At 32.1% G+C, this 278,811-nt stretch overlaps 13 protein-coding genes and 1 long non-coding RNA gene across 26 annotated transcripts; 7 read left to right on the top strand and 7 right to left on the bottom strand.

Moving 5' to 3' along the window:
- Positions 1 to 2,271: 2,271 nt before the first annotated feature.
- On the bottom strand, positions 2,272 to 50,610 carry LOC113394905 (SPRY domain-containing SOCS box protein 3-like). 4 transcript variants are annotated; one of them, XM_064216745.1, is made up of 8 exons: positions 50,600 to 50,610; positions 10,719 to 11,086; positions 10,408 to 10,601; positions 8,602 to 8,830; positions 6,808 to 7,044; positions 6,049 to 6,122; positions 4,005 to 4,195; positions 2,272 to 2,360 (listed from the first exon to the last, which is right to left on the bottom strand). In XM_064216745.1, the coding sequence occupies exons 2-8, from the start codon at positions 10,852 to 10,854 to the stop codon at positions 2,357 to 2,359; spliced, it is 1,065 nt and encodes a 354-aa protein (XP_064072815.1). In that variant the 5' UTR covers positions 10,855 to 11,086; positions 50,600 to 50,610; the 3' UTR covers positions 2,272 to 2,356. The 4 variants fall into 4 exon arrangements, with proteins under 4 accessions (XP_064072815.1, XP_064072814.1, XP_026488151.2 ...); XM_064216744.1 differs by lacking the exon at positions 50,600 to 50,610 and adding an exon at positions 43,132 to 43,141; XM_026632366.2 differs by lacking the exon at positions 50,600 to 50,610 and having other exon boundaries at positions 10,719 to 11,139.
- LOC113394912 (uncharacterized) lies at positions 11,992 to 16,620 on the top strand. Its single transcript, XM_026632380.2, has 5 exons — positions 11,992 to 12,510; positions 13,349 to 13,472; positions 13,943 to 14,210; positions 14,769 to 14,972; positions 15,995 to 16,620. The coding sequence occupies exons 1-5, from the start codon at positions 12,435 to 12,437 to the stop codon at positions 16,163 to 16,165; spliced, it is 843 nt and encodes a 280-aa protein (XP_026488165.2). The 5' UTR covers positions 11,992 to 12,434; the 3' UTR covers positions 16,166 to 16,620.
- LOC113394909 (protein HID1) lies at positions 23,177 to 33,007 on the bottom strand. The gene is made up of 17 exons (XM_064216757.1): positions 32,859 to 33,007; positions 32,573 to 32,786; positions 30,759 to 30,904; positions 30,595 to 30,648; positions 30,102 to 30,301; positions 29,493 to 29,634; positions 29,038 to 29,109; positions 28,169 to 28,363; positions 27,223 to 27,313; positions 26,129 to 26,359; positions 25,869 to 26,033; positions 25,663 to 25,795; positions 25,496 to 25,599; positions 25,270 to 25,385; positions 24,649 to 24,812; positions 24,157 to 24,315; positions 23,177 to 23,453 (listed from the first exon to the last, which is right to left on the bottom strand). Exons 1-17 carry the CDS (start codon positions 32,922 to 32,924, stop codon positions 23,390 to 23,392), a joined length of 2,316 nt encoding a protein of 771 aa, XP_064072827.1. The 5' UTR covers positions 32,925 to 33,007; the 3' UTR covers positions 23,177 to 23,389.
- On the top strand, positions 33,523 to 34,881 carry LOC113394908 (acyl carrier protein, mitochondrial). 3 transcript variants are annotated; one of them, XM_026632378.2, is made up of 4 exons: positions 33,523 to 33,791; positions 33,984 to 34,103; positions 34,139 to 34,252; positions 34,390 to 34,881. In XM_026632378.2, the coding sequence occupies exons 1-4, from the start codon at positions 33,624 to 33,626 to the stop codon at positions 34,567 to 34,569; spliced, it is 582 nt and encodes a 193-aa protein (XP_026488163.2). In that variant the 5' UTR covers positions 33,523 to 33,623; the 3' UTR covers positions 34,570 to 34,881. The 3 variants fall into 3 exon arrangements, with proteins under 3 accessions (XP_026488163.2, XP_026488162.2, XP_064072766.1); XM_026632377.2 differs by lacking the exon at positions 34,139 to 34,252; XM_064216696.1 differs by lacking the exon at positions 34,139 to 34,252 and having other exon boundaries at positions 33,560 to 33,791; positions 33,996 to 34,103.
- Positions 35,523 to 42,319, bottom strand: LOC113394902 (E3 ubiquitin-protein ligase RBBP6). Of its 4 annotated transcripts, XM_026632355.2 has the most exons (7): positions 42,042 to 42,319; positions 41,888 to 41,973; positions 39,493 to 39,666; positions 39,075 to 39,181; positions 38,862 to 39,002; positions 37,672 to 38,783; positions 35,523 to 37,600 (listed from the first exon to the last, which is right to left on the bottom strand). In XM_026632355.2, exons 1-7 carry the CDS (start codon positions 42,082 to 42,084, stop codon positions 36,414 to 36,416), a joined length of 2,850 nt encoding a protein of 949 aa, XP_026488140.1. In that variant the 5' UTR covers positions 42,085 to 42,319; the 3' UTR covers positions 35,523 to 36,413. The 4 variants fall into 4 exon arrangements, with proteins under 4 accessions (XP_026488140.1, XP_026488143.1, XP_026488141.1 ...); XM_026632358.2 differs by lacking the exon at positions 39,075 to 39,181; XM_026632356.2 differs by lacking the exons at positions 41,888 to 41,973; positions 42,042 to 42,319 and adding an exon at positions 41,150 to 41,465.
- LOC113394904 (6-phosphofructo-2-kinase/fructose-2,6-bisphosphatase) lies at positions 44,577 to 76,008 on the bottom strand. Of its 3 annotated transcripts, none has more exons than XM_026632362.2 (10): positions 75,586 to 76,008; positions 51,532 to 51,657; positions 51,066 to 51,226; positions 50,639 to 50,773; positions 48,825 to 49,085; positions 48,177 to 48,395; positions 47,638 to 47,872; positions 47,299 to 47,426; positions 46,396 to 46,425; positions 44,577 to 45,523 (listed from the first exon to the last, which is right to left on the bottom strand). In XM_026632362.2, exons 1-10 carry the CDS (start codon positions 75,752 to 75,754, stop codon positions 45,434 to 45,436), a joined length of 1,554 nt encoding a protein of 517 aa, XP_026488147.1. In that variant the 5' UTR covers positions 75,755 to 76,008; the 3' UTR covers positions 44,577 to 45,433. The 3 variants fall into 3 exon arrangements, with proteins under 3 accessions (XP_026488147.1, XP_026488150.1, XP_026488148.1); XM_026632365.2 differs by lacking the exon at positions 75,586 to 76,008 and adding an exon at positions 52,672 to 52,860; XM_026632363.2 differs by lacking the exon at positions 46,396 to 46,425 and having other exon boundaries at positions 75,586 to 76,006.
- Positions 76,009 to 81,529: 5,521 nt separating this feature from the next.
- Positions 81,530 to 83,765, top strand: LOC113394923 (uncharacterized). The gene is made up of 3 exons (XM_064216770.1): positions 81,530 to 81,853; positions 82,501 to 82,589; positions 83,531 to 83,765. Exons 1-3 carry the CDS (start codon positions 81,602 to 81,604, stop codon positions 83,763 to 83,765), a joined length of 576 nt encoding a protein of 191 aa, XP_064072840.1. The 5' UTR covers positions 81,530 to 81,601.
- Positions 83,766 to 91,484: 7,719 nt separating this feature from the next.
- On the bottom strand, positions 91,485 to 157,798 carry LOC113394920 (uncharacterized). The gene is made up of 7 exons (XM_026632390.2): positions 157,555 to 157,798; positions 157,325 to 157,473; positions 110,449 to 110,560; positions 98,192 to 98,382; positions 97,624 to 97,753; positions 96,621 to 96,761; positions 91,485 to 92,168 (listed from the first exon to the last, which is right to left on the bottom strand). The coding sequence occupies exons 1-7, from the start codon at positions 157,601 to 157,603 to the stop codon at positions 92,011 to 92,013; spliced, it is 930 nt and encodes a 309-aa protein (XP_026488175.2). The 5' UTR covers positions 157,604 to 157,798; the 3' UTR covers positions 91,485 to 92,010.
- Positions 157,799 to 157,897: 99 nt separating this feature from the next.
- Positions 157,898 to 172,345, top strand: LOC113394914 (kinase suppressor of Ras 2). Of its 2 annotated transcripts, none has more exons than XM_064216596.1 (18): positions 157,898 to 158,224; positions 159,768 to 159,905; positions 160,294 to 160,432; positions 160,674 to 160,790; positions 161,320 to 161,449; positions 162,005 to 162,107; positions 162,333 to 162,502; positions 162,891 to 162,973; positions 163,298 to 163,395; positions 163,458 to 163,638; positions 164,249 to 164,353; positions 164,802 to 164,896; positions 167,104 to 167,280; positions 167,865 to 168,050; positions 168,296 to 168,429; positions 168,774 to 168,911; positions 169,556 to 169,685; positions 169,815 to 172,345. In XM_064216596.1, the coding sequence occupies exons 1-18, from the start codon at positions 158,060 to 158,062 to the stop codon at positions 169,965 to 169,967; spliced, it is 2,442 nt and encodes an 813-aa protein (XP_064072666.1). In that variant the 5' UTR covers positions 157,898 to 158,059; the 3' UTR covers positions 169,968 to 172,345. The 2 variants fall into 2 exon arrangements, with proteins under 2 accessions (XP_064072666.1, XP_026488170.1); XM_026632385.2 differs by having other exon boundaries at positions 163,217 to 163,395.
- A 2,968-nt stretch (positions 172,346 to 175,313) lies between these two features.
- On the bottom strand, positions 175,314 to 176,148 carry Rrp40 (Ribosomal RNA processing 40). The gene has a single exon (XM_026632388.2). The coding sequence runs from the start codon at positions 176,062 to 176,064 to the stop codon at positions 175,354 to 175,356; it is 711 nt and encodes a 236-aa protein (XP_026488173.1). The 5' UTR covers positions 176,065 to 176,148; the 3' UTR covers positions 175,314 to 175,353.
- A 670-nt stretch (positions 176,149 to 176,818) lies between these two features.
- On the top strand, positions 176,819 to 182,184 carry LOC113394915 (folylpolyglutamate synthase, mitochondrial-like). Its single transcript, XM_026632386.2, has 8 exons — positions 176,819 to 177,228; positions 177,590 to 177,670; positions 178,475 to 178,582; positions 179,233 to 179,412; positions 179,907 to 180,043; positions 180,773 to 180,953; positions 181,158 to 181,537; positions 181,742 to 182,184. The coding sequence occupies exons 1-8, from the start codon at positions 177,148 to 177,150 to the stop codon at positions 182,109 to 182,111; spliced, it is 1,518 nt and encodes a 505-aa protein (XP_026488171.2). The 5' UTR covers positions 176,819 to 177,147; the 3' UTR covers positions 182,112 to 182,184.
- Positions 182,185 to 182,640: 456 nt separating this feature from the next.
- Positions 182,641 to 186,351, top strand: LOC113394916 (probable RNA 3'-terminal phosphate cyclase-like protein). The gene is made up of 6 exons (XM_026632387.2): positions 182,641 to 183,058; positions 183,199 to 183,384; positions 183,780 to 183,949; positions 184,450 to 184,584; positions 185,638 to 185,808; positions 186,133 to 186,351. The coding sequence occupies exons 1-6, from the start codon at positions 182,767 to 182,769 to the stop codon at positions 186,331 to 186,333; spliced, it is 1,155 nt and encodes a 384-aa protein (XP_026488172.1). The 5' UTR covers positions 182,641 to 182,766; the 3' UTR covers positions 186,334 to 186,351.
- A 586-nt stretch (positions 186,352 to 186,937) lies between these two features.
- Cht6 (Chitinase 6) lies at positions 186,938 to 278,182 on the bottom strand. Of its 2 annotated transcripts, XM_026632382.2 has the most exons (25): positions 277,909 to 278,180; positions 241,776 to 241,830; positions 237,814 to 237,999; positions 234,987 to 235,138; positions 233,932 to 234,164; positions 228,333 to 228,462; positions 227,734 to 227,919; positions 227,267 to 227,504; positions 226,856 to 226,961; positions 226,380 to 226,514; positions 225,948 to 226,045; positions 225,680 to 225,802; positions 224,954 to 225,186; positions 224,462 to 224,567; positions 224,092 to 224,221; positions 223,589 to 223,705; positions 223,156 to 223,392; positions 222,555 to 222,701; positions 222,009 to 222,438; positions 201,014 to 201,284; positions 189,562 to 189,738; positions 189,170 to 189,424; positions 188,185 to 189,084; positions 187,637 to 188,038; positions 186,938 to 187,547 (listed from the first exon to the last, which is right to left on the bottom strand). In XM_026632382.2, exons 1-25 carry the CDS (start codon positions 277,948 to 277,950, stop codon positions 187,354 to 187,356), a joined length of 5,283 nt encoding a protein of 1,760 aa, XP_026488167.2. In that variant the 5' UTR covers positions 277,951 to 278,180; the 3' UTR covers positions 186,938 to 187,353. The 2 variants fall into 2 exon arrangements, with proteins under 2 accessions (XP_026488167.2, XP_026488166.2); XM_026632381.2 differs by lacking the exons at positions 186,938 to 187,547; positions 187,637 to 188,038; positions 188,185 to 189,084; ... (1 more) ...; positions 189,562 to 189,738; positions 201,014 to 201,284 and having other exon boundaries at positions 217,081 to 222,438; positions 277,909 to 278,182.
- On the top strand, positions 201,067 to 209,852 carry LOC113394918 (uncharacterized). Its single transcript, XR_003368619.2, has 2 exons — positions 201,067 to 201,304; positions 209,771 to 209,852. It is a non-coding gene; the product is annotated as an uncharacterized LOC113394918 (long non-coding RNA).
- Positions 278,183 to 278,811: the final 629 nt, after the last annotated feature.

Genomic DNA, 278,811 nt, shown 5'->3' with positions numbered 1-278,811 from the left:
CGTTTATGAGTCCGCCGTGGCATCAGTGAAGGTCATCAATGTAAATATAGTCTTTAAGGACTCACAAATAAAACAACATTCATATTTAAACATTTATTTTACCGATTACGCAATCTATTTAATTGAAATTTCATTTCTACGTGATTAATTTAATAGAGAAAATGAAGATACTGTTATAATATATCAGGATATTAATTAGATTAATATACAATTTAGAATTTGTTAATAACCACCATATTCTTGATCCAAGACATGCGACTACATACATATCAATAAATAGTCTGGAAAATGCTTATACTTAGTTTTCGAATTTCATTATAAATTAAAACAAAAGCTTGTTAATTGGATTTATGAAATTTGATCATATGTCTGAGCTCGACTTTATAAACTATCTCATGTAGTTTTTTACACATTCAGAACAAATATTTTTATTTTAGATATTTCAAAAGTCGAATAATTTAAAAATACAACTTTTAACTATGGGATATTATAAATATATTTAAATTTATAAAATAAAAAGTTAAAATACATTATTCTCATCTGCGTATAGCAAATAATTAATAGTTTTAAGTCCGTCAAATGAGCACTGTTTTTAACCTCAATGTCGCGATATGAAGAGATTTTTAGTTGGTCATATTGTAAGGATGTATGTAATTTGCGAACAACATTGATATTTAACTTATTACTCTTTGCCACATACACGTCATATGTTTTTTTAAAGTTTTTATTAAGACTCAGTTTCCGAGAGCCTAAGGCTTGCGATAAAAGCAAAGTATTGCACTAGCCAAAGATCAAACGAAGTCAAACAATCTTGGTATTTTATTAACATAATCTTGTAAGTCAAATGTTTTAAAAGAGGAAATACTGAGTTTCTTGCTTGTTCTTCTCCTACCAAACCGGCTTTACAATTATATTATGTACCAATTTAAAAATGCTTGTAAAAGCCTTCATATAATTAATAAGGAAATTTTGATTTGATTTGTAAAAGTTTTATTTCCTTACGCGTTTTATTTGAAGCTCGCATATCCGACTTCATGAATATTTCGTTAATAACGAATATTATAACTTGTCAGATTTATCATCATTGCCATTTTGCACTTATTTTAAATTTTAAGTAATCATTTTGAAATGTTAGTTTTATTCCAGCCTTCCAACTTCTCTTACAGCCTCTTCTTGGAATGGATTTACAATAATAATAAATTGATATACATCACCAAACATTGTATGTTTGCCGGCGCACAACACACCACTTTTTTTACTAACATTTATCCCTGTCACAATCCGTCATTATAGAAAAAATATATTTGATTTATACGAAACATTTGATTATTTAATCTAAGTTTACAGACTAATTATTTAAACACAACTACTTGAAGAACTTGTGTGAAAGTTATATTTTATGAAGATAAAAACATCAAACACAATATTTAAACTATTTTGACAAAACTAAAATAGATTGCTATCTTTTTCTCTCGCATGAGGTTAAAAAAGGACGATAAGTCCTTAAGTCCTGTCAAATATAGTTTAGAGATTATGTACTTGGATTTTCAATAACACCTTAAGCAGATTGAAATATTTTACACAAAAACTTTAAATTACACAACTAGCAAGCACAAAACTAAGTGCTGATTTTTAAGGCTGAGTTTGTAATTTTTAGTTTTTGTGTAGAAAGTTAGTCAAAATATTCTACTGAAATATGAATATAATTTCAATAATGTTTTTTTTTTTTTTAATATTGAAGAATATCTTAATCTAATAATAACATTTTCAAAACACTAGCCAATTTAAGGATCAAAATCTACCATAAAATTATATTAATAGTTGCGACTAGGATTGGAACCATCGTCGCTCAGGAGTCGCTTATTAAACGTTTGCTGCATTTACAAAACTCTATATCAATATTACACGTTCATAGCAAGCGCTCACTGTCGTGGGCGTAGCCAGTTTTTTTCTGAGTGGCACAAGGTATTACAGCAAACAGCCTAACGCCTACATACATAAATTAAAAACTTATGATTTACAATTTGAAAAAATATATATCAATCATTTTAAATCTACTCTTTCTTCTAGTCTAATCCACAATATTCATTTGAGACAAATACACACTACGGAACAATAATGAGAAAGTCGTAACAAATATATTTGTCAGCTGTAGCTGACGACCCAACGCGGTACTCTCTAGCTACGTTCATGCTAATTCTACTACAACACTACTATGTAATATTACTAAACACGTAAACAAATTCAAAACCCATAAGATATTGATAATAGCTTTACTCCCACACGACGATCCGATAGTCGGGTTCGACGCTGTCCACGTAGTAACCGTTCACGAACTGATCCGGAACGACCTCGTTTAGCTGAAATAAATATTTTGGAATGTCTATTGTTTTGATTTTAAAGGCAACCCCGGTAAGGCAAGACGATTAAACGCATACAATGAAAATATTCGAATTCCCACAATTTAATTGTTTGAACAATAAAGTATGTTTAACTGTGATACAGCTATCCATGATAATATCAAAATAAAGTAATAAAAAAATATAATATTAAAAAAAATATTTTGATTTTGATTAAAAACAAAATATGTATGTTATTGATTATTTTGTTATCAGTACCAAACAAATATAGATGTATGAAATGTCTATTAGATGAATTAATTGAAACATTAACAATCACTTGTTTGAACCCATACTTTAATAATAGGTTAAGTTAAACTAATGCTCGGGAGAAGGAATAGCACAACGAGAGAGAGCGAGAGGGGGAGGGGGGGGTTAAATGATAGTCACTATTCAATCTTTAAACATAAATATCTATATCATAACTTGCTAATATTAATAATGACAATTAAACATGTTTTTGCTTTTGAAAAATCTATATGATTTTACAATCATATAGGTTTTTCAAAGACAAAAACAATTAATTACTTAAACATATTTGTGAATGAGTAAATTGTTTACAAATGTTTTAATCCCTAACATTGGTCTGTTAATATTATTTAGTCGCCTGACAGTAAATGCAGTAAATATTTAAAAAAATATATTATAAGAATTATATTTTAAATATATAATTATAGAAACGATAAAAAAATAAAACAAAGCAAATGTATCACAGATATTTTTTAATAAAGGGAATGTTTCTTTTTTTAAATTAAACAATTTTGTTGCGATTCATTAAAATTTTCATAGTTTTAGTTATATAATTAATTATTTTGTATACCAGCATATGTTTAGTATTCAAAAATCACATTTCAGATTTTAAATCCTAACGTAAAGTAATGACTAGTAGAGCCGTTAAAAATAAAAAAAAATAAGTCCCCTTAATTTGTCAGTAAGAATATTATAACTTAAAATACTATTACGGTAAAGATAAATTGATGGTATACTCAATTACGTGGGTTTATGTGTAATCACTGCTTGAGTAAATATTTTGTTCCATGTAAGTTAATCTTTTGTAAGAACTTAATTTAAACGGAACTGTCAAAATTGTTTTAGACATTAGTTTAGTTTAAAGAAGAACTCATACCAAATGAAGATTTGAATACAGATTATAAATAAAGTCATGTAAAGCTAATTTCTTTTTAACACGCTTAAAAATATAAAGACCCGTTTAGGAAATCATTGATATTGAATTACTCAAATTAACACGGCTAAAAAAAGCTTTAAATTGCGACTTGCCCTGCTTTACCGATGAGCTGCCGGTAAAACAGTTATGACGATTTTAAGTAATCGACAGGCAGGCTAGAAAAATTATATCTCTGACGACATACCTACTTATGAAAATTTAACGACCGATTTGTATAACTATTGGAGAAATTATGAAGTGAGAATCGAATCGTATAACATTGATGTAGTATGTTATTTTATGTCTAAGATGTTATCTTATGTGTCTAATGAGTTCAATTAAAGCGTGATAGACATGAGATGGTGATAATTAAATATTTAATACCGACGTGGACCTCAGTGATCTGACATTTGAATAACAGAGAACTAAGATGGTTGTACCAGTTTAGTTTTTCGCGTTGCAGCTTGCAAGAGCTGTCACGTAGATTGTCGTTCAGTTCAAGCAGCTGCTCATCTTTCTCTAATTCGTCTTCAAAGTCATCCTCTCCAGATAGTTTTAATTTTGACAAGGACCTTTCTGGTGAAATTTGAGGAGAGAATCGAAGGAACTGTGACTCATCCGTCGAGAGAACCTGAACCAACAGAAAGACCAGAAACAGTGACAATAAAGAAATATCTATCTGATTTTAGAAAATCATGAATATACAGAAAGGCCGAAAACAATCGCTACGATCAGATACGTAGTAATGAGTATCAATTAACAGAAATAACAGAGATGGTAATGTCAGAAAAAAAAATGGAAGGCATTGGAAAAAAAAACACTACAAAAAATGGATTGAATACAAAATAAATCTAAAAGAATGAGGAATGCTTATAATGCATAAAACTAAGAGAAAAACAGTTAAAGTCCGCAATGTTTTCACAATTATTATTGATGTTTCTCGGACACTCGGCAAAACTAGCATATAGTATATAAAAGCTTTCTTTTACAGCGCACAAACACCATACAACCCAGATTGTATCCATTTTTTTAAAGCTGGGCACATGTTTACCATTTTTGCAAAATGCTGTCAATCGTTATATTTCGTGATCAGTCAGACGCTGTATAAAATGTTATAAGACAGATCAACATTATTTAAAGTACATTAACAAAAAAGATCTGCTAATATCAAACATTAAAACGTTTAGAAACAATATACCAAGAATAAAATTCCACGACACATCAAAATTCATCTCGTGACTATATTCATGGAGACACAAGACCTTTACATAGAATTCAACGAAGAACAAAAGACAATGAATAACTATGACTATTACAAAATTTAACCCACCGACTTCCCGATAATCCCTAGCTGAAATTCTGGTCTGAAATTTAAAAGATAAGGTATGATGGAATACAGAAATACATATACATTAACTCTGGAAAGATCTTATATAACATTCATAATATAGCACATTAGATTTTTACAGACCAATGTGACCTTAGCATTTTGCCATCATAAGGACACATTTTTCTTTTGTCTACAATTTCCGAATTAAACCCCAGAACCGAAAAAATTGATACCCATTTGAATAAAAATAATATAAAATATCCAGAAAATCACATCACACTGAACGTAGAGATCAACGACGAAAAAAGTAAAGCGATATCATTGGTCGAGATCTTTAATAATCTATGATATTCGTCATGGCGTTGTGAATGTCAACGAAGTTCTCATCGGTACTTTGAGAGTAAATCTAAAGTGCATATAAGTAGTTAAGTGAAATAGTCTTGTATTATAAATAAAGATAGCGGAGCTATAAGGAACTCACATGAAATACGTAAATAATGTTTATTTCTTTATTAATCAGTATAATGTATCTTTAGTAATTATTCTATTGAAAAAGACTAGACAGTTGTATTTGTTTTTTTTTTTTTTGCAAAACTTTGTGCAAAAAGGCTTTAACTTGGAAAAAATACTATATTATGAATTTGCCAATGTTAATACTCGTAACGTGTCCTCAAAGAAGTGTGCTAGACAAAATATGAATAAATTTATAGTAAGTTGCTGTCTTGACGCAGTGAATCTTAACATTGAAACTATTTTCGCTTCTAACTTTCCTTGTGAGAGGACAAGCTCACAACTAAGATGACAATGTGTGTAGTCCCAGTCGTTGGAGAAAGAAAATTTAAAAACAATTATAAATTCAAATTTCTTTTTACATATCTTAAAATTGAGTCAGTATATTATTAAGCGCACTTTGTTAAGTTCATGTCACCACTATAACTGTGAATGTATTCATATAAAACAATGTCATACTAAAATAATGTCTATAGGAGTTATATGTTTTTGAGTTGCCAGATAAAATATAATAAAATAAATGTTATTTTCTGTCATTTTACAATGAAAATATGAAATAATTATTTAAAATATTTAAGGGTTTTTACTTTCTTATTTTTAACGATACTCCTAACAGTATATTTCTTTATTATTCGTTTACTCACCATACTTTTCGTCATTTTCACAGCTTCAGTGCCAGCTGATTCGTCCTTTTCACTTTCGTCGTCCGACTGTCCTCCTAGAATTTACATAAGTACACAAAATTAAAAAAAAAAATAAGCAAAATAACGGTAATTACTGTTGGTAAATCGTCACTTTCACCCTAAATTATATAACCAGTATTACCGTGAGGGGGTGTTACCACAACAAGACAGCATCAAAAATTAAATATAAGTAAGAACTTCAAAAAAAATATGTTTTAATTGATACCTAAAACCCTTACTTTCTTTCCCTTATCTTCAATTCAAATGTGACAAACACGCATCGTGTTATGCATTATGATCTACTATAAAAAAAAGTAAATTAAAAATATTTAATCTATGTTATCTGTGTAGCAAACAAATGTTAATGGGGGGAGTCAATGACTTTTTATCATTGTTCGTTGCTTACTCAGTCTCGTAGAATTATTTTTTCGTCTAATGAGATTAGGAAGTAACCTATATATTTATCTGTTTCTAAATATAATTAAAAAATTAATCCAAGCAGTCGTCAAATTCGAATCTCCACGTACAATAATATACAATATGAATTTATCAACTGGGACATTTTATAGGCTTATCTTACAAGATAAATCTTAAGGTTAAGCGTAAATTTTCCATAAATTTCATATAGATGCATTTAGTTTCATTTACTAACATGATACCTATGAATCGACGAGTCGCTACTCATTCACACCTATGCAGAGGCTCGAGTAGAGGACTCACCTTCGGAAGGCAGCGTGAGCCAGAACTGCGAGCGGAAGGTGTACCACAGGCCGGGCGGCAGGCGCAGGCGGCGGTCGCCGTCGGCCGGCGGCGAGGAGGCCAGCACCTTGGCCGCGTCCACCAGCAGCGACGCGCGCCACGACGCCGCGTAGATGAGCCGCATGGACGACTGCGCCGCCGTCGAGCACACCATGGGGTACAGCGCCTGGTGGCGGCGCAGGTTGTAGAACGATATGCCTGCAACGTCGCCCCGTCTTAGTCAGGTCATCACTGATAGACGACTGTATTGAAACACGACATAGCTCAGTTGATAGAAAAATTACAAATCCGGACAGAGACGTCTTTATTGAGCTCAATTTATCTTTCTTTATGCGGCGTGATAACGTGCACGTTAGGTATATACACATTAATACTGGATGAATTGTATTCGATTGGCATAACTTAATTTATAAGTATTATTTTCACTATCTTAATTCATAACTTTTAAATTGAAATAGCGGAAATGACTAGCGAGATTCTTGCCAGTTCTTCTCCTTACAATGTGGTCTCATTCTCATCAATCTCACTTTAACGTTTCAAAGAACACGAGATAGGTTTTATGTATCTGTAATAGGTATTGATATATACTCATAATTGTTGTTCCCTAAGCAATTAGTGATGATTTTACTTTTATCTATACTATATAGCTTAACCTATGAACCAGTTGTGGTCGTAGATATAATAATCTTACATTATATAATGACCAGTAAGTTGCAGTGAGTTTGTACATCTGATATATACATTTATCATAACTATATTTCTTATTATCCTACATACTATGATGTATGTATATTTATGAATAATGTTTTTTTTAACTACTAAACCTTTGGTTTTATACTACGAAAAGTCGATACAGAATCGTCCAAATTTGATTAAAGGTTATCAATTTTTTGGAAATCCTTTGACCTTACCCTCTTTTTTGCCAAGTGGAGAGTCATTTATATTTTTTTAAATATTGACACTATATTCAGTAGTAGACACATCATGTAGGCGACATTATGTCTACTAGTTCCCGAACCATGGCTTGGTCCGAGTTATAGGGGAGAGGGGATATTTTGTGTTCTGTGGCAGGTGTTAGGTACCTTTTCTGTACCCATGACAACATTTTCGAATTTATAATATGAAGTTAAATTATCGGTGTGAGAAATAGTGTCTCGCGAAGATAATATTGAACACAATTAAAATTAAATCTGTACTATTTATTACAATAGTTGATAAACTGTAATAACAATGTCCGAGGCTAAGGATCAGGCTAATTTTAATTACAACTTGTTTAAACAGTATGATAAAAGTATCGAAAGTAATTTGAAATATATTTGTTGTCTCGCTAAACTAGTGCACGATGTGTGATCACACGAGAACTATCGCATTATAAACCAGGGATGTTATGGATGTGTAATTTCGCTATGGCACTGTATATACGAAGTCATCAATTTCTATTAATCAACTATTTAAATCCACATTAATTATTCGTCCAAAAATTCGTCTGTTCACACAAATTAACTCTTCGACTTTATAATCTTTGTATGTCTTTCGACTGAATAAGGAGCAAAGATAAACATATCTTAAATTTAAACATTACTTATGATTTTCGGGTAAAATCTTCGGCAACATTAATAAAGCCATTTTTCACGCATCCATAGTGAATAACACAGATTATATCGCGTCAAATCAATGTCAAAGTTGGTTATGTCTTTCCTGCTCTTGTGCTTGGAAATGTTTGAATAGTCTATAAGTATATTGATTAGGACATACCTAGCGGCTTCCTGTTCAGGTAGAACTCGAGAGTGCCTCGCCACAAGTCCACTCGCACACCCACGATGCTCCCGCGGCAGAAACCGGCGGACTCCTGGGCGACCATTGCATTGTGTCGCACGGCGCCCGTGTAGGATAACCCGTATGACTCTTCATCTCGACCGAGGAGAGATGTAAACTTGAATTGAGATTCCGCCGTGTCCACTTTATTAGTGCCCAGTCCTACCATCTGTGAATTATGTTTAATATTTATATACTTATCGAAATGACGATTATATATTCGGCCAAACAGCAATTATGTGTTCCGGTTTGACATCTGAGTCAGTGGAAGTATAGACACAGAACATAATATTTTGGTGCCACTTGATGGCGCATAGGCGATGCAAGGGATGGTTGATACCATCAGGAACATTTGACTAACTATTCAGAGGCAGTTCGCTAACTTAAAAACAATAAAATAAACTTAACATATTAATGAAATTAGTACCAAATATTTTAGATTTGAGAGAGTTAATTTTTTTGTTAATGTAATCATTAACAACACTCCGTTTTTTATACAAATGCGGTCATTGCGAATCTCACGATATCCGTTTTAATACAAACAGTTTAGTTTATAGCCCATATGACGGTCCGCCTACCCATAAAAAAAAAAAACAAGAACAAGAGTCAGAAAGTCATATGCGACGTCTTATCAGCGATAATTTAATTAATTGGGGTATTGTCCTATGATAACGAGACAATGTGAAAGCATAAAGACAACACATAGATAAAAGATTCGGATATAGTTGTCATTGAACTTAATTTAATAATACATTGTTATCAGTATCTTAAAAAAAGCTTTCATTTATCAAATAGTTTGATAAATAATTCTATTAACTCATATTTCTACTGTATTCGTGAATTAAATTCCTACTGGCAGCTTCACTTACATGTGAGAAGGAAAGGGGGTCAGTGTTAGGTACCCAATGTAAAGGACATTAGCCTAGTAGAGGAGACATGAAAGTTTAACAAACCAATGAACTTATAAATTAAATATAAATTACAAATTTGTAAAAAAATGCTTGGGCTCAATCTGTATTCAAATTTTTATATATGATCATTTTTATTTAAATTATTCTATATTGTTAAAGCGACATTACGTATATTAAAGCTTGTAATGGCTGGATATATCTTTGTATAATATTTTAAATAATTATATACAGATCTTATTTTTGCATGGATTTTAATAATTTTCACATAATATCGTAATCATTTAAATATATTGATGCAATTAATTTTTTTTTTCAATGGGGGAAACAATCCCATCTGCCTAAGTTAAGGTTTAAGCCAGGTTAATCTTTGAATTGACTTTCATTAAGGTTGTAAAACCCAGACTATAAATAATATCTCAGAAAATACAAGTAAATCTTTCTCTCTCTAAAATAAAACAAATTTGCTATGTAGCTCCTAAAAATTTAATAATTATTTTGTAAAATGTTTGTGTTAAAAAGTTCTGATTTATAAACTTTAATTCTATTTTATAAATGATATTTTAATGGAAAAAAAATCACAGAACTCATCCATGAAACACAAATATTGGATTCCAGCAGTGTCAACAATCCTTATCTATATTTCAAAATCACAATATTTTCAGAAAAATTGGTATAATTATTTTTTTTTAATTTATAATAGTGGTTTGCCTTTACATTCAGTTCAGAACTGTAATGTGATGAATCAAAATTGCTTTTAGAAGTCTATTTTGAATAAAGAATATTTTGATTTTGATTGATTGATATAGTAGAGAAAGTAAAAGTAATAAATACTTACAATATCTGTGCCATATGTGTCCGTAAGTATTTTCACTTCCCAGTAGTAGTGGTAGTTGTGCAGCAATGGTGTATCTCCTTTAGCAGCAGCTGTGCCCGAACTGTAGAAAGGGTGGAAGGTGACTTGCTTTCTGTCTTCGCTAATTACTACCCAACTAGAGCTACTGTCTGGAGTCGACCATCGCCATTCAGTCACTAAGAAATACGAAGAAAATATTAATAAGTTAAGTTTCAACCTTAAAATCTTTGAAAATATATATATATATATTGATTATATTAAATAACTCCAATCCAAGGCAGGAAAACACTCACCATCATTGTCTTCCCCGCAACTGCAGGCTCTTAACTGCTTCCAAAGAACCGGTGTTTTTTTGTTCCAGCATTTGCAGTAGGGTTTTGCCCTTCTTTCGTTAGCCCTAGACCGCGAGTTTGCTGGCGCGATCAACATAGTGACCGCGTGAATAATGAACTATAATATTAAAATCATAAACTTTTCCCACAACACTTCGAGAGAAAATGAATTTTGCAATTTAAATAAATGCAACGCACTACGGTTTTCCCGTAATAAAACCCACAGCAACATGAATATATCTGATGTAGACTTTGCCAGTCACCACGGAGAACTCTTTATAAATTTATTGTCGGGCAGATCGAATAAAATAACAGTAGTTTCAACTTTGCTATTTTAACATTCATATACAACCAACAACAAAGAACTGCGAATGGCAATTGGCAGTTGTAATGATATTTATATGACCTTAGCTTTCGTTCATAAATATTATCCAAGATTTAAAACTTTTTTGTGATATCTTAATAAAATAAATGTCAATTAAGTAAAATAAAGCAAAGCGCTTAAAATGATTTCGTACAGAAATAGTTTATTCTGAAATTAATTATTTTTTTTTATTATCATATTCAAATATCAATTTTTTAAACAAAAAAAAATCTTGTACATTTTAGTCAATTTCTAAACGTTTTAATTATCGAGAAAATTCCGGACATATCTATGCCCTCTTTATTCATTGTTTTAGAGTTGCCAGCATAAAAGTTTATCCCTAAGCGTAAAGATGAAATACCTCAAAAGTTTGGTGGTACTTTTAGATGTTTAAAAATCGAAAATATTTTATTTTACAAAATGATAAATCATTTTTTCTAATCATCCGATAGCATTGAGCTATTGGAAGACATATTTTTAGTTTACCAGACATTTGAGTTGAATAAATTATAATACTTTAAAATATAAATCTGGCAATGCTGAACAGCGCAAAATTCAAACTAAAAGTTTTAAATATTTTGCAGCTCCTTCGTTAATGTTAAATATTAATTACACTCAACTAATTTGTTGAAAATTAACATTAATGTAAATGCTTCCATTATAATTTAGATTTGTTCTGTTTAAATATAAATGTTATTGTTCAAAGGATCAAATTTGCCTTCTATGACACAAATGAAACGTAAAAACATACCGGGTTTATCAAAATGTTAATTATAATAACAATATAGTATATTAAGGTATTTCACATCTGTGAAGACTTCCATATGATTGCAAAATATTGATTTTCCAAGCATCATTTTCCAGGTACAAAGTTGGTAGTTCTGTTTGTTTTGCTTCACGAATTCGCGCGCACCCCGCCCAGAAATGGCTGTCAAGTGGCTCTCCGCTCTATTGATGAAATGAAGATTCTCTTAATATTTTAGTGAAATTTCTATATTGCAATAAAATGAATCTGTAATGTTTATTAAACATTGTATATTAATAGTGTTAAAATGTATATTAAATAAGTTAAAAGTTACTAGAATGTGGTATAATTTAAAAAAAAATTGAACAAAGACTAATGGGCTAACAGTAGCTTACCATCCTTAATTTAAGAGTTTAGATCAATTTAAATGTGTATTTACAGTGCTGTAGATATATTTTTAATCTAGTCAAGCATTAAAAGATGTAGAAATGATTTAATTAAAATAATAATATTATATTTTTACGCAAAAGAGGAGTTAAATTGCGCGTTGCTATTTTCCTAAATTCCGATGCATTTCTGGATCGACAAACGCAGCCAGTGCGCTTATAGCGGCCGCCACCGCGTACCGTCCTCATTATCAGCTGGTAAGATAAACAATAAAGTTTTCTATCCAAAATGTTTTTTTCACGATTCATTTGTATTTTGATATCGATTCAATAAAATATTTTATAGAAAAACAAGATTGTTCAATATTAAAAAATCAAAATTGCTTAGCTTTGTCGTAATATAAGCTCGCTCGTCGCTTTTGAAGTTTTTTTTTATGCCATTGATTGGCGGACGAGCATATGGGCCACCTGATGGTAAGTGGTCACCACCGCCCATAGACAAAGGCGCTGTAAGAAATATTAACCATTCCTTACATCACCTATGCGCCACCAACCTTGGGAACTAAGATGTTATGTCCCTTGTGCCTGTGATTACACTGGCTCACTCACCCTTCGAACCGGAACACAACAATACAGAGTACTGTTATTTGGCGGTAGAATATCTGATGAGTGGGTGGTACCTACCCAGACGGGCTCGCACAAAGCCCTACCATCAAGTAAGTAAGTTGAGATAGTTCCATGAACATGACCTCAATTTTCGAAAAACAATACCTGCCGTTTGTAATATTTATATAATTAATATATATATAAAATAAATAAATTATTAATTAATTATACTATATATTGAAAAATTCTTTAACATAAGTATGTATAAACAAACAGCTTATGTTGGTAGTTTAATTTTATGTACTAGAGATAGATTAATTTTAAATCCTAGAGAACTAAATTTAGGCAATGTATAATTCATAGACAAAATATTCGGGGTAAAAGAGGGTGTTTATTTTTTATTTTTTCTTTCAAAAACTTTTTTATCTCCGTAGTTAACATGGTGGTAGAATCACTTAAAAACTGAAAATGATGTAATGTATGTACGTAGGCGTGGGGAGGTCGCGCGGGCGCGTGTGCGCGGCGGCGGGCCGCAAGGGCATGGCGGCGCCCGTGCACCGCTTCGCTCCCGTCGACTGCGCGCCGCGCCGCCCCAGACCTCTGCGACACTATGGGTTCTATTATAATTTTACCGCGCGTTTAACATGAGACAGGAACAAATTGTCTGCTTGACAACAATACATTATGTCATTAGCAATTCGCAAAGCTGCATTCATCAGATACGATAATATTGTGTCACTGTTATTAAAATCTAAACGTATCATAAATTAGTTTACGATAATTATTTTCAGACCGCTCACATTAATATGTCCTTCATGTTTTCATTTAGTTATGTTTTATTAACTACCCGTTAACTTACAACGTAGGTTCCAGTTGGGAAAGTTTAAATTATCGGCTTTTTTCTACTATACTATGCATGTATTATACATATAAACATTCCTCTTGAATCACTTTATTTATTGATGACAACCGCATTAGAATCCGTTGCTTAGTTTACAAGATCTGATTTTAAAGACAGTGGGAAGCGGCGTGGTTCTATACTATTTAAAGAATTAAATTATAAACCAAAATTTTCGGTTACAAGGCCTCCACCGATGCCAGCTGTACACTCGAGCAGGCGTCAAAATGAAGAGTCAAGCCTGTATGTGGAAATTCCACCCGAACCACCTCAGCCGACTATCGCAAGTCTCGCAGCCGCCCGCAGCGTGACGCCGGACACGTTGCTGCGGACCGCAGCGCTGGGGCTCCACCACTCGCCTATGATGGCTCCTCATTTAAAGTTCGGGATGCTGGTTTCTTTTGCCTTGGCGACCCTGTTTCTCGCCGGAGCGAAATATTATTTCGATCGGCAGGTAATAACGTAGAGGGGACAAGATAATGTGTTTTTTATATTTTATGGAAATGGGACAGCTGATGGTAAGTGGTCACTGGTCACCTTCGCCAAAGATTTTCAACTTAATTTGTTACCGCGTTCTCAATTATGAAGCACAGACATGATATACTCGTAGTACATCCTTCCTATGTACAGTTTAAATCAACTAAAACGAATCCGTAGAGACTATTGACAGTGATTGACGTTCGACGGTAGAATAATTCAAATGTGCTCCATGCGATAGCACTTGGTTAACTGGTTGCTTATTTTGGTACTATCGAGGATATTTTCCTTTATACTTAAGTGGAGAGTCCGTGTGTATGAAGATTAATAATAAATCCAAATTTTATAAATAAAAGAGAAGTTTGTATCTTCGTTCCGAATAAATGTCCCAAAACACCTCGGTTTGTTTACTACATTCTTGAGGTGATAATATAATATATGCTACTGTTATTTGTCGGCAAATTATGAAATCCTAAAAGTATCGAATAGTCCGCTACGCTCGGCTGACGTGACTCAGTGTCTGGCGCGTTCGCAGCTGATGCGCGGCAACGGCAGCAGCGCGGAGAGCAGCGGCGAGGCGGGCGTGGTGTGCGCGGCCGTGGCGTGCGTGTGCGGCGTGGGCTGCGCGCTGTCGCTGTGCCGCGCGCGCAGCCCGCCGCCGCCGCCGCCGCCCGAGCGCGTGTCGTCCACCGCGCGCCGCCACCCGCGCACGCCCACGCGCGCGCCCGCGCCGCGGGAGGTAGGGGCTCGCTTCCGTAATCGCACAAGCCGAAAATGGAATATTTTGATAAAACGTATAGTAGGAGCTAAAGGAGTCTTTAAAAATAAATACGACAAGTCATAGGTGCTCGTAGTAACCTACTTAATTAAAGTATAAATTGATTCTATTGGGTATACCTAAGACACAATAATTTTATATAAGACTTAGTTCATGTATTTGTCCTAAATAAATGCATTGTTTTAATTAACTAGCTGTCGCCCGCAGCTTCGCTCGCATTCTAGGGATTGGTCGTCAGGTATAAAAAAGTGTATGTCCTCTCTGGAGTTCAAACTTGCTTCATTAAAAATTTCATAAAATTTTGGCAATATTTTGGCCGCGAAAGAGCAACAGACAGAGTTACTTGTGTTTTATAATATTAGTACTGATATTATTAACTTTCGTAAAAAACAAAATACAAGAAACAAGCATAAGCTAGTTACCTAAGTTAGATAAAGATGTTTTGTGACTTATCTAAGATCTTTGATTGTGTGCAACGTGACAGACTGACCAAGAAACTACAACACGATGACATTTAAGAAACCGCTTTCATTCTTATATTTCGTACTTAATTCATTAAATTCAGACGGTTGGGTTTGTTCAGATGTAGGTGAGTAATCTCCCGAGGTTCTGGTCTGAGTTGAATTGAGTCCCAGGGGGATCAACTCGGCCCACTTACATTAATTTACTTTCCTTATATCTTAGGCCGCATGACATTTCATTTATTACGATGTAAACTCTTTCTTAAGTCTATCATTTGGATATTCCGTTTTTATACCATAGTATATAGTCTCGATATGCAACATGGGGGTTTCGTAGTCAAAGAGAGTAAGTGTATATTTTAGTCACGTGTGTCATGATATTCTACTTAGAACAAAGCAGCCGTTATCAATATTTTGTCCTTCAGAAGAAACCAGATTACTGACTGCACGTAAAATTAAATATTTATTTATGAAATATAAACAACAAATTGAGAACATTCACCATTTTCTAAATTCACCCAGACGGCCCTGTCGGAGCCCGAGGACATCTCGCTGACGGTGCTGCCGCGCGCCGAACGCGAGGCGGCGGGCGAGGCGCGCGGCGCGGAGGCCCCGCCCCCCTACCACATCGCGGTGCTGCTGCCCGCTCGCGCGCCCTCGCCGCCGCCGCCGGCCTACTCCGCGCTAAGCTAGCCCACACCCTGCCCCGCGCCGGAGCTCATCATATAGTGGCCGGCGGTGGGCGCGATACCGACCTCCTTCGGAGTGTGTTCGTCTGCGAAGTAGCCCTCGTGTTGCTTGTGAAGTGATTGAAATGTTCTCAAATGTAAAGAAGTATGTTGAAAATTTAAGAAAAACTATTCGAGATGTTGTTGTACGATCGTTTTAATTTGCATCCGATATGGTTCTAGTGGAATGCAAATAATTTCACTCCGGTGCGTTAAAATATTTTTTATCGATCTCTAACATTCCACTTTATTTGGCTTGGAGTTAATTAAGGCTAAACTTAAGTAATTGTTAGACAAACGAACTAGACTATTATATATTTATGTGTGTTGTGTACGGACCAACATAATAAAATTTAATTGGTGTGCCATATTTATCTCTTAGATTAATAGTTAGATGAAAATAAAAAAATGTCGGCCTAATTTTAAATATCAGAACACATTATGCGATACACCCAATTTAAAAATTACACTAAAAGCATTCATTTTATTCTATACGCACAATTAAATAAATAAAATTAATTATATAATAAATACACAATTATTTAAACGAACTAATCACTAATTAGTTTATTAAAAATAATTTACAACAGCGAAGGGCCAAAGTTTTATCAAATACGATTAAATTCATTTGTTTTTATTTTGTTATTTAGTAATATTGTTATATAAAGTGAACTGATATGGAATTACGAATTTTAATATGAATGTAAAAAGATCATTACTAATAGTCCATTTCACTAGTAGTCGTGCGAGACGTTAAGAACATAATATAAAATTAAATTAATCACAATATCTATTGTGTGGCGATAATAGAATACGAAACAGCTTCGTCTTAATATGTATGTCTGAAATTTAAATGTAAATAATAAATATACAAAATACGATGTTCGAGGTTAATGGACTTAACGATTAAAATTTACGGATACGTTTACTCTTTAAATTATCAACTGTCATAGAAGTTGCCATGACAGCTAGTAATTTGTATAAATTTGAGTACGGCAAATGTCGTTTCAAATTTTAAGACGCTACAACGCATGTCGGGCATACGCTTGTCTATATTTTAATCATATCATATACATTGAACACTCGATGAAAGGTGTAATTGTCGTGTACGTTCGGTAGGTACATTATGCTACACATAAAACTTTTATATCATGGTACATATATTGGCTTACGCGGCACAAACCTGTAGTTCCAAATCGTCGTGAATTTTTCTGACATCATCAAGGCGTTAATTTATTACGTTCAGATAGACAGACTTTGTTTTTTTTAATGTGTAGTTAAAACGCGTAGTTTGGAATCACACAAATAACAATTATAGAAAGTTGTGGTATTTTTGGCGCTTATACTTTTGAAATGGACTACAGTCGTTTTTAAATGTCAAAATATATTAGAAAGACAAACAACGAAAGCAACAATGCAAATTCCCGTGGTAACTCCCGTTTTGTAGTAATTAACAATTTGTTAATACGAACAACAGTGATTAATAATGAGAGTGACATCGCTTCTCACACTACCGGAAATTTGTATTCGCTTCCGTTTCTTTACTATAATGTATCGCGCGTTCCATTTTTTATTTTATAATCTGTGCATATTTAAATATCATTCAAATATTATTCGTACATAATGTAAACAAAAGTTAGAACGATTAATAAATCATTAGAAAATATTGTTTTATCGTGAAATGGGAGAGTTATAAAGTACTGTTTAAATATAGGTATATTAGATTGAATTAACTAGTTTTTAATATATTCATACAGAAATTGTTATTTAGAAAAAATAACATTTAAAATCAAGTTTCAAACTTCATTGTTTACATCATGTACGAATTCAATTGCAAAAAAATACCCACACATTGGACTCACGGACTTCTTAAATTGTTGTATTGATAATTTATAATTATATCAATTTAAGTTTTTATAAATAAATAGTTTGGGCATAGACAAGAAAATCAAAACTTTCAGAGCTATCTTTATTTGCTAAAAATAATAAAATATCCATGACAATCAATTCATAAGTTATAGAATAATAATTTAAAAAAAACGAAGTTGCTCTGTATTTAAGAGCAACTTTTATTTTGTTCTACAATTTGTTTGTTTATTTTAATCTTTTGTCCAAGGTGTACTAATAAAAAATTAACTCATTAGAAATACACCCTTTATTTTATACTCATATACACGTATATATTTAGAATTTTCGAGTCAAACACAATTACATTCCTTTTGGGAATAGATTATCACTTCAATTTCAAGGCATTAATAAATTTTATAATGCACTTATATTTTGTTAATAAATTAATGTAGCATTATTTTGTAGTATTAAATAAAGACAAAAAAATCAATGGAATTAATATATCGTCCAGTGTTTAGTGTAGCAAAGTATTTTTTTACTTAAAATTAAATTTAATTTTAAATACATCTAAGGCCAAAATATCCTAATTTCGCTTCCCTTGGTGATTTAAAAACATAATGAGTTTTACAGTGTATAATAATTTGGTGACATCCCATCATTATCAGAGCCTTAGATTTAAGTTACTAAAATCGACTTTATTCTCTTTAGTATAAATATTGCTTTATTGCGACAACTTAGTGAAATTAAATAATTTACACTAAGTATATTTTTATCATAATGTTGCCCGCTAAAACTGTGTCATAAAAAAAAACTTAGTGGAGTCTGTGTTATAGATTATTGTAAACTAGACTAGTCATGTTAGTTAATATTTAATGTGATGTATTTATTTCGCGTTCGTTGTTGATGAACAATGTTATTTTTGTATGTACCTTTATAGAAGGGACTGCGTTCGTCTTTGTAACTGACGCTTCGAATAAAACATTGTAACTGTCTCTATCTTTTATTTATTTTGTTAATTAAATTCTTTAATAAACAACTGATTACAAATATTTACCAATGTTTTCATTTTTATTTCAAAGCAAAGAGTAACCAACATAACTACATAGACTAATACAATTTTTCATAAGTCGAGCGATGACGCAGGCAAATAAGCTATTTACCTGCGACATAACCACCGAATTAGCCATCTAATGAACAGCCTAGCCATTTTACTAAACGGCACCGTTCTGCCGGCTCCGTGATTGGTATTCGCCAATACATCTCCGTTCGTGGAATAGCCTATATTTTTTGTATTCATATTTCCTCGCGAGTTCGGCGGAGGAAACACCTCGGAATCACCTGCGAGTTTTGTATGAAATCTGGCAGAACAATCACCTGCACCAATAAGGGTCATGCTCGACATTTGTAGCGACAAGACTGCCTGCGCCATGTCTTTGTCGTGAAGTATTCTGTGAAAAACTTACAATTTTTTTTTAATTTAATTTTATAATCCTTAATTCAATACAACATAGTTTGTCATCTCAATAATTTCAGCAAAAAATATGGGATGGGGATAAATTAAGGAAGAACAGAAAAACTAAAATTAAGCTCACGTTTCCATGTATTTCAATCAATAACATTAAGTACATTAGTGATATTATAAAATAAATATATTTACTCTAACTAAACAATGCTAGTTATAATCATAAATGAATACCTAGGTAGTACGTTTATAGGAAATTCAAGACACAAATTTTAATCGAATTAAATTCAAATCGAATTTTATGCTTTAAAAAAGCCACAGAGTATAAAATGGAATGTGAATAAAGACCAATAGTAGCAAACATACCGACAAAATAAAATGCAATCCTGATATTATAATCTAAATTAAATAAAAATCATGTGACTAGGAGTCAAGTTCAATATTAGGAAGCCTTAAAAACCTTTTTATAAAATGAAATGAAATGCCTGTCATTTAATATTAATATTAAAAAATATATATGCCCATTATCACAATAACATTGGTTAAAAAGTGATTAATATTAGACTAACCATTTAAATCGGAAAATCAAATTGAAATTTGTAACACGGTAGAAATAAAGAAAGGGCTGTATGGTGGATTACTTTTGCCTTGTCTCTTGGAAAAATAATTGTTTCTCCAAAAATAAAGAGACATTGTAGAATTTTCATTTTGATATAATCTGATTGGATGATCACTTCGTAGAACAGAGTAAATAGTTTCCAGGTTTTTATTACTCTGTACATGGCCCTGCACTGTGTTACAATATTCAAAAGATTTTCATATTTAAAATTTGTGTTTCCCTTGAGGGGTCGACATTAACAATGAATAGATAGTTAAGATAATAAAATAATCAAAGAACAAGATTTTCATGTTTATATTACGTATTTTTCTGTTTCTATTAGATAAGTACAATTGTCAATAATTTTAAATATAGAACACAATTTTAAAAAAAAGTTATCAATTCGTTACATCATAAGTCATTAGAACAGGTACGAATCAATACTTAATGTATTCATATAATTTGGAATTAAAATTCAACGTTTAAATTTATAATCTCACTATTTTACATAAGATATTAGTATACATGAACAACATTTTTAAATAGCGATTGACTAAAGAAGACTTAAATATAAGATTAAAAAATTATTCGATAAAACTAATTTTATTCTTGGCATAGTTCTAACATAAATATAAATTGCGTCATGTTCGTCGATATTGTAAACTAGTTTATTGAGATTCCTAGTTTATAGCTGGCATTATTATTTACTATCTCTTTCTAATGTGTAAAACAAAAAAAGGATAAAGTATGTATCAGTACCAAATTATATTATACTCTGTCCACCGGGTTATTCGACTATTAACTCGGTACGGTAATCGATATTTAAGATCGATTATCGATTTATGTTGGAAGTAAATCGAGAATGATGTTTTTAAAATTTGTTAATTTAAATTTCAAAGCAGTCAATTATTTTCAAGAAGCATATTTGTAATATTATATTATTTACACGAAATATAATAAAATAATTTATACATTAACGAATACTATGAATCTGTTAACGAAATAAAACGATTTCTTTAGAATTATATTAAAATTAAAATAAGACGAAAAGCGGACCGAACGATCCGCTCCTGGCTATTTTTTTTTTGATATTGAATATACGTAAATAATCATAAATTGACAAAAAAATAAATTGCGCAGTTTCTTTCACCGGTTCTTCTTTCTCTTATCTATTCTGGGATTTGATTCGATTTGTACAACTTACATAATATCAAAGTAGCCTCTTAAAGATATATTATGATTTGTGATTAATAAATTATACTTTTAAGCAATTTAAATTACAGCCCAGAACAATAATCCAGGAATCGTACTTGTGTGTGGATAACAACTAATATTTATTTAATTTTTTTTTTAAATGAAGGTGGCAATACATTTAATTTAAATTTTGACACAATACAATGTCGATAACATTTATCACTCGACGACTTGCAGGCCGCCTCGCAGTGTTAGTGTGGGATATTTTTATCCTGACAATTTATTTTTTTGCAGAATGAAACCTTTTTATTGCCACACATTAAATAAATAATAATTATTTAAATTTCAAGCATATTATACATAAAGGGAAAGTTTAAAGTAATATTCTTAGAAATGTCTTGAAAAATAGACATTGCTGGCGTTCATATCTATCTTTTTTGGTAAAACGACTCGTACAAGACGTACGATCAAATTTAAAAGACCGAGTGTTCTTTAGAGGTTATGAATTCCAAAGTCAAGTTTTTACCTTAGCAGGAGATTCCAAACAATTAATTTTAAAAAGTTCTTCCACAAGTCAGCGCGTACGACTACAGGAAACAGTATAGGACACGACAAATTAATTTATAAATAATAAAATCTAGTCGAGGTAACATTTGCCTTCCAAAATAGATTAAAAATGACAAGCTATAAACTAGAAAGTTTTATAAAATAACACTACTAATAGCTGTGCTTAAATAATATGTAAGATTTTTGACTGAAGCGTGAAAAAACTAGAAGGACCAATAAATTACAGTAATATTTATATTTATCCGGTTTTAAATATGATTCTTATATAAGGTGTATTAACTAAACAATGCTGTCTTCTTCTTTCGGTTGACAAATCAATGAAGCAAGAAAGAGAGAAATCAATGAAATTTAAAAAACACCCGCTAAACAACCTTTATATACTCTATTCTAACGAAAAGAGGAGAAAAACCAATGAAACAACATTTTGACGCGATATCATTGGTCGAGGGCTTGAATAATCTATGATATTCACTATGGATTTGCGAAAAAATGGCGTTTTGAACGGCGACAAAACTGTTATCGGAATTTTGAATGTAGAATTAAAGTGGAAAGAAATAGTTAAGTGAAATAGTGTTGCGTTATGAATATATTAATCATAAACTCCCAGTAGTGCACAATACAGCGGAGTTATATGCGAATCGCAAGAAATACGCAAATCTAAGGTTTGTTTATCATTTTTCCGACTTCCATTGGAATAGGCTATACGTAAGTCTGTTAAAATTTAGGTTAATGAAATAAATAGATATTCGCAAATATAAAAGCAATTACCCACATTTATAATTGGCAGCGCCAACCGTGTGTATTGAAGTGCTATATACACTTATCTAGTAGTTGGTAGTTACATATGATCCGTTTATTAAATTGTACAAAATGTAAACAAACGTCATAAAAACTTCAATTTATATAGAATAGTGATGTTTAATATTTTGAGGTGAACAGTTATTGGGGCTAATTGGGATCGGGTAAGAACGCCTCGTATGATGTTCAGCTTGTATTACACTAGGCAGGGCCATATCTCATATCCGAACGGATATTTTGAATTAAATATCTATGTTGACATCCGATTTGACATGAGATTTGTTTAACTTTACATTATACGGTTTGTGAGAAAAAGATTAAACGAATGTGATATCGAAATAAACACATTCGCTTCATCTCTTTCTCACAGAAAGGTTTCCGTGAAGTTAAAGAGAGACAGGACGAATATTTCGCCACGTGTCGGAACGATATTCATATATTTTTTAGATATGGTTTTCTTATACATTTAAATTTAGCGCATAAGTTTTTTCATAATTATAATATTGTTTACATATTTTACATTATATCTGAATGACGAAGACTACATACAGGTGTTCCTAGTTACGTTCTATCTTCAGTAAATAACATATTCATAAATATATATTTTCCTCAAGTGCAATAAATAATTTGATCCAGCGATGTGATGTTTTAACAACATATTACATTAAATTATTCTATTCAAAATTACAAAATGTAACTATGTGTGTGTGCGGAGCTTACGATCATACTCGCTGGATCTCGAACAACTTCACGTCGGTGTCGTACCATATCGGCGGGTCCACGTTGCTGGAAACAGACACAAAATATTTATTAAATTGGACCGTGTTACTTGCTAAAATGTTTTAGTAATCAGTAATTTTAAGAGATTTAGAGTAGGTTGCGTACCGCAAATCGTTCGACCAAGCGTGTCCGAAATTTGTGCTATGTATAAACTTGACAAGCCTTATTTAGTCTGTGCCATAAATCGTGGTGACGTCATCGTAGGTAAATAACATGACACGCTCGGTTTCCATACTATCTAATAAACATGCGGTATCTAGTCTACGCTAAATCTGTTGTATTACTCATAAAAGTGATTATGATTAAAAAGGGAAAACCATTTTTATAGTGATTTTTATAGTAACTGTTACAACTTATGCATATATGTTTTTTTATAACATTGATTTTTTTAACTTTTACAAACTAATTTTTCGTTCTAATACGACGTAGCTCCACCAACGTTCTTCTGTCAAGTCCGGACTGACACTGAGTATTTTTCTAATTAGAATCTACATTACGAATCGGCGATAGCTTTACACCTGATACAATCCTGTGAAATGACGGTTCAAAGGTACGTTATAGTAAGTAGGCTATACTTGAATGAAGTATTCCGATTGGATAAATTGATTGATTGAGGCAAACCCGATAGCTTTTTATAGGCTCGTTCCGGATTCGAACCTAGGACCTTGGCAGCCTTGATCCAAAACATAATCGGTACGTGTACACATACCGTATGTATATAACGCCCCACATGTAGGTCCGGAACCAGGCGGCCGTGCCCGCGTTGGCCTGGTACTTGCGGATGAGGATGGGGTGCGGCACGGGCAACAGCCCCACCAGCGTGCCGTGCTGCAGGAAGCGCAGGATCTCCGACTCGTCCGTCAGACCCCTGGAGTGGACCGAAATTAATACCGACATTAATATTGTTCACTGCAATCTACTACCTCCTAAATAAAATACTTGATATGCTAAAAAAATATCAATTTAATGGAGCTGAAGTAGATGTTTTTATACAGCATTTTTTGTCTATAGGTAGACGCGGTTGGTTTATCTATGGATAGAGGTAATCAGTCAATGGAACATTTGTTTTTACCAGATAAAATATATTTTTTTTAACAGCAAGACAATTCATCTAATCCATTAACGTTTTCAAATATAACTTGCAACATAGTAATCGTTGCAGTTTAACGACGTGATTTACGTGTGGGCGGCGAGCACTCACTTGTCGATGCATATCTTCTCCACCTGCGGCACGAGCACCTGCAGCAGGCGCATGATGGTCTGCAGCGGCAGGCGGCCGCGCCAGCTCGACACCCACTCCCCGCTCGGCCGCCACTCCCCGTCCCCCGCGCCGCCCGCCTCCGCGCCCACGCGCAGCCCCTCCTTCTGTGAGATAACACTATTAAATCAAACTTAGTAAGCGGTCGTGTGCTTTAATATAGTGAATAGTTTCTATTAATGAAGTTTTAATTAAATTCAAATGAGAAATATTATTATCAAGGCATAAGAATTAATAGATTTTGACGATAACATTACATTTTAGATAAATGCAAACCTACTTGACAGAAGTCTCCCAAGATGGCCGACTCAATTATCACGAGCATAAATACATTTTAAAAATAAAAAAAAATACGTGTGCGTCTCGGGACGTCCGACAGAATTGATAACTTAAATTGTATAAAATAATGCTAGCGCTGTGGGTCAGAGTGAGAGAGGATGAATCTGCCTACCGCTGCCGTATGCGTACGGCGCCGTAACGCGTTACGTAACGAAGCGATCAACCCTCCCATTAGAAGTTAACATTTCAAAAAGAGCGGCATCACCCCCCACTCGCGGGGCGCACCTGCGCGACGCGCGCGCGCTCGGGGCTGCGGTCCTCGCCGTCGCCGTCGCGCCGCGGCAGCAGCTGCTCGCGCGCCGGCGGGTGCGCCGACTCGCGCTCCGTCATCGTCGCGATCGCTGGCGGGGATCGATTCAATTGTAAATAAATCATGCAGATCGAACGTTTCGAAATCAAATAAGTCTTTCATGGCATGTGTCGTTTAAGTCGTTCGACGTCTCATGGTCACCTGGCGTGTCGGGCAGCGTCGCATTGAGCGTGCCGGGCTCCGCGGGCTGCGCGGGTCGCGACCCCTCCATGGCGGCCTCCGCCACCGACTCCGCGCTGCGGGACCTGCGGGCGGGGTGCCATTAGCCACAGCGTATCCCGAGGGCCCGGGCGGCGGCGGGGCCTCACCTGGGCAGCGCGGCGGGCGGCGCTCGCGCGGCGGCCAGCGAGCGCGCGATGGCGGCGTGCTCGTGCGGCAGGTTGGCCAGCGCGTGGAACACGCCGCGCTTGCGGATGATCGTGTACACCAGGTTGGAGTTCCCTGCGGGCACACGCGCTATTGGCACTCCCCGTGCGGGCTCGGCTCGGCCGCGCCTCGCGGTCGGCTCCCTTACCGTCGAACTGATACTGAATCATGTTGTTGAACATCTCGAGGAGGAAGAACACGAGGTGATGGTGGTGGGGTCTCGAGAAGAGGAACCACGGCGTGCTGAACGCCTCGAGCAGGTGCAGCAGCTTCGTCGACGACACCATCGAGAGAGTCTTCAGGTACGGTGATACTGAAATTATGTTTTAAATTTCCAAATCATTATATTGTAATTCACAAAATCTGTGCGTTTTATATACAAAAAAAAATATATATTTAAAGTATTACCATTGACGAGGATCGTGAGCAGACAATCGAATAGTGGCTGCAGTCTCTGGTGCCCAGTGGTGATGATCTTGTGGAAGACGACGACCAGCAGGTCCGCATGAGTGCCGGTGAACACCGGAATGTCCATGGGCACAGTGGCGGTGTACGGCTTGTTGAGACGAACGCCGAAGTTCCTCTCGCCGGACAGGAGCAGCAAGATGAACACGCCGATGTGCATCAGGCCCACGCGAGCTGAGACATGTTCTTTCATATTACAAAACTTATCTAAAGTTATTAATTTCATAATATTATTTTATCCAAAAAAGAAAGCTTTGAACGGGTCTGAAAACATTGTACGAGTCATTGTTACATTAAGAGCTGAACATTAAATCATCGAATAACTAACCAGCGAATTAACTTATCTGACGGATAAAAGGACAAAAAAAGTTTCGATTTTTTCAATGACCATCAAGCGAATAGTTATCAGTAAAAACAGTTTAAGTCATTTTAACATAAGACAAAATATATGGATCTTTTGCTGTACGGTGGATATATTATATAAATAGTTCGGTTCGGTAAATATATACCATTTTATACGACATTTACATAAGTATAACTGATGAGTCAATCGATCCGTCAATCAATATCTCCCCAGATTTAGTATTGAAAGAATTTAGGCTATATAATTTAATAAACTTTTAAGTACTCGTTACATATAGGGGCCAATATAATTTATTACGTAAGACGATTTAGGGGGGAAGGTGGGTCGGTCGGTGGGGTGGGAAGAAGTTTCGATAGTTACTACGTAAGATCAAAAAAATTAAAATTATTTGAAAAAACGCGGCAAGGTTTGCTGTGGTTCGCACGGATGCCTTTAGAACCTTTGAAATTACAGATAAACACATTTCAAAAAGTTGTTAATTTGAAAAATAAACAGTAAAATTAACCAAACGTGTATTCATTTTCTCGTTTAGATTCTTACGGAATATTATTAAACAGGGAGGGAGGGGGTCGGCCAGTTCTTATTTTTTCTTATATTAGGGAGAGAGGGGTCAAAAACTAGCGAAAATAGTCTAACGTAATAAACGAATGGTCCCATACTGCGGTATACTCACACTGGTCAGCGCGCGAATCGTTCAGGTGATACAATATCGGTACCAGAACTTCGAGAACGTCACTACTTTTCAAGACGTAGTACATGAATTTCTAAAAACAAATAACATAGTTAGGTTGGCGTTTTGATTTATCCAAGACATCCGAGATATTTTTAAATTCAAATTAAATTCTGTTAAAACTATTAATTCTGACAAATTTACAAGATTCAATTGGAAGATGTCGATCCCCAAAATATGTCGGGCAATTATCGAACTCAAACTCAAATTCCTTTATATTATATTTATATTATATATAGAAGCATTACACTAACTTATTAATAGTCAAATAAACGGTTCAGAAGATTTGAGTAGAACCGGCGAAAGAAACTCAGCGGATCTTTTTTTTGTCAATTTTATTTTTTACATATATTGAATATGAATAGAAACAGCCAGGAGGCGATCGTTTCATTCCCAAAGTGTACTATCTACTAATTGTACAATAACCTTTTGCACACAAACGTTCTTTAAAAAATTTTTGAAATTTGGCAACAGAGGCATTTCGAACGCTTTCTGGGATCCTGTTGTAGAACCGCATACGATCGACACAAATAACCTTAACTTATGTGAGTAATCAAAATTGCCACGTGCCGACGTCAATATTAAAGTTACTTAATCCCTGTGGCACAACTAAAAGCCATTAAACTAAGAATTGGAAGTTACTTAAACGGGTGTGACACTCCGTTAATCTCCAACGACTTGTTACTAATAAAAGTCTTCGGTTTGGCATTTACAGGATTCTGTAAGTATGTTAATGGATCATATGATTATTAAACTTTCTCAGAAATCAAAAGTCGAAAAACAGAACCAGTTTTCCTAGCATCATAATCACTTAACAATATGTTAATACGAGTTAACGTGAGTAAGCTGAATTCGAAAAAGTCTCTGAGCGTCGTGAAATTTCATATACCTTATTGTAGTCACACATCTTCCAGAACAAGACGAGTAGCTCCTGATGTAAGGCCACCTTCTTACTTGAATTGGGGAGGTAGGTCTGCTGAAGAGGATTATTGAGGAGTCGTGTCACTCCTCGTAGGGCGAACTGAAAGTCTTCGTCTCGGTGGATACGGGATAGGTAGTTGATGAAGAGGTTATCAGGAAGCCGCTAGAGCAATTGAAGACGATATATACCCACTTGAAGTTATATTACTATGCAGGAATAAAATGGTTAACATTTGCCCAGTTTTTTTAGAACAGTGCATATGGTTTATTATTAAACAGTAGGTAACAGGGTGGCACTTGGTCAGCACTGCAAATAAATTGGCAGTGATGATCGTCAATACGCTATCAACCTTAGGAGCTACGATATTCAGTCCCCTGTGTTGTTACACCGGCACTGAGCACGTCTATTTCGATCTTCAAAAAACGGTCTAATAAAAAAAAACAATGTTTTCCTAAAACTTCAGCAATAATTCAGGTCGAATTTCGACCTCTGGGTAAATTCTACTTATTTCAATTTTTTTTTTATGGTATCGGTTGGCGGACGAATAAATGGGCCACCTGATGGTAAGTGGTCACCACATATGCCCATAGACAATGGCGCTGTAAGAAATATTAACCATTCCTTACATCACCAATGCGCCACCAACCTTGGGAACTAAGATGTTATGTCCCTTGTGCCTATAGTTACACTGGCTCACTCACCCTTCAAACTGGAATACAACAATACTGATGACTGCTGTTTGGTGGTAGAATATCTGATGAGTGTGCGGTACCTACCCAGACAGACTTGCACAAAGTAAGGTACAAATGGTTTAATAAAAGTAGATTTTAAAATACCTCATCAGAATCCTCGTTGACGACATTACTTGTGTCATGGTCCAAAGTCACGATCAAAACTTGGAGCGCTACCTGCAAGGGACACGATGGAACAATAGCAAATTTTAATAAAATTTCCATGTGTCCGTCTCAAAGTGAGTCTAAATTGAAGTTTAAAAATCTTCAAAGCAACTATTACTTGGTAGCATGTCTGAGGAAATTTTCGAAAAAATTCAACAAAAGTCGATTGAGATTAGCATTTTTTTTTTTCTACATATTTGAGTAAAAACATTTTAGGCATACAAATGGGTAATTATAGTTTTTAATAAAATGTAAACAACGTAATAATGACAAAAACGTCGTTCTTCCTTCGTCAATATCGCCAAGTTTTAGATTTTATTATTTCATCAGGCACACAAATTTAGCTGTAAGCTAAACTAAATAGCTTAATTCAAATTAAACATCTCGTGATTTACCTCAACTAAAGGCTCCAAGGTGTCAGCGAACAGCAAATGATTGTACGGAAGGCCGAGCCCCACCGGGTCGTACGAGCACACCGTGTTCAGCAAAGAAGTGAACAGAGGCAACGCGTGACGGTTTTCGGGACTTGTTAAATATCTGTTTAAAAACAACACTCCGTGACAATTCTGATGCTTTTGAGTAAAACAATAGTTCTTCTTGTCGTCAAGGTTAACCCTTTGCGAGTTCTGTCATTTACAATAACCGTATTTTTACACAGCGCTTTTTGTACGCGTCTTTAGCTAATAAGCAGGGCCGAATTTAGGGGGAGGTTCTAGAGAGAGATCTAGAGAGTTTTGTAAAACAAAAAGCATTACGATTCCGACGAGTAAATACATCTAATATATGTCAATATAGTAAAATACGAGTGCCACTCTTGTGTTTTACTGTATCTCATTGTTCGTTAAAATAATTATTTCGCAATCAATTACTGAAATACCTCACTAAAAAAATTCAATTTATTTGGAAAATAAGTAGGAGCCCCGGGGTCCTCCGAATTCTAAATCTCTCTACTGTGAATTTTGATTTTCCCTCGAACTATCCGGTATCCGGTATCCGGTACTGACGCGATCCACTTGTTGTGGTGCGAGGCGGCCTGCGCGGCGGGCTTGTACACGGTCTCGCCGCAGCACGTGAGCAGCAGGCGCAGCAGCTCGGCGCGCGCCGCCTCGTGCTGCGCGCTGCGCGGCGGGCTGCGCGCGAAGCCCACGCCGCCCGCCCAGATGTACTCGCAGCTGTCCAGCGACGACAGCTCCTCCGCGCGCTCCTAGGGGGGGGGACCCGTTAGCGAGCGATGCGGACATCCACGTGCAATACTCTATTCTTGATTAAAATCTTACGGAAATTCCATATTCTAGGAAACTAATGATCCTTTATTTTTCATCAAGTTTAAGAATTATGCAAGTCGGTCTAGTGTGATAAAAAATATTCAGAGATTCTGGATTAGCCCTTATTTATTTCTGTTTGAAATATATGAGGTATATTTTTTGCACGCATGAATATACGTTAAATGAGTCATATTCAGAAATAATGAAGATGAACAATGACGAAAGAACTCACAGGCCCCGATCTTTTCGTGCTCACGACTGTGAAATCTGGACAAAAGAGGAGATCCTGTAAATAAAATTACACGATGAAATTTCGTTATATTTACCTTCAACTGTAATCAGAGATGTTCTATCAAACTGTACCTGTACTCGGAAATATCAGAAAAAAAATCTTACACAGATAGCATTGATGAGCGATTGTGCTAGTGGTACGGAATCGTTCTCAGAAGCAGCCGGCAACGACGACCAGAAGAAGCTGTGCCATTCGGGTTCCTCAAGCATATAAGGCAGGACACGCGTCAGCAATCTCGAACAGTTTAAAGCTACAAGAAAATATTAGATATCATCAATTTAAGAATATGTTATTTTTTTTTCTATGTCTATTATCTATTTTGATTCCTCAATTTACTCATTTATTCGTTTTCTTTTTGGTCTTAAACTAAATTATAAAAAGATAAGTTATTAATAACTTTTTTAACAAAATAGGACCAGTGTGTGAACCCCGAAGCACACCTGAGTTGGTCTTATTGATTGAGTTTGGTAGATGGCTACTAGCATCTTTAACGCCTATGCAATAAAATACATCATGCATACAGCATAGTACTTCTAGTAATTTACACAGACTTGATTAACACCTAATTCTAGTTATTAAGTCTAGTACAAGATATATAGAGTAGGGTCAAGATAGATACACCAAACATAGACTAATGAAAATATAGGGAAAGACATAATTTTTAACATACAAATATATTTTTCTATATTCAAATCTACATTTTTTAATTCAAAGTGATTATTGTTGTAAAATTATCCTCGAGGTAGTTAAGCCAATAAAAAAAATAGGTTTGGTGTGAATATTAGATAAAAGGTTATTATATATAGGTAATATGAAAGGATACTACAATATTCTGAAAATACACTGACTTATTATTAGAAGTTTCTTAAATGTTTATTTAAGATGTTTTAATTAAATATTTTTCAAATAAATATGATATTGTTATGGTATTATGTCATTTATGATGAATTACAGTTGCTATATCTATGACTCAGTATAAAGATATATATACTACACCTCAAAGAAATTAATTATATAGAATATGCAATGGGTAAATTTGTAATTATAACAATTCTAGACTATAGCTCTGTCAAACTTAATTTTAAGGAAAATAATACCTCAATTAGCTCAGTTGAATAAAATCTTTGGTTATAAAAATATATTCTGTGCACGTTATAAAGACTACTAACTAATCTTGATACTGCTCGAGTATATTTAGCTAAATTTTAAAGGTTAATATCGACACCTACAATTTATACTACGCTAACTCAAATTTTAGTGAAAATCATTTTTTTGTGCCAAGTTGCTTAAAATATGTTATTTTATATGTATTAATAAAATTGTGATGAAATATACAAAATTAACAAAGTTACAAATTTATACAACGCTAACTAAAGGCAATATTTGAAATCAATCTATTTATATTACGCTAACAATTATTAGCAGAGTGTGCGCACACTTTCGAGTTAGCGTAGTATAAAGTTTTGGTGTCGATATGGTAATATATATAACATGATGTTTGAGCTATTTATAATATTAGATTTAGATATTCAGGGAATTTATGCCAAAATAGTCTCTTTACGTCCAGCACTACTCCCCAATATAATCAATTATGTTCAAAGAAACAAGATCTAGACAATATGTTACCATTTAACACCTATGTCTCTGACTAATAAGTCACTACACCCTTTCATTTAGATAATATTACATTTATCAATAAACAAATTTAAAGCTCATCTTATAAAAATATTTATGACTAAGGCATATTAATAGTATAAGATTATATTGATGTTAATAATGCTTAAAGTATTTCTCCTTGAATAATGTGTACTTTTAATTTAATTTTCGCATAAGATTTAATTCATAAGGTACAATTTACAAACATATGCTGAACAAAACTGACTTAAAACTGAAATGCATCAAATATTCAAGGGCATACCTGTTTGTTGTTCACGCTGAGTCCTACAGCTACTATCAACAATTTTCACCAACTTCTCAACAGCCTTGTATACAAGTGTTGCTAAATTATTTGGTGATTCTTCGCGTAATGCACGTATCTCCGCCCCAGGTACCAAAGCAAACACATCTTGTACATTTGTTACCGTCTCTGACCAGAATTGATCCCAAAAACTTTCATCAGAAGCGTCGATAGGCTAAAATTTATAATTTTAATCAATAAACTTCGAAACAACATAACTTGTGTATGACGTTATTTTATAAATTACCTGAGATTTTGATGTAAGCTGAACAACAGCTTTCCTAAAATTTAATTTCGTATCCGCGTTACCCATTTCTTTTATTAATTTATTTATAAAACAATAAAATCATTTCCAACATACGTCTGCACAAAACAATATTAAAATGCCATTTATGATTTGACAAGTTGGAACTTGACAATTTAGTTGTAACTTTTATTCTACATACACTACATACTACATAGCATATCCATGATAAATTTGAATAGATTAATTATAGAGTAACCAATAATTTTATGAAAACATATTGCCTTAATAGTGATCAATCACAGCAGGTATATCAGTATTATTTATTTTTTATAAATAAAAGTATGCGTTATCATACAAACCACCTTTATTAAATGCATGAACTATATAATTGTCAATGCAATATAATTATCATAACAAATACTTTATTGCATTTAAAGATTTTAAAGTAAAGTAACAGCCTATTTATGTCACACTGCTAAGCTAAGATCTCCTCTCTCTTTGAGGTGATGGTTTACAGAATATCAGTTATTTAAAGAAATTTAAAGTATTTTTATATCAATACATATTTGGTATAATATTCAGCTACAGCTATATATGTGTGTTGGGTATTAATTGTAGTACAATTTCGTTTATGTCTATGGTTGCAGCAATGCATATTTTGTGAACTAGTTAAAAGTTGAAGGTTTTACTTATCGTGATTACTAGTAACATTAGTCTGCTGTTGTCATCTGTACAAATTTGTCTATGGAACATTGAAGCGAAAAAATGGCTGCAGCAAATCTTGTTCGAAATGCTTTTAATGGATTATTACGAAAATCCACTACTTACAAAACGCCTGTAGTATGCAGATTATCATCTGTAACGTTACAGCAAAAATACCATACAGTTAAGGCTATTGCTAGAACATATAATATTCAGCAGTTACAAAATGGGGTAAGGCATTTTCGATCAATACACATTATTTAACGTCTATCAAAAGATTAATTTAACTTCTTGTTGAATATATCACTTGGTTAGATTTAATTTTCAAATTTAATGTATTATCTAAGGTTTTATATACAATCAATAACATAACCTTATTTCTGTTATTGCATAACGAAAGTACAGTGGTGCTATAATGTTTAGGTTCAATATCAGCGTAAACGACAATTCGCTACCGGGCCCGTGCGTAAAATAACACAAGAGGAGATCGAAGAACGAGTGATGAAAGTGTGCAAGGCTTACGACAAACTGGTTTCAACTCAGGTACTCTACATTTATTTTTTTCAATTTTGTTTCAGAAACAGAAAATCGGAGTTCGGAACTATAGCGGTGGGCCTCCTCTTACACTCGATCTTATTCAAAGTAGGGTGATTCTAGTACTCCAACTATATGACAAAATTAGCCCAGAGAAGGTAGTTCGATCATTGTTTTATCAAAACTTATATTAGTCTTGCGCAAACTTTAATTACAGATTTATTTTTTTCCAACTTAACTAACTTTATGTTAACCATATATTGAAATTACTAAAGTAATTTTTTTCTTATTTCAGTTATCTCTTGAATCCCACTTCATTAATGATCTAGGGCTGGATTCCCTTGATCATGTTGAAATCATCATGGCTATGGAGGATGAGTTTGGCTTTGAAATCCCCGATTCAGATGCTGAGAGACTTCTTAAACCCAAAGACATTGTCCAATATGTTGCTGACAAAGAAGATATCTATGATTAATCATTTAAAAACGAACTAATCTCAGTGATCTTAGACCAAACTATCAATAGTATACCATAGACAGAAATAAAACCTTTTTTTTTTATATCCACCACTTGGTCTAAGATATTTGCGATTCAGCTTAGTGTATAGGACGTTTAATTAACATATTCATTTAAGAATGAGCAATGTGAATATGGCTGAACATCTAATGGGGATGTAAAAAGTGTAAATTGTTTTTATTGATTATATGGCTGTTAGAATAGATCATTTGCTTTTCATTTGATCAATGTAAACCTAATTTAATACTTCAATAAAAGAAGTTAAAATGGATTTATTTTTTCTAACATGATTTCTAGCAGTTACTAGAGTAAAAACTAAAAGGTTTAAACTTAAGTTAGTGGTTTTACCATCTTATAATGAATATATATATTTTTTGCTATGATGGAAATAATTTTTTAAGCCATAATTGTACAACTGCAGAACAGCTTTTAATGAGAATTATAAATATATCATATACAAAACTAAAGATAGACAATGCAAACTAAAAGAAATGTGACAAGTCTTGCCACATGTTTGAACAAAGTTACACTTGTTATATATTAAATAATAGACAGTGAAAGAAATTATTAATAATTTATTTAAATTAAATTATTAATAATTTATTTAAATTAAATTATTAATAATTTATTTAAATTAAATTATTAATAATTTATTTAAATTAAATTATTAATAATTAAATGACAATAAATGAAATTGTTACTAAATCCCCTTGTGAATTAGAACAATACCAAAAATAAATTTTTAATATTCTTTTATAAAACCGACTAAAATAGAAAGAAAATGAGAGGGAAAACTAAGCCTAACGCTTTTTTCTTGTGTAACGATTTCTGCCAGTTCACTCCAATGTAAGCTACGTAAAAGAACTTCGTTTCAAAAACATTGTATAATGTTTTTGCAAAAAAAAGAACAGATATTGTATAATTAATATTTTATTTTATACAACTTTACTTGACGAAACTTGACATTTAACAACTTTCATCCAATGAAAAAGGAAAACATACTTTAAGCATACGAAAAACATCAATTTATGTACAGACTAAGCTCTCAATGTTTAAATTCACATTGCTTGTACACTCATACTAATATTTAACAAAAAAAAAAAATATATTACAAGTTATATTTACATTTTAAAATTATTCAAAGAAAAAATTCTCACATGCGTCGATCTGAACACACTCATAATAAAAGTGTTTCTGAATAACAAACAACATAAGGTATATTTTCTCAAAAAAAAAAACGAAACTTCAATTTAACTCAAAAAAGAGCCTCTAATGTAACTAGTAAATTCATTTTCTTTTGAAAAATTGTTATTAAATAAACTAATTACAAAACAGTCAGCTACTCTTCTACTATTCGAAATGATAAATAAATTATATGGACAACGTCATTTGTATATGGAAAGATTAATTAATTACTAACAGGATTGATCTGCAGGTTTTGTATGTCGCACTACACACAATATTTGTACCCATGTTTTACACATTGGCTAAAAATATTGTAGTTTTATTCACATCTATTGCTAAGTGTGATTTATCAACATATATAACATTTGTGCAAATAATCTCAAATAACAAATTTAATCTTTCTACATTTTATAAAAATGTTGGTATATTAGCTAGAGCAGTCAATTGTTTTTAATTATTGAGAATATTCACATTGACAGATATTCCAAAATATTAGGAAGCAATAATGTGAACGTATCTATAATGTTCATCAATGTAAAACGCCACTTTGTCCATGGATTTTAATTAAAACCGAGTTGAGTCTCTTTATCCACTGATTCGAGTCAGTTTGGCCGCGCGCTATCTGAATCGGTTTGTCCGAGCCCGTCCGGCCGAACGCAGTCTCCGGCCGGCGTTCGGATCCACTCGCGCTACTCTCACTATCGGTTGTAACAATAAACCCTGCAGAACACGTTTCTTTTTCTTTGCTTTTTCATCTCTATCCTCAGCATCTGATGCAGATGAACGATTTGCACCTTTTTCGTCTTTTTCAGTGTCCCGTTTTGTTGGAGACTTATGGTTAATTTTATCATGTAATACAACCTTTAAATCTAAGTGTAATCTGTCTTCTTTTTGTATTTTGTCATTGTGGTTTACTTCCATAGGAGTGACTTTTTCTTTTAGTTCTAAGGTAATATTGTTAATATCCTTCTTTGGGGTTTCACTTTTATGCGGCTCAAAACTAATCTTTAACTTTTCACTAGTCAATGTTTTTTCATCTGATTCTGATAAAGTATTATTTTCTTCGCTTAGTGTGTCCTGTGTTGTGTCATCATCAGGAAGCTCCACTGATGACCTGTCTAGACTACTATCTGCCTTCTGTTCAAGTTCCATACTGCTAGTTCGAGAGTCTTTTTTGGTTTGTTTCTTTTTATTAGGCCACCCAGTTCGGTTCTTCTTTTTGAACTTGCCTCGTCTACCTCGCATGCAGCCAGTAGCACCTTGTTTAATCTCATTCCTTATAATGTCACAATCATCACATTCTGATACGAGGCTTGAAACATCAGGGAGGTTTTTTGATGCTATGACAGCTGTTTCATCACCTGCCAAATCATAAGATATTTCATAGTCCGTGGGTTCTTCAAATACTTCAGACAGGAATTGTTGAAGTCGCTCGGAGGCTTCTTGGGTTTCAGATAAGACAGGTTCAACTTTTATATTACTCTGAGTATCACTAACTGTGTCTTCCGATGCTGTTGACTTTGTATCGTCTGCATGCTTTCGTGTCTGCAATAAACCTGCAGAGCCAAGTATAGCTAATGTAGATGCATGTTCTCTCGGAGACTTTCGTGGATGGCCCTCTAATGCAAGAAGTGCAGCTGTTCTTTTCTTTATTCGTTGCTTCTTCATTCCACGGGTACCATAAGATCGAGATGGTCCAGGTTTTTCTTCTCTTTTAACAAAGTCACTCAAAGGACAGCAATTGGGTTTTAGAGGTGGTAGCTGGCCAATTTCATAGGGTAACTTTGGTGACTTAGAATACAATTCTGTAACAAAAAAATGCTGTTAGGAAATAGTTTTATAATATATTCAATGATAAATTAATCATTATAATTACCAAAATACTGAGGCACATTTCTTGCAACAAGTTTGTCTTGATCTTGACGTTTAAATGTTTCGAACCAGGGCTCGCTATGTGGAACTGATTCAAAAGCGAATTCCAACTGTTCTACAGCAGGAGTGTACTTTAGTTTTCCATCTTCCCATTTCATGCATCTTTCCGAAGGTTCTTCCCTCAATGGACTGATTTCAGGCTCCGGTTGAGGCTGTTCCACTGGTTTTGCAGGCTCTACTTGCTCCGGGGATTTTTTTTGAGATTCAACTACAGGTGGTCTACCAGCAACTCTTTTGCCTCGTTTAGCTACTGCAGGAACTCGCCGTTTCCGTCTTCTTTTGTCCTCAGGCCAACTGTCTTCCTCTGAAGATTCCTCTTTTAATGCCACGGGTCTTGCTAAACGCTGCCTCTCAATTGGAGGCGGTGGTTTTGGCGGCGTTTTTCTCCGAGTTTTTATTGCTTCCACTTTATCTTCTTCATCAGATGAGGTAGAGCTAGTAGAGCTAGCACGTTTCGGAAACATAAATTGTTCGGCTTCATCGCTTAATACAGATAATTCGGATCGACGCACTTTCCGAAACTTGACTACTAGTGGTTTTGTTCCGTTACAAGTAGGAGGCGAATCCTTCTTTTTGACAGCGAAACCACCGCTTGAACGGAGTTTTGTACTCACTCCAACTACTTTATAATACTGACGATCTTCTGATGGTTGTGATTCACTTGTTCTCTTACTGCATCTCGTATTATGCTTTTTCTCATCATCCAAACCACCATTTCTTCTTGGGCTGACATTACCATTAATAGTGTCTGGTGACTGTGATCTTTTTGATCTTTTACTCTTAGGCTCAACATCACCATTGCATAACTTGCGTAGAGATCGTCTTTCTCCATTAACTGGCATTGTCTTATCTAAGAAGGTGGTAACATCTGTTCCTGAGGTTATCAATGAATCGAGAGCCAGAAAATTCGTATGATCTCTAACGAAAGCTAAATGATGAGGTGATCGTCGATGAATGGCGGCATCGACATAGTCAGCGTTACACATTTCACAATAACCACCTTTTTGTTCTTTTTCTTCTCTCTCTTTGATACGCGGGCGGCTTTTTCTAGTCATTCTGAAAACAATTTATTTATAAGTCAACGATATTAAATGGATATATTGAATTGAAAAAATTGTCAGTCTATAGACATACTTTTGTATGTTATTATTAGATGGAATTGCGTTAACTAAGTTTTCTGGAGTGTCTTTTTTATCCTTCTTCTCTTTTGGTGGGTCAGGCTCTAGAGATATTTGGGGCCATTCATCAAACTCCTTGTAAACAGGTCTGCATAATCTGAAATAAAAATGTATGATTTAAAATGCTTGAAAAAACATCAATTACAATTCGTAGAATATTAGTCCATACTTGTCCAAAAACTCAATCTTGATAAAATGTTTACTGAAGAGGTTGACATGCGCTTTACGCGGTGCCGTGAAGAATGTGTCATACAGTTTATCCAATAGACTTATAGCCTGAAAGATTAATAAATATGCAATAAGGATATATAAACATATGGCAAGGAAAAACTAGATGTTAGTTCATTCTATTATATATAAAGCACAAAGAATATTGAAGCTCCTCTCCATAATATATTGCATGCAAGTTTAATAATACCCATTACACAATAGTAAGCACAACAATCTTTGTAGAATAGTGTTTATTAAAAAGCTCAAGACATACTTTAATGTAGCTACCGTGTATGCACCCAACTTACCTACTACAAATCCAAGCCTATAAATTAATTTTAATAGACATTATGCTGTACAACTCAACTACTTATTACCTTCTGAACGGTAAGATGTACGTAGTTGTGGTGTTGGGGCGGGGGCGGCTGGCGGAGCCGCTGGAGCATGGCATCGGCGCGCGCGCGGCCCTCACGCCGCGCACATCGCGCGACTGTTTCAGGACGCGCTCCCACAACGTGTGTCACTCGAGATGTCAGGAAGACCTCCTCACGCTAAAATGTGAATTATTTAATATTAAATTAATGTTTTCTTGCGAGTAATTAAAAAATAAAATTGTAGTTGAAAAGTTACAGTTAGAAAATAAGCTTATCACTGATTCGGAATATACATAGATACTAATAGAAACACACAGTTCCTCTTAGTATGGGCATGTAATTATTTTTCATTAATTTATAAATGTAGAATTAATTAATATAATTTAATAAAGTCAGTGTGTAAAATCAATATAGACTAACTCCTTTCTTTATTATAACCTATATAGTCTTGTATAAATTAAACTTAGCTTAAATTTTTTAATACAGAGTTGTATGGTTCTGTTTGGCTTTACAAGCAAGACAAAATTATAAAACTTAAATGAATAGTTGTTTCACAAGGTCCCTAGGTCGGACTTATGAAGTTCTGATACATCATGAATTGTAGTTTATATGAATTATCAAGTACAACAAAAATTATATAACTAAATCTATTCAAGTATAATATACTAGAGATGACATTCATTACATAAAAGTGCTTCTACAGAAATTCTATAGAATAAAATTAAAAAATAATATTTGTTTGTTTACTTTATATCAATAAAAAATTCTTTTCTTCTGATGTCCTACAATTTATCCTAATAACAAAGAAAATTATTATTATTTAAAATGTGGAAACAATAATATAATAATACATTTTTATGAATAAAGACTTTTATTATAATTGGAAAACATTGCCAGTACTAAATGAAATTAAAAATGCATAATAATAAAAATTGTATGTGGCAACTCTAATTGGAAATGTCATTAAATATTTTAAAAATGTAAGCAGAAAGATGCATAATGTGAAAGTCAGCATTTAATACAATTATTGACCTAAAATACAACAATTTTGCAATGGCAAATGCTGATGTTAGCAGCTTGGTGCTTCATATTGTTTCATGTTACAATTACTAGTAAAACATTAACTTGTGTGCGTGAACGCGTGTCATCGACACGATACAATTGAAGTCACCGAGTACTTGAATTTTCCTTGAAATACAGTCTGCAAATTGACGCCGGCGGGACGAGCTCGCGCCCTATGTCGGATCGCGCCAACCGTCCCGCGCAACAAAATAACACTAGCAACTCAATTCACACCAATATCATCTTTAATAACAACATCTTAAGAATGACATCGCCTTGGCGTTTTAAAAGCCATATCAACTGTCAAAAATTAAGCATACACACGCGTAGGCTAAAGAAAACTACATTTCAAACGGCTTTTAAATGGATGTAGTGCAACGCAGCGTGATCGAGCGCGGCGCGCGGCCTCGGCACGATGCATTTTGCGCTGAGACGGCGGCTCTAACGCGAGCATACAAAAGATGACCTAAAATCGAACGCTAGCTACGCGCGTAACAGGGCACTCCGACAACTCTGTTTATAACTGTTTTCTAAACAATTCTGACTCGATCGATGTGTCAGTCTGCACGTGTAGGTATCGTACAGCGTATATACTTACACAAAAGCCGTCCGCGAGGCCCCCGCGCGCCGCTTATCACAAAAATAAGTAACTATATACTAGTCACAGAGACGGCCACTTCGTCACTATTAGAAATTCCTCAATTCACTATTTACACTGAGTATGTTTGTTTTGTTAAATGTACACTGTATTAACTGAGATTGGGAACAACAATTACGATACTTTTAATTTTAATATATACACATTTACTAAATAAAATCGGAAAAGTAACAACAAACACAAATCTGTCATACAAGATGGAGATATTTTGCTTTAGTTTGTGTTTTGTTCACCGGTGGCGCTTGAATCGTGTGGAAGGGGGATAGCTTGGTATTGGTCAACGCGTGGACAACGTTCCATTTTGTTTATTTAAAAAAAGTATTTATGAATTATGTTTAATCTTTTATAAATGAATCAGCAATTATATTTTAATAGAAAACATCGTTACTAATTAATTTGAAAGATTATTTTTTGCATTTAAAAAAATAATAAGCTACAAATCATTAACATCTCAGCGTGTATTCCTTAAATAAAACATAAAACGGAACATATATAACCCAACTAATTTAAAAATGAATAACAGTTTCGTTTTTGACTTGAGTTGAAGCTGTCTATATAATTTGTTTACTTTATATTATACATAACCACAAAACTGCATTGAAACGTTTGAGTTATTAACTACTTTAATAATATTGTAAGATAGAAAACTTTTGGCGGCAAAAATATGCATCTACTTACCAAACCCATGTCTTGTAGCCTTCGCGAAATAGATCTAGATAAACTAGGTTCTTGTATGTCCAAATAAAAGCAGAAGTTTTTTCTAACTGAAACGTAAAGCTGACGTTAATATCTAATCACACAATAACATAGAAGTTATAGAAATGTATCGTACTTTTGTTATACTTTTCCTGTAGCTGCAAATTCGAAACCATCATGTTATAATATTATAAATTAAAAAAGAAGCACTAATAGCAACTATAATACTTTTATCTATTTCCATTTAATTGAGATAAAATTACAAAAATAGGGTAATTATAATATTATTTCAGATTATTGATTACATAAGTAGGCTTAAAATAATACACTGACAAGAATGAAAATTTACATTTCAATAATTCCTTATTAAATAATATTACGTTTTGACCCTTGGAAGATGAAATGTCACTGACAGCTGAGACCGATAGACAATAAAAACACGTTTATCGATGATCTATGGTAAATAATCGATGTGGCAATCGATAGTGTTTATATTTTGCATTGAATATCTGTGTAGTCATTTGTCTGGTTTGTCTTATTACAATATTGAATTGAATTTCATATTACGAGTCTAATAATACGCTTTGAAAAATCCAGTCATAAATGTTTTTATCAAACAAGGTCTACATATATTGTTAATTAAGTTGGTCTTTATTGTTTTTTTCAGTTAAATTTTATCTATTTCACAAATTTTACAGCTACTAGCTGTCATAATCAATACATTAAGTTATATTTGATTTTATTTTGCCAAAACACATATTCTTTTGAAATATTTAGTCAATAACTAACGACTACTCCATTTCTCTCTGTAATCCCGAACATAAAGTACATACAAAGTGATGACCGGGACTACATAGACATTGACGGGCAATACATAGTATCTATATACGTAGTTTATCGATTACTTGTGTCCGCATTATACGATTTATACATGTGTATTGAAACGGACGTCAGCGATTTATACATAGGTATATACGTAGATGGCTAGAGTAATGCTCGATACGTTTATTTTGTTATGTGCTTGTATTTAGGTCACTTTAACGTTCTATAAAAATGTTTTTGTTAAAGGACTTTTAAATGTGCAAATGTACAAGATGGATAAGATTTTCAAGTAAATAAAATATTTACTCAGGAATTAGAAAAATAAACCGACAGTGTTTTTAGCAAACATTTAATAAAAATATTTCACTCATAGCTACAACGAACTTTTATAACTACCTAAGCACAATATTTTAAGAGTTTATAGATAAAGCCTTTCCATATTTTCTCGTAAGTTGTGACAAACAATAGAAAGCATATGATTTGGTTTTTCTGTAGGATTGACCTTTTTCATTGTAACATTACCTATATTGTACACTTTCGTACGTGTCCTGTATATTAAAAGGCTTAGGGTTACCATGTACAAGTTTTTAAAATAGGACTAGACCTAAATTGAGTTTCCTGTTGATCAGAAATTGTATGTAAATACAAGATAAGTAGCAAATAGTAAAAGTTGTTAGGAAATAAATTTAGTACAAAATTGTAAATGATCATCGTTCAATTTTAATTATTTTTTCCAATAATATTAGAAAGCAATAAATAATTCTTGTTATTAGACGTTATATGAAAGTTTGATATAACTTTATAGAAAGTAATTTCGCTATAAAATAAACAAAATTAAATAGGTGTGTAAATAAATTGACTCTGTAGTAGATATGGAATCATAATATCTTCTTTTATGATGTTTGAATTAAAAATCAAAAGTAAAATCAATATTTTTTTAACTTTTTAACCCAAATAATTTTTTAACCATATTAAATAATTATTTTTAAATATTCGGAGTTTGTGCTGTTACAGTTGTAATATAAAACGTTATTACCAAAACTATAAAACCCACTTTATATTTTAGACTTTAAATCATTGGATGCGAAATAATTTAAATAATTATAATTTTGTACAACCTGATCGCAAAATGAATTCGTTGAAACATCGATCGATAGCACAAGATTGATGATTTAATTATATCGGTTATTCCAAACGACTGCTCACGCTTAACGACGAGAGATGACCTAATGGTATGTTGCTGCAGTACTGGTTTTCTACAAATCGAACTCATTTCATCATTATAAGTAATAATATATAATTAGAACATATATTACCCATATAAATTAGCATTATTTATACTGATACATAATTATTTATTAAAAATATGAAGATACATGGGAAGTAGATGCACTAGATAGCATGAAACGATGAGTAGAAGTATCACTTCTTAAACTATCGATGCGCTGATGCGATCTAGAATGTTTTTATCTTTTGTGATTGTTATTCTTGACTCACTTTACTAAGCCAGAACATAGAAATAGAAAGAGTATTGATTTTAGGTGGTAGAACGAATTGATGGGTGACTAGGTTGATGTATGACTAATTAAAAGCTTTCTACGGAACCGATCTCCTAAGTTTCGATTCAATTTATGTTATTGTTTCAACTCATAGCCGTGATGGTTAGATGTGTATCAAAGCCGAGGATTCTTAGTTTAAACCCGGGCAAGTTCAACTGCAATTTGATGTGGTTAGTTTGTGTTTATGATTGATTTCGTACTCGGGGTGAAGGAAACATCTTAGAAAACTTTTAATTTTAGTGTTAATATGAAAGTTTGCTATAAAATAAGGATTTAATAAAAATCGCACACCCGCTTAGAATACTTATATTTAAATATTAAATTAACATTTAAAATTATAAATTTACATATAGCCATTTTGTAAAAATCCTCTATAATGTAATAGTTTATAATTAATTTATAATAATATGAACTAGTGATTAGGTAGAAACGAGGGAGATTACAAAAATATAAGCGCAGAGTTACACGTTAAACATAAATACATAATTAAATTATATATTTACATATAAATTTACAAAAGTATACACAAATTATATAGACAGTTCTACGAAACAATATATTGGTCTTGAAGTTATGATAATAAATATTAAAAGTAATCACATTCCAAAAGTACCTAAAACACAATATAGTCAGTTATCTTTGGTAGGAAAATAAACATAAAAACTCGCGGTATTTGATACCTAATTTAAATAAATTATATAAAAAAAAAATCTATCAATTATTTATGAATTTAACAATGTAGAAAGCATAGACAACAATTATTTATTTAGAAATAATTTATTACGTTGATAGTATAAAAAACACGACGATTTTCATCGAATATTGGCCGAACTTTATTTTAAATTCATCTTTGTACATAAGATAATACGTATTGTCCTTTTGACATGAACTGTGTAACTCCGCGCATTTTCAGATACGAGTGACGAAATGATAATGAAATTTAATTTCATTTTTTTTTATATTTTATAATGCGGTTATAAAATGAAAGATTAGTCTAAAATCACTTATCAGTCTCAAATTCGACTCACAGACCATACGCCATATTTTACCACAGTTTTATTTTATCTGTACGCATTTCACAATTGGTCAAACTTTTTTTACTATAAGCTTCTATATTGTTTATGGTGTTGAGCTAGAGTAGCTTGTGTTAATTATTATAATTTTCTTTATTTTCTCCATTGGTGTCCCCATTGAGTATGGGTGGGACTGGCGGCTTAATAGGCGGAGCTGGTATCACCTGTTAATAAAATAAGAATTCAGATATATTGTAATTATTATGAAACAATTATTTTCAAATCGACATAAATTTGCAAATGTTAAACCAAAACACACAAACACGATGTGCATTAAATAGCAATCCTTGATGTAACAAAAATAACTAAACTTAATTTAAATACACTTGCACACACACAAAAATATAAGTTTATAATAGTCTATTTAGAATTGTAAGTTTATTATAAATAGAAAGACCATAAGTAAATACAACAAAAATACAAGTATAAAAACTGTATAAAAAAAGAATAAATTTGTGTAAGTGTATATAATAGTGTGTGTGTGTGTATGTATTAGAAAATAAACATTAAATTTTTATATCCTTGTACCATAATACCCAAAATCCATTAAAAAAAAAAAACCATCACCCTGAAAAAAATACAACTTAACTTAGAGTTAGCGAATAAAATCCAATCTTCATTTGAAAAAAAAAAATACAATTCATGCTATGATAAAATTTCTATGCTATCGAATTTATTGACCAAACTTGTTGACATGTTGCTAAATTAAAAATTAAAAAAAAAAAAATTGTATGTATGATGTTAATATTTATTCATATTCACAGATACTATAAAGCACCTATTATCCTTAAATAGAGGAAATTGAAATGGGTTCATTTTGATTAGACGAATGTCATTGGTTACACTTAAGTTTCTCAATTCGTTTGTATCCTTAATGTATATTTTTAATTACATCGTGTTATTACATATTAAAATATATTTGTCGTTTCTTAGTCAAAATTTGAGGATAAAAAAAAAACAATTTAATCGATATTTAAAAATTTCGTTGTATCTGTAAGCAACATGACAACAAGAGGTCACATTATGGTTTGCGTACGTCTGAGCCAGATGAGTCGTCACCTTCTTCCTGTCAGAAATAATTACGGGTTTATAAAATATTTCAATATGTTCAAATCATAAAAAAGTATAATTCAGAAAAAATTAAATTAAAAAGTTTAATTAAAAAAAAAAAATTTTTTGTAAGTGTAATTTTAGCGATCGTGATCAATAAATAGAAATATTGTAATTTAAATCGAGTTTTTTGCAATTTTTTTTTAAATTACCCTAAAACAAGTAGCTCTTCATTTCACCGTTTCATATAGTCGTAAGTTGCTCAGAGTTTTATATTATTCGGTACAATAAGGAGCACAGAGGTTAATGTAGCATTGAGGTCTTACAGCAAGTGAGAAATTTGGATGACAGAAAGTTATTAAATTAGGTAATAATAATTATCTGTGCTAAATAGTAGCAGGTGCTTTTATGTTACTGTTAATAAAGAAAGTAATATTATATTATTAGTAGAAAATGACTATCTAATTTGATAGGTTATGCTCACTATTTAGTGAGCATAGTCGATTTGCTTAACATTTTAAGGCAGAATTGGAAACCAAGGATATAATATAAAAAAAATCGACTCATTGTTACTGTATATAAACTAGCATTGGTCAAAGATCTGGTAATTAATAACTGTTTATTTATCGCACAATGCTCAATCAATTCAATAATTCATGTCAAATTAGTGATTTCAACGTGTATGTTACATGACAACATACATAACCGTTGTCTTTCTCAAACTTGACGAACTTCTTTCGATAAATAATATAAGTGACATCGGATACGTTAACATTTACTCTAGGAAATAAAGTGTAGTTTATCTATTAGTAAAAATAGGGTTCCTCATAAGTTTATAATTATGGGAGGATTATACATAGTTGGTATTTAGAGCTTTGGGGGGACTCACAGAAGGCTTGGGGCGGTGCGTGTCCACGGCTTCCACGGACAGCTTAATGTGTTCTTCGCGACAGCCGTACGCGACCGGCGTCAGCTTGATCACAGTGTGCAGCGGCACGTGCAGGTACGGCAGCTCCTCTGTACACACAGGACATGCAATGAGTTCCAAGCGAAGCTAACATTTACAGATATAACTATATAATTATATAAAATGGTATAATAAAATTCAGGTACGAGGCGTGTGTCACAATTTTTTAAATCAGTTCTTAAACATTCTGAGGACTGGCATAGTTTAATATTGATTTTCCCTTCCCTTGTAAAATATTGAATAGCTGTACAGTAAACATACCGGCGGATTTGTCAAGGAAATACGCGAGCAGGCAGCGCATGACAGCCTGGTGAGAGACCACTAGCACGTTGCCTTGCCGCTCCAGCTCCATGATGACGGGTTCCAGCCTCGCCACCAGATCCTCGTAGCTCTCCCCGCGTGGGTATCGGTACGCGAATTTATTCGCGTCCCGCGCATTGAAATCGGACGGGTATTTACTTTGGATCTCAGCATAGGTCATCTCTTCACAGATGCCCTGAAAACAAAAGGAAATTTGTTAGAAGACAAATAAGTCTGTTAAATAATCACTCGGTGGTTGGGCCTAGTACAAGCCTATCTAGATAAATAACCGTCACTCATCACTTACTCTACGAACGAATAGCAATACTATTAGTATTATAAGTTTTGTAATGTTTGCACGGCATATAATTGTTTTGTAAACCAACTTGCTAATAATATATTCATCCTATATGGGTATATTCAATCTAATGCTCATTTCGATTGGGCTATTGTCGCACTCGCACATGTCCACACATACACACGCACACACAGACACTCACGGCGTCGATCTCGTTGAGCGCCTTCCAGCGCTCCTGCGGCGCGCGCACGTCCTTGACGGTCTGAATGGCGCGCCGCATCCACGACGTCCACACGCGCAGGCCCGGGATGCTCTGCTGCTCGATGTAGCCGGCCAGCGCGCTGGCGTACTGCTTGCCGCGCGCCGACAGCTCGCTGTCGCCGCCGATGCGCCCCACCAGGTTGTGCAGGCTCTCGCCGTGCTGCGGGTACAATGCGTTCGCTTTATTTTTATTTATTTAATACTATTTTCATATTCAAATAAAATTACTAATATAAATAAAATAAACCGTGTAATTTGGCTAATTTTATGCACAAACAAATGTATTTGTTAATTTTTAGAATTGATATAACATGTTATACTACTCATTTGACAATCTAATATTTAAATTTATAGTAATAAAGTGGCAATATAAACATTTATTCCTATAAAGTACTATAAAGTAAAGTAAACATTTGTTACTATAAAGTAAAAAACTCTTTATGTTTTTTTTTATTAAGATCTTGATTGTTTTTAAATATGTATATATATCTATATATATATATATATAATTTACAAAGCATAAGAGGATTAATTATTATTTACAATCATAAAGTTCTGCAATAATATCAGACAGAAGAAATCTACTCACCCTAGTCAAATAAATAGTTCTAGGTACAATATGTATGTTCATGAGATAGTATACAATCCTACTCTGTATGTGTCCTTCGTGTTTATGTACAACAACTTTTTCCCCTGTATCATATATCTTCATAAAGCTGCAGTCAGACTCGAGTGTTTCGTCCAACGGTTCATACTTTTCCTTATAATGTTCTATTCTTAGAAGGAAATCATCTAAAACATTATCTGTATCCTGTATATTCGTGTAGTCTGGGCTGCTCACTTTTACCTCCTGTGAAAGAATATCAACATTACTTTATACAATATTACAATTTATTCACAGCTAAAGTTTTCTTGTAGTTTTTGTTATAATTTTTTTTATAATACATTACTTAAAACTTACTAAATAATTTTGAAAATAGTTAATATTTCCTTCATGTAAGTACATAATATTATTAATATCATATAACATAAGTTTTAATCTATTTTAATGTATTTGTTATAAAACCCAAATGCAATGCATAACATACTTCGCAAAAGTTTAAAGTCAACATTAAGTCATAATCAATTCTTATATGAAAGAGTTGATTATTAATAGGTTTTTTTTTGACACTAGATTAATAGATAATTTTCCAACAAAATCGAATCTGTCCAGCAGCTAAGTCTTGTAAATGTACCATAGAGGTTTGTCACTTCCGTTTTTATAATTTTTTTAACCATATTTAACATGAAACATCTTTAAATGTGAGTGAACATAATTATTATTTGATCCCATATTGACAGAGTTTAAGGGGTTCATTATGAACAATAAAAAATGAGAACATTTGTTGGAGTTATAATATTATGTGAACTTTTGTAGTATGTGGATGAAGGTTGTGTGTAACGCCGTGGGTTCATCTAGGTATAAATAAAGATCTGTTTGTAGTATGTATATTATATGTAGCATTACATAACGGAACTATTAGCAAATCGTATGAAATATGTAAATCAAAGGTTTGTTTATCTGTACTTATCCTGCCATTGGTACTAATTAAATAAACTTCAATAACTATTAATTATGACATATTTTCTTGGTTTCAATGTGTGAATTTTTTTTTTCTTTGGAAAATATAAAAATGCTTGATTAAAGATTGCGTCATGTTACACATAAAACTCTAATGAAATGTTTAAACTAGATTAGTACAATACCGTTTCAATATCATCCACTTGAAGTCTTCTTGGCAGCTTTAAAGTTTTCGAGGAGAAAATTAATTTATGACCAATTAGGACTATAATAGACACGATAGTCTAATTGAAGACTATGTTGTTGCAACGACTCATAGTTTTTGCTTCATAATATTCATTATTCAAATCTTTAAGTTCTGTCAAGGGCATTGTGATCGTAGAATCAATTGAATAGAATAGTAACAGTAAGGGATTCAATTGTTACTAATTAAAGTATTATTCACTAATTGTTGAAATGCTACTAATATTTGATGTAAATCAGAGTACTAGACAAACTTTTTGTCAATTGTTTTATAAAGGCTATATTTTCTTGTCTATGGGAATCTGTTATCTATATGACATGGGAAAATTCAGATAAGTTGTTATATTTCCGTATTAGTGTTAAATAATGGATTCCTATATTCATCTCATCTTATCTTGAGTAGAATCTTAGTAGTTATTGAAACAGAAAAAATTTGAAGGCATTATAATGGATGTTGATCTTAAATAGTCTAGCTAGTCTCAAATACATATCTTGTTTTACATTTGATAATTCACATATTACATTTTCGATTTTTCTTTTTATCATTGACACACTCAAACTATATTTTAACTGCTTATACAATAATTCTGTATACTCACCATAATATTTTGTTCAATGATCCTTGGATCGTCGCAGATAGACTCCACTAAAAATAACTTGAAGCCCATCTTGTGAACGACAATGTCGCGGATCATACGCCGTCGTTCCATCGTCGAGTTGGTCGCATCAAACACCTGAAACATAACAAGAATATTTTATTGCTTTATATACATTTTAAAAATAAGAATCCTGTTCATTGGGTGTTTGTTGAATTACCTTGTAACATTTCTTAAGCCAATGAGTGTTTAGAGGTATTTCTATTCCATCAACTCTCTACTAAAATCAAAAGTAGACATTGATGTATTTACAGTTTGGTGTGAGTCCTGTGTTCACATATATATATATGTATCCATGTGTATGTATTTAAGTTTATGTATCTTTCTTATCTAGTGTATATTTCTGTGCGTGTATGAATTTGATACTTACGGCCACCTCTCCGCCCTTGACGAGCCACTCGCAGACGTCGTGCAGCGCGTCGAGCGCACACTGCTGCCGTATCGCCATCGCCTCCTTGTTGTCTGCGCGGAAAAACTCATGGCTGGTGTAGGCGGTGGTCGCGTGGCGTCTATACTCGCCGAGATTGAAAACTAGAACAGAAATTGTTTCTTAATATAGAGATTATTTGAGCAGTTAATTAGATATAAAAGATTAGTAATATAATGTGTACTTATACAAATTTCTATTTAGCTCTGATAGATTATCCTAACTAATATTATAAATAGGAAAGTAAGTTTGTTTGTTACGATTTCATGTGAAATTTTGCCTACACATATCAGGGTTACGTAAAAGGATAGATATTCTATCCCCGTCTTCTATGCAAGTGAAACCATGGGTGGAAAATACTTAGTAATATTTTGATATGTTGACAAATACTTAAATATAACTTACTTACCCCTGGTATTAATTCCTATCCAATTGAGGTAACGTGAAAGCTTCTTAGATATGTATGTCTTGCCACGAGCTGGAAGGCCGACCATCGCAATAACATGAGGAATGTTCACATAGTTGGCTCGTTCACCTGAAACACCAAAAATATTTTTTTGTATATAAGCTTAACAGTAAGTACAGATTTCATGAATTAAATACATAAGGTTAGGGAATTTTTGACTAAGAGAAGCCTATTTGAATTGCCATTTCACAGGATTTCATTTTCTACAGATTTGAATTGTAGATTTAACTGACTGACAAGAAGCAAAGTTACATTTTTTAGTTATATCTAAATTTAGTTTATCTTTGTTATAAGGTTGAGGTATTCATTTTTAAATATGTATGTTAATTTAATACAGTATTTCAAATTCTCAGTATTATAAATATATGGACTGATTTGGTAGACTGGTTAATTTTTGTAGACAAGACTAACTTGTTTAATTTTATGCATATAAAACTTATATAATTGACTGTAAGTATAATATTTTAATGCAAAACATACAAAATTTTTTTAATCAATATTTCTTGATTTAGATAATTTTCAATAACTTCCTATTATCTATTACATATATCTTACTTAACAGGATCATGGTATCATCAGATTAAATAATGTTTATAGAAGATAAAAATAGAACCACAAACAATTATTTGAAATTAAATTTCAAGGTAAACTTAATCCAGATTATGATTGATAGTTACTAATTAACAACATATATGAATTTTCACAGTAACGTATTTTTTTATTTATAAATATTTGTTAAAACATACAAATTACCAGTGACATAAAGGTTGTAAGTCACATTAAATTACATATTGACGAAATGTCAAGAGTAGTGGGAGCAGCAACAAGTAATCTGCACATATGATTAATTGGTTTTATCATCGGTAAAGTTACATGAAAAGATAGCACTAATTGACGATGTTAGAAACTATTTTCCCTATAATGATCACTATCTAGTCGTCCTTGTCATTAGACTTGAAATAGTTCAATTCCGCGTTTCTAGATATACACTAATCACTGAGTTAATGGTAAATGTAAACGACCCTGGTTGCGATATAATTCATTTCGCATTCGAATTCGAAACATCAAAGAAGTTGTACCAACCATCACCGAAATATTGCTTGTTTAAATATTTCCAGCCCTCAGCACGGTTATCTTCCGTGTCCATTTCAACAGTTAAATTAATAAATTACACGTGGTTCAACTTTATTAAATCAATATCGGTTTAATTCTAAAAAACAATATATATGTGAATCACTACCGCTTTATCACGACAGTATTTCGCGACTGGACTGGTATCTGTCAAATGTGGTTCCATCAAATCGATACTTTGACACTTGTGACGGTGACGTTTGATAATTAGAGAAGTAATCGGATACTTGTATTATATTAATAAACATATTTATTTAAAAAAGATAAAGGATATTTTTTTGTTTTTTTTTTTTATAAAATCTTATTATTGTTCGCGGGTGTTATTGACGATATTATATTTAAATATTATAGCTTTAGTTTTCGACTAAGTTTTTTTAATTAACTCATGAAATTCTAATTTATTACTTACGTATCATCAACAAAAATAAAGTTTATTAGATATACGTTGAGTGTAGTACTGCGTGGCTATTAAATTATAATAATATAAATCCTTATTAATTTTATTACATAAAATAATATCTGTAGTAGCATTCAACCGAGAACCTTGTAAGATGTAATTCAGCCTTATTAACCACAAAAAAAAAATTGGCTATTCTTGTATCAGTTATATTATATATATTGTACGCATGTATTTTATACGTATTGTGCTTTTTATAGCTCACTTTTTTAATAAATGTGTAGGTTTTCATATAGGTATAGTAATTGACAGTACAGTATGTAGAGTATTTAACAATGACAAACAAATAGCCATTTCGCAAAAAGAAAAAAATTAAGCAAAAATTTGCACTGCGTGTATCAACGCCCCACATACAGGTTACGATGTTTTTCTTCAACGTCAAGAAACATTTGAATTAAAATAAAAAAATATACATGTTCTTTACTCGAGTAGGTTCTAGTAGGAATTTTGGATTTGTAATTTTTCAATTTGTTTTATCTAATGGACCATTTGGATTAATAAATAATTTAAAGAATAATATTATAATGATTATATTATATGACAGGTTTGATCGTTACAAGTTTTATCAAAATCAGCTTAGCACCAGAATTTCAGTACGAACCTTCTTAGATAAAAGACGTCTATCTAAAAAATTAGATAAAAAATCAGCGGCTTTTTAAATCAGAAAATAATTGTGATTTTGGTTTTTTTTAATATATCCGCTACAATTTTGTTGCGTTGTACATTTAAAGATTTAACTTACGTGCATTGATGGCTAATTAGCTTTATTTGAAAAAAAAAGGACTTAACGAATGAAAAATATAATTACGTCCAACAAACATGTTAGCGTCAAATACTGACCTTTAAACCGAGGTGGAAGTAAATATCGATAACCCTTTATATAGAGCGAAGTAAGCAATTACGAATGTTATCATAACATCTACCTATATATGGATATAAAATTAATCATATTACTAACACTTGGTAACTTTATTGTTGACATTCCAAGTTTGCGTGATAGATGACATAAATAATTGAAGTTTTGTCAAAGGGTCAAATGTGCACAGTCCAATTAATGTAAACAAATATAAAACAACAAAAACACTCATAACTTAGATTAGACTTAACATATATAATTGCTTGTGTGTAGTATTAACTTATTTAATAATCAACAAAAGATATATCGATATTATTTAGGCTATAGGTATACACGTAGTGTTTTAAAGTATAAATGCGCTCGATATCCTAAAATAATGTATACTAATATTATAAATGCGAAAGTAACTCTGTCTGTATGTTGTTATTTCACGGCCAAACCACTGAATCGAATTTGATGAAATTTGGTACGAAGCAAGCTTGAACTCCGAGGAAGGATATAGACATGTTTTTTATTGGCGACAACTAGTTTTTTATATAACAATTATCGTCGTACGTAATTTCTTTTCATTTCATAACATGAGAAAATAATATGTATAAAATAATCTAATTAAACACAAAAATTGGCATATGTGCATAGGTACATATGTGCACAGTAAGAGATGAAAATAATATTAGGTAAGTAAGGTACTGAGCAGTTAATAAAAACGTCATATATAAATTAAGCGAAATTTAAGACTTATTTAAAATGTTTACAGTAACAAATTATAAAGTTCAAAATTTGACCTAACTTCATGCACCTGGCATACGCGCTGTTGTTTACATATTAAATAGAATATAGACTTGTAATTACAGAAAGGTTAGATGTATAACCTAGATCATGGATTTTATCTTAAAAATATTCCTTGATGGGGTCAGTGGAATGTTAATTATTATCGAATTCATTGAAATAATTTCTAGATATACTGTTTCCAAAGTGAATACCGAATCAATATCGGTTAAATACATCACTTTGGTGTGCAACCCGGTTATAGACATTTATACAGACTATCGTAGGAAACTCTTGGTAGCAGGGCAGTGTGAAGGGTGATGAAGTGCGTCAGTGTAATTAAAGGGACAAGGAACTAAACATATGAGCTCCTAATGTTGACGGCGTATTGGCGATGTAAGGAGTGATTAAAATTTCTCACAACGCCGATGTCTGTGGTGATTGTGACCGCTTACTATCTGGTCGCCATTTCCCGTTCGCCTACCTATATTATAAAAATATAGCCTGTGCCAGACACTGGAGAATTACTTTCTTATTAATAATAATAATAGTATTCGGAAAAGAAAATACCCTGACCTGAGAAGAACCGGCGAAAGAAACTCTGCGCGTCTTCTATTTTTGTCAATTTTGAAAGAAATGGTCAGGAGGTGATCATTTCATTCCTAAGGTGCACACCGTCAATCATAAACTCACTAATTGTATAATAACCTTTCTCACACAAGCGATCCTTAACAAAAAAAATTAATTTGGCAACAGAGGCAAGTTGAACGCTTTCTGGGATACCGTATAGATTGCCCCAAAAAAATTGACAGATTGACAAAAGAGTTACTGACTATGCTGTCAAGTAACAGGAGTAACAAGTTTGTGTTTATTGCACAAAAAGTAACAAAAAAATACAATCTAATATGCAAAGCTGCTTAAAGGTAAGCACACCATGCATTATTTATATATAATAATTAGACGTTAAAAATAATTAGGCACGATAAATTTTAAATAACCTATTATAATACTCGAGACAAAAAATAAATAAACAACAAATTATTTTTACGTTATATGTTATATTTATATAAAACTAGTCGAATCTACGGCTGTACCCGCACGAATTTCATAGAACTTTACCTACAGCATACAAACGTCACCCCTATTTTACCCCATCGAGGGGTAATTAATATAAGTAGTGTATATCTTTTCCTGGGATTCAAGCTATTTTCATACCAATTTCCATGTAAATCGGTTCAGCGGTTAAACGTGAAGACGTAACAGACAGAGATACTTTCGAATTTATAATAATTTTATAGAGTAGGTATTTAGATTACATTGTATATAGTAACGATTGACTGTTCAAAAATATTTAAGCTACTAAAGATCTCATATAAATGATAAATTCTTTGAATCGATGTGATATTTATTTATTCGTTTTAACTAAGTTAGGTTATTTGGTAATTACTTATATGTATTATATTTGTCGTTGATAATATTTCAACTACATGATACGTATATATCGACTTTTTTATTTTATATTAAATTAAATGAGTTCACAAATTTGATTTTAGTTTTATAAGTTTATACCTACACACACGCTACTCAAGGATAAGATAAAACGAGCAACGGCTTAGTTTTAAATCAAGGGGATTCCCGATATAATCAAATAAATCATTTTGAACACACATCACTCAACGCTGTCATTAAGATGTAGGTTGACCAAAACAAAATAAAATTGATTATTTTAAATATGCGAAAAGATTGAAGTTATTTTATAAAAGATGTGATTAAAATAGTTACTCAATTCATTGATTTAATAAAGCCGGGGTACAATATAGCATAAATAACTTTGGCAATTCAGTTTCCCGGTTTGGCAAGGTTCCTATTGTTTATCGCATAATCTCTCCACATACCTACAATGCGTACTATCCTCGACACACCCATTCTAATATACATACGTTATATTTAGAGCATTTTAATGGGCTCGCAGCCAAAGAAAGATGGAGCCCTTTTAAAACATCAAAAAATAAGTAGATTTTTTTTAAACACCTTTTTATGTAAGCGTAAGAATAAAATTTTAATATGATTATCTTCTACGATGGCCCAAAATAGGCAGGCTCTCAGCACCGGCTGATATGGGGCACCAAAAGTTTCTTACTCTGATAGAGGGCTAACAACTCAAACAAATTAAAAGTGTATTTCTTGGATACCAATACAAATGATGAATATGATCTGTTTATATACATATATATTTATATTATCCCAATGACTTACTCGATGTAGTCATGTATTAATGACAATTTAAAATATTAATACATAGGTGTTTATCGGTTTAGCAAAACTTAATATAATATTAACCGTTAATAATTAGCAAAAGGATCTTCTGTTGAGCCAAATAGGGACCGGGCATAAAATACGGCATCAAATTTGTTTTTTAGTTTAATGATGGTAAACAATGCATATATTGTTTTCTATTACGCTTATCTTATTAAAGTTGGTTTGTTCGTTCTTTGTTACATAATGATTTATTTGATATCATGAACAGTCGCACACATAAACTGGAGTCTGTATTCTTTGTACTTTGTGCATAATTATTGTTTTGTCTTCACTCGAAGACATGAGATATTTATTTTCATGTCTTAGAAGCATAGTTGATAGTGACAGATATATTTAGTTATATTTATTTTAATAATGAGACTACATCAAAGTGGTGTCATGATACAATCAGAATCGAGATTCCACTCATAATGTAATACTAGTGGGTCTCAAGCAAAACTTCGCGTTAATTCAAAAGTTTTTTTAGGAATTTCGAAACCTATGACAGGCTTTGTTTTGATTTCATTTCATTGTAAACTGCAAGTCACTCATATACTTTTAGCGCCAAAATGATGAAACCTCTTTTAAATGATTTTTTTAATATCAAATAGCCAATATACATTAGTTCAATTGGAATTGTTTGTTTATGTTAATTTTTTTTTTATACATCCATAACTCCGCTCTCTACTAACATTTTTCAAAAGAATTTCTTTGTTAAATCGTAACAGTTTAGTAAAATACGATATAGTAGATATATATAGTAATTCAATCAATATCGAGGGTTTGAAAAGTATTATGTATTGAGACAGAAATCTGCCCTTTGATATCATAGTATCGCACAGACCTACGTCACTAAATACGTCATACACACCTTGAAGCTTGTCCTAGATATTAGTCATTCGCTAATAGGATTAAAAAATTAACGATTACCGTCAGACAGAGTAAATATTAAAACAATAAACGAACAACAAATGATTGTCATTTGTTTTTTTTTTATTATTTTTAATTTATATATGATTATCTGTTACTTGATCGCTTCGCTGGGCAAAAGGGAGAAGGGTGAGCGGAATTAAAAAAATAATTAGTCTATAGCCACGGGCCTACGGATGTCTCCGCGTCGATACATATTCTCAAACCGATAAGGTACTTTGCACGTGATTGATGCACGAATAAAAACAATTATATAAATATATATTTATTTAGATTTTGTAAAGAAGATGCGCGTAATGTATCTGTTCAATTATTATAATAACGAAGTATCGCTACCTAACATTTAATACGGAATGACGAACACCGTGTAAATTACTTCTGACGATAAAGTAACGTGACAATTGTAAAGTACACGCTTTAATATATTTAAGGTAAGTTGTTTACCTATTTTAACATTAGCAGTGACAATAAAAATCGTTTAGCTGTCTTAAATGGTGTACCTTAACAAAACACTAAAAAATATAGGTAATATCTTATCACATTAACACCTCACATTAAAAGCCTGTAAATTTCCTACTGTTGACCTAAGGTATCCTCTCCCTCTGAGGAAAAGGTTTTGAGCATATTCCACCACGCTGCTCGAATGCAGGTTGGTCGATACATGTGGCAGGATTTCGTTGAAATTAGACACATGCAGGCTTCCTTACGATGTTTTCCTTCACCGCCGAGCACGAGATGAATTATAAACTCGCAATCAACGGTTAAGATGCACGCGTTATAACCACTGCGCCATCTCGGTTCAGTTAGTAAAAATATCTTATAATTTTATTAAATGTCTTATAGATAGTAGATAGCTTCTTATGTCCTCCAATAAGTTTTCGTTTAGACCAGATTCGGTTGTATGTGGTTATTCATTTACAAAAATAATAAACATAATTAGTAAGTACATCTCACAAAAATCCCGTCGGATTTTAATCGATGTTATATCGGGATATCTCGATACAAACAAAATTATCTTAAAATTTATACGCGTGTTCGCCGTGGGAAAGCTGAATTGGATTAGTGCAATAGGTACATTAACAAAATATTATATTCTTTCTTTTTTTTATTACAATATACATATATACAAGTATTTTAGGTAAACAAGAGAGTACACAGTTTTTATCTATTATTTACAAAACGGCTGTCAGTAGGGACAAATGAGCACAGATTACTAATCCTGTCAAGGTTTAGAAGTAATATATCATTATTTATTGCCGATTGATTTTTTGCCACAATGTAATGATTAACTTTTTACTTATGTGTAACTGTTTACCCCAATAAGTTTCATGATTAAATTTTTTAAATAAAATGAAACAAATTTAAGTGTTGAATGTCCACTATAAGCAAAATATATATAGGCATTATTAGATACGGTAAATTTAATTATTATAGTCAATATAAATAATAACCGTTGATATTTTTAATATTAATAATTATTAATATATTAAATGATTGATTTTCAATTAAACACTCTTGCTATAAATATTACATACATCTTTTTTACATTAGCAGCCTGTAATTTTCCCACTGCTGGGATAAGGCCTCCTCTCCCTTTGAGGAGAAGGTTTGGAGCATATTCCACCACGCTGCTCCAATGCGGGTTCGTGGAATACAAAGGGGGCAGAATTCCGTTGAAATTAGACACATGCAGGTTCCCTTACGATCTTTTCCTTCACCGCTGAACACGAGATGAATTATAAACACAAATTAAGCACATAAAAATTCAGTGGTGCCTGCCTGGGTTTGAACCCGAAATCATCGGTTAAGATGCACGCGTAACCACTAGGCCATCTCGGCTCTTATATCGCCATAAATATACCGTATATTTATATAAGAAAACCATAAGGAAATAAATACAGAATAGGTAGATAGATTATTTAAATATAGATAAAGTGTCGCACTACAAATGAATTAAAAAAACGGACTAACTTTATTATTTTGTTGTCCGTTACAGCTACGTTTGACATTCGTCAAACGTTATACTTCACTAGTGTGCGTAAACTTATTGGCAACGATTTTTTTCATCGCGTTTTCAGCTTTGACGGTCTGTCTAGAAATATAAATAATCGAGTTTTTTTTTATATAAAAAATCTAATGAATAATACAAGTTATACATAACATAAATAAAATATTATACTATTATTTTAATTAAAACATAGATATATTTTAATGTTATAAATCAATGTGGAACAAAAACTTAGCTTCTACTAAGATCGACATTAAAAGATTGTGATGTACAATCCTCAACGTAATCGTCAGTGGCTGCCATATACCAGAAATTATAATTTAATACATACGAACATAATAACAATCATTATTTTTGTTTTTTACTCTACAATTTGTCTTGGTAATTGCTTACAGCAACGTAAAACACAATGATGAAACTGTGGATCATAAAAAAATAAATATACATATGTATATGTCGTCGATTATGAATAATTATTAACTTAGATGATTTTGTTGCATCTGTGCGGTGTGAACGCCGTGACATAATGAGTCACGTGATCGGAATCGTTTGAAGGGACAACTGTCACATTTTGAATTCTTTGGAGAGCAATGAGTCGGAAGCTAAACTTTATTATAGAGAGCAATGCAGTTCGGGCCTTCCAAACGGGACCGTTGCCGCGTTGGTTCACGCAACTCGGATAGTTATAATATACCTACTTTATAATTTGAGATTGCTGACCTACATAAAGTACAAGAATTGTCATATTGTATCGTTGTGTTTATTGCCCAAAACCTACGCCATGAACCCTGTACCAGAAGCTCCTACCGATGGCGGGCGTGCCGCTGATCTATCGCAGTCGCCGTCATATATATAATATAGTTTTCTGTACTTTATATATAGCATTTATAAATTTATTGTAATATAAATATTGCAATATTCTCATAAAAGATGTTTAATAATTCCATTTAGACTTTAAATAACTAGTGTTGCAAAGACTGTAATCAACACGTGACTAATCGATAAAGAATGACAATATACACATCTACATAAGATGTTAAAACTGCGTCGTTTATAAGTCCGGTTTTATAGCGTTTATTAGATTCACTGTTTATAATCCCTTAGTCCGCAATAAGTACCGACTCATACAGACCTAAGACCTAATCAACGTTTTCATCGAAGGTCATTTTATCTAAAAATAATAATGATTATTAAACTATTATTAATTTTTATTTGAATATAATTAAGACTAAAATTCGAATTAAAAAAGAAAAATGTTATACCACTGAAGTGTACATAAATTATTATCAATATAATATTGATATTATCTATATACATAGTGTATATTTATATATAAACCAACGGCCATGGTCAAGGTTGCCTTTTTAAACGGTGACTAGCGAACATTATAACATTAATATTAAAACGCACATGTGTGTGCTCAAATCAAAGGCTGATTTGCAGGATGTAAAAAAAAAATAAAGTAAAGGCTGTTAGCCTGTAATGTCTCACAGCTAGGCCTCTCTCCTTTTCTTTTAGCTCCAATTTAAGTTAGTCGATACACGAGGCACATTATCAGCCAGTACATGCATGATTCCTCAGGATATATTTATATTAAAAAAATTAGGCACATGAAAATTCAGTGACGCTTAAACCCTGCTCGGGTTTGGACTCGGAAACATCAGTTTAACTTCACATCTCATAACCGCCAGACCATTACTTTTGAGACACAGGTGTAGACTACTTCTCAATTCCAGCCCGACTATATGCGTAAGGCAGAGAACCAGGAGCTTTGGCGCACTTTGGGAGAGGCCTATATTGTAGCAGCAGTGGATTGTGATTGTATAATGATAACTGATAATTTATTGCCATAAAACAAACAATAATTATTTGGCAGCCTTATTAACAAATCACTCAGGACTAAACAAACGAGAATAATGAATAAACATATGAAACAAAATAAAATGGTATTTGTTAATAAATTTGTTAATTATTTTACAATGTCTTATACTTGAACTTGTATTCTTTCGTTGACGAAATAACCAATTCACATCATTATCACCTAACAAGTATTCAAGGTTATAACTACTTATTTTTTATTTTCCTTTACTTCAGTTTTACATGAGGTTTTATATTTAATTTTTAACATAAATCAAAAAGAAACTGATACGCTTAACGATTGCATAATTAAAATAATGATTTTAATTATTTTAACGTTTTATGATATATATATATTATACAACTAAAAATTTTAAATAGTTACTGTACGGATCATGACCCGGTGGAATGGTGGCAAGAATGCTAGCAGCATTTGCCCGTTGAATTGCAATTCCGATATCATTCATTTAAAAAATAAAAATATTATTTAATCCAATATATGTATGAACAAAATAATATAAATAATAAATAAAACAAGCCACAAAATAGGAAATAATAACTAGTTTTTTGCAATTTCTCTTTTTCAATTTCAATACAGTTTACACAATCAACGCTGAGTTCATAAAGGTATTAAATTTTTTGTATAAAATATTCACTAATGAGATTTCATATCTTATAGAATGCCACCGTACATTTTAATTTAGTTATTATCCTTTGACCTTTTATATTTAAAATATTACTAGTCCTTGTAAGTACTAAAAAGTAGTAGTCCGGGATCCGGGATCAAGCTAATGTTTCGTGATTAGCTTCATTATGATGACACGCCCAACAATTTCCTGTACGAAAACTCTCGATTGTGGTAGTTAACAGAGGCAACAGGGATAAATATGTCGATTTCAAGATCCTCAAAAAATGATAACTAATTGGGATTATTTTTGCTTAATTTCAAAATAAACATTTAAATTATTTATCCTACAAAATGTATGGTTCGATCAAAGAGTGCCCTCCATCCAGTATGTAATGATGATGAAGTCATCAAAATGATTACTAAATAGCTGATTTTATTTTTTATACTTCATATCTAAATCATTTAATAGTCACATTGTCCTACAAATTTCGTGGTACGTTATCCCGTTCCTACGCCCAAAAGTATTACATCCTTGATGTAAAAATAATTACTATCAAGCTGAATCTTCGTAAATAGCTCGTGGTCAGCTGAAAAAAATGTTTGCACGTTTATAGTTGACACTTACGTGAGATACCTAATACGCAGTAAGCAATGCTCGGCGCATGCATACCGGTGAGATTTAGTTGTACTAGCAATATACTGAAAATAAATAGATTTTTAATTTCATGAATTTCAAATATGTATTAAATTTGAGCACCGCGATAACGTGCCACGCAATTAGGACAATGTGACTATTAAATTATATAAATATTAACTAAGTAAAAAAAGTCATTAAAATGATTACTATCCAAGTACTCATTTTAATGACTTAAATAATTTTGAGATTTAACAAAAAAACCGAGTTAATAATACATTTTTGACATATTGTTAAGAGTCGATATAGCATTGTAAAATGCTGAAGAGAACAAACTACGAACATATTAGTTTGTTATTTCGAATTTATAGAATGATATTTAGAAATTTATAGTGTGTGGCTTTTGCAGCTGTAAGACACTTTGAGATATAACCTTATTGCTTGCGCTGGTGGTTTCTTTTTCGTCAGGAAAATCAGAATTACGACACCGGGAAAGTTATGCTGACTTTCTTGACACTATTCTACGCAGTCGTGATTTATACAGTTACTATGTTTTTGTTTGTTTTTTATATGGTTGCTACTCGTCCCGGCTTCTCTCCGGTTGAAAAAGGTTCTACTTTATTATTTTTTATTAGAAACGCAGAAAAAAATCTGATATTAAAAGTTTAAGTTTTTATTTATCAAGTAAAAAATAAAATATTATTTTAGCATGCAATATAAATAAGTAATTATTATGTAAATAAACATAAAATGTTTATCAATATTAACACTGTATCATGTACACTGCGACAAACATAAAATAATATACTACATATATTTTTATCAACAAGTATTTATCAATAAGTATATTGTATTTACATACGTCGAGAGATGGACTGTCGACAAAATAATGATAAACTTATAAAAACAACGCATTTACTTGAACATGTTTTAATACAGTACTTCATCCCGGAAATTACGCGATACCCAAGAAGTCATTTCTTGGACATTGTGTAATTTCCGAGGATTATTATAATTTCATTAAAATATAATTTCTAAATCCATCACGCACATCAACGAAGCCGTGAACAATATAGTTCTATACTAATGTTCGGTTTATCGTCAAAGATAGATAATACACAAGAGCCACGTTGCCGAGTGCATTTTGGTGCGTGATAATGATAAAATCAACTAGTGACTGCATTACGCAAGATATAAGTTGGCCTCTCAGAGATTATTTACGAGTGGATGCCCAGATACAGTTTTTTCGAACAAAAGCGTGGAGATAGCACCAGGAGGACGGTAACTTATGCCAACGATGATATACCGTAGCGATTTATATGTGCAGTTCTATCGAACGTGTGTAGGATACGTCGTTGCTGATTATTTCGTTTGAACAGTTCATCGGTAACAGTGTCAAATTCGTTTTTTTTTTTAAATTAGGTAGGCGGACGGGCAAATGGGCCACCAGATGGTAAGTGGTCCAAATAATAACCATTCCCTACATTACAGCAATGCGCCACCACCCTTGGGAGCTAAGATGTCCATTGTGTCTGTAGTTACACTGGCTCACTCACCCTTCAAACCGGAATACAACAATATTAAGTATTGCTGTTTGGCGGTATTTCTATTCGATAAATCGTTTTCGATTGCATTTCAAAGACTTATCATAGGGTGTGGATGGAGGAGTAAATCTATCACTCAGTTCATGAAGGGATTTGATGTGTGCGCACGTGTCGTACCCAAGTCCCATCATGTCGGTAGAAAATCGAAGTAGGCACCGTGAATAATTGAAAGAATTCAAAATCTACTGATTATTTTGATGACTAATTTAACGCGTGGACTTCTTGAGCTTCGACGAAGAACTAATGATCGCTGTATGATCGCCGAAAGTGCTGTGTGGAGAGAATAGGACCGTTCGTTATAAGATTGCAAAGTCAAATCACATATATCATTGTCATAGGTAGCGGCCATTAGTAACACTATTCAATGTCTATTAGTATCGATATTGTCACGCACTAGAAACAAGGTCACGCCTGCTACCCGACAACATTGGGTTCATAATTGTTTTATGGGACAATATATACGCTTATATATAATCTTATGTACACAGGATCCGATCAAAAATATTTCATTTATTAAATTAAATGAATCGATCGGCTCCAGGCTGTTTCTATGCTTCTATTTCTATTTCTTTGACTATGAGTCGCCAATTCTTCTTAGTTCTGAGATATTTCGTACCGAATCGTAAGTTCAGTTCAGTCATTGTAAATCAGTGGTCTAAATATTGAATAAATATTCTTTGATTCCTAATGCGAATACGTATATTGCTTGGTTGCAAATAGGATTTATGTCGTGTATCAAGTTTTTTTTAAATATTTTATTTGGCTTGCACGATTAAAAATATATTAGCTTAATTTTAGTAACATTATAATGAGGCTTGAGCCGAGATGGCCCAGTGGTTAGAACGCGTGCATCTTAACCGATGATTTCGGGTTCAAACCCAGGCAGGCACCACTGAATTTTCATGTGCTTAATTTGTGTTTATAATTCATCTCGTGCTCGGCGGTGAAGGAAAACATCGTGAGGAAACCTGCATGTGTCTAATTTCAACGAAATTCTGCCACATGTGTATTCCACCAACCCGCATTGGAGCAGCGTGGTGGAATATGCTCCAAAACCTTCTCCTCAAAGGGAGAGGAGGCCTTTAGCCCAGCAGTGGGAAATTTACAGGCTGCTAATGTAATGTAAATATTAATTCAAGGAAAATTTACCATCTTTACATAACACAAAACATAAAGGGAATATGGTGAACCATCATTGGTAGAAAAAATGTATGGCATCTAAATTGTAGAACGTAAATGCAAGCAACAAATAAGTATATAAGTATAATCATAATTTAAAAAAAGATAGGTTTGAAAATCAAATTTCAACCCTTTTTTCAAGGCGAAGGCACAAAGGTAATAGAGGTCGACAATTTCAATTTTCTTTTCTAAACATACAACAACATTTCCAAAAATCCTCGGTTCATTTGCATTTTTCGTCCTGTTTTTTGTATACAATGACTAGAATATTAACTATTTATTTGCTTGGCTCTCATTTATTTTATTTATTAAAAAAAAATCATTCTGATCTGACAATCTGTACGTGTGTTCTTTTTTCGAATTGTATGATCGAAATTAATAACGAAATTAAATATTACTTACGTTTTATTTTTTTGTAAAACATTGCGTTCCATTTATAATTTTAGGATAGCAATGCGTTACTTTTTTAAATTAAAATACTATTATTATTATTAATAACACAAAATAAAATCTTTGTTTACTACGATTCAGTACAGACAATATTATATCTTGGTGATAATTGCATGGTAAGTATTAACGGCAATATTATAATTATTGTTCGCTTATGCCTTTACTGAATTGTACGTATCACAAATAACAAAACGAAGCATAATATTGAATGTATTGTTAATTTAAATACAATTTGAGAGTAACAATAAAACGTCAAAATAACAGTTCGAGTGACTGTAATTTGTATTTTTAATGTTTGAATAACATCTACATCTTGATGTGTATGTACATTATTTTGAATAATATTTAAATATATAATTAATAAACAAATGTATAAGAATTATCATATTACGAGTATCATCAATAGATAATAAGAGACTTATTTTTTAATTATGATTAATTAAGATTTATCTTCTCTAAAAATGAAAGATACAAACAATAATATTCCGTTTTACAGCTATTAATAAAATTTCGGATTTGTGCGCAAATATAAGTAGTTTATGTTACGCCCTCTTGTGTTTTTGTTGCGTTTTATTTTTATTTAAAGATATAATTGCTTGACATCAATATCTATTAAATCAAATGAGCTGTTAAAAGCAAGATTATACTAAACTAGTTTCGAATGGGTCGAAGGGGATTTTAGGTATAAAAAATGTAGCTCGGGCTTAAAGCTTGCTTCAAATTTTTATCAAGTTCGGTTCACATGCTTTGCTCCGAAAGTGTAGCAGACAGAGTACAGATAACAACTGGATCGAAATATAAATTCTACTGAGACGAACCGGCAAAAGTCTCAGTACAAAGTTATTGTTATTCTATCAATTTAATTCAGTTAATCACGATATACTTTGATCGTATTTATTTTTAAATCTTACCAATATTATAAATACGATATTTTAGATGGATGGATGTTTGGTACTCAACCGAGTCAGCCCTCCTCTTCCAACCAGCAATGTATAAAGGTAGAGGTTGTGATACTAGCAGTGTGAAATGAAACGAAGTAAATAAATAAAGAGCGTATTTGTTTCACGGTTTATGGTACTAAATAGATTCCGCGGTTATCGTGGTTCACAGCGCAACGGGTTGCGCACGCGCATGGTTCGTGACCACATTATCGTTTGACCGGCGAGCAGCTGCTGAATGAATGTTTAATAAAATCGCTAAAAATACCCAAGTGTTTGGTTCAAATATTTGATGTGGAATTAGTTTAAGTTTATAATATAATAGTCTATGGGTCAAAGATCGCGCCGTTATTTTTCACTTATACTTATTTATTTTGGTATTATTAAATATAGCCCCGGACGGATATGAAAGCGATGTAATCTCTAGACAGATAAACCCTGCGTGTAATACCTGACTAAAAAAAACTACTAAACCAATATGACTGCCTGCCGTACCAGTAATAAATAAGTCAATATTAAATAACAGATATATTGAGTGATTTGTGGAAACATTTTTATGTATCTCCTTTTTGATAAATAAATTTTATTTTCGTTAAATTCCACGTAGCTTATTTAATAAATTCATTGCTTTGTATAAACCGTCACGTTTACGTGCACTGATGATTACAGGAGATTAAGGTCACTCTCTTCCTCTTGAGGCAACCTCTGTCGAATGCACATGGATCAGTGCAAAGGCGGTTGAGATAAAGACGTTTGTCTTTTTGTTTGGTTGTGAGCAACGCAAGATCAGGATTGAGATGGGTCTCTCTTCTGCCCTGAGTTTTCTGTCGAAAATATCGCTCGGAAGGAAATGCCTTATGTCATAACGATCCACGCACATAATTATCACAGGGGTTAGAGTGAGACCAACATGCTGTAAATGTTGTACATTCAAAAATGTGCTGAAACGGTATAAGCTTAATTTTTCTAATATTACGCAATAAGTGCGTACCTCTATGTTATATGAAACAATCAACAACAGTTCATTGCATTTATTCTGATTACCAAAATTAAGCATTATATTGATGTTGGTCCATTAACTACCTGGCTAAACAGCAGAGAAAAAAATATTAGCACAGGAATAACCTTTTAACGTTAATGGAATAGTGTGATTGATGACATATGTAAATCTATGGTTTGTTTATTTGATTAAAATTATCTTTTAATTTATATCAAATATAGGCATGTGGTACAGATCAATTAAAAATGTTATCTTTAATATTTGTACCAAAACATTCAGTTGAATATTCGTAATCGGTAAAACAAATATTTGGCCCAGCACTGTCAAGAAATTATTTAGAGTATATTTTTTAATTTAATTTAGGCAATTATTTAATATATTTTTTGTTGCAACTTCTCAATCTTAAACTAAATCCAATCGATCCAATCGAATTTTATGTCATTCTTTAGTCATAAAGATAGATAGATAATGTCAGATACGTATGTGGTTATAGAAAAATGTGCCGCACGAATCTAGGATTTTTTTTGACTCGTCTAATGTCATAGCCCTTTAGGCTCTAGGTCAAGGTGACACTTATCCCGCAGTAGTTGGAACGGTCAGTGACGTAACTAGAGTTGAGACTAAAATTGAAAATAATTATTGACTATTAATTTTTTGATATTTTTAGATTTATTGATCTTAAGACCACAGAAGAAATAGCGAAGGAAACTTGTAGGTTTTGTCTTACCTGTATCCTTATATATGAGGCGATTGTTTTAATCAGTTTAAAAATTTAGATTACGTTTAAGATTTTTAACTAATTATCATAGATATAGTAATACTTTTTACATGATTAATTAAATTCCATAATCTTTGTACTTTAGGTGTATAGATAAATAACTGGATTTTCGGTGGGTCGAGGGAACGCCAATATATGAGACATCATGTGTGCCAGACGTGATATCGCCGAGTTTCAATATAATCTCGTCTATTATTCGCTTGGTGACGCCTTTCTGTGCACACGAATGATGTGTAAATTGTTACGTGGACAGCGCGTATATTTTTTTTTTTATAAACAAGTATTATTCGTGACTAAGGCCTGTGTGATAATTTTTTTTTTTTTATATTATAAATACGTAGTTTTTTAAATTATTTTGTTTTAATATTTATATGTAAATAAACTTATAACTTTCAAACAACTGTGACGTAGCAAACTCAAAACTCAAACTCCTTTATTCAATATACAAGCATTACACTTACTTATTGATAGTCAAATTAAACATTACCACCGGCACCGGTTCGGAAAAAGAAACAGCCTGAGAAGAACCGGCGAAAGAAACTCAGCGGGTCTTTTTTTTATGTCAAACTAATAATAGTCTACCCAAATAATATTAGTGACATTAGGTATACCTTCCCTTCCCCTCTTGGGATAGTCCATGTTGACGTATCTGTACATCTGTATGCGACGAAATATTACATTGTTATGTGGCGGTAGATATGATACGACCGTCGTCCAGCGTGCTGGTGAGAGGTGAATGAACGTAGATGAACCTAATATCGATAAAGTTTTTAATATGTACATCGAATAATGAGAAGGTCAGTAGACACAAATAGAAGTGACCAAAATATTACAGAAGTAACACGTTCACTGATAAGATATAATGAAAAAAACTAATTGATACAACAAATTAAATATTATTATTTAAACGAACGAATGAATGACTTATGAATTCTATTAATAAAGTGGTTCCTTCTGGTGAACATTTTAGTTGGTTTTGATGCTGTTTATAAAAAATAATCCTATATATAGCATAATTTAACCAGTGTTTATATTTAATAAGTAAAGTAATAAAATTAACTATAAGAACTAGATGTAAAAAAGAGACAGGAATATATCTGGTTCCTTCAAATTCGTTTAGAGATTGGTTACGAAGTTTTTTTGCAATAACTGGGCCGAAATATGGTTTGTTATGTTTAGTGATATGTGTTGATTTTACAATAATATTATTTATCATTTAACATTTTTTCACAATTTAAGAAGATCTCATTTGAAAAATAGTTTTTTTTTTATCTCAGTGTTGCTATTGTTAAAATATTTTATAAATAATTTAACAGCGTATTAATTACATACTTATTTTATTTATTAATTAATTATTTTGTTCATATTTAAAGATATATCGTCGTGATATAGGTACGTATGTACGAGAAAACGCTATTTTGTTTAAGTTCGATAATAGACAAGGATTCAACATACAAGATTGAAAGTACGTGTCCGTATCACGGTTGTGTTCTTTGAAAGGCAAGGGAATATTAAAATTTCGAAAATTAAAAATATTAATTTAAATATGTAGAATATTATACACACAGACGTCTGTTGTTCAGACAGCAGCTCTATGGACATACCATATGTAGGTATGTTTTAGGAAAATTAACACTGAATGACTTTTAATTCCCAAGTCTGCGTTTTTTTGTAAGTTTCATCCCTAGAATGTTTAGTTTATTACGCCATTCCACTTAATAAAAAATGATTTACTTCAGTAACACTCAGGATCACCGCCTTGCAACGGGATAGGTACCAGAAAATAGGGGAACATCCCCTCGCCCATTGGTCCCCTCTCACCCCTCCCCTACTCGCTACCGGATACTAAAGTTTACTCTGAACAATTCACTTGTCAACTTAAAAAAAGAAGTACATTATTTAGTCCATTGTTTTATCTTATATCATAAATATGAAATAAGAAAAAAATGTCTGAATCGAACATAACATATAACAATAATAACACATAACAAAAAAAATAAAATGGTTATATTGTATTGTAAAAAAAACAGCGATTACGAAAATATATGACAAGTGTGACGAGATTGTATTATTATTATCTATACTAAAGTATTTAATACATTTATTAACAAAGCGTAGTTATGTACATAATAACCTACATTTTTACATGGTTTCGGTATTAGCTATTGTTTTATTTACTTAATCACAGCAAGTAATTATAGCGACAATTAAAACTACATAATTGTTATCCTTACATTAGCGGTGTCTGTTAGAAATCACTTTATATCTCACTTGTAAAATGTTGAAAACCGGTTTGTTAAGTGTTAAGTTAATATCACTTATCACTTTCTGACATTTCACGACCATATACTATGAGCTTCCAATTTGTTCTAATAAAAAGCTAATTTCAACGAAATTCTGCCACATGATATTCCACCAATCCGCACTGGAGCAGCTTGGTGGAATATGCTCCAAACCCTCTCCTCAAAGGGAGAGGAGGCCTTAGCCCAGCAGTGAGAAATTCACAGGCTGCTAATGTAAACAATAACCCTACAAGAGACGTATACTGCAAGAAAAACACTCCAAAATCACCGTAGAATACAAACTATATTGAGATTCATCGTTACAAAATTGATCAACAACAAGTATCAAAATCGCGTATCACTGTAAGTCGTTTGTCAACATTTCACGAGTGAGATACGAAATGAATTCTTACAGAATCGCACGACTGAAATGATAATTTGTAGTCAAAAAATACTTTGATAGCATGAATGATAACTATAAGACAGTAAGCAAATAAATTAATAATCTTTATGGTTATTGTAAATGATGTCTACGTAATTTATTACAACGTATTAAGTAACAAAATATTTATCAGGTGCTCTATTTTTTTTAAATGATTTCTTTCATTATCTGGGTTAGTAAAAGTCTCTCATTCAACTCCTAAGGCGAGGTCTGACGTTGACAAGGCGTCGCAACCATTTGACCGACATATGAAATAGCACAATTTGAACTCATAAGTGTTTTTTTATTTAGTTTATATTTATTTGTTATTTTATAATTGTAAAACTGATAACTAAAACACTTGAGGTAATAATTATTAAGTACGTTATTCGTACTTATGATATATTTTGTCTATTAATAATCTTTACATCTTTACATAGTATAAAACAAAGTCGCTTTCTCTGTCCCTATGTCCCTTTGTATGCTTAAATCTTTAAAACTACGCAACGGATTTTGATGCGGTTTTTTTTTAATAGATAGTGATTCGAGAAGAGAGGTTTTTATATAATACATAGACAATATAGTTAAGTAACACTGATAATTTTAAAAATTTCTAATGTGATGTCGTAAATTTATACTTTTATTGCGCTTACATTGTAAACGCTGGCTGAACCCTACTAGATACATAAAAATAATGTACTACAGAATTGTAGACTTCAAAAATGTCTACAAAAAAGTCCACGATGGTATATGTCTATCTCTTAAAGATAACCCACAATAAACATTTTTTATCGTATACTTTTTACGAGAAATAATGGCTTATTTTCGAAATTTTCGGTTTTAACCTATATAGTATTAATCCTTATCCGATGAAATGCCTTAAATACACTGTTGATTTAATATTGATCTATATGGCCCTGTACAGCATATGATTTAAATGAATATTTTCGAAGATATTACAGATTTAAAAATTGCGGAGCGTAGCGTTTGCGGTGGTCCCGGCCGGGGCGGCGGGAGCGTGCTATAGGCGCGTCGGAGACCGCGGTTCTCTCTGTAGCACTTTGAATTTAGCAGCGATCGGACGCGGTTATTATCGGAGCTCTCTAGCGAGGGAAATAACAATCCATACTTCCATACTAATATTATAAATGCGAAAGTAACTCTGTCTGTCTCGCTTTCACGCCGATTTTCACGAACTACTGGACCGATTTAAATGAAATTTGGTACAAAATAGTCTAGAGCCTGAGAAAGGACATAGGCTACTTTTTATTTGGAAAAAAGTGCTGTAAAAGGTTGAAAAGGGGGATGAAAGGTTGTAAGTTGTTGAAAGTATTGTCAGGTTTAGAATTTTTAAAACTAGAAGCATAAAAATTATATTTTAGGCTGTACACTTATAAAATAACATATCATGACACCCACTCAGGAGGGAATTTTGGATATTCTACCCCTAAATGGGTGAAATAGGGGTTGAACGTTCGTATGGATTTTTTTAAGTTAGATACATGAAACTTTTTTTATGGGCTACTGATTAAAAATGAGTAGATACGTATTTAAGCGTTTCTTGATATTCTACCTCTGAGGGGGTAAAATAAGGGATGAAAGTTTTTATGGAAGTCCGTCCGTTTTTAAATTATAAACAAAAAACTGTTTTTTGGGATACTGATTAAAAATGAGTAGATACGTATTTAAGCGTTTCTTGATATTTTACGCCTAAAGGAAAAAAGTAGGGGTTGACATTTCGTATACAGGTTAGTCTGGAAGTCCGTCATTTTTAAGTTAGAAGCTTGAAATTTTATTTTCGGGTTACCGATTAAAAATGAGTTGATTCGCATTTAAGCGATTCTGGATATTGTACCCTAAGGGCTGAAATACACACCAATGTGGTATACAAAGAGGTATTACATTAACGTAACATTTTAAGTTAATTTGTAAATATATTCATATTCTAAACGGGCAAAGCCGCGGGTAACAGCTAGTTCTAGTATTATAAAGCAATAGCGTGTGGTTAAAGTCTGAAAATCTGATTATTTTTACAAGATATGTATTTTTTTTTCTATCATACAGTTTCTTAATCGTTTATCGATTTCCAAAAAAAAGCTATATGCTTTTCTAAACCCTCGAGAATCTTCTTACTTCACCTTAATAATGAAGTTTTTATGTAATATTTAGTCAAACTGTCGCAATAATATAAATTGTGCACCATATTGGCATTTTGTAACTTTTTTCACTATAAAATAAATCTTGTATACATGTATATAAATTTCGATAAAACTTTAGTGAGTTGTGTGCATGCCAAGGTTTCTAAATTAGTACAACCAATTTACAATAGGTGACGCGCGAGTCCATTCAATAAATTGAAGACGCGAACAAAGTCACGGGATACAGCTAACCTTCAAATTTAATATTAATCTGTATTATATTTATATATGCTGACAAAACTATACCAAATACACAAAATGTACGAGTGGTTTGTAGGTCTCCAAAATGTGTACAGGAAAGTCATTCAAAGTATTAATTTTTATCGAAAAAAATAAAATATTAATTTGAAACGTTTTATTCACATAAATATTTCTTCTTACATTTTGCAATTCGAACCGTTTAAAAATTATAACGACATTTTACAGCTTTTACGACAATTGATGTAACATTGGACGAAAATAATTATTTTACCTTTACGAAGTACGGAACGGACAGTTTAATATAATTATATAGTACAGATCGCTTGTACCATTGAGACATTAAACGAGTAAAAAAATGTGATAATAATTATTCACTAAGTGAAGTATTCTGTTATGTAACACGTAGAGCGAGTAGGTCATGAAGCCTTGCTCGAAGGTTGAAGGTTTTTTTTAACGGGAGCAAGAATATGTATATTATTAAAATAAACCTGTCTCTTTTGTTTTTTAATTTAACTTCTATCTTAAATTTAACAAAATATTGTCAAAATCCATCTTCTAGAATTAAACAATATTTCATCGAAAATCATAAATATTTATTGTGTTTATTATAAAAAATAATAATTGCATAAGTACTATAAAATATTAGTTACGTAAAACCTTTTTAATTTTTTATAAATCAATTAATAAGAATACGCAAAAAATACTTTAAATATATTTTACATCTCGTATGTAAAATATATTTACGATACTTTGTATACAAAGCCGTGTTGCCTATTAGTGCCAGAAAATAAAATTGCGATCCACTGTACATTTTGGTTCATTATTTTATAATAACAATCGTAACTAATACGAAAAATTTGAAGTAAATAATACATACCAAGATTATGTAATAGTAGGTACATATGTGTATGTATGTGTATATTAATGGAGTAAAATACGGATGAATCCTATTAATGAACCATACAATGGCGAAATCAGTGAAGTAACTGCTATTCAAATTAAAATTATATTAATTTTTACTAACTAATGTTAGCATTAAATGTTTATAAACAACATTTTAAAGAGTTTGATATACACATAAAATACATAATTGTTATTAATCCGATTTCTAACCTCTTAAAGCACTTTACTCTTATGATTTGATACGCTAAAATAGTTTTTATCCTTACCACTATTTAATAAAGAATCTCCTTACCGAAGGTCCAGACGTAAAATTATGTCAAAACCCACGATTATAAATAAAAAAAACAACGAATGCGATTAGTATCGATTTATGACCGTATTCTTCAGTTTCTGCGAAACGAACCGACGCGACGGGAACACTTATATTATTATATTTTAGGAACCAAAGATTTAACCATTCACGAACACTATTTTACCTCTTATAGGGAACGGCTTCGTCATTATAGTCTCTGTAGTCGGAGGCAGGAGCCGCTGCGTCTCCGGCGACATGACACTGGTGCACAGATTCAATTCATGTTTTTTATTTTCACAATTGCTATTGACGCCGCCGCGTAACCGCAGCGACGGACCGTTTAACACATCCATCTGCGTTCACTATCGCGGCATGACTGACTGTGAGTTGTGACAAGGCGCTCGAATTCCGAGCCGATACTCCGAGTAACGACGATGCAATGTTATCAGCTGATTTTGTGGAAACTTATGGAATATGAGATATATCGTCTCACTTGAGCGTATGCGCTGCGCTGCGCAGTTTGTGTCGGTAATGTTCAATCCTAAGAATTACGAGAAGATTAGAAGTGGCACCACACTTTTATATTCAAACAATAATTGTATTACGACACCCTAGTGTGAGTGTCAAATAATACGGCAGATTATAGGATTTGTATCACTTTGTATTCTACAATGTAATTATAAAAACATCAAAGTGATGCGCGGTCTGTTCTAGACGTTAAAACGTATTGCGGTTCGCTCAGATGGAATGCGAGATATCGGAAGACGACCGCGTGCACTACTGAAGTAATTTCGGGCACTATGCCATTATTTTATGGAGAGCGTCGAACGTCAATACGAACGTGTAGTTCGCGGCCAGATAATATTTTACGTCATAGCATTCTGTATCTGTAATGCAGCCCAATTATGTAAATATGTATGTAATAAGTAGGTACTATACTATTAAACGATTATAAAAATAGGAGTAGAAGATTGTCCTTGAACATTGATTGCTAATTGTAGATTTCGGCTTACATACAAAAGACACAAAAATATATATATAATATATACTAATATAATATATTCTACTTTTTCATATAAGGTGATATGAAAAAGTAGAATCTAATTAAGTATTGGCACAATAATTAAAATATTTGCGTGTTTTATTCTAATATTGTTTTAAAACAAATAAATTAAATGTTATATTTGCTCTCTTTAATTATATTCTAGATTAATATTATTTTGTGCGTACGTATGTAAATAGTAAAGTACGTTGCAGTGACCGCGACAGTGTTCCGTAGTCAGGTGGGAACTGCGATAATAAATTACAGATTAAATAAAATAAATGAATTGACATGGTTCCGCGGAAGGACTGAGCTGACCGAGAAAAACACAATTTAAATACAACTCATTTAAATTGTGTTTTTCTGTTTGATGGTGAAAAAAAGGTTAGCACACCTGCATGTGTAAGGTCAGCCCCATTTTAATCACAAGCAGCGCCCAGATACAAATATACAAATACTGGCGATCTAAAAAAAGGGATTTTAAACAGAGTATCTGGGGTGCCTCATCGTTGGTGAGACGCCCTTTATTGCACGGCGCCTAGGTCTTTTGCACGCCTCGTAACCTGGACATCTGTAGGTGAAAATTTGTTACGTGTATATTTACCACAGCATTGGATAAATACCTTCACAAACAGATAAAAGTTCTCCTGCCTGTTTTCGGCCACGGCGGCTGTTCTTAAGTGAGACCAGCCAATTGCGCATGACATACTTTTGTGCAAAAATCGATAATTCGATAGGATTGCGTGTAAGACACAACCAAAAGAATTCACTGTTCACGCGCAGTAAAACGCATTTTCGTCTTTTCCCAGGCTACTACCAAGTATATTCTTATTTTGTCTCTAACGATTTTCACTTCAGCATCAAATGAGGTATCCGACGCGTATTTAAGATATTTTTCTTCGAGGCGTAGCACGAATTAGGTATAACACAAAACACAGATAAAATTAACGGAGCCTTTCTTGAGAAGATTTGAACCTGTGAATTTGTTTAAATTGGCATAAAACAGATAAAACTGCCTTATGCCAATTTAAAGAATGAAACTCGCTAATTATTAAATTTTACTTAGTCCAACGATTGAGAGCATGATTAATCATCATATTTTTTATTCGATACATTCGACCTTTACATTGTATGTTTCATGGAATTGTACAATGTTTGTCTACAAGTATGTTAGCTAGAATATGTCAGACTATATAGAGACATTCATTACGAGTATAAACTATGTAAGAAACAATAGCTCATATTTTGATGGGAGAATATTCTTGGCTGAATATTAGTGGTCATTGTTTTGTAAATTTATTCGTTTTTTTTTTTAAATAGCGTTCATGCTTTTGTTATAACTAGAAAATATTGAATGATATCACCAGTGAATAAGTTTTCATGTATAAGTAATGCATTATTTGAAATCTGAATAGTACAATGTTCGCTAATTAGAATTTAACGACTTCGTTTAGTTTATTTCTTTGAATATTTAAAGAAAATAATGTTAATGAATCATGAATGGTTGTTTGAAAGTAAATTCAATGGCGTGAATATGAATATTAGTGGCAAAAAGAGTTTGACAAAAGATACCAGAATAAAACAAAATAGATTATATTTTTAATGAATGACATAGTACATAATTGTTATTTAGATATATTGATGATTTAATTTACCCAATAACATATATAAATAATCAATGTATCCCTATCTCGTTTGGTCGCGCCATTACTTAAGAACGATTTTCAGATTTTTTTAACCTTTGTAAAAGTTTCACGGAAAAACAAATTAGGGTTAATGTACTAATGTGTAGGGTTAATATGCATAAAATAAAATAAAAACAGAATAACTAAAAACGTTTATTAACAGTTTTCATGGGTTAAAATATATGAAATTGCATCTGTGCGAAGCGGGGTTGTGTCGCTATTTAATTATAAATACTTACAGGTCAATATTAAAAAATATCTATCGTACAGATTAAGGTCACCTGGAACGGTGGCAAGAGAAAAAAATGGCAAATGGCACAAAATACTAATTTGTAATAAAACGCGAATATTTGCAGCGCTTGTTCGCTTCAGCATTTTACATCAATTGGATACTTCCCTGTTTACCAGTGAAACTAGTATCAGACCTTTTTCTGTTTTTACTATGCTTACTAAACAATCACATAAACTGATTCTTCAGTGTTGTGCTTCTAGATCGAACCATATTGTGTATTAATGAAAGTGTACACATGCTAATATTAAATGAGGTTAAATTTATAAACAAGGGGAAGGCTACCAACAGTCGATATTTAATTATATCCAGCGATGAAAGTTAACAGTAAGACAATATTGACGTCATATTGTATGACAGAAAATTGATTACAAATAAAACGTTTCCGCCCGCAGCTTATAAGAAGATCCCAGAAAATATTGAAACTTTTCACAGTAGTTAGTCAAAGAAAACATTATGACGCATCTTGAACGAAATGATATTAATAAATATGAATATAAATACCATTCTTGGTAAAAATCTGTAAGTTTCTTTATCTGTGAGAGGAGGACAGAAGGGTCGAGAGCAGGTGTTAGAGATAAAAAGTAACCTAGGTATGTGATTTTCGAAAAATTATAATGAATATAACTTACATCTGTGCCAAATTTCATTCGACATTCTGTATAATAAACATCCATCAATACCTTCGTATTTATAATATTAGTAAGATTAAATAAACAATAAAAGCGTCAGTGTAAATTGAATATATTTGATGTGACTTCATATTATTCGAAGAAACTTACTTTACTTCGCGTGTTTGTTCTCACGTAACCTATCGACCAAGCAGCAGCGGCACCGTCACTTGGCGAGGCTTTATTTTATTTGGACATCGACTACGTGACCCATGACTCGTTCTCTCCTAAAATTATCTTGTGTTTTTGATAGACAGTGATCAAGATATTCAACAATAATTTTGGTGATTGTTTAGTGTTGTAGGTCAGTAGCTACAACCAGACAAAGGTAACATTACTTTAATCGGTACTTACTAAGGATTCAATAATCCGTGGTTATAAAGAGCAAGCAAGTTATATAAACGAGGCTGAACCTTTTAGTATGTATTAGATTATATAAAATTGTGAATTTATATATCTCGCAAACGGTGGCGGTTTGATACCTTGGCCTATGATATAAAGCACGAAAATTGAGGCAAGTTCATACGAGTACATACATATAAGATTTAAGAATTAAATTACGTAATTTATTTTTGTGACATTTTTGAGTTTTTCAATGGGAAATTAAAAGCTGATAAAAGTCATACTGATAAAAAGCTCACCAAACAAGTTTTGCCGCACCCTTATATCCTAGCCCCATGCCTCACGGGCTTAGGCATAAATCCATCACCGTTTGCAACAGAATATTGATTCAAGTATTGAAAAGAGCAGGAGGAGAGGCCTTAATACTTATTTTGTAAACTATCTTGTAAATTTTTTAAATACTTGCACGTGCTAGGCCCGTTTAAGGCTCGGGTGAAATAACATATTTTTTAATAAAAATCCTTGTATCCAAACAGCGTTACTAACGGACCCAATCCAAATCCACTCAATAAGCACAAAAAAATATCATACTCCGTCCAGCCGTTTAGTTTAATGACATATATACATACGTACATGTGAATTATATAATACAATATGCTGATGAGAAGAGGAGGTCGATTTTAATTTTATGTATAACATTCGAATAAAAGTTTCTAGTAGTGACACGGTTGGTGCTAGTGCTTCAAAATATTTGTGTTTACGATCTTGAATCTGTTATAATCCAGTGCCGGTATTGGTAATAAGCGGTTACAACTCGTAGCATCGTGACCTGTTATTTAACCTGACGCCCACTCATAAATGCTTAAACAGGTTGATGTATCCAGTGCTTTATCAGTGCGATCCCGTCTACTAAACGTGATTCTTCTAATAAATGATATTTTTTTGTATCCGTATTATAGTGATTCCTTTAGTCTCAGTAGCTGAATGGCATATGGGTAAAAAAGCGTGGCGAGTGCGTCGTATTGTGTTAATTGAGTCTAGTAAACGAATCGCACTAATTTGCCTCGAAGACGGTCAGGTTGTTTTTTTTTTATGGCATTAGTTGGCGGACGAGCATATGGGCCACCTGATGATAAGTGGTCATCGCTGCCCAAATGGCGCCGTAAGAACAAGAGCAGAGCATTACTTACATCACTAATGCGCTACCAAGTTTAGCGGTAGAATATCTGATGAGTGGGTGGTACCGACCCAGACGGGCTTGGAGAAAGCTCTACCACCTAATTGATCTCGGAAAGCACGAAGAAGTTTTTATACTTATATGAACATCATTTATATTTATTCAGTTAGTGTTTAAAAGTGAAGAAATTCTGCATTTGTATCCACCAACGCGCAGAGCTTTGAAATAAGATATATACTTCCTAAAGGCGACGATGCCTCTGCCAAACAGGATATTACGTTTTATTACAAAAATTAGTACATTAGTATAGTCGGTCCGACCTGACGATCTCCCTAGGATTACGTAAAATTTTAAATTTAATGATTTTTGTAAATCGTAGCAAACAACTCAACATCTGTAATCATGTTACACAATAATTCCGAATAGTTCGACAGATTCCGACAAAATCCCGGTTAAAATAAAAAATATATATCTATATAAAATGCATGCATGTAAATATTTTTGTGTTTATATTTATAAAAATAATTTATAAAAAGATCGCTGTTTTTTGAACGCGCATCACATGCGATTTGTACCATTATATTAAACGTATTTCAGAGAGAGTTTTAGCTAAACATTATAACACAATATAATTCAACGTATAACGTAGCTACAGAAACGCCGGGTCTGCTGGTTCTTAAATAATTATCAGACATCTAATGACGAGCGGAGAAGAGTTCTTGGAATGATGAATGATGAACAGCCGTTATGTTCCCAACATTACAGTTGTTATGTTTGGTTAATTGTTTATTGTTGTAACTAAGACATAATGTCTAGATAGAAAGATATGTTTACTACTTTCCCACGCAAACAATGTTTATGTTTCGTACATATTTTATTAATTTTAATTCCAGGCAATATCTAGACTTTACAAGCAATTTAACGAACATCGTTGGGGAAAACTCATAATGAATTAATATCGATCGAATCATCTTTCACAAAAATAATAATCAATATGGATATGTTTCGCTCGGTTCTTGAGACGGTACCGAAGACGCGAACACAAATGGTCAATGAACTCGACATTCCGGAAGATGTGATAGTTACTCCCTACATCTGGAGCGAGCCGGAGGATACTACGGAGAGTGACGGCATACCTTCTGTCAGTATAGACGAGTTCGATGCAAAGACAGTCAGCTCTGACTCGAGTCCAGCATTATCTAGAGCTATGACAGATTCGGAGATCGACTACGGTAGATATAGAAGGGTAAGTTAGTTATAAAAATATAAAGGTTCATGTTGTTATCTTTCGAAGTAAAACTGATAATTCAGGTCATGGCATCTAAGTGAAACGCCTAATACATAAGTTAAAACATTAAAGAGGTAAAGAAGCATGTTTTTGGAGGTGATTTTGATTGTTTACCTTATCTTTCACCTTAAATTTTGCGGATGAATATTGTTAGAAGAGTAATTGGTAATTTAGTTTAATTGATTATAAATAAAAACAGGTGAAGTGCAATAAACTTCTATCATTATAGCTACATCCTCCTTAGTACTTATATAAATATGACCTAGGGTTTGGTTACAAGATAACTGGCATAGCACACAGATTTCATCCTTTGTAGTAATAAATGTATATAGACTATCTATACTAATATTATAAATGCCAAAGAAACTCTGTCTCTCTGTCTGTTACGCTTTCACGAATAAACGACTGAACCGAATTTGTACGAAGCAAGCTTACATCCTAGGAAGGACATAGGCTATAAATAAACAGCCTAACCTACCTAACACCTGATGTCCAATCTCTAAAACGAAGTTCCAGGCGACACCTAGTTAATATTATCAATTAACTTTCAAACGTTTTTCTGAGATCCTCTGTAGTCTCTACTATTAATTTATGTTATGTTTCAGTTTAAAACCAGGAGTTTAAGTGATCCGTGGGTGCACATGAGAAACGCTCTGGATGCTTTTTCTCCGGAGTTCCTAGACTCTTTGAATAGGTTATAATTTGAAGTTAATTATTTATTATCCGAAGAGCCGTGACGGTTTAGTGATTAGAAAACGTGAATCTTAATCGTTGATTCTGAATTCAAACTGCTTGCTTATATCCAACGGCGTGCTTAAGACAAGCGATTGTATATGTCACCGTAAGATTACAAAAATCGTTAGATTACAATCTGACGAGACAGATTGTAATCTGTCGAAATATTTTGAACTGTGAAATATGATTGCAATTTAACGCATTATTTTTCGCTATATTGTAATCTGTCGAAGTCAAACTGTTAGATTACAATGTGTCCCCTGATTGGCCGGTCTTATTGTAAGAACGATCAATCATACGTCACCGTTATTATTCGGTAGCGTACAATCTATCGAAGTAAATTTCAGTTAATTTATAAAAACTCTAACCTAACCGAAATATTATGAACTATCGAAATTATTTATATTTTATGGCAAATTGAATAAACGTTCACAATCTATTACAATTGCGAGAAATAGATTATAATCTAACGGTATTTGCAATTTTACGGTAAAATAATATGGCGGGTGCCGGGGAGGCGGGAGGCACATAACGTAAAATCATATTTCACGGTTCACAATATTTCGACAGTTTACAATCTGACGAGATAGATTGTAATCTAACGATGTTTGTAATCTTACGGTGACATATACACTGCTATTAAAAATTCCGGGTTATTAGAATTAGAAAAGCCGAAAATTTTGTTATTGGTCTGACCCAGGGTTGAAATCCAAGACCTCGAGGCCTGCGGCATAAGTTAGGCACTACACTCGGCAGTAAGCTTAATGTTTATGCTATTATAATAAAGGATTTCGTCTAAATAGTTGTACAACAGCGGTTTCCGCATGATTTAGATGTTCGATACAACAAAATATTTAATTATAATACAGTGATAGTATAAGTGAGTAATTCGTGTAACAGTTTTCAAGATACGCCATCAGAAGCCATAGAAGAATCTCACCTAAAGCGAAACCGATACAATGAGGAATTGAAACTGAAGATGGAGCGCTTCTTCGAGGAGGAGTGCCGCGTGTTCTCTCCCGATGACCCCGGTTTGTTAGTACTGGAAGAAGCCTTGAGGAATATAGACTTGAAGGTATTTTGTTACATTCTGCCTCATTTATTTACTCAAGTAAGTATTACAAATAAATACTAAATATTGATACTAAAAACTACAAGCGTATCTAATATTTTAAAATTCAAGGAATGTTTTTTTATTTACTTCTTTAAGGCAGACGAGCAAATGGGCAAACAGATGGTGAGTATTATAACTTCATCCTTAATCATATACTGATACAGCAAAGATACAACACTTCTTATGTTGTCGATGCACCACCGTGTCTCACATTGGCTCACTTACCATACAAACCGCAATACACTGTACTCAGTACAAAGTATTGGTGTAGAGTGGAGGGCCCACCCAGACCGCACGTGTTAACCTCATCGTCATATGAGCCAGAGGATGTCCACTGCTGGACAAAGGCCTCTGCCACGGTTTACCCCCATCTAGCGACTTCCCACGACCTTCACAAGATCGTCAAGCCAACTTTTGTATCTCACAATTTAGTAGCAGTAGCATAGTAGTAAAACTAATGGCAGACGCGGTCCTGATTGCTTCTTCTAACGCAATTCTTACCTTGATTTCCAAATATAATATCACATGTACGTGAGTTACTAGGTTTAAACATAACATTAACTGATTTCTTATTTAATTTTAAATTTCCATTACATTTTGGGATGTGTTTCTTTTCTATGCAAAATATTTGAATTACCAGAAATAAGTTTTAAGTGCAAATAAACAAGTCATTGATTTGGCTAACCTCAAAAGCAGCTAACGCATTCATAACTAATTTAAATACAATAAGATTTCCCTGAACCATTAATATGGTCAATGAACTTATTGTTACAAAAAAATAGTTTTTATTGTCACTTAGTGTATATTAATATTTAGTTTGAACAGAACATATAATATTAGTACTAATTAATACGGTCTCTATTGCCACCTCACTAAAGTCACTCAAATCAAATCAAATCAAATCAAAAATCTTTATTCAATATAGAAGTGTTTACACTTGCTTATTGATTGTCAAAAATCTACCACCGGTTCGGAATTTAGTACCTCGGACCTGAGAAGAACCGGCGAAAGAAACTCAGCGGGATTTTTTTTTTTTTGTTTACTTGTAGACGAATTCCAGTTCTCGAGCATCATTTCGCTATTTCCCTGTGGGAGGATTTATTTATTTTTTATAAAATATGCATGGGTACCATCGCCCATAGCGTCTATGGACGGTAATACTTCTACCGATGTTGATATGTAAGTGCTGTAAGAAAAATTAACACCTATGCTTCACTGACCTTGCGAACTACGATGATAAGCCCCATTTCTCTGTAGTGACACTGGCTCACTCACCATCCAAACCGAATACAAAGTATATTCAAAAGAATACAAAGTATTGCTGTTTGGTGGTAGAATGGATTTAGCCTACCAAAACGGCTTTGCAGAAAGCTTAAATATCTCCTAACGATTTGCTAGTTTTCCCAGATAATGGCCGAATTATACAAATATCATAATAAAAGTCCTTCTAAAGTAAAACTCTTTCATCAAATCAAATTTAGGATCAAATCAAACATTAAATTTATCTATTATACAGATTCAGATGAGTTGTCAATTTTTACAATTAATTGCGCAACGTTATTTTTCAGGAGTCAGAAGTAAGCAGCAACGATTCATAAGAAAAGTACTTCAAAGCGGACCCTTTTCGTCTTCGAGGATATGTCAGTCAATACAATAATTTAATTCGAATAAATTATATTATGACTATTAAAAATGTAAAGCTAAATCAGCTCTATGGTTTTGAATTTTGATTTATATATAAAAAAAAAAATTATGTACGGGATTGATAAAAAATAAAACGATATATTTGTGTAAAATGTATTTTAATGGGAATGATTTCCAACATCACAACAACAGGTAACACTATTGTATCATCGATCATCACAATTTTATATAAAAAATATTTTAATACCAGCAAAATAATATTTTTTATAAAATCTTAGGCTCTTCTAGAATTTGAAATATTCAAAAATTAAAAAAGATATATTTTGCTGGTTCTAAAAAAAAACAAATAAAAAAATTGCACATTTTAAATTTGGAATGAGATTCTTTATATCACCAATAATCGAAATAAAATAATAGATTGATTTATTTTTTGTATTGAATCACATTATTTCAGTCCGTCATAGATATGACGACAAGAATTTATTAAAATGTATAAACACATTCATCTGTTGGAAAGTTTAACATGTTCACTGCAACGAGATCATCAACGGGTAACATTTTAAAACAAACAAATATATATAATAATACTCTATACAAAACTTAATCTTATTATTGATTTATAAACTAAAATTTTATGAACTTTTTATACAATTTTATTCTAATCGATTGTTGTATTAATAAAAGAAAGGATGAAATGATGTAAAACTGATACAATGTGAATACAGCACTAATCCAAAAAAAAAAATATTTAAAAAGAATTAAAATTCCAATACGTGCAATTTAATTTGTCCGGTCAGACATTAGTCACGAACGGCTGTGCAAATAGTTTTTAGGAACCAAAGCGAGGATTACGAACTTATACTACGGATACACAATGTGCGGTTTTTATTATGTATATAAATTTACTATAGTTATTTTTCGTTATACGGGAATGTTTCGTCAACTTCAAACCGGTCAAATTAGATTGTGCGTAACGTACTTGCAGTGAACCCTTATGTATGTTAAGATAATTTTGTGGAACCGTGATCATATATCTATATATGTCTTAGTTATAACATGTAAAGCGTTTTGTTTCAAACTACAGTTGCATACTGTTTTGGATAATTACACTTAGGATAGGACGATCGGAAGTCGAAAGACAGAAAATACAATACTAGTTATTTTTCATATAGAGACCAATTTATTGATTGTACAGTCAGGGCCTTATTTGTTTTATATATAGACAAGAAAATATTTTAAGACATTTAACTTATGAAGTCGGAAAAAAGTATAGTCGGCAAGAAAAGGGCAAATGTTACATGTCTTTTTTTTCAAACATATGATTTTATTATTAGTATTATTTTATTATGCTTTTTTCTGAAGGTTTTCTTCTCTATCTGCCTATAGTTTAATAGCAAAGGTAATTGCACTTAATGCCCCATCTTAAATCAATACATTATACGGAACATTGTTGTCTCTGGTCATGAGAATTTTAACAGCGACGAAACTTGATTTCGGATGACTTTATTTAAGACGTAAAAAATGCTCAAACAATCACATTACCAACTTCACAATCAAGATATTTAATAAAAATCTGCCTTTCCCTTCAGACCCGAAACATTAGAGTATACTTAAAATTACTTACAATAGAAAAATATTGCCAATAAAAAAATCGCCGACTTTGGTATTGCTAGTGCGAATTATTTGCAAAAAATCACTAATTGCGATACACAGGTATATCATATAGCTTGTCTCAGTTAGCTAAATATTGAAAAGTTGAGAAAATTTTAATTAAAAATACACACTGACATCCACACATTTTTATCAAGATTGAATTCGTTTAGTAAGCATTTAGGGAAGAAACAAACGTCTGGCCGAACGGTACAATAAAAGGTTTATTTTTATCTGTGTAAGTAACGCACGTGATGATTTTTTGTAAATAATAAGTTCGTATAACATGCCGACGTTTTGGTAACATACTCTTATTCAAACATACATTGGCAAAATAATCCATTCGCTGCCACATAATATGGACGTGCTTATAAAAGGCGATATTTATCTAATGTTACTTTAATATAAAGTAAATGATTTATTTATTTATACTTAACATGGTTTTGGTGACAATATAAGCTTAGGTATAGACAACATTTTTACAATGGCTCCATAAATTTAACATGATACGAATTAAAAAAACATATAATACAGGTTATAAATAATTAATTAGATTATGAAAATTATAAATATAATCTAAAATAAAACATGTATTTGTAAAACCCATTTTTTAAATCAACAATCAAGTAATTCAATGACAATCATATTTTTTTAAATAAATCTAATCGTAAACGTATAATATATTCGCATGCAATGGCAACACCGAAAATTAAACTGCAATTTCACAAACGAGACAGCCTAATGTGTATTTCTAATATATATTACGAATAATAAATATATTAAATAATGTATATGCTTAAAACAATAAAATGTATAATATTTTAATTACAGTGCTATAATACAGAATGAACAGCATGCAATAAATTAATTTAATTACTCATTGGAAAATGCTGCGCAATTATTGTTATATAATTAGTATTATGCCACAAGCGCCAATAATTATAATATGTCCGGCTGGAGTACGCCATATTCGATTTTTATTCACTTGATATTATAGTCTATATTTGAGTTTATATTTAATAAATAAAACTCTTTTATAATAATAAAAACACATAGAGGTATGTAACGTACAAAAAAAATTAAGTAACTCGAGATGGATATTTAATATAAGATTTATAACAGATATTATAGTCTAATCGGATTAAAATAAAAAAAAGGAAAAAAAGCATGACTCAGGCATTAACAAAACATTCACAGTAATCAAATTAATTCATGATATAAAATAAAATAAAGATTAAATATATTAAAGTATTAAAAAATCTTGCAATGTTTGTCATGATCATTTTAAAATTTATAATTTATAAGCTAATAAGCAAGCTAGCTAGTTTAATTAAGCACAAACAAAACGAATTATTATGACATAGTGGTTTTTATAGAAAATATTTGAAGACTATCAGGCGTTACCCAACACAAATATAAAGTATGAATTTAATTGAAACCTTTCCCAAATGTACAAACCAAATTGATTAATCTTAGTAAATATATATTAAAACGGGGTATCCTTCGTCGTTAACTCAAAACGAGCCCTCAGCTAAGTCAACGTTACCCCAGTCTTAGTTCTCGCTATTTAAACCCTACGTGCCGTTACTAACGCTAGCGTACATTTCTAAGACTATAGCCTATTACAACCCAACTAGCACTAATGTATGATTTTAATATCTTTTAACATTCGATTATGTTCTTTTTTTGAAAGTTATATTTTTTATTAAGAATTAACGTTATTTAAAGTTACGACTGATCGTATAAAATTATTATTACACAATATTGCTAATGAAACGTCTGATCAAAATTGAGACTCTCAATTTATTTTTTCCTTTCATAATCATAGATCAACAGTGGTGCATTACAGTTATTTAATTTATAACACCTGCTCTTTCGTTATTATTATTGAGAATATAATTTATAAATAACATATTGTATAATTATTGGAAGCAAAAATGGACTTTGTGGGATTGTTTATTAAAGCTGAAAATCGTTAAATTTTAAGGAAGCTATTTAAGTTCTAAATACTAGTATTGATCATTATATTAATCGATATATTCAATGCGATTTGTTGTAGCTATTTAATAAAACGCCTAAAATGAAATCCAGGCTACAAAAAGCTTATTAATTAATGAAAAATTATAGCCGTACTATACAACGCATCGATTTTTCAAAATATACACAAGCTATGTTAAAAGGAACAGTTTTAAGGAGCAGTGCACACACACACACACAAGGTGAAATACAAACACATACAGTACACATAATTGACATAGCACGATATAAATCACGCGAGACGGACAGATAATTGCAGACTTAAGTATATACGATCCAAGAGCAAGCACAACGCGTACAGGAACACCGTATTGATTAGTGATTGATGCCATTGAATTTTTATGAAAGTAAATAAAAGCCTTTTAATCACAACTTGGATATGATTTCACCACAATCCCCAATATACGTTACTACATACAAGCAGGTTTCCTTACGATGTTTTCCTACTTCGAGCAGACACGTGAACACATGAACGCACAATACTTGGGATGGGTCTGAAGTATTGTGCGTGCGTTTTACTTGTTCATCAATTTTTGCCTCTTCAAAAGACACTGTTCTTAGGAGATTTGCATAATTTCATAATGGCTTTTAATTTTGAAAACGGAAAGATTATTTTCGAATTATCGATTAATAGGACGGAAAATGCACGAAAGCTATTTATTGGTGCGGTTTATGTTACCAATAACGTGAACAACATGAATCATAAAAAAAAATATTGAATTATTTATATGGAAACTGCTCATAATTGACAAAAGGGGACAACATTTGTTCCCTATTATCTTTGGCATTTGGATTATAAAACAATTTTTAAAACATTCCGTACGAGAAATGATTTTTGGACCGATTTCGTATATTACGGAAATTTAAAACAGTCTCCATAGTATGACGATTCCACGTGAACAAATAGAAGTTATATTCGATCTTTATTAATAAATTACATAAGCATCAATCACAAATCTATATACAGCGATAATAGTAAGGTAGTGAATACACAGAAAGGCAATGAGCAGTATAGAAAGGGAAAAACGAAGTGGACATGCACCATTAGAACGAGTCGTCTACGTAATAAATAAAAAATATTCCTTGGATTTATTTTAAAATGTTCCACTTTATGCATATTAAAAATATTTATATATATGAATTTCAAAATATTTCTTTACCTTTACCGTATACCATTTTAAAATATCATAGATAACGTTCTGATGGCGCCAAGATTTTAGGAAAAGAAGACATTATTTACATATATATTATATTCTAAGGCGTTCTTGATATGCGTACACGACGTATATAAAAATAAACCCCTCTTTAAATCGTCAACAACATTATAATCCATCTGTTCTAACACTTAATTAATACAATTTATTTTCATTATATTAATTTGTCACAAACATTCGTATTCTCTTTAAAAATTACACACAACGTCATTTAACACGTATCAAAATAGTACAATCATTTTCTATATCACTCACAATTATATTATTAGTGTTGTAAATTTGAAACATAAACGGTCCAAACATTGCTCCTTGCGACAGACCATACTATGCACCGTACAAATTTGAATCAACGTTATCTTCTTTATTATTAAAATGACAAATCAATATAATACTTTATAGCTACGGCATATTTACGCATCATTGCCTTAAAGTGTCTTAATATCTATTTGCAGCTTTAGATTATTCACTACCGTATTGTCAATCGATAATATCGCGAAGCTCTCAACAAGCTGTGCTTCTTAGGCTAATATACACTGGGCTTTTATGTGCGTCAAAATAGCCCACGGTGCTTATACTATTAAATATCTACTTTCTAATATAACCTAAGCTTTATATGATATACGTGAAACAGTCTCCATAGACCTATTTTATAAAATTTAAGCGAACTTTGGATATCGTCATTTATATTAATCGTTTAAAATAAAAATAAAAAAAATCACAGTATAAAATCACAATAACAAACGAAAATAACTCATGTTTTGTCTTTTAAAACCTTAATTACTTGATATCTTTTTTACAAAAATATTATACATATACAATATTGCAAAAATAAATAATAAATTACTATTTATTATAGCTAGCAACATTAACAATTCATTTTGAACGGTAAGCAATATTATTCAAAATTACACTCGCGCCAGGTTTGCCATTAATATAGAAAGGTAAAGCGAGTGTCAGCCTTAGTCGCCGTAACGGTGTAAAAAGTTTTATCAAAAGTAAATGCAAGCGTTAGTTCTTGTAAAGAAATGTGTAAAACTAAACCGAGCAGAAACTGCTACATCATCATTTATCAATGGCAACCCTAACACTCAAACGTCTTATATTCTAAAAAGTGATCTCTCTCAGTAGTTAGAGCTATCTTTATCATATTTTTCGAAATGCAGATGTTTCCACCTAATTCATATTCACATAAAAATGATATATTTTTTGTTTACATCAATTCCACTGTCTGCATTTTGAAAAAGACGAATTATTGCATTTTAAAATCGACCAAATGGCGAGCGCAATAGCTAAATTTTACAAACTATAGAATATTCTATCGCTCCAATTCAATATTACAAAATAATCTTTACGTTGCAGTTGATATGTCCATCGTTACCCTTGGGTCAATTGTGTTCGTCACAGTACTCGGACATATGATAGGATCGACCATTCTCTCATTAATTAATTATCATTGCTTGTAGTGTTTCTGTTGCTTTAGTAATTCGCAATTATATTTTAGTTAAGCCCCTGTCGTTTCGCCAAACATCAAGCCACTATTTTCTACTCAGTGATAAATATTTGAGTCGTTTCGAGCACAAAAGCAACATTTCCAAGTTACTGCCATGAGCGTACCTCTGCCATCGAACATCGTACCGTCACTCAATTCTTAAAATTTACAATCACGATAATAGCCCCGAATCAGTGAGATAGAATATTCTAAGGTTCAGTATAGACGAGAATCAGACACGCCTCGGCTTCCCGGGCCCTGGACACTCCGTCGACTTGATGATCGAGGCTGCGTATGACTCCCGCGGTCGCACGGGATCGGATTCCATAAATCCCGGATTCAAAATTATATTAGGCACTAATTCTATAACATCCTGCTCCTCGGAGTAATCTATTGATTGAGTAATTCGAGTAACGAAAGCAAAATGCGTAAAATCGGTTATGGGGTTAAAGAATGGGTAAAAATTTAGTCGGATTAATACGTACCGTCACCATGTGTATATGTGTTTGTTTGTTAGTGTGCAGCCCCGCAGTCCAAGCGTGCGTTCCAAGCGAGTGCGATAGAGAGGGAAGAAGAAAAATTTCGAATGAATAAAATGAATACATACGGCATCAATATCACCTTCGGAAGATATGCAACATGCGGTTAAATTGAAAAGTGTGAAACTCACTCTCAGTTCGGTTGAGATGAAGCGTGTAGCCCAGGACGTCATAGGACAATATCGTTTGGTTTAGTTTAAATTTCTATTTTGTAATTAGTTACTGTACAAGTCGATGAGAGGGAGTTTCGATTACATATGTTTTTAAAATCGAATAATTCAATTTAAATAATTTCTTACATGTTAATACTGTAATCTGTATATGAATTTCATCTTTGATTTGATCATTATTTCAAAACATTAAGCATCGTCTACATCTGCGTTGCCACATGCTTCAAAATTTACGATTAAAATTAACGAATAAAAGTTGAAAGCGAAGCAGTGAGTCTATCGCTATACTATCCGGATCTCCATTATTAAACGATGAAATTCATACATTTAGTTCTAAAATGCCAAGCAAGTTTAAAGAAATAATTATTAATGATGTATACATGAGTGCTAAAGCTTTTAAATAATTTATTTCATTTCAACTTGTACTTGTCACTTCATAGTTTATATAAATACTGTTCTTAGGTGTTATTTATTTAGTAATAGATATTAAGTTTATCTTTAGGTATTCTTCACTCTTTTCAGCCATAATGCAAATAGGTCGTCTTCTTCATAATAGCAATTATTCAGATACATTAAGCACTCGATGAAACTAATTAATTGTTAATATAATTAGTTTATAGCATACAAGCACAATTTATATATGATTCAAGTCTGAATCGCGCTCAAGCCTTTTGTAATATTCGTTACGAGTTTAAAGTTACGAGTCATAAGACTGAGGAGTAAGTCATTTCTCGTGTTCACGAACTGCAGTACTATTATGACAGAACTCACTTCGTATCTCAATCGTGAAATGTTAAAGACCTACTTAAATGAATTACCCCATTTTTAATATATCCTTTAATTGCAGTCATGGTCGTAAATCATTTCTGACATTTCACGATCGTGTTGTGCAGCGAGATTGAAAGTTGTTTTTACAGAATAATCGTCTCGTTACTACTGCTGGTGAGAACGCAAGAAATGATCACGGCTAAAACCAGAGAATGATATTAAAATACGTGTAGCATAAAATATTATTATTATAAAATGGAATGGTACATATATTTAAGAAGAAAATCACATTAATCTGTCTCATTTAATCCTATACACCTTAATACTAAGTATTATCCTATAAAATTGTAAATCTAATTAGAAATATATATTTATTTTAAAAAATTCAATGCATAGAAAGCCTACCAACTAGTCTATATGGTAAGATTTATGCGTACTTAGTAAATATTTGTATCTTTGGTAGTCCCATATATATATATTATAGTATTATATTTTAGCGTGCTCAAGTAGTAAGTGATAATTTAGTAGTGTGTGGTCCTAGAATTTGAGTGGTCCTGAAGTCATAAGAATGTGTACGCCAAAAGCTAGTTTTTTTTTAATTTTTTTATATCTTCTTTTTTTTTTAATTCTACTGAATCGAAAAATATCTAAAAAGGCGAATACTAAAATGATCGTTATGTTTTCATTTTAACGAACAATTTAAGTATGTAAATGTTATAATTATTTATTAATAAACCAAACATTCGTTTAAATTTGGAATGTTTTGCTGAACAAAATCCTAAATAAATGCTACTTCTTATTTGAAACTATATATCGATAAAATATTTATTTAAAATAAAATCTTTATTACAAGGAATAATAAACATGCATTTTGGCAAGAAATTTTCGTATACTAAAAAGTAAAATCTTAAACCTCCTATTATATACTTCTTCCTTATTTACTACGAAATACATAATTATATTATGGAATTATTGCAAAATTCTTAAAAACTATTATTAGTTAATAAATTAGAAAAAAGCGAATTATTACTTTGCATACTATCACCATTTAGACGTTAAGTTTATAACTTAAAAAGCCTAAGACTTATTGATTTTAATCTAAAAACCTAACAGGGACCAAAATACTGTTTATATGTATATTTGATATCATATATGTGCAATTGAAATTAATTTATCAAATAAAGTACTGAAAATTTTGGGCTCTTAAAGAGTGACCTTTGTCATTTTAATACGTTTATGGCGCCATTTTAGATTAGGTTTGAAAACTTTAAAATTCATATTGTTCAAGTTCGCGTATATAATACTTACAAAACATAATTTTTTTTTTCATTATAGCTACGAATTTCAGTGCAGCGATTCTGTATGTAATTTTAAATGAAACTTTTCTGGTGCATAATTTATTTATATTTTAATTTATGTAGTTTTATAAGTCCTTTATTTCATGCTCATTTAACTGTGATTTTAAACAAAAGAACGTCACCGGTCCTTTATCGTACTATCCTCTGTATTATGAGAGATGTTTTTAATACCTAGTTCATCGAATCCAAGTATATATAATTGACTTTAATCTTGTGTTGGTCCATAAACATTATGTCTAAGAATTGTTACATTTCAAAATAATATTAAAGTATCAACTAAATATTTTTTGTTATTAACAAATTAATACCTGCGTTGCTATTTCATATATAAATTATAGGAATGAATATCAGCATTCGAGATTAAGTTTCGAATTGAATTTAAACTACAGATACAAAACTGAACGAAAATTTAAAAATGAAACAATATTTATTTTTAATTTCTGATTATTCTGATTTCAAGTTGATTTTGTAAATCATCCTGAGAATCAAAATGAAAAGAATAAAAAATAGTTACTATTTTCTAGAAGTATCGTTTTTAAAAAAAAAAAATGAAGCTTAGAACACAGGATAAACTGTGTTTTTTTTGAACCTCAAGAATATTGTCCCTTGATAGAATTCTATTTAAATCTTACTTGAGAAAGCTGTACTACGACCTAATGTTTATTTACAATTATTATTGCTTTTTGGTATTACATTTAAAACTATTTAATATTAAAAATATAGCATAGCACCTTCATCTTTATAGCATAGCAAAGTTGTATTTAAAACTTTTTTTTGTACCATTTTAATTGCTTTTTTAAAAATCTAATCTACCCCCCCTACCCTACTACATGATAAATATAATTCAAATTTTGTAAATAATTGGCACTTGAAAGAATTAATTGAAATTATTTTTTTGATCTATATTGTTAATTAAATTTTAAATAGATTCGTGTGAATATAAATCTAAGTGTTTCATATAAATACTGTTTTTTTAAGCTTGATTGATTCTTATATTTATTTCTATAAGGCAACTAATATTAGCTTAAACATTTTTTAAGGCTTTACTAATATTTATTGAATGTAATAAAGTTTTTGTATAGTGGTCGAGTTGTAAGACGTAGTTATTTCGTATGATATTTATCACATCATTAAATTTATTGTGAGATTGATATTTTATTATTTAGTTGAATCCTCTGTTTTTATAAATAATATAGATTAAAAGATTATATAGATTGTAGATAAAGAGGTACCTAGTTTGAGATTTTTAATTATTATATGAGCTTCATTTATATAGAATTTAAATTGACAATTAATTAATTAAATAATTTTGAGCAGTATAACGTTTTCAATAAGTTTTTACATATAGTGCCCCATGTCCATTTTGACGTTTCATATTTTCTAACAATGTAGTACTACAGCTCGATTTTAATAGTATATAAATATACTTATAAATATTGTACACCAGTTTCCAGTTTGATTGAAACAAACATTAAACTACCCAAAACCAAATAATAGTCCGAAATTTAAAGGTATTTCTAAAAAGTTTTTTTACTTATACATACGTCGTGGCTAATTGTGTACAACTTTACAATCACAATAATCTATTGATATTCTCATAGTTGAAACGAATGGTCGACTCAAAGATATTCATTTATCACTATTTGCTTGTGATTTGTGTGTTTTTACAATCAGCCATTGATCAACCCAACATCATCATAAGAAAGAATTATACACATTATCGTTGGGCTGAGTCAAGTACGCAAGTTTTAATTAATTCTGTATACTTTTAACTCCAAGTTTAGGATAAATCTTTTGATATTTTCACAGCCAGCTCGGTACATGTCAGTGCGATACAGTCGAAGCACATGCTTAAACGCTAAATGATCTATAGCTAAAAAAACGTTTTGCAGAAAATCCTAACTCCTTTCAATTCCAGTCTATGCGATCCACACCCGGCTCAATGGAAGAGGAAGTAAAGCCGGGGCAACATAGGCCGGGAAGTCGTGGGCTAGGGATTCTGCTCACCTGACCGGCGCCACTCTCGGCAGAGTACGGCGCACGTGCCCGCCGCGAGCACGGCGAGTGTTCCCATCACTACGCACACCGCGGCCACCCACGTGCGCGTGTCGAATGTTTCGGCACCCTCGAGGAAGTGCTTATATAGTTCTGTGAATATTACAGTGTTAAAAGTTCTTCAAAATCAAAATATACTTTATTCAAGTAGGTTTCAGCAAGCATTTTGAATGTAGTCTGCTACCAGTTAGATATGAAGAAAGAGATTCAAGTTACTCTTTTTAAAAAATTCATACTTTACTAATTATATACAATCAATTTCTTATAATATGTTCTATGGCAAGACATGCTCGCTTTTTATTATCTATATAAACTTGAATGGAATATTACGCGAAACCAGAAGAATAATTTAATTTCGTAATTATCCTTTATTTTTTTAATAAATCGTCTTCAATCTTCAGAAATTGAGCACACATAATATTTGTGTAAGTTTATATTTAAAAAAATGCTTGTTATGTGCCTGCGTATATAATAAGGGTGATATTTTATTGATATAACAATACGCAATTCATAATACGTTTGGATTAAAAAATCGTTACTATTTGACATGTTTGATATGTTCAAAGAATCAAGTGGATTGCGAATCTAAGCGCATTATCGTAACTTGGAGGGTTTCGGTCATCACTAGGCGTGCAGCATTTGATCCGCGTTACATAAAAGTTTATTTTCTTTATAGAAATGTATAGGAACGCAAATGAAGGAACGGTGAACTAATTTTTGCCATTTGAAACAAAAATTTGTTCAACCATTTGAGGCGCTTTAATTTTTAAATTCAAACAAATTCAACAATTCAACTAAAATGCAAAATTCTAAATTTGATACGGGATATGTATATTAATGTACTTATATGTTTCACTTATTGAGTTTATCCTAGCACGGGTAAACACAACTGACGCTTGAAGTAGATTCGTACACATGAACGATAAACCCACAAGAAATATAGTTTCCAACAAACCTGCTTCCTGGTCGCTATAGAGTGTGGTGGCGAGCACCTCCACAGGGGGACCGGGACCCAGAACATTGTTAGCCCATACTCGGAACCAATACGATGCATTTGGTTCCAAATGGTACACGTCGATTTGTCTCTGGAACGTAAATTTTTTTTAAATTAAATTACATATAAATATAAAGACAGTGTAAACATCGTAATGTCGGTTCTTTATTTGAGTTAAGTTAAGTTTGAAGATTACTAGACGTCTAATGCACAAATATACTTTTTTCGTATTATCCTAATTAACATCAACATCATCATCATGGATCATAGACCTTAGAAAATCAGCACTTACAACAAATACAAAAATAATTAAAATTCATAAGATATGTAATATTTGAACACGTATTTTTATACAGGTATTGCGCGCAGAGCGCAAGGCGCACTGCGTTCTATACCTACGATATCCCTACTTTTAAATGTTTATTTACAATCGTAGTATTTACATATTAAAGACACATTTGTTACTTTTGTGTAATTATACTTACTTAAGTTCTAGTTTATTCTATTCCCAAAAAAATAAAATGATTACCGAGTTTGGGCTGATGTGGTTAGGGCTGATAGGCCGCCATGGTTCTAGGCTATCATTAATGGGTGCTGCTGACCGGTACTGCGCGGTAAAATCCATGATGGGGTGACCACCGTCACCTGCCACGTTCCACAATATTATAGCAAGGATGGTTGAAGCGTGAACTGTCACGTTGACTAGGGGTGGAGGCTCCGCTGTGGATAAATATAGACAGTTAAATTATTATATCGAAAAAAATAAATATGTATCTTAATTTTTTTCACCCTGAGGCGAAATAAAGAAAATTATGTATTTTGGCTGTCTGTGTTTGTATCCAGTCCTTATATATTTCGTAAAAAAGTAGATAATGAAAAATTAAAGCGCGGGCAACCCGCGTACTATTAAATTTAATACAGATTTTGTTCTTTATTAATTAATTTACGAAATTAAGTTTATGACTGAAACTTCCTTCAGCGAATCTTGATTAAAAGTAAAATTTAATTAGAAATCATTTTATTTCGTAGTGTCTAGAATCGCAAAGAAAATGAGTAATATTTAGTATTTATATGGAAACATTTCCATTATTATTAATACCAATGATGTAAAATAATAGTACGACGAGACATAATAAAAATTATATACGTGGCTAAACGAGTTGATAAGAAATTAAAATTTAATTAAGCATGATGAAGTAAAAACGGTGATTACCTTTGAAGTAATATTTAGGGCCAATTTTTTTTATAAAATAATGAAGTTAAAAAAACGCAGTTTATTAAACAAGCTGCTATTTATGTAGATCACTAAAAGCGCTTTTAAAGAACTTGGCAAAATGAAGTGACATACTTCACCTTTATTACTGGATATAAATATGTATGAGATCTTATCACAGTCCTATGGGGGAATTTTATGTTGGACATGTTCTACTTGTTATTCCGACTTTCACGCTAACAAAGACACATATTACAGATTGATTTTTAAATAAATTGCTTTACTTATATTTATTTCTTTAACGAGCAGTATCAAATAAACCATAGCTGGATGGTAGATATAATTAACAAATAACAACAAAAGTTTTAGGTTCCTTTAGAGTTTCAGGTTCTCAGGGGCATATTATGTAAGGGGCTTATAAGAACTAAACTATTTAATATTATCTATATACATGTTTTTTGACATTTAAATCTATTGACACAGATTTTAGGGCTAGACAAATAATGCAAAACGATATTTTCGGATTTTTATGTAAAAAAAAACCTGTATGCAGAATTTGTCGTACATATGAGGGACAAAAAACAATTAGGCCAATGGACACGAACTCTGCATTACCATTTGAATGGGAAAATAGACTCATTGTGTTGCACCACGAATACATATCGGTTTTATAAATGAGGATAGAATTGTTCATATCGTTATTTACCTAAAATTTATATGATCCCGTTTTATAAAATATTGTAAAATAATATCCGAATAGCAAGAGCAACATATTTAATTAATTGATATATATTTTTATATTAAGGTATGAATAATAATAAATTTATACCCATACTAATATATAAAATTGAAAATGTTCTTTATTTGAACGCTTTAATATAATTTTCGACTAGGCGGATACTGGGACTAGTGCACTTTGCGAAAATCAGATTGAAAAATATTTTCTTTGTGTGAACGTCTAATACGGATGAAACTGCACGAAACAACTAGTGAAAAATAAAATCATTCATTAAAACAATGAATTAGGCTTAGGTTCAGAAAGGTAACGGTGTTAAATCATAAATATACTAGTGATACGATTAAATAAAAAACTATTCAAATTGTACGCAATACGTAAAAAACTAAATCTTAAAATCATTATGTACTGATAAAACACCATGGATAGAACGTTTTTTCACAGACTTAATGTCTTCAATGGAACTCATTTATCTCGCTTGTCAGGCGACAAAACGTGAGCCTTGAAATCTAAGGGGTTCCATGATTGCCTGGGGGTTGACAAGGCGTCTATATTAACTCCGAGACTTCCGATATTGCTCATTTCTTCGGATTGGAGTATTTTATTAGATATTTACATACACCTATATTTTATATGGTAATTGTGTCTTTTCATGGGATGTTATATTACAAAAATATATATATATTAAATTATTTATCATTATATAAGCTATAAGCTATAAGCGTGAGGGTCATTTAACGAACGTGCTTTAGTTAGCCGCAATTTCAAATGTTTCATTTTTTAACTCCCCACGCATTTGTGAAACCGCAGTATTAAAAAAAATGCCACATAATCATAACGTCTCATAAAAATAAATTTATACACACATAATACACATTCCACGCGGACATCGGAGTTGAAAACAAACGTTTTAATTCGAAAAAACCCTTGCTGTCACAGTTTTGCATAACAAAGTATTTTATTATTGCGTGAAACAACATTTACAGCACATGCCCCGTCTCTCCTAATTACTCAGCCCCGGATTAACTTAGAATTTCCTTTTCAGGTAAACTTTAGGGGATTTCGATGTTATGTTTAATTTAACGTAACATTTCGTTGATTTCTTACTTACAATTTATTTGTTGACGAAAATCAACTCCTTATGTTAATTTTGATATTGTCACATACGTAGATAAAACTTTAATAGCTATAACGTTTTCAATTATTCAGTTAATCTAGCAATAAATGCATGAATATCTTCTTCTACCGAATATTAAAAAAAACACATTACATAATATATTAGCGGATAGATGAGTCTTACAAAGTTTAACAACAGTGAGTTATAGTAATAAGTAGAGTTTAATTTAGGTACCGTACAAGATAAAACTGTTAAACAGGCAAGCTATCTACAAACTGCAGCACAAGTTTGGCGACTAATATTTTGTTGGGTATTATATGCCCCGTATAAATAAATAATATAACAAATAATAATTAATCAGATCGAATCTTGAGTGATTAATTGCAGGATGTGACATAGATAAATGCCAGTTAAATTCGGATAAAACGAGACGGCAACTGGAAGGAGAGTTCGATTACCAGCAAATTCAATGGCTGACATATTTAATTGACATTGTTTTATAATATCTATATATATAATTATAACAAGTCCTGATTGACTGATTCATCATCGCCGAGCGTAAACTAATAAAGTTAGGGCCTTGAAATTTGGTGAGTAGGATCGTTTTATTGAGTAGACACCCACTAAGGACGTAAATTGGAAATTCTACCCCTGAGGGGTGAAATAGGGGTTGAACGTTTGTATGGAAGACCGTCATTTTTTAAGTTAGAAACTTTATCTATATATATAATTATGGATATAGAATTGAAACAGAAATACAAATTAATGTATTAAGTATATAAAATAACTGATAAGGCACGATAACTTAATAACTTAGAAAATAAATTTTATCCTAGCTTATGACTAAATCGTTAATACAATTATTATAGAATTAATCAAAAATCCTTTAAAATAAATACGATTCTATAGCAATTCCTTTATTTGTGTGTACTATGTCTATGTCTGTGTAGTACTATGGGCATGTTATGCGGAGGAATGAGGACCATCTTGTGAGGAAGGTCTTGAGCATGGATGTGGATGGATGGATAGATTTAGGGGATCGAGGCGATCAAACAAACGATGGATGGATTCTATGAAAGTGTGAGATGACGTCCGACGGAGTAGTATGGAAGGAGAAGACATGCTGCGCCGACCCCAAGTAAAATTGGAATAAGGGCAGGAGGATGATGATCCAACATTATAGTGCTATTATTTCAACCTATATAAGCTATGTAGACTAAGCAGTTATAACTTGTACTTAAAGTTTATAATATCTATTTCCAAAATATCGTAAATAATTTTCTGTTTTCTGAAAAAATATGCTTATAATAAAAATAAATATTCTGTAGTCGGTTTTAAAGTTGTTTAGACATTTAAAACTTTCTTTTCAATTTTCGTTTTTGGGCGAGTTAAGTTTTAAGCTTTCAATCAACGATAAATGATTACCGGACGATTTTGAAAGCATTAAACTTTGAAATGTCGAAGGTTCTTGAATTTCAGTTTGAAGTGCTTAGTTCGAATTTTAACCGCAAAACGAGGGAATTGCTATTCAACTTAACTGAAAGGTTTGCATGAAATTAAAGATAAACTCGGTCAGAGTAACATAAAAATTTAGAGTCAGTATTTATCTGTGTTTGCTGTATTACTACTGAATAAGCTTTAGGTATTTCGGTCTCCCTTATAAAGGTTAGTACAAAATATATGTAGGCTTTCATGTTAAAACTCTTTCTGAAACTCATGATGAATAATTAAAACTTTTCTAAACTTTTCTAATGACAAAATAATGAACAACAAAATTATATATATTACATATATACGTACATACATTTATAATATATTTTTGGTATACAACGAGTCCTAAACAAAGTATAATGATTATGTCGAAGGATTTATACAACGTTACGTAAGTCGGTAGACGCTTTCTGTAGCAGCTTTTAAAGCCCGAGCTACGACTTTAAGACACCTTCATAGAGGGAGGCTATGTTGCTATATCTAGAGCAGTAAAACGAAAAAGTAACACGACACAACGAAAAAGTAAAACGAAAAATTGAATATATTATGCGTATACCATTGTTATTTCTCTATTACATATTACAATATTTCTATATTACAATATATTCTGTGACCTGTGACTTAGTCCAGTTATACATCGAATGGAAATATTTTAGACATTTATATTTTTCCTTCGATTACTTTTTACTTGATTGAGATTCGTGGAAGCCCGTCTGGGTAAATACTTATGAGGTATTCTGCTGCCAAGCAGCAATACTTCGTATTTTTGTTTTCCGGTTTGAAGGTCATCAGAGTAAAAGAAAGCTGATCAGACGTCTGACACGTGGTCACGGTCAATTATGAAATAGTTGGGAAAAATAAACTATTGAAAAATAAATTTAAGCGAAAAATTACAATATTTAATGTAATCTAATATAATAGTTTAGAGGAATTGATCATTATGATATAATCGCAAATTCTTCGCCACTTCAAAGACACATCGTCCATTCGTTAACGGGCCTGTCAGGACGCTTTTGGTCAGCCTGACGTAAGAAAGAAATGAAGTAAAATGAAAAAAAAATCCAAAGACATGTATGAAATAGAAAAAAAAGATACTATACTTTAATCGCACTAAATCTATTGTCTGAAAATTCAACGTTCTCTAAATATAGAACACGTTTAACTTCAAGCATGTCGTTACGGTAAGCTGAGCACTTATTTCTTGGAAGGAAACGGATGTCAAAACGCGGAGGAATGTAATACGTTGTATAGTTCTTCATTAATTACCTTATACATAATGACTCCATCGAAATAACATGAAAAATCTAGTTCTGTACCAAAAAATGTCTCGTTACGGTTTTTTCTCGTCGTCGCTGCCAATGAGGTTAATAGGCTCAGCGCTAAGCGTCTCAAATATTGTCCTAAGCAAAGGTTTTCTTTTAATATTATTCAAAGTTGTATGTGGCTCTATACAAACGAATATAAAGAAATAATAGTAGACCATATGTTAGAAATTGTTACTGTTTTCTTGTTTATGATACAACTACGACTATAGAGCCGAGATGGCCCAGTGGTTAGAACGCGTGCTTCTTAACCGATGATTGCGGGTTAAAACCCAGGCAAGCATCACTGCATTTTCATGTGCTTAATTTGTGTTTATGATTCATCTCGTGCTCGGCGGTGAAGGAAAACATCGTGAGGAAACCTGCATGTGTCTAATTTCAACGAAATCCACCAACCCGCATTGGAGCCACATTGGTGGAATTTGCTCCAAACCTTGTCCTCAAAAGAAGAGGAGGCCTTAGGCCAGCAGTGGGAAGTTTACAGGCTGTTAATGATACAACTACGACATATTTGTAGTAACACGTATTAATTATCGTAGTAACCTTAAACAAGGCGCGGGTGTACTTCCTAAAAGTGTTGACCTCCTTATCACGAAAATTGCAAGCGCCATTTTGAATACGAAAAACGAAAGAGAACCTCCTTCTTATTTTACCACTAAACAGCACTAGTTAGTCATATTGTGTTCTGATTTCAAGGGAGCGTTAGCCAGTGTAATTACAGATACAAGTGAGATTACTTCTTATTGCTCAAGGTTGGCGGCGCGTTGGTGATGTAACACATGGTTAATATTCTTTTTAAATACTGAGTAACTATTGAGTTTTTGGACGGTTCTTCTCCGTAGAATCTACTTTCCGAAGCGGTGTAGCTTTACCTTTAATGTAATTCATTAAAATGACGATTCAAAAGTACTTGTAAAAGATTTTGTTTCTTACAGCGCCAATTGCTATCAGCGGCGGTGGCCAGTTAGCATTAGATAACCCATTTGGTACCTACCCACTTTAAATCTAACTCAACACATACCTATGAATAACAAACAATGTTCAAAATGTTTTTTAAAGTTCTCCTAAGTATAATGAAATGAAAAATATTAGGCTACTTAAAAGTCGATTTACGATATTAATGTTAATATTTTTTTTGGAGTCGGTGTCAGCCAAGGAAACACTACAATATACCTAGCAAAAATAATACAACATACCTCCTCATTTTTGAAGTCGGTTAAAAATAAAACTTGGCAGACGATGTTTTTTTTTTTTTTTTTAAAAATTAACTACATCCACTGGGGAGAGATGGTGTGGCCTTAGGTTTTAAGAATCCTAGGTCTTCCCCCCTGTCTTCGTATATGACCATCTCGTGTATTTGAGATGCTTTCAGGCAGCCGAAGCGGACTGCTACGTCGCCTTTTTCAGAGCCAACTCTCATGGCGTCCACACTTATCCGACGTGGGGTGCCATCCCGGGCCCGCCCTCTGAGTTCCAAGAGCTGTGAACATGCCAATGCAAATGAGGTTTCCCTTTCCCATTCGAAAAGTGCGACCACTTTGTTTTGTGATCGCACCAGTCGGCAGGTCAGGGCTCCCGGCATCTGCATGGTAAGCGCTTCGATGGTGGTGCGCTTAATGCTCACTTTTGAAGTGCTCCCTTTGATCAGCAGGGCCAGTCCAGGCGACACCGTCACGCGGTCCGAGCTTTCGTGGCGGCAGAAACTGATGCCCATCCTTTCTGTGTCGTCGCTCATGAAGAGGGCCACGCCTTTTACTATAATCCCTGGGACGCCACATTCTCCTACGTCTTGGAGTACTTCTGCAAATGTGGCGTAGTGGGTGGTTTGTAAAGGCGCGGTAGGATGGTGTCTCTTCATGAGTATTCCCCGCATGGTGGAGGAGAGAGTTCGTATCCCCCGGCTTAGGGTGGTCAGCGTTGGTATTTGCGTCGGTTGAGTCTGCTGTGTGGTTTGTATTTGGGTCGTGTTAGGTTGATGTGTTCTGTCAGTGTTGGTTGGTGTGTGTGTGGTGCTAAGTGGTATGTTGGGATGGTGCTGGGATGGGGGAATTGTGGTTGCAGCAGATGGTTGAGCATTTGAGCTGTTTCTTTTTGCGGCCACTTGTACGGCTTTTCTCGCGAATGCGATGAAGGGTGTTCTAAGATCCTCCTTCTCCATGATGACGTGGAGCGAGGACTGGGTGAGGGTGATATTTGTTCGAGTTTCGAACTCCAGTCTATCTCTGCCGAATCTTGGGCATGCCAGGATTAGGTGGAGGATCGTTTCATCGCATTCGGGATCGCAGACACACGAAGGACTGTCTTTTAATTTGAAGCGATGGAGGTACGCCGCGAACCCCCCGTGGCCGGTCAGTAACTGGGTGTCGGTGGGTGTTAGTACCGACGTTCTTACCACTTTTTTTGCTATTTTGACGTCGGGTAAGAACGCTCTTGTCACTGAACCGGTTTCTGAGGAGCTGTAACGCGCCTGCCATGCCTCGACTGTGGTTTCGCGTATCCGCCTCCTGACATACGATATTGGAACTTTATCGTAGTCAGGTGCCGTTTTTTTCGTGAGGGCCGCTTTTTTCGCTAGCTCATCCGCTCTTTCATTGCCCGGTGTTCCTACGTGGGCCCTTAACCAAAAGAACCGCACGCTTCCGCCCTCTTCTCCGATCTGTCGAATGCACTCCTTCATCTCCAGAGCCAATGGATGAGTGACTGAAGGGCTCCGAAGCAGATCAAGAGAGGATCTCGAGTCGCTCAAGATGTTAGCGGAGCGATGTTTCGATTTCCTCACCATCTTGATAGCTCTGAGGAGTGCATACATTTCGGATTGGAAGACAGTATTGTGCGGCTCTAGGCGGAACGTGGATTTTCTGGTTTCCCTCCCTTGATCCCACCATGTTAGGGCAGCTCCGACTTTCCCCTCTATTTTGCTGCCGTCGGTGAATATTAGGGGGCCGACAATATGGTGTTCTGCAAGGGTTTGTGGGTCCAGATTTAGGGGCAGACGATGTTGTGACTACATATACCTATATAGAAGTTGTTCTTCTGCAGTCATACAAATAATTTTGTTGCAAGTCCCGGGTTCGATTCCCGGCCGAGTCGATGTAGATAAAGTTCATTAGTTTTCTATGTTGTCTTGGGTCTGGGCGTTTGTGGTACCGTCGTTACTTCTGATTTTCCAAAACACAAGTGATTTAGCTACTTACATTGGGATCAGAGTAATGTATTTGATGTTGTCCAATATTTATTATTATTATTTAGATGTAGCATAGTGAAAGTCTAAGTCGTAGACCGAATGTTGAATTCGTCCGAGCAAACAGTCAGGTGGCGGCTACTGTCTAGACGGTTTATTAAATATCGACGTTTAGAAACTAACTATAACCGCATTTCGTTGGAGTATTTAACTAGGTGCGTTGATTCGATTTAGTAATGTCCAATTCTCCTAACAACCCGAACTTTGACTAGGAATGCTATAACTATGCGCCCCTTATGTAGTTCTCGTAATCGGACCTCGGAATTCATTGTAAACCATTGTTAGGGTTGCCAACCCTAACTTTAACTTAGTGAATTTTCATTTTGGACGTCACATCACGTCACTTTAAATGCATTTTATTTTTGAATTTAGGGTTAATTTTTATAATCAGACTTTTTGTACAGCGATGATAATACTAACCGCACTTGAGAAATAACAACCAAAAAATTTAATTGTCAGTTGCTTGCTTTCAAAGTGACGAAGGAATTGACTAACGAAATTAATTTTAAATTAGCTTATCACACGTTTAATCAACTGCACGTAAAAAGCGACATCAAATAACGAATCAAAGTCATGTCAATATAAAATGAACAGATATAAATCAAAATGTATCTTTTGAAATAAATGACGTTTAGGTTAATACATAGTACAGCACTGAGGATGCAGCGAGTGGACAATAATGACGGTCATTAGGCGGCCTTGTGAGTCGTGTGACGCGTCTTCAGGTACAATATAGAAAGTAGAGTGACGATGGATTTCAAGTAAGTATGGATTTTTCCACTGTAAAGCAGCGTTTCGGAATGATCTTTAAACTTGACCTTGCGAAGAAATTTTGTGTTTCAAATCTGGAATTACCGGTGGAATAAAGCTACTCCATCTCATTCGGTAGGTGTCATAAGGATTTATGTGTTAAACGCATCAGTTGATACTATGAACGTGTAGTGTTTCAATAGTCTGTAGAGAAATGAACACACTATTAAAATGATAGTTGCCGTTAGGCAGGCAACCGACCGTAAAAATCTGCCAAATTATTCTTATAGTGTAGCGACGCCAAATAGACGGGAAATGGACAATCGAATGATAAGTTGTGCCAAATTATAACAACATGATAGTATTCGTCACATATTAATACATTTTAACAACACCTAAACTCATTATTGCGCGACAGAACTGGAACATAGTGCTTCGAACATTATGTTTAATGTTATCAACATTTTCATATTTCATGAGAATGAAAATAAATGCTGTTTATGGCAAAACAACTGCGTCGGACTGTGATCTGAGACGTCACTAGATTGAATCTTACTATTCATACTTAACGAAATACTTAAAAGTCCTATTCAACTCATAAAATATACAGTTATTTATTTGAGTTGAATTGTCATCGAGCGAGAATCAGCTATGAGTACAAGAATATGTAAATTATCAAACAGGAAATTGGCTACAATAGCTTTTCTTTTCAATTAATATTAATCTAAATTATTGCAACTCATTTTATTCCTCTTTATTAAAATTCTATAGAGTTAAACCTGAGTTTAACTAAGGCTTTAGTGATTTAGCTTTCCGTGTGGGACTGTCCCGTGTAAACAGAGTATCATGGAGTCACCGTAATGGATCCAATTTAACAGATTGTCCCTGGTATCACGATGGGATTACTGTAGCGCGCTGAATACCACTAAATTGTTTTGTATGAATTGATTTTCCACACGGGGTTATTCAGCGTGTAATGGTCGTTATGTAAATGGCAGCTGGAGGAAAATAATAATTATATATAAATATTACACGCTGTAGAGTAGTATTAGTGCGTATAGATACGGTACTGTGTTTTCATATAATATAGTATATCTATTATATATTGTACTAGTTGTCACCTGCGGCTTCGCTCGCGTTTTATGTCACGGCGTTCACACCCCACAGATACAACAAAATCATCTAAGTTAATAATTATTCATAATCGACGACATATATATTAGTAGATATTATTAAACAAAGTCCCGCCAAACCTCTCTCTGAACGCAACACTAATACAGTAAAAAATACTGAGCCGATTTTCATAAGGTTTTCGTCAATACCCTTCTACGAGCAAAGCTAGAACGGGTATGTATATATAAATTATTATTTCTTTATATACCTATATTCCGGACGTTTTATTTATCATATTGAGTTGAAACTTTGTTTAATTGCTGACTTTACACGAGTGTTAGTGCAGGCTTCGAGACTTACTCATATATTTCGTGTGCAAACTCGACAACATCTCATTTATTTAAGAGAAATAATAATTGCAAAAAAAACCATGAATGATGAATTTAAAAATAATATTTTTTAAAACCACTGTTAGATCGATTTCATAAAATCGTTAACTTTTGCGATAAATACATGAATTTCGATTTTTTTTTCATGATACAATAAAAATGGCTCATGCCGCCATTGACGTTCCTGCTCCTATTCAGCTCACTAGAATTAGTCGTTATGATGGCTAAGGCACTGGTTCTTTAGAAAATGGGGCAGGCCCTATTGTAGACCGCTACATGAGTTGTCAAACTGACGAACATATGAGAGAGTTCATGTTAACTATCGGCGTAGCAGTGGAACATGCTGAAGCGATCAATCGGCGTAAAAATCATCTCTAATTCAATGCTTTTTTTGTTATGGGATAGGTAGGCGGACGAACAAATGGACTCTGATGGTAAGTGGTCACCACCGCCCATAGACAAGGGCACTATAATAAATATTGAGCATTCGTTACATCGCCAACGCGCCACCAACCTTGGGAACTAAGATTTTATGGCCCTTGGCGAAAGAATATCTGATGAGTGGGTCTTAGCTACCCAGACGGGCTTGCACAAAGCCCTACAACCAAGTGAACACTTCAAATTTATATGACGATAATAATGTCTCCTTATATGTAATTCCACCAAATTAAACCTTTAAACCATAACACTACAATTGAGGAGTTTATGGTACATATCCAGACGAACTCACCACTGGACAACCTACCCGCCTACTAAAATGTGTTCAACAAAGCATACTTAAATAAAATAAAGAATAATAACACGAAAATCGTCTAGATTAAGGCTACTACATCACGTACGTACAATACGTTCAGACGCATCTGGACAAGATTGCTCCCGTTAGACGACCTTTATTTAATCTTTTGATTTATTGCCTGAATTCTAGACTTTTCAGTGCTTTACGATGATATCTTTCAGATCATATTTTAGTTATCTCGGTCATATGATTATTTCAACATTTCAAATTAAAATTTACATTAATTTTATGTAATAAAGTGTTAAATATTATTCGATTTATTTCAATTACTTTTTTATAGTATATATTATTGTTAATTATTTCTCTCCGATTCTGAACCAGGATAGTTTAGATAATAACATATTTTAGGCTTAAAACGAACAAAAACATTTTTAAGAACTACAAAAACAGGATATCATATTTATTATTATAGCTTTGTTAAGAAAGTTTTGTCTTATAACAATAAGTTAAAACTTTTACTTAGAAACTCTAATCAATTTTGATGAACTTTGAACCATCTTATTTACCTGGAAAAATTCATGTCTCATCGTTCAAAACAAAATCTATAATAAAACAATTATAGATATTATTAATAAAGTAATCACTATCATAGATAAATCATCAACGAACCATACTCACTTCTGACTGTTAGATTGACTCTATCAACATACGCAGTTTCATTTTCCACGCCGCACTCGTATAGGCCTTCGTCATCGAGGCCCACCTTTTTAAGGAGCAGGCTACCGTCCCCCTGAAACAAAAGAACGTTGACAACTTAAGAAGTAGGTAAAGTACAAAGGGATTTGGTCAATAGGAGAGCCAGTCTTATGTATCTATGACGTCAGATGAAGGAAGTTCGTATATTTTGTTTAAATTATATTAACATTACAAATGTGAAAAGCCGCTTGCGACGACTTGTTTAATATATGTGTATGATATGATATGATATTGTAAATAAACTGCAGTTAATATATTCAATCCAGACGAGCATCACTATTTTTTATTTAGTAGTTGAATTTTTTTTTAAGTTAAATCGTGCACCTGCTGTACATACTTCAATAATTCAAGTATTTTTTAAAAATGGGGTTTTGAACGTCGGCGAAGCTGTTATCGGATCTTTGGAAGTAAAAGTATAGTGGATATAAGTGTTCTTCTATAAATAATCACATATAAAGCAAGAAATGTTAGTATTGCACAGTATGACTGAGTAAGTAATAAATCGTATGGAAAACGTAAATCTAAGGTCTGTTTATCTTTATTACTTTTTAGATTGGAATAGACTATATATCTATATATCTATAGACGTATGAACTGCAGGATTTTTTTTTATGATATCGGTAGGCGGACGAGCTAATGGGCCACCTGATGGTAAGTGGCCACCACCACGTTGTAAGAAATATTAACCATTCCTTACATCACCAATGCGCCACCAACCTTGGGAACTAAGATGTTACGTCCCTTGTGCCTGTAATTAGACTGGCTTACTAACCCTTAAAATCGGAACACAACAATATTGAGTACTGTTGTTTGGCGGTAAAATATCTGATGAGTGGGTGGTACCTACCCAGACGGGTTTGCACAAAGCCCTACAATCATGTAAAAGGTATAGGATATTGATTTTTACGTATTTTTTGTCTAATATGAAACAAATTATTATTTTTTTAGATACGTAATCTACGTATATACGTAGAACAATGTTTTAGAAATAACTATCTGATATAGGTCTGGATATTTGACCTAAAAAGCGAAGAGAAAGTGACATAAATTCGTCAATAGCTTCGGCTGTACGTGTAACAATATTGTAGAACGAAGTATTTGTCGTTGTGTTATTTAATGTCACAAATCTAACCGTAGTGTCTACATAGGGTACCGCCTCGTAGTAACCTTCGTTTTGCGCGTTAACCCAGATATATCAATATGTTATTACCTACATGTTTTTAATTCTCAATAAAAAAAATAACACACAATTATACAGATAATTATTTATTCATAAGATTTAAATGATTTTAATGACTGAGCTTGATATTATAATTAAATTTTGTATGGTCACTCTATATATTTACTCTTAACAAATATATATATATATATATATATATAGTAAAATTTGCCTAGTCATAATCGTTTCCAATTGCGTTGTATTATATACCTAGACATCGGCCTTGCAGTGCTGTTGCCTTGAACGACGATCAATATACTCTCTATTCGTCGCTAAAACTCAAAAACTACACGATGACGTTCCGCAGGTAGGGCTCGTGGGTGAAGGAGCTTCGATAAGAAAGTAACGCAACACCGCGTTTGTGAGCCACAGCGGGACAAAGGGCTCTTATAATGAGAGCGCTAGAGGTGTTACACTTTGTACGAGGACATATCTCTGGAATCTGTTTTGTGGTAGAAATGTGGCCGCTTTTATTCTTAATTTAAAAAAAAAAAAGCTTTTATTTAATAAACAATTCATAATCATTGTGTCGTATATTGGCTGTCGATTAAAATTTTGGTTACATTATAAACTGCTGTTCTGTCGCAGCTTAAATAAATTAATCGTATTACATATACTGGACTAATATCACCAGAGACATATTTGATACAAAAACGGCATTTCAGTTTTGATGCTTAGTACTTGTTGATTATTACCGAGAAGTCAATTATTTAGTCGTCAAGATGCAACTAACGTCACCAGCTGAGCAATCTCTGAGGGACAGCTGATGTTTGTTGTCATTTCGTAATTGGTTAGTTTTGTTCATTGACCAAAACAATGGTACATCTTTTATTTTCACAATAGTACGCTAAAGCCTATTTAGTTTAGTTTAGCAAACGAGTTGAACCGATACGGGCCATTGGGTTAAAACTCAGGCAAGGCACTGAATTTTCATGTAAATTTGTTTTCATAACTCATCTCTGCTCGGCGGTGAAGAAAAACATGGTGAGGAAACCTATAGTATAGTGAAATAAGATCCAAACCTTATCCTAAATTTCCGGGCTGTTATATTAGCAGCCTGTTAATTTCCCACTGCTGGGCTAAGGCCTCATCTCCCTTTGAGGAGAAGGTTTGGAGCATATCCACGCTGCTCCAAGGCGGGTTGGTGGAATACACATGTAGCAGAATTTCGTTGAAATTAGACACATGCAGGTTTCCTCGCGATGTATTCCTTCACCGCCGAGCACGAGATGAATTATAAACACAAATTAAGCACATGAAAATTCAGTGGTGCTTGCCTGGGTTTGAACCCGAAATCATCGATTAAGATGCACGCCTTCTAACCACTGGGCCATCTCGGCTCTCCGGGCTGTTACTTTACTTTTTTTAGGAAATATTGGACCGAAACCTTTATAATCTTTTTGCATTTAAATATAACACTGTTGAAGACCAAATCATATTATAATGACATAAATACCTTTCTATTTACTATTTTAAAACGTCACTCAGTTCGAAACTGCAGCAACTCAAGTAAAACATTCCGTCTTTGCTTAAATGCTTCAAGTTATATAATTGTTAATGATGTAATTCGATTCCTCAGAAAATACTAAATCAATTATGACTGCTTAATAAAGTCTTTAATTAATAGAACTTAAACGAATAAAATAAGGTAAAATCGATTGTAGTTTTTATTTAATTATAAAAGTTATCATGCACCTTAACAGGTTAAACGAATTAAAAAAATATAAATAGAGTAACCACTGAGTTTTTTAACGTAGAATTATTCGTAAGCGATAGAAGCATGACATTAAATTTAAGCTGTAAGATACGAAAATTTGGATCGAGTATTACATGTCACGACTCAATAGTTTGCTGCAAATGTCAGTAACTAACATCGAAAGAAATAAAAATAATTCTGTTGTCCTATCTATTTTTTATGAGATTTATGATTGATCTTACTTCGCTCGGTTTGGTGCCATCTATTAGAATATTTGGGCGTAACCTCGTCACCTCGTTTAACCATTAGTTCACGGGCTTGCCGTTTTTGTCGATTTTGTAAGTGTGTGTGTGCGATTCTCAAGGGCACTCAGCTCTTGTAGTCCTCTTAAAAAAAAATTTAACCTTATACATGGGCCATCCAAGTTCTAAGCAAAACAGATACAGCTCCTTACAATAAGTTAGATTCGTTGCGGTTATTCAATAAGTTCTTTCAGTGTCATTATACCGAATGGAGAAACAAAAGTAAATTGATTTCCAGCATCCGAGCGTGACGCATTGTTGAAAATGATTCGTGACGAACAAACAGTATTTATTACGACATGCGAATTAAAAAATAAAATACTTTGCACAAATGACGACTAGAGAATGTACCTACTTGTCATTTCACAAACAAGTTTCGTTTTAAATATGATATTTAATTTTTATTTCAAGGGCTGTGTGCAAGCCCGTCTAGGTAGATACCAACCACTCAGCACAAACAGCAGCAATACTTAGTAATGTTGTGTTTCAGTGTAAACGGTGAATGAGCCAGTGTAACCAAGAGCTCAAATAACATCTTTAGTTTCCAAAGTGGTGGCCCATTGGTGATGTAAAGATGATTAATACTTTTTAAAGTGTGAATGTCATTTTCCACTAGTTAGAACTAAATTAGATTCGATTATATTATTATTAATTGTGAAGATTATGACTCTGTGAGAGTTTCGAAAGCTAATTGTTGATATAACCGCCTTGTATGTTTGTTAACTGTTAACCCTTCGACAAAGGGTAACCTGTGAAGTTCATACATACACATAAACAGCCTGTAAATTTTCCCACTGCTGGGCTAAGACCTCCTCTCCCTTTTGAGGAGAAGGTATGGAGCATATTCCACCACGCTGCTCCAATGCGGGTTGGTGGAATACACATGTTGCAGAATTTCGTTGAAATTAGACACATGCAGGTTTCCTCACGATGTTTTCCTTCACCGCCGAGCACGAGATGAATTATAAAGTGAAGTTCGTTAGGCGCGAATCGTTTATGTATTCTATGAAGCAAAGTTTGTAAAAGTAAGAAATATTCAAAGTTATGCAGTTCAAGTTGACGGTAAACAGGGTAGTTTTATTTGTAGGCATCATATACCAAGTTAGCTTAGAGTCACTATATACTTGAATCGTTTGAACTACTTTTATTTGAAAAGCCTCCGATGCCGAGCTGAGTCGAAATATCGTGAACTTGGGCAGTTTTTAACATTTTAATTTTTGTAACGAAGACAAATACAAGGCAATATGAAAGTTACAAATACTGACAATTAATGACTAAACCCTCATAATGAAAGTAATTGTGTATAGCAAATTTAATGAGCCGGTGGAATTAAAGACAATATTTAAAAAATATCATGTTTTCCGTGGTTGGCGTTCACGATGTGAGAAAGTATATTCTATATATACATATCTGATGTCGTCACCTTACTTTCTTTCAAAATAAACTGAAAAAAAAAAACGCTTAGTCTTAAAGAGATAATAAATTAAAATAAGAGTATTATATATTACATCATTAGAAAATTTTGAAATTAATTAATGAGTGCTGGAAAGTATTGATTTATAAATTATGTCAATTAAATAACCTTGCCGACATAGCCCAGGGTTTAGAACGCGTGCATCTTAACCGATGATTGCGGGTTCTAACCCGGGCAAGCACCATTGAATTTACATGTGCTTAATTTGTGTTTATAATTCATCTCGTGCTCGGCGGTGAAAGAAAACATCCTGCATGTGTCTAGATTTCAACGAAATTCCGCCACATGTGTATCCACCAACCCGTATTGGAGCAGTGGTGGAACACGTTCCAAGCCTTCTCCTCAAAGGGCGAAGAGGCCTTAGCCCAGCAGTGGTATAATTAAAGGCTGTTACTTTTGTCCTTAAACTTTACAGTCGCCTCATATAAAAATGAATAATATTTTTAATGCTACGAGAAAATAACTACATTAAAAAAAATAATCAATATAAATATGTCAATTATTGCTAGGGAAGGCTTTATATTATAACGCTTCGACTAGACGTACGATAAAAATAGTCGTAAATATTTTATAGCCGACAGTTAAAATCGGTCACGACACGTGAATAAATACACGGCACAGATTATAAAGTGACGGCGACACTTTATTTTATTATTGTATAAAATAAAAGTCAAGAAAAACTAACACAACAAATATTAAAATACCTCATTTGTGATATTAATTACTTTTACATACAGAATAATACAAATTTAATGTTACTTCACGAGAGCAATTTATTGTTGGCAACACATCATGTAAATACGTCAAATGTCGGTTTTTTATTGCCGATAGAGAAGGCCCAGTGGTTGGAACGCGTTGATCAGCAAGCAAGCAAATCAGCAACGAGTTTTTATATGCTTAATTTATATTTATAATTAATCTCGTGCTCGGCGGTGAATGTATACATCGTGTCAGTTTTCTCTACTATCGATGGAATTCTGCCATGTGTGAATACAGTAGCCCGCATTGGGGAAGCGTGGTGGAATAAGCTCTAAACCTTCTTCTTAAAGGGCTAAAGCGCAGCAGCAGTTGGCTTGATTAAAGTCTATTTAATAACAATGGACGGTCTGTCGCTGTTAAATAGACGGTAACATTTAAATAACTTACAATTAGTCCAAGACAAAATACAGTTCATAAATAAACCAATATGTAACCGTACCCTTGTATTCATAATCCACGTTGTTTTAAGTAAATTTGTTTATGAAAATAATCCTAATTTAGGGTTACTTATATACCCTTATTGTACAATTTTGTAAACGATGATTAATGAAAGCGTTACAGGAAAGGGTTCCATTTTTTGGGTCACCCGTTCGTTATTCAGGTATACGGGCAACATTACGAACTGAAATGTCATCCTGGACTGTAAGAATTTGTGTATAAATGTGACAAAACGAACCACGTAAGTGCTACTTAATAATAGCGATTTAAAACTCGTTAATTTGTATGAGTTGCAACTTTTAACTGTCCGAAATTGTTTGCGTAGTCTATTTGAAAAAAGTTTTTATATTGATTCTAAAATTAAACCAAATGCAATATAATATTTTCTTAAAGTTACGTTGCCAACCACAATAATTGACCATTCAGTCAGAAATTGTAGCTTTATTTGCCAAATATACGTGTGTTACGTTATATAAAAGGTACAAGATTTTTTAAAATATTTTTCACGCTGTACGATAATCAAGAGATTTACGGCCAGCAATAACAACGAGTAGGAAAACATATTCTGCGAGTGACGGGCGATGTGAGGCGCTGGAATTTTAAAACCAGAATGCGTTTTTTATTCAAATAACCATAGAGTTTTGCATGCGAAGAAAATTCAATTACAAACTTTTCATGGGTAAAACCGGCGAAGTATTTTTATAAAACAAGAACATAAAATTATCGCGGATACTAGAAACGTGTTGTAACTTATTATAGTCAGTGTTAGTCCTTCAAATAAAATTAGTTTATCTCTTCCAGTTTTCAGTAAACAAACAGCAACTGTACACAACAAGGATAGCAAGTTTTGCGGTAGATTCCAGTATAACTAATGGATTGTACATCCAGGCTAGAACCCAACCCATGAAAGTAGAAGTAATCATTCAACGCCGTCATGAGGGATCGTGTTTGGGTTTTTACAATAAAAACTACCAACGTTGATCACGTTTAAGTTATTATTTATTAGTTTAATTTCACACGTCCTTACTTTTATACATCGTCAACTGTACGTATTTCATATAAAACTTAAAAATGTAATTTGGTATGACTGAATAAAGATAAGCAGACTACTACACCGATAAATATGAGAGCGGTTCCTCGCCAGGAGGTTCCGTAAGTATTAAGTTCAGATTCGAACATTACATAAATGAGTGAAAACGACTGAGCATTACTGTGCCCAACCTGTTATCATACAATATTCATTATTACATTATTGAGAGAGAAGAACTGAGCATTAAAAACAACTGTCTCGTCTGCTGGCGAATCAGTGAGGCAGAACTGTGACGTAATTTTTAAAATCGAATGTCAGGTTACTTTAAATGAGTGCTGGTGGTGAGGGACCGCTTTTATGTGTAATTTTTCATAGAGACGCCGTGAGGTCTTAGTACCTGGCCTAGGTCAGGCTTCGTACGGGAATCGAGGTTACCCTCCTTACCCGAGCAATTCCTCACTCCGGTAAATTTATTCAAGGTCAAGGCCTAGAAATCTTGAACAAAGTTTGTATACTATCCACATTGTTGTAACTCGCTGCTAGATGGCGTTGCAACACATCAACTATACCGTTCACGATTCAACTAATCGCCATGACAATTGGAATATACGAGTATACACTAATAGGACGTCTGCCAGGTTAGCTAGTATTTTGCAAAATTATTTGTCTTTAAAACACACACAACAAAAACCGTGTTTATTATATCCCAAGTCAAATAACCCGCATTGAATAGAGCGCACGTCGGTTATTGAAGAACCGTGGCCATTTTAACTAATTACAAAATGTGAATAGAGAAATATATATTCGCCAGCTAGAACTTTTAATAAATGAGCCGGTTCAAGATACACCCTCGACCTCGATGTGGACGGCGCTCGCGTTGGCATTTCCATAGCAAATATTTAATAATATTATCCAACTTAAAATCCCCTCGTAGCCGTGATTGCTTGAGTGAAGTGCTTGTAAAACTTTGACTTTAAACTTAAGTACACTTCATCGAGCTTAAGCAGCATTAATTATGAAAATTGTTTCATTTTTAATAAACGCCCTATAAAGACGGAAACCATTAGTCGTCAATCATCGAACACCTCTTCCTCTATAAAAACATTTTAAAACAAAAATATTACAGTGTTAAAAATATGAATTAATACAAAACATTTTATTGATCCATCCTACAAAATTTCCTATAAATAATCCTGATCTAAATTTAAAGCGGGTGAAACAGCAAAGCGGAGCCACTTACATAATAATATTATATACTAAAACCTCCTTGGTATAAGATTTATATATATTGGTTTTGTACATAGTTGATATTACAATAAAAGCGTCTCCTCATTTAATAGTATCGAAAATAGATCAACGAAGATTAATATCACACCATTGAAATCTAAATTTGTTTTATAGAGCACTGGTGAACATACCATGTGATCGAGTAAGGTCGATGCGTTTCTTTTCACGTCGTCAGTGACCTTACTGAGGAGTTCGGTGATCGACTCTCGTTGACATGATTAATTTTTCTTAGTTTAGAATAGGTAAGACAATATTTATCAATGTGTTTGGTTTAATTACTTTACGCATTATATCTTTAGCTAAAATATTTTTAAGACAACCTTCTTTCGACAGTTCTTTGAACCACCAATTTAAAGTTTTTTGAGGAATTTTATAACAATATATTTGTATTTGAACGTGTATTTGAAAGCTCGTGTAAATTATATTTATAAAGATAAAACATATTATTCTGTACAAGATTATATAAATATATTTTATTGCATATATTTGTTTATTTTATTTAGGATACAAGTATAATATTGATGAAAAAAAGGAACTACTGTATTACTCGCCGGTTCTGTTGAATAAACGTTATATTCACGGAAAAAACTAACTTTTAAATTAATTTAACAAAATGAGTCAACAACAACAATTCAACATACATACATAACGTACAGTAGAAAATAGGGATCAATTAGATACTCGATAAAAAGTAATAACAGTTCAATGACGTTCCTTTGAAACCAGCCACTAGACGAATTCCAGTAGACTCATAAAAAACAATTGTACTTAATTTTCACTTCTAACGACACTTGCTGGCGCTTTTATGTTTATGTCTGGACGTGCGTGACTCATTTAGGGAAGGGCGGCATTGTGTACGCACCTCCCCCAAGATGGGTATTAATCACATTTAGAGATACGCCATAAAGTGAAACCCTTTTCTATGCATTATTGATGTCTAAAATTCTTTTTCAAATCATAATTTATTTTGATTATAATTTTCAATATTTGTAAGAGTCATTCTTTCTGTCTTTCTAACTAATATTATAAATGTGCAACTTTGTTTGATTGTTCGTTACGCTTTTAACGTCCTAACTACTCAACCGATGATCATTATGCAATTTGGCATACACATTTGACAATGTACAGAAAAGGTCAGTTAAACGCGGGCGAAACCGCGGCCTGGAACTAGTTTAAAAAAGTATAGCAAAATTTTTTTTTTGATAATAATATTAAAACATCCACATCTAACTTATATTTGAAAAATTGTTTACCTCACTTATTTAACTAAATATTTTTAAATATAAACTGAAACAATACTATGTTGATTGAACATATCATTTTGGAATTAAATTGGTTTCTTGCGGAACCCCTTAGGTTGATAAAAACACTCTCACAGATCACATTTCTTGCAATGAGAGGGGAAGTTTGTGGTGATTCAGATTCTATTCGATCTGTTTCGATGGGGGACGTCTTGATGACAAATTGTATTGCAAGAAATGAAATCCTCAGGAAATAAGAGATACTTCGCATATCAATCAATATAAAAAAGCCGTTAAAAAATATTTAGTTTATTGTATAATATAAGTTGTCATAGTTTTTAATTCTGAAAATTACCATTTTCCTTCATGATACTTATTATCATCTGAATATTTATCATTTAATGCGATGTGCATTGCAATGTACATTAATGGTAGCTTAAATTATAGTCAGCAATTAAAAATAAATATCAAATTTTGCAATTAACTTAAGCAAGCGAACGGACGCATTGTGTGTGCAGAATCAATTTTGTTTCGATATCATTCGAAAATCGATCACATCCATTCGATTTTCATTTGTTTCTGAACTGAATCGTTTTATTTCATTTGAAATCACGATCCAGTCGCGGTTGAATTTTACCTCCCAGCTCTCATTCATCCCTTCATTTAACTTGTTATTTGCAAGAACCAAACAACAATTCCATTTTCAAACATGTGAAACAAAACCTATTTTTCTTTTGCGATCCTTATATTTAACGTATTTTGTAAAATATAAGTATAAATATTGAGTCATCGTAACTTATTTGGTATTCAAAATTTCTTTGAAATAACTAGCGAGGAATATAGCAGTTTCTTGCGCAATTAGCTAAATGTATTCTGGCGCAGGTGTTAAAATATGAATAGCCGAGACCTGAAAGTACTGGAATGCAAAATTTAATTAATTAAAAAATGAACTGATCCATATAATTATGTATTCAATGCACAAACTGAAATATATGAATTGACTTTTACACCTTGCACTTATATAGAAAAATAATATGATATTAAAAATCAATTGCACCTTAATAAGTATGTAAACCTATATTAAAAACATTAATAGACATCACATTATTAGATAAAAGATTGATTTAAAGTATTCGTTGACGTAACAATAAAGGAATTTAATAGATATTAACCCATATAACACATGCAGTTTCTTGGCAATTAATCTCGGTTAAATTTTTATTTTTATTTCATAACTTGCCATGTTCGAAAAAACTTTAGTAATTAGAATTTTAGGCATTATTCCCTATTGTCTTGGTGATTAGTGTTCCTGCAACTAACGTCATTACAGCACTAATTCAAATGTGTGAGCTCCGACGTCACATAAAGGCGTAAGTTCAACAAAGCTCGTGTATATATAAATTACGCCCGCCCGCAGTGCCTTCAGTGTTCAGGTGCTCCAACTTTATTGAAGTTATTACCGCAATGTAGAAGTTTGTTAACTTTTACGATCAAACATTTCGCTATTATGAGTCTGTGTGCACTTATTTACAACGAAACCCCTTAGGACAGTACAAGTGAAGTGAAGTGCACTTTTTATGAGTTCAAATGCTCGATACTTGAATCAGTTTAATATAGATAAAATGGTACAGCTCTGTGTACCATTCGCTCATCACTTGTTCGGCTTTTAGATGTAAATAATTGGCACAGGTGTATTGTATGGTGAGGAATGTCCGGTATTATATTCAAGAAACGATTCGTTTTGATATAGTAGACTCGTTTAAGAAGCTATGTTCAGAAAAGCCAACTTCTAAAAGAATTCCCGCATGCGGCACTGTACACGTGATAGCAGTATAATTTTTAAATTATAATAATGGCAGTCTTTTTTATTTAATAAATACATGGACGGGCCAATGGTCTTGAGCATGAACATGGATGGATATAGAGAAAAGGGACGACCAAAAAACGATATGGCTGGAAAGAATGTTACTTGTGAGATGAGACAGAGAAGAATGAAAAAAGACTTGCCGCGCCGACCCCAAATAAAATTGGGAAACGCCAGGAGGATGATGATGATGACGGGGCTATTATTATGGATTTATAGTCTCTTAGATAAGGATTAGTCTAGTCTAGTCTTGATGATGTTTGTTCTTTTAATACTTATTACAATCACTAGGAAGATGACGTACTATTTAAATAAACAAAACAATAATGTAACCTTGGAGTTTTTACTTTTGCTCAATTCATAGTATGAACGTCATACTTTTTTACACCGTTTAAAAATGGAATTTTATCAATATTGGTAGTATATCAGAATTATTATTTATTCACAGATTCTATGGTCAAAGATTCAGTTGTCAGTATTTATTTCTCAAACTCTAATTGGTAATTTAAAACTAGTACATATACCATGTGTCCAGGGAATAAAATGTTTTGTATTCATTTTAGCAAAAAACAAGTAGTTGATACTTATCTGCTTGGTGTTTTTTTGAGAGGATTTCGAAGCTTTAATCGAGGCTGTAGCTCATGTTACATTTAAATTTATAATTTTTTACACCATAACGCCTGATATGAATTTCAAACACAACAATTTCAATTTGCTGACAATTCAATTTGGTTATATTTTTAACAGAGCCCGTGACCGATAAATAAAGATCAAAGTGTTCAATTGGGCATTCTGAGCTCTTTTAATATACCTACATAGTAACGTTTCATTTAGTATTCTCCATAAGATAATCGAGTCGATTATAATTATAATATTTAAACCTTTTGCTATGCTTGTCATCAAACTCGGTTCTAAGACTTGAACTTGCAATATTCTTAAATTATCTTTAAGTTATCAATACATTTGGCAAGGGTTCGGGGGAAAAGTGATAGTTTCACACAAGTCTGATATAAGATTTAGATCACTTATGCGCCATACTAACCTCCTTACGCCACTTTATCTCTTCAGCTCAAAGATTCACAATACGAAGTTACTCTACTTAGTAATTCGGCAAATCTCATTTCTGATGCATTATACGTTGCATCAATTATACGACTAGGTTACAAATTGTACGGATTCCCTGAACGAGATTAATTTTCCAATGATTCGTAATTTGTCAAAGCGCATAGCTCTGATTAATTACCAACCGACTAGCATCAAATAATGCTTTGTCTCCTCTGGCTATCGTGTACGTGTATTCTCTGTTAGCTACATCATTTATCAAGCTTCGTAGCGCATCGAGGCTGACGCGACCAACGTCGCGTTACGCAACGCAGTGCAACGTTGCGCTACGCCTCGTTCATGTTAAATTACACTGATACCGTGAGCCGATATGGTCCAGAGGATAATCGTGAATCAATTTCAAGTCAATAGTTTATCTCTCTGTTTATTGATCACTACATTTATAAATATTTTTGTATTTTTGTTGTTGTTTGTAAAATGTATTCGATTAAAAATATATTAAATAAAATTAAAAATTTAGTAAAATGGATTCGATATATTTTTTCTGGAATGTAGATTCAAAAACTAAAATATAAATATTTACTTTATTGAGCTTTCACATGCACATTGTTATTTTTTGTTTTTTGTTATTTATGATTGAATTAAATTTCAAATTCGGTTCGAAATGTTAATTCTATCGAGAAGAACAGGGAATTAATTCAATAGGAACTCTTTGCTAACAATTAAATCACACGTAACACACTCACGGCTTAATCTCACGAATACCTACACTGTCGAAAACAAAATCTAAAATACATTTATCTAAAGTAAAATTGTTCTATAAAGTTAATTCGTGCAGCTGAGTATTATTTATAGTCACATTTTATACGATTACACATATTAATCACTTGCGAATCGGAAAGCCAAGTCGATGAGAAAGATTCTTGTCTATTTGATGTGTAAATTATTGTGTCGTGCTTATTTCAGTAAGAAAAGAATTTTATTTTTTATACTTCTATTTATAAAAATCAAACTACTCTGATCGAAAAAGGAGATCCAGATCTCTATCACTCTTTATTTTTTTTTCAATTATGGTGTTCCCCACTGGCCAAGCAGAATAATATTGAATATTCATTTTTCTCAAGTGTTCAATGTATAAATAAATTTTCCACTGCTGGGTGGAACCTTTAGAGAAGAAGGTTTGGATCTGTTTCTTTCACGCTGCTCAATGTTGTTCGTTGATTATGGATGTGGCAGAATTTTATCTGACATGCAATTTTCCTTTAACGCCGAACACGAGATGAATTATAAACAAAAATTTAGTATATAAAAACTCAATGCTGCTCGCCTAGGTTTGCCCATGTTTGCTGTTAGCTCTCAATCAACTAGCCACGGGGCTATATCAGCTCATTAAGTGTTTACGAACCATTAATCTTCAATGGCACATATAATGTATGTGACATAACAATAATTTGATCAATTATGAGCTTTATGACAGCCGGTAATCTGCATCGTACGATATTATGGGCTTGTAAGTAGGTACTGTCCCGTACATTCGTCAGTCGTTAATTGTTATATATTAATGTTGCCAATAAGCGTGCAGTTACCAGTAACAAACCGAGATCGAGTCTACTACATTTTTTGTATTTTGTGTACTTTGTATTAATTTTATGATTGTTTCAATTCAAAAGACTTCGATTTCTTGGATTCTAGTAACGTGACTTTGAAATTTCTCGATCTTTAAACTTTAACGCACAAAAAACCATATTCGTCTTCTAAAAATGCTTCTTTTAAATTTGACTATTCAATTTAATATCAATATGAACTAAAATCCAATATAATATATTTCAAATTGAAAAACTACCTTACTATTCCAAGCATTCGACCAGACACTACCCTCGATCAATAACGGAGCTGATAAAAGGTTTAAATAAATAAGAGAATATAATGTATACATAGCTGGAGCTAATTAAATGCAATGGTCTTTGAAATCCATTAATGGAATGGATTCAAAAAGCGCCCAGCTTGTTTACTCGGGAACAAACTGAAAGCTATCGAGACTAGTGAAGGATTACCATCAGCAACGTGTTTTCAACGGGAAAAAACGAAAAATAAATTATGTGTTTTAAAAATAAAAGACTAATCAGTAGGCGTTAGACAATACTACGTAAAGCAGTCGAAGAGCCCAACACCTAATAAGGAGTTCGAGAACAATCGTAATCACGATATAATAAATTTTTGATGACTTGATAAATAAGGACCATTTAATACAATTGAATCGGAAAGTTACCAACGTATAATTCAGTCAACACTTTGACTGGTATATAAAAATAAATGTTTTATATATTTTTGGAATATTAGGTTTTCTTCTCGAACATAAAAAACACAACAACACAAGACAACGGTTTTAAAATTTCTTAATTAAAATGGAAATATAAATTATAAGAATAATGTTAAAACTTTTAAAATTTTATTAATAGAGATACTTAATTTTCATAACGTTACATCTAGTAATAACTGTGAGATCAAGTACCCTAAGATTTTTTTTTAGGTTAAGGACTTATTGTCGTATATTTTTTAAAACTGAAACGAGGCACCAGATTTAAACGTCAGGAAATGTCCTAGAATAAACAGGAGGGCTGGCAACATTAGGACTGATGGACCGAACGGGCAATTCAATGACAAAAGATAGTATCCACGATATCAAAGTGCTGAATCAAATATATTTAATTGGAGTCGGTTAACGATGCTGCAATCCGCCGCTTGAAAATTGGGTTCCACCAGTTCATTAACCGATTACGACGGAGTCGAGCTACTCGATTTACCCTGTTTGTAATATCTAATTGAATATTACATAGACTATAAACTTCATTAAAGACTAAGTATCTTAATCGAAGCATTACTGAGATCACACGTCACGAGAAAACTTACATGATCTATGGTTTTCTGGCACATGTATGTTTTTTTAATGTAATTCGCAGGCGGACCGGCACATGGGCCACCTGATGCTAAGTGGTCATCACTATCTTATGCCCATAGATGAAATATTGTGCTGTAAAAATATTAACCATTTCATACAGCACACCAATTCACCACCAACCGTGGGAGTTAAGATGTTATGCCTTTTGTGTTTACAGTTACACTGGCTCGCTCAAATACAACGCAATAATACTAAGTATTGCTGTTTGGCGATATAATATCTGTTGAAAGCGTGGTACCTACCCAGGCGGACTTGCACAGAAGCCCTACCACTGAGCTACCTGCACTGGACTAGTATATAGAAGTAAGCTGCAATCTTTTGTCCTACAGAAAAAGGAAGCATTTGCCCAATATTACGAGCTAATACTAATAACAAAACTACGTTAGCGTGTTTCAATAAATATTTTTATTAAATACGTCTCAAAAGCTATTTCTAAGATTGTTTAACAGTCTCATTACCTTTGATACTGAAGAACTTATTCACATCTGATAGTTTCTTAGCTAATATAATAAATAATGATATTTATTAGTAAATCACGCTCGAATGACTTCACAGATTCTAATAAAATTTGCCATGAAGTCGATTACGGAAACATTACATTTATATATATATACCTATAAATAATAATAAACATAATCAGCCTGTAAATTTCCCACTGCTGGGCTAAGGCCTCCTCTCCCGTTGAGGAGAAGGTATGGAGCATATTCCACCACGCTGTTCCAATGCGGGTTGGTGGAATACACATGTGGTAGAATTTCGTTGAAATTACACACATGCAGGTTTCCTCACGATGTTTTCCTTCACCGCCGAGCACGAGATGTATTATAAACACAAATTAAGCACATGAAAATTCAGTGGTGCCTGCCTGGGTTTGAACCCGAAATCATCGGTTAAGATGCACGCGTTCTAACCACTGGGCCATCTCGGCTACCTACTCAGGTATTATTACGTAGAATCGAATAACATATCATTAGCACTTTACTATTAAACTTAAGTAATGTTTAATTTACAGATAGCGAATTAAATCGTTTTCCTTGCATAATAGCAGAATCAATAAATCGAAATCCTTCTACCGACATTGAAAGTTTTCGACACTTTCACATTCTCAGAACGACGTTCCTGCAAACGCTGCAAACGTAAATATTCCTCTCTATTCCCTCACATGGGACGGTAATCCGTTATACCCAAGAGTGTTCAAGCGCTGAGCCAAAGGCTTTATTTCCTTTTCGAGGCACAAGAGTGTATAACTGTCAATATTCCAAGATAAACCCAATAACTCTATACCGTCGTCGTTTTTTTTCATATGACAAGAAGATTGAGACGTATTATATAATTTACGTAAATTTATGTACAGCTCTGGATTACATAAACTAGGAACGAATAACCAGAGACTTGAACTTATACGATCGTAAGGTAATCTATACCAGTCTACTCGTATATCTACGACTATAGTAATACTATAAGGAAAAAAGATTTGTTTGTAATCGATAAAGTATGATATTAATGACCAATTTAAAAAAAAATCACCTTTCAGAAAGCTATATTGTCCTGAACTAATATTAATTTTAATAATAAATAATTTCTCAGTCTGCAGTATTGGTATTTATAAAGCAAGCTCGAAAGAAAAAGTGCTATCGAGCTGCCTGCACGTGGGCGTATACAGCGTGTAATCTTAGTCACAAATTGATATCCACGCGGGCGAAACGGCGGGCACTGTTAGTATATAGTCTCAGTTTTCTAAGCAATTGTTATACTTTAAAGTTCAAAGCGTATTATTCTGTGAAAGTGGTCGTTGAGAGGCAATCGAATCTGACCCACTTGTTGGCAAGACTAAACGACCCACTCTTGACTTTTATAAGTAGACTAAAGTTTTATTTGTAACGTAAGATTAAAAAAGAACGCACTGGACTTGTATGAAATATATTCTTTCTTCTATTATTTTTTAAAGTTCGTATTTGTGGTACGTTTTTTATGTTACGTAAAATTAAAACCCTTACTAGAAGTTTTACGAATATTAGTGTAGCAGATATTTAAGTTAAGAATTACCTTACAAAGTATAGAAGCTCACTAAAAAAGTGTGTACATACGTATATATCTCCTAAGCTAACCCCAACACAAACGCGACAGCGAACATATAACACACTTAAATCCTTACATATATATGAGAATCTTATGAGGTTTAAGATATTTATTATATTATAAAGGATATTACATGTTCATTTAAATTTAAAGGCCAATTTTTATCAGTATATACAATTTAACAAGAGCCGAGATGGTCCAGTGGTTCGAACGCGTGCATCTTAACCGATGATTTCGGGTTCAAACCTAGGCAAGCACCACTAAATTTTCATGTACTTAATTTGTGTTTAAAATTCATCTCGTGCTCGGCGGTGAAGGAACACATTGTGGGGAAACCTGCATGTGTCTAATTTCAACGAAATTCTGCAACATGTGTATTCCACCAACCCGCATTGGAGCAAAGTGGTGGAATATGCTCCAAGACCTTCTTCTCAAAGGGAGAGGAAGCCTTAGCCCAGCAGTGGGATATTTACAGGCTGTTAATGTAACATTTTGAACGTATAAAACTAGGTTTTTAGTCTTATTTATTGTATATACAGTTGAAAAAATAAAAGACTATGAATAAATAATCATATTTTAATCTTATCATATAAAGTTTACAGAAGAAAAAATTCTCATAAAATCTTTTCACAGCGAGATTTTGACATTGCTTTGATGTTGTTCAGTACATTTTCGAAACATCATGAAAAAAATCCAGTTCAAAAGCGTAACAGCTGCTGCACATTTGAATACGTATCTGACTTCAATGGATTTATGTTTTGACAGAAATGCGTACATTAAATCAATTCATGTTCGAATAATTTAATCTTTAAATGTCGACATTAACGAAATTCACCGACAGTTCGAAACTTTATTACAATAAATTATAACAGCTTATTAATAGTGTATTGTTCCAGCCGTATTATTTTATTTATTGATTCCATAAATATTATTATTTGAGCTTGTTTAAGTTATGTCAATAATTAGGGTGGATTTTCAATACACTGGCATACCTGGGACCTTTGTTTTTACGATATTGGTAGAGGAATGGGCCATCTGATGGTAAGTGGTCATCACCGCCTATGTGTGACAATGTTGCTGTAAGAAATATAACCCATTTCTTACATCGCCAATGCGTTACCAACCTTGGGAACTCTGATGTTATGTCTCTTGTGCCTCTAGTTACACTGGCTCACTCACCCTTTAAACCGGAACTCAACAATACTGAGTACTACTGGTTGGTGGTAGAGTATCTGATGAGTGGGTGGAATATACCCAGATGGGCTTGCACATAATCCTACTATCAAATAAAAGGACCTACTTAAAATGACAATGGTGCGAATTATTTATTTAATACAGTATCTTTGAACGACACTAAGTTACCTTTTTAATGTCACATCTAAAAATATACTTTATCCAAATAGGTTCTTACAAAGAATTCTGAATCGTGATTTTTTTACAAGAATAAACAAAATTTCCAAAACAAAGTTACCGCCGGTTTAGAATGCAGATGTTACCGAGAAAAACCGGCAAGAAGCCCAAGTCATACTTTTCCACCAATTAAATTACTTAAGTTAATTTATAAGTCAATCTGCCAATGAATTAGTTTTGATGTTGATCAGCCGTTTGAAACCAGTTTACTTTCGTATGCATCATTATAACAGCCAATGACGTCACAACACGTCATATCATTGACGTAAATCAAGGAAGAGTCAGCTGTGACGTCGATGACCACTCTACCTACATATCTTGATATCTCGAGGAACTGGCGCGAAAACAAAGGAATGTCGTCAAGGTTGCGGCAACTTTCAACCGTGGTATCTTACGTTATACTGCTATGGAGCCGACGGTGTTTTCATCAGAATCTAGTTACTTTAAATTCAAGGAAATGCTATGATCAAGTTTATGTACCTATATCTTGCTTATACAAGTGTATTGTGATTTATGATAGAATTAGTTTCTCGTGTGGTCATAAAATTATAAATATGATACTTATTTTAGATATATGAAGCTACAAAGACAAAATTGCAAGCCTGTATAGGGTGTAATTTATTTTTAAGACAAGATTTTCTCGTGTTTCGAATGTTTCGTATATTTTTAGGCTATCACATGTCTAAAAAAAAAAACTTAGAAATTACTTAGAAACAAAAGTTGAGCAAGTAACTTATAGTAAAGATTTAATTTATAAAATATCTAAACCATAATGAAAACGTACTTCATTCGAACTGCAAACGCAATTAGATCGTAATTTTAAAACAAATTAAATATAAAAACTACTACCGAATCCGGAATTATATAAAGTTTAAAAACCTAAGTATATTCTAAACATATACCTTGAATACAAGTTCTATACTATGTCAATAAAAATACATTCAAGGCCGACTGTGATTGTGGTAAAGTTTAATGTATTTTTGCTTAAATAATTACATGTTTGTTGTAAGCAAAGGTTGTTAAAAGAAATAAATTGTGTAAACAATAGCACATCACATAGTGAAGATGCATGAATATATAAATATTATTTCATCACATATACGAAACCTAACTACCTTGTTCGTAGGGTTTTGTACAAGCGAACTTTAACTTCGAACAGCAGTCCTATTCTATACGAAATCAGTAGATACTGCCTCACTCGTGAAATGTTGTAACCTACTTATCGTAATACGCGGTTTTGAATCGTGTATCGTTCAAATATTACTAGTGGGTCTCCCGCGAAACTTCGCCTTAGTAAATTGCAATCTTTAATTTTCTGCACATATACGACTGGAGCTCTTCAAAATGAGACTATAACCTATATGCAGCCAGCGTCCCAAAATCATTGGGACAAATATCGGCTTACGCTATTAATATGTAAGATAGTAAATATATTAAATAGTAATAAAATTGATAATCATTCGTCACCAAATAATATCGAACACTGCGCGACAAATTTTGTGTCTGTTTTTTTTATCATTATATCCTAATCATTAAAAAATATTGTGGGAATGGGCTTGTCTTCCAGTCAGTCAGAGAAAGTACACGAAAGGTTACGTTTCGAGGTTTGCTGGAATATAGACTAAAAGCACAGACTTCCTGACAAAACTTTATCAGGTCTGTTAGCTGACACGATAACTTATATCCAACACTTGACAATGCTTTTAGCAATTCACCTGGTACTTGAAGGTATTTAACAGCTTATTAGTTAATTTTCAGAAAGTAATGGATAATAACGATAGAATTTAAATGAATATAAACAGCAATAATTAGTTTTTTATGTCACGTAGGTGTAGGCGGACTGGCAAAAACGCCACTTAATGGTAAATGGTCACCACTGCCCATATACATTGGTACTGTAAGATATAACCATTTCTCATATCACCAATACGCCAGTAACCTTGGGAACTTAGGTATTATGGCTTTTGTGCCTGTAGTTGCATTGGCTTACTCATCCTTAAAATCGGAACACAACAATATGAAATACTGCTATTTAGCGGTAGAATCACCGCGACGGAATAGCAGAAAGGGCTACCAACCGTTACCAAAAAATCCTGAAATTATCGCGAACAAACAAACGAAGTCTGTAATTATATCATATAATAATTATGAGAAGCTAACAAAGAAAATGTAAAGACATAAAGTGTGGACTTGTACCGGTTGAGGTTGTCTGTTATCGAATTGAAGGAGTTTATAAACGAATGAATTAATCATACCGAATGATTACCTAAAGTGGGTAGTGGATAAATTGAACAATTTCGTAAATGGGCCAATAAAACAAAACAAGTTATCGTAATAACATCTACCCAAAGTTCTTGTATTTTTAATTGAAAATACTAACCAAACGGCGCACGCATTATGAGACATTATTATCTGTATGCAAATAGGCAAAGATAAAATAGTTCAGTTTCCACTATTTTTGTTAGTCGATTAACTTCTTTTTATTTGGTAGCTTTGAAGCTATTCAAAAGCTAAAATGTCATCAATAAAAAAAAAAGGAAATAAGAGTAGAAAATAAATTCAAACTAAAAATCATACATACTAATCAAATCTTTAACAATGGTTGTGTTCAACTATAAGGCGAATGGATTTATTATTGTTATTAGACTAGAGTGTCCAACTGCTGGGCAAAGGCGTCTACCGTCTTTCCAAAACTCTCTATTTTTTGAATTTAAGATCCATATTTCTGCAATTAGTTTAAATCATCTCGCCATTTCCGTCCTGAATCCTTGTCGTTGGAAAAAGCTATGAAATGGTCAAGCGAAATAAAGAATAATATTAATAAAGATTTTGATGAGATGAGTTTCATAGATTTTTATGCCTGGGACTGAACAACGACTCATTAAAACAAAATCGAACTAAGATTACAAAACCAATATTCTCAGGCACCATGGTATTTTGCTCGTGTTGTGATTGAAATTTCTAGCTGACCTTATACGATCGAAACCGATAAAAAATGTAATCTATTTTGTCCTCTTGGGAAATTTGCCAGACACGTCACGAACGTACGTCGTACATGTTCCCGATTAGTATGCTAGGAAGGATTTCGAATCATCATGACATTGGGAGAGGCTGGTCAGTACAATCAGGTCATTGCGTTAGGTCTCTTCACAGGGCCGGGTATTGGTACGTGGAGATAATAAATCCAGTTTATTCTCACATTTTCTGCACTGACTGCACTGCGAATACTAATGGAGTCAGGTTGTCAATATTAAGGGAGGGGGACGTTTGTTTAACAATGCAGTCTCTAAAATGTAGAATCAACGATGATAGATAAAATAACAAAAGGTTTTTTTTTTTTATTTTAAAGTAGGTAGGCGGTTGGGTCGCCTGGTGGTAAGTGATCACCATCGCTTATTGACAATGACGCCAAAGGAAATATTAACAATTACTTACATCATTCATGCACCACCAATCTTGGTGTTTTACACAATGCCCAAGATAAGTGGAGCATTGATCACCAGTATAAGTATTTAACTAAACAAATGCTAAACAACGCCCATAAGGCAAATTTAATTTTAATATCCTTATTTAGGTCTCTTAGGCAACGTCTATGTCGATTTTTATCACGATTGGTTTAGTGAAAACGAATCTATTGTATTAGTCTGATTTATTTGTCCGAAGCTAAAGTAAATGTCCACATGTCTCTGCAAACATTGGTAATGTAAACGGTATAGTCCGTTCCTATATACGTAAACTAATCAATTCTAGGTTATAAAACGGGCTTATTTTCACCAAACCGGAACGCAGCTGTATAAAGTATTGGTGTTAGATCTCTACGTCAGGGATATTATGCATATGTAATTTTGGATATGAATGTGTGTAGTATATGTGAATATAGTGTTGTTTGTCTCGAGCATATACGTCACAAGTGCAGGCCGGTAGAGGGGGAGTTAGTCGGTGTCAGTCCATTAGACCGGTAGCACGTGGTGGTACGTAGGCGAGCCAAATATAATCGACGAATGCTACATTGGCGACGAGGATAAAACAGTGAGTATGAATATAAATTGTATTTGAAAAAGAAGGAAGTAAAACAAGTGAAAAAAAATAAATAATAATAATAATTGAGCAATTGTAATTGACTGACGGAATTATTCTTTAAATTATTTTGTCACACGTGTAAAAAGAAAAAAAATATATGGAAGCTATGGATTGCCAAAATTAGCAACGGTCTTATCTGTTCGCAAATTATACTTTTTTGTAAAATATGGCTTTTGTCGTTAAGTTTGTTAAGTTGTTACTAGCTGTGAATATTTTATAAACGGTTCGGAATGTATTTGGTTATATATTATATATATATATATATAATATATAACCAATATTACTTCGATTTTGTTTCGAAGGTATTGAGCAACGACAAATGTTTATATAGACAGAATAAGATACAGTTTCTGGGTCATGAATTATCAGGAAAAGGAGTCAAACCCGTACAGAAATATGTATCGAGTATTCAAGGATTTCGAGCACCTATTAACATAGGGGAACTTCAGAGCTTCTTAGGTCTAATTAACTTTGTCGGAAAGTGGATTCCCAATTTAGTCACGAAGACAGAACCCCTAAAAGAGTTGCTTCGTAACAATCCAGGTAAAGCAGCGGAGATTGGTAAGAGCTGGAGAACCAAACAAGAGACTGCGTTTAACGATTTGAAGTTAGCCCTATCCAACATTCCTACTCTTGGTTACTATGATGTGAAGGACAGGACACTAGTGATAGCAGACGCAAGTCCTATAGCATTAGGTAGCGTTTTGGTTCAAACAGATGAAAGGGGTCCACACATCATTGCGTATGGGCACAAGACATTGACCGATTGTGAACGGTATGGGCAGTAGAACATTTCCACGTTTTTCTATACGGGAAATACTTTGAGCTTGTAACAGACCACAAGCCACTTGAAGTCATCTTTGGACCCAAGTCTAAGCCATGCGCCAGAATAGAGCGTTGGGTTTTGCGACTTCAGACGTATAATTTTAAGGTAGTCTATAAACCAGGAAAAGAGAACATTGCAGATAGTTTGTCTAGATTGTGTCACTTGGAGAAACCCTTTGTGAATGCAGTGGAAGACGACATCCATCAAATAGTGGAAATATCAAGACCTACAGCTGTCTCACTGGAAGATATTATAAAATACTCAGAAATGGACCAAGAAATTTTAAAAGATAAGGAAGGTATATATAATAATGCATGGGACGACATTGTAAATAACTACAGTTTATTTAAAGAAGAGCTGTGCTTTTATGAAGGACCTTTATTAAGAGGGACTAGGATAGTCATTCCTACTCAACTACGGAAACAAGTTCCCGCAGCAGCCCACGAGGGCCACCCAGGAATAGTTCTCATGAAAGCTAGATTGAGGACCAATGTTTGGTGGCCTAGGTATGACAAAGACGCTGAAACTTTAGTGAAGACCTGCAAAGGATGTACATTAGTATCAGCTCCAAACCCTCTTAAGCGACGAGAATTACCGAATGAACCTTGGGTAGACATAGCCATCGATTTAATGGGATCTCTTACAAATGGAGATTTCATACTCGTCGTTATGGATTATTTTAGTAGATACAAAGAAGTAAACATTACTCGAAAAATCTTCAGTTTAGACGTTATACAAATCCTAAAACAGATATTCAGACGGTTAGGAAATTCAGCAACTATAACTGCGGATAATGGGAGATAGTTTTGTAGCCAAGAGTTTAAACAGTTCTGTAAAGATATGAATATAACTCTCTTCAATACTGTACCCTATTGGCCACAACAAAATGGGGAAGTCGAGCGTCAGATTCGCGATATTTTAAAAAGACTGAAGATTAGCCAAGTAGAAAAGATCAATTTGAAAGAGACTTTAGAGAAATACTTAACCATGTACAACAGTACACCACATAGCGTAACTGGCAGACCGCCTGCAGAATTATTCTTTAAAAGACAATTCCGTGACAAAATTCCAATAATAAGCGACCTCAGTCGTCGCTTAGAAGACTCTGAAATAAGAGATATGGATAAGCAAAAGAAACAGCTTGGAAAAGAGTATGCAGATGAAAACCGAAAAGCTAAAGTGTGATTTAGTACCGGGAGATAAGGTGTATTTAAAAAATGTACACAGAGATAGCAAATTAAACCTCAATTATAATCCTGTTCCCCATACCGTAGAGAAAAGTATCGGCGGAGATATTGAAGTTCGAAATGATTTAACGGGATAAATATCAAGACGAAATGTAGTTCATTTAAAAGAATTGAGGGACACTGGCGAGTTCTAAATGACAAAGAGAAGAAAGTAGAGCATACAGAAGAAACAAATAATGAAAATAAGGAAGATAATTAGAGTATGGTAACAGATTAAAATAAATATGTATGTGATGGTTGTGAAAATAATAATGAAGTGAATTTATAGCTGATTTTTGAATCTAAGTTAACTAAATTAACAAAATAAATATATACGTAGAATTGCTGAGAAATTTATTATATTAAATTATAATGTTACAGAATAAATAAAGATTACTGCTATACATTCCGAGTGATTTAATTATTATGGAATACAACCGTACATACAACGATCAAACATATTAAAATAAGGAAGGGATGTAGTATGTGTGAATATAGTGTTGTTTGTCTCGAGCGTATACGTCACAAGCGCAGGCCGGTAGAGGGGGAGTTAGTCGGTGTCAGACCGTTGGACCGGTAGCACGTGGTGGTACTTGGGCGAGCCAAATATAATAGACGAATGCTACAATGTGTAAATAATATTACAGCAGTTTCAGATACGGTTACGGATACGAAATTATTTCGGATCACCCGATTGATTCGGATAGTTTAGATACGAATATAAGATGATTTAGAAATTGTAAAAGAGTAAAATTTCACAGAAAAAAAAATTGCCTTCAAAACAATGTTGGCTACTATCTTTTAGTATAAAATTATACACAAAAAATTATAATAAATAATTTATACATTAAGGGTTATTGATTCTTACAAACGAAGTACGAGTATGGTGTAGAGAAGTAATGAGAAAACAATTAGGCCTAAATATTCAAGTTTCTTTGGGTTCCTTAGCTTGCACGGACAATAGATATGCCGCTGCGAGGATTCATTTATAAAATCTAGGTCATTTAATGTAATAGAGACAAAAACTTTTATAATACAGTAATTGCTTTAATTAAATTCAATTAATATTTTTCAAACTTTATTTTAGTAAAATTTAGGTGGATTTTTTTAAATAGTAAAGAATATAAATATGACACTGCTAGTTATAAACCTCTCTTTTTTTTAGGAGAAGGCTTAGAACTTATTCCTCTATATTGATACAACGCGGTAGACACACATGTGGCGCAATTACATCCGATATATAGAAGAATTATAAATATAGCATCATATTTATAACGTCATATGTATTAATTTTACTACATATTTTGCATCTAGGCCAAACTTGAATAGTATACGCCCAATCTGCCGTCTTTTTTATGATATTATTAGAAGACCAACAATCGGGCCCCTTTATGTTAAGTGGTGATCAATGCCCAAAGACATTGGCGCTGTAACGAATATTAATCATTTCTTACATAACCAATGCGCCACCAACATTGGGAACTAAGATGTTATGTCCCTTGTACCATAGTTACACTGGCTCACTCACCATTCAAACTGAAACAATACTAAGTATTTCTCTCTGATTACGTAACATAGATCTAATTACAGTATTTATAGTAACTCACTCTTTAAGATAAAATATTATCGACTAATATTCCCTTTGACAGAAAGAATTAAAAAAAAAAAAATTTAAACTCTTTATAAACGCTTAGTTAGATACTTATTTATGCAATTAAAAAAATCAATTACGAATCGTATGTCTATTAGCTCATTAGCTAATTAAATTTGTTCATCGCAGGCAGACGGACGGGGCGAATCGATATACCTTTGTTTATTTTATAAATGTATTAGAACTAGGAGTGTCGGTCTTGTTCGTTAGAAACGAAAAATTTTTTATGAGATAAAAACAGGACGTAAATTTACATTAATTAAAAAGTAACTAATAGAAATGTCCCACCTTAGATCTCCGTTCCTTGAGAAGGTTTAGACTTCAACCCACCATGCCTCATAAATAAAAACTATATCATAAAAACGATAACATCTGTGCCAAGACATTTGTGTTGAATATAATTTATAACAATATATAAGGAGACTGCATAATATAAAGGAAACTCATCCTGAACTTCAACTAATTTGAAAAGAGCAACTATGCGAGTTTCTTGCCGTTTCTTCTCGCTGGAGGCTGCTTTCCGAAACGGTGGTAGTATTTTAATATCGACGATTCAAAAACGCTTCGTTGTAAAGTTTACTTGAATAAAATTGATTTGATTTGATTTTATAGAATAAAATTAGTAAATTACCACCTGAAATAAGCTATTGAGTTAAATAAGTTTAAAGCATATAGTGTTCCAAGTTACTATAAAGTCGTACCCATACAAAGTACAAACAAAGTGATCGGGTAAAGAATCTACTTCAGTTCAGTTTTCATACATACTGAATAATATTATAAATAAATTAACAGCCTGTAAATTTCCCACAGCTGGGCTAAGGCCTCCTCTCCCTTTGAGGAGTAAACTAAGTATTATTTTTAATTGATATTTCTCTTCTGCCCTAACAAGATCTATATTTCACTGTCAAACAAACACTGACCTACTCAATGGACACCGAAGAAGAGATAAGTCACGAATCGCAGCCGTTCCATTCAGTATTTTCGACTTGCATTATAATTGTATATTTGTTAAAGGGTAGATGACGATTCATGTTGATGTTAGTTATCTAATATAATCATATCAATAAATTAAAATTTCAATACGTAGTATAAAACAGATTCCCTTCCCGTCTGTACGCTTAGACCTTTTAAACTACGCAACTGATTTTAATGATTTTTTTCTTAAAAAGAACATTAATTCAAGAGCAAGTTTTATATCTATAAAAATGCATATTATATTAGAGAAAAGCTGCGAATTTCAGCTTTCGAAGCCGGAAAACAAGACTTTTCTATGTTTGTTCTTCGATCTAAGACGTATATATAGTCTTATATTATACAATTATACTTATCTACCTTTTTGTACCAGGGTGAAGCCAGGATAGATAGCTAGTATTGAATACATAAATGTTGATTTGCACAACGTCGCACATAAACAAAAATTTTAACAAACAAAACCGACTTAAAAAAAACAATATTCCAAAACAAATTAATATGCATTAAAAAGTAACAAAAAAAAATTGCGTATACTTCTACAACTTGATAATTTACTTTTTCTACTCAACAATATGTATGTATGAACATTATGTACCTACCCACTTTAAATCTAACTCAACACATATCTATAAATAACAAACAATGATCAAAATATTTTTAGAGTTCTCCTAAGTAAAATGAAATGAAAAATATAAGACTACTTAAAAATCGATTTACGATAGTGTAGTTACAATTATTGTTAGTTTTAGAGTCGGTATCAGCCAAGGAAACACTACAATATACTATAATATATAAATATAAAAAGACGAATTGAGAACCTCCTCCTTTTTGAAGTCGGTCAATAAAACGATATTCTAGAAGCGACACGCATCACGTAAAAGAGTACATAAGTACTGCTACTAATTGTATCTAGTTATATACCCAATTTGTATATAATCTATTTGAATTTGCTTCTTAATTATATACTGCTATTATCGTTTATTCAGCTGGTCTGCGTGATTGAGACATTATTATATACAATCATATCTCCACTAAAGTTATGTACAGATTGCACGACTATATGCAGGTTTATTTACATCGCTAAATATGAAAACTTATAACAGAAAAATAATATTGTATCAATTTTAGGGTTGAGACGCTGAGTGACCTGATGTAATGGATATGTTTTTTTTGGCTCCATTCTCGGAAGATATTTGACGATAAAATGTACCTAACCGATAAGACTTGTACTCAAGTCAAAAGATTAATACCCTTGTATACTTTAAAACTATCAAAACGATTAGTTTATAACATTTGTCTTGTTTTGTAATATACAATATGACAGATGGCGCTTTATCTGTATATAAAAAAAAGACCTATTTCCCTCGGATAACTCGAGAACGAGATCACCGATTTCATTCATCTTTTAAAAAGAAAAATCTTAATACTTTGTAGAAAGTTCTCGCGAAAACAAACATTAAGGAAAATGCGCAGAAAAGACCCATTATTTGTGTTTATTAGCAGTTTATTCATGTTTATGTTATTGCATGTTTTCTATTAGCGATTACGAGCCAAATGTTTATCGGTGACCTAAACAAATAATACTATGACTATTCATAGCTAAGACAGGACGAGGTCTGTCGGGTCAGCTGGTTATAAAAGGTAATTTTAGGTTATTAAAGGTAATTTTGGTAAGGAAATTTTAATATAAACCCTTTAATGGGTCCAGAGGCGAGCACCACCAGTAATCAGTATTTATTTTTACGAGAAGTCAAAGGTTAATAGCGGATATCTTCTTATATATAAAAAGGCAAAGACAAAACCTTTTTCTCCAATGTTTGCCCATTTCTTTGTTTGTTCGGTAGTCAAAAAACAAAAAGGAAATAAAACTGAATAAAATATGGAAATATTGCAAAATGTTTTACTGAAAATTTAAATATCGATTACGTTTGAATTTCGAACGCTTAGCGAACACAAGTAAATAAAAAAAAGAGAATATAATTATCGGTTAGTACCCATTGAATCTGAAAGGATCGTCGCCTATGGGTGTATTACTCTATTCAATGAAACCGTCTGCCTAGAGCACGCCCAGCCGCCTTCATAAACAGTTTACATGGATGAATTACCATTTACACGTATGATAAAATAAAGTACGTCATTAAAAGCAAAATTAACATCCTTGTAATTGCAATAAAAATACGTTTTACTGTTGTATCCGTTTAATTCATTCATATTAAATTAATAGACCTGTTTACGGAAGATCTTTTAATATACCATGACACGAGCTATTACAAAATAGTATTATAACATGTACCAGTTCGCAACACGGCTGTGCTAGGGCATTCCGTCACTTTAAGGTTTGTAACATGTTCCACCACGCAGCGGGTTGGTGGATACCCGCACTTTCCTGTGCATGTTTTCATCCATCGCTAAATACGAGGTAGATTACAAACACAAATTTTGCCTTGTTTTTTGTGTTTTTTCGTATTTTAACTAACAATCGTCGTTTAATACCCACGTCTTCTAACCACTGTGCCATGTGGACCCACGTATTTATTTAAAAATTTAAAGTGTAATTTATTTAAAAAAAGTTCTGTATCAACTGTATTGTTACTTGGTGGCAAGGCTTTGTGCAAGCCCGTCTGGGTAGGTACCATCCACTCATCATATATTCTACCGCCAAATAACAGTACACTGTATTGTTGTGTTCCGGTTAGAAGGGTGAGTGAGCCAGTGTAATCACAGGCACAAGGGACATAACATCTTAGTTCCCAAGGTTGGTGGCGCATAGGTGATGTAAGGAATGGTTAATATTTCTTACAGCGCCTTTGTCTATGGGCGGTGGTGACCACTTATCATCAGGTGGCCCATATGCTCTTCCGCCAACCAATGACATAACATAAAAAAATAAAAAAACTGTACAAACAATTACAATTAAACAAACGTACGAAAATTAATACAAAAGACGTTCAGACAATATAATTGCAATTTAAATTTACGGTCAATATATAACAAAACTAATCAACCACATATTTAAGATCATCATTATACAATTTTGATTGTGTTGCAGAATCGTCAACGACGTTTAATAAAATCGTTACCAAACAATCTTCATAGGAACAGCAAGTTAGTGTACCACTTCTGGGCAAATATCTTCTCACGTTCGAAGGAACAGTTTGAAGCGTATGAATATTAGAAGGTTTAACCCGAATGGATGTGTTTGTTAAGTTGTGGCGCTTTTGGATCTTTATTTCTTTGGGTGATGTAATGTTTTATTATGATATAAGGTTTTCTCACAACTGAAGCACTTAAAATCTCAAATGTTCAACTGATTTTCTCAATCGATGATTGATTTATTTATATAATTTAGTTTGAGATCTAAGTCAACAAATTAGTACATAGGTCGACATGGGATTATTTCACTCTGCGAAACTATTGGAAGACTTTCATCGTTAAATGAAAAAAAAACCACTAATAAGTTGTAACTAATAAGTACTATTTTTCGAATGGTAATTCGGGCTTTTATCTGTCCTTTCCCGGGTAGAATATATTTAATTTTCACGTAAAAACATCCTAAATCCCTAATTATTTCATCTAATTATACAAATCAATAATATAGACATTGTAGCCACAAGATTTTTAGACATTGTTAGTGTTTGTAAATCCCTCAAAACTTTAGTATTTTTTTTATTATAAATTGTATGGCAAAACAAGTTTCTGAATCACGCTAACGTTTGGATTGACGAAATTTATATATAGGGAATTTTCAAATATATAGTTAACAAATATGGAAAAATTTGGACCACGTGCCATGTTAAAAAATGTCTACTAACTACTTCGGAACTACGGAAGTGTTTTTTATACATAGATAGCGTTCACATTTACGAAAAAAAAGTTTCCTTATAAATTCCCATAACAATATTTAAAAAAATAGTTTGTCTACAGACATATATTTATTTTGTCATAGCTTAATGGTTGCATTAGATAGTAAAACGAGTCAGCTAATCAGACATGAAGTTCTGAAACAATAGTGCAATCGGTACCGCGCTAACGCATTCGACCTTGCCGCAATGCTCTTGTGTAACCATGAATGAGTTCCAACAGGAAAGGTTAGAGACAACGACATGATATTCGAAATAATTGTAACCTCAATAGCATGATGGGAGATGGACCGATAAATGTGTCGCTGGAACGAAACTACAAACGTTATATACCACCAGATACAGATATGACAATATAATATGCTTACGGATACAAAAAACATACTAAAATATACATTGATTAGGGAATTCGAGGTGGTCAGCACCACAAGGAGATGGAGAGGGCCAGTGGCTCATCGCTAAATTTTCATATCCTTCACTTGTATTTATAATTCATCACATGCTTGTTGGTGAAAGAAAACATAGCTAGGAAATCTCCATGTATCGGATAAATATCTACCACAGCGCCAAGGAATGAGGCCGGATCCGAAGTAGAACATTTACGGGCGTGGTTACTTTAAATTTACATTAAGTAATACTTGGTATGTAAGGCTAGTCATATATATAGGCTATTTAATTATTTAAACAACCCACAGACATTGACGCTTCAAAGAAGAGTATTTTTGTCCTTTCACTGCCAACCACGGAAACTACATTAGGCTGTAAAGGTTTGGAGCATATTCCACCACGCTGCTCCAAATTATAAACACAAATTAAACACGGAAACTAAGGCGTATTATTTGTATTACGTCTGTTTCGTGTTATGAAAACGAAGAATAAAGAAGCAACGATATTCAAATCTTCAAATGAAAATGTCCAGAATATACTCCCTTGCTTATCCGCGCATTGCATGACGAGGAATGATCGGAAAAAATGATAAAAATAGTTATGTTCTCGGTTTAAGCTTAGAAGCGTGATAGCCCAGTGAAAATACCACGATAAATCCGGGTAAGCAGAGTCTTGATGAGCTTTTGTTTTTCGACCACACCTCACTACCACATATAAAGCTTTGAGTGTATGATCGTACATTTCGCTATATAGGTATGGTAATTAAAGCGCTGACGTTCTTAACCAACCGCAAGGTAGAGACCGAATACGATCGGCAGTTAATGGTAACTTCTGCCATTGGTTTCGAAAATACATTTACCACTAAGACACCATAGGAACATTTCCTGTCTGTAATTACACTTAAAATTAAAATACTTTATTCAATTTTTACGCACTTTGAATCGTCATTTTTAAGCACATAAATACAAAGTCAACTATATATATCTGACGACCTCCGTGGTCGAGTAGTGTGTACACCGGTTTTCATGGGTACGCCACTCCGAGGTCCCGGGTTCGATTCCCGGCCGAGTCAATGTAGAAAAAGTTCATTAGTTTTCTATGCTGTCTTGGGTCTGGGTGTTTGTGGTACCGTCGTTACTTCTGATTTTCCATAATACAAGTGCTTTAGCTACTTATATTGGGATCAGAGTAATGTATGTCATGTTGGCCACTATTTATTTATTTATTATATATAAATATAATGAAATGTATATATTCTGTACGGAAATCGTTTGAGAACTTTTCATCATCTTCATATTTTTGTTTTGTTTAATAACACACATCTAATAATGTTTTTTTACGATACTATTATAAATAATTTATAGGCGATGATGATGGCGGCCAACCTTCAAGGCAGACTAGCCAGCTACGCAGGACGTATCATAGTGCACAAGTGTGCACACTCACACACACACACACGTGCTTTTTCTATTCTTTTATTCTCATAATCTGAAGGGACGGCAAAACCGACAAAACCGGAAAGAATTCGAGCGCACGTCTTTACGCACAAGGGAGCTTCACTCGGATCCCTTTCGACAAACAAACTCGATAAGTTTTTATTGCCTCGACCTGGGTTTGAACTCAGGATCTCGGAATCTCGGCCTTATATCTAGCCACTACACCAACGAGGTCTTCAAAGTAAATATAATCGAAACAATCTTATTATAGAAACGAACACCTCCCGGAGGACGAAAGGTCGTGTTGACTTTGTGTAGTCCTAGAAACATATTGTTGTAAGTCTAACTTTACTTCGATTGCGTATAGAATGCTTAGCATTAATTGTATGAAAATAGTCTATATATTATGACACAACTACAAGGACTCTAACTTTGTTCTAACAGACCGAAGACAGTCTCGAACTAAATACTGATATTTGGTATTACTAGAAGTAAGTAGGAACGTAAAGTTACTGAGACGATACTGGCAACTTCTTAAGTGATATTGACGATACTATACAAATATTTAAAAATCTTAATTCACCACATGAAAAAAGTACCGAGCAGGTACATATATATAATAAATAACGAGAACGAAACAAAATGGACTCGTCGAATTATAAAAGAACTCGTCGAATCTGAATCGAACTGGTATATTCTGTCAACTAAATTGGAGATAATCAACGCTACATCACAATATTTTGTCTCTCTCACAAATAATAAGACGAAATGAGAAGATGATAGTTGAATACAAAGTGCTATGCAAGTGTTTTGAATGAGGGTTAGCGAAAATTGTACGATGGAATTATTCCATTGGCAACGCTTGTGCAAAATGCCGAATGTACCTAAATTGATTTTGAAATAAGTTCGGAATATATAAAAATAATACGTATATGATCTCCCAAAAGATATCTTTTGGGAGATCATATACGTATTATTTTTACACCACGCCTTGTCCCATTTTTATGAATTACAAAATCTTTAACTTCGTTGACTTATTATCAGACTAGTTTTAAATCTGCGATAATTGCAAAACAAGTTTGTTCTCTTCCAAACAAATCGATCCAACGTCAAATTTCAGGTTTTAAACGATAACTTATTCGCTAAAACTTTATTTTTGTACACCACTACAAAATAATCGCATGTCGAAAATAGCGTAATTTGGAATAACACTGAAGCAAAGGTTAAAAAAAAAACAATTTTATTTCTAATACATTAATGCTTACGGCGTATTAATACATTTTTAAAAATGAAACCTCTTTGCGTCCTTCAAATGACTTGTAATGGATCGTTAAACTGTTAACATTTTAATAAGTCATGGGAAAGTTAAAATCTTAGACCATTTTTTTTTATGATACTTTATCAAGCGTCTTAATTCTAACGTACATGAGCAATGTCAACATCCATGGTCAAAGGTGAACACATATAGAATAAAAAATTAGGCATCATTAATTAAATTTTTTTTCGTAACCAAAAACAAAGAAATAGTAACAATGAAAGAGGCATGCAAAGAATTACTAATATTCCTAATTTTCATGTCATCTCCGTGACATTGTCGAAATGTACTTATTAAGTACAGAGTTAGTAATATTATCAAAGATTTATTAGTATAATAGCTTTTTTTGCTATCTTTGTCAAATTCTAAGCTTTTTATAGAAATATGTTTATGGTGTATTATATTCTACTTTTGTTAAGCAAATAGACAGTACACAATATATCAGATACATTTTGATGATATTTATTTATGTTTAAATTATAAGTGTTCACCATATGCATTCTCAAATAAAAAAAAAAATAGGAATGGATAGGTCCTTTCCCGGTCAATTAAGATATTTTTAAAGTTAACTATATTTTCCTTTCAATTAAACGTAGCTTGTTAGGAGGTGCGACAAGGGTTCAAGATCAAACCTCCAAATTTCGGTATTGCTAAGCGTTCCATATACCGTTGTCATGTTCTTGTAGGGCTGTGTATTAACCATGTCTGGGTAGGTACCAACCACTCATCACATATTCTACTGCCAAACAGTAATTGTTATATTACGTTCGAAGGATGACTGAGCTAGTGTAGTTTCCAAGGTAGGCCATGCGGCGATTTAAGGAATAGTTAATACTTTTTTCAGCGCCAATGGTCAAAGGCGGTGATCACGTCTTACCATTAAATGACCCATTTATTTTACCAAATAGTTACTTAATACAAATAAAAATATTAAAGAAATAGTTCTAAAACTTAAATTACGTAACAACGTCTTCGTCTTACATTATAATACAAACACAATCAGTAGTCCGTGTGTACACAGAACAACCACTTATTGTCTCCATTAGATTGCGTCTAGGAATAGGTCCAGAGAAAGGCGCTCTGTGACAACGGTGTCGCAATAAGTGGCCATTGTTATATAGAGATAGCAAGATTATTCATAAGTCAGAAGGTCTAACTCTAGCATTTTCTTTTATTTATAAGAATAAATAAACAAAATAGACGAGCAAATATCCCAGTAAAAATGCATTTTCTTATCTATTCTTTCAAATGAGGAGAAGTTTTTTTGTAACACCTAACTGATGAGAACTGCTAAACTAATATCCATAAAACTTATATTACATGCACATGTTCTTTGCCTGTTCACATATACATTTTCATTTCACTAATATACTAGTGCACTGGACAAGTGCACAAAAACATGTTGCTTTTCTATTGATTTTATTGGTTTTCATTAACTTGGTACAAATGGAAATACATAACTATCAGTCGACCACATCATGGTTAGCGGTTACGTCTGTTTATAATAACGTTAGGAGCATTTAAATACCGCTTTCCAATAGTCCATTATTATGTTATTACTAGGTAACCGTCCTTGATTAACATGATTACAATAAGGAGTCTCCGTGGAACGTTTTTATCGTAATAACTCTATTGTTACGCGATGCATGCCAGTAAAGCTTTCAATCTGCATGATTTTTCCGACATCCTTAACAATTGTAATTATATTTCAGCCAATTTACTCGAAGGTATAGAAAACTATACCTATAATTGCACCTATATATCTCTCGTGAATCACTCCGTTCATTGGTGAAGTACGACAATCCATTCCGTAGTTTTTTAGTTTACTGCGTTCAGAAAGATCGACGAATCGGGGTACTGTGTTTCATAATATGTAGTATTCCCGATTATTATTTTTATTTCCAATATATTTGTGACATTCAAGCTAAGCTAAAAGTTACCAAAAATATTATTCGAGAAGTCAGGTCAATAGAAGACTTATCGCTTCGGTACAAATATTTGAACTCTCATTTGAATATAATTGTATGTTAAGAACAATAATTTTCTAGAACGTCCCTTGTAGCCTTCAAATGGCCATCAATACATTAAGTTAGCTAGTTAGGTATTGGTATTCGTACAAAAATCTAACAAATTTCATAGATGTACGTACGAGTACGTACAAAAAGTAGTTTGCTTTCACAAACTTTTTATTTCATTCGCCCAATCACAAATCGGAGACGAACTGAAAACGTTTCTTGAACTTAAAAGTGCTATTCACAATTTATTTTACATAAAATGAAATATGCCAGTTCCACGTAATGATACGTTAACGATAACATTTTTCACGCCCAGTGACGTTTAATTCTTTCCATTTCATGTTGTATTTCAAAATAAAAAAAAAGAGGAAATACAGACAATAAACCAATATTTATAGATGAACGAAAAATCATTTAAGGTTTTCCATTATACGTAATTGTTCCACATTTAAATAGTTTTATTAAAATTATATTATTTGATGATTGAATTGGAATGGTTGTTTCTAGAAATTGACATAACATAACAATATATTCGTTTTCATAAATATAATACAAAATACTACAGTACAGTACAGTAGTACAAATTAGTAGTTTAGTGCCAGTATTTCTCGGTATAATCTATTTTGGAATCGGTGATAGCTTAAACTGTAATAATTTTTTAGAATGAAAATTAAAAATTGCTTGTAAAAGACCACTTGAATAAAGTATATTTTGATTTGATAAATTATTCAATTAAATATTCAAAAAAGTATAAAATATAAAAAAAAAACGTTAATTAATTTTAAATAAATGTTTTATGTGAAGCTTAAAACAATCGTTGCACGCGAGTGGGACGAGAAATAAAGACTGTATTTATAATACATTCCTGTGAGAGATCACTATTCGTCTGAAGAAGAAATGTATGGCGAATAAATAATGTAATCATATCAATATTGCTTTTTTGTTTATATTAAAAAATTGTCATCAAAATAGTTTTTTTCCTTATTATAAATGGATAAAATGATCATTTGTTAATAAATTTTACTATTCGAATTTCTAAAAGCTTCGAATTTCAAACGTCACCGTAGCCGTCACTCCTGAAAGAGTTTGTGTATGATTAGTAACTGCACCAGATTAGGACATAAAATGACATATAAGACATATCTTCGAATAAGATTTTCGTACTCTAATATACTTTGTTTGATTTATTTTACTTTTTAAGAAGACAGTAGCCATATTGTGAAAAAAGTTTATAACTGTAATGTATGTATTATTAATAGTTATTAACAAATAATGTAGATATGTATAATTAGTGTTACAAAGCGGTAATTAATATGGCCACTAATAAATTAATAAAACGATCATTATTATAGATTTTTTTCTACCAAATACATATTCTTTTTTCCAACAATACACAGCCTGACCCAATGTTAGTTTAAAAAGGAAACTCGCACCAGAGCTGAAAGTTTGAAACGATGAGACCGTGTAGAGCTGAATTGCATTTCCGAACAATGAATTTACGTTAAAAATCGCCCGGGGCTTATGCAAATGGCGCTCAATGTGCTAGGGCGGAATATAGAAGACTCTTTTAGACTATTTTCCTTGACACTCTTTAACATTGTATATTGAATTTAAAATATCGTAAATTCAATTGTTGAACAATTAATTAAAATAGGTAAAATTCCTTTGATATATTTGCCGTAATTATTAATATATTTAGATTTTGACAAGCAATCGCGCATGTTTATAACTCTACTCACCCTTCCGATCGGAATACAGCAATATAAAATATTGATTTTTTTATATAAGGGGTCCAAAGGCGCAGATAAAAATGTTACTAAATTACAGGGACGAATTTGTCTCGTCTTCTGAATGCTCATTTATCATCAGTGGAGCTATTATGTAAGAACAAAATCGAAACTCATAGAAAAGATCATTTAATATCAGACAAATGTATGCAAATTTCACAGTAATTATTATAACATTTATAAGATATACGTATTAAAATAGCGTATCATTGCACTAAACTGTGGCTGTTCTGTAACAAGAATATCGATAATAACCGCAGAACATGAGCGTGAATGTCAAAATGTTATATGCGACATTGACTTAAATAAAATTATAAAATTTATTGAATACACGCATCATAATCGCTTATCACTGTAAGTCAGTAGTTAACATTTCACGAGAGAGACATCAAAGTGAATATCTTGCAGAATCGCACGGCAGTTTTCGACATTTCACAAGTGAGATACGATTTCTTACAGAATATAACTAATGTTGTATCATTGTATCATCTTATAGTATATTTTCCGAACGAAAACGATTAGTAGATGGTGACCAATGAATTAATTAACCAATCAAAAAATTTAAAGCTCATGTCAAAAAAAACATTGATATAAGGCATATTACTCGATACAAGATCATATTAAAAATATTTTTATCTTAAATACTAAGTCCACGCTTAAAAGCGTATTTATTGATTTCCAGGTTTCTGGATATAAAAAAGTACTACTTTGTACTTAAAACGGTGAACAAGAGTAACTACTGAGTTTCTTGCCGGTTCTTCTCGGTAGAATCTACATTCCGAACCGGTGGTAGCTTTACTTTAAATAGTTTGTTAAATGACGATTCACAAGTGCTTTTAAAAGCCTACTTGAATAAAGAATAATTTGATTCGATAAGTTTTTGACAAAATGAAATATATTTTTTACATATCAAGTTAACAGTCAGTACCTTGTGTACTAAGACGTTATGTTCATTCTGTCTGTAGTTGACTGGCTCACTCGTCCTTCAAGCCGGAACACAAAAATACTGAGTATTAAGTTTTGCTGTTCGGCGGTAGAATATCTGATGAGTAGGTGATACCTATTCAGACAGGGTGGCACGATAGCAGATATCTAACGGAGACATGCAGGTTTCCTCACGATGTTTTAAGTTAGGATACATAGCTTACCTAATATTATAAATACAAAAGTGAGTTTATTTATTTGTTTAATACGCTCTCACCCAAGTACAAAAGTGATCGTCATTATTTTTTTCATACAGATTGTCAGGGATACAGAAAAGATTAATAATACGTGCGTCTTATCAAAAGGAAGCTTTCGTTTCGGCTTCTAATTGAGGGTCATTCTAGGCACTTAATAAAAATGTTACAAGATATTATCTAGTAATATTTTTATTTAATATTCAAAATTATCATTATTATACAAAATACATTTGAAATTGCATTCGGCTTATAATCAAATAAACGTTTATTCAATATTTGCATTGAATATATAAAGGATAAACTTATTACATACTATTTGAATACTGGCGTGCACGACACGTAGACGTTAACGTAAATAAATTGTATTTGCGGCAACATACTGGATAGGCGACTATACGTGCTCTCTAGGGCACGGGGAACGTTAAATACGATCATGATTACGGAGCACGCAAACTTTGAAAACCAGTGTAGGCAGTTTATTAAAACAGTGTTGTGTTTTACTAATGATAACAGAAAATTTGGTTTACCGTGGATACCGTGCATAAGTAATTTAATTGAACTAAGCGATTACAATCCATAAAATGATATCCACATATAGTTTGATACGGTTATCATAAAGATATGTATTCGAATAAGACGTATTAAACTATACGTAAATATAAGATCTTTAAATTAACATGATTATTTTTGTTACTATAAGTATTTGAAACGGGATATTTACCACGTTTGTTATTTTTATTTGGTTTAGCTCGATATTTCGACATTATATCTACGAATGTCGTGTTCTCGTGAACTTATATACGTTTCTGCATTTTTTTATAACCAGCTATAAAGTTGATTTATTAAATATGTAATATAGGAAGTTGACTCATAGTCAAACAATTTACAATAATGTGATTGAAACTGGCACTTAAAGCCGTAGTTAAATTTAAATGATTAATATATTAGGATTCAAAAAAGACAGACAGCCGTAACAAAATTACATTTAAAAAAAAATACACTTGTATCAATAAAGTATATTGGATATCAATCTCGGAAACGACAACACTTCAATATCTGCTTACCAAAATATATATTTTTAAACAGCTTTCCTCACAAACAAAACGTCATCGAATCGATCGCGAAGATCGTAGTTAACAAGTGCAATAAGAGGCAGTCACATCTGCTATAAATAGCTCTGGCTCCGAATTAAGACATCGAGCAATTCATTTTACGACCGTCCGGCCGTCCGCTTCCACGCCTTCATTCGTTACGTCTAGATTGCCCATATCAGACATGTTTTATTAGATATGGGTTCTACCAATGACGTAGCCCCATAGCCTTTAAAATTAAAGACCGTTTTTATCATTTAATTATATATTAGAGCCGAGATGGACCAGTGGTTAGAACGCGTGCATCTTAACCGATGATTTCGGGTTCGAACCCAGGCAAGCACCACTGAATTTCACGTGTTTTATAATTCCTCTCGTGCTCGGCGGTGAAGGAATACATCGTGAGGAAACCTGCATGTGTCTAATTTCAACGAAATTCTGCTATATGTGTATTCCACCAACCCGCATTGGAGCAGCGTGGTGGAATACGCTCCAAGACCTTCTTCTCAAAGGGAGAGGAAGCCTTAGCCCAGCAGTGGGATATTTACAGGCTGTTAATGAGTCCATAAGGTTTGATTCTTTGAATAAAATGATTTGTGTTTTGGTTTAGATTTTTCTTGGTTGTAGGTTCGAAATGTGTTTGTTTAAATTTATTTTATCTATCAATTATAAATTATGATCATCTATTCAAATATTATTCTAAGGTTACGATTCTGTTTTATAATTTATTCTTACCTGATATTTACATTTTGTGGCACGCGCTGTTTATTATTACATTTAAATAATTCACTTTTCTCTTACTTTTCTATATCTAAGTGTGTATAACTCTATCCACTCAAGAAGGCACACTGATATAAATATTAGATTATTATCGGAGTACTCATAGATAGTCATTTATGAGTGACTTTTGTACTTGTAAGATGTCTTAGTGTACGTGAGACTATATCTTATATATTAACTTATTCTCTTATATATTAAATTGGTCTCATTTTGAAGAGAGCCAGCCGTAGGCGTGCCGAAATAAAGAGGACCCTTGATTGCAATTTACTCAATTATTACAATTGAACGAAGAATTAATTAGAGAGAGGATAAAAGCTACGAAAGTCCTACAAATCTTTTGAATAGACGCGAAGTTTCGCGGGAGATCCGCTATAATATTTATTAACATAAGATTGAAAATAGCAAAATAAATGCAAATTAGATTTTATTTGCAACAATTAAGCGAAAATGTAACGTGTAGGGGCAATCCTTCGCGATTGAATAGATCTATCTACAGTTCATAATATACGTTCATAGCGACACTTCACGTGCTAACAAACTTAAAAATTGAAAATGCTTTTCTTGATAGTTCCTAGTTCTTTTTTGTAATAATGTAATGTAAAATATTGGAAAACAAGGTTTCGTCTACCTAAACCTTACTTTTTTAAGTAACTCTAAAATTATAATGTAAAAAAATAATAATTATGAAACATTATAAGGTTTTGTAGTAGATAATCTCCTAAACTTTTACAGACTTCACTTCTATGAAGTCAAGTCCCATTATTTTAACCATGAATCGAGTTCGAATTTCAACCAATCGGCGAGCACTTATTATATTAAATGTTCTTAAACAAAAAAAAAAAAAACAGTATGTTAATATGTTGCATATATTTAGAGATATAACTTAATAGCTGACGTAGTCGGAAAGAAAATTGTCGGTGCAGGCTATTTTCAAACGAATTCTGCCAAAATTTAACACAGATAAAGTAAAATACAGCAATAAGTTTATACCTATATTTAAAAGATAACTGGCAATTATTAATTAAGGATAAATTAAATCGAAAAAAATAGCAACAACTGTGGTTTGTTATAATCGTTACAAAATAATATTTTTTTATCTAAACAAATTAAGATAAACATGTGAAAAAAATACGCAAGACTTGCACAATGGAATATATCACAGTACGGGCGAATAGATACATTCGCGAATGTTTATACCTCATTGGGTAAAAAATAGCTCGGGATAAAAGCCTTATTTCACCCCAGCGGGATGGCAGCTAGACTACAGTATAACTTTACATAGTAATTATAGCGATAGTAATACGTCGGAAATAGAGGAAATTGAGCAATTGCCGAGATATATTTCTGTAACTTCGTGTTTATATACGTAACTATTCCGGTGTGGTGTTGTTAATATGAAACGAAAACCTTTAGTTGTATATTAAAATATTAATTTCCGAAAAACATTTACTGAAACGTACATTATTTTTGTTACTATCTTTTTTCGACTTTTATGTACTGAAAGATAAAATTTAAACGAATTTTCAAACAGACCCGAGTCCTCGTGGATAAACTTTTTAAAATCAACTTAGGAACGTGAAATCTTATGAATTTTCCGTTTAATTGTCGCGGAAACTTTGAAAAGGATAACTACTGTAACAAGATAAAAGTTTTAACGAACAATGAGTTTGGAATCGAGAGTATTGCGTTGAATTGTTATTAATTATCCTTCAATCAACGATATAATTAAACTCGTTGCGATTGACTTTGTTCGATTCAAAATCATATTGGCGATGTATTATTTGATCGGCATATAATTTATTCCGGCTCATAGCTTTAATGTTCTACTGCTACATTTAGAACTTCTCTGTTATTGAGGAAGAGGTTTAGAACCTGTTCCACCACGCTGGCGGGATACAAATTAGGCAAAATTTCGTCCAAAACTACTTATGCTAATAACTTGACCATCGAGCACGAAATTAATTATTATTACAAATTAAGCGCATAACAATCGTAGGTGTATAGGGTCCGGTGTTGAATCCGTTTTAACCACTGTATTATACAGTTCATTTTTATACATATATAACTATATAATATTCTGTTATAATATGTCATTTACTTCACAGATTCATATCCTTGTATCGATTTTCTTCTTCTTCTTCTTAAATAAATTTAAATAATCAATTAATACAAGTCATTTGAGAATTTTTATGGTATAGGTAGGCGAACGAACAAATGGACTACCTTATGGTAACTGGTCCCTACCGCCCATAGACAATGGCGCTGTGAGAAATACCCATTCCTTACAACCCCAATGCGCCACCAAACTTGGGAACTAAGATTTTACGTCCCTGTCACATTGGCTTGCACAAAGCCCCACCACCAAGTATAATAAGTAATGATAAGTAACTACTGAGTTTCTTGGCTGTTTTTCGGTTCATACTTTAATAAAGAATATTATGATTTTTCTTCACACTTCTTCATTCCTGGAGATTATGTGTTATAAAGTACTTAACGGCTTTGTGAATTGTTTGCTTCCATTGACTGGTCTGAAGGTCTGTTAAAGAGACTCCAGCGAGAGCAGTACATGGTCACAACGACGACTAAGTAATCCGCTGGATTTCTTCGATCAGCCAGCCAAATTATGATTATTGTCTGGTAACCAACGAGCGATGTGTCCGACCATGAAAATCTTTCGGTAGCATTGTCGTTGAGTCTGTTTCGCATCAACTATGACTATACCAACAATAAAAATATACATAAAAATGTGAGTTAATATAGTTTCTAAAGAAAAGTATTAATGAACTGAAAAATATAAAATAGTTATTTTCACTATTTAATAACGTTTGAAATAAGTAACATGTTACATACGTATATCATTATAAATGTTAAAACACCGTCAGTTCGTTTGCTATAATTATGACTAAAACAATAAACCGATCGTAATGAAAACATAAAGGTAGCGTATAACATAAGAATTATAAATAAAGGGATTTATGGAAAAAATATATTTGACGAAGGTACGTGGAACAGGTCGTCGTATATATTTCATCGTAACGGGTGTGTATTAAAAGCCGGGATATAATAATTTCACTAGAGACAGAAATGCTAAGGCTTTGATCATAACACTTTGTCATTGTTATTTGTATTATAATGTGTCTTTATATTTACCGTACACTGTATCGTCCTTTAAAAAATTGCGCTCGCAATGTTAATTCAATATACTTTGAAATTAAACAAGAATTAATAACATAAAACGTCATACAAACATACCGATACAAGGATTATTTAGTGCAATAGTATATTGTAGGTATAAAAGTTAATCGAAATAAAAGTTATTAGTAAGTACTGTACCTACATATTATATTAGTCATAACGTTAAGAATATATTTATGTTAATAAATTCGTACATTTTTCTTTTAAGCATATATATGGCAATTTAAAAATTGGTCCCGTTTTAAAATCGAGACAATGTTAATTCAGCTGAACAAAGCTGGTTTCGTTCGATCGATCCTACGTTCCAAACGGCGATTGTTATCATTTCCGCTGTAAGGTAGGGTCCGAGTGTAGAGGCACTTGGCAAAGCATTGAACCTTATATAAAGCCTTGCTTAAGTAACACTAGCGTAATACATACTTCCAGAAATACAGTAAGTCTACAACACATATATACAATTTTATTTAGTGCAAGATATTCTACAGCAATACAGCAACTGTTGTGTTCCGGTGAAAGGGTGAGTGAGCCAGTATAACTATAGGCACAAGGGACATAGCATCTTATCTCCCAAGGTTGTTGGCGCATTGGTGTGATGTAAGGAATGGTTATTATTTATCAAAATCTATAAGCTTGACCGCTTACCATAAAGTGGTTTATTTGGTCCTCCAAAGCGGATCTATTACATAAAAAAAAAACCTACATAAAGGTTTCAATTATTTTTGGCGATGTACACACAAATTTAGTCCAGTTATGATTATGATGATATGAAGCATTCAAATATTTGTTCTGAAGTTCGAATTGCGTTGGGCGACATGTTTAACAATGAGAAATTTGCAGGAGTAAGTCTCGCCTCACACAAAGAATACAAAGCTTAGATTGTATCCTGACCGAAGACACATGGCTCTCGGAAATTCAATCATTAAACGTTACTATCTCGGTCAATTAAACTATACGTAGTTGTAGCACGATTTTATAACCATTTATAGTGAACGATAAGTTTTGTACACTTCAAATTCCTTTACAACCGATTAATCCTTTAGGTGTCATAATCCCAGTTTAGATTAAATCGAGCGTTAAATGTCTTAATCTAAATGGAAAATTTATATTGGACTCTGGGGTGTTGATCTTAACACCAGTGTTCGCAGTTTTTGTTACGCCGTGGTTGTAAAATTTATTTGGCGCGAAAAACTATATCGATATTATTATCTTACGGATTTTTTTTATAATACGGGTAGGCGGACGAGCAAATGGCCTGATGGTAAGTGGTCACCCATAGACAATATTGCTGTAAGAAATATTAATCATTTCATACATTACTAATGCGCTACCAACATTGGGAACTAAGATGTTATGTTCCTTGTGCCTGTAGTTTAGAACACAACAATACTGAGTACTTGGCGGTACTCCGTAGAATATCTGATGAATGGTACCTGCCCAGATGAGTTTGCTTGGAATACACGTACAAAGTGATTTTACAAATCTAGTAATAAAGTATATCTGTATAAAGTATGGTACTTATTATATGTGATGTACATTATAAATTGATGGGTAAAATTCACAACGGGCGATAATTATAAAGATAATTACGTTCGGTTTTTTTTGCGTTAGTTATCTACCTACTATTTGTGTGCAAAATCATATCATTTTAATATACGTAGTGTTCATGTAGTTCACAGGTGTTTCGTTTCAATACCCCAGGTATGTAATGTGAGCAAATAATATTTTTTATTGTATTAAAAAATATATTAAATCGTACAATGTAATTTATAGTGGATTGTAGACATTGATCCATTCAATAATAAAAGGTAAATATAAAACAATGTACTTTTTTCCTCTCAATGCGACGTATTTTTATTTCATTTAGTTTTTGTTTCTTTATATCCGAAAGAAATACTTCTACGAATTATTTACACAGTATCATTTATTGTATATCTGATTTAAGTGAACGATAAAAATAACCTTTGCATCACATTTAGTAGCCAATTAGAGTCGTTATAAAAAGTTGTCCAATTAAAATGATTAAAAGCTGGTGAGACTAAATATTTTTTTTATACAACTTTGATTGGTCGAGTTCTTACCTAGATTACTTACTTTGATAAAAAATAATAGTATGGAATAGTAAGAAAGGAAATATTTTTAGTGTATAAACACATAGTGTTAATTATGAATGACTTACCAAAACTTCGTGGTGAGTTCGGTTTCCTCTGTAAACCCACTGGACGTTAGTTGGCAGTTTCAGCAGACTGCCACAAGGAATGGTCACGTTCGTTCCCTTGTCTGCGGCTACTTGCCGAATCTCCACTTCTTCACCTTGGACCCGAAGAACTATTGCAGAAAAAAAAATTAGAATTATAAAAACACGAAACACCGTCAACTTTAATATCAATTTAATTCAAATTTATTTACCTTCTATTCCAAGGCAGAACAGAGGCACCAATATACGTTTGAGAAACATCCTACTATTTCTACATCTAAACTCTAAGAAAAAAATCCACAATCACTACCTAGTCGTGAAGTATAAAAGATTTTTTTCTAACTAGTTTATTTACATTACACGGAATTAAAACGACGGAAGGCGAAATAATAGGAAACAACTCTCACAACAAACGTCTTCACTCCATTGATAAAAGTCATAGACTACTTAAATGTCATAATCGCGGTTCACAGTTGCCATTTTAAAAATCCTGAAAACTACCGTAAAATGCGATAACAGCTGTCAAAGACTTGTCTATACTCGTAACATTGGATCACCATAGACAAGAATATAGATTTTCTTCGGACATGGCCGCTGTATCGGCAATACAACACCTGCAATGTTTTGTATATTCATATTCATTTTTTATAATGAATAAAGAGTTTTTTACTTATAAGTAGTGATTAGTGGATCGTGTATAGTGCTGTGATATTTGTAATGGATGCAGAGAACGAGATCGAAAAAAAGAGAATCCGTGATGCAATTCAGATGATAGAGACGATTCAGTCGATGATCGACGTTTCAGCGGACAGGCTCGAGGGGTTGAGGACACAATGCTCAACCAGCGCAGAGCTGACGCAGCAGGAAATCCGGACCCTGGAGGTAGGACAGACGTAGTTATTGCTTTACGTTACGTGTTATGGAAACAAGATGTGCCCTTGAACAGTTTGTCAGGCCTGAACTTCAAGGCCTCTGGGCTCAAGGATCGGTGTGATTAGTTCATTGCCGTTGTAGAAAGTGTGAACGCGCGCATATCCAGTTACCTTGAGCTACACTGCCCTATTTTACTGTATTGAATGTTGTAACGATTGTTTTCTAATATGATACTGCAGTCATCGTATTCAAAATTTAAAAAGGAAATAGTATTTAAAAAATAGCTAATCTTATAATATCCAAAATGTATGCATCCATTTATATATCTAACAATTCGTTGTAATATTTTGTTAGCTAAATTGTCTAAAGATACACTCAAATGAATAAGCTGTCATATGTAACATAATTTACTGTTAGAAAGTTTATGAAGTGGAGAATTAAAATGCTTATAATATAGGAAACATTTCTTGATTGTGTCATACTGATGAACATTTCTATTATTTATGAGAGTCATTAGTTTAAAAGGAAACAATAGATTTTTCAATTCAATTGGAATGCATATATAAATAATTAATTCTATAGAAGATTTAACAATACTGTCCTGGATCATATATGGTAGTGCATTTAGATGGCCAGAGTGATGAGAATACAGAACTAAATCAGTTTTAACAGTTATGGTTTTTATATTAAAATTTCTAAAGAATAACTATAAAAAAATTTGTTAAATTCCAAATTTATGTTACAGGTTTTTAATCCTTAAAAAAGTGAATAAATAATGAATTATGATTTAAATCATAGTATAATATAATGAGTTTTTTAAAAACTAATTTGAATCTATTTAATTTAAGAACTGATAGGTGCCTTTTATTCGGGAACTGTTTAGAAGTTTCAAAATATTATGATAATTTAAAATAACATAACAATTTTTGAATATATTGTTTAATATTTTAGTTAAGAGACAACACTGCAGGTCTTTAAAATAACTAAAACTTAACTTGCATAAAAGTTGGATTGTCCTATGACAGCTTTTGTTTGTTTTTGTAATACCAGTCTGGACTTCAATATCAAACAAATGTTGAATGTATTAAATGTTGTAAACATAATACTCTAGAATTCTACAAAAATCAGTATTCATATAGGTGATATGATTCAATTATGTTTATAAAAATAAATTCAATTCAATTCTTGGCCTTACTGGCAATCATAAACTGAATGTTTACAAATAAATCTGTATTTTACATCTTAAAAGTCATTTAACTCTGAAATCAATTTATTTGTTTGGATACAAGTTTTGTTTACATTTATATATCAGTTTAATGGTATTTATATGTTAATGAAAACAGTGACACAATCTATTATTGTTATTTTTTTTAATCATGCTTAATAGGTACATAATCATATTGACTAAAATGTATATTAAAGTTTATTTACTTTTGTTTTTAAAATTATTTAACATGTCTTGATTACCTTTACAAACATTACTTAAACAACATACAACAGTATATTAATATTTATTGAATGTCTATATTTATTTATTTTTATTATATTTCAGGGTAAACTTGTAAAGCATTTTTCGAGACAACTTGTAATAAAAGCTCAGTTTGTGGAAGAAATTCAGAGAGAACTAGGACATGTCCCTAGTCTGAGGCAGTGGCTGCGCGTTGTGGGGCTCAGTATTGATGCTATAGAGGTAAATTCTAAAATGTCAATATTTTACTTCAATCATTTAATATCAAAAGATCAAGCTTGTCATTGAGAAAACATGGTCTATTTTAATTAAGAAATACTAAGTTTTATAGTAATCTAGCTAATATGTAAACTTTACTAGTTGTAAATGAAGGTTTTATATATACTTTGTTATTATATAACAAATAAATACCCTATACCATGTACCATGACATAATCTATTTCTATGTAAAATTCCAGCTGCACTACAACTTAGGACTTAGACTTTCTTATTTAATTTACAATAGCAAGATTGAAGATGCTTTTAATTGCTTATAGTCTGTGGACAAGATAGATCAGTTATGATTTAATAAAAAAAATATTTAAATAAGATAATTTTGTATGATCTCTAGGCTGTATTATCCCGAGTGTCATCACTGGAAACCCTGCGCGAAAGAACGGAACATGAACTGCGTGCGATGCTGTGCGGAGCACGCGATGAGGAGGTGCGACGACTGTGCAGAGCAATGCAGAGGCTAAGAAGTTACACAGGTGTCTACATTTTCTATTCCATTTTCTGGCCTGGAAAATTAACTAAAGACTGATGTTCTCATAAAATACTTGAAATTTGTGTATTTAAATTAAAAGTATAACAACTGTTAGATAATTATATGCAATCATGTAATCTTATTTATTATATTCTCTAAAATAATGGATAATTTCGGGTGATATACCAATTGTAAATATTTGGGAAGTTTTCCTGTTACATATAATGTTATTCATGTTATTTTAGAGGCTTTAGCTCGTGGAGATGGGGCTGTGGAGCTGCCGCTGTACTGGGACTCGTGGGAGCGACACGGACGTGGCTCGCCTCGCGCGAGGGACGAACGTAATTCCAACCATAAAAAAGGTTATATTTCAAACCTAGATTTTTATTAATAGTTAAAGCTGATCAATAGTAGAGGTTATAATTGTTTTGGACACATTCAGAGAAGTTATACATCCAGTGGTAAAAAAATGTCAGGAAAATAGCAACCTTGAAAATGATAAGATCTATCTGAGGCTGACGAGGATCTATAACCTAAATACACAAGTTACTGTTATTGTATTGCCTATTTTGTTAAGTATACTAGACTAATTTACAATTTTACTGGTGACATTTGTAATAAAACCGTATGTGGGTAGGTACCATTCATGTATCACTTAATCTTCCGCTAAACGACACTTAGTTACTTGTGTTCTAGTTTTTAGGATGAGTTAAAACATCTTAGTTCCCAGGGTTGGTGGCGCATTGGCAATCTATCGTATTATTAATATTTGTTGCTATTATAAAAAACTTATTCTACAAATTCTTGCAATATGTCATTGAGATGTTATACATACAGTTGTATCAGAAGATATCAATAGCAATATTTTATTTAATATTTGTAAATTTGCAGGAGGAAAATCTCCAACAACACCTATAAACAAACGTAAGCAGAATGTCCACCTGCCCGCCCCAGCTGCTCTCACCAAGTCCCGGTCGCACGAGTCACAGCTCTCTGTCAAGCCAGATACATCAGATCTTAGGTTAGTTTTAATTTCTGTCCTGCCTGTTTAAATACATCAATTGTCATGTGCTATGATGAGTGAGAGAACAAATTGGATGTGATACAAAACCTTCCCTGTGAAAAGTAAGTAAGTTAAGTAAATATGTAAAAAATTTTTACATTGGTTTTCCGTCTCGCATTTTTAAATTTGGACCGATAATTATTATTTAAATATTGAAAAATATCCAGTGTTTAATCGTTTTTATAAATCAGAATAAAAAATAGATTTTAATTGATACGTTTTTTTTTAATAAATTTTTGAAGTTGCATTTTTGACTTATTTTGAAAAAATGTAAAAAACGCGATAACTCAAAAATGGTTCACTTTTGCATTATGCATATAGGGGTTAAAATTATTGCAAATAGTCACCCCTATTAATTCCTAACGAGAATACGTCGAATTACCAATAACCCTGTATAGAGGAATTGCATGACAATTAAAAATTAATCATGATATATTTGTTAAAGTTATAGAAAAATATGCTTTACGAAATATCCTATTAGTTTAAAAAAAAAACCTAATATGCGTGTTTCAGTGACAACAGCCAGTCGTCCGCAGTTGGCACGATGGAAGGCAGTCCGCCCGCCTCCCCGCGCGACCCCGACCCCGATCCCCCGCACGGATACTATAATACGAACGTAAGCTCGCTCTGTCCGTCTGAAATTCATCTCTGTTATTGTCATATGAACGCCGCAAGCAACGCCATGATGTTGTCAAAAGAGCCAATCAACAGGAGTATTGTATTAATTGAAGAGTATTTTTAAAATAATAAAATGTAATAATTCGTAAAAGAAGTATGTAAGAAATAAAAAAAAGAAATTCCTGAAATGTCGTGACGTGTGTGTACCGTGTGCGTCCCGCAGGCCACGTCGTGCTCGCCGCGCACGCCGACGGTGAGCGGCTGCATGGCGCACGACATCGCGCACCGCTTCACCAAGACCTTCAACATGATCGCCACCTGCGACTATTGCGACAAGCAGATGCTCTTCGGATCTGGACTCAAGTGCAAGGAGTGCAAGTTCAAGTGCCACCGGTGAGATCACTCTCTCCTTATGTAATCTATAGTCGATTCCAAAGACTAGAGAAGTTAAGATAAATAAACAAGATTAACCTGGAATTGACATGACATTATTATTCGAAATATAAATAATCCGTGGAATGGTGTAGTATTATAAATACAAATTTATTGTAAAGAAATATCTGAATAATAATATGTTAATTAATGTGTAAATCTCAAATTAGTTTACTTTACTCCTCCAGCTAATGGAATATGATATACATAGACACACACGGGGACTATTTTGATGATTATTATTGTTATTAAGCTTTCCATCATATTCACTGACTTACGCCACCCAAAATCTAAAATGTAAATTGTAACACTAATCCTAATAATAAATGTAAATTTTATTTTTTCGCAGAGATTGTGAAAGTAAAGTTCCTCCATCGTGCGGATTGCCCCCAGAATTTGTCACGGCCTTCAAAGAAAAATTTCATAAAGATGGTAATGCTCAAATCATAGCCTATGGTTATTCTTATTTAAAACAGTACATAAATTGATTATCTATAATTTGACTATATTTAGTCACACACAAATATTTCAGTCTTATATCGTTTGTTATGAAAATTTTCTCAGTAATCAGTAAATTGGAATCCTCCAGTTTCATATCTTTTTTCGTTTTCATATCTGTTATGTCGTTATTCGAGCGTTCCTCTGATATTTGACGACCTCTGTTTTAAAAACTAGTCAGAGGGGCGCAAAAAAAAATCCCCGCGTCCCGCGGGTCGAGTATAGTCGCTCTAATGACGCGTGGTCGCGCGTGCGCAGGCGGCCTGTACCTGCCGGCGGCCGGCGCCGCGCGCGCCGCGCTGCTGCCGTCGCTCACGCCGCACCGCCGCCGCCCGCCGCCCGCGCCGCACCACGCCGTACGTACCGCGCCGCCGCCCGCCGCCCCGCCCCGGCCCCGCCTCACGCCCCTGTGTTGCAGGCCGGGCCCGACTCGTCGTCCAACACGTCGTCGTGCAACAGCTCCACGCCGTCGTCGCCCGCGCTGGCCGCGCCCGCCACGCCGCAGCCGCACGCGCACGCCCCGCACAACGCGCACCACGCGCACCACCCGCACCACCAGCAGCACCAGCACGCCGCCAAGCAGCAGTTCCACTTCCCGGGTGACGACATCTTTTGGCACAAAATCACAAATATATTATGTTTGGTTTTAATCACTACTACCAGTTAACGCTTGCCGACTATCAATAAAACCAGGCGAGGCGGCACAACCAATTTGATGATCAGTCTTTGCTAAGTGATCGAACAATAAGCTTTAACAAGTGAAATAGTAATTGTTATATTCGGTTATAAATGTGACTAGTTCGCACAAGATTATTGTATCAACTATACTCAGTATATTTAGTATGTACTGAGAATAGTTGATACAATATTTCCCTTTTAACTAGCTTTTTAGTGGTATAATCAGAAAATATTTTTGTGCACGAAACTCACGATAAATACAAACAAGGATTAAAAAAAGTCGTTAATAAATAAACCGATTCAATTGTTCCCTTAATAATTAATTATGAACTTTTTAAATAGAATATGAATTTAAACAAATGTTGACTCCAGTTAAATGCATTTAACTGGAGTCTTGGAGGAGAACTTCATACCTCATTCGATTCATTTATATACTAAACATAACAATTGTCCTATAAATTCATTAATAATGTATAAAATCTGTCTAAAAAGTCAGCATGTTTTACTTATAAAAATATGTTTGGTTTATAGAAGTGAAACCGCCAGTGTCCAGTCCGAACCACTCGTCCCATGTTCAGTCGCCTGCGCGGTCTATGGCCGACCACAAAGAAGAGCTCACCTCCAGCATCAAAAGCGGTACAACGCCTACGCACATTATTCAAATATAATATTTTCCACAGAGTCAATAAAACGTTACGATAAAACAAATGCACAACTTAGAACATTTTATGGTGGAAAGTAGTCATAAAAATTGTCATATTTATTGTGAAAATACATTGTCTTGACCGATGGTATGGCTCCATGCAGGTTATCTTTGGGTGAGTATCTCATATCACCAAAATTAAATAAATTTATCGTTTGAAGCACCTCGAAGGGCCCCATTTAGCGCTAAAAATTTAGAGGTTTTGGAAAAGAGGTTTACACTGAGCTTTATAGTAGGCCTGTCCCATACAAACCCGGGACCTATGGTCACTTTATTCATTACATAGAAATATACCTTAAATAATTAATGTTATGGTGACGAATCAGCTATTCGGTCAAGGTACTTGGGTAGCTTTGATTTGAATGAAAGAGTGTTCCGCAGAGGGCTCGGGTCGCGTGTCGCTGAGCGGGTCGGGCTCCACCGACAGCGGGCGGCACGACTCCGCGCACGACGCGCGCTGGCCGCGGCAGAACAGCGTGAGTGCTTTGCCTGTCGCCTTAACCCTTATGGTTCTGGAGCTCCCACCGCTACTTCATTTTGCCGTGTGGCTTCAGTCAGAGTAGATGAGAGCCTTTCCTTGGTAGTGAGGCTTTGTTGAAGCCCGTCTGTATAGGTGGGTGGTACCTACACATAAGATATTCTACTACCAAACAGTAATACATAGTATTGTTGTATTCCGGTTTGAAGCGAGAGTGAGCCAGTGTATTTACAGACACTGGGGACATGACATCTGAGATCCTAAGGTTGGTGGCACATTGACGATCTAAGAAATGGTTAATATGTCTATGGTCGGTGGTAACCACTTATCATCATGCGGCCCATTTATTTGATCGGCTTCATATAAATCTACAGTGAATCTTTCTAGGTGTAGGTTTAAGCGCATCTAGCAATAGGATCGAGAATATAAGTTTATTCCCAAGATTAAAGTCAGGCAAGTGAAATTGTTAAACCATTTTTGTGGAATTTTAATATATTGATCCTAAATTAATGGAGCTAAAACGATGGACGCCTTATTTATTATTGTTTATGAAGAATATTTGTTTGGGTGTAATATAAAAATTAAAGTTGAATTTAAGTGCAACATAACTACATATCATATGGTACATATGTACCAGGATGTTATGGATATGTCGTTTCAGAATCGGATGGTTTGGATTTCGGATATTAGATTATTTAGAACTTTTAAAAGAAAGAAAATACAAGATATTAATTTGATTTTTTCTGTAGGCTATTATATAATATTAGGTATAAAAACAAAAAAAAAACGAATAGCTTTAAAATACAATTAGGAGGATAATACGGAGATAACCTAATACGGAGGTCCATAACATTCCAGATCTGTGTCATATTTTCATATATCTTTAATTATATTAATCAATCGAACAACTATCGAAAAAATATTTATATAAATCATTGTTTTCATTAAAACTTTGTAGTGTTTTAAATGAGATGAAAGCTTTGGTTCATTTCAGCGAGCTATTATTAACAGTTCCTTAGATAAGGGTTTATTTATGACATCTCTCGACACTCGAGTCTTCAGCCACATGTGTACTTATGACAAAACAGTGTCTCTTTATGTCCAGCTTTAAACTTATTTTAATATTATTCGTCACATAACTATGCCACCCTAATTTTAGGTAATAATTATATAATTTAAAATTGTATCTTAGTATTTAAATTATAATGTTAAAAAATAAATGATTAACTTACTTTTTTTATCAAATATCTGTATATATTTAGTATATAATATGTTCGCGTATAACTTTTTAGTTCCTACTTACTCAGTTACAAATATTTATAATATTTATTTTTGTTGTAAAAATCTTTATTCATTGTTCGACTTTCGAAGAAGTTCGACGATCACGATTAAAAACAAAGCCTACTGTAATAACGTATAATCACTTAGTTTTAGTTATAGAACGGTATGTATATTCCACCAATATTAAAAAATATTTGGACTTGCACCATATAAAATAAAAACATAACTTTGAATAGTAAGTAGATACATTATACATCGTTTGTTTATCTTAACAAGCTTGTATCAAATGACTGCGGGATTACTCCCATACTTAATATATGTGTATAGCTAGCTGTATAAGTGTGCAACATTCCTCAGTGACAGATTTGTCGATGCAGAGCTTATCGTCAGCAGTACATCCGTCGACCTCTCGTTCACCGATAACTGCATTCACAGATTGAGCATTCGTGCGTTCCGTTGTTCATCGACGAACAAGCTTTTTGTAAAAATTCAAGATGAATATTTAAGTGATATGTTGAAATAGGTTTAACAGTGCTATTTTTTATATAGAAATTTTGCGTTTTGTTTTTATTTGACAGTGATTGACTATTTTATAATATGTCGACGTTTTTACATCATCGTCGAATATTCGAAGAAGTTGGTATTTTAGTGCCATAATCATCTTTCTATCGCTAAAGATTATATTTACGTTGATTGAGCTAGTGTATTTACAGGCAACTGTGACGTATCTAAGTTTACATAAATGGGTGACACGTTGACGGTGTAAGGAATAACAAGTAGCTTATATAAAAGTATTTTCAAATGTTTCAGTGTCAGGTCGGGTATGACCATAACTCAGCCATATCTTCGGCGGACTACTGGTCGTCTGTTATAGTAAATAATGATACTCTTCAATCGGTAATGCCTCATGTACAATGTCCACAGCTGACGATGAAGGAGTGGGACATCCCGTACGACGAGCTGAAGCTGTTCGAGAAGATCGGCACGGGTCGGTTCGGCACCGTGTACCGCGGCAGCTGGCACGGCGCGGTGGCCGTCAAGCTGCTGCACGTCAACGCGCTCAGCGACCACTCCGTGCCCCTCGACACCTTCAAGCACGAGGTGGGGGAGCGTGTTAGGATCACGAGTTTTAATGACATCTTGAATAAATAAATCTCAAACTTGACTCGCCATGTTTTTTAAACCGACTCTGGAATTTCAAATTGTATTGATGTAATGAATTGTGGTATTTTTTAATTGTAACTTTTTGTCATTACTTTTGTATAATATATCGAAATTAATATGCTCAGACAGATTCTTTTGCATGCGATAATATGACTTATTTCTAGTTGATATCTAAAAATATAAATAAATACAATGTGTAAGATCTTTTAAGATGTTGTATTATAAGTGGTTTGTTTGTGTGTTTTTACTAATACAGTATACGAAATATAAACATTAAACCGTAATAGATACACTACAGCGGTCTTTGCCACCGTTAGGTCTTTCTTATACAAGAATATTGACATACAAATTTTCGTTTTCATAAAAAAAGATTAAATTTTCCCAGTAGAAAAACTCACCGCATACATTATCTAGGAAATTTCCCGTATCAAATATAAATAGTTCACAATACTGTAAAAAAAAAGCTTTAAAAATTATGCAGTACAAAAATATATTATAACAGATTTTATGTAATATTGCAGGTGGCAACGTTCCGTAAAACTCGTCATGAGAATTTAGTGTTGTTCATGGGCGCTTGTATGAAGCCGCCGCGACTGGCGATCGTGACGTCACTCTGCAAGGGCATGACGCTGTACACGCACATCCACCTGCGGAAGGACAAGTTCACCGCCAATAAAAGCGTTATTGTAGCGCAGCAAATCTCACAGGTAAACTTTACCATTATTGTCATACCCTCCAGGGTTAGATTTATTTGAGAGTACTACTTCCACTTGAATCTCCTCTTCAAATGGAAGTCTTCCAATAAGTCTTTTTTTCCTTATATTTCAGTAAACGTTTTATCTGCTCTGTGATAAAATTCCAAACCCTCTTTAGAGGGGTGATCCTTTGTCCTGCCTTAGGATATTAAGTACAGGTTGCTAATTTACTATTTTTATCATACGTCTTTTTCCAGGGCATGGGGTATCTCCATGCTAGAGGCATCATTCACAAGGACCTGAAGACGAAGAATATATTTCTAGAAAATGGGAAAGTGGTCATCACCGACTTTGGACTCTTCAGTGTCACCAAATTATGCTTTGGCAACAAGTAAGCTAGATTTGAAATATACTTACAATAGCAGGTACTAATAATCAAACTCTTTATTTTATTTTAAGGATTTCGACTACATATGACTTGACTTGACTTAAACGTGCAAGGCAAATCATAGTGCACCAGTACGCGCCCACAACACAAGTGCACTCTCTATTCTTGTGGTAACATAAGCGGGGTCGGCAAATCAAACCGCTGGAAAGAGTTGGGGCAAAGGAAAAAATGCTTGCTGCACTACCGCGGGGTTCTAAGCCTTACTGCTACTTTTATATACATTACTATATAGTTACTTAAATAAATAGCTAAAGCTTAAATGAACTCTGCGTCTTCTCCGCCCGCAGACGCAGCGCGCGCGGCGACAGCCTGGGCATCCCGCCGGGCTGGCTGTGCTACCTCGCGCCCGAGCTGGTGCGCGCGCTGCGCCCGCACGCCTCGCTGCACCTGCCCTTCTCCAAGACCACCGACGTCTACGCCTTCGGGTACGGCCTCCGCCTCCTACCTATTCGTACGGGACTGCTTGCATGATTGCAGATCGGTATCGCACCTACACGGGGAGGACGTATTTGTTCCCTGATACTTTTGATAATTTCAACCCGGTCAACTTAGATCGCGCCCCCTGTGCGGTGTTTTAAATAGATTTGTCATTTACAGTGATAGTTACGTTTATAAAAATTCAAAATATTCTCAATTCAAATAGGATAACCTGTTCGGAGAGTAGATTCTACCGAGAAAAACCGGCAAGAAACTCAGTAGTTACTTTTTTCCATCATTTTATAACTAATTTAAAAATGTTTTTTGGCATGAGCTTTAATTTTTTTTAACAGGCCAAGTTAAAAATATCTGTGGAGTCTTATTATAAAACCAATACCGTGTTTCAAGAAATATGTCTTAATTTTACGAAGTCAGAAACTAGGTGTTACAACCCTTCCTCGTGTCTATACAATGATTGTCACCGTTTCTTTTAAAAAGATCTATATTATTGTGAATAAACGTAATTTTGTTGTAAATATATTGTGAAGCAACTGTAAGTATACCCACTTTTGTAAAACATCCCCAAGGGCGTCTCGAGCTCCAAGATTATAAATAAAATTTCGTAACTTATTTATTTTGTATTAATTATTAGAACCGTATGGTACGAGTTGCTCTGCGGGGAGTACCCGTTCAAGGGACAACCACCGGAGGCCATCATCTGGCAGGTCGGCAAGGGCGTGAAGCAATCGCTAGCTAATATGCAAGCGTCCAGAGACATTAAGGTAATATTTTTATCTGTGTCTACATACTTGTGAATATCATTGAATCAAATGAATATTCACATGATCAGACAAAATTGAAATTTAATGCTAAAAGCTTTACAGTTGATCTAATAATGTATATTGTTTCAGGACATTCTAATGCTGTGCTGGTCCTACCGATCTACCGAGCGGCCAGACTTTCCGCACTTACTGTCAACGCTAGAAAAGCTCCCCCGAAAGCGACTGGCGCGCTCTCCCTCGCACCCTGTACACTTGTCTCGCTCTGCGGACTCAGTATTCTGAGAAAGGCTAGTCGGCGCACTGTGCGTGCGGCCTTAAAATGATCTGTTGCCTCTTAAATAGCGCCTTCTCGCTCACACATGATTCATCCGTCTCGTTCATATTTTGTTACGAGACACCGATGACATAACGAGTTCGCACCTACAAGAGAAGCCACACGCTCTCCAATACTCCGAGTCGACTAATTTGCGGAGTTTTGTGATTATTTTTCTTACTAAAGCGTTTTAAAATTAATACCTCATACATCTATCCATAAAATATTGCAATGTGCATTATACAATATCATTATAAGTCCAATATTATCGATACTATGAATTATATTACGAAAGAGCATAAAGTCCGATATTGTTATCTCATTCTAACAACAAAAAACCGTCTCGATCGAATTTCATATAAATAAGTCACTAAATCAATTTGTAATATAATAAAACAAAGTATTTCTTAACAGCAGGGGCTCAAGTAAGTAAACGACAGTTCTAATTGAGTCGAGATTTAAAATGCGGTCAATAACATATGGTTTATTTAATTTAATAAAAGTTTGGATTGATGCAATTCTAAATTATAGTTTATATTACGATCTTTCTACTGTAAATTATATGTTATCTGTTTTATAATTTTTAAAAATCGGAATACTCTGTTGTTTACAATATCTGGTGATAAAAAATCTCATAAGGCAGAACGAATCATTCAAATGATGTCGTGATCGATGAAAAATGAAATGTCACTTGATGAAAGTAATTTTAACTATATAATTATCGCACCGATTAATATCAAAACAACTGCCTTATATAGACTAAAGCAAACGTGTAATTTGATGAACTAGTTTTTTAAATTCTTATTAATTATGGTTATATATCGAAGGACAATCAGTGTTGCCATGATCATGGTAACTCGTGGTAACACTCGCATTCGTAATTAAAATTTGATGATTTTATAAATCCTAGTTAAATTAGTGAATTGAAATAATTAAACGATAATATTACTAAATATTTTTGTCTGCAGATAAGCGATGTATTAATGCCGATGTATATATTTATACTTTGTCGAAGACTTGGTATTCGATACATGTGATGAATAAAGAGAACCGCTTTAAAACTACTGTAGAATATAGAGACAAAACTACGTCTACACTTGGCAGCTTTACATTCTACTATATATCCATAGAGTTCGTCAATATTATGAATATTTAAAACATTAAAATCACCAAATTGTTATACTGTTACTGTTAGTGCAAATGGTCTCGTGCATTTTAAAACTGCAGAAAGACTCGCGTTACGTTTTTAGTAATGAATTTAATGCTAATATCAGTGTTACTATATTTTTTCCTCCATGTAATTTTGAAGTAGAAAAATGTATGTTAGCACTACTAATCTATATATTATGTATAAGTCAATGATCTGATAAATATGATATGAACGCACACCCTGAACATTCATGGACTTAAAATTTATACGATTATAGATAGTTCCGTTACATAATGTTGAGGTGTCCTTAATTAAGAAAACATTTTGCAATTTTTATATTTGAAGGGGAATATGATCTAGAGGGAATTTAAAAGGTTTAATGCCAACATGTAAGGATTCAAGCAATCCAAATTAAGTTATTCTTATTAGTACACTAAGAAAAATAAATGGTAATACGTTTATGGGATAAGATTAATGTATTGCTTGGAAAACGTCCTAATATATTTATTTTAATTTTGCAAAAAAACTAATACTAATTAATTTTTTATGCTCTTCTGTAAATTGCATATTTTTACAAATGGCTCTTTGCACTAACGGCAGTAATATGTTTTAATGTTTATATATTTAAAATATATATATACTAATGTTTTATTTAAAATACATTTGAAACAGTTAATTTTGGTGAACCGAGTATAGACCATAAGATTAACGGCATAAAAATAACTTTGTATATATATATTGTTGTATGTATATTTATATTATTATTATTAATGATAATAATTTACTTTTTATTATTATAACAATTATCATTACTTTGGCATACAATTTATATTTGAAAGACATCTTCAAAGACTTGAAAAAGATAAACTAGAACATTCTTAAAGGCTCCGTTGAACATGGCATTAATAAATGTTTCTCTGCCAGTCCTATAATATGATAAAAAAGTATATAATCTTCATATATTGTTATTTACTTTTCCAAATATTTCTTATTATAACAAAGCGCCTTTAAAATAATATATCCTAAAGCTCAAGTGTGAAGGTAGCCATGAAGTATTGATCTCTTGATTTAACGATAGATTATATTTTCGTATTTAAACGTGAAAGTTGACTGTTTATTAAAAAAAAAAAAACTGTAAATATTGTATAGTGTTACTGGTTTTGATGTAGTGACTGCGTATCAGAATCGACTTTTAACCTAGACTTGTAAATATTAGTCATTTTTTTAATTGTATTCTATTAAAATTAAAACAAAAAATACATTTATAAAGGTATTAAAAATTATCACAGTTAATTATATTTATTTTGCAGCGAAGTTGTAATAATTGCATCAGTATTGTATAATAATTAAAATGTTAAGGTTATTCTTATAATCAATTATTATTATTAAAAAGGTTTTTCGTTTCTCGAGGTGATTTTTCAATGATTTTTTGTCTCGTATATAAACTATCACCCATTATACTATAGAAATCTAAATTTCACCATTTCAGATAAAAGGCCAGTCAATAAAGTCCGTGAAGGTCAAGTAATTAGTATCATTATGATTTTTTGATATGTGGTTTCGGACGTTAAAATAATAAAAAATTAAAATTTTCATCCCTCTGGGGTGAACGCTAGGGGGTTGAGACGGTGAAAAGCGTTTTTGCTTATAACTTTGTGAAAAAAATTGTTAGATGGTTGAAAATTGGACAGGTGTAAATAATTATAACTTACCTTGTGTTAAAATTTCAACCTTTTTTTTAGTGCAAAAAAAGTGATTAACAAAAAATAATGTTTTTTGAACAGTGGTAAAAACTTGTTTAAACAGGTTGAAATGTTTATAGAAAGTTGTTAATTAGTAATTAATTGAAGTGTCACCCTAAATGTTACTTGTTTTATTATTTAATAATAAAGTATTAAAAAATTAAATAAACAATTACAATAATTAATAACATTTGAAGAAATTTATTATTATATTCATAAAAAAAAGCATTTAAATTTACATTACACATTCTCATTTCACACATTCTAACAACGCTAAGGTAATTTTACAAGTAGAATTGTTCAAATAAATAAGGTACAAAAAACATTCTTTTTTGTTAATAACTAATTTTGCACTAACCAAAAAAGGTTGAAATTTTAGTACAAGGTAATTTATAATTATTTATACCTTCTGTCCAATTTTCAACCATCTAACAATTTTTTTTCACAAAGTTATAAACAAAAATGCTTTTTACCCTCTCAACCCTCTAGCGTTCACCCCAGAGGGTTGAAAATTTTAATTTGTTATTATTTTAACGTCCCAAACCACATATCAAAAAATCATAATGATACTAATTACTTGACCTTCACGGGCTTTATTGACTGGCCTATAAATAAATAAAAAATAAAAGAGGAATTTTTTTTATATATATAAAGTAACATAATTTTTAGGCAGATTAAGTTTGTTGATCAAAATGTAAATAAAAAAAAAAACAAACTAACATTCGCCAAATTCCTAGTGATAATTTCTTCGAAAATAATCAAAAATCCTTCAAAGAGACTTAAGAAAATTGTATAGTGTACAAAATAATTGATAAACCTTCAATGAGACAGATGACATTTTAATTTAAAATATAGTTATTTTTTTATCTTTTCAATAAATTACGTAACGACAATCGAAATAGATTTGTATTAAATTTAATTTTGTCATTTTTTTATTTGCAATTTGCTTTGAAATGTTACATAAAAATAATGCCTTGAAGTACCTAAATTGACTGACCGTTATAACTTAAATATCTGTTGTAATATATGTACATTGTAGTAATAAAAAATATGTAAATAAAAGAACATTCCTTTGAGTAGTTCTTTCAATATTTCTTAAATAGTGACATTTTCTTAAGATGCATGGTCCTATGACAGAGCTTGTTTATTTTTAGTTTGTTTATGGTTTAATAAAATGTTGCTATTTCTTAATAAATAGTTAAAAATTAATGCTTAAATTTATTTATATTATTTAAAGAGCTCTTAGGGAACTTAGGACTATTGGTATCTGTTGGGTATCACTGTGTTACCATTTATGTAAATTTCTAAAGAGGCTTGTCGTTAGGTCCATTATAGACTGATTTTAACTGGAAATCCATCGAGGGTTTTATGTGCCACTCATATATAATAAAAATCGCATTTTACTAACTTCATCTTATGTACATATAGAGACCATACATTTTAAGTTCTATCTTTAAAGTTATTCAGTAAGAGTAAAATCAAAATTCAATATTGGATTTCATAAGGAAATATTGAAAAATAATTCTTGCTTGTATTGTTTTAACTTTTTCTTTCAATTCATAATAAAACTCAAAATTGAATTTCATTTTATGCTTACCGAATAGCCTTTCTGGTTTTATTCTCAAATTGTCTTGTTAATGTTTCAATTAAATGCAACAATTATGTTAATCGTTTCAAATGAAATTACCTATTTTGACATGAATTTGTGTAAATTAATAATATTAAACAGCCTTTTCAGCTCACTTTGTTATTTTTATTGTTTACTTAATTTTATTGAATATAATAGACGAAATTTATTCTGGTCAGTAAACTCCTATTAATTCTAAAGTTAGTTATAAATGAGGTTCTGTAGTGACTGCCACAGTATTTTGTATATAGTGCGAATGTGGTGTGGCTTGATCAGTTGTATCTTAATTAATATTTATTTGGACGTGAAGTAAGGTGGCAACTCTTTCTATTGGCTTACTAAAATCAAAAGTATTGAATTAGTTATTTCAAAGTGTTTTAAGACTTGGTATTTTCATCATCAAATGAGAATATTTTTTTGTTCTATTATTCATATGTTTTCACCTAGAAAATTAATTTCATGAAAAATTAAGGTTTAAAATAGAATTTTAAATAGAAATATATCATGCACTATACAAAACATTTTTATAATTAGACTTCTAAAGCCAATATAAACAGTTGTACCATTGTACAGATGGATTTGGATAACAGTTGTAGTTACATATGTATTGAGATTTCTATTGATTAGGTTAGTTGCATTTGCCAAAATAAATCTTCATCACTGTTTCTGGCGGTTTTTTTTTGCCAATATATTTAATTATTTAAAATTAGAGTTCAATAGTTTATACAAATAATTTGATTATTTACATTGAAGTATATATAGAATATTAAAAATGAAATATGTTAAATAGAAAAGATAAAACCTGAAATATCTTTATTAAAAATACATGAAAATGTCTATGACACATGGCCGGCCAATATGGCAGCTATATTGTTACACATGCTTCTGATTTCTTCATCATTCAAATATTCAGCTCCTAAAATAGCATTGCCAACAGCTATTGTTTCTCTCATCGAGTTGGCCTTAATCCAAATTCTACCATTCATGCCTGCAGCAACTTCAAATGGCCACTCATTCTTTAGAGTCTCGAGGAGTGGGCAGTTGGGATTTAATATCTTCCTTATTAAATTCAATGAACATTTAAATACGAATCCATCAGACAGAACACCCAATCTACCTTTCTTTCCATGTGAATCGACACATACAAGCTCTGGTTCCATATCTTTGCTAGCCACCAACATTTTTGCATATACTACATCTCCAACTTGAACCTCGGGTCGATTTTTTTTCGTTGCTCCCTCAAAAGATAAGTAGGATAAGGCAGCGGTTATGCTGCCACCGATTTCTACACGGAATATATCTCCTGCTTTTTGAACAACGACGCCTATTACGTTTTCGCCTCTGGAAGGGACATACCTCTTTTGATAACTATCTACCCAAAAAGTACCTGGATTTCGTTTCTTTAAAACACCGGGTTTAGTAATGTAAACACGGTCTACCTCTTTACGTAGGCCAGGTCCAATGATTACTTTTGATTTTTCGGCAACTTGCGAAATCTCTTCACAATAATCTCCCGGTAACACAACGTCTCCTATTGATATCTTCATTTTCAATTCTGCATATTCAATTTAAGTGAAATTTAATTAATACATTCGTTTAATTCACGAGTTTTTATTCTTTCAAAACATGTGTCAAAAGCATTTCTCGCTATCAAATATCAATGTCACAATTTACATATTTTTTGACATATTTTCAAGTCAACTTTACACCACAGAGTATTTTAAAGTAACCTTAGTTAGTAAGTTTAGTTAAATAAAGGTTTTTAAATATTGTCATAAGTTTTAATGTTTTTAGGTGCCCATTTTAATGCGCGGTCTGAGCTCTAGTATTTTTGCCAAAATAATAACCTGTAATTATTAGTATAGAGCTACTTTCGTGCGTATATACGTGGTAGTTTTACTTTAAATAGTTTGTTAAATGACGATTTAAAAGTGCTTGTAAAAGCCTACTTGAATAAAGTATATTTTTATTTTGATTTTTTGTGTTGTATATTTAAAATTAGCCTAATTTGCATTCGTTCCAAGCTAGGACGAGTATGTTAATCTTTACATACATACATAAATAGCATATTCCAATGGAAGTAGGAATAAAGATAAAAAAAACCTTAGATTTACGTATTTCATGCGAATTGCGATCCTCTGGAAAAAAAACGAACCAGACCTACTGTCACCAGTGGAGGCAATAAATAATCTGTTCACTTTGACAATGACATTACTATATAGTCATCTGACATTATTATCTACAATCTGTCATTTTCTTACAATGACTCCACTAAAGACTGCTATTACATTACAATCACTTATCAGTTATCATTACGTTTCACACTTCACTAACCAATTTTGTAATTTTAAGATTAAGTCTTGTAAAATGCAAGTTTTATGATGTCTATCATTTTACAAAATGAAAACCATAAATCAATATTATAGAAGAGCGTTGTACAAACGGGTCAGAAGTCATAGCGATCCATTGATAAGTACTGGATTGTTTTCTAATAAGTCTTATAACTAAACATGACACCATTCAGTTCCACGCATTAAAAGCCGGGGTCATTTTTTGCTGGAAGTGTGGAATGATTACGTACTTACGAACAAGTAATTTCACTGGAAAACTGGTTTATATCTAGTAAACCGATGCAAAGCGTCGGGTTATGTCGTGTTTATATAGTGAATAAGATAGTTTTAAGGATGTCTTCCACTAAGTTGACGTATGAGGTATATATCATATATTACGTTTTATTCCTTGCAAACTTCAAAATATTTAACAAAAGTTTTATCCAAGCATGTGATTATTTTTCTAATGTAATTTCAGAGATTAATGAAAAATCCCTTTCATATCTGTGTCGCATTTCCAATTATAAAATTAATTTAATGAATAAAAGGAAAAATGATTAAAGTATTACATAAAATTTGTACCAACTTTATATAACTAAATTATTTAGTTAAATAAGATTACCTATAATTGGTCAAGCACATAGACAACTCTACCTATTTTATTGCATATTGTATAAAAAATAAATTAAATAAGCTATGAATTGCCAAAAAAACTCATACAAGTTAATAACATTTATTTTAGGATGCAATTCACAAGTTGAACTTGTTACAATCAAATATAGCAACAATTAAGCAGATCCGTAAGGACATTAAGGCTGGTCAAGTAAGCAACATTTTAATTATATATATTAATTTAAATGTATACATATCCTTAACAGAGGTTTTATAAATAACTCATAAAGCATATTAAGTTTCACTCTTTGTAAAGTATCAAATTACACATTAATAGTGTCAAATAATAATATTTAATTGTAGTCATACTTATTTTGTAACCTCATATACAATGTGGCTGTGATGTTGACACATTAAATCATACTCAAAATAATATATGGTGTTTCATTACAACAGCCTGTAACATAATCGGAGTCTAAATACTAGCCGTTCCCAACTATTCATTCATAAAATTATTAAGTAATACTGGCTGAAGTCAAAGGGGACTGTGGGGTGAGCGGGTACGTCCAATGCTCGTGCTGCTGTTTTTACAGGTTATTGAACTAATTTTGCAAATGGTGACTTACTTTGTTTTAATTTCCGTTCGAATTCTGTCGTTTCATTTAATGTGATGAAGTCGGCGACACTGTGTAAATAATTATTACATAATTTGTATGATCAATATAATTTATTAAGCTAAATGTGTTGTTAATTTTAATTTTTGTTATGAAATCTGATACTTAATGTACCAATAAATATTATACTGAGTTTTTCTTATCACATTTTCATTCACTATCACTTTAGGAGTCCAGAATTTTGAAATAAGTATAATATGGATTTAATTTTTATACATCTAAAGTATTTAAAAAAAATTGCTATGGGCTCAATATAATGTAAATTTGTCAAGCTATTATGTCAAATTAAATACTTTTGGTATAATGTAAATATAGGCAAAGTTAAATGTTGTATGTTTCAGGAAAATACAAATCTTAAAGATATGAAGAACTACCTAATGCGAACTGGTGTAACAATGCCGATGTTAGATCAACTCTCTGTGATTCATGTGGCTGGGACCAAAGGAAAGGTGATTTATGGATTCATTAAATATGTTTTTGTTTATATATAAATCTTGTATGGTACATAATTTTCACATGAATCAGTTATATTTGTTTTACACATATACAGAGTGTCCCGGAATGCGACGTTAAGCCGGTACCGGGTGATAGGCCAGGTCATAACAGTTATCTGAAAAATAAAAAATAAATCTATGTCATGTATTTTAAAAATTATGACCATTTAAAAAAAAACGAAAAATAAACACCCTGTGATGCATTTTCACTTCCCGTATACTCTTAGACTATTAAACAATTAAACAAAGAATATATTTTTTGCTAAATCCATCCCATGTCAGTGTTGAGTTTTAATTTAGCAGCTCAATTATACTTTCATATTGATCAACAGATCTTGATAAAATACCAAATTGAAATAAACAGTTTTTAGGATATTAAATGGGTTGGACTCTCAAAATATATCGATCGAAAGTTGACAAAATACTAAAATATGAACACCATGACACTGTTATTAAAAGAAATTCGATCGCATCGCAACGCTCGTTTGATAGCTACGCCACTGGCAGTAGATAGGTACTCGATGCGAATGATGCCATTTCAACCCAGATCAACATCGAAATATCAGACGTCCAGGAAATTGAATATAATATCAATAAATTTTTAGGGTTCAACTAGTGCGATGTGCGAATCTATATTACGGGCGCACGGTTTCCGCACGGGGTTCTACTCGTCACCGCATTTAGTGGTCGTGCGGGAGCGCATCCGTCTCGATGGGCGAATGCTTTCAAAGTCTCAATTCGCTGAATATTTCCATCAAGTTTATGATGCACTATATGAATCGAAGGTAACTAAACTACTCTAAACTTAGCAATCATCTTTAAAAAGAAACTTAGTTACTTTTAGCTAAGAGACTCCAACAATTGTCTACAGTGTTTCTAGGTGTTTCTATAATATATAGAAAGCGTAACATAGCTTAAAGTAAAAAAATATAGTTTTAGATTAATCGCATTACTTCATAATTTTCGTAAAAAATATTATATTTTTTTATGATCTTTGGAAGGTATTTATTAGGTGTGTGCTTAGAATATAAAAAAAAAGTTACATGGTTATGGTACACGGTCTACGCTATAAGGGAGAGGGGAGGATAATATACCTATAAAATGATATTATAATAAAAATACCATCCTTTTCGATTTCCTAGAAGTTCATTGTGTATATATATTTACGCACAGCCTCATTATAATTTATCTCGCGTTGTTGTCAATTCTCAATTGACATCAAATAGTTACCAGAAAAACATTTTCATATTATTTAACTTTATTTTTTTTTTATTTTTAGACAGTCGAAGGGGACATGCCGAAGTATTTTTCCTTCTTAACGGTCTTAGCATTCAATGTGTTTCTTAAAGAAAAGGTTGATGTAGCCATTATTGAGGTGGGAATTGGAGGCATTGTAGATTATACTAATATTTTAAGGTACAATTACACAAAAATGTGTGTTTTTAAACGTTTCCTTTACTATTATTATGATAACAGAGTTTCTAAACTATCTGACAGTCGTGGTTTAGTGATTTAATTATGATGAATTTGAGAATTTATGATGAATCTTTTTGAGAAATAAAGATCTTCAAACCATGAATTTGAGACCAACAATAATCTATCGATAATCGAGAGAAGTGTTATGATAGATTAATAATAAATGACTCAAAACCTTCGACCGCTTCGTTCCTTCTATAAATAAATAGTCAAAATCCGATAGCTAAAAATAGCGACTTTAACACAACACAACTTTACCTGGCAGGCACCAGGTAAAGTTGTGTTCATATTAACTATAAATTACAGTCACGCGTTAGGCGTTTAAGGAAAACATTGGAGAAAATTCTATCTGTAGTATTCTGATGTAATATGCCGAATCTTCTCATTAACAAGATAACGAGAGAAGAGCCTTAAAATAGTAGCGGGTTATGCTTCGATCACGCCGTTACAAGTATACTAAAGTCATATAAAATCAACATAAGGTGTTAAAGATAATGTTGCCATAGTGAAAAAAAAACTTAAATCAATGAAATAAATATCAAAATACATCAGAAAAAAAATTGTGACTATTCAATATAATTGTTTTTTTTTTATTTATATAATTTTTTTTATCAATCTTAATACCATGATAGCAATATTGATTGTGATATTTTAAAAATGTGCTTTTAGGAAAGTTCCAATAGTGGGTATCACGTCTTTGGGTCTTGATCATACATCAATATTGGGTAATACGTTGCCAGAAATAGCAGCAGCTAAGGCGGGTATTATGAAACCGGACTGCGAAGCGTACACCATGCAGCAACCGCCGGAGGCTGTGGCTGTGCTTCGATCGGTCGCATCTAATGTCCAGGTATCTATAAATTATATAATCATAGAGCCTTAACTTAGTGGAATAGACTGAATAATTGTTTGTAACTAGAAATAATATAAATTAAACTAAATTAATATCGAAAAGGACATTTTTATAATTATATACATTTCTGTATAACATAATAGAAAAATATCATTAAATAATAGAATCGTTTAAAGACTTCATTTATGGTCCATTTTTCAGTGCTGTTTAACCACAATTCCCGAATTTCACACGTACAAATTTCAAAACGGCTATAAGATTTCTATAGAACTAGAAGCTTACAGAATCAATGCGTCTCTTGCCATACAACTGTCACACGCTTGGATGCGTAAAGCGAGACATACCATAAACAATATAAATAATCAAGAGTACAGTGATATGACAAATAATTATACCGACAGTGACAATAAATGTATATTAGTAGACACATTGACCAAAGAAACTGTCATCGGTTTGAAAGATTGCAACTGGCCAGGAAGATACCAAGTAATAAAAACCGATCATGTCAAATTCTTCCTAGATGGAGCTCATACAAAAGAATCTATGGCCATATGTGTGAAGTGGTTTGAAGAAAATAACAGGTTAACAAAAATTGATTTCTGCATATTCCTAGCTCGATATGAAATTAATATTTTATATATATAATAAAGTGAAGTAAATATTCATCTTTAATAACTAATTTTACAAGATCATGAAATTCATACTTCGGTAACAGCCTAGCCTTTGCAAAGGAAGCCCTCTCTTAAATTTATATAGAATTTTTACTAAAATGATTTATTTTTCAGGGATCACACGAAAGTTTTGATATTCAGTGCAACTGGTGATCGAGATGCCACGCTTCTTCTGAAACCTCTAGCTGATATCGATTTTCAAGATGTATATTTCGTTATTCCAAAAGCACACAAAGAAGTAACGGACAAAAATGATAATTATTCAATGTTGGAACAAAGAGAATTATTATTAAAATGTGACAATCATGCCATGACATGGAAGCTATTGAATAAGTTGTCAAAAGTCACCATACAAGAGTGTGTGTCTGATGTTCTTCAATGTATTAATAAGAAATCTAACGTTTCAGTCTTAATAACTGGTTCATTACATTTAGTTGGAGCTGCTCTCTCGATTATAGATCCGAATCTCAGTGAAGATGTATAACATATTCAAAATAAAAATCATGTGATATTAATCGAATTTTTGTTTTGTAACAAAACAAGTAAAAAATATTTTTTTTGTAATGATTTGTTTTACTGCAACCTCTTTTAATTTTAAGTAAGAATTAAATTGTACAAAGAGAATATCACCGATGTTACATTCTTATTTTAAGTACACTTAAATATAATTTTTTTTGATATAAATAAAAATGGTCAATTGACAAAAAAGTTTATGACTTTAAAGCCCTGATGTTTCTCTCATAAAACTTTGGTCATACCCTCCTAATGTCCTCGTATATATTCCTTATGAAAAAAATGGGCTAATAGACACAAACTGTGTAAAATTAAATTATTTTATATCGATTCCTAAGAGCACTTTGAGGTCATGCGTAAAAATGGAAACAAGACACGACTATTTAAAACATTAATTAAAAATATATTAAAAATATATAACAAGCTAGTAATATTCTAAATAAGCTAAATTTTCTACACATAACCTAGTAAAAATAGCTTGGCAAATGGCAACACTAGCAATGTTTTGACATTTATATTTCCACACGTGTTTGAGGTATGATTTAATGTTTACCTTTTCAAATGATACTTTTCTATGCAAGATTTAAACAATTTTGGATTTATCAAATTGTAAGTTATATATAAAAATGCCTGCTATATTACATAATGACGTACTATTGTACAAAGGAAGTAATCTGTTCCGACAAAGGCTTTTATTATCAACTTTGAGTGGACGAGCCATAAAAATTGAAGAAATTCGAAGCACCCATGACGACCCTGGTCTAAGAGAGTACGAAGTAAATCTAATTCGATTATTAGACAAAATTACAAATGGTTCACGGGTTGAATTGAGTGAAACAGGAACCTCCTTGTATTTTCAACCTGGAATTTTGGTCGGCGGTCAAATTAATCATAGTTGTTGTACCCAAAGAGGAATAGGTAAGGTAGAAGGTAGTAGAAGTAGTAGGTAGCTTTTTATTTTAAATGATTAAATATCTGTTTTGGTATATTGCTCAACAAAGAAATGTTATTGATCATATAAAATTGCTTGTGTACTAAATGTTAAAATATATTTTTAGGTTATTATTTAGAAGTTCTGTTAGCATTAGGTCCATTTTGTAAAGAACCGTTAAATGCAGTGCTCCAAGGAGTCACTCATCATGACCTTGATGTGTCTGTAGACAAGATTAAATCAGCTGCACTACCCATTCTATTGAAATTTATCCTTGTCGATGATGGTTTGGAGCTTAAAGTAGTAAGAAGAGGTAAGTTTTGTTTATTGTTAATATTAAATTTCCACAGTTACACATTTAACTTCCATGTAATCAGTCTCACTCATGTAAGTTACTGATTATCACTTGAAATATTCTTTCAATTGATCAATTAATCTTATATATACAATGGATTTGAAACTTCCTAAGTTTCAAACAAATCCTTTACATATATATCTTACTATTATAATATTAATATTAACTTGAAGAAATAAATTGTAACTGGAAAATCAAGTCCAAAATTACAATACTGGAGGAACTTTCCTCATACTTTTACTACTCTCCTGTAATAAGCAACATTTTAATAGCACACTCCCTTGTAACAATTTGTTTTGCTGTTATTGCTTTATATATCTCAATTTTTAAATAAACATTAATTATTATTATAGGTGCACCGCCTCTTGGTGGTGGCGAGATAGTATTCAAGTGTCCTGTTAGGCGACACTTGCGTCCCCTGCAGTGGAGCAAATGGGGGCTGGTGAAAAGGATTCGTGGTGTGGTGTATGCCCTTAGAGTGTCACCCACCATGGCTAATAGAGTCGTAGAAACAGCTAAAGGGGTTGGTTACTTTTTTGTTTTTTGTTGTTTATTTACATAAAAAATATTTTTTAGATTATCTATTGACTAACTAGTTTTACTTTTAAAAAATATGTAAGTTTTTAAAATGTACATATATATTTATTTTTCTCATATAAATTTCAATTATATTATGCATATTAACTGGTTCCTTGTCCTAATACAATAGTTAAACAATATATCCTTGAATATCAATATAATAATCATTTTATGTGATACAAAGAACAGGGAGAGTGTTAAAATAATATAATATGTTATTAGAAGATTCATATTTATATAGTAAAAAATATCAATCAATGATCATAGATCTTTTTAAAAAGAAATTAATGAAAATTATAACTGTTGTCTATGTGTTGCTTGTCTTTTTTTATATTCATTTTAAATAAATTGTGTTCCAAAATGGTGGTAACCTTACTAGTAAAATGATGATAGTATGTGTGCATAAGAGTGTTCACCAATAAAGTATGTATGCATCATTTTCAGGTGATGTTAAACTTCCTACCAGATGTTTACATCAATACAGATCAATGCCGTGGTCCTAATGCAGGGAAAAGTCCTGCATTTGGAATAAGTCTTCTAGCCGAAACTAATGACAAAACTTTTTACTGTGCCGAATCTGTAAGTTAAATCTTATTAATATACCATTTAAATTACATTTAATAAAAACAAAATTTATGATGTTAAAAGTCTTAAATTCAATTTCTAGTATATATAAATAACCTTGATTTCGAAGTTAAAGGTATTTGGTAACCAAAGAGTATAACAATTTTTTGTTGTATAATAATTGTGCTAAAAATGGGTGTTCCATTAGGTTAAATTTTTGGTCCTTATCATTTTCTAGTATATATAAATGATCTTGATGTCTAAGTTTAAGTTATTTGTAATATTGTGTTGTTCAGTAACAATCTCAATGTAACATTAGATTCTAAACTACAGTGGAATCCTCATTTTTCGTCCCCAACGTAACGTAGTAAGACTCAGTTCCGCAACATAAGCGGTTAGAGAAGTTACACAACTAATTGATACCACTGGTCGAGTCTATTTTAGTTATTTTAATAGTATTAAGTCTTATGGCATATTACTGAGGGGGAACACTACAGGTATTGTATCTGTTTTAATTTTACAAATGAGAGCTGTCTGGTTGATGTACAATTTTAAGGCTTGAGACTTCCTTCGGGATGTTTTTAAGAAAGTAGGAAGGCTTGCAGTTGCGTCATAATATACATACAACGATGTTATGTATATTCACAGAAACATTGATAATTTTGATAGAATCTATGATAATCATTGTATGGACACGAGAAATAAGGATAAACTTATAACGCCTAGTTTTCGACGCCGCAAAGTCAATAAATCCTTCTTGGGGCAAGATATTCGTTTCTAAAATAAAATTCTGCAGTATTTTTTAATTTAGCCCATTAATAAATTCAAATCACTTGTACAAAAACAAACAGCATATTATCCAACACGAGATTTTAAAACAGCGTGGTGCTAAAACTTCTTGACTTTCGGGCAGTATATATTATATAATTTTAATTGTACTTAATTGACGTAACTTAGTATTTCAAATGTTGGAAAAGAGTAACTACTGATCTTCTGGCTGGTTCTTCTAGTGAAAGTGGGGAAACAAACTAATCTAAATCTAAAAGCAGTAAATATAATCTATTACAGAAATCTGTAGAAGCAGGTACGGGCGACGCAACGCTACCAGAAGATTTAGGCCGAGAGTGTGCCCTTAAGCTGCTGGACGAGATCCATCGTGGTGGCGCGGTCGATTCAGCGTTTCAATGGATCCTGGCACTGTGGATGGCGCTCGGACAAAAAGATGTTAGCGAGTGCATTGTAAGTATTTCACTCTATTGAATATACAACTCCTTCTAAATAGGCTGGTAGGCCTGGTCATTAAATTGCTATTGAGTTTTGTGTTCAAGGAAAGCAACATTTTAAATCTGAATTTTCTCGTGTCTTGTCAGATTTTTTGTTCCACCAGGTTATGGGAGTAAGGAATTGAGTACTTATTCTGGTGTTTGAATATTATAACATGCTTCGCGTTTGGTTACTCTGCTGAGAATAAATACCGTTGGTCCTTGAAATTGACCCACAAAGACAACATTGGGTTTGGTTCGGTTTGGTTAATTAATACTATTATTTTGTTTTTATTAATAGGTGGGTCCTCTCTCAGACTACACGATCAAATTTCTCCAGCACCTTAAAGAGTTCTTTGGAGTAATGTTCAAATTAGAAGTCCTGAGCTCTGATGACGATGAAATGAGCTCAGACGACGAGGAAAAGACATCTTCAGCTCAGAAAGTAAAAATGACCTGCATTGGTATTGGTTATGTAAATATTAGCAAGAGAACTTTATAAATGACTATATACTCTAAACTGTGGTTTTATTTTATTAACTGTTTCATATATTGTTGATATCTGTATTGATTATATTAATTATTTAAATAATACTGATTATCCAAGGACTTTTTACAAGTAATGGAAACCTTTTTTTTATATATTACATGGGCGGACTCAAAAATGAGCCACCTGGTTAAGTGTTCACCACGTAGTGTAGACATTGGCACTATAAGAAATATTCAACATTGCATACGTTGCTAATGCATCACGTTCGTAGTGTTGTTGGAGTTGATTGGAGTTCACGTATGTGTTGGTAGTATTAACCCACACGGACTAGCTCAAAGCTCTATCACCAAGAAAGGCAAGACGATCATGATCCATATTAATTTATTTCTTATATTAATACGTAAGTTTTAATAAAAGACAATTTATTTTGTATTTTTTATTTTTATAAATTCTAATCACATAATATAACTTAATGCTAATTTTATTGTAAAATAATTAAGGCACATTTTGGAGTTACATTTCCTATACATTTTTAAAATAATGTCGTAGACAATAATTAGAAAATTTGAGTGATGAATGATATTACTAAGACTAAGAAAAAATACGCCTAAGTATATTATTTTTTTCTATATAAAAGTACAAAAGTGGCAGTGATTGAATTAAAATAGACGTTGAGTATACAAAAATAGATAATATAAATTTATACTATATAAATTATAAATAAATACAACAGCCAATAAAAAAGTAAATACAAATAATTAGACCTATTTTTGTATATCCAACACATTAAGTGAGTATTAACTGAGGATTCTTATAAGTAGGTATAGGATTTTGTAAAAGTGGATTTACAAAAATAGTTATATACATAAGTACATTCGAACATTATGTCTAATACGCTGTGACGTTATATTCTTCTTATTTTTTCACTCAAATCAATACTTTTATTGAGTGTTTTTGACTGAAGAGCGCATATAAAACATTTATTTCAAGTTATTTTACTTCATCACAATGACGTATTAGTATAAATCAATTTCATGTATCTTTTTCGAAACATCCTAAGCCTGCAGACCAATTACATATTCCCCCTACAGGATCAAAAGATAATCCCTTTGGGCAAATGTACTCCCATCCAACAATAGCACCACTCTCCATTCGAGCACACGATATGAACTTCTTACAAGAAGAGGGATGAGGGAAATTACCTATATCTAAACACTCGATGTTACCTGTTGAAAAATAAATATTCATTAGAAAAAAATATGCTTAATTGTTAGTTTAATTTAGCAAATAAAGTATTAATGTTATCGAAACCAACCTTTTGCATGAAGGATCACTTTCGTGCCTTCTTCGTATTTATCGGCTACTTCTTCTTGGCTAGCATCGTAATAATCATAATCTGTAATAGGTTTAGGTCTATTTGGTTTCTGAACTGTTTGCACGGGAGTCTTTTGAACTGGTGTTTTTTGAACAAATTTCTTCTGAACAGGTTCCTTTTGGATTATTTCTTGTTGCACTGTATTCTTCTGTAGCTGGTTCTTTCGTATCGCTATTTTCTCGAAAGGTTTTCTAGTAGTTCTTCGTGGTTTTTGAGTGGTTTGTGGAAGGACGGAGGTTGTTGACTGGGTGGTGGAAATTCTTCGGAATATCGTTTTCCTCCTCGGTGGTTTTCTAGTAGATGTCTGTGGTGTCGTCACAGGTGACAGATATTGGTATTCATCTGAAACATAAACTGTAATATTTAATTTATTATATTACTAGTATATATGTATACTTTGTATTAACAATTTTTTGCAAAATATTGATCTACAATTATAAGTAACGAGATTTTCATATAGTTTTATTAACTAGTGATTATTGCCTTACCATCATAAGCTTTTGTCACTGGTGACTCCAAAAGGTATTCCCTGGTGAAATACGAAGGCTCTTGCAAGCCCTGGCCACCAGTCGAGTACCCAAAGACAACTGGTACCGGAATCTTCTCGCTAGATCCTTCGTATCTAGCAGTAGATGGACCTCTCACATTCGAACCCTGATACCTCACTGTCGACTTGCCCTCTTCCACTTCATCTATATTAACTAAATTGGGGGAAAAGCCTGAGGGTCTAGATATTTTGCTCGTGAAAGCTGTAGGGTAAGTCGGTGACACGTCGCGATTAGAAGCAGTATATTGCAATGTTGATTCTCGTAAATTCAATGATACTCCAGCGGTCGTTGGGTTTAGTATATTAGTCGTTAACCCAGGTTTTGATACTCTAGATTCGTAATTGTTAGTTGTGTAAATTGAGGGATTTATTTCATTTTGGATATTCGTGTATCTGGCTGTCGATTCGCCAGAGCCTTCTGAACCTATCCTGAGCGTTACACCAGGTATGGTTGGGTTTGCTTTATTCGTCGATTCTATTGGCCTTGAATTTCTGCTCGTGTATGCTCCTGTTGTGGTATAGGTGGGTAATCTGGTGTCAGATGATGATCGAGTTGAGGAAGGCGTATCAGGGTCAGTTAGATGAGAGGTATAACTGTTGGTAGATGTTTCGACGGTCCTTGGTTTTGACGTATAGGCTGGTGTTCGTGAATATTCTGGTAAATAAGTCTGACCTTTTGTAAAGTCTTCAGTGTACTCTGGACTAGTGAATTTATAGTCTACTATTGTTTGAGGTGTTTTCCTTGTTGGATTAGGTTCGTCGTCGTAATCTGGTATAATTGGTATCGGTGCTGCTAAGAGTTGGTGAGCGGCTAATGCCACAGCTGTTTCAGCGCTTATATCTGTGAATTTAGAGTTTATGATTATTATATAAGAGTTAATAATAAGAGTTAAGTATTTTGTTTTTTGCGTTCTGTATAAAGTTACCTTCGAGTGTGGTTCTGCCTTCAGTAGTGATGTCTATTTCTTCTGCGCTACCTCTCAATTTAATGATTTCATCCAACTGATTTTGCTTGAAACTAGAACTGTATTTCTTACTTTGTCGCTTCTTCTCATCTTCGTTTGTTGCTGACGGGCTCTGGTCTTGGTCACTCTTCAGTTGAATGAGAGGACGTCTTCGTTGCGCGCTGGTTGTTGGTCTTGGTAATGAGTTGGATTTAAGCGACGGATCCTCTATCGCGTCTGGGGAAATATTCTTGATTAAATATATCATATAAATTTGTTTAACTTTTATAAATAAAATAAATATTTGTTGAATTCTGTGATCAAATAAATCCTCTTTGTAAGGAGGTTTTTTTTTTATGTTCGGTCTATCATACCTATATCTCCAATATCCTGTAATGACTCCTCGCTCTCTATGAACGCGGTGGTTGTTCTAGGTGTAGTAGTGGTAGAAGTGGTTGAAGAAATAGGGCGGCGGCGACTCGCAACTCGGAACGGCCGGCGTGATATCGCTACCGGTGTCAGCGTTGTGGTGGAAGGTTTGGGGGTTGTTGCTGAGAAATAAAGTTAGTTAATATTCATATATATTTAATTACATAGGTTAAATAATTGGTAATAAATATTAGGTTTTGGTCTTACGATTTAATATAAAGGTAAATAGCCAGACAGACATTACAAAATCGGAATTACATTTTGTTAAAGTGAATCTTAAAGCAATGAAATTGAAAGTCTTCGGAAAGACCGAATTCACAGTATTGTTTTGAGCTCGCAGACCGATAAATGGCCGGATGCGAGTCTCTATACGTAGAATGCAAGTATCTCTCTATACTGGTAACTGGCGTCAGTTAAGGAAAGGTTAAATGGGTTTCTTTCAAACAATCGAGAGGAGAACAATGAATGTAAGGTGTTACGACGTCCCTTATTTTTTGGACCTCATTTTGGCGGATTTTCAGTCTTAAATATAAGTAATAGTATTTGTGTCCCTGCTATGCTTAAGCCGTGGCTTAGGCGTAGTAGTCACAAGTCACGACTTATTTCGAGTTGGAATATATTCCATCACGTTGTTACATTGCGACACATGTAGATTTCTTCAAAATGCTTTTCTTTACGCCGAGCACGAGGTTAATAGTAAAAATAAACAAAGCACATTAAATTTAGAGTTTGCCCTAGAAAGAAGTTACAATCTTCAACTAAGATTTACCTTTTCTAACCACTGGGCAATTACGATTATTTACAATAAATATGTGTTCGTTTTAAAAACATTTAATTCAACTTGCGTTTTTTTTCTTTAAATTAATGAATACATATCAAAAGATGATATAACAATTGAACCCGTGCGAAAGTATGAGAATTAAATGGTTATAGAAATCAAGTCCGTATTAGGTACGAATACGATGATGCAAGAAAAGTTCGATATAATTGTAGACTGATTAATTTGCTCCCATTTCTTTTGTCGATACATTTCACAATGACAACGTATCGGGCATATAAAATGCTGCTTTCAAGACAACATTTCACACACAATCCGGGTTTACAAAACTTGTTTTAAGACAAGTTAACTGCATGAAAAATAAAGATGTAAATGTCCCTCTGAAGATGATGATGATGAAGTCCTCCTCTCCGAAACAGTTTATTGCTAAGTTTGGAAGTTTTTCCGTCACTCTGCTAAATATGATTTGAATCCGCAATCTACACTTAATGCTCACATATTCTAACTACTGGTCTATCTTATCATTCATTTAATGAAATATAAGTTAAAAATGTTGACAAAAAATACAAATTCCAATAAAACTCTCAGAAAATAAAATACCAGCCTATTAAAAAATTTATACTGTATTATTTCATTCTTAGATATTATTTCTTCAAATTTACAGGCCAACTAGGGAGGGGAAGTCCCGAATAAAATAATAATTTTCCTAATCGGTTCATAAATGACGGATACGAACTCGGTAACAAACTTCAAAAAATAAAACCACAGTGAGAACAAACTAATCGACTTTAAATAAGTACTTCTAGTGCTAAAGATTATAAAGACTATAAATAAAAATATTGAGAAAACGTTAAGGAAGAATTATTGTCGCTACACATTAATACTTCCTCAAAACATTATATAATATAAAGTTAAATAACTGAGCGTGCGAACTTTAACAAATTTGACTTCGGTAACATTCATTGTCGTCTAAATAATTAGAATAAGATACGTATTTTAGTTAAATTAACTGTTAAATAATCACGTTTCACGTTTTTAGTAAATCATGCGATAACAATGATGCGAGCGTCGTTTTAGCTCCGATGTTACACAAGAGAAAATTAGCAGTGAAAATGAAACTGTCACAAGAGCGTGGGACACGTGCAATAATAGGGCTAATGTTGTTGCAAAAGGGGTCATTTTCCCACGACACTAATTTGGCATGTAAAAGCATATATGACGAGTTCTTAAGGAATAAATAAAAAGGTAAGGAACGTCACTTTGGTGAAACAAGACATACATAAAGAATATACCTATAGTATATAATCCGAATTCGTAAGAGTAACTACCGAGAAACTTGCCAGTTTTAAGTAGAATCTACATATTTAAATAGGTAATCGGAAAATTTGACATTTAATAATAAGTATTAAGAATGTGTCAAACTAGTTAAAAAGTAGTAAATTGTCTATGGGATCTTCTAAATACCTTATATGTACACCGGTATTAAACATAGATCTTATAGTAATTTAATGCGTAAAGAGAGTTATACAAGACTAAAGACTTATTGTGATAATAATACAAATAATAGATACATGTAAAATGACGATTCTAATAACAATTCGAAGTATTTGTGAGTTAATTTTGATTTCTGACTTTGGTGGCAGATACTAATAATTCATAGGAAATTAAAAACGGAATAATAAAGGAAAACACACGTCAAATTGGACGACGATTAAAAAATTGTATGATATTTTTCCGATCAACAACAAATAAATTTTGTTGAACTAATTTATAACTCCTTTTCTTATATATTGATATAATTCGTCTCCTCGTTAAATTATTTATCGGCGCTCATTAACAGATATTATCTAATTTGTATTTTTTGCTGTCGTTACTTTTACGTTAATCGACACACGCACACTGATACATCTTGTAAGTACGAACTTCACTCAATATAATGCACACCGATAAATTTACTGTGGATGAGCGCGCCATCGTGAGTTCATAGATCTATACGATATATCACAAAGGGTAAATTAGATATTAATTTTATTAACTCAACCTATTATCTGATCTCGTTAAAGGTTAACAAGTTACAATAGCGAGATGCATCGCAAGTTAACGATAACATCAGAATCTTACGGAGATTAAAGCGATGTTTAATGTAGTACTTAGATTAAAACACGTGTGAACAGCTAATTGATTTCAGATATTTGATAATTATATAAGAATACTAGCGGAACCGGCTTTTTATAAAACACAAACTTCCAACAACCGTTTTAGTCCCTTAGGGGGAGAGTTCCGTAAAATCCGTTCTTAGCGGATGTCTACACACAATAGGAACCTACGTCCCAAATTTCATGTTTGTGGTGTTATAGTTTCTGAGATTTCATGATTAGACAGTGAGTGGTATTTCGCTTTTATATACATAATAATATAGATAACAAAGTACCTTATGTTATTGCAGATACTTAAATAATAAAATAAAATATTTGAAAAATAGAAATCAATGTACAATTACTTTGATATATTTTTTTAATAATTAGAATAATCATAAAGATTATCGTGTTTGTTTTTTTAAACATAAGCTTTATGTTCCACGGGCGGGGAAAGTTTAATTCACAGGACTGTTTTGCGCGATAATTTTAATAATATCATCTTGTAACAAATATATCCGCCAAATTCATTTTTTACGAGTGTTTTCATAATATAACATTTAATTTGAATTATTTTGTACATACTAAATTGATTCCTAAGTCAATAATAATAAAAACTACATTAAAAGTACTTAATTCTAAGCGCGTTTGATTAATTAATCAACTTCAAATTATCTAAACCAATAAATTCCTTTAAATATACAATAATCAATGATTATCTAATATGCTATAACGTAACTACGTGCAAGAAAGTCTGTACACTTGACCGGTTGCTTTCACTACATCTCGGAGACGAGGACGGCGACTAGTCGTGAAGCTCAGTTTCACCCGCTTTTTATGGCAACTTGTCAAGTTAGCGAGTTGATTTTATTAATTATATATTTACTACATATTTTATTTGCGTTTAAATTGATATGTTTTGTGTTACTTATTTAGAATAGTTTTTTTTTTAAGTATTGCCAGTAAAAAAATAATTAAGAAATCAAATGTCTTCTCAACTGACACATCTCAAAACAGATGTCTGTTAAATACTAATAAAAAACCAAAAATACTCTTTTACAATTTAATTTTAATATTTAATATAGTAATACTAACTTATTAGAACGTAAAATCATTAATATAAATAATTGGACAGCAGTACGTAATATTTTTTTTAGCAATAATAAATAACGATACCTAACTAATAGAAATAATAGGCTTTGTATTGTAAATAGTTATAATTTTTTTTATTTTTATAATTTTTAATATTGTAATATAATAATTAGATAACTTTAAAAAATGAATATAAATATGCATTGCTGTGTAATATAAACGAAGGAAAACAGTAACCGTGATATTATGCAAATAATATTATATACAAAACCTTCTTTGAATCCTCTGAAATAAGTTTTATGTATATTGGTGTAGTAGTGTTTTCGGTTCGTGAGTAGACAAAATAATACTAAATATCTGATTTCGTTTGTAATTTTTTATAGATATTTTTTTTAAGTCCCGTCTAAATAGTTTGATGATAATATCCTCCAGTCACCGATTTTGTTTAGGGTGGCCATTCTCAATGCAGTTTATCCAACTGCACAAGAGTTAGTGCAAAAGTATGCTCAAATATAAACCACTGTAAAGTCGAAATACACAGAAACGAGCACAAACACTTTCAATCATCATTTTAAAAGATTATTTTCTTCAATTTGTCATCGCTCGAAATGTAAATTTAACCTTCTAAAAGAGAGGTATTATAGTGTCGAGAGTAGGTATTATGACTGTTATGTAGCTATATAAATTGTTGATCCTAAAAAGCCGAGATGAATTTCTTTGAACTAGAAAGTTCTCACCGAAAATGTCAAGATGAGCATATTATGTAACTACATATCTCGCCCGACTCCTGACGCGAAGCATCAGAGTTTGCTTTGTGATCGATAAACTATTTTTATTATACTCTTTTTAGTTCACGGAATCAAGATTGTTTGCGTAAATTGTATAGATCAATTCAAGAAGTGAAAGAAACGTCAAATATTTTTGAAAACTGTCCGACATTTTTTTCTCGTCAATACTTTAATTTCATTTATGTTTTTAAACGCTTGTAAGTGTTGTGATTTTTTCGTTATTCTTGAGATATGGCAATAAATAGAATTGTTTTGTTTTTCGTTTCTATGAGTGTTAACACTCGTACACTTTTGGATTTAATTTTTTAAATTTGAGTATCACTATTCTTAGTTATATACATCTCAACAATCGCTTTTAAAAAATTAAATACTTATTTCAATAATTTTATTAAGCAACTCTAGGCGTAGACCTTCATTGTAATATAGTGTTGACACACAGTCAACACTACATTATTACACATTCAACATAACACTCAAGACTGTAATTACATTAAAAAAAAAAAAACCTCAATAAATTAAAAAAAAAATCTACAGTTCATCCTTGTTTATTTTGGTTGAGTCATTTAATATTTACTAATTGTAACATGAAATTTTTCTTTTCATATTATATTACTATTTTTTAAATACAAAGAATATACGAGAGAAAATTCGCGCCTATTTTGTACTAATGTGCATTTTTATGAGGCGTGTTATTTTAATTTGAAATGTAGAGAACGCTTCGTTTAACAGCTGCATAAATAGTTGAATGATTGATGATGATGTTTGTATTATTAATATATCTTCCAACTTTGCTGGCGCAGAACAACTAAACATATAAATAATATTTACTAACTACATTGTTTTCTTTAAGTAAAATTATTTTACGCTTACGCTTAAAGCTAGAATTGCTCTCAGCAATTGAAATACATATTTCTTTTGAATAATATCTGGTTGATTAGGCTTGTAACAATGATTCCAAAAGCAATCTAATTATATATTATGTGTTATAAAACAACCAATATCTCAGATTGGACTTATTAAAACATTTTCTTCAAAGTTTTTGCATATATATATGTATATTTAAGGTACATATATAGTTAAATAAGTTGTTAAATGCTTACAAAAATATGTCGGACTATTAAAATGACAACACTCTATTCTAGATGTTATCTTTATAATAAACGTAAGCTCCTCATTCCGTTTCATAGAAAGGTTAAACATTTTCTTCATGCCAGAGTTATTTATTTGTCTGTTACTGTCTTAGCAATGTTTAATTTTATTATTAAGTAACTAATATATAGTTACCGTCTAAGATATGTGTATGTAACTATATATATTTAATTTTTATAAAATATAAAAATTAGATTTTTATTTTTTTTTTAATCCATAGGGAAGTATTAAGTGTAAATTCAAATTTAGAACAAAATGTTATACGACTTATTCATTTATTCGTTTAGATTCGTTTTTATAGTTTTTATATGTTTAAAACCTTTTCTTAATAAATTATATCCGATAACATGGATTGTTATTGAACGATACGAAAACTCAAAAAGCCTTTTTTTAAACGAAGAACTCGCAAAACGTAGATGTAGATGTACGACGAAGCCACCAGAAATGTAGAGTAGAATGTGCTATTGCGAATTTCAAATTATTTACAATGTTGTACAAATTAACACAGTTTGGCTAAATTTGTAATTAAGTATATAAAATTTTAGCTATAATCATTTATCAAAGAATCTGCAAGGTCGGTTTTAAGAACTTGACTCTGCCTTTCCAAAACCGACAAGCGTTTCGAAAGGCGAATGATGATAATTGATAACATCATTGCTGTAACAAGGTATATTGAACTTTATTGCATTTAAATAGATCTTAAATTTAAATAATCAGGTCTAGTGTTTATCATTATCAGTTTTTGAATTATTTTGTGTATATATGTTGTTAGGTTACAAATATATTTCGACCATAGCAGGGCACGTATGTTATTATAAACACACAGAACCCAAATAACATATATCAGATATTATTTAAAAACATTTATAAATAATGCCCAACCCAAATATTATGCAAATTAAACATGTCTAGGCAATACACCCCATTGGGTCCTTCAACTGTCATTTTTGGTTGTTTGTTGGTTCTCTATGAATCTATCAAAAGTAAACTTTATTTCTCCCAACGGTAATAACTTACGGTCTATTAATTGGATGTATACCCTACGCAATCGTACAGAATTAGAGTATACCAATTTTTAGTAAGGCGTTGTTCAAAGGAACGCTGCTTAAATCCCTACATGTCATAATAAAATCATAATTTTTCATGAAAGATTGTAGATTTTCAAAATAACTATGAACATTTTGAAGATAACCTAATGGGATGTCTATAAGAGATTTTTAGGTAAGTGCCCACTTTTATACTAAACAAAATAGAGAAATTGACCAGAATAACGCAAGTTAATAACAAATAAATATTAGTGTATATCGATTCTTAATACAAAGAATAACTTAGTTATTTGGACCCGTAGTTTCAGATAAACTTATTATAGTATACTGGACAAATTGATGGACGCACATGCGAGGCGTTCGGTTAAACGATAGTTGCGCAGTACGATACGATCTAAATTCTACAGTATTTTTATAAGTATGACTCTATTAAAAAAAAACAATTTAAGGTGAAAATAACTCAGATTTTAATAAGGTATTAAATTTAAAAACAGAAATAGCGACATTTTTAAGGTAGGTGACATTTTTTAGGTAAATGAAGTACATCTACATTTACTTATATAAAAAGCGATTGCATTATGAAATTGTTGCAAAATGTAATTTGTTGTAAATAAACTGTTCGCGTGTGAATGTTACCGGTGCTCAGTATGTCCAAATGCCGTCCATGTCTATTGCATTATTTATTTGTAGTGGATTTGAAAACGCTCGTTAATTTTGTCATTGGACCCATACGAGGTTTAGCAATGTTGAAATCTTGTTACGCGATATTGAGAATATTGTCAGCAAATTGAAGATGTAGTCATATTGTTTGCGTGACGTATGCCCAAAAAACGACTAAGTTAAATTGTAGCTAATCTTTTAGGCCATGGATTAGTGATTTTGGTCATGCCAGCACCACTGAGCTTACATAACATAATAATATGTGATTTCAAACATAGCGGAGACCATTGTGAAAAAAATTGTATATTATTACGGATAAAATTCTAAAGCACCGAATTCACACTGAAGTGTCCTGGAATAACCTCAATACTTTACACCAAATTTCTTCATATTAGAAGACCGCAACTGTGAATAGTTAACTGTGAGAAACGCTCTCAGTAACAACTGTTAAACGAAGACTTCTGTCTGTGGGTCTAAGAGGATGTGTTGCCGCAAAGAAACCAAAACTAATTTAATATAGTAACTAAGTATTTTTAACGTGCAGTTACTGTAAATAAAAAACTTTAATGCGAAACGCATTAAAAATACAATTACGCGTTGGCAATCTTGGAAATAACACTGAAATATTTCGACACATGAAAGTATGTAAAAAGAGATGAACAGTTTTAGATGAAGGCATATGATTTCCTACATAATCTGTTCAACTATTATTATAAATATTGCATCCACTTCTATTTGGTTTCCATTAACTCCGAGCATGAGATGAATAACGTAGTTTATATATTCTTAAATCATTTGGTTTCTCGTAGCGTCTTAAAGCACTATTCTGCGCTATAATTTTGCCCGGTCTAAGGGAATAGAAAATGCCACATGTACACACACTTGTGAATAATAATCTTCCGTGCAGTCTGTTGGGAACGATCACTCTGGGCGAAATCAGTTAGGATAACTGCACTCACTAATTATACTCTTACAATTGAAACATGAGCCGAGATGGCCCAGAGGTTATAACCCGTGCATCTTAACCGATGATTTCGGGTTCAAACCCAGGCAGGCACCACTGAATATTCATGTGCTTAATTTGTGTTTATAATTCATCTCGTGCTCGGCGGTGAAGGAAAACATCGTGATGAAACCTGCATGAGTCTAATTTCAACGAAATTCTGCCACATGTGTATTCAGCCAACCAGCATTGGAGCAGCGTGGTGGGATTTGCTTCAAACCTTCTCCTCAAAGGGAGAGGAGGCCTTTAGCCCAGCAGTGGGAAATTTACAGGCTGCTAATGTAATGTAATGTAAATTGAAACATTGGGTTGATAATATTATTGCATATAAGAAATTGTATGATTAGATTAGATGACACACAAAACTGTGCAATATTCTAATAAACATTAATTACATTTGTAGAACCGGTTCGATATGAGACTATATATCCTTTATTAATATGCAAGAGAAAATGCAGAGGATAGAAAACATGAAAACATCAAAACTGGTTTTCATCAATAAATAAAACTTGTACCTGGATGACCTTAATTGAGGTCTGATTCATTTATGAGTGATAATTACACAATGTCGATTGTAATAATATATATTTCATTGTAAACTCTATTACAAGTGGTTATGGGGCATATTCGCGTGACGAATTATCACGTGTTATTTCTTGAGAAGACGAAAGGACGTCGAGGTAGCGTAAACACTGTCATGGTCGTTTGTACTCGTTTAATTAAAGTACATATATACATATATATTTTTGACCTACTATTGTGTATCATACAATCAGCATACATGCAGCGAAGAATATTTAGATTGCATACATACAATATATTTGTTGAATTATAAACACAAATTAAGCACATGAAAATTCAGTGGTGCCTGCCTGGGTTTGAACACGAAATCATCGGTTAAGATGCACGCGTTCTAACCACTGGGCCATCTCGTGCTGGGCGGTGAAGGAAAACATCGTGAGGAAACCTGCATGTGTCTAATTTCAACGAAATTCTGCCACATGTGTATTCCGCAAACCCGCATTGGAGCAGCTTGGTGGAATATGCTCCAAACCTTCTCTGCAAAGGGAGAGGAGGCCTTTAGCCCAGCAGTGGGAAATTTACAGGCTGCTAATGCTAAAAAATGCTAATGCTAAATATATTTGTTTTCTTTATATTAAGGAAACAAATGACAAATGGACTACCCAACCTACCAAAAGCTTTGGTCACCTTCATAGGATAATATATATATACATATATACTAATATTAAATGCAAAAATATCTCTGTCTGTTTGTTTCTCTTTAACCACCAAACAGAACCGAAAATTAGTATGAAGCAAGCTTGAACTCCTAGAAAAGACTTTGGCCTTTTTGTCTAAAACGCGATCGAAACCGCGGCCGACAAATAGGGTTATATATAAACCATTTCTCAAACCGTCCATGTGAAATGGTGGACCGCGAAATATAAGATGTACCTTTTCAATACTCGCCTCTGTGATTGTCAGATATATTTAATTTGGCCTATTAAAAAAATATAGTTCATGTCAAATAAAAATTGATAAATAAGGCATATTATTCAATACAAGATTATACTAAAGATAAAATAGAATGGACTAAGTATTTATTGATTTCAAAGCAGAACATATGAAAAATTAATCGTGCTGTTAATACGTATGTACTGAATTTCTCGTCGGTTCATCTCGGTAGAATGTACTTTCCGAGCCGGTGGTAGCATTACATTTAAACCAACGCTGTATCTACTTGAATAAAGAACATTTTGATTAGATTTGATATACATACTAGTAAATCAAGATAGGTACGTGAAAAGTCATGTATATATAATAGAAGCTCAAAGAGTTCAGTGTTACAAAAATAGAAATCGAGGAGTTGCAAGTGTTTTTGTCTTTTGTTATTATTTTCTTGAATAAATGATAATATTTTTATGATGCGAATCTACACCTGACTTGATTGACAAATGAATCGTCAGTGGAAAAGAAAAAAATGCTAAAGCTCCAAAATTGTAATTTTCGGAATAATTTCAAAAAGGACCTTTTGGAATCATTTCTCAAAAGTACGTTTGGAGTTTTTTGTCAGTTCTTCTCTTTAGAATATTAGGCGAAACCGTTGATACATTTACATGCAAAAAAATATTTTCAATCCGTGGCGAAAGGGTCTTATAAAGCCTCATCGTAAAAAGTTAATTTTTAACTCTTGAAATTCTTCTTTTATTAGATTAGATATTTTTTGTCGATATAGCTTTAATTCAAATGGAAATAGATTGGAATCACGTTGAAATCTTACTTGAATTTCAAATTACCTTCAAATTTAATGGTTTCGCAAACATATTTTTCTTTTAAACTAGATTCTAAGAGTATGTTTCGTGTATCCAATAAACAATTTTGCCACACCCCCTTAATAACGTTGAATTACGAAACCATAGCAAGTAGCCACTACACATTGATTGGCAGTCAGACGTGTCTATAGTACCAAGGCCATTTACGGCCAAGACGCATTCATACAAAACTTCATTATAAAAATTAGGAGTCAACTACCGATATAACTTTCGATAGTAAACAACTACGAGAACATTTGGAATCAAAGACCTATGCACCGTATACTGATCATAATATAATTGCAATTATCCTATAAATGATACACGGAATTTTATCTATAATCGGTAAGGAATTTTAACGGTTTAAGGTGATATTCGCGTGTTGGTGTGAGATGAATTGCGTCAATGATTGGGAATGCAAAAACCGGACTCACAGTTCGCCCCTCCAAGCCGTCGCCGTACGAAGTTACGGGGTCTGTCATTACGCGTCTGCGCTTTGCTCGAAGATGGCAGCTTGCTTTTCGTTTCGCTGTTTTCCCGCGGTTTCTCGGTCGTTTTTTCCGTTTTTCGTAAGTTGAACCTGTTGTTGCCTCTGGTGAACTTGTTGGTGGTTGTTTCTACGGTGGTAGAGCCATCCGTTTCGGTGACGTCGGGTGGTGCCGTCGCTTTTGTACGACGCAGGAACGGTCGTCGTTCTTTGACTGCCTGTTGACAATACAGACTTGGTTAGTATGAAGAATTCAATTTTATTTATTAAGATCTAATTATATTCTTAAAAGTAGTACAATAATTTATTATTGCAATTAAAGATGGGACTCTGGTAGAACTATGTATTACTTTTAATCAAAGAAAAATATTTGCGCAGTTAGCCAGTTTTATAAGGTAGAGTTAAGTATTATAAGTAATTTGTAATTTGAATACGTATAAAAAACTATAAATTAGTATTTTATATAAATAAAACAATTTAAATTTAAAAATATATCAAAGTTTAGCTAAGTAAATATGTATTATCTAATAAATTACTTAATAAAAAATGACCGCCAAGTTTCTGAAGAGATTTATGCTTTAGGAACGTAGTACTAAGTTTAATATTATTTTATCCGCTATTTAGTACTCAATGTACTTATGTAGATTAAATTGAATGTAGACAGATAATCTTGCCAAGTATCCTGCACAGAGTAGGTATAGTCTGTGGTGAGGTTTGCGGTTAGAATTGCGATTCAGATAGAAATATGAAGTTATAAATACAAAGTCCAGCCTTTTCTAATAATATTATCTCTTAACAACTTATATATGATTTTAAACGTATAACGATAAAAGTATTTAAACGAATAATATTAATGTAAAGACAATTAAATTAATAATTTGTGTATTTACGGTTGGGTCAGTCGATAGTTTTACTACAAATATATAATAGCATTCGACTTTTGAATGACATTGACATTATGAAAACTTCATTGCTATAAATGAATCAAATCAAAAACCATCCCAAGTTGTATGTATTATTAATTATAACATAACATATTTAATGTATTTTGAAATTACTTTAAATCTCAAACGACAACATCTCGTAGCAAAATAAAAAGTAAGTTATGTATAAACATTTCTATGAATCACATTTAATGTATAATTTATACATTTATGTGATAATATTATTTAAATATCTACGAGGAATTCATAAGATTATTGTTAATTTTTTTTGTAGAAAAATATTTTACGTAAGTACATACCGTACACACCTTTATTTGATCATAAATAAGGAAAAAGTATATATAATTTCTAGCACTTTCGATGCCCTATCTAGGAATCTTAGAAAAATCTCTTGTGCCTGTAATTACACTGGCTCATTCGTTGTCAAAAACCAGTACTGTGCGGTAAGATCAAAATATTCCGTTCTATTTAAATCTTCTACGTATATATAATACATAGATGGCACGTCTTTATTCAAATAAGGTTTGCCTACTTAACGTCATTGCAAACGTTTGTTAACTAATCGTTTAGTTTTGCCGTATTTGTTTAAATACTATGTCATTTTCTATTTGTGGTTGAAACCAAAATATATATTCCTAATACGATGACATTGCGTAAGTTTCGGTACAAAATTACAGTTTTACTTAACAATTTCTTAAATAAATAACTAATTTATAGTAAGCAGTTATTGGTAATAAAACTTGTCATTTCGTCAATGTAGTGTATAAAACCTAATAATCAAACTAAATATCCCTTCAAATAATAACTTCATAAATTATCAGATCAGCTTAATCGTATTAAATCATTGGAATTTATTTCAAATAGATTTGCAATATGTTGTACCATACACTGACAAAGTTTCAAAGCGATGCGGTTATTAGAAGTGGGTTAAAATTTACTTCCTAGCTTTGTTTAAATAGCGATTGTTAGTCACAATGTATAAGTTAAGTAAATAGCGTGTAATGACTCTTGAAATATAACAAAATGTCTTAAAAATGTTTATAGCTCTAATAATAAAGTGATTAATTTAATATCAATGATTTACGAATTACTGTGATTTATTTTTATACCAGTGTTACACGATAATCAACTTTTAGCTGAAGACTATATTTTCGTGGTTTTTCCTTATGTTCTTGGCTATTTGCAGTTATTATGCAAAGTTTATTTCTTTAAGAAAAATAAGGTTCGAAAAAATAGTATAGTAGTTATGTATATCCGGGATACTGATATAATTTGAAGTCGTGCCACAGAGTACGACATAAACACGTTTTTTAGTACAGTTTCTCTATTTTACTCGGCCAGATCGATACATTTTTAACGATTAAAATATCGTGTCTTACGTAAGGTTATGTAACACCCATCGGTCGGCCGTCAGTGTATTTTTCACACTTTAATTTAATGACGAGTGAAATCTAAAAAATCGTTCATTAATAAATATTCATGCAAATATAAGCAATGTTCTGTTTCATTGTAGTAAGGGGCCCATGACATGTACATTGTGTTGCCACTTTCTCTTTCCATAAACAAAAATATTGTTTTAAATTAACACGCTATGATAAACCCAACTCAATACTGATTTTGAAGTGAAATTTCTTTGGTGACGTTTCGATAAAATCGATAGGTGGCCGAGATTTCAGAGTAAAATTTTAAGGATACGTCACGTATTTCGTTACATGAGAGAGAAGAAAGATGTGACGTAGAGAGAACGAGAAAGAGAGCTATATTTAAGGAGTTTTTATTTTTATCACTAAGCTAAGTAACGCGAAATTTTTCTTATATTTTTGTACAGATATTTTATTCATCCAATTATATGGGTATACTTATATATACCGGTATACATCAAAAATACTTCAAATGATGAGTTTTGCAACCGAGTACTCATTTTTCGCGTAAGTTAAGTGTAGGTTTAGGCGATTCAAAAATAACTTGTTTGGTAACCGACTATTGAGCTCGTCACGAGTAGGTTTAAAACGTGGGATGATACCATCTGTTAAATAAGGATAAGCCGGTGCAAGTTAACGACTAGCAACCAAAATTGTTTAAAATTTACAATCAAAATCATTCTGAACGCAATTTTCAAATTTTTAATGTCATGTAATTATGCGATAAATTATATTGACATAATTATGTTTGTTTGATTCGTCCATTGGTCGTTTGTCGGTATGACCTTAATGACCAATTATACTGATACCACCTGTAAAATATATATATTTGGCCAACGTCCATGCGCATTGAATCAGCTAAGTATCTTGAATCGATATTAGTACTGCTATTACGAAGGTCGTTCAATTCAGTGTATTTCGTACCTAGATTATAAATTCCAATAGTTAATAATTCAAAATTCCATTACAATGAAATCAATACAATGTCACCTGTTATGCTCTTAGTATGATAAAATTACAAAGCCTCGAAGAATCTAGGAAGCCGAGTAGAGTACGTAGGTAGTATTTTGTAGGAATGCGGCTTCAAGGTGATCGAGGCTCTTCGACGTTGTGAACTTGTAAGGAAGTTTTTTTGTATTAATGGGAGTGGAAGTGACCACAGATGTACTAAAAAATATTTGGCAGATCTACCAAAAAATATTTAACCGAAATTGTATTGATATTTTAAAATTTTATTTGGCTTCTGAAGTTAGATTCGTTGCATAGATTCGTTGACGTTTTTGTTAATAAAAAACCATTTTGACGGGATGAAAATATTTAAGAACATTGGCCGCATGCAATTCATTGCTTATAAAAAATAAATAAAAACAAATTATCTACATCTTTGTACTTTATGTTTACATACTAAAAATTTCATTGATTAAATCCACAGTGCACGATAAAACCATTTGTTTTTGTTGCACTGCTAGATGTTTTCCAAATGTAGTTTCTTTTATGTTAAATAAATAAAATAAAAAATTTTCAGTTACATTGAAAAGTTATTTCATACTTTTGATTTGCGAAATTTTCTCCGTAATAATTGTCACAAATTAATGTATTATCAGATCTATATTAAACAAACAGACAGACACTAAATTAAACTTTTACGAGACGTACTGATAATATTTCATATTAAACAAGGTGATTGTATGACTTATAAAATTAAAAATAAAAGCACACAAATGAGTCATACTTTATTGTCATCGATCTGTCTTATGAAAACAAACTAGCAATTCAATCGATGTATATTATATAGGAGACGTGTTCAGAGGTGTACATAAGTTGGAATTTATTTAATATTTTACATAATTGCAAGATATCTTAAAAAACAAATTATATTATGTTTTTTTTAGCTAGACATTACTTTATATATTGTTCATATCATTCAATTCTTTTTGTTAATCAACATAATATAGTTTTTATACTTTTTTTTATTAAGGTTAAGGCCTATTTATTGAATTTTATTGAGAGATTAATTTAATCAATTCCAAAATAAATTTATATATAATAAAATAAGGTAATTCTTTTTACTAATATTCCTTTTTTCCGGTAAAGTTAAGCGTAAAACTTGTTTTCACAAATTTAAGCTTTTCTCTCCTAGTAGTGGGAACGACAGTCCATGTAGTCGGGATCGAATTCGCAAGTCGACCCGAATCAATGAGCTATTGACCTTTCAATTGAACATTACTACTGTACCGTTTACTTAAAATTTAGAACCTTTGCAAACTTTATTAATATAAACATGAATTGTCTACTAAGTTTTCATAGCATGAGTTTCAATCGAATACAGCCGCGGGGCCTGTTATTTTATAAATACATATTCCAGAAAATGGCAGATGACAAAAGACCAGTATTTCTAGACGAGTTTAAGGTCAAGCAGTGACGAGAATAACAATTTTTATTGAGCAGCTTCGATTGCATTACGTCTTGTTTGATTCCAATTCACGATTTGTATTTTCATTATAGCCTGTCAAATGAATAAACAAAGTCGACCGTGAATTTTTAGTAGTGGTTTTTTAAGGCGTATTTATTTCAATCAGTTTTTTTTGACGACTTAGCTAATGTTGTTGTAGTTTTTATTAAATTCAAATAATTTATAAATTAGTTAGTTTGACTTGTTTTATTATAAGCAATATTTAATACTTAACATAGTTGAAGTTATATATACCGGTATTAATCAAAAGTGCTTCAAATGATGAGTTTTCCAACCGAGCACTCATTTTTCACATCTAAAATAAAAAATTGTCAGTAACATTGAAAATATAATTCATATTTTTTATTTGCGAAATTTTCTCCGTAATAATTGTCACAAATAAATGTGTTATCAGATCTATATTAAACAAACAGACAGACACGATATTAAACTTTTACTTTTTTTAAAATTATTATTAGACTGTATGTGAATCACTTCGGTGTGGGTCGAAATTTAGGAACTGATTTTCAAATTCACTAAATCGATCGAGCGTGAAACACACGCTTTAAGAACGAGTGATTATTACATTAACTGCACTAAATATAAATGTATTTATAGTGTCTTGGTTCTAGTAAAAAATCAAAGTCGCGATAAACGGTTAGTAATGAACCAAATTAAAACTGAAATGAAATTATTGATCCAGGTTTTTAGTCCAATTTCCATATAATTTGAGCCCAAATAACCAAATGTGTAATGGGCGTGTTGAAACAGCACGTGGTTAGCCTTGGCTCAGATTTAACCTAATAAGCATATATATGCCCATCGCGTTTAGTTGCTTTTGTAATGATAGAGTTAAATTTCAAATCACATAAGAAGATTTTTGTTTTTGTATTCAACGTAAGGCATGTATTCATTTAGTCTGACTCATTCAATAATTTATTTAGTTATTTAATCTTAATGTTATGCCATTGTATAAAGCTATAAGTAAGATTTAATGTTATTTATAATATATATAAATAATAATAGGGAAATTAGGTGACGAATAATTTAAAAATATATAATGCTTGTGTAATTTTGCGAGTAATTTTTCGTGCGATCAGTTGTTTCAAACTAAGTCTGTTATAACGTGTATTCATTTTTACAGAATATTATTAAATATACTTTTTAATATTAAAATTAATTGTTACATTTATTATTTATAATATTTACATTGCAATAACATTTTAAAGTAATTCATTTCTAAAAAAAACGTTGTATAAAATACTAACATTATACTGAATATTATAGTTAATTTCATATTTCTTTGTTACAGTACAGAACCAAATATATTGATTTCTTTGTTTTCATATATAAATTCTACATACTGAATTGAAGTATATACTTGGATATACCAAGCTCTATTAGAGAATTCAGTTCAAAGGCATTGACAAGTGACAATGTGAGATATTTGATAAGTAGGGTACAACAATAGTTATCTTTCAAGGGAGTTGTCTGTTTGTCTATCGACCAGTTTAGTTACGAGATCTATTTGCTTTGATCTTGAATATGATTTGCATAATGTGTTTGCGCTTGTACGTTTCGTAATAGACCAGAATAACGCCATTACTTTCTCTATAATGACAATTTCCTCAACTCATTGAGTTTTTTTTCTTAGTCAAGCATTTATTAATTACATAATAATCAAAATGTATTTTCGGAAAGTTGTATGTAACATACTTTTACTTTACTGTTTATTATATGTGAATTAATTTTACAAGTTGCTTCCAGTAAAAATGGCGAGCACATATACATACGTAATAATATTTTGCGACATAATTGCTGTACATATATACAAATATATGTACAAACATAAGTATAACATTCTTCTTTACTAAAAAAATATATTTATATATTTTTTACATTATTCTTAAATTATATGATATTATAGATCTATATTTACTTCGTTTGTTAGACGTTCATAATAAAAAAAACTTAGTCGATGCGATTGCTGGATTTTATGGAAAATTTATGCAAATGTTTAATTATATACTATGTCAATAATAGCGTTCCTAATGTATAATTTTCACGTTTTTCTCAGTCGTGTCTTACGTAAGAACCGCGCCCTGCCCACGTGAATCATAGAACCTTATGTCACAGATTATAAAACGAGAAGGTACCTAGAGCAAAAAGGTTTTAAGGTAGAAATATTATTCTATTGAATTCTTATTTAATAGTGATATGAATAGCTTTGTTGATATCGACTTACACATACAAACAATATACATGTAAAAGACATGTATACATTTTGAAATAATAGTTTTTTTTTAATATTCCTATATTGAAAATCACAAGGAGACAATGTTTATCTTGATGTTTATTTAAATAAAATCTCAGAGGCACTTAAGTATATGTTCTTAAAACAAAAAAATCTACACTAAGTACTTTATTGTTTATAAGACTAATAATTATTTTATTACATAATTACATTGATTAATCTGTTTAATTTAGTTTAACGCTGAGATTTAACTGTATTGTAAAACAGATACTATTGTATTTTACTTAGGGCTTTATGGAGATGTTTATTGACTAATTACCTAGAAGTATTTATTTTAAAACGAAATAAAACACAATAGAAATAAGAAAAGATCTCTTGCGACTCGAGACAAGTTAGATTACTTCTTTAACGTTAGTTTAGAGGGAGAAGATACGTTAGGAATTGCTTCATTTGTCATTACAATACATATATATGAGGAGATACAAAAATAAGACATAATAAACATTAATACTTTAAAACATAAAAATCTTATAAACATTTATTTTTTTCTTGTCAATTATTTAATGTTAACGAAGTATAAAAAATATTGAAACGAAAAATAGTATTTATTCATGTAACTATATTATTTTTAATCTATGATCTTTTTCCTTATAAAACAAATATTGTCTACCATTACTGCTGAACCTTTTCATAACCGTACGTAATCTCTAATACTATGTTATTTTATGATCTATTATTTATACTTTTAATAATATGATTGAGTTGTTAGATAAAATGTATCTTTAAGCCGGTTCTTGGTTATTTTGCTTCGAAGTATCCTTAAATCCTTGTTAATTATTCTATAATGTATAATATTCATTAAATTTGAATTGAGTATGCTTAATCTACAAACTTATATTTTTAAAGATTTTTTCTCAAATTTTGATTGTTATATCGGCTTTGACTATCTTCAACGACTGATTCTTGATTAATACATAATTTTCAGTAATGCTCTTTTCTTAAAGAATATATTTTTCATTCGTCTAAAATGTCTGATAACAGCTTTAAGAAAATTAAGTTAATAAAATCACAAGTTGTTTTATCCAAATTTACAAAATTTCACAACTACGAATGCTAGGATGTAATGAATAGCTTCAGGAACTTCATGGAGATAGCGATATTAGTTATATAAAACCTATACAAACTTTTTGTTAAAGAAAACAAATAATTAATGAACTGTGACGTAACAATCGTGCCGGGTTAGACACCGAGCGAGATGAGAGAAAGCCGTTTTCTCTCGGATGCTGCGCGAGAGTCGATCTTAGTTTTACCTCAATTGGTCGATGTTTATTCAATGAAAAAATAATTCCAAAGATAGTATTGAGCATATTTTTTAAGCGTTGAAATAATTTATCGGTATCGTGACATTTAAAATATGTTTTTTTAAAGTAATAAACTTAGACAAAGGTACAAGTCTAGAGAGACAAAGAAAGTTAAAATATGCGAAGTTAATATAATTCTAATAAATTATTTTTACTCGACATTTTACAATAAGACGATTATTGATAAATTATAATCGAAAAAATCGAGTTTTCAATGTCATAAATTTCTATGTTATGTTATTAGTCTCTAATGTAAGTTTTTCTTGTTTCAGAACGCGGCAGTTCAACATTCGATGTGAAGATGTAAAGAAATTAACAAAATACTTTTTGGAATTGTAAAATAAAACAAGCATATTTTTGTGTTTTAATTATCCACCACTCCCTAGATAATATATTATTATATATTATATAAAAAAAATTTAAAAGTCTCTGTTAGATCCATTATAACGTAAAAAAGTAAAATGTTTTCTTATTTCTGTTTCATTATATCACATTCAATTCTTAAGATAAAAACCATACTATTTAAATTATACTATATGAAATTCTCAAACACTAATAATAAAAAGTTAGCACGACATGACACGGTGTATTGAACAAAAGTATGCTAAGAATTTGATTTAATAAAATATATATATTTTTTAATTTTTCTCCTCAATATAATATGTCTTAGTGAAAAAAACAAAAACTTTCAAGCATGGAAATTATACTCATTAGAATGCAAATAAGTAATAAATTTAAATATATAATTTACGTTATAAAATTTGAATTTTTATCTTCAAATTCAATGTATTTTATCCATAAACGACTTAGCTCATAAAACGTAGTCGCTCGAATGTTTCTAATTAATTGTAAAATAAATTAATTAACGTCATCAAGGAATGATTGAATATAGTGGACGTGTGTCTCAGCTCTACAAGATAGAACCACATAATAACTGAATGCTCTACGATATTTCATGAATTTGTACGTATTTATCTACAGTTGGTAATATATCAAGATATCTTCGGAGTGCTACTGAAATGTTGCGTCCTACTGAAAATATTTATAACACGTCAATCTATATTATAACTTTTAATTAAATAAATTGTCATTATAAACTACATATGTAAAAATATACGTTGCTGTTTCAATATTTCATAGATGTTATATGTCCGATGGGATGCATCCAACATGACCCGAGAGAGATCAGGTACCGTGTAAATAGTTAACGTGGCTTCTGAGGCACCGGAATGTTTAACTGATTATTTCCTAACTCCGTGATGTCAGTGAAGAGTATTTTAATAGAAATTCCGAATAAATCTCACCTACCCAGGACTAGAACCCTAGATGTTAGGTTGTGCAACCTTAAGTTAGAGCTATTAAGATATATAATAAATATTATATAACAAAACAGCCTATATCATATATACTATAATTAAAGTCAATTTTAAGTATTAAGACAATAATCAGAATTATATTTAACTTATATTTATTTCATTTTCACATTTTAAATAAAATCGTATGTCATCGGATAAGAAAATAAATATGTAAAAACTGCAATATTGATCTATATTGTGATGTAAATGTTCGATGATTTAATTTAAGCGATTTTTTTAATGTATTGAATGAGAAAGTTTTAGAATATCTTGTTTTGTCATATTTTTTTCAAACAGATAACCACGAGCTACCGAGAACAAGACTAAAGGTGAGCGGCCACTGCCTTAAATTAATCACAGGTTTATCTCCAATTCTAGATTTAACTAACGTTTGAATATCACCTGGTATTTTTAAGAATAAATGTAAATAAAAATATTCAAGTGTAAATGAGGAGAAATTCGACCTTGTACAGACACTGATGCATTTAAAATCCTTCACACTCCACGCACAGGTGTATTTAAAATCCTATAAATTATACTTTTCTGTAATTAAAAATAATAGTAATATTTTTTAAATTTATCTATACAAATTAGATAAAATAAAGGTGTATTATCTATACATTGACATGAGGAAAGAGCTATGCGTTACTGCCTTTAACAGCAGTATAGTGACTTGAAAAATATTTGGGAGCCCACGCAAACATTTATTACGCATGAGTGCATATTGGGTTTCGGAGAATTATTGTCGAGGTCAAACGTCTTTATTATTATGTAATTACGAATAAGATTAATCATTTTATGAGGCTTAAAATTAACGACGCAACCATTCATATTTTTAAAATATCGCTAACTGGTAACTACTGATGTCGTCTGATGGTTATAAGAAATTGTTTTAACCAGATTATTATTAATTAAAATCCTAGTAGCATACTTTAAAGATAGGCATATCCCTTATAGGAGGAGCATAATGAAAATATCAATTTAGGGAAAAGAATATTCAATGGGATTCGAACCAATCCAATTAAAAGCCAAGCTTACATAATTAATTTCCAAAAAAAAAACTGCATAAAAAGCACAATAGATTTGTTTGTTTATCTTACTGTTATGTAGGTTTTCTGTTTATTTTGAAATATTATTATGGGAAATCAAGTATTTGAAAATATTATTCTCTAAGATGTTTGTATAATATATAATTTATCTTTGTTTTTTTTTTTCATCAGATATTATTATATACATTCCAATTTTAAAATTACATCTTGTTTTAGAATAAACATTACATTTTCAGATTAGAAACGAAATAGCACGAACGCTAATTTGAAAACTGGCATTGTGGTCAATTACAGTCATCTTCGTGGAATTAAAACCTCAAAAGACTAACAGAAAAGCAAATCGTAGATGCAACTCCATTACTTGAATTAATTTTATTTACGTTTTTGGAAGCTTTTATCAAACTGGCTGCAGTTAGTTTGCCTCAAATACTGATTTGAGGCAAACTATTCAAACTCGGCACTTGTGTCAATACAGTGGTGTATTTAAAATTGTATATCTTACATAATGACAAAAGTAAAAGCATTTTTTTAATACGTTAATGTTTTTTAAAAAGCTGTTTTACCGTTTAATAATTTCGTATATTTTTTTATCGTATCTTTCAAATATAATTAGCAAACAATGTTAAACAACTCCATAATGATGCCGCACAGAAACAGTAATTAATGATAAAATCGTCTTATAAGATTACCTGGACGGGTATTACACCACTATATTTTCACGGAACATAAAGTTGAAATGTTCGCGGAAGATTTCCGTGAAGTAATTTGTACTCGTGTGTCATTAAAATACGAATATGGAGAGATGTGGAGTGCACAACATTTCGTTACATTTATCCAAAATAAAATACTGAACCTAACGTACAAGGAAATAAAATGATTAACTTTGACCTTTTTTTTAATATAGTTGCTTAGTACAGAAAATAGTCGAAGGTATTATTATTTTTGGAACGGTTTTTTGAATGTCGACGATGTTCTTATCAAAACTTAGGAAGTAATATTAAAGTGAAATTGTGTTGTTTTATTTAAAATAAACATATATTCAACAAGAACTTCTCGTACACTATTTTTTATAATTAGGTTTCAATCGTGTCAATTATGTCAAAACTACTGAAAATCGTGATGACAGATCGACTTGTCCACCTTTTTTCAGGTTAATTTAATTCCCAGTGATGTCGGCACTATAGCTATTAGCGAATTGCATGAAATATGTAAGGTTTGTTTATCTTTATTCCTCTTTATTGTATACCTACAGTAAACAGAATTAAAATCATGCCTATAAATTTTCCGAGGAGGGTGCCTAATTAACTTAAATTAAAAGTTTGAATACGATTTAGAACGCCATATTGTTGATATAAATATCAATAATATGGTAATATTTATCGCCATATCAACAATGTGTTTATATTACATGCAATTTTATGTAATACAAACAAATATTCAATTAAAATTAAACCTGGTAACTGTTGATGTAAATTTTTATAAACCTTTTAGTGCACTTTTATTCAGACGACACGGTACCTGCCTCTTTTGTTTTAGGAATCCTCAAACCAAAGTATTAAGTCAATCACAACAATATATAAGCAAATTATCTAAACAGCTTAAAAAAATAATCTGACAGTTAATGCATCTGATTGTAAGACAAGTTCGTTTATTTTTAAACCTAGAAACAATAAAATACCGGATCATACTTTTCTGGAAACTACCTCCCAAAACCTTCAGCATAAAATGCAAAAATTATCTTGGACTACGATAAGATGTGAATTGGTAAAATTAAGCACATTACATCTAAGTTCTGTTGTTAATGATCTCACTACGTTATGTATATGATTCACTGTCTTGTGATTAAATGTACAACATTTAATTGAGGTCTAGGGATTGCTTTGAGATAGACCTAGCTGAGTTTTGGTTAAAAGACTAACAAGTTGCATAAAATGAAAACATTAAAATGTTATTAAATTATGATTATCTAACTCATACGATTAGATAATTATATAACGACACGAAACTCATGAACATAAATGAACTACATTTATATTGTAATTTTAATTAATAAGGAAAATTCTTAATAAAAAAAATAAACACACAAAAGTACATCAGGTGCAATGCTCCTACAGCAGTCGAAGGAATGACCATATTTTACTTCTCCAAGTCCGAATCGCTTTTGGTATAAAATAAAATCGAACGATTCTACGTACTAATTTTTCTACGCTGTGACAATGATACATTTTTTGTTGTAAGAATGCCCAATCTCTTTCTATAAATAAAGTAAATAGTCGGTATAAATTTAAAAATGTAAATTAATTGCGTGTATCGAAGCGGTAATTAAAAAAATGTTTAATTTATATTAGAGCTCAAGTAAGGGAAATGTAATTCGTTTCGAGTAATAAATATCTTTAACCATAAAGTACGTCTCAACAGCGGTTGGGTATCGCGCCCATGGTTATCTTGCCCAATTCAACCTGAGAATCTGCTGTGACGAAATATATATACGCAGATTTATCCGGTATGTCACCACGTGTTGTGGAATATTTACATCTCTATTAATTATATAAAGACTTATTATTCAATCTACTACTATTTCTAAATGGTGACTAAATAAATACGAGCGCTTTTTATCTCTGTATATAATTTATATACTAAAATAGTTTTTATTAACTTAAATTAATTTAAGTTTAATTAAATTCTACACTTTTACTATGAAATCGACTTTATCAATGTTACAATTGATAAACAACCAATGCATTTATTATGTTTAACTTGTTGGTCCACAATATTGTGTGTTTTCCAAATATTTTCTTTCATTTTTTTTTATCAAAACATAGAGTAATGTAATTGTACTTTTTTCGGTTAATTCTAACAAAAATATTTCCTATATCGTATATAAGTAACGGTTTCTACCAATATTTTTTTTGCAATATTTAATAACTTTCGCACGAAACCAAAAGTATAATTTTCCTTATACATACACATCTCTGCTTGTATTTAAAGTTATATTGCAAAACACGGGATACGCAATCACATCGAACCGGTCACGATTTATACATCTGCTATCTACTTTGCCATATTCGAATGATTGATAAAAATATTGAAACCAAATTAGTAGTCAATATATTTTGTAAGATAGATCGTAAGTTATCAAATATCAAAATTAAAACAGCTGTCTCTGAATCTGTTATAAAAAAAATTAATTTGAAATGATTTTGTTGTGTAACTTTACACGTCAAAGAATTAATTTTCTAATTATGAATTCTCATCTAGTCTATATAATAAAATCTAGTAATTGGAAGCCAAATATGAGATGCTTTGGCGTTTAAAAGTTATGTATTTTAATATTTCCTTTGTATCAAATTAATGCCGATAATTTCATTTATTTGTAAAAAATATTTATTAATATAATTTATGTACATTAAATAAAGTGACTTCAATACGAAACCATAGTTTTTTTAAAGAAAATATATTTTACCCGCTTTATTAAAAATAATATTTTAGCATTTTACCTTCAACTGATATTAAACTAATTAGATAACAGTCTGCAAACTAAATCTTCCTAGGCCGTCTTCATACTTAAAGCGATTGAGGTTAAATATCGTAGGCTCATTATGAGCAACACGGTTTTATATTACACTATAAATTTTAGGCATTGAAGTATATAACTATTATTATAACTGTGATTATGTTACGTGCCGAACAAAAGAATTCAACGTACTTATAAGCGACATTGTATACGCTGACTTTTTATATAAAAAATATAACTATTCATATATTCTTGATAATGCTTTGTCCTATAGATATTCAAAATATGTAATTGACATAACATAAATTTCAATCCAATAATAAGCAATGAATATGGCGTAATATATAAATTGTGTTTAAAATGAATGTAATTTGTTTTTTTGTGTTAACGTCTCAACGCCGTTCGTATAGAAATAGGAAGTATAAATTATTATTTTATAATTTAATACAAAGTCTAAGGTCGATTTAGTTTTTCTTAGCTAACAGTTCATCTTTATATATTATATATTTTTAGAAAAGTAATGGTCTAATTTAAAGGTCGTTTGGCTGGTGCAACAAATATTCTGAAGAACCTAAGATATTATTTCGAATCCGTAGTCGAAGTCAAGAGAAGGGCAAATATAAATGTAAGCCCATAGACAGGTACGACCATAAATGGTACGAAAATATCGGTCATTGCTAGCCAAAACAAAATTATTATAATTTTAGAGAGATTATATTAAATGTTATTACAAAGAACGTTATCTGGAACTAATTGATATTAAACTATTTTTTAATTATTTAGAAGAAAAAACTGTTATTAAAAAAATCGAGTATTCTGACTTTAGTAAAAATATAATTGGCCTCATAGATACTCATATTATTATTGAACGCATATTATTAAAGATTGTCCAATTAACTATAATAGAAAAAAAATCACAATGTCATGATTGTTAAGGTCAATATAAACCAAAGAGAAAACGAGTTATAACAACAAAGCATCGATTATTTACACGTAAATAATGCAATATTGCCAACAACAGCATTGTTAGGAGTCCACAAGAAACGAAACAATGCTATTAGATAGGAAAGTGGCTAAAATTGAAAGATTACAAAGCGTGGGAAATTATTTTGTGATTTGCCATACGTGAATATGTATGTACTGATATTATTTAATGACTTAATTATATCGTAAATATTGATTTTTAATACGCTTAACATAGCTAAATAAACGTTCTTTCAAGGTCATAATACGTTACGCTAAACTTATAAATACATTATTTTAACGTCTTAAATTATAATAGTTAGTTCAATAAAACGGCGTAATATTTTAGGCCTTTATTGTAGAACTAACAAATACGGTATATTATGAAAAAAAAAAACTTATTGTATTGTCCCTTGATAATATTTTATAGTATTTAATACGTATAAGTTTTACATATAAAAAATAATATTTTTTACGAAATATATTTTTGCTGAAGTACCTGGCAGTATTTATAGTAGTGTGTAGTTTTCGTAGACTATAACATTTTTGTTTTGTACTTACCGTGCAGTATTTTGGTGATTCCAACACGATGTCAATAAAAACAGTGATATTATAATTATACAATACAAAAAAAATATGTTGACCAGTTAACGTTTGTTAGAAATGTCTACACTTCAATTGGTTATTATGAAATAATCGAATTGTGTTTACTAAGATTTTATTACAAAGTTTTATTTTTGCAAGTTACAATACATAATCATTACATTACGCCCGATAATTTATACATATGGTAACGTAAAATATTAGTTAATTATGAATCATTAAATAAGTTTAAACTAATCATAACCTATGACAATTTGTGCGCGAAAGCTTTTATACCAAAACGAACTAAGAATAAAATATACATTTTTGGTAAAAACTTTCATCTCTCATAAATATCTAAATTAAAGCTATGAATCTTTATAACATGACTATACTGAAACTGATGATACATCTATATATACAAGCACACCCATTGCAAATGAAATGCGGTAAGAAAATTACGATTTCTTAGGATTTTTTACAAGGAAAATATCTAACACCACACAAAACTTCAATCGATTAATTAAAAAAAAAAGTAAAAGAAAAATCTATTCTCATTAAAGAAGTATTGAGGTTCCAAAAAATCGAAGTTTAAAGTAGCATTTCATTTCTTAACCAACTATACCAACCCAACTAAATATACAGATTTTAAACGTCGAAACTAATTAATATTTTGGCTTCTGCAAATAATTCATATTTTCGAAAACTTTTAAGCGTCTCCAGCCAGTGTAGGTGGTAACGTCGTAAATCGTTTCGGCACAAACGAAGGCCGCAGCGGTCTTATAGGCTTTACATACAATTTCCTTTCAGTTGTTGATCGTGGTGACTCTGTAGTATAGGTTTTTGCTACTTTAGGCGTGGTAGATTTTTTTCTTATATCCACGGGTACGTTTTGTGCCCTGTTTCCTGAGAAACGTGATATACTTGGATTAAAACCAGAGGTTTTGTTATTTATTTGAACGGTTCGTGGTGTTATATTTATTTTAGCCGTGGTACGTGTCACCGAAATCAATTTAGTGAGATTGGCGGGCTTTATAGGTCTCCTTGGAAGACCGTATTTTGCTCTTTTAGCATCTAATGGAGATATCTTAAATGTGGTTGTCTCTTCTGTGATAGTTTCTGTAATTTCTGTAGTTTCTGGTATTTCAGTAGGAGTTGCTAATGTTGAAACAGGAATTTCTGTTATTTTGTCTACCTTAATTTGTTCTGATATTGCTTCTGTTGTAGTCAATAGTTCTACAATAGGACTCGTCCTGATATTTTCTGTTGAAGCTATCGTTGTTTTTAAAGTAGTCGTTGTGGCTGGGAATGTTGTACTGACTTTGGATGGTTTGTTTATTGCAGACAACATAGTATCGTTAAAATGTGTAATTTGAGGAGACTGTTTTAAAATAGATATATTAATGGGATATTTAACTTTAGATTCCTCATTAGCAGTAGGTCCTTTTAATTCTTTACCTCTAGCAAAAGTTACTATATTTCGACTCATTTGTGGTTTAATTATTTTTATTTTTAGAAGGTTAGCTTCTTCTTCTTGAGTGGGTACAGGTGCGGAATATACTACAAATGGCTGGTTATCGTTATCGTCAGTAACTTTTCTCGCAATGATTGGATTTTCCGTTTGAAATAAGGCTTCTAAAGGCAATGTTGATGGGTCTGTCAACATTAAACGCGGTGTTACAACGTCAAAACTCTTCGCAGACTTAATCAGTTTGATTTTTTCATTCTCATAAGCGGCAGGGACAAATTGCCAGTTTGAATTATATGTTGAATCATCTTCGAATTTTTCAGCCTTTTTGTCATCATTTACGTAGCTTAAGAAATCATCATCTGATATATGCTCCACGTGGTCTTTTTCCAAATACTTTATATGGTCAGGTACTGTATTAATATGTCTATAACCTTCATTCATACTCTCAGAAGCGATAAGGTTTTCTTTTGGAATATCTGAGTAGTCCACTAATGCTCTTGCGTTACGAGCTTCATCAATTCGAATAGGATTATCTGGAGGATTATCTACTGGATAAACATGCCCGAGCTTAGTTAAGTAAATTGGAATTTCATCTTCCACTATTTTAATGAGACTGTATCTACTAACTTCGCCAATTTTATCCACCGTAGGTTTTTTTTCTACCATTACTTTACCTTCTTCGATCAGAGTAGTTTGATTGTTTTTATTTAATCTATGTTTATCAAGTTTTGAAGATACTTCAACGACTCTACTTATTGAAAATAATTTATTGAATTGAGTTTTTACTATAGGTGAAACTGGTGATATTTGACTTGTAGTTTCAGGTTCGCCAGTTGTAGTTTGAAATATACTTTCAACTTTTCTTGTAGTAGGCGTATCAACTAAAGTTTCAGTGTTTGTTTCTATATCTGTTTGGTTGATTATTTCTGAATCTTGAGTACTTGGGTAATTTGTAGTGAATTCCAAATAATCGTCAGTACTGTTATCTATTTCCATTAAAGTAGTCACAGTTTCATTTTCGGCGTCATTTGAGGATGAAGTTTCTAAAGGAATTGAGGTGCTTGATTCGGTCATATAAAGGTAATCATCGCTTTCAGTTGTTGTCTGTTCGTTTTCCTTGATAACAGAAGTGATCGTTGTTTCTACCAGTACCGCCTTTGTCGTCTTAAGCAATTGTTTGGTTGAATTTTTCTTATTAACATTTTGGATTGATTTAGGTACATTGTAACCAGGTGGTACGTTTTGAACGCGTTTTTTAGTATCATTTACTGGTTTATTACCTCCAAATCTATTGTAAACTGTTGTTTTGTTTTGATTATTTCCAATTAAACGTCGAGGAATTTCCGTAGTAGACGTAGAGGTTCTAAAAGTATTTGAATTTATAATTTTAGGTTTAAATTGTGGTCTTTTCGACGAAGGTTTAAATGTTACTGGTGGTTCTTCATCTTCATAAATTTCTTCTTCGGGTGCTTCTTTTACGTCATCTTCTTCATTATATGTTTCTTCTTCTTCGTCTAAATCATCGTCATATTCTTCTGAATCAGGTTTTCTTGTGAAAAGTTGACTAGGTGGAACAAAAACAAAAGGATTTTCTGGTTCTTCTTCCAGAATCTCTTCATCCGAATACTCTTCTTCATCTTCTAATTGGTATTTAGGTGTTGTTCTTGCCGTGGGAAAGGTTCTTCTGGTAAATGTCCTGGAAAACAAGGGCCGTTTGGTAGTTCCTCTACTAAAGAAACCTGGCCTTTCAACAGTAGAAGGACTGGTGTACGCTCCAGGGTTATATTTTCGACTAAACGTTCTACTACTGGATGGCGTAGACTCAGTTGTAGACGTAAACAATCTTTTAGGTGGTCTGTATGGCAATCTTGATCTTGGGGAGGGTGATGTTAACTGTGTTGTACTCGTCGTAGTAGTCTCAATTAGCGTTTCAGTTTCAGTGACTGATAATTCAGTAGTAGATGTTTCTTCGTCAACAATTTTATGTGTGATATTTTCTGTTGTTGTAACGCTTTCTAAGTTAGATTCATTTCTCTGTGCCATTTGACTATTATTGTCAATATGTGACGTAGAATCACCTTCAGTGTTTGTTTCCATATTTTCCGTTTCCTCTTTTATTAAAGTTGTTTCCTTATTATCTGATAAACTTAATTTCATTTCTTCAGTATTAAGAACGATTTCTGGTTTTTCTTCTTGTTCCGAAGTAACAGTCGTTTCTTCCACTTCTTTATTTTCATCCTTTTTAAGTGACTCCATGTCTTGTTTTTTAATAAAGCTTTCAGTTTGAATTTGTTGTCTGGGTGGATCAGGTACAACTTCCTTAAATAATTCAGTTATTTGTTCTAAGCTTTCATCAATTTCTGTGGTAGTTCTGTATTCATCAATAGATGGCACAGAAATAGTAGTTGTTCGAGTTTTTTCTCCATAATTAATTACGTCTTTTGGTGGATCTTTAAATCCAGCATTAATTAAACCTGTTCTTGTCACTGTTTCAGAATCTTCATCGACTGGCTTTAATTTTTTTCTTATAATTTTGCGAATTCGTGTTACAGCTGTTGTAGTTTCTGTATCAGATAAAGGCACCTCAGATGTGGATGGTGTTGGTCGCCTTCGAATAACTCTAAACTTTCTTTTTCCGTTTTTATCCGAACTAGATTCATCTGAAGGTATAATTTCTAACCTTTCCTGTGATGTATTTGATTTCTTTCGTGTATCTTCACCCACTGTTCCATCATGTTCATTTTCCTCTATTGCGGTTTCTGATAAAGTGATATCATCATTTTTGTTATCTATTTCTTCATCATCATTCGGAGAAAATAATCTCGGTCTAGCCGTTGATTGTCGAGAAGGGAATGGTAATTTCCTAGCTTGAAATATTGGCGGTGATACTGACGACTGCGTCCTTGCTCTTGCAAATGACAATCGAGACCGTGTTCTCTGTGTTACCGACTCAGTTTCATTTTCTAAATTATTTTCAGGTATAGTTGTTGTGGAAATAGTTCTCGCGAAGGGACGAGGAGTAAATCTCGCAAAAGAAGGCCGTTTTCGGCTTAAAGAAGACTCTGTTGTAACAGATTTTCCAATAGCCTGTGTTGTAAAAGAAGGAAATTTACCTCTTCCTCTTGGAAAAACACTTGGTCGCCTCTCATCTATAGTGGCAGCAGACATTTCACTATCTTCAGCTTTATCAGCAATAGTTGTTGGAGCTCTGCCACGGAATTTAACAGTGCTCTCCAAATTAGCTTCATCATTTTCTTGAATTTCTGAACTATCTACATCAATTGGTGTTAACGACAGTACCTCATCTTTGGTCAATTGTGGCCGAAAATCACCTCTTGGTACCAACGATGCGGCTGCAGGGATCGAATCACTATTACGTGAAGTTTGTAACCTACTCCTAAACCTTTTAATGAGACCGCTATTACCGTCGGTTTTTACTCCATCAACTTCTCGACTGTCAGGAGTAGTTGACCTGATGTTTCTTACATTTTCGATTAATTCATTTGATTCTGAAATCTCGTTGGGTTGAGATAATGGTCTACGTCTACGGATGAATGAATAATTCCTAGAACTTACCTGAGTTGTAGATATGGGGACTGCTGTTGTGGTGGGCGTAGTAGATCCTCGGCGTCTCAATAAAGGAACTCTTGTTGATAAAGTAGATGGAGATGGTGTTGTGGTACTAGTCGTTGTCGTGGGTGTGGTTGTTACAGTCGTTGTCGAAGTAGTTATTGTTTCCGGTTCAGATAACTCCGTTGTTTGAGTAATAGTAGACGAAGTTTCAGGTGGATTTTCTACCTCTTCAGAACTCGGTTCGTTTAATAAGGATGATATTTGAACAGATAGGATTGTGGTCGGCTCCGGACTACTCGGTTCTTCGAGAGGAAGAAGAGTGGTTGATCTTGTTCTGACAACAGAAGTATATTGCGGTTGTACAGATTGCGAACTAATTTCTCTTTCTAATGCTGTCTCTTGGGATTCTTCCTCCTCTTCTGATTCTTGATACCTAAAAATATATAATGTTATTTTAAGTATAAAATTGATACTAGTGCTTTTAATTAAAATTATCTTATTTTTTAACTTAATTTTTTCCAATTAAATTATAAATTTACAATTACTTACTTGAGAGTAGTAGTTTCTGTGGTTGGCCGTGTTCTACGTATGGTAACATATTCGGGAGTATTTTCGCGACGCGAGCTAGCTATGTCCAGTGAATTGGGTGACTCAGCAACGGCCACGTATGGCTCAACTCGTTCGAACAAAGCATTTCTGGTAAATTTAAATTACAATTAGTTTACTAAATATAAGTAAAAATTAAAGTAACAAAATATTGCCTTTTGCACACAATACGAGTCGTTGTCTTTATAACTACCAAAAAAACGAGCAAGCCTTACAGAAGTCGTACATGATGTGTAACATCTGACATCTCCCCTTAGAAATAAGCAACATTAACTTTATGCCTGAGAAAATGAGTTTTTTCCATCTTACTGCCGACTCGACCACCGCGCACGCTCATTGGTCAAATCAAATAGCATGCGCTTCTCCAGCTTCTTGTTACATATACATACTTTCTTTCTTTTACTCGAAATCATTTCTACATAAATAAGCGAGTTCAATCATTTTAGTAGCGTGGCGCGGCTTGGAAGCTGACTTACTAATGGTAAATAATTTACAGTACAAAAAGAGTTTAGTCTTACAAAAATACATAATAAGTATTTCTAACCTAGAGTCATCAGGTGCCTCTGTCGCTGCAGTGGTTGGTCTCGATCTTCGAATATTTACATATTGAAGCGGTTTGGCCGTTGTTCCGACTGGGGTATCATAATCCGTCCTCTGTTGGACTCTCGTTCTGGAAATTTGTGGAACTTCTTCTGACTCCTCTTCTTCCTCTTCCTCGCTTTCTCCTGATAATGGTGTCGTCGACGAGATCGTAGGTCTCGAACGGTTAATCGTTACGTATCTGTGTAAAGTCAGAGTGTTTTAGTTACATATGTTACAGGATTTTCACGATATTAAATCAAAAAATCTTTATCTTATTAAATTTCGAAACTTTTATAAAATTATATTACAAGAAAAATCATATAAATCTATAGACATATATGCAGTACAAAATTATATATATTAAATATTCTAAATTTTATATATAAAAAACTCACTGTGGCCTTTCCTTTCTGAGCAATCTGTTTGCGTCAGATGACGGTTCGATTCCGGCGTTTTGTGGGCCGCGACGACTGTTCTGAACGGGGTTTTCCGTGATGCTGTTGTCGCCGTACCTGATAAAATAATTGTGTTTCTAATTAGTGACAAATTTTAAATAGAAATCAATTATCCGAAATACTAAATACCTTATTTTTTACTGTGTTATTCTATGTTATATACGTGTTCGCATTTTCGCAAATTTGAGTCAAATAATTTATCTATTAACTTCAAAAACATTATTTTATGTATAGGCAGTATATATTTATTTAAACTATTTACAGTTTTTTTCGATAATTTTCGTTTCTTCAAAGTTAGCTACAATATCACTCGCCATATACATCATGCAGATCAATCAAAATATTGCTTTTTTGAACATTCGGACTGTTATGTGACACATTAACTAAATTATTAATAATGTCGAAATGACACTTAAGCTCTGAGTCATATTAGTTTCACTCACTTGTTCCTGCCTCTGGTCCTCTCGAGAACACGCTGGTAAAGTTTGGTATTGATGGCGGACGGCGGCACGGTGACAGTGGCGCCCGGCGTCTCTGACAACTTGAGCTGCTTTTCCAACTGCTCAACTCCACCTGATCAATCAAATAAATATTATATTATGACATGATTCAGTCCAAGAACTTGTAACTTGTTTAAGTTGCTATTTATATTTAAGTATCATTAATATTAAGAGCATGTAACCCGCAATCATCGGTTAAGATGCACGCGCTCTAACCATTGGGCCGTCTCGGCTCTTGTATTATTATAAAACTGTAATTTTAAAGTGTTAGATAAAGACAAAAATATTGTTACTAGATTTCAAATGTACATACCAACTTTCTTGATGAGATCGATCAATTCTTTGATGACTTTTGGATCTTCAGCTTCTATGTCGGCTGCTTCATCAGTACCAACTTCTTCTTCTTCTTCCTCACTTAACTATAAATGTAATTACAATGTGTGCTTTAACTGACTCAGGGGTTTATATTTTTATATATATTCAAAATTAATTATTTTATATTTATAAACTACACCAAGAATCTTTTGGAAAACTCATGTGCTAAGATATTTTCGCGAGTACGTTAGTTTTATACTAATAAAGGTTTACATTATTGATTGTTGAATTAGTATTTTCTAGTGTATACGAGGTACTTGAAAAAGTAACTACAGGCATAACGCTTCCCACTTATCAGTATATGAGTTACAGGACACGCATTTATACGAGCTTCACTACCTTATCAGTAACATTATAATATAGCGGTTACGACTGGTACTATCATTTTAGAAAGCTCGCATATTATCATGATTTGTGAAGGTTTAGTTACCTCAGGTTCGGGTGTCGTAGTTGTAGTCGATGAGGTCCGGAACAGCAAAGAACTCCTGGATGTCAACCGAATGGGTCGTCTTGTGGTAGTTGTGGTTGTTGTAGTCGTTGTTGTAGAGACAGTTGTCTTTGCTGTAGTAGGTTTGGTTAATGCCTTCGTGGTGGCGGTTGGTTTCTTGCAGAGAACGTTTCTGGCAAAGTCGCAGGAGTCAGCCGCCTTGTTGAAGTAAAGGCCTGTGATGTACAACAACATTATAATATCTACTATTTAATAAAAAATCGATTAAGGTTTTAGTAATATAAAATATCTCAGAATGTTCTCCTCATCGCAGAGCATTATCATAAACATAAAACTATTGAATGAGATTGTGCTTTGGAAACCAATCAGTTAATAATAATAAAAAAAATAAAAATTGCTGAGATTACGGCTAGAAAAGTGAAAAGTGCCAATCATTAAATATTATTTCAGTATCGATAATAGAGGTTTACTAAGATCAAAATACAGATAGAACCTAATCCATTGAACAACCTACGCTACACATTGAATATATACTACATATATGAAATTTAGGTTATTAATATTAATATCTGTCGAAATATTACGTTTTACGGCATAAAACGTAATATTTGACTATCAGGAAAGGCTTGTATTAGTATGGAGTATTTTATGTGGTATTCAGGAGAATCGTAATAGTAAAAATAAAAACTAAGATTATCCAAGTCTAACCAGATGGGCAAGTAAACTGATGAGCCACGATGCCGAGATCTGATGGTCCGGAGTCAAGACACCAGAAGTACTTCTTGCAATCCCGAGGATGTTGGAAGAACCCTTCATCTTTACATTTGAAGTCTGAAACCGAAATACATTGATACTTAAATATGAGCTTTCTGTTTTATTTGTGCTTAGATTTGATGAAAAAATGTAATAAACATATAAACGATAGAATATTATAATATTATGGTCGGTAGATATTCATTTCAATATTTTGTCCTACCTGAGCCTGCATCAGGAGTGGTTGGTGGTTCCGGGGTGATGATGTTCCAACTTGGAGTCGTACTTATCGAAGTACTAGCGCTTTTACGTTTATTGCTCCTAAAAAAATATTCCATTCATTTTTTCATTTGTATATTATTTAAAATGTTATTCTTGATTATTTTTATGTTCATTGTGATTTTGGTCACATTTATTACTTAGCTATCAAAATGTATTAGAATAGAATGATATCAAGAGCAAGTTAAGTATACGTATAAATTACGATATTTTTTATGAAGTATATTATAACATTCTATGAATTGAAATAAATTTAAAAAATGTGTTTACCATTTTTTTTAATATCATTTTTATAACATAAAAGTAGAACCATCTCAACCTAAAGCTTTAATTTTACTATTGCTTTTAATCTATATTTAATCTAAATATTCATTACTTGGTTGGCTTTGGTGTAGTAGTAGTGGTAGTTGTTGTGGTGGTTGTAGTACTGGACTTCGGGCGGTTTCTCCTGCGACCACCAGCTCTCGATTGTTTGGATTTCTCCTTTACAGTTAACTGTCTGTCTGTCGATCTACAAAAATATATATAGAGATTACAAAAAATCATTGAAAAATTAAAGAGTCATGTTTGAAAAAGTCAGTATATTTAAAAAATCGTCAATCAGTTTATAAACTTAAATTATAAAATCAGTAAATTTAAATATGACGGTCATGATGACGTGAGCTGCTCATTGACATTGCAATTGAAAATCCTCGGATTAATAGAGTTGCTATCACCAAATCAGACGACAAAATAGTACGATATAATCTTTATTTTTGGACCTATATTTTAGTGTTAGCCTTTATGTATCCAGCCTATATACTAGGAACTATCTGTAATTCGTATCTACATGATAGTTAACACATAACTTACCCGAGTTTTGAGACATATGCCTCTTTGGCAGCCTCGATCAGCGGGTAGGGTTTCCCGTGGCAGGTACCTCGGAAATCGTCGTTGTCGATCGACCAAAACATTATACCTGGATAAATAAATAAATATTGCGTAAATAAAATACTATAGTGTAATAAAATGTTGGCAAAATTAGTTAAAATGTTTACCGACAATAATCTTATAGAAAACGGATAGTGTTGTTGGCAAATTGTGTAAATTTTTAATAGTTTATAAATAATTGGAATTAATGAAATCCAAATTAAACGCTTATTAGCTTCCTTAACTATATCTGATTTATCTAAGCTAATAAGTTTAAGACGACAAAAACCTCAAAGTATTTTATGCCCAGATCAATTACATGTATTTTTATCCGACTTTAAAATATAAACAAACCTCCGAGTCCATTTTCAGCGACGTATTCCGCTTTCTTCTTTACAATGTCAATGTCATCGTAGCCGACCCATTGGTTGCCTCTGTAAGCTACGGGACCCATTGCATTCTTGTTTGGATACATAACGGTCCAATCTTCTTCTTCTTCTTCTTCTTCTTCTTCTGACGAGGAATCTTCTTCATATTCTTCATCAGACGCGATTGCACGTTTCTTGTTTTTCGGTTTGAGTGCTTCACAAATCTGGGATATGAAATTATTGTTAGTTGTCATTTTAAAAAGTAAAAATCTATAAGAGCACAATTGATAACGAAAAGAAATAATAGAACTCAAAAACTATGTATTATTTTTATTTATTTTTTGACGTTACTTAATGAGATAAGGTGCCATTTATGATATAGACGAAGAATCAAAAATTATGCAAAGTGTTCTGCTCTCAGTGGTATATTTAGAAAGATATTCCAAATTTTACCTCGTAGTATGCCAAGTATCCCTTCTCCCTGGTAGCGTCTCCCTGCTCCCCAGGCCCGTCAGCAGGCGAGCCTATCTCTATTGCATCAGCATTGAAGAGCGTATACGAACGTCCATATGTTGGGATTCCGAGCACCAGTTTGTCAGCATCCGCACCATTTTCGAGATAAAATTTAATGGTGTAATCCTAAACAATAGCAATAAATACTTTAATTGATTACACTAAAGTTATTAAGCTTTTTTGTACTGGTGACTTTGTTTTCCAACGAGATATTATCATCATAATCTATAATAAGTAATATATTTATTTTCGCTTTATAGAATAGGTAACTAGAGCACATCTTATAAAATTAAAATCTATGTGAATGGTATACAAATCATAGTATCAAAAAAAAAAAAACTCAATATATGTGAAAGTTTTTGTTGCCAGCTATACGACATAATCAGAAACGTAATATGTCAAGGAATCACAGTCTTATTGTAAATCTTATTCAATAAACTATATTTCACATTTTGTAGTATCTTGTGTTTGTAGATTAGTGTTAAATTATCTTATTCATCAATAAAAGAGTAAAGTAACAAATAAAAATAATAACTTACAATATTAAGTTCGTTATCTACACTGTACTCGTTCGGTTCTTCAAGAGGGTACAGCGGCGCGTGGTGGTTGACGGCGGGCTCGAATGCGGAATGATAATCATATGTTAGGAGGTTCATCCAGTCCAGGTATCTGAAAATGATTAATGACAAAATTCTTTAACATGTAGAAATTGTCGACAAGGTACTTACATCTTAAGAGTCGACGCTATCGTTATCGCAGCGATCCAGTTAAACTTAATATAAAAGAATATAAACGAAATAAAAAAAACGGTACGCATCATGATATAACTATAAAATATATTTATGTATTCAAGCGCTGTTAGCCCTTTAATGTCCTACATTTGGGTAGCTGCGTTGTCTCATTGAAACTAACGCAAGTACTTGCCAAAATGGGCTGTTTTAGACAGTGTATTCTGAGGTATCAATTGGTAAGAGGGCGCCGGATGGGCTTCAGTGACCTACACCGACAGCAAGTACAGGCGGAGATCTATCAAAGTGGTAAGTGCCATACTCGATAGCCGATAAATCGAAGGGCTGGTTGGCAGCGCCCCTTCTGCAATGCAAGCTACTTTCATTGATAGTCAAGGATGCGACAAAAATAAGAAGGCTTAAGGAGAAGTTTCGGGCTTATTTCATCAGGCTGTTTTAGCGCAGATACAGCGTGTACACATGTGACGAATTCTCATCCGACATTATTAAGGTTTCCTAATTATGATTCTTACTATTCTTGAAATACCGTGGTGATGGCACTTAAGCGAAAATCTTTCGTTCGATTTTTTGTAATGTACGTTGCTGTTATATTTAATTTTTGAAAGAGACCAATTTGAAGAAGAGTGTTCATTAGTACTATGTGATATTTGTACTATAATATTAATGATCTGTTAATGTAATTATAAATTTTATTTGCAAGTTTTTTTTCTTATATTGCATAAAAAGCGAAAGTGTTAAGCGGTATCTAAGTTTTTTGCGTATCGTAAGTAATAAATAAATTAGAGTATCAATAAATTTTAATTAATCGTAATTAATGATGTTTTGAACACTTTTTGTTAAGGAAATGTTATGATGTAAGATTCAAGTTCATTAAAATCACACCTCGGAAAGGATACTCTGCATTCCAGGAAAATAACGACTCGTCTCATTTATCTCATTTTAGTACGGTATAAAAAACATGTACTATTAATGATCTGTAAAACATGCGTGGGAATTATAAAACTTTAATTGATTTTTCAACCTTCTAGCAAACGGAATAAAGCATAAAATAACAACCATATGTTCATAAAATAAAACTCAAATTTATAATAATTTTGAACTTTATACCCTTGTGATAAAGTCAAAATTAAGTTTCAATAACAATTGAAGTATCATTAAGAAGTATACAAGTAAATGGTTCTTGGATACTCATATCTTCAAAGGTCAAGGCTTAAGAGGAAGCTTCGAACTGCCATTATAATTCTCCAACCACCTACATTGTCCTTATATGGGACACGAATGAGTGCCGTATGTTCTGATGAGCCTACAAATTAAATTAAATAGCTATACAGAATTTATAATAATGAGTTAATGGTTTAGTAAATTGAAGGTCATTTGGTGTCTTCCTATTTTGAAGAGTCGTGATAGCCATGGAAAAAAAGGAACAGCCTGTAAATGTTTACTGCTGGTTTAAGAAAAGCGGAGGCTTATTCCAACTTGAATGAATATAAGGCAGATTAGCTGATAGAACATAACTTAACCGAAATCTATGTATTCGATATTCGGACTGGCACCATGAGTCTAAAACATCCACTAAAATCTGATTGTGAAGCTCACACCTTCACTTTATATAATAATCCATTCAAGATGCGTATAACAATCCTTTGTCCAGCGTTGGTAGTTACTTTATCTTATTTTTAAATTACTTCTAAGCAATGTATACCTAACTAACTATAAGTAATAGAAGACTCAAAACGATCCATTTAACAACTGACTATATTTTAGATCTTTTTTCTGATAGCTACGAAGTATCCAATCATATAGACATTAAATCAAAATTTGATTTAATGTCTTCAATCGCGGATCAAAAATGATTGTCAGCTTGAGTTAGCCGTTGATATTTTAAAAACACATTAAAAACTATTATAAGAAATATTTAATAGTACCTTAATTTATTTACTTTAGTTAGATTGATAATTTAACACATTCAGAACCCAAATATTTCACAAAATATTAAACATCACTAGAAAAATCTGAAAAGAATCAGCATTGAACTTGTTTTCGGAACTAATCGCATATTTTGTAGTGTCACGATTTTTCCTATTATATCGAAATGGCGTGAAAATATTAAATTTAGAATTATAGGTCAATCTATGAAGCATGCTATAAGATTTACGCTAGTTAAATACATATATTAGTACGCCATATCGCCTATATATTGTTAGAATTTATTTTATAATACAGTAATATATAGTAATAAGAAATATTCGACGCTGTTATTAGTAAAAAATACAAGATTATTATGGTAAATATAAATAGGTAATTTAAATTAATTGATGACTCAAACTTGTTGCATTAACAAGGACAGAAACTAGACAAAAAATGAGTTACAAAAATAATTCTTAGAATAAAAACAAAAATGATATTGGTAATGTAGATATATCTACATATATTGACTAATGGTGTAATTATTTCCAAATAGCAAATCTTTGTGATATGATCTTGGAATGATGTCATCTCAAACCTAACAAGTTTACCCGTAAGTCGAATGGAATTTGAATGTGACAAAATTACAATACCTACTATAAAGGTACTTTGTTGAAATTCCTACTGCGCGATCATATTAACAAAAATGAGCGAAATAATCTTATAACTCCTCATAGAATATTTCGTTAATTGTGAATATGTTTCAATTTACTATTAAAAAGTCCAAAAAAAAAAAGGTTTTATTTGTGAACCGATTTATTCATTTATTTTTCCTTGGCGTACGATTAATCCATTGAAGTAAAATTTCAAGTTCAAATCTCAGAGCAGTGATTATTTCAAGTATCTCACGTTGATTGAAGTTATTCTTTAACAACTAAGTCGTTGGGAACTCACTGAATTCGGAAGCTGGAGAACCGGTAGCTTAGACAAACTTTGGAAGAGACTACATGCACCATGGACATGGACATGCTACATGGACCAGAAGTGAACAGCGATTGGCCGAATGATCATGACGATTTGTCAAAACGATGATGTTGTTATTTTACAACTAAATAGAATGTATTTTGTAATATAACCTGATAATTGCATTCTAATTTTGTTATTTCGAAAACCCCCCAATTATTTCACAATACATACGGAAAGACAACGAAATTTGACAATGTTGATCCAAATTACTCTATTGTATAAAATTAGTATATGCTATTATTTGCATTGTAAAGAGAGCGTCGTGGTGAGACGAATTAACTATCTTGCTTCATTTTGAACTATTAACGTTAGTGATACCACGATAACGAAATCGGAGTTATTTAAATGTATTTTATCAGGTTTAGTACGACTTAGCGAATATATTTGAAATATATGATTTTTTTTTTTTCGTTACAAATTATTAATTGTACAATCGAACAATTAACAATATATTATTTTAATATTCAATTTTAATCCTTTTCGGTTTTGAGTAACTGTTAAATCAATGTTAATATATTATTAGCATTTTTGATAAGAGACAATTTCAATGCTACTTCGAATGTCATTTATCGTATCGCAATGACATAAAGTAGCTCGAATACATAAAAAAATCTTAAAATATCTATTATTAAAATATACCTAAACGTCCGACTTTTTTAAAAGTAAAATATTTCAGACAATTTATAAATGACAGAGTGTATCAATATTAAGTAATTCGTCTATTTAATTATTAATTCACTATATACGTAATTATTGTCATAGAGTTCTTCAGTACAGACCGTTCTCTTAAATAGCTTTCTGGCGTACTGTCAAATATAACAGATACTAATCATCAGCTTATCAAAGACAATGCAATAGGACATAGACAAGATTACTACTCTTAAATGATTTGACATATTATTAACGGGCAGCAATAATTTCAAAACTTTTGCTTCTAGAGGCGAGGGGGTTTTTGACCGCTAATAAAATATTTACCTGTTCTTATGGTTTTTTTTTACAGATAATTTCAAATGATAAAAAATATCGAAACGCTTTGAAACAGATTCAAGGTTATCTACAAACATAGTCACCCTACAGCTTTAGCATATCACGATTGTGTATTCACGGAGCCATTGTCTCATTGGTATAACTTCGTAATCATGACTCAGTTATCATCGCAATATCAGACTGAAAGATTTATTCATAGACTATAGACGTTTTGTTTTTTTTTTTAAATACAGGGCTACAGTGCATACTCAGAATAATTAAAAAGTTTGTATACCTTTTTTAAGATATATACTTTACATTTAATGAATATATAAATAAGCGCAGTAGTTTAATCTAATAAAAACAAAATGTTGAAAATAAAAATGAAGAGAATTTTAAGCTCGATATCATAAGAACCTCAAATGCAATTTTTTTTTTAAAGTTTCATCATTATTTATGTAAATAAACTGCATTAGCTTTATTTTAAGTTACGTTACGTATGACTTAATTACAGTTGACAGAGTTCCGTACAATTATAACGATAATAACTCCGTGACGTAATTATAATACTAAAATAGTAAATTTTTATTACAATTCAATGCAAATATGAGTTGGTACAATTTGTAAATGATATATAAAAATAACAGAATACCAACATTCACGTTTGTGTTTTTACTCTTTTTTATTTGAATCGAATATTATTCGGGAATTATTCATTGCGATAGTAAAACGTAGACGCAGAACGTATAATTACACATAAGTAATTATGGTTACGTTTACGTTACGTTACGTTTTACGAGTGAGCAATCAATTTGTAATCGTAAGTCACACCAAGCGATTGATATTAAGTAATATGACATTGAATTAGAAAATTAGGTAACATGCGCACACGCATGTCACTAAGTGGCGCAACGTGTCACCGTTATTTATTCACACTTCGTTTTAGCAACCGATGTCAATGGGCAACCTATATAATGTGATCTTGAAGATATGCTATGGTTTTAACAAATCGTAGTCATTTGTTTCGAAAATTTACATGTTTAACATAAATAGACATCAAATTGTGTTCAATTATACAATAACTGCCTTGTTTTATGGTTAGAAAAAACGTAATACCTATTTATTTTGTAATTATAGCTTTATAATTTATTTTTATATTATCGAATAACACAGAACCCTAAAATAATTTTGTACTTTTGATGTTTGTACTTTTAATTTTCGTTCATTCATTAATTTCATTTCATTCAAAAAAATCTTATATTCTCATAAATTCGGAACTTATTTAATATTATTTTTTAATAAATATTAAGACATTTCATAATACATATAACACGATATTACTTTCGATATCGCATTGTAAATTTATTATTATTTTAGTCACTCACTCTTTCATTTTTTTACTAAATTTGATAAGATCTCATATGAAAATAAAATTACACGAAGTGTAAAATTGCACTTCCAGCTATAAATTAAAAAAAGACTCATCACTCACCTATTTAAAGTCTTCACATCAAAGCCCTTCAGGATATATTCGATACCAGCTGGAACAGCCATCGTCAATAACAGACGAGGTTTCCCAGTCTTTTCGGATTCTCGTTCGAATTCCTCGCGCAGTTCCTTCACCAGCTTAGCATAGTTTTCACGGTCCTTGGGTTTACCACCATCTCTAAAAGCTGGATATTCCCAATCTAGATCGAGACCGTCGAAATGGTTTTGTCTCAGGAACTGAAAGAAAATAGACATTTTTTAGTCACGAGTTTAATGTACAGTCGACTTTAAAAAGGCACGAGGTCTTTTACTTTTTAGTCATTGCAAATTGAAAAAGTAAAACAACAACCAGTTAATATTCCAATACTAGACAATGGCCTTCTCCCCTTTTTAGGAGTGCGTTTGGAGTTCAATGCACTACGCTACTTTAATGTGGTTTGGTGAGATTCGTGCTGCTTCGATATTTTTCGCCAACCCCGAGCACGAGATGAATTATATGCTATGATAATTATACATTCGGACATGAAAGCTAGTTTATATTTGCCCTTATTTTATTCGGTAACTTTATTTTTATATGTGATTAAAATAATCTTATAAATAATATTTATAAAATTAGTAGACAAGTGGACGAAGGTCTAACTATGAATGTACAGTATCAGTTTGAACAACATGTTTTTTTTTTAATTTAATAAAGTACGAACTTAATAAAAAAACTATTGAAATATGAATTTTAGCATCGTACGTTCACAAGTAAATAGCTGCCGCGACCAGATATCCGGCTGCACTTTAATAACGCTTAATGACAAGAGAAAGTGCATACAACCTGCGTCCAGCTTTCAAAATACACAGCGCAGCTACAGCGGAGTCAGCAGATAAATGATAATATTACGTTACATCTAAACTATACAAATAAAAGGTTATAAATATGGTTCAGTTCTTCTTAGCAAGACCTAGATGCGTCACGAGATGAGAGTATTGACAAAATAAAGACTTAAAATTAAATTAGTCTTACTAATAAAATTGTGTGTTGTAAGGTTTTCAATAAATAAGGATATTCACCTTAATAACATTCCTGACGAATTCCCTTCTTCTATCTTTAGCTGCAACCATGGGAGAAAAGCGGGATGATCCCTCATTCCAGCCTCCAATAGCCAGTAGTGTCTTCAAGTTCTTGTTATATGTTTTCAATCCAGTAAACTTAGCGTAACCACCTGAATAAACATATTGCTTATTAGTATTTATAAGTTAACTTAAAATCAACTAAAAATAAGAGAAAAGTTAAAAAAGTGTGTCACCAATGTCCAGATATATTTAAAAACATTATCAAAGTAATGCTAGTTTTTTTTTATATTACTTAAAACAAATTCTAATAAAGACAATAATTTTGGAATTTTTTTTTACTATGTTTATACGAAAACGTTAAACTGCCTCCGAAAATGCGATGTTAGGAATACGACCTTAATATTTTCCTCTTATAGAGCTCATATAAATTACACTTTAAGAGTACATAACTCATCAATTCTATTATTATATAAGCGGTATTGTAAACGTCTATCCGAAGACATGTCCTTGAAAACAAATGCGTTTCTAAAGTTCCGCAAATTAATATATATTAGACTGTACTTAATGTAATTAATTTTAACGCTATCATTTAAATTAATGAAACAGGAACAAGATAATTAATCGATAAAATTGATAAGAGGAGAAACGGTTGAACAATTATTTATTAAAATCATTATTATAAGATTTATACCGATAAATATTCAATAATATTCTTATATATATAAAAGCGAAATATCCCTCAGTGATTAATCACGAAATCTCAGAAACTATTACACCTACAGACTAGAAATTTAGCAGGTAGGTTCCTTATAGGGTGTAGACATCCGCTAAGAACGGATTTTATGAAACTCCACCCTCAAGGGAGTAAAACGGGGTTCGGAAGTTTGTGTGATATAAATTTGGCGCGGATATAGCCGCAGGTTGAGCTAGACTTATTATAAATACGTACTTCTATTCAGTAGGTTTATAGAATTGAAAGCGAAAGGATTCTGTTTGAAATATCAATTATAATTTACCGGTTGTTTCAACAATTGATAAAATAATTTAAACTTTTAATAGAATAATATTATAATTGAAGAGGATGAGTTTGTTATTTAAACAATGTAAGGACGTTCCTCCCATCCGCTTGATAAAATTTCTAACACAGGCTACCAACGATTAAATATTTAAATGAGTTATAGTGTATAGCTGTTGTGCCACCAAACTCATTTTAAATGAGTTTTGATATTATAATTTATGAAGTATATACCTATTACCTTTCGACCAGAAAAAATAAATTGGGATTCAAAGAGAAAACTTAACAAAATTCGTATAATGAATTTAAAGTCTTAATTATATATGACAATGTGAACGGTGCATTATCACAGATACACGATTGGTTTACAGTAAATAATTTAGTTTTGAATACTCAAAAAACAAAATGTGTAGTTCTTACCCTACCCAATGTTAGAAAGCAAAATTATAATATATCTTTAAATGGTGGCCGCCTTGATGTAGCCGATACTACGGTTTTTTTGGGAATAGCATTGGATTCCAAACTTCAGTGGAGTCCTCATTTATCACCCCTGACTTCCAGGCAGGAGACATAACATACATATATAATTGTATTTAACTAACATGACTGTATTTTTAGATATTGAAAAAGAGTAACTACTGAGTTTCTTGCCGGTTCTTCTCAGTAGAATCTACATTCCGAACCGGTGGTAGCTTTACTTTAAATAGTTTGTTAAATGACGATTCAAAAGTGCTTGTAAAAGCCTACTTGAATAAAGTATATTTTGATTTTGAAAAATTGTATAGTCATCATTGATCAATAAAAAATAAGTAACTGCCAATTGTTAAGTAAAGGAGGCCTCTTTGGACGAGAAGGTTTATAGCCCGCCGTGGAGAAAGACGTACTGATTGTTTTTCTTGAGATTCAAAACAAATTGATCACATATAAAGGATATTTAAAACTATTAGGTAGGGTACAACGTTAAACTTACTCACAACTGGATATCAACAAAAAGTGGTTAATTCGATATTTTTACTTCAGGTTATATATTTTATTATAATACCGTCAACATTTCAGCATTTAAAACCTTACCTAGCTCCATATAGTATCCACTCAGTAACGCTCTTGGTATTTATCGTAATTGTGTCACGGGCTCGGTTGCGTGGTTAAAATATCACAAATGTGGTTTAAGTTAGGTAATGATGTCAACTTGGCATATGACATATGCTCGTCAAGATTTTTGACCTTAGTAGAAATATATGTGAGCCTTAACCAAAGATGGGTTTATATTGTATTTATAATATTTGTTTATATAGATTACCAGCTGATGAGCGATGTGTGGCAATGACTCTGTAAATTGTTTAATATAAAAAACTAACTATTGCGCACTAATTATATTATATCAGAAACCGTAACGCAGGTGTGAATGAATGATGCCTAAACGCATAGAACACGAACTAAAACTGTACGTATAAATGATATTACTTTTTGTTAAATAAGATATGTTTTTGATATACAATAAATATTTTTAACTTTATATAATACTTAAGAGTGTATAATGATTTAATCTTGGTCAATATGGTTCTCATAACAGCCGAAAATATATTTATATTTAAGCTAACCACGTATTCTTAGCATTCCAATCCTTTATTCCAATTAAGAGTTTAGACCCTAACAAAATGTATGTAAAGACTCTTTTAAGTTGATCTATTATTTTGGTTAAAACGAGTGAGTCTATCACTTTATCTTTGGACTATAATTTACAAATAATTATAATAGATATATGCTATATTATAATTTAAATTAATTAAAGTATTAAGCATATCTTACCTTTTTCAATGTCCTGGTATTTATCAAAAGGTTTCAGCGTGTTGTCCTTCGTGAAGCCTCCGAACGCGTACACGAGATGGGTGCACAGATAGGGGTTGATGTTCTGAGGATTGAACTTCGCAGTTCCTGGCCGGTATACCGACCAATTTGTGTAATAACACACCACGCGCGGTGAACTTGAGAGCGCTAAAACAGAAATAAACATAAATTAATACTATAAATACTGCAATGAAAGTTATCTTTAACTAAATGTTGCTTATGATTCATAGGCTTATGAATACTATCATCAAATCATTATTCTAATGAAAATGATAGGTATATAAATAATATGCTATTTTCTAGGTAATGTTCTTGGTGTAAGGGCTTCTTGAAAGCCCACCTGGATCTGTACTACCCACTCATCACATATTCTATCGCCAAACACCAATTCGTAGTATTGTTATTTGCACAAGGGACATAACATCGTAGTTCCCCAGTTTGGCGATGCATTGGCGATTTATATGGTTGTTACTTGACATCAGTTGGCCCAACATTGGCCCTATAAAGGTCGTAAACACCAAAGTCCGTTGCACAAATTTCGACTCAAACTAATAAAAAGTTATCGATTTTTTTTATCATTGAATACTTTCCCGTCATATCTGATTTGGCGTCCCATTAGATCGAGTCTCTACCTAAAGTAGAGAGTGCATTTGTAATCACTTATTTACTATATGTTGCGCAGTTGGCTACCTCATCATTTGAATAGTTCTATGTAATACGTATACCCGTTTTTTCTTTTCTTATCAACCACGTAAGTCTTAGAAGAGATCACTTAAAGAGATAAAAGCCTCTTAAACTTTTTTGACATTACTCTGTATACTGTCTATGGTACATTTAATAACGTGTAAAATAAACAAAGAACTCTTAAACGAGTTCTATACAAGATCAAGCAATATTTTTTGTATATTGAGGAAGCTAAACTAAACAAAAAACTATAAGATACAACTTTAGTACCTAAACATACAGGATATCTTAAAATAAACGTATCAACTTGATTGCATTTCAATTATTCATAAATAGGGTATATTTTTGCAATATATAAAATATCTGTTTAATTTTGTTTACAAAAAAGTGAAGTCATTAAAATAAATAACCAATGTAGGTATTTATTTAATCTCACTATAAAATCCCTAGCAATTAAAGCAAGTATTTAAAAAACTAACATTCAGAGACTAATATTAAGTATTTGAATAAGTAACATTGTAGAACAAAACACGCCTTTTCGTATATAATATCGTAAAAAGTGTAACAAATGGTTGGAACCAAATGGTAGATTTTTAACTATCAATAAGCAAGTGTAAACTCTTCTATATTGAATAAAGATTTTTGACTTGACTTGCATTTATAGTATGCATTTCATGTCTTATTCATAATAAAACTTCGACTTCGACTTCCAGAAATTACTTTAACGACTAACGATTATTTGTAACTCACAAATAATCCGTTAATTACGTACAATAACTATTCTTTAATTATAGGAACGGGACATAAGATTGAGTTAAAATTAAGTATAAACAATTCCTGTTTGATTAATTTATATTAAAAATGATAGTATTATTTAAAAAACGAACGATACAAGAATATACTACAATCAAACTTTCGTTTTCTTGGTTTACAAATGCAAAAAACTCGAAGGTTTTGCCGTTTGTACGGCGATGATCACAATGAGCCATTGTGCAGGCCCGGAGCAATGGCCTTTGAGATTACGGATGAGTGTAGGTACTACAGACATGACGACAATAATATATTATACATAAATCAGTAAATCAGCTTGCTACCGTTACTTTAAAATCTAATGACACAGGAAAGCTGAATCAATGATTTCAGAAACAGATTATAAATCGTATTTAATTAATATCCATTTCTTTTTAAGATATTCTTGAGAAAATATATTTATTGATATATATTATTTCGCTTAACAATAGCTTTAAATTAACGGTCAAAGTGGGTACCTTCTACATTTTTTAAAAGGTAGCGAAGACTATATGTTACTGACCATTGTTCGTCAAATCTCATACGAACATATGTATGTATATATATATATATATATATATATACATAATTATTAATCAATAATATTGGTAAGAGGACTAACAAATGAGCTACATGATGGTAAGAAATTTGAAGGTAAATTTATAACCTAACTTTGCGGATGTGCAACTAACCTTGGTACCAAGAAGATATGTCTCTTGTGCCTGGCTCATTCACCCTTCAAACCGGAACTAAACAACACTATTGGTATTGCTGTTTGGCGATAGAAAATAATATGATGAGTGGCTGTTACCTGGTAACAGTGGCAGGTAACAGCCCAGTAAGCATATCAAGTAATATATTGATAACCTCTTTGATTTCTTCGCCGAACTAGAATTTTAATCATATCTAACAAATTACTTTGGACCCATCTCTCTACAAAAAAAATATACATTAAAATTACATCGTAGCTTAAAGCCACTTCTGCGCATGCCTTACTCTGTGGACGTTTTAAATAAACAAAATACACTACACTCATACAAATAGTGAATTTACTTCAAAATGCATTTGTATGGGGATTCCGTATATGGTGATTCATGATTACATTCTGTTCCTTTGTGTTCCGAACAATAGCAGGGAATTGTCTCAGTTTAAAACAATGCATTTGTACCATGGAAAACTAGATTCGATATTTGTTTATATAAATGATTAATATAATATTTATATGAAGGCTTACTTATTAATAAACAATAAGTTCGAAAATAAACAAATATATAATGTTTATTATATTAGATTGTATTTTAATCTACTTTATAACATTTTAAAATGACTGCCTAACATACAACACTCACCCTACACCGGTGGGTCTAAGGGGATGACATTTTGCATAGGAGTTCCTTAAGAAATTTAGTTAAGCACTAAGAAAGAAATTTTCAAAATTCTTCTCTTAAGGGACTTAAATGGGGATGAAAGTTTGAAAGGACAGTAGGTATTTCTGATATTAGAAATATGAAAATCGGTAATTTAGCTTCTGCTTAAAGTAGATATATTTATTAAGTAAATATATTTTATAACATCTCTATTGAAATAAGTGTTCTGATTGTTATAATTGTATAATTTTATAATATATTTGTATAATATAAATTATATAATTTGTATAATATATTTTTAAAAATAACTCAGTTCATATTTTTTCGTGATTGTTGAGTGCATTTGTTAAAATATACCGTCAATTAATGAATGTATTACATAATTACGCAAACAAGATGTTTGGTACGGGGAGTATACCCCGAATTTGCATTACATTTTTGGACAGAAATTTTTGAAGTTTGAATGGAAACTATGAAACTTAGGTAAAATAATATTTCATTCATCACCATGTAAGTAGTTCTATGAAAACATCCTTTTGTCTCACAATTGACATTGAAATTTTTTATTATAATATTATCCGTATCAATAAGTATATAAACCCGTATACAATTCCCTTTTCGGGTCTCAAAATGTAATATTCCGTGAAATCTTATAGTTTATTCATCGCAGATAACTTTTGATTGCTAACACATATTTAATACACGAGTTCCATGATCGAGATATAATGGGGTTATGGGAAACGCACATAGTCGTGACTCGTGACTAGTCTAATATAAACTTTAAACGGTCAATGCGCCCCAAACACCTATTAAAACTAACCTAACATGCTGTGTCGGTAATTACACCGGATCACTGAAAATCGAAACTATATGCAAACAAAAAAGTAATCATATTAAAAAATTTACCTCCATCCTAATGATAAGTGACCGTGACAAGTGTGTTCCTTGTCTATATAATTGTTTAATTTTACAACTAAAACAATCAAACTGATTATTATTAGAAATGCATCGCATCCAAATCAAATAACTTAGATCAATTGAAGTGTTAATTTTTAAATCGTATTAATGTAATATTTAATTTACCTGGTGTTGCCAGTGTTATAGCAGCTATCAGAATAAACAGCCATGTTGTGTATTCCTGCAGACAAAAAAAATAACATTAGCATAAATACAAAATAAAGTTTTGCATAATTAAAAAAATACCAGTCAAAACTAACACACTTAAAAAAAAAATTGCACAATTAAAAAAATAAAATAATCAGTCAAAACTTATTTAATAGTAAAATTATACGTAAGAAAAACAAATTGAGGAAAAAAAAGTTTTAGGTAGTATTTTGTAAGAAATAAATTTATAGATTCAATTTTGAGATGTCATCGTTATAAAAACTTCTTAGAAACAAACTTCACAGCTTATGCTATCCACACTGTGAGTTTGGCAGCCTGTCGTAACGTACTATTTCTTTTTATATTTTTTTCAGGTTATGATTATACAATTTGGTATTTACGCTTGATGTAACACCGGAACAGATACAATGTAAAGGCCAGTATTGTATTTCTTTAAACACGTTACAAAGTCGCTAGACCTATAGAAAATGATGCTGTCATATACTAGTGCCGTCCTTTAATTAGACCCCACTGTGCAGATCTATACGATTAAAAGGAGATATGCTATAAAAATAATTTTAAAAAAGTTATATAAATTCTTTAAAACAATATGTAATAGGCTGTAAAATGACTACACAAATGTCAATATGATATTGGTTTTAAAATCTTTACAAAATTTATCTGTCTCTTTGTGTATTGAATCATTTCTGCACAGCAGGGTTCGATTTGCCTGATTGACATAAAGGCCTGAATTTAATTTAATTGAAGTTTCAACTGTGAATGATTTCAAATCTACTGTAATAGGATGAATAGTTTTAGTGGAAAATTCCCTACATTAGAATGAGAACTAAACAGACATTAGTCTTACTGAATAAAGAATTATTCCCGAAGATTGCGTTCCCAGGTAAGCATTATAGATTTTAGTGCCATTCATTTATTTTTAATTGCATTGTGTTTGCGATGGAGAAAAACATCGTCAGTCGTTTTAAAGATTTATAACAATTACATAATAGTATCTATTCCTGTTACTACTACTATATATATACCTAATATACCTTTTATATGTCACTGGTCATATCTTCGTACCTTAAATAATTTATATTATTTTATATATCTGTCTCGCCGTTTACATTTGCTTGAACGTGTCTCGCATAAAAAAACAAATAACGTAGTCACTTCTGGCCAGTCAAAATATTATTATCATCAAGATCAATGGTCACAGAATATTTGAGCTCTAAGCAGTTCTAACTCGTTTTAGTTCACACGAATAAAATCGCTAAACCAATAACATCAATATTTTAGTGAAGTTGAGTTTCAACATGATTCCCGTTTCATCGTGAAACTCACTCAGTATTCATAAACGAACCTATTTTCCTAAGGAGACAGAACGTGCGACAGTTAGTCGACACAATCGGTAACTAACTGTATCGTTACTTTGAATATTTATGACTCGCTCACAATTAATATAGAACGTTCTTGAAAGGACGGTAAAGCTTTGAAATACTTCCGACACTGTCCGCCATTTTGAAAATGCAACGGCTGTCTGATAATTTTGTGTTAATATTCCAAATATGAGTTCTTTATTGTGACCAATAACTGTTTTTTATTTACGATGCCTTTTATGCAAACCCTATAGTTTTGATAAATTGAATATATAAGGCGAAAAGATTTTTCAAATTGGACCAATTAATCTTGATATTAGCACGTCCAAATAAACAGATTATTCTGCTTCATAATATAGAGGAATGTTGTGTTTCATAATTTTCGTAGGCTGACGGACAAATGGGTCACCTGATGGTAAGTTTTCACCACCACCCATAGACATTGGCGTTGTAAGAAATATTAATCATTCTTTACATCGCCAAAGCCACCAACCTTGGATGTTTTGATGTTACATATATCCTATGTGCCTGAAGTTTCAATGGCGCACTCAACACTTTAAACAACCTGAAAAAAACAATTATAGTATTGCTGTTTCGTGGTAGAATATCTGATGAGCGGGTGGTACCTACTCAGACGGGCTTGCACCAAGCCATCAAGTAAAAATTTGTTAATCATATTATCATTGGCTCAAAAAAAAAATCATCAACTCGGAATCATATGTTGCAAGGACATTAAATTTCAGCGGAATATTTCCTAGTTCATTGAGGCAAAGTTGAAAAAAATCACAAGTATTCGAATAAAAGTCATCATGGAACATTTCATAAGGTAATGCAACTATTTTACGTAAGCTGGACGTCAAAGCATCCATAACGAAGTTAAGACGGGTGTGAGTAGGGCTGACAACTGTTTGGAATTTCTAGTAAATTTTATTATAATTATTTATTTATTTCGAATGATATTTTGCAACATGTGTCTAAAACTTCAAGTTCTAGTTCAATTATTATTAATGGAATTAAATATACTAATATTTTAGTTTTACGCGTGACTTGTTTCGCAAATACGTACAAATATAATTATCTGGATTTGAAAAGTATATTAAATATTACGACACAGAAAGATTCGAACACACACCGCCATTATTGCGGCCAAGGTGTTCTACCATCCAGACCTACCGCCTGAACGCTTGCTTGCAGTATTGTCTCGTCTAGATACAATGTTCATGTTTAGTACGAACGGTTGTCTGGAAAGTAAGATAATTGAAGTCGTACAAATAATTCAAAATTATAACAATCAGTCGAAATTATAAGTTTTCAGTGATTAATTAAAATTTAAATATATTATTTCATCCCTTCTGGAAGTGCAGTGTGTCAATATAATATCAGCTGTCAATGAGTTGTCATCATACAAATGTTGTATATGAATATATTCTTTAAATTATTACGAATATGTAACTGAAAGACAAATATATAATAATTTCATAAGTGATTACATTAGATGACCACGCTAGAACCTATTATACATATAAAATAATTTTATATTGTTTTATATTTATATTATTTTATATCTAAGATACTTCTTACTTACTTACTACTTATTAAGAAGATATTCTCCATTATTCACCAATTATATAAGTTGTGAGAAATTAACAACTTATATTTTTTTATTGTTAATATAAAATAGATTTTTAATAATTTAGATTGTCCTTATTTTATTTTCATATCTTTTTTTATTTTATTTCAAACCATGATTTCTCGTGTAAGTCATTGTTGTAAGGAGTATGGCTGTTGGTCAACCTCTTATATTAGTCTACCATCTGACTGGCAACCCTAGGTATATGTCTAAATGACTTAGATAATCCATTACATGTATGTATCGGCAGATTGAGCTCACCCGTGTAATTTCGAATGCATATATAGAACCTGGTATCTTCCGTATTTAGACGTTTTAAGAACTTTTCCACATACCCTTTAGTTATAATTTAAGCATCAATCTTATGTTAGTTACATCAAAATCTAATACAAAAATCGGTTATAGATACTATATGTAACATTCACAAATATTAGGGTTACTGTTCACTATTGACAACCGTGAATTACACTTTTTTTATATAATCATATTTAACTTTATAATTCCAAAGTTACAACTCACAATAACTTTTGAGATATGTTTTAAATAATTTTATTAATATCAAATGAATAACGTTTGTTTTTTTTTTTAAATATTTAAAATAGTGTAGAGCCCGAATCTTCGACTTATTGGTTTCCGAGCCCGAATTTATATGTAAATGCACTTTTTTGTTTTCTCATTCAAGTTTTCTCCTACTGACTTGCATTTTAGTTTTGACATATTTAATTAATCAAATTATTATTAAATGGAAAAAAAAAAAAAAATATCCCGCTGAGTTTCTTTCGCCGGTTCTTCTCAGGTCCGAGGTGCTAAATTCCGAACCGGTGGTAGATTTTTGACAATCAATAAGCAAGTGTAAACACTTCTATATTGAATAAAGATTTTTGATTTGATTTGATTTGATTTGATTCATCTGTTATTCCGTATTATATCTTTATTCTATTTGCAACACGTTTACCTTGAAGTAAAAGTGTAAAAAACTACCTCGTCTCATTGGTGACAGGAGGGCTTGTTCATTTTTCGCTTAGATGGTCGGAATCATGTTTCAACTGGTATTCCAGCCACCATTCAACGCTATCATGATTTGAATAGCCGCATTTTCATCTTGCATTTTATTATTATTTATTTTAATGGAATTAAAATATAGATCAATACTACCATTTCAGACCCTTTCAAAATTATGACCTACCAGCCATAAGGAATAAATAGCGAGATGTTCATCGACCATCACGTTCTTTTATGTGTTCCTAAGTCTTCACAAATAAACGCCAGTGGATTAATTTCTTAATTGTCACGCTCCAAGATGCGCCGAGCATCCGGTACGTCATGGCGCGTGCCACTGGCACTCTCAATCAACTGGTAAATTGATTGCTGATTATTATTGATTATGCTCCTTTATTGCAAGACTTATTTTACAATTATTAACTAACACAAGTATTCGAATTAAAAAATATATACATCAAGTTTAGTATATATACTACGTGTATATTTTATAACGAGACATGCTTCAATAGTTTGTGTTTTATATGTGTTCAAAACTTCTAGATTTAAATAATTGTTATGTTTGCTTTAGAGAGCCGAAATGGCCCAGTGGTTAGAACGCGTGAATCCTACCCGATGATTTCGGGTTCAAACCCAGGCAGGCACCACAGAATATTCATGTGCTTAATTTGTGTTTATAATTCATCTCGTGCTCGGCGGTGAAGTAAAACATCGTGAGGAAACCTGCATGTATCTAATTTCAACGAAATTCTGCTACATGTGTGTTCCACCAACCCGCATTGGAACAGCGTGGTGGAATATGCTCCAAACCTTCTCCTCAAAAGGGAGAGGAGGCCTTAGCCCGGCAGTGGGAAATTTACAGGCTGCTAATGTATGGAATGTTGCTTTAGATACCCTTTCTCTTTAATTTATGGTCAATTTTTATTTTTAGCTTTTAAGATTTACATTGTCTATGCAGATGTTTTCCATGTTTTTTATGAATAGTTGTAAACGTTTCCTGAGTGGTGTGTAGTGTTGTGGCGTGAGTGAAAATGAATTATCATTCTTATCAATAACTATATTACCTTAAAATCACGGCAACATATAAAACATATTAATATAATAAGAAATATGTTCGATAACGATATACGCGATCAGTGCGTTACTTCACGTCGCATTCGTTACATTCGTTTCTCAATCAATGTGTTATTCAAACTGCCGGCTTTTCTGTCCGTTGATACATTGCAATTGAATATTGAGTTTGTGACATACATACTTGTAAAATATATTCCATTTTTTTTGTTACCTGATGCTGGAAACGAGTTCGTAACTTATTTATACAATCATTATTATTCAAAAGTTCATTTTAATTTGTAATATGTGTTACAGCGTACATTTTAAAACGTAACACTTATTTTTTATATCTTAATTAGATGTGCTAGATCGATTAATGAAATGAATAATTCATAAATTATTCCTTGTGTTAGGGGTGACCATGCTTTAGATAACCTTATGGTCTTTTCTGTACCCGTAACAAAGACTAAAATATACTCACTTTCGAAATATTTCTACGCAATCTTAATAACGTTTTAAAAGATAATTCTATCGCTTACTTAATAATGTATATAATTAAGTCCAATGGTCAAGGTACGTTGTTTATGACATTATAGTGTTCCGACATAAAACTCCTAATTTAACTATAAAATATATCAATGAGCTGGATACCCACTAAGGCCATTATCTGATCTATAGTATTCTTTAATAATGACAAAACGAATTACGAAGAAAATTGTAACCAGCAAGTCCAATGCTATGTAATGCTAATACGTTGCTATAGCTGTATTTTGTATATAGATTATTAACTAATACGTCTAGCGATAAAATAACTCCATTCTCAAATGTATACAAAGTGTCATGGAGGTCGGTTCGACAGTATAGACGTAGAAGTCCGTGCTTTCTTCTTTCTTTAACTTTAGTCTTTTAATCTGCAACAGTTATATGAGTATGAGTTAAACTAGTAGGATTTTTATTCCTGATATCGACACCTTGTAATACTTAAAAAATATTTACCAATTATACTAGAGAAATTAAGCTACAGGTGATTCTTATTTACGTGAGGCCATTTAGATATTTTATAAAAAAAATTCTACCAGTAGGTCCTCACTCAAGCCCGTCTGAATTTACTACTATGACCATTACATTTTTGATCACAAAGTAAGCAATGAAGTATTGTTGTATGGTATGGTTTACAGTTCCAAGACAAGTTTTTACAAAGAAAATTGACTATCAGGTGCCCTACTTGTTCTATGTCCATTGAAACCCAAGAGTCTAAATCACCGTTTCAATTATTCATTGTACTGACATTTGTACAGACTCCACTCTTAGTAAACACAAAACTTAACCTTTCGTTTGTGCGATTTTAAACGAACATCAGCATATCGGTACGTAATTGTGACTTGTGCAATTTCTGTATGTCGTCATACTCAAGGAAAAAACATTTGAAAAAAGATTTGAACACTCGAATTTAAAAGGTTAAATTGTTTGATTTTATTCATTTATATTATTTAAATAAATAATATATTCAAGACTGTCAATACTTTTTTTAAGAAAACAAGTATAAACTTTTTTTTGCTGTGATGCTGTCTGGTACTGAAAATATGCAGACAGATTCAAATAAAAAAGAAAAACTATAAATACCAAAGACACGGAGAATATTATATGTCTGTGGAGATACAAATATAACAATAAAAAAAAGTCTTTTGACGAGAATGACAAACCATGATATTATTGTACTCCAGTTTATGCAAATAAAGTGCGCTTAACATATAATAAAAAATACAAGAATTTGAACCAAGCTAGCTAATATACAATCTTGCCAGTCTTAGACCAACGAGGCAAATTTCGAAGACCCATTGCAAATGTTAGACTTCGAGGAGAAGTTTATTTGTTAACTAAGTCGCTGAGTGAACGTGAGCGAGACTCTTTTTTCCAAATTAATTGTTACTAGACATGGTTGTTTGGGTTAAATCTGATAAATAAATTTGAATCCAATTCCAAACGACTGATTGAACTAACCTACACACTACACTTTTGGTGTTAAAAATAACACAATCTAGTATAAAGTTTATATTTAAAACGATTTTTCTCATAATACTGAAAGTCGTTCTGAGTACCTAAGTAGCTTTTATTTCTACAATTTTTTTTATTGTTATTCAACTTCAAACTTATTTACGTTAAGTAAATTAATATTATTAATCAATTGGTTAATTTACATAAATGTGGAATACATAATTAATTTAAGACTTACTTTCACTACGTAAAGCAATTATAAATATCAAGTGGTATTTTTTGTATAAATAGTGATTAATTTTTATGAGTGCTATTACATACAACTATAAACAATTGTGACGTGGTCTGTTTTGATACTAAAAACAACATTATATTGTCGTTTTCATAATTTCAACATTTTAACTGACAACGTTTAACATCAAAAATATTAAATTATTGAAATAATACTCTATTATTATCTTAACATAAGTTTCAGAACCAATATCAGATAAAGCTAGACGAATTCTTAATTCCTTGTCAAATATAAGAAGATCAACAATTCGCATTGCAGTATTATAGAATGTTTACTGTAAGAATGTGAATAGAATTTTTGGATGATCAAAAAATTAATAAATCATCTGGTTAGGTGGATTAATATATATATTGTTTCCGTTAATATATTGTTGGTGACAGTTGAAAGTAAATCCCATAGGAAACAATGGATTGAGAGTAACGACTAGTCGGCTGATGATGATGAGTATCGTTAATAATTTGACAACATCAGTGAACAGCAAAAAAAATAAAACCTCTTTGCAAATTGTAAGCTAATCTTCTTCTTAATAGACAAAAATGAATATTGGTATGACTGTTCTTTGTCCTTTGTATGTGTTTGGTAGGAACCATTCACCCGATTCTGATGTAATTGAAATTGAAATTGGCTCGGCGAAAAAAAAAGAGATTTTTAAATTTGTACTTGTATTTTGGGACGTTAATAAAAATATATATGAGAATTAATTTTTATTTCGCGCCCGCACAGCATCCTATTTTACAATGTTTATTTTATTTACAAATTTTAATTGTGTATGTTTAAATTTGTCACTGTTATGGTAGTGGTGAAAATAGAAGAATTATTATTTATTATATAACTATCATAAATAAGTGGATTTTTTATTTTATTCTAATTAATTATGAGCATGTGATGAAAAACAAATTATAATACGCCAAAGACATAGAGCCTCTCACGCACCTTTTTTTTTATATGTTTATCCTCCAATATAATATATTTATGCGTAGATCCTCGTTCAAACCGTACGAATCCGTTCCGACGAGCTATTTGACATATATTTTAATCTATTGTATATATCTATCTCATTAATACTGAAATCATGGTTTTTTATGAACAAAATCAACTCGTGCGTAATTCGTAGAAAGTAACTTTCGTAGTAAGAATGCCACAAACGCCATATCCAGGAGTCGTACTCGTTTATAGTTATGTAATCAACTGGTTTCGATCTTTAGCAATTCGCTATGGTGCATTGCATGGATTCTTTCCTTAACGGTTGTAAAATTTTTGAACCTTTTTTAAGGGATTTTTAAATGTGTTTTCGCGTATATGGTATGGAATTTTTATTAGACGGCTTAATGTTAACATTTGTAAATAACGTACTAAGATAAAGCAAAAAAAATTCCGATAAAAAAAAAACTGAAGTGACAGTTACATTTTTTATCTGTCGTAATTTTAAAACGAATAAAATGTAAAACGATGCATTGTATTATACTTGAATAAAGTATATACTTCACTAATCATAGCCCATTCCGATCGAAGAAGCATTGAAGGTAAACAAATATTAGATTTACGTATTTCATGCGATTTGCTAATATCTTAGTTATATTACGCACCACTAACAGTTCTTGATTGATATATCTTTGTATATAACACAACACTATACCACTTAACAACTTATATCCCCTTTATTTTACTTCCAAAGTACCGAAAACAATCTCGCCGAACGTTCGAAACGCCATTATTTGGCAAAATATATCATAGACTATTCAAGCTCTCGACCAATGATATCGCGTCAATTTGATAGAGTTGTTTATTTAGTTTTTGTTTTGTTGTGGTTGGAAAAGGTTATATGTTACATACAAGTGTAGCAAAAAAAGTTAATATTTAAACACGTAGAAAGTAAACTTCACCTTTGTACATGTGTTCAGATCAAAACATTTTGAAAAGAGATGCATTAGCATTAGCATTAGCAGCCTGTAAATTTTCCCACTGCTAGGCTAAAGGCCTCCTCTCCCTTTGAGGAGAAGGTTTGGAGCATATTCCACCACGCTGCTCCAATGCGGGTTGGCGGAATACACATGTGACAGAATTTCGTTGAAATTAGACACATGCAGGTTTCCTCACGATGTTTTCCTTCACCGCCGAGCATGAGATGAAATATAAACACAAATTAAGCACATGAAACTTCAGTGGTGCCTGCCTGGGTTTGAACCCGAAATCATCGGTTAAGATGCACGCGTTCTAACCCCTGGGCCATCTCGGCTCGGTTAAGAGATAATTACATATAAAAAAATCCCATACATATCACAAAAAAGCGAATTATTTAATCTTAATAACGAGTTTTTATTTGTATCATTTAATCGCCACACTTATAAATATTATAATTTTCTATCGTTTTTTCAATATCCGATTTTATTATTGTCCCGAGATATGGTTCACGAAAGATTCTATATCTCACGTGGCCTTTGTAACTCAAACGAGTTCGAAAGTGAATAACCACATCTGCCTAGCAATCACCTTCATCTTACGTCCGACATCTCTAATATGCGAGTACTTGTTTGTAATTTTACCTTCCGCGATACTTTTCTCTCGTTTTATATAATTCCTTCCTTTTAAATATAATATGGATATAATACGTAATATATTAATGTATTTATTAAGTGCTTATAAAACATTATCAATATTTCAGCTGTGTTTAAAATAAATCACAGCTTTACATATATAAGATTTTAATTTTACTTGGTGGCAATGCTTCGTTCAAGTCCGACCGGGTAAATACAACCCACTTATCAGATAATCTACCGCCAAACAGTAATATTTAGTGTTGTTGTGTTCCGATTTGAAGGGTGAGCTAGTGTAACTACAGGCACAAGGGACATAACATCTTAGCTTCGAAGGTGGATGGCGCATTTATTATGTATGGAATGGTTAATATTTCTTACAGCGTCATTGTTTCCAGAAATTCATGTACATTATATATACGAATCCTGAAAACATTACAAGAAACATGGCAATCTGATATGACCTTGAAATTTATATAATATAGACGGCCTTGTCAATTATAAAAACTGTATTTTGGTATCATTGCTTCTCAAGGGTTTCTCTTGTGTTTTTAAAAAACAAAGAATAGAACATACCACAAGATATTTTAAAACGTATCGAGTTGGTAAAATTTGGCCTACAGCAATAGTAAGTTAATATTTTTATTAGTTATAGTAAAAAGTAACAGTCCCAATGTCCCTCATATAGGCAAGGCCTCCTCTCCAAGATAGGCACATTGAACCACGATCATCGCTTAAGACCACGGGCTCTAATACCTGGGCCATCTTAGAACTCGGTTTTTTTTTTTTATTTTTGAAGTAGTTAGGTATTCATTTAATTTAAAGTAATTATGATTAGTAGTTAAGAGATCAATGCCCGCGATACATCAGGCGGCGGGTGCGCGCGCATGCGCGGGTGCAGCGCGGATGTGCAAATCATGTTTCGACACCGCGCTCTACTTACTCTGTTTCCAATGCTGAGAAATTCTTTTAGTTAATACCGACGCGAGCGCAGGTTTAATTATCTCATATAAAAATTGTGTGATAAAATATTTATAAAATGTGCTCTTAGAATTGCATAGGTGTAATAAGATTTTATTTTAATATCATAATTAGAGAAATTTATTACCTAGATTTAAAATTATATAATTCAATAAAAATATATGTTAAATCTCATTTTAGCAGCAACATTATATTATTAATTTATTTAGTTTTTTAAATTTTAATACGAATAAAATAATAATTTTTCTGTTACGCAATAAGTATTTAAAATTCAACACCAACATATGAATTTATAGAAGTGTTCTTTTTTAAAAAAAATATGTATTAAAATATATATATATATATATTTAATATTTAAAGCTTAATATTTAATATTTATTAATTAGTAATGATACCAACGTGTTTCAACGTTTCGATATATTATATAGTGATGTTTAAAAAGTATGTTCAATGAAAGCTGATTGCGTATGAAATATTGTATCAGTGATTGTGAACTGGATCGTGTCATATCGGCCTTGTTGTTGAGGTCTTGTTTCTTGATAATATAGGCTATTTCTCTTAGACGACCTAGTCAATATATAATTGATTAAAAATGTTTCAAACTAGCTAGCTAGGTACTAGGTGTTTGATTCAAACCCTGAATCGAACAGATAAATACTTGTAGGCCAGTAGCATAGTTTTGTAGCCTGGCATTCATTTCAATTCCATACCTCGGAGAGCACGTGAAGCCATTGGTTCTGAACTTAAGCTGTCTGCTGCTGACATATAAAAGTGAGGAAATAAAGAAAGCCCCTGGGTTTGTGTTGCGATACAATTGACCACTATAATATTACTCGCTCAGGGGCCCACTACTAATGTATAACTTATATTCTCTATTCCGAACCAACTTCGACTATTCCTCAGAAAAATGAACCTCGGCTTCATCAGGTATAATACGATCCCGGGAATATTCATTCCAAATTTGATCATACTGCAACTATAAATAAATATATAAATAAATAACTATAAGTAGTAGAATAGGAAAAGGGCCAAACGGCAACGAAACCGTTTCGATCCGATTCCGATACACTGCCAATTTGTTAGTAGTATTGGTGGTGACTATGTATATATATGTATGTCTTCGAGTCGAGAACAGCTGACGTGACCGAAGTCGGTCAGAAGGATATTACCAAAATCATGAAAAAAAAATTGCTAATTAAAATTCAACATAATGCCAAGACGAAAATGCTATGTAGAAATAAGAGCGTTATAAATATTCAAAATGGCGCTTATATAACTATATACCATAATTAATAAAACAACATACAATATGATAAGATTGCTGTTTATTAAGTTACAATTTATTTCAAATTTAATATAAGTAATTTTAGCTTTCAGTTCAAGGAAATCTTTTTTTTTGAGAAATCAAGAACCTAATTTAATTTTAGTTTCATTAAAGGTACAAAATTTACTTGAATAATAAAAAACATTGCGAATCAAGCTTGGGTGTTTTAAAAAAACACAAAAATGTAAACGGCAAATATCATTCATCTGAAATTGACAATACTGAACTTTCAACAATATAATTATATGAATCAAACTATATAATCTCAAATTACTTTAATTTACTCGAAATGGACCGGAATATCTTGTTTATAATAAAATATTCATCTATAAATTCAGTCGGTCAAGTATTTTCATACACATTCGTTTTCATTAAACCGGTCCCACACCTTGCGGCTTACTTGACTCTCACTTTTGTTGATGTGTCCGCAGCGTAATAGGTACATTTGACGAAATTATTACGTATGCTTGGAGCTAATGTTGAGTTAACCGACTTATTACGTATGTGGAATGCGAAAAGCGAGGTTCGATTCTTAATGGAAGGAAAATATTTGGAATTCCTTACGTTATTAGTTCCGTTATTACACATAGATATGTTAAGTCAAATAAAAAAATAGTGTTCAATCATTTGAGATTTTTTTTTCATTACAAGAAAAATAAATTAAACAGTGAAATAAAATGTACAACTTTTTTAACTGTATAATTTGAGTTTACGTATTGTGTAAGCTTATATATATTGATGTATAAGACCAAATGCAAGTGCTTTATAAATGCTTCATATATAAAAATATTACACACATATATTATAAACTAGACCAAAACTTTAATTCCAAAAATAATGCTAGACCAAAATAGAAAAATGAGTTCAAATAAAAATATGGCGACTCTAATTGGTGTGGAATACTTTCTTCCTATTTCATACCTCAATCCTATTCATACTTGTTGGAATACTAAGGTCTAAAAATTCTAATAAATTTGTTTGCATAAATTAAGTAACTGGTAATTTGATACTTGCGACCTCTCTATATCTTTTTTAGTAATTCACAAAATATTCAGCCAATTCTAAACGTCAGCTATATACTATTAGTGTTCCTAAACATCGATATTTAGAGAATTTATTACTATCGAACCATTCCATCGATTTTTTATCTACCAATAGTATTTTGTGTGAGCAAAAGAAAATCAATTTATAAAAATAAAGATTCCAGAACATTCGTTACTAAAATATTTAGATGTTTAATATTTAACATAATATTAAGATAAGAATTTTATTGATATTAATCGATAAAATATCGATGTTTAAGGATGTTTACTAATATTGATACGTGTGTGCTAAACCTCAACTAATAAGGCATAAAATATTTATTGAATATTATATTAGGATGTAACTTTATAAAATTAAAATCGATTCTGGCCTTGAATGCCTAAGGAATTCAGGCTCAAGAATTTATTCATTTCATTATATCAATTGTCTAGTTATATGCGTATCAGGTAATTCGTCGGTCTGTGGCAAGGTCAATCACGTAACGAACAATCCGGTCAGGGGTGACGCTAGTATGTCTAGACCATATCAATGTAAATAAGACAAAAAGTATTAAAACAACTAATTATATAATAATAAATCAACTTATTATAGAATAATAAGATAAAAATTAAAATTAATTTTGTATGAATAAAACATCTTTAGTATAACGCCGTTTAAATATTACCAAATGTAATAAATACACAATACAATAACATACAATGCAAACAGTTACAACATATTATTTCCTAACAAATCATTCGCACGCACTTTTGATTCTTTTAGAACAATCTCTGTTCATACAATTCTATTCTTTTTCTCGATAAAAATAGAACTTAAAATTGTGTCATTACAACAGTCGTGAGTTTCAACTGTAAAGAGCTAGCTTAAAAGATGACTTATTGCGCACACCTTATCAAATCTCTTTACTTAAATCGGAACTAATCTCTGAATTGAGTTCACAATAAATAGGTAAGTTGAAAATAAATGAAGCGTCATTAACGAACTATATTACATGTTTCCAACAAAATAACCCGAATAATTATCCGGACGTAATTTCGACGCGTCCGTCTTGTGATGATCGATGACTCAGTTTTCCGAAAATATGTCAATTATCAAGAACCGGGTCTAAATGATTCCTTACCTTATTTATCTAGGATAGTATCAAGTCACAACTTTCTCTTATAGCAGCTAGTTATTATGTAAATATACCCCAAGGGTAAGAGTTCGCATCTCACACTAAATCCGGCTATGACGCAACTATTAATATCTTAAAATATCTGGAGTACAGATTGTTATTCAATAATATTCAGATGATTTGGAAATAATTGAGTTCTAGTTATCCAAAGCACTTCCAGCCAGCTTACATACCTGTAACAAAAAACATTATGATTATAATTAATATTTAAGACGCAAGAAATTAAGTTTCATTCACACACACGACATCACATCAAACATAAAGAATATCAGTGAATAACAATCGAGACCACCTGCGCAGGCGCAGGTTACTTCATATATTTGAATATATAGAAAGTGACCTGACGTCATGATGACGCTAAAAGGCGTGGCTGAGATGAGCTTTCGTTTGATATAAGTGCAATTGAAATTTATATGAATAAAGCTGTTTCATAAATTTGACACTTGGCTCTTAAAATTGTATTAACTCTGGAACGTCCTTCCAGAGAAAAATGTTCTTCGCAATCGTTTTCAAAAATTGGTGACTTTTCCGTTTCAATCTTAAGCCACGTAATTTCAACTCTGGGTTCTTTTCGGTTGATGTTTTTCCATTACGAAAGTCAATTGATACTGTTAGATACTGGCAGAATATTTTGCGCACTCCTGCAGTAATAGTGCAGAAAAAAGTTCGGTATGTCATTTACGTAAATCAATTTCTTCATTAGAATTTCATTCGACCGCACTATTTCTTAAAAGTAAGGACGAAATAGGAAGAAATTGTTCAGTACTAGTTAACATCGCCATTTTTTTATTCAAAGCTATTTTTCCATTTAAGACGATCTGATAACTTTCTGATTAGGAGTAGAATCCACGCAAATCGCAATACTTTACAATAATTTATGGTAAAATATATCTTAATTATTTTGTATAAGGTTTACTTTTCTGTAATCAAGTAAGACCAGTGATGTAAGATGCAAAGTTTTTTCCGATACTATTAAATAATGGGGTAAGAAATACAAATACATTTTTAAATATATCTTTGGTCGTACATCACTTCGAGAAAGCCTCATTAGAGTGAATAGTCATATATATATTTTTTTCTAAGTAGTTTCACTCGCATAGTACTTATACTAATCGTTTGATCAGTGGGGCAATTCTACTGACTTAAAAATGTTGTGATATGTTCCCGATTCTTCTTATACGATCCGATCAATTATATTCCGATCCAACTTTGACCGAACCGCAACTGGATGGTTTCGTTTGCAAAATAGGAAAACGGCTGAACAGCAACGATTATATTTCGATTTAAATTGACAATTTGTTAGAAAAGTTGGGTCCCACGATTAAAGGTATCAATTATCAGGATACAAGAAAATTACCTTCATTATAAAAAAATCTCGTAATCTATGCATACATCAGCTTGCTAGGAAGTCAGTATTTAAACTAACAGACTTTATACTGATAATTGTACCCATGATACATAAGGTTGTTTTGTTTGCTTACAGTTAGGAAATATTATGCCGTAGATAGTAATGTCACTGAATTGACAGCATCGTTTGGCATCATGAACTGACTGAACCAACATTAAGAATTTTGGAAATTAAGAAACCAACTGATAAAAATTAAATAACAATCTTTTGCGTTTTCTGTTAAAAAATATGCCTTGCTCCTGCCTGGAATAAAAACTATACTCTATGTTGACGTAAAATGTAAGATATCAATATACAAAGTCAGGTAAATAGACAGCGTTTACGAAAGTGTGTCCATAACTTCTGTAATGACTTAAACGTCCATAGTCAATATTGTTTACAGATTATTAATGGTTAAATGGGGTGTCAACGACACTATTAGAAGCGCATCTACTGCAATAAATAATTTGCTAACAGGCCAGTAAATAGGATCGGTGTCGCCGACTTCGGTCAACTGTCATTAAGTAACGGTCGAAAGTCATTATAAGAATACATTAAGCGAATATAGAACTTATTATGAAAGATTTAGGTTACAAAACGGTGTGTATAATAAATATAACTGATGTAACCTGGTTATGCTGTACTCAACCTTGTTTTGTCTACTGTCACGGTTTTTGGTGCAATGGAGTGATGAATATTTTCAAGTGTCAATGAACGGGTATTATTTGAAACATGCAAGTATTCGTAGCAAGAGATACTGTAAATAAAAGGCGTGTAGTGGAAGTTAAATTTTACATTTATCTCTTTCCTTCTTTATTGATTTGTCATTAGAAGGAAAAAGACGCAACATTGTATGTAAGTATATTAAACACGCTTTTGAAGAAGTATAACAATTCACTAAGTTGTTATGCAATAACAAAAGTTTCATGCGTTTTGTGATAATCAGTTTAACATAAATTTCACTTTAACAGCAACCTGCTAAATGTCTTAATAAAGACTCTAATAAAGAATTTTAGTTCTTAACGCAATAGCAATAAGGAACTTCGTAGCCCTTTAGGGTAAGCAACAGCTATTTTTATGTAGCAACACATATTTTTTTATATTTGCATAATCGTTACCTAATTAATTTATTCGTTTTGAATGAACCTATCACACTGATCATAACTAGTACCTAGTTACACATACAATTTTAAAAATTCGTTTATATAACATGACAGGAGGCTTTTACATCGAAACGACAATTATTTATACCAAGTAATGAAATTTGTGTGTGTGTGTGTGTGTGTGTGTGCGCGCGCGTGCATGCTTGTGTGTACGTCGGTGCGTTCCGTTTTATCTAGCCTAGTTTTACTTTTATGTACAGTCGTGTGTTTATTACATTGTAATAAATAATAACTTATCACAAATGTGTCGAAATTAAATAAGAAAATCAAAAGCCAAAGTTTATGAACCATTTAATTGTAAAGAACTGTTACCGTAACGAAAAGAAGTCAAATATTTTGTATTGAATTACTTAAGCAAACTATTACGAAATATTTGGTTAGTTGCGTGATTCTGAATTATACAGCACGGTTGCCGATATTCGTGTCAAATTATATTTATTAAGGACTATGTCTAAGTAAAAATCTAACAAAGTATATATGAAGGGATTATAGGTTATTATTATTACAAAAACACTTCAAATATTTAATTGAAATAATAAACAATGCAAATTATTCATTTATTACTGTATAAATATTATACGATTTCGATTTATACTGAAAAAGCTAAAAACCATTTGAAAATATTTAACTAATAAAACTTCACACCCATTTTAAAAAATCTCACTTTTGACAGTTATTTAAAAAAAGTTTGTACACCTCGATTGGACGATCGACGAAGCATGGCCACGGGAAGTCGACCGTGTCATGTAATTAAGTTAAATAAAAATAACACTTCTGCTGGAACAGATTTCGATTTTCCCACTGACCTATAGAACATAAGCCTTTGTATCATCGAGGTTGACGAAGATTTCAAAATTGAAATAGATCTTCCAAATAAGCTCTTATAGACTTTTCAATTGTATTTTAAAAGGTTAAATACACGTCAAGTCACAACCAGTCCAGAAAATAAATTATAAGTTTAGTTAATTTCTGTATACTTTCTTGCAAATTGTGTTACGTTGGCGTAACTTTTTAATTTTAGAGGGTACGTATTTACAGATTATTTACGGCAAAACTTCCGCAGTCATTATGACAAATTGAGTATCGAAAAATGCTTAGCATAAAATTTGACATGCGATTCGAATAGTATTTAAATTCAAAAAAAGAATCGGATAATTATTACGCTAAGATAGAAAAACCGTGGGAATGTTCACCATGTTCCTAAGCATCAGGTTGCCAATTTGTCTAACTGTCTTCCAGATACCATAAAATCAATTAAAAAACTAAATAACGATTAGAAATTTGTTGGAAAATAATTGGATATTGTTAAACATGGATACATGTCATCTTGAAAAATCGATATCGCAACAAAATCTGATTTACTTTCTCCGTTTCCAATTTATTTACACAATCGTGTTACGAAGTGTTTTTTTAAATGTAAAAGGCATATCCTGCTTCTGCCACGACACCATTATATATATAAAAAAAAATTTAGGAAATATGAACGAAAAGTTTAGGTAAAAAAAAATGTTTGATACCAATTTTTTAAATTCCGTTTGGCTAACCATTTTTATCGCACAAGTTTTGTTAGATAGCATAGACAAAACGAAAACGGAAAAATACGTGCCTTCCACTAACATATTTCAATTGAAAAATGAGTTAGAAGTATACTTTGTTCAAAGAATAGGCACTAAGATACACTAATTTGTATTCCACACAGTCGTTTTAATACAAGACACCGTGGTCCCATCTGCTAATCTTGCCTACATAATATTCATTAAAATATTTATTTGTATGATATGGCAAAGACAGTGACATTTCGCATCCTCATCACGGATGAATCTATTCCGCAATCAACCAGTTCTTATAATGTCAAAGTTAACATTTACAATTCCTTACACGACCTTGTTAAAGGCCAATCTATTTATTTAATAGTTTTCAAAAAATAAACCTTAATACCAGTGAATAAAGTTTAACTTGCGTATATTACCATCTTAGGATTTGTTAATGGGTCGAATATTTCATAGTTGTAATGTTTTTATTTGTAATGTTTTCAACATTTAATAATTAATATAATTTTATGTCTTAAGCAGTGGTAAGCGACATGTTATTAAATTAAAAGTTACCAATTAATATTTGAAACAGATAAACTGATTTACATTACTTTTAAAAAAATGTTTTCAATAAGGAATTAACATAAGTTTCATTAAGACATAGGTTCAATTTAATGTCTAGTAGGAACATTTTATAACTGTGTCGCAATTAATTAAAATCTCTTAATGAAAATGATACATATTAAAAAACTTGATTAGCCTAAATTACTTGCTAATCGGTTTAGATCAACTTTTTCTATTTAATTCACATGAAACACACTCTGATGGACTACATGTACGCAGTTTTTCCTGCGTAATATAAACCGACTATTAATGCTATAAAATTTTATACTAATATTCCTAGGAAAGGTAAAATAATCATAAACTTCAACCATATTAACGAAATGTACTATAATAGTTTCTTTAATAAATACACGTACTTATGTAATCGTCATGGGTATAAAACAGACACGCACATGTGTCGTATAATCAAAATATATTTATAACAAAAGATCAAGCGAATATGACGTAGTACAATATATTTGCGATATAGCAACTGGTCGTAATGGCAGAGGTGAGAGGACAAGGCACGACTTTGACTTTTGCGATGAAATCAATTCTATTAACGGATACTCTCGTAGTTTAATGGGTGTGTTATTTATGCCTATTATCACGAAATCTAGATCTAAATACGTGCCATGTATTGAAGTTATTAAAGTCACCTTAGTATAACATTTAGCTTTCCGTCGTTATAACTAAACGTTATTGAAATAGATTTTTATGAACGAAAAAACAGATGACCCTTAGATGAAGAGTTGATTAAACATGAATATAAAATAATGTAGATATTCTTGATAAGATCAAAAATCGATTCAATATGTACCAATAGTAATAATTAATCAATCAATGAATAAAATAAAAAACTTAAACTTAAGAGTTTTTTTTACAAAATAATATTTTATGTCGGATGCTAGATTAGAGACTAATTTTTATATAAAAGGCATCAATATAATATCGGTCGATTAGATAGATGAGTAGAAATTATTTTGTGGGCGAGCTCTTAAATATATAAAATCTTTACTTGATAGCTTTGTGCAGTCCTGTCTTAGGTACTCTCTCATCAGATATTCTACCGCTAAACGGCAATACTGAGTATAATTGTATTTCGAATTGAAGGGTGAGTGAGCCTCTATGACTGCAGACACAAGTGACATGACGTCATAACTCCCAAGGCTAGTGGCTCATGTTAGTGAGATGTTCGGAATGCTTACAGCGCCAATGAGCAATGGTGGCCACTTATAACTGATAATAAGTTGTCTCCATAGGTGACCAGGTTTTGTACCTGGCTCCCTACATATTATATAAAAAAACCATTTACAAAATTTAGGACCTTATATGATAGAGATATTATAAGTATATTATATATTATTTAAATAAACTGATTTAATAAATAACAGAAACATTTTATGAAACCTGTAGAATGACTAAACTACAAGTAACTACGTATACGTATGTACCAGGGATGTTATGGATATGTAATTTCGGAACTGGATATGGATACGGATACGTGAATAAAATTTTACCGATTCCATATACGGATACGAAATTATTTCCGATTGTTTCGGATAGTTTCTATTACGAATATTAGAATATTTAGAAATTGTAAAAGAGAAAATTACACATTGAATGTATTTCGTAAGTATAACCACATGCAAAAATAAAATTATAATAAACAATTTTTATATCGAATTAGGTTACGGTTTCGGATAAATTTTTATTTTGGATATCCGATAGTTTCGGTTAAGGTTACAGAGCTCCATAACATCCCTGGTATGTACACACACTACGATATACACAAAAATAATTTTGCGTTATGATAGCTGTAGTTAACTTTTTAAAACAAATACGAATAGTATTTTCTAATTAGGGAACATTTCAGTGACTCACAGATATTTAACACACGATAAACATTGAAATCGTAACCTGTATGTTTACGTGCGTTAAACGTAGTGGAATCTGAAGAATCTACGGTGAAAGGAAATCCAGCATCAGACGACTCAACGAAAACGATCATGAGAACATTAGCTTGTAGATCTTGTTCAATATGCCATACAATATTTAGGCCCTATGTAGGTAATCCTCTATTCAGAGAATAATAGTAAAAAAAACTCATAATTAAGAATCGTTAAAACATATTTTGTATTTTTTCATGTTTTCTAATTTCAAAATTTGTTCTCATTTTGAGGTACAGAGTTTTGTCGTCCGTCTCAGGGTATGAACGCTGTACCTCGGAAGCTGCAGCTATATGTTTATGATGATGTCCTCCTGACCAATTTTGAGCGCTGCGTCAATCTCAGAGGATGCCAACTATACGGGACATATTGTACATAAAAGTGTGTACAATCACAGGTGTTCTACCTATTTCAAAGTCTCATAATCCAATCGTGCAGCAAATCCGAGACGACCGGAACTAGTTTAAGCTCAGAATGAACAACTTTACTTCTTCCAACGTTTACATTTCAAACTGCTACTGAAAAAAAATCGATAGAAAAAACACAAAAAAAATTATCGACCCGAACCTAGGTAGACAAATAGACACTATCTTTTATATATTAGTGTATAAATTAACTTTAAAAAGACATGTTTCTTTTATAATACTGGCTATATATAGTTGTCGGATTTACGTATGCATGTAAATAAGTCTCATAAACACTTTTACCATAACGCATTGAATACTGATGGAGATTTAATACATTATATATTTATCGTCACATCTCTATATGTACATAGCGAGAAAGTGCAACGTGTCTTGCGTTCTATATCGATTCTTTCACTTTTCACTCGAATTTTTGCAATACACAGATTGTTTTCTAGTTTATCGAATTCAAACTTTCAAATATGTAACAGTGATGTTTTGTAAATGGCGTCCAATCTGATGTCGGACGCGCTGTTGAGAATGGACATAATTATTTACACTGTCTTGATATTAATTAATTGTTAATTAAATTCATTTGCAATTATTTATTTTAGTTTCGAATTAACATTGACCTGAATCTTATTTAAGTTTGAAATACTTCAACAAAATCTTTGAAGAGATTTGATATACTCAAAATCAAAATAAACTTTATTCAAGTAGGCTTTTACAAGCACTATTCAATCGTCATTTAACAAAATATTTAAAGTAAAGCTACCACCGGTTCCGAATGTAGATTTTACCGTGAATAACCGGCAAGAAACTCTTTTTCAACATCTAAAAATACAGTCATGTTAGTTAATTTATATATGTATGTTACGTCTCCTGCCTGGAAGTCAACAAGCATTAAATCCACGCTTTTTTATCATACTAAATATTAGATAGTTAAAAACTAAACAATTGACTTTATTGGAGATAACATTTATCAATTGTATGCGTATTTATCTCTGCTTTGTAATCAGGGGCAAATTGTCAAATTTTTCAAGTAAAGCCGGTTTCAAATTCCCTTACGTCTACAGTTAGTTTGTAGTTTATTCATGCAACTTAGCAATGAATACTATTTCTACATTAGCTTCAAATAAAATATACTGTCCTACTCTCGAGAATATTCAACCTTTTAGTAAATGTACCACTAGTAGTTAAATACATACATAAACAACAGAATTAATGTATGACAAATCTTAGCTAGTTAAATTTCTTATAAAATCAACAACGTCACATTTATTATCGACGACCTGGAAAGTATATGTACGCCAGAAAGCCTTGACCTGCGCATGCGTGCGACTGAGCTTGAACAATTTTATATCACACAGAGTCCAAAGAGTTTTGTAAAAATATTCATAAAATTGAATAATTTCAGCAATCACTTATATTTACATAATTCATTAATATATATAAACTTGCAAGGTAGGTTCCATATTTTGTTGTTAATTAAGGTTAAATAGAAAATATATTCACTTAGTAACAGAGAATAGCATAAATTTAAAACAATCAAGGGTATTTTACTATATCATACCGTTTTTACTTAGTTATTATATCTGATACACTAAAATTTGGCCTTGTTTAAAAGTGCCTTTCGAAATAATTCTGAAATAAGCTTTTCCATCCTGTTTACTACTTTTATTGTTATTTGTATTTAGAACAATTTACTCAATTTTATTTTATGTTAATATTACTTGGTGGTAGGGCTCTGTGCAGGCTTCTGGGCCACCGACTCATCAGTGTTTCTGTCACCAAACAGCAATACTTGGCATTGTTGTGTTCCGGTTTAAAGGGTGAATTAGTCAGTTTAATTACAGGCACAAGGGACACAACATCTTAGTTTTTAAGGTTGGTGGCGCATTGGCAATGTAAGGAATTGTTTAATATTTCTTAAAACGCCAATATCTAATGGTAGGTGGAACATTTACACGTCAACTCACCTATTTAAAAAAAGAACTCTACATTACTGATAAATTAAGAACATTTATACTAATAATAAATATAATAGGAATGTAAAAATAGATCTGTCATCTGCTGACTCAATAAGACGCGCCTCCACATGAAATGTTTGGTTACAATAATAATTTTGTAATTTCGATTCCAGTTTTAACAACAAATATTATATTTAATAAATTTTAAATAAATATTTGACGCAAACGTATAACATAACAATATAGACCAAATATTTGCATTTCTTATATAATTAATTAATAAAATATTTATAACATTAATATAATCAATAAGGAACAAAATTCCAAGTGATCTGGTTTTGCCAGTATTAAATTAAAATAGAAAGTCCATCATCTGTCGCTCATCTGCCCGTTGAAATGTCAAGGTAAATTTCAATTATGTATTCATTATAAAAATTCAATAAATCACCTGTTATAAAAAAATATTGTAATAGTACTCACACCAGCGGCCTCACACGCCTTATACGAGGCGTGTGATTGTGGTATATATATATATATATTTTATTATGCTTTTTAATGAAACATGTATTGCATATTTACCATTCTTTTTTGGGGTCAATAATATTAAACGCAGACATTAACTGTTTTGTCTTCTTTATAAACATATTTAGTATATTTCAATATTAAGATTGTTTCACTTTCAGAAATTGCATTATTTAACTATTAAACACAATTCGTATTGATGGCGAATAATGTTAAGTCAATTATATTTTTATTAAAGAACTTGTGTTAAAAATACCAAATTTCTTATAATTCATTGTTCCAATTGAAGTTCCAGGGCAGACATACGAGTAAGTATATGAGACTGAAAACTATGGAAACTACGTATATGATCTCGACCCTAAAAGAATTCTATTTTAGGTTAAGAGAAAGAGTGGCAGTTAGCTTTCATTACTAAAATATCAAATAATACTACACTGTGTTGACGAGAGCATAATAAATCGACCTATCATAAGAGGCTTTTCCATTCATATTAAAAAAACCTATAAAAATGGATATTGTAAATCGTTTTTCTAAATAAAAGACTGGAAATTAATGAGAAATCAATCTCTGAGAAAGACGTAAGTCTGTCTGTGGTTTATCATTACAGTCTAAATTTTACATCAACGTCTCAGATTACTTTCGATTTAGAGAGTTAATTCATTACATAATCAAAGTATACATTTCTAGTCATTTAATTCCTCAAAAGGTATATGTTGGTCGATCTTATTTTGATTAGGTAACATTAATCAATATTAAATAAAGTAAACATATTATTACGAATCGAAAATATACCAAATAAATAAAATTAGAACACCCCATAACTCAACAGAATACTGTATACGGTATACAGTTATGTAAAAGTGTCCGGTTCAATCCTAGCGGCTGACATTCGAGTATTATTCTAACCACTTCTATCATACCCTTTAGGATTAACAGTAGAAGCACGAGGAGTTGCTATTAAAAAATAAACACTGATAAATAAAAAAGCGAACCGACATGATTTCACAATTGTCTTTTAAGTAGTATATGCGCACAAAGAGTAAAAGTAAGCATTCTATTATCATTATAAAGTAGCTCAATTACATCCATTTACAATATAAAAGAGTTTTACTTTCAGTTTTGATATAAGACAGGCAATAAGTGATTACTATTTATGTATGTTTTAACTACGAAATTACGTAACAAATCTAGTAATTTTATTAAACAATTTCAAATATGAAATAATTTTATAAAAAAATAAATTAAAAAAGAAATACTTTTAGAAAATAATGGTCTTTAAATTTAAAAAAGAATAAAAGAAAACTAATAATATTATATTAAAAATATTTATTAATATCTTTTCACTTTTTCTTAGTATTGAAAATGGGTCACGCTTCCTCATAAACAAGTAGCAAGGTAGTAATTCCATAGTAACGTAACAATGCGGTTGAGACCTAGGTGGACTAGCGCAGGTTATCTAGACTGCGGTTTTCTATTGCAATGCCTAATGAAACCCTTGTTAAATGTTACATTTCCATTCATATAACAATCTCGCTGTTACACTGTATAAATCTATTGCAAATCTAATATTTTTTTAGTAAAGATAGGCGAATGGGCAAATAAATAATGGTCATCACCGCCCATAGAATTTGGCGTCCATTGTACCTCTACTTACACTGGCTTACTCACCCTTCTATCCTAAACACGAAAATACAAGGTACTGCTGTTTGACGGTACCACTAAGCAACGTTCCCGTACAGTTTAAAAAACATCGTTATATTATTTTTAAGGCTCTTCGACGTTGAAGATTTATTTATATAATGCCATACCGATATTTGTTCATAGCGTTATCTATGATGATCTGACAATCATCCGTCGAAATGTTCGATAAGTTCCGGACCCTAATAACAATTCATCACTCAAAGATTGATGATTGAAAATGATTTATATTTTAAATTCTAATGTCAGATACAATTATGATAGCTACAAAACCTTCTTAGTTATATCAGTTTCACTTTGAGTATGAATTATTATACAAAGCGTTTTGGTGACTAACAATCGGGTTCAGTTGCAAAATTTGAAACTCAGAATCATTAAGCATAAATTAAAATAAATTTAAAACAGAAAATAAACGTTTATTAACTATATCTCGATAATATAATATATCGTTTAATTATCGACTACAGCTTAACAAAACTGTCTTGGTTGCGGTCAAAAGCAATTTCATAAAAAAAAAACTACGCAGAAGATATATTGCCCAAGTGTGCGCAAAATAAATCCTTTTTTTGTTTTGTTGAGCATTCTAACTGTGAGATGAAGATTCTAATGTGTAGTAAGAGCCTATTTGATTTTGATATGACTTTAATTCCCCTAATCATGATAACACCAAATCAAACTTAATTACACTATATTTCGAAACAAATGATTCGCATATTAAAATCTAATTCTATTCAAATCCATGTTTCATTATTCATTACATTTTTCGTTACAAAATTAATTCGGAGTTTCTGTACTTAATTATTTTAATAATAACAATTACTATCATCTATGCAACTCTCTCGTGATTAAAGCAATGAGGCTGTTACTATACAATCGCAAATATTACCCAAAAACATATCTGATTCATAAACTATACATATAAAATATTCTGTCTTAACTGACATACTAATTGAATAACATACAAAAGCTCTACAACAAATTAACGTGAAGTGTTCAAATGATTTCAATAGCGATAAAAAAAAAAGATAAAAAAACTATATCGGTATTGCAGAATCGTCCGTTACTTTGATGTTTAATAAAATTTATAAAAGTAATTAAATAACCACGCTTGGAAGTTGTAACTTGTCTGTTATGAATAGACAAAGCAAACGACCCCGGATTTGGAGGTCCATATTCGTCGTAGCATAGATTCTGGGATACAGGAAAACCATCATTAAGCCGCCGATTCCCATATCTCATAACTATCGCATAAATCTGACTAACAATGAACAATTAAACATATAAATGCCCACTATGAACGTTTTAGAGGTCGTTGTAATTTAAAACCATGCAGCTTAAAAGAAATGTTTAAATCACAAAAATGTCAATTATATTTTTATTAAATTTTGTCTCGTTAAATCTACTGGTGGCATTGGTTGTCAAGAAGGTTGTTTTTTTTCTGTTTTTCCCGTATGTTTGAATTAACCTTATTTTTTCAAAAGCTACACAAACGATGTCTATTATTCGATATTCAAAATGCATGAAGTTCATTTCATAAAATAAACATTTGCCCAAATCTATGTACAGCGAAATACCACTCACTGACTCATTACGAGATCTCCAAAACTATCCGATTAACTTGAAATATAACATGCCCGGAGTGGCCATGTTATATTTCAAGTTAATCGGTTTTTCGAACTAGAGTCAAGAGAGACAAGTTGAGATGGGCATCTAGTAATTAAATATTTTTAAGTGCTCTAGAATTCCTGTAAACTCGACGGATCAGCTCAGGTCTCGTCGTTTATACAGTAAATAATATTAAACATTAACCTGTATATATTTGATTAGGTTTTTTAATAAAGAAAGTGAAATTGAAAAGTTACAATATTGAATTTAATATATATAATAATATATATAATATTAAATTCAATATTACAACTTTTCAAATCAAATCCTTGTCCTTTAAAGAGTACCAAAGCGTTCATTACCACCAACGATAAATTTCTAGCATGATCGGTATCTATACTTGAAATATATTTCGATATGATTAATAGCTCTTTAAGACGTCAAACTGGTTTTTTATGTGAGTTGCTGTGTATCTCTCATTTTTTGCCTGTTGGTCCATTGTGCGGAAGGAGATCGTAATGATAATGCAACACGCTGTCTGTTGTAAATCGAAATAATATTACAAGAGAAGTTTTATTACGGAAAATGAATGGTTTCTTAAAAGACAGTCTCCAGTTTCAAGATTGTAAGACGCAGGTTTCGTATATAAAAAAATATTAGTTAAAATTACAATCAATTGAAGGGATTCCAAATTTGATATATCTACTCTGTTAGCACCAACCAAGGTTCCACATTCAAACATCAGAACTGTACATTGTCCATTGTATAAAAGACAAAGGTTTCCACGGGCGGAAGATATTATTAACAAATATCACAGCACATATCGTAGATGTCAAAGCGAATTCTTTAAAAATAATGGATATAATAGCCATAACGATAAGAGAATTGTTGTCATCTTGTTTTGTATCTATGGTAGATATTAAAATTAAAAAAATTAAAGCTCATGTCAAACAAACATTAATAAATACGGCATATCACTCAAACAACATGATTATATTAAAGATAAAAAAGCATGGACGAGCTTAGTATTTATTGATTTTTCTTTATTGAATTATTCTTTACTGACATACTCTGTTATTCAAATGTAAGAAAAGAGCAACTACTGAGTTTCTTGCCGGTCCTTCTCGGGAGAATCTACTTTCCGAACCGGCGGTAGTTTTACATTTAATTCAAAACTGTAATATGACGATTCAAAGTGCTTTTATGAGCCCACTTGAATAAATAATATTTTGATTTGATTTTGATTTTATACAAAATATTCAATGATTTAAATATAATTACGAAATATGTTTTTTAAATATTACAATTTAAGAGAGTTTAAACATTTCCATGCATATCAAATGGGTAAATTCCATTTTGTCGGCGCAAATAAATAAGTGTAAATAATTGTGAAAATCGTTGAACAAGTTTTATAGAAAGTGACGTATCAGCAATGAGCCTGAACAAATTACATCTATCTGAACCTTTGACCGCGAACATGCTTGTATAGCTCTTGACTTCTGCAAACTTTAATGTCATATCGTAGAGATGTTCTATGTTGCAGAATGCCGTTGGTACTAAGCAATGCACCATGACTCATTTATATGGAGATTTAAGTCAACTTTCGATATTAAAATTTATGAAATGTATAATTTCTAACTATTAACCTACCACTGTTTCACGTGGTCATGATATGTACTACATACATTTAAATTTTTATTTGTATAATATAAGGCATTAATTAAAATAATTGTTATGTAAATAAAGACAGTATAAAAATATTCAAAAACTAGTAATTAAAAGAAGTGTACAATACGCGAATACGATGTAAATCTTTAGGATATTAAGCGAAAAATTGTCACTCAGTATTGTTGTGTTCCAGTTTGAAGGGTGAGTGAGCCTTTGTAACCACAATTAATCTGATAGTTGGTGGCACATTGTCGATGTAAGAAATCTATGTGGGTGGTGACCATTTACCATCAGATGGACTAAAGTAAAACGTTTCATTGTTAAAAAAAAACATTGTATATTATCTTTTTCAAAAATCAATAATATCTATCGTACGTTGATTACGACATTTGCGAAAAGGTTATTTTAGCGGCTCACCTCCAGCTGATTTTACATAACCAGTAATTCGACAATTTTATATATAAAAAGTTATCATATAATTTATAACATATGAGTTAAATAACAAAAAAATGTCTCAAAAAAAGTAAATGGGCACTGATCATTGAAAAATGTACTAAAGTTCTGCTTAAAAAGCTACATGTGTATAAAATCTAACTGAGCTACGTTCTAATACATTAAACGTTACGTGAAAAAAAAAATCATTTAAAGATGAATTTAAACAGAGGGACCTCTTTTGTAAATGAACTCATATTAAATAATTATTATATTCTATTCTTACAAACTGAATACTTCATATATCTTTCGCAAGGTAGACGTGTTATTAAGTTAAAACTTTCCTTCACGTTTTTCGCAATATTATTACGAGGATGAAAAAATTGACTATTATGTCTGTATTGCAAAAGACCATCGCGGCTTATAATAAAAAATATAAAGAAAGAGTTTAAATATATATATATTACAGAATATTTAGTACATCACAATTATTAATCTGTGCTTATATTAATTGTAGCTTAATAAACAAAGAAATAATAATATATTCTTTTGTACGATGTTAATGCCTTCATACATATGATACCCGAAAACACGCTGACGTATTGTTAACTAGGACAAATAATATAATTATTGTTGAATCAATTATAGCTCACGCCTCGCTCGCCTCGTCACCGCGAATTCCTTAACAGATAATAGCGTACCAGTTGACATTGAAAACGACCGCACCCTTGAAGGCGAGTGCTATGAAGCCTTTCTACGTACGAGTAACGACAGTTGTAAAAATATACGACCATCGCTATTATTATAATTATAGTTTTCTCGGTTTGCTAAAAGCAAACCAAGATTGTAATTTTTAAAGAAGCCTTAATTGTTAAATAGCAAAACGGATCGTTAGCTCAAGGAGTGAAGAGCAATTTTGTCTTACACGTTTTAAATGAGCAACTGTGCAATATTCCGCAATAAAAATGTGTGTAATTCTCCGTCCTCTATTCCGTCGCTGAAATAAATATTAACCAACATACCAATAAAGATATTTTGGTATCTAAAACGTTAAGAAGGATTCAAGTTAATATTTAAACAATATTATTTTTAAATTAATCGGTAATTTAAAACGGATCAACACCTGTGTGTTCATGCGCAACAGAGGTGATCGTGACGCGGTATCCTCTATTAGTCTAATGTTACATGTGTGCGGGGCAAGCAATGTAAACAATGTTAGATGTATCATTTGAACGAACATCTGTAGTTCTAGCATGCTACCTTTTGTATTCCTCGCACTGTTCACATTCAGTTCTCTCATGAAGCGTAAATAAAGTAATTACTATTAATTTATTTGAGAAATTGACATCTACAGTACATACATTATAAAGGCGTTGCTTGCAAACAATTAAATATCATCCATCTGATAGGCGTACTGATTACAGATATACACAATACTTATAACGTATCTTACTGTCTAGCTGTTTGACAAAAAGTTGTTGTAAGACTTATCAATTATCCTCGTAAACCCGTTGAAACACTATCATTCTTAACGTTGAACTATGCTTGATGCAAATTCTTCTTAGACATTCTGTAAGACTATGAACCCTCAATAATTATATCGATTCGAACTCGTATATATTACGAAGAAAATTATTGAAATCGTGGACTTCTTTCTTCCTTCTTGGTACTTCATGAACATTTGTATAAATATACAAATATTTTTAACTATAAGTCCAACTATATAATATGAGAAAGAGGCAATCATACAATTACATGCAGTAGATAGCCATTAAAACTCTCTCCAGCATTGTGTCAAAACAAGCTTAAGTTTAGAATTCTTTTAAAACTGCCCCGGGCACCATCGCTTGAAAAATTGAGATGTTAAATCGTAGTTTTATTTTTAATTAGCGAAAGTATTTAATTTTAATTTCTAAAGTGCGTACTTTCTTCCGACTCATTATTACAATGTAATGGCTATAACGCTGCAATTACTCTCGAGTTTCGACAACAACATAACTTTTGATTGAACAATTAATCTCGAACGAAATTACGCCTTCACCCATTTATTTTACGGTTTATTTTTAACGGATGTAACGTAGCATAAAGGATACTAATAATAATATTATTATACGGAATCGGTCCTCTCGTTTGTTAGGTATTTAGTAATGCCATATGTTGTAAATATATCTTACCGTAATGCTCAGTCACACACTTCCGAAATCATTTGATACACTGTATAAAATAATATCGAAATTAATAACATATTCATTTTAATCTGGTCTGTAAATGTAAAAATCAAGCCTTCGACAAACAGTTTTGTAGTACTTGTATAATTAATATTAATTTATTTAGAGTAATTTTGAAAATCATAAAGTAATTTCTAATTCATTTTATTTAATCATTTTATTATTTTTATTAAACAATCTTTCTTTAATAAATGACATGCCGAATTCTCGTTCTGTTACTTCATGACTTCTAGATCAAAAACAACGTCAGAAAATGATTTAATTTATCGACAACGCATATTTGCAATACTTTTCATAATTTGTCATAAATAAATACTGTTGCATAAATATATTACCGTATTAGAGGAATATTTTCAATTACTAAGTCATTCTAATAAATGTTTAGCAATCGTAAGCTCAGAATGAATCATATACACAAGGTATTATTTATTCAAGCACTTCCTGTAATAAAACTAGTTTAATTACATTAAAAATATGTACATAAATGACAGATGTTAAATCACAACTGACAAATATTAGAGATCAAATCAAAAACCTTTGATCTGAAATTATTTTAAGATCTAAAACAAATAATGGATTTTATCCAGTTTTTAAATAGACAATTCAAGGAGACTTTTATTAATACTTTTGTTTTGTGATATAACAAGAATAGATTAAATATAAACCTACCCAAGCTGCCACTAGTTTACTAAGCTACTCCAAAGCGGCTTAGATATACATATAACAATTTTACTTGATAGTAGAGCTTTGTACAAGATCGACTGTGGATACAACCCAACATGTACAGCTTGTAAATTTCCCACTGTTGGGCTACGGTCTCCTCTCCCTTTGAGGAGAAGGTTAGCAGCATATTCCACTACGCTGCTCCAATGCGCGTTGGTAGATTCACATGTGGCATAATTTCGTTGAAATTAGACACATGCAACCTGCATCCTCACGATGTTTTCCTTCACCGCCGAGCACGAGATGAATTATAAATACAAATTAAGCACATGAAATTTCAGTGGTGCTTGCCAAGCTTGAACCCGCAATCATCGGTTAAGATGTAGGGTACGCGTTCTAACCGTTGGGCCATCTTGGCTCCGATTACAACCACTCAGCGTATATTCTACCGCAAAACAGCGGAAAACAAATGCTTAGTATCGTTGTGTTCCGGTTTGAAGGGTGAGTATTCTTCACTATGTTTTCCTTCACCTATATAGTCGACTATTATATACAATTACATTTAATATATCGTGTATGATAATCAACAAATACTATCCTTATTTTTACTATACGACTAAAAAATATTCATATATATATTTTAAAGTAAATTTTATTTAAATATTTGGTAAAGTTATAAGTCAATAGTTAGGATTTAACTCTATTTTTGATGTATAGAAAGAAACACTATCAAAGTTCGAAATAGGCTCCATTGTATTTCAGTGATTAAGTTTATTCGGTATTTTCTATTACGAAAAAAAAAAACTATTCAATACATTTTACATAAGTTAAGAACAACAGTCTAAAAACTTTATTTCTGTTTGTTTTAAATTAGTAAATAATTATTATTGATTGAACAAAAAAATGCCAATGAAAAAAAAAACTTAGATATTTTGTCATGAGATTTGAGAATATTCATCAAAATAAATTAATCGCCTGTTTTCTTTTAATTATTATTTTCCTATTTTATATTTTAGCTCGAAAATGGTGGAGTCAATCGATTATTTCTAACGGTGCAAACAATCTATTAATCATATACTTCTATTAAGCAAGCAAACAACAAACAACCATTTTCTTAATCCTAAAATCAAATAATTTCTGGTATAATCTAAAACATTATACAAACAACCCACAAGAGTCGCCGACTTTATGCAGACGGGTAACAGAGATAACAAGAGAATTAAAATAGGTTTCCTTTTAAAGCCTGACCTACGAATGTGTATTTAAATATACAAGCTTAGCTCTCAAGTTACGTCCTTGACTAGTTGAGAGTACACTGCGCCCGCGCACATTCCCCGACCAATAAATTCCGCCTCGTCTTGATGTTAATGTTGGCTTGGTTTGTATAAAGAACATTAATTACTTTAGTTGTATTGTTTTAAATTAAATATTATGTCAATTTTTCAACAAAAAAAAAAACTTAAGAATATTACAATGCCCATCCTTGGAGTATGAAGTGAACTTCTAATAAATCAAATTTTAAGTTAAATGCAATTTTCAACTGTATTTTAAATCTACATATAATTAATAATATTAATTATATAATATATAATGAAGGTGAAATGATAGGAGAAATCCAATGTCATATCAGATCATTCAAGTATTAATATTTTTTATTTTTTATTTATACTTTAAAAAATTATATAATGTAAATTAATAAGCAGTAGTTATTTTAAATGAATTATTTTTGGAATCAAAATTAGTTGTACTTTTTGTTGAGCTACCCATTTTGGTTTTCGAATAAACTATTCATTTAAAGTGATTATGTATTTATTACAAGCAACGTCAAATTTGCCATTTAAAAAATAATCATATAATTAAAATAATTTAATAAAATATTAATAATTAATTCTCTATTTCATTAATATATTTCATTTCCCATATACCACAGATCATTATCAAAATTAATCATTTATAAAGTCGTTTGATCTTCTAAATAACTCCATAATCAATTAACTAAGTATGTTAATTAGCCGCAAAGGTCAGGTCAAATTGTTAGACGTTATTTAAAAAAGAGGTCGTACACGGAAATAATAAATTATTTAAAAATTTCATCAATATTACCTAATATCTTATTCGTAACACTTATATAATTTTAAAAATCAAATATTTTTCTACAAAAAAATATGGTATCGAATTACTTATATACTTTTTTAAGTTATATAAAAAGCTAAGAAACGTGAGAAATGTTTTAAAAATGTGAATCTGAACTATAGATTACGAATACAAACCCGGGAAAGCTGCTCTGAATTTTCGCGTGCTACAATATACAATTTATCTTATGGTTAGCGATGAAGAAAACACCGTGGGGAAATGTCCTCGTCATCTCTTCATGTGTCGAATGTAAATTTGCCACATGTGTGTGTGCCAAATGTGCAGCGGGCAGCGTGGTGGATTAAGCTCAGAAATTCATAAAAAGAAGCAATTCAGTCCAAGCATTAGGTCATTTACAGAATAACTAATTTCTTTATTTGGTATTAATAGTATTTTATTCTTTCAGTCTAAGGTAAATTGATATTTTGAATGCATTATACATTTTTCTTACTTTGCTTGGCTAAATAATATTTAAAACATTAACTTCGTAACAAAGTAAAAAATATCGTTCCTTTAAAATGAACGGTTTCAAGCTTGTCACCTTTTTACTATCAGTATCACCTAGTTTTCCTCAATTTTTATGATAATATTGTACCAATAGCCGTCTTTTAATTAGGTACCAAGTACATTCCGCGTAATTTAATTTAATTAATCTGTGCATATCCTGATAAATTACGTACTCAACACTCCGCCTTGCACGCAAGTCGCAAGCAATAAAAAAACATTGGTGCATTTCATGTCACGCTCATTCAGGAGTACTTATGAATAAACATAACATATTATTCGATTTCTATATCATATTATATCTTTTATAAATTTAATATGCAGATGAAAATATTTTGAAAAAGTACATCTAATTTTTTTTAATGATGATGAATAAAATTATATTATGTCCTTCAGATCCAAATGACAACTGCACAGGAAAGTGCGTAACCATAAATATACTCTCTATGCCCTCACTCTCATTTTTCTATACAACGAAAAATACTACAATACCGGAAAGAGTTCAGGAGCAGCACCAATGTAGGTACATTTCGAGTTACGGGAGTGTAAACATTGCCAACTTCCGAATTTCGGGCTTCTACTGAGAATTTATCGATTAAAAAAACGACATAACTTTATAATGGCCCGACCCGGGATGCGAACCCAAGGCCTTAAGATTTGCAGTCTTATAAGCACTACACATAGATAGCTTATACAAATTTGCAAATAATATTCCAGTTTAAATATCAAAATATTTGACATGAACAAAATTACATTTTGTTATTTTGTTTAGTAACTAAGCGTGGAATTCCTATTTCATACAATTATTGAATGGAAAAGGATAATTTAAAAACAACAATATGGAAGCGAGAATTAACAATTAAATCGTTTTAAAGGTGAAATCAGCAAAACTAATGGAGAGAAACTCTTGGGCGATTATATTTTGATTAGGAGATACCTGTTTGTTATTCAATCGTCGACACAGCAAATATTGGGTAAAAGTAAAAAATTTACAACGTGTTACGTGAGTTATGAAAAAGAATATTAAGCAATATATTTTTTCTTTATTTATTTACTAAATATATTTTTCTATTTCATTACTAAATCATTATGAAATCGTCACTTGAGTATATATTGGAAGTGTTTGCATAAATGTTGTTGATAATAATTCGTGTTCTTGAAAGTCTGGTTTTACCGTTTGTATTCCCACGGTATGATGTGCAATTTTATGTTTCCTATAAAACAAGTTAAAAGTATTTCTTACCATTTTCAAATACGCGCACTTTCTCCCATCGAAGTTCCCCATTTTCAAAAAATAATCCTTCCCAGTGTTTTATTTATAAACACGGCTAAATCACAATCACAACATCGCGACTATTCGATCGCACTATAATTAAAAATATATATTTGACACTGGTCGTTTATTGCACTCACAAAAAAAGAGTAAGATTGACAGCAGGAAAATTTGACGTTTACTTCATTCGGCGGGAAACGTCGTTGCGATCGGGCTTCGCACCACAGACTGGCAAGATGGCGGGTTTTTTTGACGGTTCACACAAGCCGATTCACTTTCTACGACCTTACGTTATGTACGACTTGTAATTAAGCATAAAGATTTACGTAACCCGCCTTGGAATGTTATTTTTGATTTCCGTGAAATCGATTTTTTTTGTTTGCCAAATTTGGTCCACCCTTCTTAGTATAGTATTATTAAAAATCTAGCTATTATAAATAATAAAATTCGGCCAAAAAACCTTGCACATTATTTTAATGAAAAAAAAATTGAATTACCTATCCAATTTAATTATTTTTTGTCAAGTTCATGACCTCCCTTACTCCCCAGTTATCCAAAAACACGAGCACACGAGTTATGGGCATAGGCATGTAGGATACTGGTGACAAATTATTAAATTACAATATCCTTACCCGTCATCAGCCGAGCCTCATTTGCTGTTAGTTTTAAAGTGTGTAGGTGAATACGTCTTCATTACAATAATTGCAGTTTCCTACGCATCGCAATGTTAATTTTTTTTATAAAAAAATAATTGATTTGATTTTATTTGATATAGAGCCAGTTTAACTCATAATTACATAAAAATATTAATTAATCAAGTCTAAATCTGCCTTAAAAATTCAGGTCAAACTTTCGTGACGATATTCTGTAACG

This window comes from Vanessa tameamea, chromosome 13, assembly GCF_037043105.1.
Source record: "Vanessa tameamea isolate UH-Manoa-2023 chromosome 13, ilVanTame1 primary haplotype, whole genome shotgun sequence".
NCBI classification, from domain to species: Eukaryota; Metazoa; Arthropoda; class Insecta; order Lepidoptera; family Nymphalidae; genus Vanessa; species Vanessa tameamea.
The sequence above is the reverse complement of the archived record's forward strand: the minus strand, read 5'-3'. Positions and strand labels throughout refer to the sequence as shown.

Excerpts from the sequence above, each read along its gene's own strand:
- LOC113394905 (XM_064216745.1), bottom strand. The coding sequence starts at position 10,854 with ATGTTGATCGCGCCAGCAAACTCGCGGTCTAGGGCTAACGAAAGAAGG. Across the intron at positions 8,831-10,407 it reads ACACATATGGCACAGATATT|ATGGTAGGACTGGGCACTAA; the intron begins GTAAGTATTTAT and ends CATAATTCACAG. Across the intron at positions 7,045-8,601 it reads CCTGAACAGGAAGCCGCTAG|GCATATCGTTCTACAACCTG; the intron begins GTATGTCCTAAT and ends GCGACGTTGCAG.
- LOC113394912 (XM_026632380.2), top strand. The coding sequence starts at position 12,435 with ATGCATTTCTGGATCGACAAACGCAGCCAGTGCGCTTATAGCGGCCGC. Across the intron at positions 14,211-14,768 it reads AATATTATTTCGATCGGCAG|CTGATGCGCGGCAACGGCAG; the intron begins GTAATAACGTAG and ends GCGCGTTCGCAG. Across the intron at positions 14,973-15,994 it reads GCGCGCCCGCGCCGCGGGAG|ACGGCCCTGTCGGAGCCCGA; the intron begins GTAGGGGCTCGC and ends AAATTCACCCAG.
- LOC113394909 (XM_064216757.1), bottom strand. The coding sequence starts at position 32,924 with ATGGGTAACGCGGATACGAAATTAAATTTTAGGAAAGCTGTTGTTCAG. Across the intron at positions 26,360-27,222 it reads CGATTCGCGCGCTGACCAGT|CTCGCGTGGGCCTGATGCAC; the intron begins GTGAGTATACCG and ends AACATGTCTCAG. Across the intron at positions 26,034-26,128 it reads GCTCACGATCCTCGTCAATG|TATCACCGTACCTGAAGACT; the intron begins GTAATACTTTAA and ends ACATAATTTCAG.
- LOC113394908 (XM_026632378.2), top strand. The coding sequence starts at position 33,624 with ATGGCTGCAGCAAATCTTGTTCGAAATGCTTTTAATGGATTATTACGA. Across the intron at positions 33,792-33,983 it reads TTCAGCAGTTACAAAATGGG|GTTCAATATCAGCGTAAACG; the intron begins GTAAGGCATTTT and ends TATAATGTTTAG. Across the intron at positions 34,253-34,389 it reads ACAAAATTAGCCCAGAGAAG|TTATCTCTTGAATCCCACTT; the intron begins GTAGTTCGATCA and ends TTCTTATTTCAG.
- LOC113394902 (XM_026632355.2), bottom strand. The coding sequence starts at position 42,084 with ATGATGGTTTCGAATTTGCAGCTACAGGAAAAGTATAACAAAA. Across the intron at positions 41,974-42,041 it reads ACAGGAAAAGTATAACAAAA|TTAGAAAAAACTTCTGCTTT; the intron begins GTACGATACATT and ends TTTACGTTTCAG. Across the intron at positions 39,182-39,492 it reads TACATCTTACCGTTCAGAAG|GCTATAAGTCTATTGGATAA; the intron begins GTAATAAGTAGT and ends TTAATCTTTCAG.
- LOC113394904 (XM_026632362.2), bottom strand. The coding sequence starts at position 75,754 with ATGGATGTGTTAAACGGTCCGTCGCTGCGGTTACGCGGCGGCGTCAAT. Across the intron at positions 49,086-50,638 it reads TCATTGAACAAAATATTATG|GAGGTAAAAGTGAGCAGCCC; the intron begins GTGAGTATACAG and ends ATTCTTTCACAG. Across the intron at positions 46,426-47,298 it reads CGCACCGCCCCAAGCCTTCT|GAAGAAGGTGACGACTCATC; the intron begins GTGAGTCCCCCC and ends TATTTCTGACAG.
- LOC113394923 (XM_064216770.1), top strand. The coding sequence starts at position 81,602 with ATGGATATGTTTCGCTCGGTTCTTGAGACGGTACCGAAGACGCGAACA. Across the intron at positions 81,854-82,500 it reads ACTACGGTAGATATAGAAGG|TTTAAAACCAGGAGTTTAAG; the intron begins GTAAGTTAGTTA and ends GTTATGTTTCAG. Across the intron at positions 82,590-83,530 it reads TTCCTAGACTCTTTGAATAG|TTTTCAAGATACGCCATCAG; the intron begins GTTATAATTTGA and ends TTCGTGTAACAG.
- LOC113394920 (XM_026632390.2), bottom strand. The coding sequence starts at position 157,603 with ATGTTTCTCAAACGTATATTGGTGCCTCTGTTCTGCCTTGGAATAGAA. Across the intron at positions 110,561-157,324 it reads GAACTCACCACGAAGTTTTG|GGGGACGGTAGCCTGCTCCT; the intron begins GTAAGTCATTCA and ends CTTTTGTTTCAG. Across the intron at positions 96,762-97,623 it reads CTATAGCGACCAGGAAGCAG|AACTATATAAGCACTTCCTC; the intron begins GTTTGTTGGAAA and ends TAATATTCACAG.
- LOC113394914 (XM_026632385.2), top strand. The coding sequence starts at position 158,060 with ATGGATGCAGAGAACGAGATCGAAAAAAAGAGAATCCGTGATGCAATT. Across the intron at positions 158,225-159,767 it reads AGGAAATCCGGACCCTGGAG|GGTAAACTTGTAAAGCATTT; the intron begins GTAGGACAGACG and ends ATTATATTTCAG. Across the intron at positions 160,433-160,673 it reads GAGGCTAAGAAGTTACACAG|AGGCTTTAGCTCGTGGAGAT; the intron begins GTGTCTACATTT and ends ATGTTATTTTAG.
- Rrp40 (XM_026632388.2), bottom strand. The coding sequence starts at position 176,064 with ATGAAGATATCAATAGGAGACGTTGTGTTACCGGGAGATTATTGTGAA.
- LOC113394915 (XM_026632386.2), top strand. The coding sequence starts at position 177,148 with ATGCAAAGCGTCGGGTTATGTCGTGTTTATATAGTGAATAAGATAGTT. Across the intron at positions 177,671-178,474 it reads AGGACATTAAGGCTGGTCAA|GAAAATACAAATCTTAAAGA; the intron begins GTAAGCAACATT and ends TGTATGTTTCAG. Across the intron at positions 179,413-179,906 it reads ATGCACTATATGAATCGAAG|ACAGTCGAAGGGGACATGCC; the intron begins GTAACTAAACTA and ends TTTTATTTTTAG.
- LOC113394916 (XM_026632387.2), top strand. The coding sequence starts at position 182,767 with ATGCCTGCTATATTACATAATGACGTACTATTGTACAAAGGAAGTAAT. Across the intron at positions 183,950-184,449 it reads TCGTAGAAACAGCTAAAGGG|GTGATGTTAAACTTCCTACC; the intron begins GTTGGTTACTTT and ends CATCATTTTCAG. Across the intron at positions 184,585-185,637 it reads CTTTTTACTGTGCCGAATCT|AAATCTGTAGAAGCAGGTAC; the intron begins GTAAGTTAAATC and ends AATCTATTACAG.
- Cht6 (XM_026632381.2), bottom strand. The coding sequence starts at position 277,950 with ATGGGGAACTTCGATGGGAGAAAGTGCGCGTATTTGAAAATG. Across the intron at positions 226,046-226,379 it reads ACTACACCAAAGCCAACCAA|GAGCAATAAACGTAAAAGCG; the intron begins GTAATGAATATT and ends ATATTTTTTTAG. Across the intron at positions 223,706-224,091 it reads AGGACCAGAGGCAGGAACAA|GTACGGCGACAACAGCATCA; the intron begins GTGAGTGAAACT and ends TTATTTTATCAG.